This window comes from Lepisma saccharinum, chromosome 7 (assembly GCF_977018435.1).
Source record: "Lepisma saccharinum chromosome 7, izLepSacc3.1, whole genome shotgun sequence".
NCBI lineage: Eukaryota > Metazoa > Arthropoda > Insecta > Zygentoma > Lepismatidae > Lepisma > Lepisma saccharinum.
This window is the reverse complement of record NC_139235.1, coordinates 85,545,140-85,833,497: the sequence shown is the minus strand read 5'-3', so window position 1 is coordinate 85,833,497 and position 288,358 is coordinate 85,545,140. Positions and strand designations below refer to the sequence as shown.

The 288,358-nt window shown below is 37.2% G+C and overlaps 7 protein-coding genes and 1 non-coding gene across 15 annotated transcripts in view; 5 read left to right on the top strand and 3 right to left on the bottom strand.

Moving 5' to 3' along the window:
* Positions 1 to 4,173, top strand: part of LOC145990542 (uncharacterized) — a 147,038-nt gene extending 142,865 nt beyond the window's left edge. The window contains exons 21-22 of the mRNA XM_083126236.1: positions 244 to 335; positions 3,439 to 4,173. Of these exons, the coding sequence (XP_082982362.1) occupies positions 244 to 335; positions 3,439 to 3,575 (229 nt within the window). The 3' untranslated portion in view covers positions 3,576 to 4,173. The remainder of the gene's footprint in view (positions 1 to 243; positions 336 to 3,438) is intronic.
* A 27,915-nt stretch (positions 4,174 to 32,088) lies between these two features.
* Positions 32,089 to 41,447, top strand: LOC145990318 (pickpocket protein 28-like). Its single transcript, XM_083126007.1, has 5 exons — positions 32,089 to 32,148; positions 35,485 to 35,547; positions 37,054 to 37,243; positions 38,712 to 38,803; positions 41,048 to 41,447. The coding sequence occupies exons 1-5, from the start codon at positions 32,142 to 32,144 to the stop codon at positions 41,182 to 41,184; spliced, it is 489 nt and encodes a 162-aa protein (XP_082982133.1). The 5' UTR covers positions 32,089 to 32,141; the 3' UTR covers positions 41,185 to 41,447.
* Positions 41,448 to 59,891: 18,444 nt separating this feature from the next.
* LOC145990316 (uncharacterized) lies at positions 59,892 to 71,322 on the top strand. The gene is made up of 3 exons (XM_083126006.1): positions 59,892 to 60,032; positions 65,705 to 66,373; positions 69,908 to 71,322. The coding sequence occupies exons 2-3, from the start codon at positions 65,874 to 65,876 to the stop codon at positions 70,962 to 70,964; spliced, it is 1,557 nt and encodes a 518-aa protein (XP_082982132.1). The 5' UTR covers positions 59,892 to 60,032; positions 65,705 to 65,873; the 3' UTR covers positions 70,965 to 71,322.
* Positions 71,323 to 80,701: 9,379 nt separating this feature from the next.
* LOC145989990 (uncharacterized) lies at positions 80,702 to 97,524 on the top strand. 3 transcript variants are annotated; one of them, XM_083125558.1, is made up of 3 exons: positions 80,702 to 80,796; positions 89,134 to 89,847; positions 95,558 to 97,524. In XM_083125558.1, the coding sequence occupies exons 2-3, from the start codon at positions 89,408 to 89,410 to the stop codon at positions 96,417 to 96,419; spliced, it is 1,302 nt and encodes a 433-aa protein (XP_082981684.1). In that variant the 5' UTR covers positions 80,702 to 80,796; positions 89,134 to 89,407; the 3' UTR covers positions 96,420 to 97,524. The 3 variants fall into 3 exon arrangements, with proteins under 3 accessions (XP_082981684.1, XP_082981685.1, XP_082981687.1); XM_083125559.1 differs by lacking the exon at positions 80,702 to 80,796 and adding an exon at positions 82,995 to 83,235; XM_083125561.1 differs by lacking the exon at positions 80,702 to 80,796 and adding an exon at positions 85,028 to 85,051.
* A 7,750-nt stretch (positions 97,525 to 105,274) lies between these two features.
* Positions 105,275 to 145,008, bottom strand: LOC145989989 (uncharacterized). Its single transcript, XM_083125557.1, has 5 exons — positions 144,454 to 145,008; positions 138,592 to 139,193; positions 134,902 to 135,816; positions 110,882 to 111,760; positions 105,275 to 108,101 (listed from the first exon to the last, which is right to left on the bottom strand). The coding sequence occupies exons 2-5, from the start codon at positions 138,957 to 138,959 to the stop codon at positions 107,396 to 107,398; spliced, it is 2,868 nt and encodes a 955-aa protein (XP_082981683.1). The 5' UTR covers positions 138,960 to 139,193; positions 144,454 to 145,008; the 3' UTR covers positions 105,275 to 107,395.
* Positions 145,009 to 146,620: 1,612 nt separating this feature from the next.
* On the bottom strand, positions 146,621 to 220,868 carry LOC145989987 (uncharacterized). Of its 4 annotated transcripts, XR_014441908.1 has the most exons (14): positions 220,735 to 220,868; positions 209,928 to 210,828; positions 204,425 to 205,360; positions 197,480 to 198,406; positions 192,866 to 193,663; positions 187,235 to 188,167; positions 181,720 to 182,601; positions 176,467 to 177,381; positions 172,874 to 173,806; positions 171,675 to 172,433; positions 164,479 to 165,234; positions 160,671 to 160,825; positions 147,063 to 147,246; positions 146,621 to 146,734 (listed from the first exon to the last, which is right to left on the bottom strand). XR_014441908.1 is itself a non-coding variant. In XM_083125554.1 (12 exons), exons 2-12 carry the CDS (start codon positions 210,734 to 210,736, stop codon positions 159,685 to 159,687), a joined length of 9,789 nt encoding a protein of 3,262 aa, XP_082981680.1. In that variant the 5' UTR covers positions 210,737 to 210,828; positions 220,735 to 220,868; the 3' UTR covers positions 157,867 to 159,684. The 4 variants fall into 4 exon arrangements, 3 of the variants coding, with proteins under 3 accessions (XP_082981680.1, XP_082981681.1, XP_082981682.1); XM_083125554.1 differs by lacking the exons at positions 146,621 to 146,734; positions 147,063 to 147,246 and having other exon boundaries at positions 157,867 to 160,825; XM_083125555.1 differs by lacking the exons at positions 146,621 to 146,734; positions 147,063 to 147,246 and having other exon boundaries at positions 157,867 to 160,825; positions 197,480 to 198,403.
* Positions 181,035 to 181,105, top strand: TRNAS-GGA (transfer RNA serine (anticodon GGA)). The gene has a single exon. It is a non-coding gene; the product is annotated as a tRNA-Ser (tRNA).
* Positions 220,869 to 243,009: 22,141 nt separating the features above from the next.
* LOC145989986 (uncharacterized) lies at positions 243,010 to 285,505 on the bottom strand. Of its 3 annotated transcripts, none has more exons than XM_083125551.1 (7): positions 285,492 to 285,505; positions 278,829 to 278,985; positions 276,587 to 277,181; positions 271,900 to 272,835; positions 263,202 to 263,894; positions 250,441 to 251,001; positions 243,010 to 246,767 (listed from the first exon to the last, which is right to left on the bottom strand). In XM_083125551.1, exons 3-7 carry the CDS (start codon positions 276,946 to 276,948, stop codon positions 245,576 to 245,578), a joined length of 3,744 nt encoding a protein of 1,247 aa, XP_082981677.1. In that variant the 5' UTR covers positions 276,949 to 277,181; positions 278,829 to 278,985; positions 285,492 to 285,505; the 3' UTR covers positions 243,010 to 245,575. The 3 variants fall into 3 exon arrangements, with proteins under 3 accessions (XP_082981677.1, XP_082981678.1, XP_082981679.1); XM_083125552.1 differs by lacking the exon at positions 285,492 to 285,505 and adding an exon at positions 285,431 to 285,471; XM_083125553.1 differs by lacking the exons at positions 250,441 to 251,001; positions 285,492 to 285,505 and adding an exon at positions 285,431 to 285,471.
* Positions 285,506 to 288,358: the final 2,853 nt, after the last annotated feature.

The window sequence follows — 288,358 nt, the reverse complement described above, 5'->3', positions numbered from 1 at the left end:
CGAAACTGAAAAAAAGGGCCCTTTTCTTGTACTCACGACGTTAAAAAATATAAGACATACTCGGAATTTTTATTGGTTAGCATAGATTAATACAGAATTGAATAAGATAAATTTTGATGTTAATCATTTTTTTGTAGGTCTACTGGTTAATATTTAATTGGAGTCTAAACTCTAGTATCTTTAATATTTAATCCGATAGTAATAATTTGTTGATGAACTTGTTTGATTATTTTATCTTTGCAGTTGGTCAGTTTCATCTGTGTCGGTATTCTTCAAGGAGTTACAATTCATCCCAAAACATAGGAGTGAACTGTATGGTTGGACCGATTTCTTAGGTAACAGCAAATGTAATTTTTTTTTCAGAATAACGGGACAAATTTGAGTGTGTAGAAAATTATTTTATTTTTCGATACTAATGCTTAGATACCAGCAACGTTAGAAGACTTCTTCATACTCCAGAGTCATGATTGGCCTCCTTGTGGTAGTAACTTCCAACCGAGTTCCTGTAGTGTGCTAATCGTATGGGGGGACAGTATGCGGAAGTTCATTGTCTTGCAGAAACAGAACATCTTTGGTGATCGAACCTTGTACATAAAAATATTACAAGAATTACCAATTCATTATATTTATGCAAGTTAATTATAATGAGTGATGAAAATAGTAAGCACATATTTGGATGTTCATATTGCACCTTCATGCTCAGATTAGCTGCATTTATTTTCCGCCATATATAGCATGAAATAGAGAAAGAATGTAATAAAATTACCCCAAATTACATTTCACCTCATGCTACAATCACACAAGACCCAAGATTCATGCACCCCTAGTTATATATAAGAGCATTACATCATTATTAACTTCATCATTGTGTCTCCGCATGTGTGTATGTATGTATATAAACACACATACACACATTCATTTCACTCTAATCCGCTCACCACTGCACATTTCATTTCAAAACTCCCTTAGGCAGAATTTCAGATCGAACCCGAGCACTTGACTCGTCCCTTTTGTGAAGTTCACAAGGGGAATTTTTAAGTTTGTCTTTTTCGATCTTGAAACCTTTAGTCCTTTCTCATTACAACAACTACTTTCCATTCAGACAAGCAATGAGAAGCTGGCATGTTATAAAATCCAAAACAAACTGTCAAGTTTGACCTAGAGAACTGAAATGCATAGTTAGACGACATACTTTTGGCACGATAAGGACGATAATATGCACCTGGATTCTCGTACAGTTACCGTTAATTCAAGAGCAACTCATTTCCTTTACAGTGTCTTCATTTTAGATACAATACCATAAAAATATTTTATTTTCATTATATTCATGGATGCGAATTTTACTGCTTGTACCACCTCAAATAATTTGACAGACGCAAAACGATGTCGTTCAAATAATCTCGTTTTCGGTAGCTAAACGCAAATAGTGTGTTTTATCTGCATTATCTCTCCATCCAAAAGAATCAAAGCCACCTTCAAACTATTATACAGGGTGTTCCAAAATGAATATCGGGGTTTTAATTAAGTGTATATTATATTATTCACAATACAGAAATGAAACATACCTTAAAAGGAAGGGTAACTCAAACAGTTTTTTGTCACAAGTTACAAGTGTTCAATGTGGGATCTCCTTGTGACACGGCACACATCTAGTCTGTAGGCAATTTCTTCCCACACTGAAGCTAGCATATCTGGTGTAACAGACTCCACAGCTCCATCAATCCTGCGTCGCAATTCAAGGGAGGTTGACAGGTAGCGATGGCACGTATGCACTATCCTTTACATACCCTCACAAAAAGAAATCGCAGGGAGTGAGGTCGGGAGATCTTGGGGGCCATTGCGGAAGAGCCACGTCATCCTCACAATGACGACCGATCCATCGTTTGGGAAAAACAGCATTCAACCAATTCCGTACTTCACGATGAAAGTGAGGGGGCGCGCCGTCTTGTTGGCAGATGATGTTCCTTTTTTGCTCACGATCCAGTTGACGGTAGAACCATTGCTGGAGCATGTCCAAATAAGCAGTACCACTGATAGTGTTTCCACAAAGAAGAAAGGTCCATACACTTGTTCTTTGGATAGAGCACAAAATACATTCACTTTTGGCGAATCCCTCATGTGCTGCACTGTTTGGTGTGGATTTTCAGACCCCCAAATACGCACATTATGCGTATTCACTCGTCCAGTAAGATGGAATGAGGTTTCATCACTAAAGATCACACGTGTAAGAAAATCATCTTCCATGTCAAGCACATTTTCGCAGAAGTTGGCACGGGTCACATTATCTTCAGGCTTTAGGGCCTGTAACAGATGTAGACGGTATGGCCTCACGTGCAGTCTCTTTCGTAACACCCTCCGAATAGTCGTGGACGGCACTGACAGTTCTCGACTCGCCCGCCTTACAGATTTCCTGGGACTTCGACCGAAACTTGCTCTGACCTGTCCCACTTGCTCATCTGGTAGACGTGGTCTTCCGGAGCTCTTTCCTTTGCACAAGCATCCCGTATTCTTAAATCGGTTGTTATCCGATGGGGGATCACATCCATATTCCCGCCGAAAAGCACGTTGCACTCCAATTGCTGAGTTACACCTTGCAAATTCCACAGAAGGCTTTACGCTCAGGAGTCATCTCCATCTTTACTACCAGCGCCGTGCTGCGGCGGAGTTACGAAACATCACCTTCGAAGTAGAAACAAAAACTATTTGAGTCACCTTTCCTTTTAAGGTATGTTTCAGTTCTGTAATGTATAAGTAATAGAAGATACAATTCATTGAAACCCCGATATTCATTTTGGAACACCCTGTGGTGCCATTAATTGAATCACTTGATCGGTGCTCCTGGAATACTCTATAAGGAAGCAAAAACTGTTTAAAATGAGTGCGAAATGATGGAATGAAGCTCAGAATTTATCTATCTTGAAAATAGCCATAACGTTTGTAATAAATTCAAAATAATTTTTTGAATATTCCATGTTTGATTCGCAGTTATGCAAATTTTATTTTAAAAATTGAGAGCTGTGTGGCCTGTTATAAATTTGGAGGTTGAACATTGTACCCTTCAAACAAAATCATTACTGCGACAGTGTTGGGGATTAAGAAACCCTCATGTCATACATCTTCTGCTTGAGGCAAATAAAGTGGTAATTGTGTCGCTAGAAATATAGCATTATTCTCACAATGTTAATAATCATCAACATTTTTGAAGCGAACATTTGGTTCAATGTTCACACGACCGGATCAAGAAAGTGTGGGGCGTTACCCCCACACCCCCTATACGCCTTCATGGCGTGGTGCTATGCACAGGGGAACACTTTACTTTACTTTACATTTGGTTCAAGCTGATGCAAAAGTCGGGCTGAAGAAATTTCATTGTAGTTACTTCCAAACATTGTTGTGAATGTGCGCAATATGTATGTAATTTCTTGTCCCGTTTTTCAGCCAACTGTGGAGGTATTATGGGATTCTGCTTGGGATTCAGTGTCCTCAGCCTTATAGAGATCATCTACTTCCTTACGATACGTCTTGCATGCAAAATAGGTCTGAAATCATCATCCACAAAAATCCTTCCAACCTGAAGAGAAATGGAGGAACACACAACAGTTGAAGTACTTCAGGACATATCTATCCTCTTTTTAAAGTGTATATCAAGACAAACATTGCTGTGACATAAAGAATGTGCAGAAATTATTGGTTTTCCTATTTTGTTACACATCAACAGGAAATTACGAAAACGTTCGAGTGGACAAATCCATACTCAAGAGGGGGAGTTGTCAAAGACATGTGCGAAACCACGTTGTAGTTTTAAGATGAGTATTTAGCTTTATCTTCTGTGGTATTTGTTGTGAAATAAATAAATAATTATGTTACTTGGTAGAGACCTACGTGCTATCTATATACACCATGTTTCTCCTTTACACAATATTCCGAAACGAAATCCCACACAATGAATTGAATTAGTTGTGAAGATGTTCTCAGAGAGTAGTCAAGAGGCAATTGTGCAAACAATGATTTCTTGAATTGCTAAAAATAACATATATATCACAATACCTATTTGGAGCTAATGTTATAAACAACCTATCTGCAATACTTAGGACTTTATAAAGAACATAATTATATGGTAGCAACAACACACGTGAAGATAAAACAGAAGATTTTTTTTTTAAAAAATTAATACAGACATGATAAAATCTACAAAACGAATAATCAGAAGCATGTACTATTTGCTAATTCAAACTGTTTAATAAAAAATACATAAACAAAATAATGAATTTTCATGATTTTTTGAAAATATGCTCTTATCCTCAAAAACATTCATTTTTTCAGTATAGAAATCGCTTTAGGTAAAGAAGCACTATGTATTAAATCGGACGATATGGTACAATCAGACAGTATGGTATATTCTGGTCCTATCTTTCAGTGAGTGTTACATATTGGTAGTAACTAGGTCATATACTAATATATGCAATGAAAATAACCGTCACCAATGGTACCTTTTACAGCATCGATTGAATTTACATATTTCGGCAAATAATTTTATCTTTTTCATATCACGGTATTGGTTCGATTCATTTGGTTTGTTTGGCTTCTCCTGCTTTTGGCTAATCGCGAAGATGAGATGAGTTATGATATGATGTGATGAAACGAAGGGGCGCTCACAAAGAAGAACGATACCCAAGCCGGGACCCCTGGCGTCGTTGCACATCATGGAATTATTCTGTTTTAGATTAATGTTGAGGCATGTAGAGATTTCATTTAGTGTACTTCTTTAGTAGTAGAATCAGCCCGTTTCTGCGTCACCAAGTGAGCCACAGTGTTGCCAACCCACCCCAAGAAAATTTCACCATATGATATTTTACAGGCGAAGATAATTTATAAATAGGAGTTGGCAACACTGACTACTCGCTTCACAAACTTTTTTATTTTAATTTTGCCATATGATATTTCAGAGGCAAAGCTAACCTACAAATAGGAGTTGACAGCGATCTATGCTGTTATATTTTGTAGCCTTCTAAGATGATACGTATGCAGTAATAGTGGTGGTGGTGCAGTGTTAATGTCCCCCCTCCTCCTCCTCCTCCTCCTCCTCTGTCTTTTCTAGCATACTGATCTATTGCATGCTAACCAAACCTTAAGCAATATTGGGAGACAGACTCTTCTCTCTCTCTTGTAATGCCACGGACGGAAACATTCATACTTTTGTCCCCCACATGTATGTATGTATGAAATACGATTTGGGGAAGAGGGCCAAATTTTGAACTTACAGCCTAATTAATCTGCATGCATGCTTAATGTTTGACTTCTTTATTTCTAGTTCGACATGAGATACACACAATTTTCCTTTTTGAAGTACAGTTAATATTTCTGATTAATTTTACTGTCTAAAAGTGAGCAAATTCAAAGTGTGATCTTTCGTGAACTAAACTAACCTCACTCACCCACCCACATATAGCCTTACAGAGTAAAGCAGATGTGACTCAAAAGCAGAAAGTGGTGCATAGCTTTGATTGGTCGTGACAGGTCGATCTATCGTGAACTAAACTAACCTCACCCACTCATACATACACACTATGCCTTACAGAGTAAGGCTGCTATTTCATTTGTAAGAGATGACAGTTGCCAACACACAAGATCTATTGCAAACTAAATTAACCTACAACATAAGCCATGGACACACACACACCAAGCCTTCCAGATAGGGTATAAGCAACTCACCTCTTGCAATTGTTTTTATATTTTACGACGGGGAAAATTAACCTGCAGCTGGAAACACGGTTAAAGCTGCTTTCGACGAGCAGTGTTACCAAACTTACACTTTGCAAATATTTGTTTCTATAGGCTAAAGCTAATGCTCTACAGCTAGAAGCTTGAAACATATACACACAAAACACCCTAGCAGAGTATGCTAACGTACCTCATGTAAAAAATATTACCTAGTACAGGTTAAGCTGTGACATACAACTAACGATCGACACGACCACCTGACGAAAATAAGACACACAGACAGAGAGAGTGAGACAGCTTATACGCAGTTTTTCCTACACATGTACTGGGTATAAAAGGTAACTTGCAACAACTATTTCACTCACCTCCTATCAAAATCTCCTAACATATAATAAAATAACCACAGGTTTTTGATACTTGGTGTCAGAATATAGTGGTTTTAGACTGTAAATTCAGCCCGATTATTCTATTTGTGAAGAAAGAAAAATGATGATGCTTGCATTTGGAATATTTAATTCTTCTTTCTTGGCTTACGGTATTTTGCGTGCCCCAGTAACCTTGCAATCGATTCACGGAAGCTATGACGTGTATTTCCTGTTTCGCGAACATACGAGAACCTTTCACAACTGTTTTTAATGTTGCATCAGATAATATATTGCAAGAGCGAGTTGGTTGTGTATATAAATCTAGTCTTGGGAATGGACATGAATATAATGTCAAAATTATTGCATCACTTAAAACATTGATAAAAAGGATATTTATTGCACTGTGCTTTCTAGCAAAGGTATTATTGTTTGTAAATGTGGAATGCAAAAGCACAGTCCCCGGCCCCTCAGAGATTCGAATACTGTTAGGTTAAACAGCATAAAAATTTCATCACTGACAGCAGCATTGTCATATGGACAAAACAGATCTAGTAATGAGTTATAACCTGAGCTGTCTTGCAAATCTCTCGAGTTTGATATCTGGTGAAGGAATATGATGCCACTATAAACTGTACACAAAATATGCAGTCCCTGGCATGAGATGTACGAGGCTTATGAACTTCGACCTATACAGTTGTACAATGGATGTTCTTTTTAGTAAAGCATAGCGGTGTGTTTACGCTTATTTCAATATCAGCGAGCGTAATATGCAACATGCATGCAAAGAAGGGAGGGAGACCAAAATGGATAATTCTCATTTCGATTTCAATACTTATGCTAGTCACGATTCACCTGCTATGTAGAAGGACACTGGACGATGGCTAAAAGCGAGGAAAGGAGAGAAATGTTACCCTTTACTACTTTTTCCTGTGTGTGATGAAATTGTATCGTGATGTGAGGCTGAAAATAATTTCGAAAGCAGTCTCGAGCATCTTCGCGTTCAGCCAACAAGGGAAATAAAACATTACACATGGAGGACGCAACGGTATTGTCCATGGATGTTAAAATTTTTGGGTTTTTCTGAATAGACATGCATATCAGTTTTGCAGTCTCCAGATGGGACCGGAACTTTTGTTTTATTTGGACAAGGGGGTTCAGATCAATGCATGGACTAAAACTTTTGTCCACATCAAAATAAAAGAAAAAAAAATTTACTCCACTGCTCACTTGCATTGAAGTCGCCGTGTCTCATTGTATAGTCTTCCAATAGCACACCTCGCGGGGCGCACATTTCTATTTCTGCATGTATGCAAAATATAGTTAATCTCTGATGTGAAGCGAATGGAGAGTTTGTTTTTGCTGCTGTAATTAAATACTAAATCAAATCTTATTACATAACTTTGAATTATATTTGTTAATTCGATCTACTGTATATTATATCATTGCTATAGGTGGTCCATGTTATGTGCAGGTGAATTTCTTTTAAAAAATGTCTTGTTTCTCGAACCTGTGGTTTGTAGATTTGCTTTTGTTGGCAACAGAAACAGAAAATGGCACCATAATATTCTATACTGATATGGGTGTACTGTAATCATAACAATTTTCTAGTTAAAAGAAAAAAATCTATGTCGAGAAGCAATGTTGGGGGACTTGTCTGTGTTGGGTCTTATTAACAACTTCACAGCTGTACCTGCACAACTCATCGACTTCAAGGCAACAATGATAGGAAATGTGTGCATGGCTCCGAGAATACAATTTAAAATCACTAATGTGACATGAACCCCTTCAGCTGTGTGTATTTGAATATGCGAAAATTGACACTTTGAATAATCGAGGAGAACAATCACAAAAACAGCTTGCACCGGTATGGAGGGGAGTCACGTGTTCAAACTTCAGATATTTTTTTGTTAATCTGCAAATGCCCAGTGCGTACGGAGATCACTACGAAAATTGTAAAAATAGAAGATGCGAAGCTATTTTGGTTAATGCCAACAATGACGATGAATAATGGCTATTTTGATGAAATTGAGGAAGTGGGGCACTTAGAAAACACACGTCTGCTTCGAAGTGCGTTACACCAACAACTACAATTGTCCCCCACCACTATCCTGTTCTAGGTCGGATGACGTAGTGGTAACTTTGTTGCAATCCCACCCCCGATGGCGTAAGGACTTAAATGTTTCCATAACATGAAATATTGTTAATGGAAATGTGTCGTTTCTAATGTTCAATATAGAAATCATATAACAAGAAAAAGAAGAAAAGAAATGTTTCGGGCAGATACGGAGCCTCAACCCAAACACATATATGATCAGACAGAAAATCAACGATGCATTCATAATTTCAAATAGTGCAGTGAGAAACAACAAAGTAACTAACTCTCTAAGCTTCTTAAACCCGATGAGGACAAATACAAGCCCATCCTGACCTGAGAAAGATCTATATATCCACTATTTTTCAATCCTAACCGATTTTGCTTTTAGGTCCATTCAACCCCTCATGGTATACTGATTTTTTTTACGAGCTCCCACTGCCCTGATGGTGGAGGAAACGAATCTATTTATCCTTGCCAAGTTGGACATAAAAGAGCATGATGTGTGGGAGACTATAATTTATACATGTGGTTGCTTGGATGCTTACAGAGGATGACAAGATACCCAAGGATGCCATAGCTCGTGCGATTGAGGCATTTTCTTAAGCACATATTTTGATGAGTGTAAAGAATTAAGTAAGTCACAAGAGACTGAGGCATGGGTCGAATCTCTTGGTATAGGTTTGGATGCAGACAGGCACGAAGTTCTGTGTGTGTAGACACAATTGATAATGAGAAAATGCGCATGGTGGTTTGATTTACAGGTCCAATCCCGATTTGCCTTTTCGTGTATAAAGCGAACTTAAAGCTGCAATTTAATCAATCATTCTCTGGTAATTATATTCTTGTGTCAAGTACAACCCCCTCTAGAAACATTTAACATATATACTGCTTGTTAAATAACATTGTATTTCTGATTCTTTCATCCTCATAGTCATGACTGATCCAAGAGAAAAATATATTGTGCTGACATGGGAAACATGCAATAAAAATGCATGATCAATAGTCAAGGTCAAAAGCTAGCGGAAAGAATAAACAGTGAGAGTGATACACGCAAGCTTCCAGCCGTGTGATTTGCACAGAATTAGAAAGAAAATTTGATTGATCTTGCTCATGGATAGGATGAGAGATGGAAGGCTTCTGTTGCTAAACCTTCGGGTTTAAGAAGACAAGAGAATTAGTTGGTTAATACCGAGCTATTAGGAACGGGCATCCTTGAAACTTCATGCTGCAAGCCTTTCCCTCTACACATTTATTTCCGACACGATCCACGCTCTCGTTATGCTTTTTACAGATAACATCAAAAGCCGTGACATGCGATTTTCTGGCCCTTTCATTTACAACACAAACACTCATGTTTCTTTTTTACATCGTAATGATGAGGATACTCAGTACCATATAAGGTTTGGTGAGTCTCAGAGCTCCAGGAAAAATAAACTCCTGTAGGATTTTCCGTGTAGCAGTGAGACACGCTAGCACCGTATATTGAACTGCACATAATTTAGATTTTATTGAAAAGCAAGCAGAAGCCGTGTTGGGAGCAGTTTGAAGACTGGAACGGCTATGCCAGGACACTTATTATAATATAAACATTTCAGTATAATGTTTCGAGAATTGCTTTTCGATAATGTTTGGTACTTAATTTAATCAATTGTTAGACAAAACACAAAACTTTGAAATGAGAATTACGGCTCTTTGAAAATTTTTTAGGTACTTGAGAAACTATTGTAACACTCTTCGTAAAGCTGTATATACTATTTCCAACATTTCGTTCTTTTTGAGCCTGATATTGTGGTGAAATCTCTTTTCTGTTCTTTTTCATTGTTCCTACAATAGTTAGCCCAGTTTTTAACAGTACATCTACAAATTCCATGGAAGTGTACCAGTTATCAGTAGTTACATTTCTGTTGGTATCAAAATTAGGTTTACACAGTTTTACTACAGCCTGCCTATGTATAGAAATTTTTCTCGTTTTCACATAACTCTAGCCCATCTGTTCCTTTATCGCAATAGAGATAAGTATTGTAAATGTAATGTGTTCTCATTATTAGATCTAGTTATATTAGCACCAAGCGAATAGCAAGCTTGAGAATTGACATTAAATTCACTCAGAACTTGCAAAATTGCTTTCAGGGTTGACAAATCTCATACAACTCAGAAGTACTGCAAATCTATCTGATGACATGGGTACTCGAAATATGTCCTGTTCCGTCTGTAGCGAAAAGAGATCGAAAGTTTTTGTTGTTCTATTTAAAATTATATTGTAAATGAGGAGGCCAAGGAAGCTTTTCAGTTCTGTAAGGTTACAAGATTTGAGCACAACTCTATAAGAATTAACGTATTTCTTTCTCACATTTTGAAGGTTTTTTTTTGTTTGTCCATTTTAGCACGTTCTCCAGCATAGTGTCTGTGATAATGCAGTCCGATGCATCAACTGGATCTACTTTGTTTCTTCTTCGTAGTTCGGGATGAAACAAAAGAATTTTAATTTTATTATATTCCGGGACCCTGGTATGTTTCGTAGTCTCCACTGAAGATCTCTTGAATCTATTATTTACCATAAAAATATTTGTCACTTACGGTATTAGGTCTACTGTTTTGGTTGTCTTCATCGCTGTCAACTGATACATATGAATCGGTATCATGATTGCTTTGAATATATTCTTCGTCCTCAGAGTGGCAAATGTTTAACTCTATTAATAACATTAATTGTTGAATTTTATTTTAGGCTAGCGAGAACAACTGTTCTGCATATTCAACAAATTCATTTGATTAAAATGCAACAATATTTTACATTTCAACGTTTCTGTAGACGTTTAAACGTTTCAGAAAACCTTTTCTGGTTACGAAGATACGAGGAGAAGAGAGAGAGTGGTTGAATAATTTCGAGGAGAACATCTTAATAGGGGACAGTGTTTTTTTGTGTGTGTGTAACCACAATGTTATCGATGGGAACAAGGCAAGAACAACATTACCACTATGCTATCGGGGTGAAGAACATTTTCTCATTATCAATTGTGTCTACACACACAGAACTTCGTGCCTGTCTCCATCCATACCTATACCGAGAGATTCGACCCATGCCTCAGTCTCTTGTGACTTACTTAATTCTTTACACTCATCAAAATATGTGCTTAAGAAAATGCCTCAATCGCACGAGCTATGGCATCCTTGAGTATCTTGTCATCCTCTGTAAGCATCCAAGCAACCACATGTATAAATAAATTAGACTCCCACACATCATGCTCTTTTATGTCCAACTTGGCAAGAATAAATAAATTCGCTTCCTCTACCATCAGGAGAGATGGGCAGTGGGAGCTCGTAAAAAAGTTAATATACCATGAGGAGTTGAATGGAGCTAAAAGCAAAATCGGTTAGGATGGAAAAAGAGTGAATAGATCGATCTTTCTCAGATCAGGATGGGCTTATATTTGTCCGTATCGTGTTTAAGAAGCTTAGACAGTTAGTTACTTGGTTGTTTCTCACTGCACTATTTGAATTTTGAATAATCACATGTTAGTTATGAACGCATCGTTGATTTTCTGTCTGATCATATATGTGTTTGGGTTGAAGCTCCGTATCTGCCCGAAACATTTCTTTTCTTCTTTTTCTTGTCATCTGATTTATATTGAACATTAGAAACGACACATTTCCATTAACAGTATTTCATGTTATGCAAACATTTAAGTCTATATGCCATCGGGGGTGGGATTGCAACAACGTTACCACTACGTCATCCGACCTAGATCAGGATAGTGGTGGGGGACAATTGTAGTTGTTGGTGTAATGCACTTCGAAGCAGACGTGTGTTTTCTAAGTGCCCCACTTCCTCAATTTCATCAAAATAGCCATTATTCATCGTCATTGTTGGCATTAACCAAAATAGGTTCGCTTCTTCTATTTTTACAATTTTCGTAGTGATCTCCGTACGCACTGGGCATTTGCAGATTAACAAAAAAATATCTGAAGTTTGAACACGTGACCCCCCTCCATACCGGTGCAAGCTGTTTTTGTGATTGTTCTCCTCGATTATTCAAAGTGTCTAATTTTCGCATATTCAAATACACACAGCTGAAGGGGTTCATGTCACATTAGTGATTTTAAATTGTATTCTCGGAGCCATGCACACATTTCCTAACATTGTTGCCTTGTAGTCGATGAGTTGTGCAGGTACAGTGGGATCCATGAGTATTACCTTGCAAATTGTCCATCACCATGTTCGTGCACTTTATTTGACCCAATAAGAGCTTCAAGAATTAAAAGAAAACTCAAAATAAGCTGTTGACAACTTCTTCATCAGCATACATAAAAATCCATCGCTTAAAAACACATAGGATGTAAGAGAAATATTAATGAAAATAGTCATGGACAATTTGCACGGTAATACTCATGGATCCCACTGTACAGCTGTGAAGTTGTTAATAAGACCCAACACAGACAAGTCCCCCAAGATTGCTTTTCGACATAGATTTTTTTCTTTTAACTAGAAAATTGTTATGATTACAGTACACCCATATCAGTTTAGAATAACATGGTGCCATTTTCTGTTTCTGTTGCCAACAAAAGCAAATCTACAGACCACAGGTTCGAGAAACAAGACATTTTTTAAAAGAAATTCTCCTGCACATAACATGGACCACCTATAGCAATGACATAATATACAGTAGATCGAATTAACAAATATAATTCAAAGTTATGAAATAAGATTTGATTTAGTATTTAATCACAGCAGCAAGAACAGGGCCTCCCCGATGGCGCAGTGGTAGCGTCGTCGCCTTGTAATCAAGGGGTCCCGGGTTCGATACCCGGTGGAGGCACAAGTGGTTCGGATCCCACTTTAAACTGTAGGTCCAGTCCCGATTAGCCTTACTGTGCATAAAGTGGACTTAAAACAACATATCAATCAATCAATCAAAACAGCAGCAAGAACAAACTCTCCATTCGCTTCACATCAGAGATTAACTATATTTTGCATACATGCAGAAATAGAAATGTGAAATAGAATTCTTTCCATGCATGTTGCATATTACGCTCGCTGATATTGAAATAAGCGTAAACACACCGTTATGCTTTACTAAAAAGAACATCCATTGTACAACTGTATAGGTCGAGGTTCATAAGCCTCGTCCATCTCGTGCCAGGGACTGCATATTTTGTGTACAGTTTATAGTGGCATCTTATTCCTTCACCAGATATCAAACTGGAGAGACTTGCAAGACAGCTCAGGTTATAACTCATTACTATATCTGTTTTGTCCATATGACAATGCTTGCTGTCAGTGATGAAATTTTTATGCTGTTTAACCTAACAGTATTCGAATCTCTGAGGGGCCGGGGACTGAGCTTTTGCATTCCACATTTACAAACAATAATACCTTTGCTAGAAAGCACAGTGCAATAAATATCCTTTTTATCAATGTTTTAAGTGATGCAATAATTTTGACATTATATTCATGTCCATTCCCAAGACTAGATTTATATACACAACCAACTCGCTCTTGCAATATATTATCTGATGCAACATTAAAAACAGTTGTGAAAGGTTCTCGTATGTTCGCGAAACAGGAAATACACGTCATAGCTTCCGTGAATCGATTGCCAGGTTACTGGAGCACGCAAAATACCATAAGCCAAGAAAGAAGAATTAAATATTCCAAATGCAAGCATCATCATTTTTCTTTCTTCACAAATAGAATAATCGGGCTGAATTTACAGTCTAAAACCACTATGTTCTGGCACCAAGTATCAAAAACCTGTGGTTATTTTATTATATGTTAGGAGATTTTGATAGGAAGAATGGGGGGGAGCATTAACACTGCACCACCACCAAAATTGCCAGTCAGCGTAGTCATTTGTCACCAACTCTTCATCATCTTACTGCATGTGTATCATCTTAGAAGGCTACAAAATATTACAGCATAGATCGCTGTCAACTCCTATTTGTAGGTAGCTTCGCCTCTGAAATATCATATGGCATTTTTTTTAAAAAATCAAAAAGTTTGTAAAGCGACTAGTCAGTGTTGCCAACTCCTATTTGTAGATTAGCGTCGCCTGTAAAATTTCACATGGTGAAATTTTCTGGGGGTGGGTTGGCAACACTGTGGCTCACTTGGTGATGCAGAAACGGGCTGATTCTACTACTTTCTTTATTTACCCTAAGGTCGTGTTGGAACCAATTTCGGCAGAATATTTCCTCTGCCGTGTTCGACTGGCCACGTGGTGGTTGCATTCCATCAGGAAGAACTGCCAGTGTGCTTGTAGAATTGAAAGTGCAGAATGCATCGAACTGATCTACAAAATGAGACTACAGCTGGATTGAGCACACTTTTCCGGTTTTATCAGTGGTATCTGATAAGCCGTTGACAAGCTGTCACAGTACAGGATTTCGCACAAAAAAATTAGGGGATGTTGTCAGATGTAAAATGTTCTCAAGCCGTTCTCACTTCTGTTGTGTTTGTTTGTGTGTGTGTGGACTTACACGTGTTTTTGCTGGAAGGGTAGCATTAGATAAGCATAGAGGATGAACCTGATTGGTGGACCAGAATGTAATGGTCGGTGTATCTCCGTATTTATACCGAAGGTCACGAGCTTCGATTGACAGAAGTGTTTGTTGTGCAGTCATTACCCTAACTTAACCTAACCTAACCTAACTTTTGAGTTTGAGTAAATTGGTATGAAAATTGTATCTTGAAAACATAAATAGTGACTTACTGTATTATGTAAATTGGTATGAAAATTGTATCTTGACTTACTACATTTACTGGTCAAATTATATATTTTTTTATTTAATCCTTAAGAGATATACTATTTTATTTCTAATTTCTCTCTCTCTTCTTGTCCAAAGAAAAAAAACAATTTTGCGCACAGACTTTAAAGCTATCAAAGTGGCAACGTTCGATCAAAATCTGTGCGCAAAACAGGTCAGTGATATTTGTGCGCAATTCTGGATCTAAAGTGTGCGCAATTCGGTTGCGGCGCAAAATGTTCTCGTTGTACAGTAATACCTTTTATTGAAAATATTATTGGACAGGGTGAAAGGGTTGGGTTAAACGAGACTGTCCGAGAAGTCTTTGTATGAAAACAAAAATTAACTGTATCCGCTATATGCAACATAGACATGAAAAAATAGTACCAAAATGTTCGGAAACTATTCAAGTTTTTTTTTGTTTCAGATTTCTGTACCGTTGCAGTAGTGTAGCAGTGCCAGCCAGTGTCCAGCAAACCGGAAATGTACACAAATCAGAAAAAGGCTGAGTGTGTCCTGTGGTTTCACGAGAGCAGGTCACAAAAAACAGTGCAGAGACAGTTTCAAACATCGTGCGTATCTGGGGTAAAGAGCCCCCTCATGAGGTGAGGAAGTCGACCATGGGCAACCCGAAGGTGAACATTTGGTGCGCGCTGCTGCATGACAGAATAATCGAACCATTCTTTTTCTGTGAGGACACCGTAACATCTGGAGTGTATCTCGACATGTTGCAATTGTTTGCTGTTCCTCAATTGCTAGAATACCACCCAGATGTTATCTTTCAACAAGACGGTGCACCGCCACATTGGAGTCTGGAGGTTCGTTCCTACCTTGAACAGACATTTCCTGGAAAATGGATTGGTCGAGATGGACCGACGGCGTGGCCTGAACGATCTCCAGACATAACCCCTTTAGATTATTTCTATGGAGTTATGTGAAAGACAATGTCTACAGAACTCCTGCATCCGATCTTGCAACTCAGCAACAACGGATAACCCAAGTCATCACATCAATCCCTCCTTTGATGTTGGCTAATGCATGGCGAAAAGTTGATTTCGACTAGATGTACTCCGTGCTACCAAGGGTGCTCACGTGGAGATTTATTGATTTCTTTCCTATTGCCAATAAAACTTGAATAGTTTCCGAACATTTTGGTACCATTTTTTCATGTCTATGTTGCATATAGCGGATACAGTTAATTTTTGTTTTCATACAAAGACTTCTCGGACACCCGGTATAACAGTAGCTTTTATTTCCTTTCTGACTAATCGCGGCATTTGGATTAATTGCTGAATTAATGAAGGCATATATACTCAGGGTAAGCCACCAGAAAAGTTTATTCAAGAAAACTGTTCGACATGCTGAGAAAGTTTGTAGATGTTGCAGAGTGAAATCGCACCCAAAATAAAAATAAGATTTTTCATAATGATTACTTCTGTTAAACACACGAATTATAAAGTTTATCGCTTTCTATAGAAGTGGTATTTTTATTTCTTCAGTCTTCGTCTTGCCATGAGATTTATTCGCGTTCATGGAATCTTGCGTAACTTACAGGATACGTGTTGTGTCGGCAAACGCCGTGTTTTGCACTCTTGTGGCCGACTGGGTGGCATCGAATTTCGATCTCGCAAAAGATGTTCCCAGGTTCGAGTCCCGAAAAGGGCATGGGTGCTCTTTGCGAGCGTCCCTTCGTCAATTTAATCTAATCTTCCCATATTTCATCGTCTTGAATATACAAAAAGGGCAGGAAAGCGTCGTAAAATAACAAAACTACAAAATACGCACTTTCGCATTATTTCGTGACAAAAGGTGATAGGAAAATGAACCTCCCACCCTCTGAAATCACCTAAAATGAACATTACAGTGCGTAATTTCATAATTGCGTGTTTCAACCAAGAACGAAATATGACAACAAATATGTTCTCTAATCGAAATGATCGGACAGACGAAGAAGGTTTCTGTTGGCGTGACACGAGAAGAATTATTTACAAAAAAAAATCAACATATATGACATTAGCTTTCAGCCACACAAAGTACTTGCGTACCGATATAGAGATGTTATTATTATCCTACTCGAGGGTCATTAAGAAGATGCGTGTTACCGGTGTATTACACCCAAAGGGAGTAACAATTTACTATCCAAAATGTGGATTCGTATCTACAGCTCTTTTGTTATGGAATTGACTAAACTCGTATTGATTTTTATTTTCGGAAAATAGAGAGGTATGCATGCATGGATACATTTTAGTAATTTTATGTTATCAGAAGAACCAACATTATAACTCTAATTATATATTTTGTAGACAATGAGATTATCTGTACTAACACCAACACTAGTTAGGGTTTCAAGAATCAATTATTATGACATTGGTCACCCTAATTACAGATTCAAGCAGCTCTACTATTAGCTAAGCGTCTATTCGTGACTTTATTTCGGCATGAACATCGCAGTTTACCCCGCATGAAGTGAGGAGTGGGTGTAATTAAACTACTGTTTGCATCATTAGACTGATAATTATTTTACTTTATTTGTGTTTAAATATTATCACAAGAATTACTTCGATAGCCACCATCTTGAAGAAAATTCGAATGGGAATATGCTTGTTGCTGAGTTGAAGAGTGTACCATGAATTTCTCAACAATACTAGTGCAAAATTAGGTATTTTTTTAAAAATTAATGAAATCACGTAAATAGTAAGTATTTTCAGCTTTTTAATATATAGAGAAACTTGTAGAAATTGAACTGCTCATGACTCTCTCAACGAAGGTTGCGGTTAAAATTTTAGTCTGGTAAGAACGTTTCTTTGTGCCCTATCTGATTGGGTTTGTTTTATTTAGCTTTCTGCCACTTTTACCTAATTTGCGAAGATGAGGATGAGTGATGATATGATGAAATTAATGAATGACTCTCACAAAGCACGCCCATTCCCAGGCCGAGATTCGAACCCGGGATACCTGGTGTCGTAGCCCGCTGCACTAACCACTTCGCCACGAAGGCCGGCTTTGTACCCCATCTACTTCATCTAATCGTTATCCTTGTAGAAGTGATTAACATAATGAGGTAGGTAAGCGACATAAAGGAAGAAAAAATACAAGACGTAAGAATTCGACAATATTTATCCCTCTTGTATTTAAAAATAAGAGAAGTGAGACATATTACCTGTATAACGGGCTTGTAAAACCCGAAAGCTACTGTCTCATTTGGCCCTCAACAGCCCTTATTGTGAACCGTTTTCTTCATCCATATGTTCCCTATACATTCAATTGCTAAATGTTCATTAATGCCGCGCTGGACAATTGCCCGACGCCAGTGAACCAATTTTCGAAAGTTTCCCTTCTTTCGAAAAAAAACACTATGATATTCCGAATTCTGAAAAAAATTGCGTCAGCTTAGAATTCCTTTCAGACCCATTCACGTGATCCTTCTCAATGGTTTGGTTTCGCCTTTCTCTACTTTCGTGGCTAAGTATATAATCCTATTTTCCATCACAGATTTCTAGACAACAGCGAAAGCATGACACACGAAAATTCACGTGAATGCTCTATAACAGTGGTTCTCAAACTGTGGTACACGTACCCCTAGGGGTAGATGAACGACTAGAACGGGGTACGCGATAAGCTCGGAAGAGAATTGTTGAGAATTCCCACAAGACAAGATTTGACTTCAATGTTTCACACTTCACAGCTCAACAGGATAATAAGGTTGGTTTTGTGTTGATACACTTTTTTCATACTCGTTAGAAATCTATATATTAATGAAAATTGTTATTTTTCACAATTTAAGAGTTCTGGGGAAAAACCTGATAAGTCACATTTTCTTGTTTTGACAAGAGAACAGATTCAAATTTTCAAGACTCACTACTATTTCCCTGTGTACCATTTTTAAACTTTCACATTTCTCTGAGTTTCTCGTCTGTACAGTTACACGATACAAAACTACAGTTTTTTTCAATATACTATTCAATTTAAAATCCATATTAAATTCCAAATTTTGATTAAAGTAACTAATTTTATATTTATATATATCACATAAAAGGGACTTTGACAATTAGCATATTTATCAAATAAACAAAACTAGTTTTCGTAATTGGCCGAATGCGTGCGATTGCAAATGCCACGTATGCGTTTCAACACACGTGCATGTTCTTCATATTAATCCCCACGTGTTATATTTATGACACGAACAACTTACACGTGTTGATATTCAATTATGTACTCGAGAGATTTCGGTTTGATAGTATAGAGTGACTGACGTGCGATGGACCGTGCGTCACAAATAACTAATAATAGGAAAATGAGGCAAATGGTGTGATAAAATAAGGAAAAAGGTATTTGCTTCTTGAGTGAAAAGCCCGTTATGAAATAGTTGGTATCTCAAAGTTGTCTTTCAATCGTAAGTTCTTGATGAACGATGAAGACAACACGAACAATGGAAAAGAAAAGTCCTAGAGTTCATTGTTTGCACGGAGACTGCTCCTAACAAACTTCAAGAAACCCAGGGTTCTCGCCTCCAGATGTGGGAGTTTCAAGGGGAGGAAAAGCGGTGTTGCCATACGCCTGATTCTTTTCCAGTCGTAAACGACACCTCGCTCGTACAGTAGTTCATGGAGAGGAAGAGAATCGGAGACCGTTAGGCTTAGCCGCGCCTTCTCCTTGTGGAGCGTGCCTTTGTAACCTGCTTCGAAAACTTTTGATGTCAGGCATAAGTTTGGCAATACAGAATACTACAAGAATTTCCCTCGCCACGGCAACTGGACCAAGCCGATTGGATCAAGGGTTCATGAGACCCTCCCTAGAAAAGACAAGAACAGAATTTGAAGTTGGTTCTTTGGTCAATCGGGCTTAAGGTTGCCACATTGGCATCTATCTCATACTGTTGTTTGTGACAGAAGCGACTAAAGTAGGCGACTCTTCACAATTGGTAACTTCAGGGTCACGTGACAAAGTTGCCATGGCAATCAACTGTATCTCTCGTTACTCTGACGACGAAAGGTAAGGCTAGGACCTTAACTGTAGAGCGTGATCAATATTAAGGGTAGTTAGGGCTGAGCAGATGCCAATCAGAAAGGATAACGTTACTTGAAAATGGTAGTAATTAAAAGCTGTTCAAAATATTGTCCAATTATAAGCGTCAATTTAGCAGAGCTTTGCTTTAAAACATCCAATAATTACATCAGAGTATTAAAAAACCTGTGAAATACATTATTTCATGTATTCGGGCCTTGCAATAAACTTCCCCAAAGAATATCATGGAATCAATAATTGTTAGGTACAGGATTTAGATCTTGCACTTGTACACTTCGGAACAAAAGTCGATCGAAATTCAGACATAATGCAGTACAGAAAGTTAACTTTGTATTAGAATTAATGTCTCGATCCTTACAGGTCGACAACTCCAAACATGCCAAGAAATTACAAATTGCATATCGTGCGAGGATGAAAATTTTGAAATATATTTGTTCCGTTATTCCAAATTCCCTGAAGATGTCCACATATCATGTGGTTTCTTTGAGTTATTTTTCTGTGAATTTCAAGTTCTTATAGCTGCGCTTACAACGCCACTTAGTAATTAGGCTAATTAGGCTAGAGTACTTCGGAACTGCGTGAGGGATATATATTACATCCACCGCTCATGTGATAACACTTATCAATCGTAGTGCTAACTAGTACAATGTAGGTTGCAATTCCATCTTCCCATTTGGAGGGAATTACATGTCCTGCTTTAAACCCCGCTCTCTGGGGATTAAGAGTTCTAAGGATGCAATAGAACGTAGAAGGTCACAGACTAATGTTTTGACCTCGGTCAATACAAACGAATAAGGATGACGTAGGTTACTTTGCATTTTGGTAAACGGTACGTGGGTGTGCGCGTTCAACAATGAATATGTGATGGCCACCTACATACTTATATTGAAACATAATATCATTTCTAGATTAATTCAATACATTTTAACTGTAGATTAAAACCGAACGAAGACCTGTACTCCAAAGGATCCAGTCCGAGTCCAACCTTGATATGAATGCCTCAATCTTTTCAGTGTAACAATTTTACCATAACTTTACGGTGTCACCGTAAAATTAAGGTTTCTTCACCGTAAATATTAAATGAATTCAACTGTAATCTTACATAAAATTCACCGTTTCAGTAACAGTTCAACTACTGCAAGTGATTGTCATTTCATCGTAATTTTACATAACATTTCCTGCGATAGTTGCAGAATTTTTCATTTTGCATATATTCCCACTGTAAAAATATTATCAGTAACGTAAATTTAATCTAATCAACATTCAACTTCATCGCTACGATTACTTAAAAGGAGCAGAAAAGCGATGCTAATTTAGAGAAAGAAACATATGATTCTTAAAATTGTTTTAGCTATTTAATTGTACAAATCATTTTTTTAGAATATTAACTTGTGTTGCTTTGTGATACTAAATAATTGATCGGTAAATAAGTTATATAAAGAAAGTACCAAACCTAATTTAACCTAAAATAGTTGCTTGAACCATGTTTTGAAATATGAAATGGCACCAAAATTTCATCAGTAGGAAATATTTAATGGGGCTGGTAAGTCCACTAGTGCATTATTTGCTAGTTTAAGTAGGGGATGATAAATCCGTGCTGGTTTTGTCATTTGTAATTATTTAATTATTTTTAGAGGTCCATGTGAAAGTCTAGTAATTTTTACAATTGCAACTAATGTAATAAATAAATATACTACTGTTATAGTAGTTATTATTATAATGGATTCATTATATAACTTTATTCCTGGTAGGGGGGGTGTACTTCTTCAGGTTGTATAGGTATCTATATTATGTAGTGTTGAGGGGGTTAGTAATGGATCTATTATTATTAATATAAATAAACATAATAACATTAGGGTTACACCCAAAACGATTATTTTTTGTTCTTATTTTAAATATTTCATTTGGTGTAAGTTCATTGTCCATTTTTCTTTAATTTTCTCTCCTTTTTTTTCATACCAGGTGGTAGAATTTTAAAGCATAAACATGAACAAAAACATGCGTAAGATCAAGGAAGCCTGGAACATCCAGAAGATTGGACAACCGAATGAAAACGAGCGAATGGTGTACAATGAAGCCCGAAGGCTTAACAGGGAGGTGCAAATGCTAGAGGTAACAACCATATCTTGATATTTTTTACTAACTTAATGCAATGCTTACTCAAATGATTTCGTGAAGTGATATTAATATAATTTATTGATTAATATTGGCTGACGTACGTAAAACTTACTGAAACAGAACATTAAATTTTCCTTAGTTTGCCATTCCATCATTTCTTCAGTTTCTTACACCCCTTACTGGTAGCTATACTTCCTCAGCTCCCAGTTTTCGCTTCACATGCTTCTCAAGTAAGTTTTGCTATATATTGTTTTTCTTGACAAAACTTTTACACTGTTACCTGTCTCTGTAAACAATTTCGTATCGTTGCCAATTTTACTTGCTTAGCTGATATAAAAGTTAATTGAATCAACCCACAGTGGTAGCGTAAATGCCGTTAATTCTGATTCCATGTAATTGTTATCTCAAATTTTCATCCTGTACATAAGTGAAAAGTAGATATTCTCAACGAAACTTTATCGACCTTTTCTTAATTCTAAATCTGCAAGAGCGAAATATGTAGAAAATAACTTGAAATATTTCGAATATAAAATTACGCTTCTGGATTCAATGTACATTATATGCTGTTTTTAAGGTGAATATTACCAAATTACATAGTTGCCAAAAATGATACTGTACGGTATTTAATATTTGCTTCATTCTGTCTCAGTCAAAGTACAGGATGTACACGATGAACCTCCGGGGTTTCGACGCAATGTTAAAAATAATAAAATAAAATTACGACAATCCAGTCTTTTGTATTTGGTGCCATATACGCTCAAGTTTGTGTGTGTTTTGTTTTTAGTTCGCGCGCGTCATGCTCGGTGCCGTCGCTTTTGTGAAAATGGCGTCTTCTCAAGAGAAACATTGACAAACCCGCGGAAGTCAATCAGGCAAGCCACCACGTAGTCTGGGGGGTATGTTAAGGACGCAGTTTACTCAACTAAGGTGCCAAACGTGAATGCTCTGCGTGACCGAATTGTTGCTGCCATTAATACCATCCCTGACGACGTGCTGCAGTGCACGTGGCGCGTAGTGGAATACCGGCTGGACATTCTTCGTGTTACTAAAGGTGCTCACATAGAAGTGTGGTAATTTTTTGTAAGAAACTTTTTGAGTTGATCTTTGCAATAAAATTACCAAAAAATGTGCAGGTGTGTTCGTTTTAATTTCCCATTACTTAAAAATCCTGGAGGTTCATCGTTTACACCCTGTACTTCTGCCTTGGGTCTCCTATCTGAACTGCCATTACTAACCTCAGTTTAGGTGAAGGGGAGGCACTTCGGTTTTAGTGAACTTATCTGAATACGTAGGGGTTCATTATAAGAGGAGTTGACTATGTTATAACTTGTCTGAGTATAGAAATTGGGTATTCAACAAAAAAATTAAAAAATTAAATTTACTTCTCACATATTTTTAGTCAGCTTTGACGTACAATCCATACGAGTTTTCTCTGACTATGCCTCAATTGACTGCTAATGCAACGCAACCAGAAAGAAATAGGATGTTCCAAGGCATTGATAAGGAATGCATGAAGCGTCTTTATACGAATCCCGTTACCAAATACTTCAGGGAGTACTGTGAACATTCTACTCTTCATGGCCTCAGGTATCTTGGAGAGAAGAAAATGTCCATATTTGAAAGGTGAGTTCTGTATTTTAATTTCAACTACAGAGAAAGTAAACGACTATTTAAATTATTGTAATTAATGAAAATCGAATATATCGAAGCACTATTTTCTCTTTTCAAAATTATATTTTTGAAAACCATGTATCCAAGGTTACGGTATCTTCTTTTCCCTGGATATGTGAACCTTTTTTTTGTAATAAAAAGGGCATGCGGGAGAATTTTCGTTTCAGATTTTAAAAGTCCTCGTTCTGTACAAATCCTGTTAAAAATAAGCAGTCACAAAATTCTCGATAGATGATATTTTTTGTATTAAGTCCACTTCTTGCACAGATAGGCTAATAGGGTCTGTATCTATAGTTTAAAGTGGGACCCAAACCACTATGTGTCTCCACCGGGTATCGAACCCGGGACCCCTTGATTACAAGGCGACTCTCGCTTGAAGTTAGGCTACTTGGAGTGTGAATACGATAGTTCGTTATAAGCGATACTCAAACATTGTCAACCGAGCGATATCAAAAAAATATACTAACCATTTAGCATCATATCGGAATCGAGCTCCTATCCATTTGAACATGGAATTACGTAGCGTCCAATTATTGCAGCGTCCTTCGTTATAGTGATTTTATAATTACATAAGAAAACATAAATGCTGAAACGAAAATGTAAGTTTACAGATGAACTTACGCGTATAAAACAAGTACAGTTGTTTTCGAATATTTAAAAACAAATAAGATGTCCTCCCTTACACTTCACACAATATCGTAAACCTGGGTGTGTCCAATGTAGAGTGCGCGCCCATATTATACATGGGCGTCCGGAAGGGGGAGGGGCGTGCCCACCGCCCCCATGAAAAATGAAAGTCAACAAAAAATTATATATTTTGCACATACAATTTCATTTCAGCCACAATAATACGTGTTAATTATTGCACGAAGATGGTAAATTCAAATTTAAGCAATGTTTTTTGAGGGAACAACACTATTATTGTGGAGAATGTGCCTTGTTTACCCCCCTGTAAAAAAATACCTTCCTTGCCCCCTCCCTGGAAAAAATCCTGCGGACGTCCATGTACAGAGTGGTCACAAAGTGGGCTACGATGGTTATGATTGAATGCTTGATATGGACACATACCTGATAGTTTAAGAGTCCATAGCATCGGTATGTAGAGCGTCATTTTTCATAGCACAGCCGAATTCTGCTCCATGTTCTGGCAGATGTCTTGCGGAGACAATCATGGGTCAACTGCGTGAGGGTATCTTTCACAGCTGCCTGTAACTCTTGCGTTGTGCGATACCGGCTATTTCTGACTCTCCCGATCCAGGGAGAAAGGTAATGGCACACTTGTAACGCGAAGGGTGCCAGAACATGGTGCAGAATTCGGTTGAGCTACTTCCTTCACACACTATATTTTTTAAAAAAGTGACAGAAATATATCTAAGTAGTAGCCTATTGTTTATCCAGCTATTTCCATTGACTTCTACTGTGTTTGTATTACGTCTGTCTTTGTATAACGATTAAGGGATGAACCGGGCAAACACAACGATACACCCATGCCTTGACCAGGATTCGAAGCTTGGAGCTCTGGCATCGCAGCATTTGACGCTGTCCACCCCGCTACGGAGCGGCCTGTTGCTTAACTCTCCCATGTTGTATAGAACGTTAAATGCAAATGTACTGTCCAGAAGACAAGAATATGGTTCTTTTGACATGCGCGTTTCGATGTTCTGAGTAGGAGCTGTGGTTTTGAAGTTGGCAACTCTGAATGTAGTTGCTGAAAGACGAAGGTTTCCATCACAACCCTAGGTATGTACACAACAACAGAAAGTGCTCGGGATGAAGTTTCCATTATGCTTACATTTTGTAACCATTATGATCTATAAAATAAGTTGAATAATTGTCTGTGTAAGTCCAGGTATCAGGAATATGTGGTGGTTGCGCAACTTTGCAGGAGCAGCCGTTACTGCCACGTAATATGAAGGACATTTTCTGTGGTTTCCAAGAACTTATGTTTTAGGATTTAATACTCTCGCCAGTTTGAATACTCTCTCTTTCTCTGCGTGTACCTCTGTGTCTCTTTGCATTTCTGCCTCTTTTTCTCTGTCCTTCCTCTCTCTGTAACCAATCTTCTATCTTTTCCTTTGTGAAGTCAACATTTACTTTTCTTTGAAGACTCTGCTGGCTGTGTTTCCTTGGGATGTCGCTGGTGGCGTGCGTGTACCTCATCAGGAAAACCTGGATCAAATGGGAGAGGTCCCCTGTGCTCGTCACCTTCTCTGGGGACACGATATCCGTCTCAGATGTTCCCTTCCCAGCTGTCACCGTCTGCTCGGAACTAAAAGTGGACAACACCAAGTTCAATCTGACGGAAATGAGGCAACGCTACCTCAGAATGAGTCCAGAGGAGGTTCAGAATATAAGATCATCGTCGGAGTAAGTTGTGTATCTATGCCTTAAAACATTGATTTCAGTTTTTTTTGTGAATGTAATACTCTTGCACTGAGGAAGCCATTACGGAACGAAGACGTCTACAGATAGTAGGGAGATGAGAAATATCTCAATCTTGTCTCAAAATTTTAGACGAGACTGAGAATGCCATTGGAAAATCGAGGCGAGAACGAGAGTCTGCAAAATCGAGAAACTAGACCAGGAGTTTCGTCTCGTTGATATTTTAGTAAATTAGAATGTTACCTAATTGTGTAGTACGTATATATTACTTTACACGTTAACATTTACATCACGTCCCGAGAATTCGAGGTGGACTGAACCGAGACTACCTGGAATTGTAAAAAACTCGTACAGCACGGGAACTTAGGAAAAATAGGAAGAGGAGATAGAAAATATGTACAATGAAACTAGAGTTTGTGGAAAATTGGATAAAAGGTATTATTGTGAATAGTGCAGCGCCGGCTCTAAGGCTCTACCCTCAGAAAAAGAAAAAGCACTTGCTTTGCCAAAATATAGTTAAATTAATACATTTACGAACGAGGAGATTCGAATCTCGTAAGCGTTGCAGCTTACGGCCGCCTCAATTCCTTCACTGCATCCCCCAGATGTTCTCTCCCTTGCTCTGGGCCAGCATAGTCTGGCCTGTGCGCAGAGGCATGCGCGGAGGCATGAAAAAGTCTCCGCAGGAAACGAGCGAGGAGGTGGTAGCCCAGTGGTAGCCAGCCATAAGACAACCAGCCGTACCCCTTTTCGGCTGGCACGACGCGAGATCTTTCGCATTGTCTTGATATAGTTGCGAACTTCACAGAGAAGTGACTAATCCTGACCGATTTGTAATACTCGTTGGAGAAGTAATTCGCGAGAAAGATACTTTCCTGCATACTTGGCAAGAACGAACGTAATATCTTCCCCAAATGTATATAACCATTTAGATAGATGTGTCTAAAGAGCCATCCAGACTTTTTTGTTATCGATTTCTTCCTTAAGAAAAGATATATCCCTTGCTCTCATGCACACAGACTCTCACGTGTTGCAACTGACGTTGATAACATTGAAGACATTTTCTGTACAAAAGAATTGCCTAAATATCAAAGGGAATTCGCATCATCAGGGGATTTTTTACTTTAATATTTGTAAAAAATCCCACGGAAAATCTATCAGTATAAGAATTTCACTTGGAGATATAATTCAATTTCTTGCATTGAATTTTAAAAATTGTAGATCTACAGTTCATTTAGCAGATAATCATATTTCAGTTGTTAGTAACACCGATTGTTGATGTACCGTCTGTCGTGCTGGGGTTGCAAATTATAAACAAAGCAAGGCGAGAATACCGTAATCGACTCGGTGTCTTTAATTGTTCGGTGTTTTTCTTTTTAGTGAAGTGAAAGTGTCCGATGGTGTGTGAAAGGAAGGGTAGTTAGTAAAGATGAGTCAGATTAGAGCATTATTACATACACCGTTTCCCAAGGTACTATACGATATTAAATTAAAAGTTAAACAACTTTTCTGTCCCACGCCAGATTTAAACATCAATTCTATTTAAAAATATCAAAAAAATGGTAAAGATGACAGGCGTGGAAATTTTAATAGTCGCATTTATTTCCTGGAAACTCTGGCCGACCTCCTTACATCATGCTACGACGCCAGGGATCACGGGTTCGAATCCCGGCCTGGGCATCGGTGTTCTTTGCGAGTGTATTTCATTTCTATGACATATGCAAGCGAAAATTTTTCGACTTCTTGATCACGTTGGTACTACCCCATCATACTAGCTGCCAGCCGCCACTGGAATAGTGTACTTGTGTTCGTCAGTACATTAGTAACAGTGAGGTTAGGAAAAATTGTTAAACAATATTGAACTTCGTACTTTAAATAAATGGTCAAGTGTCTTCTGTTTCAAGATGTTGCATCGTTTCCAAGCACCAATGTCGCACCATCTTGAGAATAACATGTCGACAGGGTTTGCTTCTGGCTGATGTTCTATGTAACCTATTGCCACCTCCAACGCAACTCAGGCGATTCCGATAATTTATTTCTTAAAGTTAAAATGATATCACAGTTGAGGGTTACTTTAGATGGGGCATATCGCTAATAATACGCTCAGTAGCAGTAGCGCCAACTGCAAATAAATTTTTGGTGGAGAAGCAAGTTTGACATAACTAAAATTTCTTTCGTGTGTGGGGGAGAGGGCAGAAAGTGCATTGCCCCTTAAAGTGGGGGGCATATGTTCAACAGTAAATAAAATACTTTCTACTCCAACCATTCCAGGTTCAAGAAACTTTCCACCTTATCTTTGATCTGTGGTTCATACACAACCGACGGTGACGAGGAGATAGATGAACAAACCGTTCAATTCTTAGCCGAGGTAAATATTGTCCGAGTATTATTATTATTATTATTATTATTATTATTATTATTATTATTATTATTACTATTATTAAAGCTATACTGAGGATTACTTTAATATTCTCTTGTAACTTGGAACAAGCGACGGACTGGGACTTAAGTATCGTTCTGGACTTACAGTTTGTAATTAGGCTCGGGAGTTGATGAAAAATATTTTTCTTTCTGGGTCTTGAAGACAATGTTAAATCTGATAGTACTCCATTTCCCTCACTTCAATTAGAACCAAAATACGCATTGTTTTAATTTTGCATTTTTTTCTTCATTCTTCGACCTTTTTTTAGTTTTAGGTCATTTTCCTTTATTTTTGCAGTACGCACCTATGTACGTATTTAGGCAAATGGAAATAAAGACATTCTTACGCGTATTGAAGGGTGCAACTCGAAATTTTTATAAAATGAAATGTAAATTTACCTTCCTATTGCACAGCTTACAAATCTGTACTCTATAATTCTGTATTTTTCCATTTTCTGTAATTCTTTTTATGGTGTTCTCAGCTCTTATTAATAAACTATTATTATTATTACGAACAGATTGGAATTCCTTGCTACCAGCTTATGATATTATGCAAGTGGCAAGGCGATACTATCTGTGGAGAAGTTGTGTTTCCTATTTTAACAGAAGAAGGGATGTGCTGCACATTCAATATGGTTAGACCAAAAGACATGTTCACAAATACAACGTGAGTATTACCACTTTTTCACACATAAACATGATGTATTTATAATTATGATCCTAATATTATATTGTATTGTTGAAATTGAGGGATTTTATCCTTTAATCTCTCATCATTGATATCAAAGATGTTCCATGAAACAACAATAGGAAATTATTATAGCTTATACTATAATACTATACTTATATAAAATGTGCAAGATGGTCGATAGAGAAGGTAGATTTTTGCAATTGCTATAAATGCAAAATGTGACCGAATACTGTGCAAAGGTGTGTGCCAGACTCCGGTGAACACTCAGTATGTGAATGTGTTCAAGTGGCATTAAGTGCACGTATGTGACCTTGAATGGTGATATTTTAAATTATGTTCAAATGTCAGGCTGTAGAAGGGGTTTGAAATAATTTGTGTTGGACGTTTAATGAGTGTTCAAATGACAAAATAAAATGAGTTATTACCTTGAATTTACTGGTTTTCAAATGTATACAAATGTACTGATATACAAACTAGGAGGAGAGGCGTCCGGTCATCGGGAGATGCTGCTTGACAAAGCAAAATTTTAAAAATATTGCTTTTTAAATGTTTTAGAGAAGAGGTAAAAATCATAAGTCAGAATATTCCCATATTTGCGCGAAATTAGTCACGTGCCAGATACGCAAGAGATTCGCTAAGTTTAGCGCGTCGAAAGGAGAGTCTAGTCCTACCCTACCCACCCACCCCCTTCATGCCCAGCCGCCGCGCTACGTTTCCTGTTGACTGCAATGGTGTCAGGTGGTCCAGGTCATCGCAACAGGTCTACGAATCCAACGTCCTTCGACTGCTTTTCACCCGCTCTTGAACGTCTGTTCATATCTTTTTTTCAGCTCCCTTGTTTACAAACACGGCAAGGTCCCTGTGATGTCATCAAGATGAAATTTCTCAGAATGTCCAGCACTGCAAAGGTCTTGTTTCTTTAGAGAAAAACACATATTGAAGAGCACCGCAAAGCAACTTACACAGAATACATGAAAGTAATGGTGTATAAAAATATATAAGTAAGCAAAAGCATAAATTTCCCCACGGTTAGTGCTAGAAAGAACTGAAAAGAAAATCAGTTCTGGATGCATTGTATTTCCTTCATAGTATTTCTTTGTCTTGCTTTACAAAACACTAAGTACTTCCTGTTGTTTTGAGTTTGCTTTTCTTACAAATGAAAGATTGATCTAGATTTTTGTTCTCCAGGTGACAGACATACTTACTCAGACAGAACTTTCTTCCTAGCAGATTTTAGCTTCACACTAGGGATGGTCAAAACTATGAGGATTCCGGAAATTTTAAAAATCTCGATTCGCAAATTTTACTATCCGGATTTCGGAGAGAGCGGTTTAACAATTTTTCCACTTTTTCGGGTAGAATTTATTGTGTTCGGGACACTTGCACGGAGTGACAGTTGCACTGAGTGACACTTGCACGAATCCTGCCCGAGATCAATTATTCTTGGGTTGTTGACACTTGCAGGGAAAGTAAGACGGCGCGGAGGGGGATTTCTCTTAGCCCTCTCGATTCTCCCACGAGCTACCATGACTTTTTTCTTTGGAAATTTTGTTTGTTTTGAGAGACTTTTAGCCGACAAATGCGGTTTCCAGAATTGCAACTGGAAACTCTATAAAAGCCATCAGCTGACATGTTGATTCTCTACCATCCAATTCTCCATTCATAAACATTACTTCCATTGTAGAATGTAACAAAATGATGAGGACTAGCTTTCATAATGCCCCAAAATGCTAAATTTAGTTAAATTTTACTTATAAAATTATTTTTTTAATTTTATTTTATGAGGTGAAAATCTACCATTTGTAAAGATTGAGCATCTTCTAATAAGTTCAGTAATGATGTGATTGAGCCATATTTAGAAACAAAAATATCACCTCAAATGACCTGCATGAATGAAACAAGACCGTGCTGTAATGTAACCTAATATACATATTCCTGTTTTATCATGCAGGATTATTTACAACACAGACCTAGATGAGCAATGGAAAAGGGTGCAAAATTGGACACTGGAAGATGGTTATGCCAAAACACTATCATTCCGTGACAAATCACAAACGTATCCACATCGTAGTTTTGGATCAGGTCTTTTGAGTGGGTTAGGCCTTCTTATTGCAGACAACACGCAGATTATGGACACTACATGTAGTATGCCGGAAATGGGGTTCAAGGTAAGGAAAACTACATTAAAATATGTAACCGTAATTTTCGGCCATTTCCTTCATTTATTAATTATTTTGGGGGCTTGAGTTATGGGCGTCAGGAAAGGGGATTTCACATTCTACATTCGTTCACCTCTATATTTTCGTATTCAAATGAGATTCAATATTTAGTGGGAATATTTTTTGTTACATGGTTATTAGAACCAGTTGCAGTCCATGTATAAAACAACGATGTATAGCTGATGTACAGTATGTACAATCGCGTAACTGATAGTTAATGGTGACAAACCGAGAGTTGTTTTCCAACAAAATAACTGTAAACTCTGTTACTTTTAAAAATTAACTTCCAGACGCTTATTGTATGAATTAATAGAGGACGATAACACACAATACTCCTAGGTAATAACATACACAGGCCTTAGGAAAAAATTCACAGTTTCATGTTGTTGAAAAATGTATAAAATATTGAAAAAATGTTAAATTTTCAGATGCTCCTGCACAATCCGGCTGAATTTCCCAGCATGTCAGGGAAATTCTTAAAACTTCCCGAAAACAAGCAGATGGTTGTCGCTGTCAAACCTTCAGTGTTTACGACCATGGACAACCTCAGAGGTTACTCTCCTGAGAAGAGAGGCTGCTTCTTCCCAGAAGAAAAGAAGCTGCGGTACTTCAAGATCTACACGCAGGAAAACTGCGAATTCGAGTGCAAAGTTAATCTCACTCTGACATTCTGCGGTTGTGTGTCTTTCTACATGCCACGTAAGTATTTTACATTTGCCCCGTCATTAGTAAAATCCTTCAACTTAAACATTTACGTTGTAGTTATACGTAGCTGGTCACAGGCGTTGGTGCCAAAAGGCAAAGAGAATGCGGTCCAAAAATTACTATAGCTCTTTTCAGTTGTTACGGCGTGCGCTCTAGAAGCTGGCAGGGGAAGTGGAGAGCGGGGAAACGACCTATCCAGTGCAACGAGACAGGCCGGTTAGAGAGAGAGAGACTGCAGCGTTGCCAGAGTAGCGGGAAAGGCGAGTTGAAATCGAAAGAACCATACGTTCCATTGTTCGCGTATGGCCTGAGAATGCGTATTATCCCCATCTTGTGGTCATTAGAATACCGATAAGTGTATGATATCAAGTGTATACGTTGTAGGAATTCTTTCCAACTGTACCGAATGGTAGCTAGCATTGTCCATTACAATCACTGCGTCTTTGATATTCCTTTCGTCAAGCGTATCTAAAAAATGCAAAAACCACTGAAAAATAATTTACATTCCTGTAGAAAACCAGTGTGTCTGGAACCGACGTGACAAACAATAATGCGCCCACCTTTACCCACGGGCACTTTTAAACCCCCTGTACCCTCTTTATTTTGCCAGATTTTCGTTGGAGCGTAATTCTGATGTATGTACGTTTCATCTAAATGAAATACCTATAGGGCAAAGGTTCCTTATTTTTTAGGATATGCATTTTTCGCAAAAACGTTACTCTGGCTGTAACTATATCGACTCTCTCCATCAGAAATCGTCTACTGTCATTGCTCTTTTTGTACTTGAACCCCATATACTTCAGTATCCTCCACAACGACGAAACTCCCCACTGAAAGCTTATTTGTGTATGCAAATCAACGAAAACTTGTTCAGTGTTGGATATTCGATTGCCTTTCTGATACTGTTCCTTTTTATTCGTTTGCGAGGTGATTCAAGTTACGTTGAACCCGACGCCTCAAGACTGTCTTTGCCTTCCCTAACAATACGCTGCACAGTTCGCGTACTCACTCCACAAGTTTCCTGCCTTGGCTACAAACTACCTCTTTCCTGTTCGCCATCGTACGATACTTACTGCGTGAATAAGCACAAAGCTCCCTATGGAACAACGAGAGTACAAATAAACGTCACATCAGATGCCACATACACGTTTATCGAAGAAACAATGCAGTTAGGCAATACACGACGCGACAACAATTACTCCCACGTATGTTATTCCTACAATCCGCTCATAACAAACAGGAATCAACACTGGGGCAAAACACCATCAGCAACGCGGTGAATTGGCAACACAGCAACGTGCAGAACGAAGTTAGCGCTGCAGCTTCCTCCCGCAACTGCGTAACTCTCGGCTCCACCGCTAGGTGGTCTGTTCTCTGGTTGGTCAGCGGCATGTTCCCCGCTCCCCACTTCCCCTGCCAGCTTCTAGAGCGCACGACGTAAGAACTGAAAAGAGCTATAGTATATGCACACGATGTGGCAACGTTCACCGTGCAGTGTTGCCTATTCCACGCTCTCTAAAGCATAGACGAGCGAAGGCAAGGAAACAATCACTGGTTCACGGACACGCTATGGCAACGTTAAACATGCAATGTAGCCTATTCTAAGTGAAAGAGCGGAAGTTGATGAAATGTCATCTTTTTTCTGACATCTCGGACACGATGCCCATTAATTAAATATACACAATATTACACTTCGTCTAGAACCCAAAAAAGGTAATTTTAAAGTGCATTCTTTCCATTTGTTTTGCCAATTTTCAGCTTTTAGGTCATTTTCCCCGAATTTTCGGGATGTTTTCGACATTTTTTGCAATATTCAATGTTGTTTCGTCATATTTTGTCACTTCTTTCATTTTGGTAATATTCTTGAGTCTTTTCACCAAGGTGAACGTAGGTCCAAAAAATATCCCCACTTGTTTATTTCTTCATATATTTCAACTAAAATCTGTTTCATTGTCATAGGAACGCCAATATTATTTATTTTTAGAAACAAGTATCAATTAACTGGTGACTGTAGATAAGAATGCCTGTTATTGACATTCTTTCACACAGATATCGACGTGAATTGCATCATACATACACAATAATTGAATTGTATTTTATTATGTATATGTTTGATGGCAATGCTGTAGATGGTTGTACCTCTTTTTGTTTCTTCAAAACAATTTTATTTCAACACCCCAGAGTAATTTTCTTGCATGTGTACATGCATCTGGACAATACTGACTCGACCAATTAACGCATGAGTGGAAGCGAGGTCATGGAGGGGAAAATGCGGCTGCAGCTACCATCCGTTTGCATCAGCGTGCATTGCTTTGCTCTTCCCACTCGCTTTCTCCCCTTCACTACCACATCGTCTTGCTCCACGGATTCCCAAGACAAAGTATAGGTAGGTCTCTATAAGTAAATTTCAAAATTATTGGTTAAATTAGGTTAGTTTTCATTCTCATGTGCTTTCAATAAAACCTTTGGGTGGGGATATTTTTTTAGACCAAACTGTATCTCGCATTTTGCATTGCATTTTGTTTAATTTCCTTTTCATTTCAATTTTTAACGTGAAACTAACAAATTCAATGGTCACTTTTGCATTTTTTACATTTTTCCCCATTTTTAGGACATTCTATACGTCATATACCTATATATTTTTAGGTCATCAACTTCCGCTTCCTAGTGATAACTCTACCTCCAAAGGGAAAGCGAGCGAGGAACAAGAATTATTTGTTAATGCAAATGGTGTGGCAACTTCATCCATGCAGTGTTATCTATTTAACCCTCCCTCCATAGTAAACCTGGTCGCTTCCATTCCTGATCTTTCCAGCAAATACTGTTGCAATTTTTGCATCAAGTAAATTACAAAGGCAGATTGCAAAACAAGAATAGACATTGTCTTAAATCCTCCGAACATATCCAGTTGTGACCACACAAATGTGACAATACCTCATATTCAATCATACGCTTAATTTCGTGGCCTGTAATATAGTTTAGCATGTTCCAATACAACAAATCTTTGTGATCTGATGGTAAGTATTGTTTGCTTCTCTATCACTAACTCATTTTTAAGTACAAATAAAAAACAATAATTTTGTAACAACATTTCAGCTATACTTCACTCATCAGTTTGCATACTTACTTATTTGTAATTTAATTTAGAAATTAAAACTTAATAATTTAATTTAGTTGTAATACAAGTTATACAAGTTGATACACATATTTGTTATTTTTACACAGCATTTCTTATCGCTTCGGAAATCACATAAGTTTGTGCAACAGTGTACAGATATGTAATAATACGATTTTTCTTTGTATATAATAACTGCTGTGTCTTAACTCCAGGCGATGAAAACACGGTGTACTGTGGACCTGGACGACTGGAGTGTGTCCAAGGAATATCTGCAGGTATAGTGCTATATCTTTTTAAAGTAGGAGATGAAGTTTTCAGTGGCGTTCCCGTGAATTTCGTAGGGGTGAATTATGACTTCCTTTCCTCATAATTTTATATTTAAGACTATAATATTAGGTGCATTATAATTCGATAAAATGAATATTTGTTTATATGGTTATTATGGGATCAAACCTATGCATGAAACACACTATAGGAATTACATTTAAAGAGGGGACGAGAAGAAATTCTCCCTGCGTTAGCTAATTTTTGACACTTGGGGGGCGGGAAACTATGTACATAATGCAGTGATTCCCAAACTTTTTTCGTTTCACGGCGCCCGTAGTGTTTCAAGATTTTTCCGCAGTACCCAAGTCAGAATGTAGTCCTATTTAGCACTTGGAAGCTTCAATTTACTGAGGTTGGGTTGCTTGTCTTAAGTTAAAAAATAAGCACATGTTTCAAATTCAGAAACATTTTATGCGTAAAAAAAAGTACTAAAATAATATGTAGACTAAGAAGTAAGTGTCATTTCAGTGAAAATATTGGAACATTTCGCGCGGCTCGGACTTTGGGTACCACTTATATAAGGTATAAAATATTCCGATATTTCAAGAGCATTTCCTGGAATCCCCCCACCCCCAAAAGGGGTTTATCCAGAATATTCCATCTGGGCGGTGCAAGGTTAAATTTAGAGCCAAAAATGACCATAAATTTGGCATTTGTGAAACAATTTAGGGACGTGTTGGGAACATTTTGGCGGGGTATTTGGTGGCGTGTTGACAAATAACTGTCTCGCCAACTGATTTTTTTTCCAAACACCACATTGGCCATATTTTCCATATTAGTTTTCACAAACCATCTACAATATTTAGGCTTCCAATACACTTAACAAGTTGCTAAGATGGTTTTGTCATAAACAAAATTAATTGGTTCACTACTTTTGGGACATCCTGTACTTCTTCCAGTCTTAAAAGCGCCGTAACCGAATTGCTCACACTTTAGATCCAGGCTTGCGCACAAATCTCGCTGACCTGTTTTGCGCACAGATTTTGATCGAACGTTGCCACTTTGATAGCTTGAAAGTCTGTGCGCAAATCTGCTTTTTTCTTTAGAGAGAGAGAAATTAGAAATAAAATAGTAAATCGTACCCATTTCTCAAACTAAAAAGTTAGGTTAGGTTAGGTTAATGACTGCAAAAAACACGTGTAAGTCCACACACACATCACACAACAAACACAACAGAAGTGAGAACGGCTTGAGAACATTTTACGTCTTACAACATCGCCTCATTTTTTTGTGCGCAATCCTTACATTGTGACAGCTTGTCAACGGCTTATCAGATACCACTGATAAAACCGGACAAGTGTGCGCAATCCGGCTGTAGCCCTTAGAACGAAGTAACTGAGACTGAGTTACTTTTAATCAATGTAACAAGGTAGCTCAATAACTTTTGAAAAAGTAGCTTTCCAAACACTAATTATTCTTTTTTTAATTAATACTTTATTTTGTTAAATCTTCAGTGGCGCAGGTCAGAAGGTTATTTCAAAATACGGAGAAGGAATCAGAAATTTCAGAACAACAGAGAGAAATATTGGCGAAGATAAACAAATGCAGCGTCTGTCTCCCAGCATGCACCGAGATTCAATATGACGCCCAGACATCACACTCAGATTTCGACTTCACACCATTCTCTGAACTTGGAATAGAGAGGTACTAGTTGAATCTGTCACACGAACGGCGTTGCAGCCAGCAATTTGCCAACAGAAATATTAAATTCATGAGAAATTGTTTTTGGCCTCTAGAATATAGTAGAGACTCGTTTCATGAACAGATGGAAGAGTTTTCTGAACCACGAAACTTCCTGTTTGAGGAAAAACGTACAAGACAAAGCAACATGGCTGGTTGCTATGCTGTTTCTGAGGTATTTGTTTTCTGTTGCACACAGCGTTGTTCGTATGACCGTGGCCGATTAAATTGTTTCCACAGAAGAAACTCATATGTTTTTCAAGTGGCATAACTAGAAGTGGCACATGTCTGTAGATCGTCCTCTCTACATGCCGGACTTGTTACCTTGTGATGTCGTATTTTCGGTTCGCTCAAACAGTAGAAGGGTTTTAGATTTGCGTCCATGCGTTTGTGAGGAGTGGGTCGAATCGGAAAGTCAATTTGGTATAATTTTATGCAATGTTTGATTAATAGGCATTCGCCTAACAGAATAATCACAGTAAAGAATTCTTAGATAAAAAAAAAAACTTTAAAATGAAAGAACCAGTATAGATTTTTTTTTTTTACCACCACTTGATCAAAGAATGAACGGTTCCGTAGGTTTTCAAAAATCCAAATGAATTTGAATTTGAGAGGTTACAAAAGGTAATCTATATTATTAAATTTTCCCCCCTTATATATTAACTGGAACGAGGTGTGTAAAAGTTAATAAAATATAATACATATATATCTATTGCAGTATACTGATTCCATGAAATGTGAAAAATAAAGAAAAATCGTTGCTAGATAACCACTCATCTGGTGGATCTAGCGGAAAAGTCTACACACAGAGAAAATAATAATGATTATTATCATACGGTAATAAAATAATAACTTATTATAATGAATGTCGTTTCATTATGCATATTATTACTCTTCAATTTTATTTCAATTGCTTGACCCTCAACAAAAATCTCTTGTGACGCCCATATTTGCGTCGGGATGTTGACTTACAGAAGGAAACCGGACGAATTTAGAAAAAGCAGAGACCTTTGTGAACAGGTAATGAATCACCAGGGTCGTTAACCCCAGTGCTTGTGGTTACTTCATTTTAATAATAAAAGTAAGATTCTGACATGAATCGCATTCAATTGATTCGCCCTCGTACATAATATGAATTATATAATGCAGTAACGTCAGGAAAAATAAGTTGGGGCGGACGTAATTGGCGTGATATTTAGTTATTGTTATTATTATTGGGAGGGGTGGGTGAGCCCCTGCCATCAATGTAATTCACTTAGGCACATTTAAACTTTAGATCTGGCGATAACACAAAAAAACATTAATTATGTCACTGAATATTTTACTTTTTGTTATTAATTCAGGCAGATAATCTTCTTCATGATAATCTAGTTTAAAGTTAATTTTTTTTTCTAATTGATGAAATATGTATGTGTCAATTTTTGTTTTCCAGCTATTCAATTACAACCTTATCAGTATTCTTCAAAGATCTGCAATTCATCACTACACATAGGAGCGAGTTGTACGGCTGGACTGATTTCCTAGGTAAAATTTAAGATGGAAACACGCGTGTAGCAATAATACAAATGCATAGTGCATTCTCAGCTCTTGCCAAAAACTCTCATTCTACTCACACACACACACTTACGAGGTGGCCGCAGAAAAAGCTTCCTAATAGAATGATTTAACCCTTTAACTGCCACGTGTATCAAATTGGTACATAAGACGTCTCCTGTCGCAGGCTGTGTGTTGATACGAAACTTACAGCAGGTAGCATGTATAGTTCTATTGCACAGCTCCTTACAGCTGGCCCTTTGAAAACAAATGTGTGCATGAAACTACTTTGTTACTATAGGGTGTGTATAATTTTTATGCACACCACCTTATACCCTGTCCCAACTGTCTCTGGAGCAAATCCACGCATAGCGTCAGAGAAGGGGGGAAATCGAGTGGGCAGAGCGAAGCAGTACACTCTGCTGCTGAGGCCGATATTTGCAGTCGTTCCCCTCCCCCACCACGCAATTCTGTTTCCTCTCACGTGTTCATTGGTGGAGCCGTCTCACGTCGCTACTTGCGCAGAGACTTGTTTTCGTTCGCCTTCTCCAGAGATAACTGGAACATGGCATAGTGAAGAAACAATTTTAAAAAGGTGTATTACACAGACCAATGTACATAATAATTATACACACCATCAAAATAGTTCCGACCTCCCACAAGAAAATGAAAAAAAAAAAAAATCAGCCTGACAGTTAGTAAAGAACTCCTTCACTAGATACTTCTGTACTCTTGGCGCCTCTGCAAGAAATTCGCCACAGAGCAAAAGTTGCCATATTCTACCATACCCTCCTTAATATTTGCACGTAATAGTAACTCCCCGAAATAGTAGCAAAAATTACATTAAATTTGTCTCAAATGCGAGTCATCGACAAGAGTTCACTTGCACCTTGTTAAAAAAAAATTAAATACGCATTTGACATCCTTTACAGATCACCAAGGCGACGCATTATTTATTAACTGGTATTATTAAATCTCGTAATGCAGCAATTTCCTCTTTTTGGTTGTTTGATGCCAGTTTTCTTCGGCACTCGGGCGGACAGCTCTGCCCCCCCCCCACCCCCGCCATATAAGATACTCTTTTCAGCCATGGCTCATTAGCAGCACTTTGAAGTTACTTTACGTTTTCCGAGTGACGGTAATTGTATGATATGAAATGATTAAATGAAACTGTTACTCAGTTACGTCTTTCATGCAGCAATTAATGAAAGTAATAATTACTTTTACAGTTACTTTCTTGCGTGTTCAATAGAGATGAACAAAATCATGGCTTACTAACACATATAAATAAAATTAAATTTTCACATGTAACTTGTTACGGGAAAAGGTTTGGCGGTGATGTTTTCAGTTATAAGATTTTTGCTTTCAATTTTTTAACTCTACGATTTCATATTTAAACCCGTGAGTTTTATTACTGTAGATTTATTTATAAATGAATAAAAAGGGACTGTAAAATTATGCTAATATTTATTAATTAATAGTTTACCAAATGTTTTGTTTTAAATATCAACTCATTCAAATACTCTAATGAGGACTTCAGTTCCAAAAATGAAATTTTATTTTAATTCACTATAGTTCATAATGTAATAAATACAAGCCCCTAGGTTATACCTTCCATCCTTGAATTTTACTGTGTTTATATCAATTTCATATTTCATGTAAATTATAATGCATTATGTAAGTACGTCTGACATTTTATGTTACTCTTTCAATCATACTTTTATTATTATTTTAATGTTTTTGTTTTTAGTAACTATACTTTCTTTGTATACATTTCCAAAGTACTTTAGCGTTGACATACTTTATGTTTATCAGAAAACATGGAACACTATAATTGGGCATTGTTGTGTTCAAATAAAGAAATTATAAATAAACGGAAGTTAGTGTTGATTTTTCATGATCATCAGTTCTGCAAGTTATAAAGTAACTGTAAAAGCAAGTTATAATTCATTTTAAACTAACCCTAATTGTAATTTAATTACATTGCAACAAGAACAACTAAACCGAGTTACTCTCTCAGTAGAGTAACTTAGCAAAGGACATAAAAGTGTCCATCTGTGTAAAGTTAGTTACTTCTAGCGAATGTTTGAGATGTAATGAAATTCAGTCATATTGATATGCCGAAGTAAACTGCGTTGCAATTATAAGTGAAACTTCATTTCATTGATTTTTTAACAAGTCTTCAAATGTACAATTTACATAAATGCAATTTTATATCTGGTTCTTCTTTTTCAGCCAACTGTGGAGGCATTATGGGATTCTGCTTGGGATTTAGCGTTCTCAGCCTTATAGAGATCATCTACTTCCTTACAGTGCGACTAGCATTCAAGGTCTACCCAAAACTTAATTCCACAAAAGTTCTTCCAACCTGAACAATCAACACAGACTCGACATAGTTTAAAGTATATCATTAAATATCCCACATGTGTGTGTGTGTGTGTGCATGTTATGAAAAATCAAAAACTGAATTGTGAAGAATACTGGTTTATTGTTCGTATAATACATGTATTGTCAGTCGAAGTGAAAGGTGACACCACTAAGATTCAAATTGAACAAAATGTAGACGGAGAGACACTTGGGCTTTTTAACATTACTTTTAAAAAACTGTAATTGTATCATTGCTAAAGCCTGGATATTTATGTAGCCAAAATATGTAGAAAAATCATGAAGAAATATGTAAATCTTCATTCATCGTTTCCTTCATTCTGTATCTCAACTTCTGACTCTGGATCATTATCGTCAAAATCCGTATGGATTATTTACAAAATATAACAATAGTGAGGAACAAGTACACACGAAGATCTGATTTTTTCAATATGATTTTCATGACTTAAAACATGATTAAATGAAGTAAGGTGACAGACCTGACACAATCAAATGAAATTTACTGCCGAATTTTGGGATAAATCATGTTTTGAATGCTTGTCTCCCAAATGTATCGGAATTACTCAATAAAAGCCATAGAAAATGGCATGGACGTCCGGAAGGGGGAGCAAGACCTCTCCTGGAAAATGAGTTAACAAAAAGTATATTTCACACATGTTATTTCATTTCAGTCACATGTTAATTATTGCAAGGGCGTTGCAGGAACATGATAACTTAAAACTGAAGCAATGTTTCTTTGAGGAGACAATACTTATTATTGGGGAAAAGGTGCCTCGTTTTCACCCCCACCCCCCCCCCAATGGAAAAAATACCTTGCTTGCACCTCCCTTGAAAAAATCCTCCGGACGTCCATAGAAAATTGCGTGAATTACCACACTTTATGTTATAATATTTACTCTAAGCGGAAAATATGTAATATACCTCAAAACATATGTAACAATATTCATGTCTAACATTCCTCACATTCTACCTCTCCGATATTCGTCATTTTCACTTGGCCATATACCAAAGGGAATAATATATAATTTCATTTCATCTGGGCCCTGTCCATTATGGTAACAATAGAAACAATACTTACGATACGTTTATTAAAATCTTAAATGACTATTATGTTTAATAATGCAATTTTGTGTAACTCACATTTCCATGATATTCATTCTTCTCACGAAGATTTGGCATGCCAGTATAGTACAATTATCACTTTATCGTCATTTATACACTATTACTTCGAATCCATGACGCCATCGAATGAAAGGCGCACCTTAATCATTGCTTCAGTTTTTGAGAAAAAAATTGCTTTCAATCTAAGGCAAGATGCCGATACTTTACAACAATACCGTACTATTACATTTGCATTGTTACATTTACCGTTGACAATACTAACATTGCCATTAGCACTTACATTTACGATTTGAATAATAACAGCTCATTACACTAATACCGTGGTTATTTAGTGCGATGTTATGTTGCTTTCATTGAAGTCGGACTGAATTATTTAAATAAAATATTATAAGTATAAATTTATATTGGACATCTTAACAGTGACGATCAAACATGTATATCATGCCTGTAATGTTTATTATTAAAATAATAAACAAAAAACCTGCCTGCTGGAAAATTTCATTTTTTGACATTAGTGCTTTTTCCCCGAACACAGTAGGTTTATCGTACATATGAACCCGAACCCAAGACGCCATCGAATCCAAGGTGCGCCTAAATTTTCAACATTCAATCCCCCCCAAAAAAAGTGTGCCTTAGATTCGAAGAAAAACGGTAATTAATTTCTCATACTTAAACTTATTGATAGCAAGAAAATTAATCCTTATAAATATTATGTTATCAGAAAAGGACATATTCTGTGCCCCGTTGAAAACAATTGTAGAAACTGAGAAAGAAAATCCAATGGGGAAGATTCCCAGTTACCCCCGCTTTAGTGGTAGAGAAGAGAACAGTCAAATGCCTCAGTGTAGCATCTCAGTTATTGCGTTGTCGTTGTGCTTCGTGTAACAATGTCTGAAACTTGACTTCAAAACTGACTGAAGAAGGTAGAGAAAATGAAACCAGACAGAAAGAAACCGGCAAGTATTTCATGAAGAACCTAAATGATTCATTCACATCTATAGTTGATGTATGTGAACATTGTTGTGGCTCTAAGAGTTCTTACCTTTGTTAAAGAAATTATACATTAGAAAGAGAGTTGTAAAAGAGTTATTTAGATTTCTTTTAAGGTAGGCACATGACTCCTAATTCCCTAGAGTCTCTTGTTCAGTATATGAAAGATACATTCTCAATAGCGCCAAGCGTATTTTCCAAAGTTTTGTAAAGGTATAAGACTTCAATATGAAATTCCTTGACCGATTTCGTTCAAAAGCAATACCAGGTATCTATCAAACGTGCATCCCAACTTCCCACTATTAAAGTCTTCATAGCCATGCTCTAAATATATATAGTTCCATTACTTTATTTCAGTTTTGAATCAATGTCTAAACAGATTTGAAAACACCAGCAGAATTTGGAACTCACTTGCTACATAGAACTATTAAAATTATACATGCATATTTTCTAACTCAAGCTAGAAGAGGAGGGGGCAGGGGGCATGTGATGAGGTAAAGAGGACGCCGAACGAGCAAAGCAAGATTGCAAAGAGTAAACATCGTGGGATACTGTCGCTATGTTTAATTAATAATATGCATAATCAGTTTGCAAAAAATTGTTCTAAAATTGTTCTTGCTCGCTTCGCTCGCAGTGTGATCATTTATTGAAGAGTCATATTATGTCTGTTCTTATTACTACTACTTCAGACAGGGAAGCGCGCACGCACCCATGCATTGATATTTCATCGATGAAATGAACACCCCCCCCCACACACACACAAGGATGAACTCCGTGGGCCTCTCCACTGGCGCAGTGGTAGCGTCGTCGCCTTGTAATCAAGGGGTCCCGGGTTCGATACCCGGTGGAGAAACGTAGTGGTTCGGATCCCACTTTAAACTGTAGATCCAGTCCCGATTAGCCTTACAGTACATGAAGTGGATTTAAAACACCAACTCAATCAAGATGAACTCCGAGTTACACCCACGACGAGAACAATACAAATACAATTAAAAAATATTGCGCAAATGTTTCAAATTTCTTAAGAATTGCATGAAATGATTCCTGGTAATAATATGTTTAAATTTTGTGTTTTTCAATGTCATCTCTTGTGTTTTATCTAACGATTGATTAAATCAAGTACTGAACATGATGGGAAAGTAATATTCGAAACGTTAGACTGAAATGTTAATATCACAAAAATCTATTTTCCATCTTTTCCTGCATTTGACATATTTTTTTCTTCTGAAATGTTACGTGAAGGGAAAGGGGGGTAATCTCTGGAAACATCTATGAACAAATTGAATTAGGGTGAACATTTTAAAAACGGTCCAAAATATGCACTTAACATCCTCAAACTTACACCACCCCCAAAGGAAAAATCCTGGATAAGCCTCTGCTAACAAGCTAGAAAAAACAAAATATATGCCATATTAGCCCAAATGTAACTTACCGTAAAGAATACACTTTAATATCATTCGTCACACACCGAAAGGAAGCAAGGAAGAAATCATCCAACTCAAAACAGAGAAAATTTCCAGAAATGAAGGTAATCAAAAACTGAGTATCGGCGAATAAGACGCATTCTGTTTTTCAGGCTTATTTTAAAGGGAAAGAGTGCGTCTCATACGCAAATGATTATATATATATATATATATATATATATATATATATATATATATATATATATATATATGATATTTATGGTTGTTCTAAATGCAGTGATTTATCCATATGGGGGCCAGACTGCATCCCCCTCCTAGAGAATTACATTACAAAAAGAGAGAGAAAAAAGAAAAGATTTAGGCGCTTTATGTAATTAGACACTTTTTTTCAGGGCGAGAGAACAACAAATAACCGAGATATTTGATCCCGATGTTTGACCCACGTAAATAAAGAAATATATCTCGGACCAGTAGCGGCGATTAGGTAGGGCGAGGGGGGCAGTTTATGTTTTTCTTCCTTGTATTCAAGTGCAATCGCGCTTGCACAAAAAATGAGCAAATAACTGATTTGAAAGCGCGAGGCCTCTTCGCAAATTAGCCAAAAGTGACCCAAGAAGCGAAGTAAAATAAAGCAAAAACCAAGAACTGAAATATTCTCAAATATGCAATACTTTCTTTTTCCATCAGAATGAAAACTACGAATCTTTAAATAGGAACCTTTATTCTTTTTTCCAGTTTTCCTTTGTCTCCTCACTTCAAAATTTGTGGGATGTAAATATCACAAACCATTGTTTAAGAAGAAGATATCGAAGGACGCACATAATATGTTGGTGCTTGGTGGTGGTAATGGTTGTGGGAGGGCGTCGAATCACAATCCAGCTAGGGCGCCAAAATATCTAGCTACGGAGCTGATGATGACAGTGTTGTAGCCAGTATTATTAACTTTTTTAAAAGAGCGGGTATCTTCCACTGTCTGCGAGGAAGATTTTCTTAGGACTCTAAGGTAAAGGTTTAGATAAGTGGATTTTCCTCGTATACTTAGAAGGGTGTAAAATGGCCATACGTGCCGAAGCATCAACAAAATGTTGACACCAGGCGCGGTTGGCCCTATAGCGCACAGGAACAGTGAACCCCCAGTAATATACGATAATCACCTCGAGAATGAATAATAAACAATGTCTATACATTTTCAAATTATTTCGCTAATTTGTTTACACAATAAGTCATGTATTTGTGTCCGTGACACGGATAACTCTTTTGCTGAAAAGGAGAAACCGCGAGTTGGCTTCCCTGATACAGACCCTCAGTTGAACCCCCACAGGACACCTCGTGCCATTGTGAAAGCTTCGTGCGGGAGCAGAATCTTGAGGAGGGAATATGGCAAAATACATGGAATAGGATACTGCCGAACCTATGTCTCCAACCAACGGTCATGCGCAGTTCGTTCTCTCGCAGAAGCCGCGGGACAAGGCTTCCTCTCTTTGGCTCCTCCATTCTCGCTGCTTCCTCCCTTCCAGTGTTGCTCTGCGGGGTTCAAGTTTGAAGCGCACACATTACGTATTCAATCTTTTCTTGTATCATTTTTGCACCGAACTTCTCGGAATAAATGCAAGATTGTGGAAGAGATGGATGAGTAGAAACAAATAAAAGCTGGAATTAGATGCGATGAATTCAAATAAAAGAAATACATTACCAAAATAGCTCGTGCATGCATTCAGAGGTTTTTCCTTAAAGGTGGAAACACTTCGGGTTCGCGAAAGAGAGAGAATGGCGCGAAGACTTGACTCGCTGTCGCTCGGTGTCAATGTCTCAAGTTTGTTAGTTTTTGAAGTGCTTCGATCCTTGTTGGAAAGTATTAAATTATGCTGCGAGTGAAGCGAGGGATGGACTTTACCTACGTTTATTCATTTGATGCAGTGTAGGGGTTGCTGTACGCGCAGGTAAGAAATGACCGCTAGAAATGCACATAATTAACGTAAACAAACTTCCTTGTCCGCTGAAAGAAAGCGTGTGCTGGTCGACCAGCCCCAAATTTGAACAAAGATGTCGCGTATCAATGAAAGGGTCTAAGGTTCTATTTCTAGTATGCACATGCCATTAGTTGCCATTTCCCTTTAATACATGTACGGCCAGTTCTGATTGGTCGGCATGGACGTCTGGAAGAGGGAAAGGAGGCCGCCCCCCTGGAATTTGAATGTCAACCAAAAATTATATATTACACGCATATAATTCAATTTCAGTCACAGTAATTTATGGTAATTATTATAAAAGCGTTGCAGTAACTTCAGACTGAAGGAGTGTTTTTTCCCCCTCCAGGACAAAAAATATCTTCCTTGCCCCTACCTGAGGACGTCCATGGTTTTCCAACAAAAGCAACATTTTTCATAAAGGCACAATTTATTGTAGTTTCAGCACTAAATTTATTCGCACACCCCTTCTATGAAAACATTCTGGACAAATCTTTTAAGCCCTCCCCCCATCCCTTTGTTAGGCGAAGGAAGTCTATTTGCGGAAACTGAATATGTGTCACATGACTTCAGTGAACCCCCAGGTAAATAATGCACGGGTCGCGCCTGGTCGACACCTTCACTCATTCATTCATTCGAGAAAAAAAAACCTGAGGTGAATAAGAATATGTTATGAAAACAATATCCGTTGCTTTCTGTGGTGTTGCAATTCAATTGTAATACACTCTACAGTCTGTACGATATTCAGGAGATCAGATAGTTCCGTAATTTTATAAAGAGCACTAAATATTTCTAATAATCTTTGGTAAGTATGCTCATTCATTGCTCACTAGGGGTGTGCGGGACAGTTTTTTTGGTCGGGACGGGAAATTTTTTTAATCCCGACATTCGGGATGGGATCCTGAAACTCTAAAAATCTCGATTTCTACACTTCAATTGCAAATTAAGTGATTGTTTTTGCGTTTCTGGAATAAAAACAAACAATTTCCAGGGTAAACCTTCCGTATCCGGAAAACGGGTTTCTTAAAATTTACAGGAGAAATTACTTACCGAATGCAGTTTCTTTAGACTTGTGAAAGTTCGGGAAAGTGTTTTTTCTCATCGTTCATTGAATTTTACCGGTAAATCATGTATTTTTTCGCAGGCGCGGCTCGTGCATAATTTTCCAGGGTATTCACCAAAATTATGCAAAGTGGACTAATGTAAACCTTTTGTGACACTACACGCTTTGGTTTGTAGAGATAGTACTGGGAAAATTATCAAAATTTGGCGGGTAGATTACTCAAAGTTAATATGCTTTATGTTCAGATAACAGTGACAGCACCAAGGAGTGTGTGTGTGTAGGGGGCGATCATTTTAATTTAAGATTTTCGTATGGTATTGTATTTAGGGGTATCTCAGAATTCAGAAAATATTCTCGCCTCAATTTTGCCTCTTCCACTCTTGCCAACACTTTTCTGGTCCCACCACTGTCAAATAGACTATATTATTGGAACTGGATCCTGAACGTAAAGTTAGAAATACAAATCTCTGCCTGCTAAATGTATCAGTAATCGAACCGAAGACCCCTTTGATTACAAGATAATTCTTATATAAATATTCGAAAATATATCGCTAAATCAAAGCGATTCGATTCTATTCTATGCAATATATTAACTACTCACACAGCAGCAAGTACACTTCTCCCAATACACAATACACGTCACTCCACTCAACGTATCACCACGCCAAATATATTTCAATCACCAGCCACGCACTTCAAAACAAACTAACAAGTATGGAGACAATGACACGTAACAAGGTCAATCGCGCGAGTCCCCTTTTACACCCTCTCGTTCTAGAGTATAACTGATCGCACGAAACCCAAACAACTTTTTGGTCGTCTTCTGACGAAAAGTGCAAAATGCCTTCATTGTTAGGCAGTGGCGTGCCCAGGATTTTCGAAAGGGAGGGGTTATGTATACCTTTTCTTGGTAGTCAGCCCTCATTTTGTCATATTTTCTTACCTTTGACGTTATTTTTTTTAGGAATACTGGGCGAAAGGGGGGGTTATAACCCCCATCAACCCCCCCTTGGGCACGCCACTGTTGTTAGGTTAGGTTTGAATAAATAGTAAATACTATATTTTTGGTCAAGCACGGTAAAGCCCCGAAAATTGCAGTGTATATATTCTAAGACAACTAAACCTAAAAAGTCTAACATGTCAACGAAAGCATTTAGTCTGACCCTCGCGCTATTTTTGACTTTTCGGTTCCTTCCACCTGAAGTGTTTCCATCTTAAGAGTGGCCTGGAGGTTGGCATGAAAGTAGTTTCCTGGCCCGATGCGATACAGAGACACCTAGCGACATATCAGGGGACTAGGAATTATTTTCGGCTCTCCTAAACCAGAGGCCAGAGAACCTTCCTCCCTTTCACCACCCCCTCCTCTCCTCCGTGACTCCCGCGGTGAGGTTTCCAGGAAAAGGGCACCCACCTGTTTCCTTTCATTCTGGTTTCGGAGGCTAAAATTTCTCCACTGGCAAAGCAATTCGCATTTCACTGCTTGCTGGCTGACTCTTGCATGGAGCGAGACGAGTGGCAGGCTCCAGAGACAGAACCTTCATCGCTGAAGTTTTGATTGAATAAATTTGGTTGATTACAGTGGCTACTATAATTATGTTGAATTTTCTTGTTGAGGTTGAAATTATCAATTGAGAGTAAAGAAGGAGGTAGAGAATATCAGTTGAAGGGGGTGTTTTTTATACAAAATCGATATATAATAATAATAATAAGGCAAAAATTAGTAACAATTCTTATTTGAACTATTAACGTCCCTATAATAATTAGAGATGGGCAGGAGCGAAACTACCTGGAATTTAAAAAGAGGAAACGTGGACATGCGTAATAACATATGGAAAAACTGAAAAGGAGAAAGACGAACAAAAGAATGTAAAAAAATGTACAGTAGCAACAAAGATGTCAGGAAACAATAGTTTAATATTGAACTTACACTTTGATGAAGTAGTTTTCTTTGTTATGATCTGAATTAAGTCCCTTTGCACAGTTCTCATCGTTGGAGTTCACAGCAGCTTTAATCGGCCAAGGTTGATTGATTGTGTTTATTTTACTTCGCCTTTCTGCCACTCTTGGCTAATGATGATATGACGTAATCGATGAAGAGACGCTCACGAAGGACACGTATGCCCAGACCGGATTCGAACCCGGGACCACTGGCGTCGTAGCGAAATGAGAGAACCACTCCGCCACGGGGTCCGGCTAATCGGCCAAGGGTGAGGACAAACTCTCAGTGGTGACGTGAATCCCTTGTGGAAACATATGACCAGTTGCATTTAACAAGTTCCTGCATCACATTAGTTGCTCTCTCCTATTGTGATTTTTCCCAATGTTAATTGATTGCTTCCCAAGTTAAATTTCAGTCCAACTAATTATAGTATGATCAAGATCAGCACTATACGTGTTAAAAAATTCCCAGTGAATTGGTCAAAATAAAGTGACAGAATTTTGAGGAGATGCCAAGCCTCTGTGGACCCACACACGGCTACGCCAATATACGTAAGTAAACCCGTGATGCTACAGCCTCTGAGAGCCAGGGCCCACCTACCGACTGCCGGCCTCACTTCCAGTCCAACTAGTTACGTGCGGTCAGCAAGACGAACCCCTAATCTTTGTTGTAGGTTTCCGTGACTCCTTCATAGCTTCCCAATCTCCTCACGATGGTCGGTGGCCACCGGTCCCATACACAGGCCGAAATCTCAGGAGAAAAGTTGTTACTCTTCCCTCAGGACACTCGAACCTGCGCGCGTCCCGTAGACGGAGCTCAAAGCATGATGCATCGGACCATACAGTAACGATGCAGAACAGCAGGCCCGTAGCCAGAATTTTATTTCGGGGGGAAGGCTCATCCCTTATCAGCAGTTGCCATCTAAGGGAGAAAAAGTGGGGAATAGAACCCCTGAAGATGAATTTCTCAGCATATTACAAGTTATTGTAATCACCGCTATTCCCTATTTTATCCCTTATTCTGATTGGCATTTTAAGAATAGAATTCCCTTCAGAGCATCTCTAAGACATGGTCCTTTAAAAATCAGTTCTAGAGGAGAAACCTTGTCCAATTCACGTTTTCAACTTGTTTCCTTGTGTAGTTTTTAAAGAAGAGAAAAGTTATCACAATTGGTAATCTGGTGAACAAGATCGACGTCGAATACGTAATTGAAACCAAAATTTTAATGTACCTACCACGATGTTTTTACTGACTGAAAAGTTTTTGTTTCCTAATTTTGATTGAGCAGAGAGGGTTCTCTCACTCCACCAGCCGCCACCAACCCTATGCTAATCGTTTGAGTATCTTGAGTTTGAGTTTCTGTTACTTTATATACAGATAGACTAATCGGGACTGGATCTACATTTATGGTGGGGTTGAACAAACTATTGATTGATTTATTGATTTAGTTTATTTTACTTCGCGTTTTGTGGCTCTTAGCTAATTTGCGAAGATGGGGATGAGTGATGAAATGATGAAATTGATGAATGGACATTCACAAACAACCAAGCCCGACCGGGATTCGAACCCGGGACCCTTGGCGTCGCAGCGCGATGTGCTAACCACTCGGCCACAGGGTCGGGCTTGAACAAACTATTAGGCGTCCACCGGATACCAAACTCGGGACATTTTAAATTACAAGGGTCACCTTTACCATTATGCTATAGGGGATGCAAAATATATCTGAAACTAAGAAGTTCACACTGAAAGGGAAGAAGCCAGGAAATTCCCCCTCCCCTTTCCTAACCTGTAAATCTCTAATTTGATTCTCAGCGAAGCCAAGAATTTTATCCAATATTTTATATCACTTTTATTATTGTTAATGAAGAATTCGAAGTAATAATTTGTCTTTAAATCTCAAGTTAGCAAGTCAGCCAAAATTATATTTTTATACTAAATTTTACATTAATTGAAGATTTGCAAAGAAACAGTAAACCTTTTCGTTGGTTTGTTGATTTAGTGTTTTAAGTCCACTTTATGCACAGTAAGGCTAATCGGGACAGGACATACAGTTTAAAGTTGAATCCGAACCGGTATCGAACCCGGGACCCCTTGAATACAAGGCGACGACGCTACCACTGCGCCATCGGGGAGGCCAGTGTAAACCTTTTCGTGATCGTTCCACTCCAAAAACGGATGTTTCTGTAAGAGCCACATCAAGTTTATGCTTGGAAGTAGGTGATGTTCTATGACACACACACACATACACACACACATGTATATGTAAGCAACGACAATATTATTATAACTTGGAGAGGATGTGATTTGCGAGCGGAACAAGCATGGGAATTTAACGAAGTTTCCTTGCGAATCATCAATTATGTATGCATGTGTGTATATACATCTATTTCCTGACTACAGCGTTGACTCACAAAATAATACATATCAGGTAAAAACTGTCGAAATGTAAAAAGAGGAAGCGCTACTTCCCCACTCGCCGCCTTTTCTACATTTTATTCAAATCGGACGCGGTAGGCAGGCACGTTTCTAGTATATATTTCGGAGGGAGGTCCTCACCTAATGTCTGAAAATAATAATAATGTTAAGTTAAAATAAGTACGGTTACATTAAATTAATTAAAGTAGTATTAATTGACATATTCAAATTAATTAATATATTTTTATTATACTCGTATGAATAGGTAAAAAGGGGGTATAACGATAGTGATATAACATCATGTATTCATTATTTAGCTTACGTGTAGTTAAGGTCGGCCAAATTTGTAATAAAAATAAATAAAGGAACTGTCCTGGCAAGGAAATTAACCCTTAGTACGCCGCGCGGTCTGACGAAAGTAAGCCCAGTGTTGCCGAGGCTTTGAGCGCGAAATTTGAATTCGTATACATAATGGAGAAAGATCGTAATAACTATGGCACTATGGGACCAATCTACTTCGGATAACTTTTGTTTTGCAGGTAATACATCGGTGCATGCAACCATGTAAAATTTGGATGCCCCAACCGGGGGGGGTTACGGGTGGGAGCTGCATCCCCCGAATTTCAATGAAAAAAACATAAAAATGAGAAGTTTGCCCCCTCTTCTCCAACTACTTTGGGGAGAAAACCGGAACTTTTGCTTCTTTTTTTAAAGAATGGACCTTCCGCAACAGAATGAAACTTGATTCATGTTTGTGGGTGCAATACAATTTGAATAATAAGGCAAAACGTAAAACTGTTTTTTTCCTCAAAACAGCGAATTTGCATATTATTCATAAAATTGTTATAACTCTGACACTATGGGACTAATCTACTTCGGATAACTTTTGTTTTGCAGGTAGAACATCAGTGCATGTAACCAAGTAAAATTTGGATGCCCCAACCGCGGGGGGCTACGGGCGGGGTCTACATCCCCCGAATTTCAATAAAAAAAACATAAAAATGTGGAGTTTGCCCCCTCTTCTCCAGCTATTTTGGGAAGAAAACCGGAACTTTTGCTTTTTGTTCAAAGAATGGACCTTCCGCAACAGAATGAAACTTGATTCATGTTCGTGGGTGCAATACAATTTGAATAATAAGGCAAAACGTAAAACTCTAGCGAATTTTAGCCAATTTGCATATTATTCATAAAATTGTTATACAGGGTGAGTCAAAAGTCGCAATACACCTAAATAAAAGAAGCCACTGTGGGGATAGGTGTCGATGAGTGTTGGATATGCGTGTTGGGGGTGGGGGAAAACTTTATGATGAGGTTGATCTTGACGGCCGCCATCTTGGATTCAACTTCATTTTTTTAAATGGGAAGGGGGTCGTGTGATAAATAATTTTAGGCTAGAATTTTGTCAGGAATTAAATGGTGTTGTCCATTTTGACGTATCTTTATTCGTGTAGGAGTTACAAAGGTTTTCTCTTCGTTGCAGGTTGACAGGACAACATGAAACTAAGCGACGCTGAACGGGTTGAGATCATCTTAATATCAGGGGAAAGAAGTTCTCGCACCATTGCAGCCGATTTCAACGCTCGCCATCCAGACCGACATCCAATTTCCCACGCCACAGTTGCATCACTGCTGTCCCGGTTCACTGCCACAGGGAGTGTGAAAGATACGACACGGTCTGGGAGGCCACGTTCATCAACAGATGAGGCGACAACCATCGCCGTGTTAGGTAGCTTCGCCTCAGTCAAACAAGGAGTGTGCGTAGCATGTCTCATGTGACTGGTGTTGGCAGATGATCCATACGCCAGATCTTGAAGAGACATCATTTTCATCCATTCAAGCTGCAGTTATTACACCACCTTTCTGAAGACGATCCTGACCGCCGGCTTCAGTTTGCGGAATGGGCAACAGCACAGCTTGCAGATAACCCACAGTTCGCCCAGAATGTGCTCTTTACGGACGAAGCTAACTTTTACGTTAACGGGGAGTTTAACAAGCAGAACCTGCGTTATTGGTCAGACAGTAACCCACATTGGACTGATCCATCCAAGATGGTTGGACATACCAAAGTCATGGTGTGGTGCGGGATCTGGGGAACACGGGTCATTGGTCCTGTGTTCATCCACAACAATTTGAATGCCGACAGCTACAAAGAGATGTTGGAGGAGCTGGTGTTCCCATCCGTAGCGACGGAGGATGGTGACTTCCCCTTATGGTTTCAGCACGACGGGGCACCACCGTCTGCAGGTACGTGGATTACTCAACGAACAGTTTCCACAGCGCTGGATTGGCCGTCGAGGTCCACTGGAGTGGCCTGCAAGATCCCCCGATCTCACTCCCCTGGACTTTTACCTATGGGGCCACCTCAAAGCCATTGTGTATGCGGTCAAAATCAATGATCTTCGCCACCTGGAACAGCGGATCATTGATTCATGTGCGGCTATTACACCAGATGTGCTGTTACGTGTGCATACGGAGTGGCAGAAGAGAATGGAAATGACTGTCCAGCATGAAGGAGGCCACATCGAACACATCATGTAAAGTGTGCCACTTTTCAAAACTTGAAAAAAAGAAACCTTTGTAACTCCTACACGAATAAAGATACGTCAAAATGGACAACACCATTTAATTCCTGACAAAATTCTAGCCTAAAATTATGTGTCACACGACCCCTTCCCATTTAAAAAAATGAAGTTGAATCCAAGATGGCGGACTTCAAGATGGCGGCCGTCAAGATCAACCTCATCATAAAGTTTTCCCCCACCCCCAACACGCATATCCAACACTCACTGACACCTATCCCCACAGTGGCTTCTTTTATTTAGGTGTATTGCGACTTTGACCCACCCTGTATAACTGACACTGTGGGACCAATCTACTTCGGATAACTCTTGTTTTGCAGCTAGAACATCAGTGCATGCAACCAAGTAAAATTTGGATGCCCCAACCGTGGGGGGGGGGTTTACGGGCGGGGGCTGCATCCCCAGAATTTCAATGAAAAAATCATCTACTTTGGGGAGAAAACCCGAACTTTTGCTTTTTTTCGTTCGCACTTGCATCTTGTGTAGCTACTGTGAATCTATTTCTTCCCTGTTGATTCGGCTCTTTGTGGAAATATTTCCGGAAGGAAACGGAAATCGATGAGCTGTTATATGATACGAACTGTTTATGGTGAGGCCTTTCCTAACAGAGGAGGGAAGGGAGCCTTTGCAATCGTTTGTTTTGTCTCTACTTCTGGATAGACTCACGCTTCTGGCGCCTCTGGCTATCGTCAAGCTTCATTGCATTTCTAACATAGAGGCGACAGAAAGCTGACACCGCCAAACCTCATCCAATCCGCCTCTCTCCTTGCCCCCCCCCCACCACTACTTCAGCTGGACCACCAGGTCTAAACACAAAGAAGAATGTGTGCCTTATCAGTACTAAATCACGGCGTTGGAAGCTTGGAGGAAAACAGCATCGTAAATACCAAGCATTTATTGTGTCTGTCAACTGACGAGAGCCAACACGTGAGCCCCAGCCCAAACATGTGACATATTCCGAGAAAGGAGGGGGGTAGAGTTGGAATTTTCGTAAACACGATTGCAAAACATGTTCTCGAACGAACTGTCAGTGTTTCAACCTCAATATACAAATATAAGTGTGGAAAACCCTCGATAACTGTATCTAAAGCTGTTTGTAACATATGTGTTACAGCGGCTACAAGGGACATACTTTTTTTGTAACATATGTGTTACGGGGGCGGACTAAGGGCTAATGTGAAGTAGATAAAGATTTGAATATTTATTGAATATCAAAAAAAGGATGTTAGATTCAATTGACGAAAAGTAAAATTCCTGGAAATATTTTATGCATATTATTATACGTAGTAATAAATCTTCTTTGGTACTATCATTCAAAGTCGTATGATCCCAATATAATCCTTGCCTTGCCTTTCAAGAAGTTCCGCGGAAATAAGTAACCATCTATTAAATAAGTATATTTTCATTATTTAATTGTAGTTATTATATTATTTAGTTATTTTCATTATTTTGAACTTAATAAATCTTTCAAAATACGTCCTTGGCGGTAGGGTTTGATATAAAGTGTCGCTGATTCCAATTCACGGTAAATATGCTCTGCTTCTCTACACCTAAACATCCGACAAACGGATGGTCTTCCTGCTTTCTTGGTTTCTTGCCTGGGGAAGAGGCAATTCGCGATTAAAATTACCACCTGAGCGATAGTGTCGCTTCCAATATGGCCGCTCTAAGTAGGATAAATCTTTGTTTACATTCAGCAGCAGTACAAAATAGCAGCGTGTTGTCATGACTGGTATGGTAGAAAACGTTTAAATTACGCATTATTTTTAAATATTGCGAATGCGATGTGAATTCCAGGTACTCTAAAAAACGTGAAGCTGTACTGAGAACGAAATATTTAATTATGATAGGCAAAAGTAACACGGAAAATGCAGACGAAACCTATGTATACGCACGGGTTGTCCAAAGCAGTGCTGTATCATCTGCACGTCATGTTGTAACTGGGGTTCTCGGAAATTATTTGAAATAAAGGAATTGAAATTGACTTGTACTTGAAAAGCTGGGACAGGAGAAAATTGCGAACATATCGTTGCAGTTCTTTCTCGAAAGAGAAAGGCTGGTTTAATAATAATATTCACGATTTCATGACCAGGCTATACTCACTGAAAAAGGACATCGTACTGAATGAAACAGTAACATTAGCATGTCCACTTTTTTTCTGGTTATATTTGACATTAATTCATTCTCAAACTATTTCCATCTTCTCTCTTAATCGACTTGCATCTGTTCACAACTTCACACATACGTAATACCAGTAATACATGGACGCATTGGGTAAGACGCTTCATGATTTTTCGAAAAAAAAAGAAAAAAAGTTTATTTATAAAGTACAATTTAAAACTTTACTTTCATGGTAATATATATTTATGTCTCGAAAAATAAAGTAAGCAGACTCGTGCATTCTTCGTAATTTCCTTGCCGAATTACAGTGTTATATCCCCCATACCAATCTTCTGTCAATTACGTTTTCCCTGATTTATTAACAAATTTCATTTTGTTGATTCCACGGGGTGGAAACACATGGAAACTTTTAATTTGTTCTTACCCATAAAACGATTTAGAGCAAAAAAAAACCTGAACACTAGACCTTAGTCTCTCGCATATTCCCCATGCTTTAAACGACTTCAACACAACGTATCCTACTTAGAGTACTTCCTGAAAACCCCACCAGATGGCATATCGGTTAATTTTAATCGCGAATAATTCAAGCAGTGACAGCTAAGAGACCTTTGCCGACGAGGGGACGGAACCCAGCTGTGCAGAGGATTCAAACACCCGCGCGAACTAGCCCTCCCCGTCAGCCTGGGGCAATTTTGCAATAGAGGCATCTAGTGGCCAAGTGGCGAACCGCTTGTGATTTCAGAACATGCCGTATCTCTCGCCGTTGATAATATATGAGTTTTTTTAAACAATCATTTTTGGCTGTGCAAGTGTCTTTTGAAAGAAAAGCCCTTTCTAGATTGGTCATAAAAGAATTGAGCATTACATTAGTATGCATCATAGTGGCCATTTTCGTTTGTGCTACCCGCAAATCGCAAAACTATTCTGTGCTTATTTACGTATTTTCTTATGGGAAATTGAAAAAAAATGCAATTTGTTCACATTTATCAAATTGAAATTGCATAAATGTGTCATGTACTCAAAGTTTCATAAAGTAAGTTCACATCTACTTCGTATTTTCCGGCAAATTTTTGTTAAAACGTTATATTCACCAAAAAAAAAAAAAACATGTTAAATTTAAGCGCTTTTCACGGCGACCTCCTTCGCCAAACTCCACCGCCCTCTTAAAGAAGAAAACTCTGAATGTGTAGGCAAGTTGTTTTCTATCATATTTATCTTATTTCTCCCAACATCTTTACTTCTAGCTTTCGTTTGGGGTCACCTCTTCATTTATATTACACCCTCTTCATTAATCTAATAAGTCTTGTAAAATATAAATAATACAAAGAGAATGCCAAATGAATTCAAATTGAAACACACAGTGCAACACTGGAAGAGAGAAGAGCGTGGTTCACTCCAGCTCGCTGGTGATCTTACGAACTGCGCATGTCCGTTTTGACGAGGCTGCCTTCCTGGAGTATCCGACTGCATGTATTTTCGTCATATGGGCGCGTCGAGCTTCTGCTAGCCGTCCTATGCTTTTAGCATGGTAGGGTTGCCTTGCGGAGGTTCAGCGGAGACTTGCACGAAACGGAACTAGAGGGGAGCTGAGTGGCTCTGGCCCGCGGTTTTTCCTTCTCACTAAGAGAATTTGGCACTCTACGCTTATGAACATCTCAGTTATTGTTTATTTTGTATAGTACTGGGGGTTCACTGCATATTTGCGCTATACAGCCAACCGCGCCTGATTTTTCGATATAAATGTGTGACCGATGCACGAGAGCTGTTGCATCCATTTCCTTCCAGCCGGATGTTGCCTGTGTGTGATGACGTAATCCCGGTGAATCCCGGTCAGTGTTTCCAAACACGTGTTTTTGTAACTGAAGAAGGTACGTTTCCGCAGATGGTTTGTGGGGCTATGTGTCAATGGTTCGTAGGGCTATATGTCAATGGTTCGTGGGTCTATGTGTCAGTGGTTTGTGGTGTTATGCGAGAATGGTGTATGGGGCTACGCATTTTTTCTAAACTAATTGTTAACTATTCTAACCTAAACGTGACCCAACCTAACCGAACTTTACCGGAAATGGTGCGTGGGGCTATGAATGAATGGTTCGTGGGGCTATGCGTCAATGGTTTGTGGGGTTACGTAGGTATTTTTGTGAGGAGTAGGGTGGAAACACTGCATGCCGACTACGGTAGTGCAACTGACCGCCATTTAGCGTGTTACCGAAGGGAAAAAGAAACGAACAAAACTTACTTCATACGTCGAAAATATAGATTATTTCCGTGAAGAAAGCGAAATGCCACCTTCAGCAATGTTTCTCAATGCAGAATACGTAAGTAGGAATATGGAAAGTGACATAAATAGCGAGTTTCAGGCGTTTTTCGGATACAGGAAGTTTAAGAATTAAGAACTTTCTAAGGGCCCGTTCCGAAAGTTGCACGAGTTTCGTGAGGTTCATTATGCTGTCCACCCCCAAAAGTCGCATTCCGTGCGTCTCGTGAAAGAACGAAATTCACCAAACGCACGGACCAGGAAGCTGGTTTGTTCAGTGAGGAGTGAGAATCGTCTGCTGCTTGCAGTCATCGCGCGTGCACGATGACTTCAAACTGGACTAGTTCGGAAAATGTCTTATAATTGTAACAGAGAGCGGCGATATGAAGCAACATGCGCAATTGCGTGTGCCATAACTTTTCTTACAATGTGATTAAAATGAGTAATAGTGTTCACAGCAGAGTTTATTTCTGCCAGAAGGACATGCCTTCCGTCACGCCATGCGGAAAATTTGTATAAACAAAACGCTGTGCTTTCGTCTAGAGCGTCCCATAAGTCTGAAAAATAACTGGTTTCACCAGGATCACGAGGCCAGTTACTTTCGTTCGATTCGTTCGTTTCGTTAAGACTTTCGGAACGCACCCTAAAATGACCATTCGGTATTTCCCGACTGCTCGGGATCCCGAAAAGTAGGGAAGTCATTTCCCGAAGTCGGGAAGTCGCCTTAACAAGCCTATCGTTGCCATGGCAACATAAGGAAGTGACGACATAGCACTGACAGGTACTGGTGAAAACATCCGGTAGGTAGTCTCATCCGTGGTGTTGGCATTTGTTACTTTAATCAGTAGAAAATTGCAAACACGTAAATAATTGCGTGTAACTACTTTGAACGGTATTTAAAATTAATTTATAATACCAGAGTTTCGTCTAAAAAGAGAGAATCAAGGGAAACACGGAAAAGGTTAGTTAAAGCACAGATAAATTTATACATTTGAAGTGTTGTTAAAGTTTTCAGGTAATGTTTATGTAAACATTCACGGCATTTTTTTTTTCTAATTTTACGTAACTTACATGCCACTTTGACTAATTGCGATGTTGATTATGAACGCCGATTACATGAGATTGTAGACAAAGTCGGGTAAGAATTGACAATATAGAGAAAGTCTCCAATTTTGTTAATTTTTGGTATACTAACTAATTTTGGCCTCCTAATCACGAATCTGTTGTAAAAAACCAGGGGTGACGTCTGGAAATTCTACATTTTGATGAAACATTGTTCGTTAGCCCAAAAACCTTCCATGGGTAGCCCTACAAACCATTGACGTTAGCCCCAAAAACCGTCCACGGGTAGCCCCACGAACCATTCACACGAGGTTAGGTTAGGTTCCATTAGCACTCATTTCACCCTTAATTTCATCAAAAAAATAGGGTTTGTACTAGATTTGAACATCATAAATCATTTTCGGTAAGAATTTACAATATAGAGAAAGTCTCCAATTTCGTTATTTGTACATTTTGATGAAAAATTGTTCGTTAGTGCCAAAAACCATCCACAGGTAGCCCCACAAACCATTGACGTTAGCCCCACAAACCATTGACGTTAGCCCCAAAAACCATCCACGGGTAGTACCACAAACCATTGACGTTAGAACCAAAAACCATCCACGGGTAGCCCCACAAACCATTGACGTTAGCCCCAAAAACCATCCACGGGTAGCCCCACGAACCATTCACACGAGGTTAGGTTAGGCCTGTTAGGTTAGGTTCCATTAGCACTCATTTCACCCCTAAATTCATCGAAAAAATAGGGATCGTACTAGATTTGAACATTTTAAATCATTTTCTTGTAAAACAACGGCGTGGTTGGACACAATGACAGGAGATTACATTTTTGTTCGTAAAACTACGCATATACATCTATATATATATATAAAAAAATCAATCGGCTTTTTTTCAAATTTTCAGACGTGACCCCCGGTTTTTTTCAACAGATTCGTGATTAGGAGGTCAAAATTAGTAAGTATACCGAAAATTAACAAAATTGGAGACTTTCTCTATATTGTAAATTCGCTCCTCATTTTCTTGTAAAAACAACGGCATGGTTGGAAACAATGACAGGAGATTACATTTTCGTTCATAAAACTACGCATATATACCTATATATATAAAAAAATTCAATCGGCTTTTTTTAAAAATTTCCAGACGTGACCCCCGGTTTTTTACAACAGATTCGTGATTAGGAGGCCAAAATTAGTTAGTATACCTAAAATTAACAAAATTGGAGACTTTCTCTATATTGTCAATTCGCTCCCAAAGTCGCACTTGTTAAACAAACCCATGCTAGTACTCGAACCCAGAACCTTTTTTGGAATTATTTTGGCTTATATCGCCAGTAACATATTTGTTGCAGAGATGTTGGTCTCGTAGAATTTTGGAGTCGCTAGAGAAAATAATTGAAAAGAGACAGCTAAAGTGGTGGGGACATGTATTCAGAATGAATGAAGACAAAAAGGTAAAGCAAATTCTAGAAGTAAAGGTGCAAGGTAGGAGAGGTAAAGGAAGACCAAGGATAATGTTTGAAGACAGAATGGAAAAGATTGGAAGAGAAAGGAATAAGACAATAAATATGATGAAGAGAATGATGAGAAACAGACGGGAATGGAGGAGATGGATCGAGGCAACCAACCCTGCGCTATGATGGAAGAAAGGGACTAGAGGAAGAAGACAAAGACTAATTATCGTAGAATTTTGGAAATCATTGTCACACGAAATTTGAACCTTCCTTAAAGTAATGAGCACTGTTTGGACTCGGGGAAAAAAGTTATTTATGTTGAAAAAAGAAAGGTAAAAATGTACTATCCTTCGGACACCTCTATTTTTTTCGTTTCGTCAATATTTGACATTCGTACTTACGTATCTGCTTCGCGGAACATTCCTGAAGGTGTATCAACGTTGTTGATACTAACACTACACCAAATTTTAACTATGTTTCCTAACCTAACCACGCGCCAATGGTTCGTGGGGCTAGCGCCAATGGTTCGCAATTATTTCCAATTTCTACATCCTGATACTAGCACGACACCAAATTTTAACTGTTTCCTAACCTAACAGAGCTAACCTATCCATGCACCAATGGTTCGTGGGGCTAGCTATTCTCCGTCGGAAAATTAATTTTCAACGAACAACATGAATTTCAGCTATGAAACATTCCCACATCACACAAAACACCTTCCCGATGTTCGACAATGCTACAGGAACTTATTACGGTAAGTAGTTTCTTCTGTAAAAACAAATAAATGTGTCCGAAGGATAGTAAACAAGTACCAAAAGAAAACTTGAAAATTACCTTACGCACTTCTCATGGACAATATATTATCAGTCGACAAGCGACAGTAAATGTCGTAGAAGCATGGGTATGAATGTAGAAGTAAATCAGAACCTTAGTAGAATGCATTTAAGGACTTTATTTTAATGCTAAGGGGACCAAACCTAACCTGCCTAACCTAACCACGAAAGCATATATTGAACAAAACCTTAAGTATTCATTAAAACTCCGCAGTTAACGATGTCCATCGAAATTGAACCATGTAAAAATTGCATTCGTAGCATGATGAAATTGCAATAAAACAAAAGAAACTTGGGCCTCGGTACCTGTTTGATCTCGGGGAAAACACCTCTCACTCGTTTATTTAGTCCTTTTAAACATTTGTACTTACCTATTGTGCATTGCGAAACATTGTTTAAGGTGGGATTTTGCTTTTCTCGCTGAAATAATTTCAATTTTTCACATTACAAATATTTATTGTTCTTCCTTCTTTCGCTTCCGTAAGTCACAATATGGCGGGCACAGCTTGGCGCGTCATGGATCATCAGTGGGGTATGCAGTGTTTCCAACCTTCGTAACCGAAAAATACCTGAATAGCTCCACAAACCATTGATGGATAGCCCCATAAACCATTCACCGATAACCCCAAAAACCATTCATGGATAGCCCCATAAACCATTCACCGATAGCCCCAAAAACCATTCATGGATAGCCCCACGAACCATTTCTGGCAAGGTTTGGTTAGGCAAGCATAGTTAAAATTTTGTTCATAAAACAATGCTATACAGCTTTAAAAAAAATCACCTTCACTGCTTGCAAAACAACGGCGTGATTGGAAACACTGACAGGAGGTTACGTCATCAAACTTACGGAACATCCGGTCGACATAGAGGAAGAACTGCAATTGTGCATTGGAGATATATTTCTCTTCGAAAATACATGAATTCCCGTTCAAATAGATTCAACGATGAAAGAAAATACCTCCACGACCTTTGAAAATGCTACAGAAACTCATTTCCATAAGTAGTTTATTCTGTAAAATTGAAGAAATTCATTCTCCCGAGATCAAACAGTTACCGCTATTTCATCATGCTAAGAGTGCAATTTTAACATGGTTCGATTTTGAATTATTTTAACACATACTGCGGAGCTTTAGCGACATACTGTGGAGTTTTAGCGACATACTGCAGGGCTTTAGCGACATACTGTGGAGCTTTAGCGATTACTTAAGATTTTGATCAATATATGCTTTCTTAATTAGGTTAGGCAGGCCAGGTTTGGTTCTCTTAGCATGAAAATAAAGTCCCTAAATGTATTCTACTAAGGTTCGGATTTACTTCTACATTAATTTCCACTAGTCTACGATACTTACAGTCGCTTGTCAACAGAGTGCATGGGAAGTGCACATGCTTGTGTAAGGTATTTTTTAAGTTGTATTTTCCAACATAAATAACTTTTTTTTTCTTTCTTTGAAATTCAAACTGTGCATAGTACTTTAAGGAAGATTCAAATTGTATATGACAATGATTGTCACAATTCTACGATAATTAGTCTTCCTGCTAGGAGAATTTGAAAAAAATCTTAAAACAATCGGAACCGTTACCTTAATATGGAAAATTTCCCTTTTGCAGGAAACATTTTCAGTATCGACATTCACAGGAATGTAGGGCCAAAGTTCCGATTGTGTAATTCCATATTAACCATGACATGCAGGCACTTTTTACATGATTCGATTTCTATTTATGTGTTAACATAATCCTGGAGAAGGATTTTTCCCTTCCATAGCCTACAGCACAATGTGATTCTTTGTTTACGAGCAGCAAACTTGCTGTTATGTTGGATATAGGCTTGTGCTGCCATCTACTTTACACGTATGGGGTGTGTAGGAGTCTTACATCATGAGATGCTCTTATTGTTAGGTTAGGTGGGTCAAGTTTAGGGCATTAGCATTAATAAAACCTCCCTAAATGTTTTTGGGTTTAGGGCTCTAAGATTTAAAATGATGTCCCTTAATGTGTCCAACAACTGAAGACATGGCATCAGATCTCAAGCACAAAACCCAATTTGAGTCCCACATAGTAGTTTGAGCCTGCGATGACGATATACCAAGAATGACTGGGAAATGCAGATTCTCACGGAAGCTAATTTTCAAATCATAATTTCTCCAGTAAATAATACTTTGTGGAGATTTTAGCTATGCTAATTAGTTTCTCCAAGCTTCAGATCATGATCATTTCCAGTATTCTCAAACACTCTCTAATACTCTTACAAAACTTGTGAAAACCGTTGTACATTTGAAACTGTTACCGAATGAAATTATGAAGGAGTATATTGGTATTGCTATCATAGAATTGGCAAAACTGACATTGATACACACTTTAATTTGTTGTTTTAAGCTCACTTTATGCTCAGGAAGGCTAATCGGAACTGAACCTACAGTTTAAAGTGGGATCCGAACCACTGTGCCATGTACCTCCACCGGGTATCGAACCTGGGACCCCTTAATTACAAGGCAACAACGTTACCACTACACCATCAGGGAGGCCTTGATGAAGATGAAGGAAGAAACAAAATGAAGTGCGTGAATACTTCATTCCTTTTTTTTATAATGGATGTTACTGTCCTTAGGGTGGAATGGGGAAGATTTAGTAATATTGTTGCATGCATTTTCAGTATTTCTTGTAATTTATACACAACTGGGGCATTCCAGCATTTACGTGTGTAACATTTTACATGTAAAATGTAAGGTTCTGAACATTTATTTATGCTTTGCACTTCTACAGAGGATTGAACCTCCAATTACAGAAGGCGTACACTATGTTTAGTTAATACATGACATGAGATCAGGTTAAAATATTCCAAACTGATTTCATAGAATTACAGTGTACTTTGTGGTGCCTGCTAACAAATGAGAAAACTTGAGTATTATAACATAGCCTGAAGGCATGAAAAGCATTAACAACAATGTGTTGCATGTGTGATGCTTTAAAAATTTAACAAAGTTTGACTTCATTTGTCTGTGAAGCATATACACTACAGATGCTAGTAATTTTTGTTAGTGAATTATGCAAATTGTAAACATTCACAAGCATTTAAACTTTTATGCAATTAAGAAAAATAATAATTTTCAGATTGATTCATTTTTCTATTTACATGGAGTAGGACCACTTTTCATGGAATGCCCCAACTGAATTTGCTTGTTTTCATTCACACAACACAAGCTGATTTCAAAATTCCTATTTTATTTTCGATTAGTTATTTTCATGAGAAATCAATTTCTTAATTGTTATTATTGTTTGTAATTTCAGGAATCCCTGGATCACAGGATTTGAACATCCTGCAACAATTATATTCTTGGAATTTTATCATGAAACTGCAGTTTCTCATTCCATTAAAAATGCATAAATCTTCTATTCTAGAGAACTGCCACCAAAGGATAAATCTTTTAAGGGGGAATAAAAGCATAACAATTTGTGAATGAACAAGGTGACTGCTCACAAAGGTCACACATTGTTTCCTTGGCAACAGCACAAAAGCATTTCCAACATGCAGACGGAAGATAGAAGAATGAATCCATTTACTTATTTGCATAAGTATTCACGCAAAAATCGGTGTCGTTCAAAACTTAATATAAAAACTGAAATCTCAGTAGTGACCGACAGATCAGATTCTGATAGTTTTGACATTTACACAGAAAATGTGAAAGTGGGGCCTGATCAAGATGAGTTGCAATCCCTTGTTGATGCAGGAAATTGCTTCGTAGACGTGGGTGAAGAGTTATTGGATAATCAAGAAGAACTGAAGTGCAGTAGTGATTTATTGAGTTCAGGAATTTTAAGTACAAATTTTACAGACATCCAAACAATGTGTAATCTCCCAGAACCAGATGTATTTTTTGGTGTTATAAGCAGAGAATCCAGTGACTTTCCTAATTTCTTTGCAGAGATACATTTCAAATCTCCAGGATTGGTCTCGGAGTAAGTGAAAGTATTGAATTTTTCATTGTGTTTGTGGCATTAGAACTACAACTAAGTAATGGCACACATTGATCTTTAAAAAGAAATGTATCTCCGAAATACAATCTATTGATTGATTGATTCGGTGTTTTAAGTCCACTTTATGCACAGTAAGGCTAATCGGGACTGGACTTACAGTTTAAAGTGGGATCCGAACCATATGTGCGTCCACCAGGTATCGAACCTGGGACCCCTTGATTACAATCTGCTGAGGGGGAGAGTCAACACCACACAACACACACTATTGAGTCAGTGTTTTTTCTTTTTAATTTAATTTTTTTATATATATAATTTGAAATACACATGTTCAAAGTTAAACAGCTGGTTTTGTGCGTTCGTTTGGTATTTTAGTGTGATATGGATTTTTGTCCTCCACCCTGTTAAATTTTTGTGATAGTTACATATTTATGAAGACTGTGTGTAGCGTAAAAAAATTCCCACTCTGAGTTGGCTTTTCTGTGCCACAATCTGGCAATCAATCAGTCTTAAATATAACTTTGTGTTGATAGCAGTGCACAAATAATTTCTTGAAAACATTTAGTTGTGTAAACATGAATGTACATACAGCAGTAACTTATTCACAGTTTGTTCAAGAATTCCCTAACATCTCGAAGTATCATCCATGTTTATGTTGACAATTTTGTATTTTTGTTATTTGGCATCACATTTTTGTAACTTTTGGCTATTCACAACAAAAAGTTTGAGTGATTGAAAAGTGATATTGATGAACTGACAGTCACAAAGAATACTCGTGCCCAGGATGGAACTTGAACACAGAAACTTTGGTAGCGAGATTGAACGTTGATCACTTCACATGTTCAGCCACTGAGCCAGCACACTGGGCAGCAGAAAGTTTGATGGAAACATACAATAAATAAAATATCGAACATAACTTCGAGGTATTCTTCTGCTGGGTTTCAGCTCATCAAAAGCAATGATGCACCCAATGCTGCCAAGCCTGGCGATGCTGACTGCTGTCCTAATACACTTTCTGTCAGTTGGAGATCTTAAAAATATATTTTCTATCTCCATGTGTGTCAAGAAGATTGGGATGAACTAGTGGACAATTAGTGCCACACTCTTAAGCCAAAGCTAGATTTCTTGCAAACTGCTCGTTTGCAAATCTCCTCGTGTGACTTCACATTGGCCATAACTGTCTTATCCATTGTCATCTTCCTTATCCTCTTGATCATTCATTACATTCTAGATTTAACGTTGTTTTAACAGCATGCCATATTCTTGTTAGATATCCAGTCTCATATCTTCAGGCCAAATTTTATCTTCCCAGTCCCTATGATATTTAAGTTGGTAGACCATGCCATTTTTTTCCAGTTACTTTCTTTGCTACTTTTGGGTAATTGCAACAATGATGATTAGATGAAATTAACACAGACACAAATAACACCTAACCCCAGGCTAGGATGGAACTTGAGATCTAAAATTAACCACTTAACATGCTTGGTGATCAAGTCGGTATATTTTAATGTGTTGTATTGTGATGTTTTGTATCCCCTCTTTTAACCCTTATCTGGGCAAGCTATTTTTGTAACGTGTCCGGGCAAGCAGTGTCTATCGGACATTGCATTGTTTTAAAAGGATTTTGCTCTTCTAATGTGAGATTTTTATGTTTCATCGCTGTGGAAACAAGCAAGTAGCATGATATTTAACCTAATCATCATTGTTATGTCCATAATTCTTATATTTATCATCATCATCATCATTGTAATTGCATGTTGTTGTATTTTTTGCAGCATAGTATATGAAGTATGTTAGACCGGAAGGTAGTGTGAGGAAATAGTTTTATTTGCGCATATATTTTTCATTTTTTCTATTTTAGCATTAATAATATTTTTATGTGATGTCTTATTAAATACTTTATTTTTTACTAAACATTTGTTAATATATATTCAAGTAGACTTCTTTACATATCAATTGTACACTGTGTCCGACAGACACTGCTTGACCGTTTACATGAGTGAAATGGAAAATATTTTTTTACGCCTGACCTTCTTTATCAATCAAAGTAAAAAAATATCATTTTCGCAGGAAGTATTGTTTGGAGTATGTGACAAAAAATATAAGCAACAGTGTCTGATAGACACTGGTTACCCGGTTAAGGGTTAAATCCGATAAGATTTTAGATAAGTAGCCTTTTATGCAGGCATTTTTTGTGGCTGAGGGCATGGTTGCAAAAGTGGTAGCATTTTGAAAGTTCCTTTTACGCAGCAGCATTTGCCATTCATCCGGAAAGAATAATAGTGGTTACCCATACAGTGTAGTTGGTCGGCACTTGAGATGGCCAAATCTGGATTTTTTACTATCCGGAATCTCGGTAGTAAAACTACAGGATCCGTATTTCGGTTAAAATCTGGGTTTTTGAGGAATCCGGATTTCAAGTTAAGTCTCCTGAATCTGTTTGCAGCCAAGTCCATTTCCATACTGAGAAAGAATAGCTGTTAGGTAACTGAAAAGCAATGAGATTTAGTGTTGTGACATTGTGAAGCTACAGCTGTTTTTTTTGTTTCAGCCAAACATATGCACATTATTCGATGTTTTTTCAGATTTCTTGTCAGCCATAGCTGTTGCACTTGATTTGACAATTTTGTGCTCAATGCACACGCAACTTCTGACGCCAAAACAATACCATCACTTGCACCTGCTTCTTGCCCCACAGCTCAAACAATGAAATTGTATACAACACAAAGTGTCATATTTCCTTCTCCTTTCAAACAAACTGTTCCTGCTCTTACATGGACAAACATTCGATTACATGAGATGGTTACATTTTCTCTAAAATCCGGATTTCCAGATTTTCTCCGGAATCCGAATTCTTGATATTTTTGGCCATCCCTAGTTGGCACCAGTGATATCTGAATCAGTCAATTGCAAAAAACTCCACATTTTCATAAATGTACCCATTAGCCACCATGTACTTTGAAAATGTTTTGTAAATGGCATTTTATAAGGCAGAACTGAATTTTTTAACAAACTGTGGTAAGTAAAACACATGACAGTGCACAGAGTGATCTATTGATTTCCATTGTTTTACAAAATGATACACTTTTGCTGTCGACCACAGAAAATGCCTGCATCAAAGGGGTCTAAGGGACTAACTTCTCAAATAATGTGATGACTGCATAAAATCCAAAAGTTCTGATGCACCTAAAAGTCTTTGCATTCTATTCTAAGGCAGTTGCTTTAGCCTGTTGTCTAAAACTACATGGATTTTTTCTTTTGCAGCACGTTGGGTTTGATTTTTAATAATTAGATTTCTCTCATCTATGTAACTTAATGTTTGAACATGCCTAAAAGTTTTCAAATATGTAAGTAGAAGGTTTATCCAGAAATTTTCATGTGGCGTGTGTAAGCTCATATTTATGGGGATGTAGAAGTAAATTTAAAGCGAAAGTGACCATAAATTGGGAATTTGTGAAAAATATGGGGAGGAGGTATAGATAAATCATTCTGTTTAAGTAATTTTGTTTCAATTTTTAGTCTTTCAGAGAGCCCACTACAACATGCCTTAGAGAATCCAAAGATCAGCAGAGTGATCTATTCAAAGCATGCTGCAGATGAAAATACTAAGCAAGCTGACAGGACTCTTAAAGTCTCCTCCTTGACCTCACCATTTATTCTTACAACTGCTCCCAGTGGAGAACTTAAAGAAAATTCCAGACGTTTGAGGATCACAAAGCGAGGATTTCATGACCCTAATGCCAGTAGTCTTAAATTTGTTGTTCTTGTACGTAAAGCGAGCAACAAGCGTGTAAGAAAACCTCGTCGCCATTCAAAATGTGAGAGGAAGTTTTCGTCCAATGTTTTTCTCGATTCACACGCAAAAACACATTCGCCTATTAAACGTTTTGAATGCTCAATTTGCAAGGAGAAATTTCTTTTTGAAAGCGTTCTTAATAGACATTATAAAGTTCATTTTCAAAACAAAGTCTATTCGTGTAAATATTGTGATGAATCGTTTAATTTACAGAAAGATGCAATTCTCCATAGAAGAAGACACTTGTACACTACGACTTGCTTGTGTTCGGTGTGTGGAAAGCAGGTCAGCAAAGAATATTGGTGGAGACATCTAATGATTCACAGTGAGGAAAAACAGTATGGATGCAACATATGTGGGAAAAGATTTACTTTTAATAGTGGCTTAACTCGTCACCTTAAGGTTCATTCGGGAGAAAAGGAGTATATATGTTCCGTGTGTAATAGAGGTTGCAGTACTAAAAGCAGCCTTAAGGTTCACTTACTGACACACAGTAAGGAGAGGCGATATCAATGTTCTACATGCAAACGTAGATTTTTTGCAAGTTCTACTGTGTATGGGCACTCATTTCCATACAACGAGGAAAACCCATTCTCATGCGCACTTTGCAGGACCTCATACTGTTCAAAAGAAAACTTCGAAAGACACTGGATGAGGCACAATGATGGCAAAGTATTTGAATGTACATACTGCAATAGAACATTCGTTCAGAAATCACGTTTTGATAAGCACTTGAAAATACATACTAAGCAAGATTCGTTACCAGAACTGAAAACTTAGTTGCCAAAACTAGTGTACAACAAAAACTATTAGTCAACACATAAGTTTCTGTTCTTTTTGGAACACATACGAAAGGAAAATATACTTACAGGAATTTGTAACTTATCACACTTCAGTGTTTGAAGTTGTTGATATTGATTGGTGCTGTGAAGCCAGGAGTCATTGTTTGTGGCTGTCCTCTTGTACATTTCATGTTCTACAGTGTCTGGAGTTTCTCTCATCCAGATTTCCTGTAGTGAAGTGGATTTCTCGATCCTTACTGTCCTTTGTCAATGACCATAATCACGTGCATGGGACGTGCCTGGACATGTTCTCCTGTGTTCTCAAAAAATGTAGAAACTAATATTAAATAATAATATCCCTGTTTAAAAACAAAAAATAAGGAATTTCTTTGTATTTGGAATCCCTTCCCTCCTCTCTCTATCCCCCCCCCCCTCCAAATAAAACAATGCAGTGTCAGTAATCACACTTATTCCTTTTCCGAGCACAGCCTCAATTGCTTATGCAACCTTCTTCAGTTCTCAAGGCTTATTTGTTTATTTTCATTTATACATAACAAGGATATTGCAGTAGCAATGGAAACTGTGCCCACAATAAGAAGAAATGCAAACCGACTTTTGGATGAGCTCTGTGCAATTTATAAAGAGATAAAAATAATGGTTTAATAATGTCAAATAGTAATTATGAGCAGTGGCGAAGCATGGAGTTGCTAGCAGGGTAGACACAAAAGTGTGATAATATCCATTAGTTGCTTAAATCTGTAAAAAGAAAGGGAGGGGGCTATGTCATGGAAAGTGGTTCAATGTCTCTCCAGGCACTTCTTTACTTGCCAGTGGCATGACGTTTTCAAAAGTGTTGTTACCGGCCATCAGTACGATAATTATGTCTTAGACGTTCTCCTCCCATCCACCAGATGTCATCGATCTAGATTTTTGTTCATTTCGTTTTCTTTTTTTTTTTCTTGTTTGTATTTCTTCAACCCCTGATTTATGCACGCACCTCCAGAAAGAACTACCAATCATGAGACATCGCGAAAATCCAACGAATAGTGCTCGAGCCCTGTTGTCAATTCCTCATCACTTTTTTCTAAATGTCTTTATTTATTTTGCAATGAGCTGAAAATTGCTAGAACCCCCCCACAATTTTCCGGTCAGTATGACGTTTGTGCCGTGAGCACACAACAGAATTCCGCACTTTCAGCGACTGCCAGTTTGGTACGTTCTACTGTCGCCAACTTAGTGTTGTTTTTTTTAGCAAGACTTCCTCGCACCGAGGAAAACACCATTGTTACCTGTTGTCTAACTAAAGGAATGGTTGTAGTTAATTCCAGTCTTGACTTTCTAGATAAATGAATTTCTGACACCTGTATGTGCAAGTAAACATAATTTAAATTTTGGATATTCTCGTCTCATTTATTCTGATCTATGTTAATCGCAACGATGCAAATGTATGGAAAATGAATTAAAGAGGATCAGGAAACATTGACATGACCACAATTAGGTCACCTGGCTTCGTAACATGTTAGGATGACCACTACGGAGCTTTCAAGAACAGTGGTAAAGGTGACCTATCTCATTCAGTGTGAATACTTCGCATCCTATGTAGTTTGTTCTACCCACCTTTACGTGATAATAGAACATAGGATCCTTGTTTGGGACCCTTCTATGATGGCAACACAAAAGGTTACTATGTAACATATAGACAGGTTATAATAAACCAATCCCAATTTTTAGGAGCAATTTAGCTCTTTTCTGCCAATCCAAAGTGACAACACTGGCCTGTTCCACCAGACCTGAAACAGGCATGGGCCCCGCAATAACCCCATAACACACTTTGTCCTAAACCCCAAAAAAAAAGTATTCCCTTGCATTGTACTCTCATTGCTCACATATAACGTTTCAACAACTTTTAATTTTTTTAAAATTTTGCTGTCACTTGCCACTGCTACTTGCAAAGGAAAATAGAGTTGAAAACATTTTAGAAATTATTGTTATAAGAAGGAAACATGAAAGACCAAAAGTGTGTCCTACCTTACCGATGATTACATCTTCACTCAATTAAGAACTCAATTGTTCGTGTTGTTCTTGCATTTTAGTCCAGCACTTACTTGCATAAATCTGATCGCTGCACAGGACACGAATCACAAACAAAGCTCTACCATCATGAACCTTGCGCTCCGAGCCACACTCCCTTGTAGCGTCCTGAGCAGCAGGCAAGTTTTCACAGACAGGGAACAAACGAGGGAATCCCCGTTCACGATAAAAATAATATATTCTATTTCCAGTGAAAGTAAAACAACTTTGTAAATATAAGGCGTAACTAGCATTTTAATTTACATGATTTGGTATGAAGACTTACTTTACAAATATAAGTTCTTTAGACTTTCTGTTTATGCTACGGTGTTGGGTGAATCGACAAGACCATCAGCACTCTGACCAGAAAACGAAGTCAGAAGTACAGTACTCCGTAATTTTCAATTTCACTTAAACTTGTCGATGAAAGGAAGGAAAACCTAAGTTTCTACAAAATAAGGAGAATGTACAATGAAATAGAAATCTCTCTGCAAGAACACAGGCTAATGTTGATATAAAATGCCGGTACACAACAAATTTCCAACCCTGGCAGAAATGCAGTGTTGCTGATATTCTGTTCGTCCTAGTGGGTAACACCGCGAGGCCGGCCTCACGAGCACATTATAAGCATACGTACAGTACTCGTAAGATTAGGCTTCCCGCATGTACGACCATAAGACAGAATGTGAAGAGAAGAGGCCCCAGCAAATGTGCCTCACTCCATGGAAAGTTCGTATAGTGGACAAGGTTGGAATTTTTTTGTAATTATCATAAATGAAAATTCCAAACTTTTGCATTGCATTGCATTGCATATGTTTTGACGAAATAAGTAAATACACCTTTAAAAGAGTAATGGCGTGGGTAGGCCCGGCCTCCTGGCCTCACAGGATGCTTCGCCACTGATTATGGGTGTTTTTCATTGAGTAAGGTAAACAAAGACTTGTTTTTTCAAGCATACAGCACATTTTGTCAAATGTGCCAATTTTAATGTTACAAGAGGAAATTTTATTTTTTGCTCATCTCCCTTCTACCCATGTTTGGAGGTAATGATAGTATTTTGTTAAGTGTTTTTAGATTTCTTGAGAAGTAATGGCCTTTAATACTGTCTGTGAGGATATATTTTAGTGTGTTTGTTCTTTGCAGACCCCTTTACAGCTTTGCATTTTAATGCCACTCAAGGAACTTTTACACCCTTTTTTAAACTTGTAGACAAGGCTTGTAAGTAAGGGGTTCTATCTCAATGTGTTATGCAGTATGCAAAATAGCTTTAAGTGCTAACACATTCATAAATTTTAAATTGATCAACAAATGCGTTTCTTAATTGTGACTGGGTTTCATAAAATTAGGAACAGTTTTTACTTCGTCTGTATAAGGATAGAGTTAAAGGTATGAGAAATATATTCCCTGAACTGAGTCAAGTGAATACTGCAAGTTCTCATGTGAACCTATTCTTGTGTTTCATTTAAATAATATTCTTTGGTTAAAAGAACATGTCAAGAAAGATAGATAAAAAAGAACGTGATTGATTGAGCCTTCAGATCCAAAAGGCTCTAAAGTATCATGTCTTAAGACATGCATTTTGAGTATTTTACAATCTACTGTGTTCTTTTGAAACAAGGAACAAGTGTGCCTCATTTCAAAACTGTTATGCATGTACAAGATGGACAATTCATACAACAGTGCGAGATTCAAACAGTGGGTGGAACATGATGGATAATTTCTCTGATTCGTGTTCAAACACCACTGATGTGTTCTTCCATGTTTGCAGCTCCATCAATGCCAGGACCTGCCAAATTGTTCATATTCAGTCCGAAGCATACTCAAAAATTGTCTCTGTCATGGCCTCAGCAGTCATGTCCTCCCAATATGGTTAAATACTGAAACATTTATCTTTGGACACTTTTTTGACTGTTTTGGATAAATGGACTGAAGTAAGATGTGTTCTTCCTGCAGGTTTGGGTGCAGTCCTCTAGTACATTGTCACCTGCCTTCGCATGAAACACTAACAAATCCCTAAAAATTCCCATCCTTGTGACTTGGATCCTCAAGATTTAGTGGACCACTGTAATTGTCACCTCGAAGCAGCAGATTGTGTTGGCCACGGAACATTATTGTCTCAACAACCGGTGGGAATGCCTTCTCCAAAGCATCTTTCTATTATAAAAGGAGAACTTACTGTTCCAGTTTCTGCTGACTGCCCTTGCCAGATAGTTCAGCAGCACATACAACACAAAACTAACAATAAGCTCCATCAAATCTTGAATACGCAAGCAAGTTCTAACTCCTCAACCAGTTGACAAATAAATAATCACTCAAAATTTTGATTATCAGTTGATCTGTGCAGCTTATTTCTTTTCTAAATAGGTAGTGATTGCTGCTACAACTGTTTCAAGCATTGCAATTGGCTGGTAGATTTTTGGGGTAGTAAATAATCTGTGGTGGTTAGGTGGTTGTAACAGCAATACCGACCTTCTAAATAAACCTTGTTCTGCCATTTGGATATGTGGTACTGTTGAAATATTCACTTCAGAGACTCAATCTCTTTGGCTCGACCCAAACTAACACTGCTCTGAAACTCCAGGAATTCCACTGTTGTCAGTGTCTTCAGGTTTGGACTCGAACTGAAACTAGTACTAGACTTCGAAATCTGTTGGTGCAGACAGAAAGGTTTTAAACACAATTCTTAATATTCAGATTTTTAGTTTTTCAAAAAAACATTCTTATCAATTTTATGAAACAACTTTTTCTTAGTATTAGGTAGTCCTACAAATACAATAATGGTGTTGTTTTGAAGCTCTTTGCACCTGCTTTTAAAAATCTATTATCATTGTCAATTCACGTTGCAAAACCACATCAATATCAATGTGTTTATTCACCATTAATCATTACAATAATGCAACAGATATCATCAGTACAAATATAAAACATAATACAAGGATACCCTGCTGGAAATTTCTACTGTTTTCAGTAGACAGAATCTACTGTTATCAACTGAACTCTCTGTTTCTCTCGGAAATCTACTGAAACTCGATGGTTTCCTAAATACAAGTGAAATATTGTATACAGTGTATGTAATACAACTTGTTGGGTGTAAATTTAACTTTTCATTCCTCCTGATTTACAATTTGTTTTTATATCTATTTGAAAATCTAAACCTAACAGGTGTTTCAAAACCCCTACAGATCTACTGAAAACAGTACAGTAGAGAAACTAAAATAAAAGTGAACATAACTTATTCAGTATTATATGTAGTGCTTTTAGCTTAAAATGGTGGTTGTAAGTATTACAATTCATTCATATTATTAAGAATTTTTATTTATATCTGTTTGAAAATCTGAACACAGTCAATGTTTCAAAACGTCTATAGATCTAATGAAAACGGTAGACAAAATTTTCAGCAGGGATAGTAAAACATAATATACAAGAATAGCACAAACATTCATACAGTATGTAACATTGTTATTCGTACACACAGAATTTCCGAGGAAAAAATGTCATATCTACTAGTAAATATAATCATTTTCATATGTACCTGGAAATTAATGTTGATGAAGATTTCACCAACAAATGTCAATAAAAATGTATGTTCAAAGTGTATAAACAGAGATATAATTTGTGTGAAGAGAAAAACATGCTGTTTCATGCAACATTGTTATTCGTATAGGCAAGAGTTTCAATCTTCCTCGCATACAGCGCCACCGCTATTCGGGCAATTTCGTGCAGTTTGCACCTTCGTAACAAGTTTGAACATGCAGGCGCACTCCCTGTCAAGCGGAATGCTGGGGTAGGTATTGTTGTAGGCCTATCGTCTATCTATCAGCGTGTTCGGAATGGGCAAGGTGAAGGAACTTAGTTCCGATCTGAAGGATGTTATTATAAATTTGGCCCTTAAGAGGTTATTCTTTAAGAAAAATTGGACAAACAGTCAATAAATCACACTCCCCAGTTCAATACATAGTAAACAAATTTAGAGAGGAAGGTTCAACACAGAATGTGCCGAGAAAACCAAAAGAGAGAGTGTTGAATAAACGTGATGAACGCTTTATTTTAAAAAGAGTGCAACAAAACCCCCAATTAAGTGTTCCTCAGTTACGACCGTTAGTAGAAAATGTTGCTGCCAAGATAATGACCAATCAAACTGCCCGATGTGCCTTGTGGAAGCATGGATATCGTGGCAGAATACCACGAAAGCGGCTGTATGTAAATAAGGTGAATCACAGGAATAGATTTTCATTCGCGAAAAAGCACATCCACAAGGACCAGGAATTTTGTGATAGTGTCATATGGTCAGACGAGTCCAAGATTAATATATACGGGTCAGATGGGATAAATAGTGTCTGGAGAAAATCAAATAAAGACAATGATCACATTAACACAGTTCCAACAGTTAAACACGGTGGTGGGTCATTAATGATTTGGGGCTGTATGTCGTCCAAAGGTGTTGGTATCATCCAGTTTATTGATGCTATCATGGATGCATATGTCTATTTGGACATATTGAAGAACAAAAAATGAACATGCCACCTATTTACAGATTCCAACAAGACAATGACAGTAAGCATAAGGTGCGAGTTAACATGAATTGGCTAATGTGGAATGTGCCCAAACTACTACAAACACCAGCTCAAAGTCCAGACTTAAATCCCATTGAGCATTTATGGGAAATTTTGAAGAGGGGAGTCCATAAAGCAGGTGTCAAGTCCAGACAAGAGTTGAAAACTGTTGTGCAAGCTGAGTGGAATAAAATAAGCTCTGAAACATGTCATAAACTGGTTAATCCTATGAAGAACAGGTGTCAAGCAGTAATTAAAGCCGAAGAATATGCATCAAAGTATTAGAACTGTCAGTCAATTTGCTCTGAATATACTTTTTCTTTTATATTATTAAGTTTACGAATATAAAAGATGTACAAAAAATGGCATGTTTCTCTTTCAGTTTCATTTAATTTATTATTGTCATTGAGTTATTGAATTGTAGAGAAACAATTTCAAAAGAGTGTATTTCCTTTCAGATATTAAAACATTTTATTTAAAAATCCGCGTGTATGAATAAGAATGTTACATACTGTACATAAATACATGGAGAGGAGTACTAAGAGTTTTAGAAATTTAAATTTAAACCGATTTTATGTAGATTTTTATTTAACGGAGAAAATATGTTCATGGAACATGGCAACATGCAAGTGCAAGTCAGTGTGTGTGTGGTGTTGGAGAACTTGCTCCTCAAAGAACTGTTGCGCCACCACAGGGAATATACATGGTTGGCACAAAGTCGCTTTCCCCAATTAATGAAGAAATCTTGTTTTGGGAAAAGCAACTTTCTGCCCACCCTGTATATATTGTCATATTCTGAATACTGTGTTTCATGATGTGATAGAGATATGCACAGTTCTGTCTTTCTTTTACTTAACATACCTTGTAACTGCTCTTCTTTAGGCTAACTGCAAACATAGGTACAAATGCTGATTAGAATAAAATGATGTAACGCTCACAAAGAAAAGCCCTGTGTAGGACTGGGACTCGAACCCAAAACTTTCGGTGGCAAGATCGTGAGTCGATTGCTGAACGTGCTCGGTCACTAAGGTAACGCATAAAACACAAACCCACTTTCTTAATCTTCCTTAAAAACAATGTCTAATCGTCTTGCTGTGTCCTTTGTAACAATCCGAAATCCGCAAAATAAGGTGCGTTGCAAAATGATAAGAACGGTATGGAATTTGAACATATCGTGGGAACGAAAAGGAAACAGGAAACGAAAGTGATGCAAACTGACAGAGAGAGGAAAGCATGTTATGAGGAACGTGGTATTGTTCAGGGAGATGTGTATGTGTAACAGCAGGCAAGGTCGAAGTCAAAAGAGCGTTGCAAAATGATAAGAACGTAGTGCGGTTACCCCAGTAGATGTCGTTTCCAGTGGCTACAGAGGGCGCTGTTGCAGCTAGCGTGCAGATCGCGAGGTTGGATTGATTTGTTGTTTTAAGTCCACTTTATGCACAGTTAGGCTAATCGGGACTGGACCTACAGTTTAAAGTGGAATCCGAACCACTATGTGCCTCCACCGGGAATCGAACCCGGGCCCCCTTGATTACAAGGCGACGACGCTACCACTGCGCCATTGGGGAGGCCTTCAGATCACGAGGTATTCATGCCCTGTTGAGGAGTACGACAACATTGATGAAGGTGCAGAATGGGCCATCGAGCAAGATTGTCGGAACGTGGAAAGGAGGAGATATTGGCATATAAGGAAGAGGGATTGTCTTCGAATGAGATTGCACGCCGAATTTGTCGCAGCGCTTGTGTGGTGAACAACTTCCTAAAACTTGGAGACAGGTATGGAATGAAGAAAGCACTGGGAAGGCCGCCGAAATTGACGCCCTGACAGGAACGTGACGTCCTGAGGAAGCTGGCTGCTCGTGAATCATCCCTCGGACAGTTGGCTCGTGATCCTCATATTCATGTGCATCAATCAAAGCTATCACGGGCTGTGAAACACAGCAATCGTCTCCGATATCGCAAGGCCAAACGACAGCCACGACTCACAGCACAACACAAGGAGCGTCGCATGTCCTGGGCCAAGATGCACATGGCGTGGAAGGAGGAATGGCGGCGGGTAATTTTCAGTGATGAAAAGAAATTTAATTTGGATGGTCCCGATGGCTGGAGATACTATTGGCATGATCTCCGCAAAGAGGAAAAGATCTTCTCCAAGAGACAACAAGGAGGACAGTCTGTAATGGTGTGGGGTGGGTTTGGTTATCATGGGAAAACGAATCTCGCCTTTCCCACAGGCCGTATGAATGCGCTCGGATACCAAAACGTCCTAACGGACAATCTATTGCCATTTGACAATGGCATTGGTGGCGATCAGTGGCGTTTTCAGCAAGACAACGCCACTATACACACTGCTGAGTCCACTATCTTCTGGTTTCTGGACAGGAATGTGCACGTCATTGATTGGCCTGCGATTTTCCCTGACATTAACCCCATGGAAAACCTGTGGGGTCTTCTGTGCCGTTCAGTGTACACCAATGGAACCTAGTACAACAACGTTCATGACCTGAGGAATGCTATCGTTACTGCATGGGATGCCCTTGATGCTAATCTATTGAAAACGCTGGTGGACAGCATGTGTGATCGGGTCTTTAAAATGGTGTACTGCCATGGTTCGTGTATTGGCTATTACAGCAGGTTCTGGGATGCCGTTATCATCATTTTGCAACAGTAAACATGGTCACTTTTAAGGTTCGTTGCTTTGTACCTTCTCCTTGCCTGCACATGACTTCTGGTCAACACGTTTTCTCTTTCTGTACATTAGGTGAGCATTGTAATGTGCTGTGTGCCTGTACCTCTAACTTAGTAAACGTGTCACACTTACTTTTTGATTCGTTCTTATCATTTTGCAACGCACCTTAAGTACCCGTGCTGCAGGAAGAAGTTATGATGTGTAATTGCTCATTAACGTCATCTTGTTGTGGTAAATGGATATATTCGTCCGCGAGGGATTTCCTCGTTGTTGATGGGAGTCTTACTTTTAACACACGCTTTTGAGCTCTGCCTCGCCCTTCGATTGTGACGTCATAAAAACCTTCATGCTAACCTAATATGTGTGACCTATTTTTGCCCTATACGTCGGAAGACGAAGGGCGGGGCTTGTGTTGGATAAGGTGTGCGATCAGTTTGTCCGTTGCCAATGTGTTTACACACGGTCAGCTGGTTTACCTCCTTTTCGTAGAATCTACAAATTCAGAAAAGGAATGAAGGGTTAGTTAAGGTTTCAACGTAAAAGTTTAAACATTCACTCAGTTTATTATTTTACTTATCATCTGCCACTTTTGGCTAATCGGGATGTCGATTATTACCGAACGCTGATAGATGAGATTGGCGAAGATGCACAAATCCATAGATTTTTATTTTAGATCCATTTATTTTTGCTTATAATACGTTGGTCACGTTGTATTGTTAATACTTGAAATTATTTGGTTGGCGAAGTATTTAGGGTAACAGTTTCGTATGGGCACAACGTATTTCTTCATTTTTACAGAAGAAACTACTTGCGGAAATGAGTTTCTGTAGCATGTTGACAGTTCGTGGAGGTGTTGTTAACTGTCTGATATCGCCCGAACGAATTTCTTCAAATTTACAGGAGAAACTACTTACTGAAATCACTTTCTGTATCATTGTCGAGGTTCTTGAAGGTATTTTCTTTCGCGGAAACTAAAAACTTCACCATAGAATGCTGCAGAACAATAAATAATCAGTTTTTACGTAAGGAACTTGCATCTTCTGTAACATTAGGCCGTTGTTTCCATTATGTACGTGCAGATGATGCGAACGTCGAAAGTCACGCGGTCTCGGCAGTGTTTCCAAACGTGCCTTTTTTTTACGCGATTTTTTTAATTATGCTTACTTAACCTAACCTTGCCGGAAATGGTCCGTGGGACTATGGTGAGTGGTTTTTGGGGCTATCCGTCAATGGTTTTTGGGGCTATCCGTCAATGGTTTATGATGACATAATAAACACGAAAGTAGGTATTTTTCGGTTAAGAAGGTTGAAACACTGCATACCCACTCCAAATCGACAAAACACAAGCACGACTGCACGCCATATTGTCTGTTACCCAAGCATAACAAGGAAGACAAATAATGACTTGGAATATGAAAAGTTGACACTATTTTATGGAAAAAGGCATAACTTCACCTTAAAGAATCTTCCGCAATGCAGAATATGTAAGTATCAATGCTAAAATTAAGGAAATAAACGAGTGAGAGGTGTTAGGGCCTTATCAGACAAGTACTGAGGTGTTTTCTTTCGTCGTGGAATCTATGTGACAGGAATTCATGTGTTTTTCAAGAAAAATATGTCCCCGATGCACAATAGACGTTCCTTTTATTTGCTTCCTCTACGTGTACCGGATGTTGCATACGTTTGATGACGTAACTCCCTCTCAGTGTTTCCAACCATGCCATTGTTTTCTTTGTTTTGGAACAAGATTTTTAACTATGTTCACCTTAACTATGCTTGCCTAACCCAACCTAACCTAACCTTACCGGAAATGGATTTCGGGGCTATCCGTAAATGGTTTGTGGGGCTAGCCCCAAAAACGATTCACTGATAGCCCCACAAACCTTTTCCGGTAAGGTTGGGTTAGGTTAGGCAAGCATAGTTAAAATAAAAATAAAAAATCCGTGCATAGTGTACAATTTGCACATGTGACGAACACGAAAGTAGGTAATTTTCGGTGAAGAAGGTTGGAAACCCTGCATACCCACTGATGATGCACAACGTGACTCGAGTGGAGCCCGCTATATTGTGTGTTACACATGCGAAAAAAGGAAGAACAATAATTAGTGTTAATGTGAAAAATTGAAATTATTTTCGTGAAAAAAGCAAAATGCAACCTTGAAGAATCTTTCGCAATGCAGAATACGTAAGTCCGAATGTTAAAAATGCCGAAATAAATGGGTGAGAGGTGTTGTGCCCATACGAAACTGTTACCAAGCTTTGTTCACGGGTATTTCTTGGGTTCCGAAGGTTGAAACACTGCATAACGAATGAAAATTGACAAAACACAAGCACGACGCACAATTATGTAGGAAGGTGTAAGCGCCATATTGTGTCTCAGGCAAGTGAAAAAGACTACGAGAAAGAAGTACTCATAATGTGAAAAATTGCAATTACTTTGATGAAAAAAACGTAAATACACCTTAAGGAATGTTCCGCGAAGCAGGTCCGAAGAATAATAAATTTTTACCGAAATCCGTTTCCAGGATACAGAAAACTTACCTGAATTTCACACAAAACACCTTCCCGACGTTAGACAATACTACAGGAACTTATTATGGTAAGTTGTTTCTTCTGTAGAAATGAAGACATGTCCGCAGGATAGTGAACTAGTACCCGGATTTCTTCAAATTTAAAAGTTTGGGGCTCATTTGGGGGCAGGTGACTCAGGCCAATTTCTAACATGCCTTTAACAGGGAGTCCATAGAGAAAGCCGGGGAGCCGTAGCGAAGTGGAGGCAGGGCCACATTAGCAGTTGGGGGCGGTATGTCAATTCCCCCAGGGGCAGAGCCCGGAATCGGTGGGAAATTTGGACTCAAAAATTTCAAACGAAAATATTTTTTTAGTTTAAATTTCCCACCGATTCCGGGATGGATAACCCCAAAAACCATTCACGGAATGTTCCGCAAAGCAGATAGGTAAGTACAAATGTCAAAAATTGACGAAACTAAGACGTTATAGGTGTCCGAAGGATAGTAAACTGTTACCCACATGGATATTTTTTCAAATTCTCCTAGCAGGGAGACTAATTATCATAGAATTTTGGCACGAAATTTGAACCTTCCTTAACCCGTTTCTGCCTAAATTATTTTCTGAGTACTTGCATTCATATTTGATATACTTAGAACATAATTAAGTGTCTGGAATGATTTTATTTTTTAGTGTATAGTTTGTGAGAAAACGGATGTCGACATTTGTCAACAATGGTCACAAGTGACCCCAGTATAGATTCCCTATAGCATGTTGACAATGGGCATGAAAGGCATCATCGAAAATTAATAGAAAAACTACATATAGTGTTTTGTTATCTTGTATTTATTATCTAATGGCATAAATATAAACTGTTTTCTTACACTTGAACTCTACAGATACAAAATATCGTCCAATCCAACAAATAATAAGGATTTTCTAATAAGCATGTTCTCATAGAAATAATGAGAATATCTTAGTTCTTTCCCTCAAAATTGTTTTCTTTTTTTTTACCTTGTATGAAACGCCTCGCTGCAATTTACATGGCAGCCAACTTTACATATCTGACACTTCTTACGTGTAGCTTTTCCGCAGAACTCACACCTCACTTGCGTCACACATGTTTGAAGGTAGTGTCCGTGGCCAGAAAAATGTACTTCATCAGGTACCCGTTTGTCAACTTTCATGGTTGGCCTACCGGCTGCAGGACGCTACATAACTAAGTATGCCCTGACAACATATCTCGTGAATCCCAGCAAGTCCAGGTTTTCTGAAGACACTTTATAAGTTAAGCGATATAATTGCCATGCGTTATTCATTGTAACGTTAAGTATGTAGGCAATCATTGGCCAGTACCACTTCTTATTTCTGATATTAATCCGATACGATGCAATATTTTGGTCAAGTCGATCAACTCCCCCCATGAATGTATTGTACATGACAACACAAGCTGGTTGAGGGACAAACATATGCTTTTTGTGTGCACTTGACCTCCTTTTAAGTTTACAGATTGGGTCCGTACCACAAGCTGTAGAAATTACAGTTACGACACTGTTGTCATTGTACCGAACTAATGTAATACCACTTTTTTGATCTAACACTTGAGAGTGGCTGCCTCGAGGAAGCTTTTTAAATTGTTTTGGATCTGGTAGCGGTGCTTGTTCAACCCTGTTATTTCGTGTAGTTCCCGTTGCAAGATGTCCTTTTTCTTTCAGGTATTCTAGCAATCGAACAGAAGGAAAGAAATTGTAAAATGTAAGTATCAATGGTAGTTCCGATATAAGGTCCATAACCACTGATCCACCAACACCAAGTTCAAGGATCGTTTTCCCTGTTGAAGCACCCTGGTAAAGTTCTCCTTGAACGAGATAGCCACTTCTGGTAGCTATTGCCCACACTTTGTAACCGAATGGTATCGGCTTACCATGTATGTGCTGTTTAGCACCGTGACGCCCAAAATATGGAATCATGGATTCGTCTACGGAAAGGTATGCATCCCCAGGGAAGTAGTTAAGCGAGCGCTCATTTAACATACACCACACTGGTCTTATCTTGCTAAACCTGTCCCTTTCATCTATTTCAGAATTGTTGCAGAAGTGTAAATTTCTCAAAATTTCTTCAAACCAATTTCTGGATATAGCTTTTGACACCGCATCATGATGGACGTCTTCCGCTATGTCCCAGTACATTCTGGTTCAGGGAAGAACATTATAACCTGACAGGAAAAGGATGGCAAAGAACAGACGGAGTTCATCATTCGACAAAGTAAAAGACATGTTCCCATTTTCTTTAGCGTATTGTACTGTACAGTTAGCAACAAATTCTATAAAGTCATCGTCAAAAAACATCTGAAACAAATCTACAGGTGTGAAATCTCTGTCAAGAAATGGTGGCGTTGGAATTCCCTTTGGGATCTATCTGGAATATCACCTTTCTTCCAATTAGGCTTTTTTGCAGATAGTTTTGTTTTTTCTGTCTGAGACCCTCCCTGGAATGTCAAGTTTTCCAATTGGTCACTGTACATCTGGTTATGAATAGAGTCTTCATTGTCATTGATATTTGGTTCCTCTGCTGTATCAGCAACACTCGTGGAACATAAATTAGGATCTTCTGACTGGAAATCTAAATCACCTACCTCCTGATCCCAGTTCTCGACATCAGCAGTGCAACATTCCTTCTTCTGTTACTTTCGTAAACATGAGCTCTGCTGTAGCTCGAAGCTGATTGCCTGATAAGCTGTTCAGATCACCTGACGGGTGCTCTCCATCGCTGTCACCATCACTCACCGCTGCATTTTCTGGATGTTCCGTGTACACTTTAGCCGCCAAAATACCTTCAGTCTCCTCATGTTCTTCTAAAATGGAAGCTACCTCCTCCACCATCAAACTGAAACCAAAAGAAAAAAATGTTACAGCTTTATGAACAAAGAGTAGTCTATATCAGAGTGGCTGTTTTACACTTGTATGTAAGACTTGCTTCCTATTGTATATTATATTGGTTTCTTTCGCCAGTTCCCACGACCCTTCACCCTTAGGCAAGCACATAATTGCATATTTGCTATCAGAACAACTTTGTTATCAACTCGAGAAGTGAAAGTGTGAATGTCATGCACTCCGGAACAGCTACTCCCTTCCGTGACCATTGTCGACACAAAAAACTATGTCAAAATATTACCATGCCTTCAATGAATAACATGAAACTTGCTCAACATTAGTAAAACGACATGTTTTTAGAAGCTTATTATTGACTTACTAAGGAAAAGTAATTTAATAACAAACAGAAATGCACTTACTTGTTACAGAATGACATTGCACCTTCTGCAGGCCTGGAAAAGTCCATACACAATACACCCCACGAGACAGAAGGAGGGGAGTGGTTGGCGTCATCGTATGCAGTGATACCAACCAACACTACATAAAATGCTGTACCACTCACACCGATAATTATTTCTGTTTCAGAGCTGCCCGAATGTAACGTCGACAATGGGCAGAAACGGGTTAAAGTAATGAGCACTGTTGGATTTCGAAAAAGTTATTTATGTTGAAAAAAACAACTTAAAGGTTACCTTACACAAGCATGCTCGCTTCCCATAGACAATGCATTTTCCGTTGACAAGCGACTGTCATTAATGTAGAAGTATCTCAGAACCTTAGTAGAATGCATTTAGGGACTTTATTGTAATGCAAGAGAACCAAGCGTGGCCTGTTCAACCTAACTACAAAAGCATATATTGAACAAAATCTTGAGTAATTGCTAAAACTCCACAGTATGTGTTAACAGAAGTAAATCGAAATATGTTAAAATTGCATTCGTAGCATGATGAAATTGCAATAAAACAAATGGGAATTGGGCCGATATTTTATTCGTGGATTGGTTTTGTTACTGGTATCCGAAAGTTAGCTAATATGAAATTTTTGCTGATACCAAGGACTACTGACATAAAAATTACTGATACCGATATTCTACTGACGCAATATAAAATTGTAGGTGTTCTTTGAAGATATTGAATAGTGATTAAGTGATTGTAATGTGTTTTTCCTTTGAAAAACAAACGGCATATTTAAACATTTACTTTACAAAGCCATGACAAATTGTATGTTTTTAAGCAAGCAGATTTTTATTTTACAAAAGAAAGTTGTACGAATCATGATGGGGGCAAGATCGAAGGAACCATGTAGGAAGCTGTTCAAGCATCTAGGTGTTCTGCCACTCCCATGCTTGTACATTTTTCACCTGCTCCATTATGTAAAAGCAAATTTCTATGAATTGTGCCACCATGACATACACAATTATAACACAAGAAATAAAACTAACTTACTAATACCTGCACACAATATAGTTTTACATCAAAAAAGGGCCTAGGTACACAGAGACTCTCTTGTATAACAACCTTCCAAACCACATAAAAACAATCGAAACCTGCAAAGCTTTTAAGAGAGAACTATACACATATTTACTGGAACATTGCTTTTACTCAGCAGATGAATATCTAAGCATGCAACAATAAAATTTCATTTTTTATTCTTTTATCTTCTTTACTTTTTATATAGCTATATATATGGTAACAGTTCGTTATATCGGAGACACATTTCTTCATTTTTACAGAAGAAACTACTTACGGAAATGAGCTTATGTAGCATTTTGAAAGTTCATGGAGGTATTTTCTCACCGTAAAATGCTGCACAACAAGAAATAAGCACTTTTGATACAATAAACTTGCATTTTGTGCAAAGCGACAACATAATGCCGTTGTTTCCATTATGTACCTGCAGATGCCGCGAGCGTCGAAAGTCACGCAGTCTCGCCAGTGTTTCCAAACTTACTTTTTTTTTTATGAGAATTTTTTTTTAACTATACTTACATAACCCAACTCAACCTCAGCTTGCTGGAAATGGTCTGTGGGGCTATCGTGAATGGTTTTTGGGGCTATCCGTCAATGGTTTGTGGGGCTATCGTGAATGTTTTTTTGGGCTATCTGTGAATGGTTTGTGATGACATAATGAACACAAAAGTAGGTATTTTTCGGTTAAGAAGGTTGAAACACTGCGTACCCACTCCAAATCGACAAAACACAACCACGACGCGCAATGATCCACAGCTGTGCGTGCCATATTGTATGTTCTGCAACAGAAGAAAGGAACCAAGAAAATTACTCGTAATGTGAAAAATCAATGTTATTTTCAGGTAAAAAGCATAATGGCACCTTCAACTATGTTCCGCAATACACAATTCGTAAGTACGAACCATGAGAAACACAAAATATCCGATTGTAATGTGTCCGATATAACGAACTCTGTTTCCACGTTATTGCATAGCGGTAATTGACAAGCTTATTTTTCTAGACGTGACCGCCAATTTTTAACTGCAGATTCGTGATTACGAGGCCAAAATTAGTGAGTATGCCGAATTTTAAGTAATCTGAGATACTTCCGGTATTCTTAATATATACCTATTTTACTATATTTCATGTGTATATATATTGTATTTCATTGTACTATTATATTGAAATATCTATGATTGTGTAAATATAAATTGACATGTTCGATGTAAGTGCATGTAAATGCAAACAATGTGATTCATGGACGAAATAAATCAAGCAATCAATCAATTAAAAAAAAATAATAGCAAAATGAATGTCCAGATGCCTGGTGTGTGTGCAGCATAATAAATAAATGGGTCCAGTGCACATGCAGCTTCCATTAACTGCAGGAAGTTCTAAACCTGGCTTTCCTAACCTACAATTATACATAGGTTTAATAATACATATATGTGGTTAGGTTAGGAGGGCTTTTCAATTTCTTAGCATTTAGTTTTGGTGTGGTGAAAGTTAGATGTGCACTGCTTCAGACCCATAAATAAGTAAATAAACAAAATGGCAGAATATTGCACTAAATTACAGCCTATTTATAATTGACAGCCAATGTATATCACATACATATACAATGTCTTATTTACTGATTAAACTGTCCCATCAATAATAATAATAAAGATGATGAGGATTGTATGACTACGAGGGGGAAATGGAAGAGGCCATTGTAAAATAGATCATGCCCTCTGTAGCTTTATGTAACGATGAAGATGAAGGAACAAACAGTGAAGTGCCTGGATACTTCATTCTTACGTTTTGTTATTATAATGGGTGCAAATGTCCTTGGTGCACTGGGGAAGCACTAGAAACATTGTTGCCTGAATTTTTAATATTTTTATAATTTTCACAGCTTAATTTGCTTGCTCGTCGTCATTTACACAACACACATTCATTTCAAAATTCATATTTTATTTTTATTACTCATTTTTATGAAATAAGCATTTTCTTAATTGTAACTACGTATTTTGTGTAATTTCAGGAATCACTGGATCAGAGGATTTGAACATTCTGCAACAATTATGTACATGGAATTTTATCTTCAAAGCTGCATTTTATCAGTACTCCATTAAAAATTCATAAATCCCTTTCTGTAAACACAGAACTACAAACAAAGGATAAATCTTTTGAGTGTAACACGTAGCATTTTTATACTGAATGTGGAAAGGAAGCATTCAAAAGTGACTGCTCTCAAAGTATGTAAATTAAATTGTCACACATTGTTCCCTTGACAACATCATAGAAGTCCTTCCATCATGCAGGTGGAAGATAAGAGTATCAATGCATTTACTTATTTCAGTAATCATTCATGTAAAAATAAGTGTATTTTGAAACCCAATGAAAAGACTGAAGACTCAATAGTGGCCAATTGTAAATCAGATTCTGCTAAGTTTGAAATTTACACAGGAAACACGAAACTGGAGTCTGACCAAGATCCCTTGCAATCCGGTGGTGATGAAGGAAACTTTCTCAGGGAGGTGGGTGAAGAGTTGGATAATCAGGAAGAACTGAAGTTCTGTAGTGATCCATTGAGTTCTGGAACTTTAACTACAACTTTTGTTGGCAGCCAAACAATAGAAAATCTGGATCCAGATACGTTGTATGGTGTCATAAGCAACGAGTCCAGTGACTTTCCTGATTTCTTTGCATATATACGTTTCAAACCTCCAGGCTTGGTTGCTCATCCAGTTACAACGTAAGTAAAATTATTAACATATATTTCATTGTATTATTGCCATAGTGATGACATTAAAATTAATGGTACACATTGCTTTTAAAACAAACTATCTCAGAAACGTAATCCATTGAGAGCAGCGGCAGTGCCAAATTAATCATCCAGGGGTGCTGAGGGGGTGTGATGTTGGGTACGAATTTACAGTACCGTACCCCTCCCCGATTTTTTTAATATTTCGCATACTCCCTAATTGAGGCCTCCTAATCACGAATTTGAAGTTAAAATTTGGGGGTCACGTGTAGAAATTGCAAAATAAGTGAAATTGAGTGGTCTGCGATCGGAACAGATACCCTGGATTTCTCCACGAAAACAATAGTTATTGCAATATTTTACATTTTAGAATGAAATTTATATATTCCTGATATTACTACGACCCCAATTTTTAACTAAGCTATACTAAACTTACCTTACCGTGAATGGTTTGGGGCTATCCGTGAATGGTTTTATGACCCCAAATTTTAACGGTAACAGGTTTGTATATTGGAAATATTTCCTCATTTTTACAGAAAAACTACTTTCAAACCTCCAGGCTTGGTTGCTAACGTAAGTAAAATTATTAACATATATTTCATTGTATTATTGCCATAATGATGACATTAAAATTAATGGTACGCATTGCTTTTAAAACAAGCTATCTCAGAAACGTAATCCATTGAGACTAGCGGCAGTGCCAAATTAATCATCCAGAGGTGCTGAGGGGGTGTGATGTTGGGTACGAATTTACAATACCGTACCCCTCCCCGATTTTTTTAATATTTCGCATACTCCCTAATTGAGGCCTTGCAAAACTACTTACGGAAATGAGTTTGTCTAAGGTTTACAATGTTCGTCGAGGTATTTTCTTTCATCGTGGAATATATTTGACTGGGAAACCATGTATTTTTCAAGCGAAATATCTCACTGACGCACAATTGCCATTGTTTTCATTTGCCTCCTGTACCTAAACCGGATGCAGCGTACGTTTGATGACGTAACACCTTGTCAGTGTTTCCAACCCCCCTTTTTTTTCACTGTGTTTGCCTAACCAAACCTAACCTTATCGGAAATGGTTCGTGGGGCTATCCGTCAGCTACCATGCATAATGGTTTGTGGGGCTATCAGTCAGCTACTTGTGCATAATTTACAATTTCCACCGGTGATGTACATGATAGTAGGTATTTTTTGGTGAAGAAGGTTGGAAACACTGCATACCCACAACATGAGTCAAGATGTGGCCGCCATATTGTGTGTTACGGAAGCGAGGAAAGGAATCAAAGAAATCATTCTACTCTATGTGAAAAATTCTGTTTGTTTTCTTGTAAAAAGCATAATGGTACCTTGAACTATGTTCTGCAATACACAATTGGTAAGTACGAACCATGCGAAACACAAAATATCCGATTTTAATGTGTTTCCGATATACTAAACTGTTACCATTTTAACTATGTTTGCCTAACCTAACCTTACCGAGAATGGTTTGTGGGGCTATCCGTGAATAGTTTGTGGGACGATTGCGATCACGGACCGATAAAAAATGTTAGTTTTGTAGCACTTGAACGGCAAAATTTCCTCACTCAATTTAGCTTATTTTGCAATTTCTACACGTGACCCCCAAATTTTAACTTCAAATTCGTGATTAGTGAGTATGCAAAATATTTCAAAAAATCGGGGAGGGGTCCGGTATTGTAAATTCTTACCTGATGTTGAAATAAAGAAAAATGAAACATACATGCATGTTTTAACCACTAAATGAAATACTAATCACATTTTACTAGGCATCTATGATGATATGCCAATGAAAATTAAGAATACCAGCAACTTGTTCCATTTTCACTTGATTCTGTCAGAACGACATGTTTAGAAATTTGAAAGGAACAGCTTGTTCAAGGAAGGCCAATGACTAAAGATTTTTTTCCAGGGAGATGTAAGAACTGCAGGCTTATTTCAATACATAATATTCAGTGCTCAATGTGACGACATGACATAAGATTGTATGAGTTAATGTTTTTGTTTGAACCTAAGTTTTGAAAAAGGTGTGCAGTAGAAAATTATGAGGTGTGCAAGCACCCTTTCACACCCTCCTGGCACTGATTGAGAGTGATTAGTCAGTAACACATACACACACTATTGAGTCAGCAGACTTATTTCTTCTTTCTTTACAAGTCTTCAAAGTTAAACAGCTCAAAGAACTTCTAACTGGTTTTGTGCATTCTCTGGTATTTCAGGGTGGTGGTATGTCCTCTTCGCCCAGGAAAGATTTTTTAATAGTGTTTTTCCGTATGAAAGAAAATGTAATATTTGTAGACTGCATATGTGCATATAGCATAAAAATTTTCCCACTTCAGTTGGCTTATCCTGTGCCTCAAGGTATAGTAGCACCAAGCTTTCTGGAACCTCAGAAAGTATGTATACTACAAGCTTCACCGTAATCTAGCAACATTAACGCAATTCCCTCATGCCAGTTTCAAATGTGGTGGTGGATCTACATATCCAGACAGTCAGCCAGTCTGAAATATGTTTTTGTGTTCCATAGCAGCACACAAATAACTTGCAAGTAAAATACCACTACACATTCCTCACCATGATCTCTGTCATATAAATATTTACAAAATATTTTGTTTTATTGCATGAATGTGTACAACTTATTCACCGATGTCTTCAACAATATTGTAACATCCCATAATATTCTTCAACCCTCCTCCTTCAAAGTTTTGCACAAGTGTATTATTCATAATTAAGTTGGTGCTAAGTTATGAAGTACACTTCTCCAAAAGTTACCTGCCCACCCTGAAATATTTCATAGTCCAGAAATCCTTAATGTGGTAACATAGGTCTTGAGCACGAACAGATAGTATCCAATTTTATTGGAGGTTCCTTTACTAGACTAGAAACACCATGGTGAAAGATTTACATTCTTGCTTGTAACATGAAGTCAGAAAGTATATTCACCCAACATATTCATAGAGAACGAAACATAAACCCAACTTTGAGGAATAATGTTAGAGAATACTTGCTATTTGGCATGTTAAAATTGGAAGCAGAGAAACTGGTCACTGGTGCGAGGTTGGAAAACTGTACCTGGAGGAAACCACTGTCAAGTTTGAACACAAAGAGACATAATTACAAATAATTTAGGCAAAATATATTTAACAATACCTTGCAAAGTACTGTGCGATGAGCAAAAATTCATATTTCTCACAAATAGCAGTGAAAGTGTGAGCGTCACATAGGAAAGTGATATTTTTCGCAATCATCAATGCGTTTCAATTATTTTATGTAAAATGTAATAGGAACTTTCATCAAATTGGATCAAAAGTTTCTTTGTGGTTTTCACTGCATACCTAAAGTTGTCAAAATCCAATAGAAAGTCTTTGGTCCAACATGTAGTGTGATAACTAAGCTATGATTTATATGTTATCTGATTGCCTCCTACCATTAAAATTGCTTCATACACCTCCACCAAGAAATCTGCCACCAACACCCCAGTACGTAAAAAGATGGGAGAGCTTATATATCAGCCAGGAGTGTAACCACATCCCTTGGTCTGATAAAGGCCACCCAGTAATGTCCCCACATTCTCACCCCACAACTTCATCACTACCCTTTGCCTCCCCCCACATTACAACCCCTCTCAGTTTTCGACAAGCCTGGCAAAAAAAACAACATGTTTTACGTGTTACATATACATACACAAAGTTTGTACTTTGCCAGGCTACCACATAAGCAACACCATGATATGAGGGTTCAAAACAGTGCCTGCATATTTTCTGATATGTACTCCACTCAAGATTTGAACACTTGTGGTGATACTTCCAGAGAAAAAAATATTTTCTAATATTGTAAAAGTCATGCTTATTTTTAGCAGGCAATTTAAAATCCACCCCAAATATCATAAAATAATAATAACCCATGTAAGGACAGGGCCTACCTACCAACACCAGGCCTCGCTCCCATATGTCTCAGAAGAGGTGAACAATGATCCAACCAGTTACGGGGTGTTGTGTGGTCAGCACAACAAATTCCCAGTTGTTGTTGTAGGTTTCCATGACATGGTTGTGCTACTCGCTTATAGCTCCCCATGATGGTGGGTGGCCACCGATCCCATACACAGGCCGAAATCTCAGGAGAAAAGTTGGCCCCCCACTAGGAGACTGGAACCTGCACCAGTCCCATAGCCCAAGCCCAAAGCCTGACATTTTAGACCACAGCTACACACAAAACATCCAAATGGTTCTCAAAAGTAAATGCATTGGCTGAATCACAGTATACTGAGCCATTTCATGTGAAAGTGGAAAAACAAGCTTAATTTTATTTTTATTCAAAGTGTCACTTATTAGGTATGAAATTAAAGGGAAAACTCTCCAGAATTTGGAATTTTTAATTCAAACATTGGTTTCATGACTTTTAAATAACATTGTTTCAAACCTATTATTTTTTATAGCAGAAATTGAATTTCATGTGTGGTCTCTCCACTTAATTTAATTCCATTACCATAACAAAACTAAATTAATTCTAATTTCATTTTAATTTATTGTTTCTATATCTATACTATGAGGTATCACACTTCATTTCTGAAAAAAAATCTTAGCTTGAAGAATCTATTTATGATAATTTCAATAGCCTTTGCATCGTTCCATAATCCTGCAAAGTAAATAATGTGCATGGTGTCACACATGTCACAGACAAAAAAAAATATAAAAAAGTTTGTAGTAATATTTTTAGAAACCAAAAGCATCTAAATGTCGAGTAAAGTTTTTTTGTGAAAATAAAATAAAATTAAGAAATATTCTGAAATTAAATAACTTTCATCAAGGAAAATTAAATTACATGAATTGATAAAGTTACATGTTTGAAAGTGGTAACAAAAGCACAAAAAATACAGAAAATTCATGTGAAAAGCTATTATTTCGCATTTCGTAAACAAAATTCATTCCATGTCCAATATTTAGGCTTCGTTTCCATGAAAAGTTGAATCTCATTTTTAGCCATTGTTGTTGTTTCCATGAAGATGATTTGAAATAAACAATTACCTAATTTCAAACGCCCATATCTCCGTTGCTAATTGAGATAGAGAAATGAATTTACATGCAATGGATTCAGCTCGATATCTTCTATCGGATTTCGTAGAAAATTTCATTCCATGTCCAATATTTAGGCTTCGTTTCCATGGAAATATTTCTAACAATGGGAAGTTCAATCTCATTTTTAGGACTTATATTACTTCCGAAGTCTTAGAGATGCCCAAGCGCATCCAAATGGTTCTCAAAAGTAAAGGCAACATGACTCCGTATGCATTTTTTGCTGTATCTAATAGCTTAATAATAGCTTATCACATAAATTTTCTGTATTTTTTGTGCTTTTGTTATGAGGGCCGAAGTCATTTTGCGGCGGGTGTACATGTCACAGCCAGCATTAGCAACCTCGCTTACCAGTGTCACACTGTCCTTTAAGGGTTAAATGTGTAATTTTATTTCATTGTTATATATCTGCCTCAGAGTTATTAAATTTTATAAATAACTTTGTTTTATTTGTTACATGTTTGTACATACTTGCATAAAAGTTATTCAGTGTTTAAGCAGGGGTTTATCAGAATTTTCCATCTGGAGGAAATTGAAAATTTGTAAAAGTTGCATGGGTTTTGGGGTATGTAGATAAATCACTGCGTGGAAGTAATTTTGTTTTCAATGTTTAGTTTTTCAGAGAACGGAGGACAGCTACAACGGGCCTTAGGGAATCCGGAGATTACCAGAGCGATCTTATCAAAACTTAATGTAGATGAAAGTGATAAGCAAGTTGACATGACACTTAATGCCTCCTCCTTAACCTTAAAACCTGCTTCCAGTGGTTTACTTAAAGAAAATGCCAAGCAAGACTTTCACAACCTTACTGACAGTAGTCGTAAGTTTATTGTTCTTGTAACGAAGACAAGCAAGCAGTCTCAAAGAAAACATATGTGCAAAACAACTTTGTGTTCTGTGTGTGGAAAGCAGATCAGCAACGTATATTGGTCGCAACATGTGAAGGTTCACACTAGGAAAGAAAAACAGTATGAATGCCACATATGTGGAAAAAGATTTTACACCTATGACGTCCGCAAACGTCACATTAAGATACATTCGAGGAAGAAGGAATATATATGTTCTGTGTGTAATCTAGGATGCACTACTAAATATGGACTTAACTTACATTTACACACACACAGTAAGCAGTATACATGTCCTGTGTGTAATAACGGATGCAGTACTAAAAAATCCCTCAAGAAACATTTACTGTCTCATAATAAAGAGAGGGGATATCGATGTTCTACATGTAAAAGGTCATTTTCTTCATTGTTTGTTCTCAGATATCATTCAATTCGATACAAAGAGGAAAATCCCTTCTCATGCACGCTTTGCAGGACCTCGTACTGTTCAGAAGAGATACTTGAAAATCACTGGACATTGCACAATGATGGCAAATTATTTGTATGTGCACACTGCCATAGAACATTTCGTTACAAAACACATTTTAGGGAGCACATAGACATGCATCTTAAGCAGAGTTCATTGCCATAGCTAGTGTAAAACAAAAAACTACTAATCAACACTCAAGTTTGTTCCTTTTGTAACACACAAGAAAGGGAAATATGCTTACATGAATGTGAATTTATTACATGTGCACGTTGCATTGTTGCATGTGTGGAAAGGTGAAACATTTTGTTCAACATCACACTTCAGTGTTTGAAGTTGTTGATATTGATCGTAGTCATGGTTTTGGAATCCAGATGTTTTGTGGCTGTTCTCTTATACATTTCATGTTCTGCAGTGTCGGGAATTTCTCTCATCCAGATTACCTACAGTTATCAGGGTTGATGTTCACTCGTGATGGACTCCAAACCATGTAAGCATTAACCGGTATGCATATTTTGGTTATTTGGGAAGTACATACACCACAAGTTTTTGGATTTTTCTTAATTATCATTGGCTAAATATAAACTTGGGTAAAAAAAGACCCTGAGGGAGGGGGGGACATACACCATGTATGCTTTTAGAAGGAACATTGAGTTCAGCCAGTGCCATTGCCAAACTAACTGCTAGCGGAAGGAAAAGGCAAAGAATTTGCTGCATCCAGTATTCAACCTTTTTCATAGTGAATATTTCTCCACAGGATTATAATCACTGCAGCATATAAGAACTCAAACAGACTTAGATTCAAAATGTTCGAGAACGTCCAAGGCAATGAAGAGTCCTTGTGGATATTGAGATGAATTTAACACCCATTGTTTTCCTAAGGCACAACAAATCAGCTATGTCAAGAAAGTGGCATCGAAAAGCCCAGACTGATGGAAAATGAAAGGGCAATTGTCTGTGTTGAGATGTTTTGTTTCCCAGTGCTTCTTCAAGAAACTATTACTCCGGCTGTAGGTGGCAGAATTTTGGAATCAGGTTCAAAATGTCTTGCCCCATCTTATGATGAACCTTAAAGTGGCAGGTTTTATGAAAACTTCTTGTGTGTATTCATAAATTTTTGCTTTTCTTAAAAAGACATTGTAAACGCTGTTCAAATCATGATAATTGGTATTTTATAAAAAATATTAATAATTGTAATATATATTTGAAAATGTTTACTCATAATTATATTAAAATTAAAATACAGAATTATTATTATGTATGAAGGGAATATATGCTGACTTTGGAATGAAATTACAATCCTTTTTGTAATTATTTTACAATATTTGTAACAGTATTATCATTCTTGCTGACCTCCATGGCAAAGTGGTTAGTACATCATGCTGTAATGCCAGGAGTCGTGAGTTCAAGTCCTGGGCTTGGGTGTTTTTTGTGAGCGAGTTTATTCTTGGTGAAAATATATTACCGTTACCATGAAACCAACATGTATACTATATAGGATGAATTATGTTGCCATAAACAATGCTTTTCTATTGATTGATTGAGTTGGTGTTTTAAATCCACTTTGTGCACAGTAAGGATAATGAAGATCAGACCTACAGTTTAAAAGTGGGATCTGAAGCACTATGTGCCTCCACTGGGCATCAAACCCAGGACCACTTGATTACAAGGTGACGACACTACCACTGCACCATCAGGGAGACCCTGCTTTTCTTTATGCATAGTCACCGAGTTCTACATGGGACACAGAGATCTTGCTCAGGGGTTGCTGATGGAAGTATGGTGTATCAAAATATCTTTCAAATTCTACCCGCCTGTTACATATGGTTAGTTATGTTCCTAGCATAGTAAAAAAGGAGGAGGAACGGAACATCTTGTTATGACCAACCAGCCTAAAGGAGTTGCGCAATTTACCAAAACAAAAAGAGTGAAAAGTTGTGTAAATTGGGCAGTTCCTACTCATGGTAAGTGCTATATGGATTTCCATAGACCCTGAAAGAAATTATTTCTCTTGTAATTTCCGGTTACAAGCATAAAAAAAAACAGTTTTCTGTTGTGATGTTTCAGGAGAACATACTCCCTTCATCAGACGAAAAAAAAAAATCAAGTTATCCACTGGATCTTGTCATTGTTATATTGTAAGATGGTAACAACTGTGAACCAAGCAGTCTGTTTTTATTGTTATTTTGGATGATGATTTAAATTATAGATCCAAAATATCTTCAGTTAATTCAAAATCATAATCTGTGTAAAGCAGAGATTTTTGATGTCTTCAGTTACATTAAATTTTAAAGATGGAGTCATTCCATGCCAAATCAACACAGATATGTGCAATTTTCAACCTGACCATCTCCGATTTTCATGAAATTTGGGGAGTTTAAACTATGCATGGAACTTAGTAACTATGAAAATTTTTAGTCCCGTGCATCTTGTAATTGTTAAATTATTGAAGGTCAAAGTTAGCAGAAATTGCTCTTTTTGAGCCCGCTTAGCTGTACTAAATGTGCTGTAACTCCGCCCCTATTTTGCCTAGGAAGCTCAAATAAAGCTTATTGTACAGGGAATTGAATAAGCCTTCAAGTGATATATAACAAACCTACCTTGGATAAAAATATAATTTTGTCACGTGACCTTGAACTTTGACCTTGAATATCTCAAAACACGTCATTACCAAAAATCGTGAAAAAAAATATATTTGGTCCCTCATGCCATACTATAAAACATATAAAAAAATCATTCTGGGACTGCAATGGGATCAGAATATACAAAATAATATGTGTAACTATGTGACTGATAAAAGCCTCATTACATGAACTATGACGAGTCAAAAGTCCTTTAACACCCGCTACAAAATGTAAAGGAGTTATCCTGGTCCTGAAAAAAATAGGTTAGGCACAGGGAGATCCCTAACTGTGTGTGTCATGCGCAGGTCCGGCACATTGTTGACCGCCATATTGAATTCAACGCAAAAATTTCAAAGGAAAGGGTGTGAAGTGATATACAAATCAGGCTAGAACTTCACGAGAAATGAAACGGCGAAGCTTTTTCCAAAGTATCTTTAACCAATAAAACGTTATTACTGCATGCTTGTAACCATTTTCTCGTTTTCGAGGTGTTATAAACAAAGTATTAATAATGCTCCTAACGTGTTAGGAACTCGTCGAGACCAAGCTGACATCTTGGGAGAGAAAGAAGTATACGCACCATTGCATATGATTTTAATCAGCAACATTCACCAAATACTTGAATAGTGGAGAATATTGGGAAAAATATCTCAAGCAATTACGTGACACTTCCTTTGGAATGAAAAATTCTTCAGTGACAAGGCTAATTTTTAAGTTCACGGTAAAGTTAATAAAAATTATATGCAATACCCAGTGGTCAGAAGTAGCGAGCTACTTGTAGCGTCACTGCTGTAGCGAGCTACTTGTAGCGTCACTGCTGTAGCTAGCTACAAAAATTGTAGCGGTAGCTGTAGCGACGCTACATTTTGAAAATTGTAGTTGTAGCGGTAGCGAAGCTACAAAATTCCTGTAGTTGTAGCGAAAATTTCGCTACAGCTACATTTTTTCTTAGCATTTTGAGGTGAATTTTGAATGTGGCAACAGCGTCAGAAAAATTGACAGTAACCCTTAATTTTGCAGGAGGTTCATAAAGACAGTCTATTGCATGGAGATACAGATTATCTACATTGTAGATTATAGATATCTGCGTAATTTATTTAATTATTAACAATAAGTTGCTGACCAAGGCAGTTTATTAAGATAAAAACACTTAACATGTAACGTTTCAACCCTGTATCAGGGTCTTCCTCAGACGAAGAACTAAACTAAAATGATCTTCGTCTGAGGAAGACCCTGATACAGGGGTGAAACGTTACGTGTTAAGTGTTTTTATCTTAATAATCTGCCTTGGTCAGCAACTTATTGTTTTTAATATGGAAACAAGGCTTAATTATATTACAATTTAATTAGTATATGAATAATTCAGATATCCAGATAACTAACTGACATATATGATTATATTCCTGCTAACAGCTACGTTTTTTTAGGGAGAAACATGCCTCGTTTGCTGCACCACTGGAAAAAAATGCCTCGTTTGCGTCACCCTCGGAACAAATCCTGTGTATATTCATGGTGTAAGAGACACCAAAGTGTCATTAATTGCTGTGTAAGACACAACTTGCAGTGCAAAAACGAGCGATGGATTCTCCACTGCACTGACAAGGGAATAGTGCCAGCAATAAATCGCTCAGTACGTTAACAGCATTGATCATCCATCGTCAGTATATAGGATCTCACCAGCAAGAAATTATTGTTACATGAATGATAGAGTTTCTGGAATTACAGTTACATGAATGATAGAGTTTCTGGAATTACAATTATTTTCGCGATAGTATTTGTTCACAAATTTTAAAATTACAATACGTTTAGAGCACTCAGGTTTACACGACAGTTTCCTCAATAATTTTATCATATTGCAAAAATTATGTACGAGTTATTGACTTTCCTGCTGAAACGACAATTTTCTTTAGTTAATATACATAGTTTTCAAATTTATGTATTTCTCCTACTTTTGCATCACTTTTCTGTAACTTTTGCTAATCATAACATCAACATCATCCTTTGCCGTTTCCTGCCTCTGGCTGGGTCGGCATAGAAGTCAAGCCTCTCCATTTTTTCTTGGTCTTTCACAACTCCTCTCTTTCCACGGTGTTCCCATCTTGTCCTCTTCTCCTAACACTCTCCACTCTCTGCTCTTTCCACCGACATCTTGGTCTTTCCCTTGACCTTATTCCCACTCCTTGTCATTGTAAGCTCTTACTGGTAGTCTTTCTGCATCCGTCCTCTTCGTGTGTCCGAACCATCTCATCTGTGCCTGATCTATCCTGTCCTGAAACTTCACTACACCCACTGTCTGTCGGATCTCCTGATTTCTTATTCTATCCCTTCTAGTCTTCCTCAAAAGACTCCTTAAAAATTTCATCTCCACTGAATGCATCTTTTCTTTGTCTCTCTATGTCATTGTCCAAGTCTCTGCTTTGTACGTAATTATTATTCTCTTTCCTATAGTGCTTTCTGCCACTTTCGGCCAATTGTGAGAACGAGGAAGAATGATAAATGATGAACAGTGTGGGTAATGGAGGAGCAGGAGGATCTCATCCTCCCAACTTGGCGTTTTTCCTAGTTTTTGTTTTGAGTCCATTTTATGCATAGATAAGCTGATCGAGACTGGACCCTAACCACTATGTGCCTCCACTGGGTATCGAACCTGGGGCCCCTTTTGTAGTCAAAGGGCTCCAGGTACTTTTCATTCAAAATGCTGACTTCATATCAGTCTATAAAAAATGAAATATTTATTCTCAAGAAAAATATGTTGATGTGAACATAAATACGTAATCCTACAAAATTTTATTTGTGTATAGTTGTAATAATTAATTTGTGTAACACCCTAATCGCAATATTCACATATCAAATTTGAATTGATATGCCACTTGCATAGGTATGGTATTCTCAAAAACTATAGTAAAAATAAGTAACTGAAGTAACACTGCTATCAAAATTATCGAATGACTGGAATCATGATAACAAATAACAGAATTTATTTACCAGTAGTAGGGGATTTTTTAAATACCCATATGGTTGTTTTCATTTTTTTATGCAGAAGTAGCGCAAAAAGTAGCGAAGTAGCGAACAGGGGTAGCGTAGCAAGCTACTTTTTGGTAAATGTAGCTGTAGCTGTAGCGAAGCTACATTTTGGAAGAGTAGTTGTAGCTGTAGCGAAGCTACTTTTAAAATGTAGCGTTCTGATCACTGGCAATACCTGTGATTTGATATCCTACAGTAGACAGACCCCAGCCGAATGGTTGTTGCTGGTAAGCTAATGATGTGGTATAGTGTATGGAGAACGGGAATGGTTGGTCCATATTCAACAACGGAACCTTAAATGATGAGGACTTCTTGGATGTGTTAAGTGAACAGGTTTTTCACCCTTGCTTATGAGATATGGCACTTTTCCAGAGTTTTGAAACAGGACAGTGTGTGACCACACTATGTGAACATTTTGGCAATTTCTTCATGGTAAATTTCTAGGTAGATTGATGGGCAGACGGGGATCTATTAAAAGATCAGCACATTCCACAGATCTAACATCTTAGGAAGACTTTTACCTTCAGAAACATTTGAAGAAAATGGTGCATGCACTAAAAGCCCCTGATATTGACCACCTGAGAGAAGGCATAGTTGCTGCTTGCGATGATGTTGCACCTGCTACATTGCCAAATATTCTATGTGAGTGTGAGAGACGTCAACGAGTGTGTCCATAGGAATATTGACAGCACTATAATGTGCATATATCGTATGTGAAAGATATGTGTATAACGTCTTGCTGCCTAAAAAGAAGTTTGAAAAACCTTCGCTGCTTCATTTCTTGTGAAATTCTAGCCTGATTTAATATATCACATCACCCCCTTTCCTTTGAAATTTTTGCGTTGAATTCGATATGGCGGTCAAAAATATGCCGGACCTGCGCTTGACACACACAATCCCTGTGCCTAACCTATTTTTTCAGGACCAGGATAACTCCTTTACATTTTGTAGCGGGTGTTAAAGGACTTTTGACTCGTCATAGTTCATGTAATGAGGCTTTTATCAGTTACATAGTTACACATATTATTTTGTATATTCTGATCCCATTGCAGTCCCAGAATGATTTTTTGATATGTTTTATAGTATGGCATGAGGGACCAAATATATTTTTTTCACGACTTTTGGTGATGACATGTTTTGAGATATTCAAGGTCAAAGTCACGTGACAAAATTATATTTTTATCCAAAGGTAGGCTTGTTATATATCACTTGAAAGCTTATTCAATTCGCTGTACAATAAGCTTTATTTGAGCTTCCTAGGCGAAATAGGGGCGGAGTTACAGAACATTTAGTATAACTAAGCGGGCTCAAAAAGAGCAATTTCTGCTAACTTTGACCTTGAATAATTTAACAATTACAAGACAAACGAAACTAAAAATTTTCATAGTTACTAATTTCCTTGCATAGTTTAAACTCCCCAAATTTCATGAAAATCGGAGATGGTCAGGTTGGGGGCTGTGTTGATTTCGCATGGAATGACTCGATGGTGACTTACCCTGCTTGCAGAAAATGCTTTTTTTGTTTACAGTTATAAGTGCACAGCGTGTGGAAAATTTTTGGTTGCATTTAGGGATTGAATAGCAAATCCGCAAGTGAAAAATTTTGTAAGGTTTTTGAAGATATGTTTTTCATGAACTTTTTAGATTGTTATGGCGAAATAATGTACCTCTGTTACCTTAGCCTGAAGGCTAGATGCAAGATTAGAGCACCCAACACATTTCATGCAGATTGTAATTATGCATTATTTTTAGAATTTTCTCTTAACTGCACATTATGGATGGTGTATACCGTATTGGCCTGAATATAAACCACCCCTGCATATAAGCCACACCCTAAAATTTGAAGGAGCGAAACGAAAAAAAAAAGATGATACCCGAATATAAGCCGAGGGAAGGGAAGAAAATACCGGTAACCATGTACCGACAGATTAAGGGAAATATAATTAGATGCGTACATATTTTATTTTATCATAAATGCAGTACATACAAAGTACAGTATCATTATTGAAAAATTAGGTTACAATTGTGTGCTATACCTGCTTCAAAGCTTTCTGTTATCTACCGGCACAGTACTTATTAGGCAACAAAATTTGCCTATTCACCGCCATCACTATTGTCACTACCGACTCCACTTCCGGTACTCACTCCATCACTCTTGCTGCTTTCCTCCCACAATACGTCGGGATTTGAGGAAACGCCATAATTTTTTTTTTAATGTCGCGAATATAAGACTCATCCTAATTTTTCACAATTGAAATTTGGATAAAATGTGCAGCTTATATTCGGGTCAATATGGTATATATGCCATCCTCATTTAAGGGATTAAGATTCCTTGAAGAAAACTGTTAAGAGTGGATTGACTTGCTTAGGATAGGCACAAGTGAAAAACATACATTGCTGTAGCAATAAATCTTTGAACTTAAGATTATCAGAGAGCTAACGAGTGTGCCCAATGCTGGGTAAAAATGTCATGCTTAGTGCTGGTAATGTTTCACACACAATATACAGTATCAAATATAATTGTAAATCAACAAAGAAAATAATAAAAGTTTGACAATCTCGCATTGTATTGTACAATATAATTACATTTCAAGTCACTGGCATGTACAAGATAATTCTTAAGATATTCGTAGCACTTATAGCCTTCAAGTCCAGGAATGGCAACTTAGAATACTTATATATCTAATCTTATTCAGAATTTAATCTAAAGAACTTGTATCAGGAAAATGTAAAATCTGGATTTCAGTGCATGTAAACACTTTTTGACATTATCAAATAACATGTTACAAGCTTATTAATCAAATACTGCCATCAATAGCAACATATTCTACATACAACTATGAAATTTCATTTCTCATTATTGATGAAAAGGATCATCAAGAAGGTTGTTTGTGAATTTGAATGCGATTTAACAAATCCTTTTTGTTGCCACACCACAAAATGGGCACTTAAAACGGAGCCTTGTTAAGCCTTGTTTCCACATTAAAGTTGCTGACCCAGGCAGTTTATTAAAAATTAAAATCACTTTACACATGACGTTTCTACCCTTTCTCAGATGGAGAACTATGCTAAAACTTCATTTTTTTAAATTTATTTAATTTTTAACCTTATTTTAGTCAGGGACGTAGTTAGGTTATTCAGTTGTTGTTTTTTGGGCTATTACCAGAAACGAAAGCTTGCTTAAATATATGAATATATATACAGGGTGATTGGTAAATCGACCTATTCCTGGAAAGGGGTAATACTAGAGTACATTTGCAACAAATTTGACCCTATGCACCAGGGGTCGGAAATCAATGGGTTTCGAATTATTGCAGTTTGTAGATTTTCGTGACATATTCCGACTTGCAACCAAAAAACTACTACACCCTGGGCACTTAATCGACATGTTGCTAACAGCTGACGAATGAGTGAATACTGGGAAAAAAATTCATGCCCAAAATTCCCATACCCACAGAAAAAAACAGTCATTGGAGCACACGTCACGAAGAAATTTGGAAATTATCGTTTAAATCTAAGAGAATTACTCAAAAAAATGGTAACACACTTAGCGTAAAAATTACGGAAAAAACTTCCTCGTTTCATTAGCTCTCCAAAACGATACAAATGTTGTCAACTGGCACACGGGTTGGGGGAAAAATCTGAATAAAAAGCGGAGAAGGCACGATAATTTCCAAATTTCTTCATGACATGTCCTCCAATGACTGTCTTTTTTCTGTGGGTATGGGAATTTTGGGCATGAATTTTTTTCCCAGTAGTCACTCATTCGTCAGCTGTTAGCAACATGTCGATTAAGTGCCCAGGGTGTAGTAGTTTTTTTCACAATCAGTAGTTTTTTGGTCGCAAGTCGGAATATGTCACGATAATCTACAAACTGCAATAACTCGAAACCCATTGATTTCCGACCCCCGGTACATAGGGTCAAATTTGTTGCAAATGTGCTCTAGTATTACCCCTTTCCAGGAATAGGTCGAATTACCAATCACCCTGTATATATTTAATATTAATTTATTATCTAAAAATTATTTTAAAATTTTGGAATTTTGCCATTAAAAATGGAAACGTACTACAACAGTTTAGAGCTCTTCACACACATGAACAAATAAATTTTGACCGCAGCCACAGCATCTCGAGACGAGATTATATGATTTTGGTTACAAACCGGTAAGCAATGAAAGGGTGGAAAATTTGGTGTCCTACATTTGTTTCTCACGATTTTCTTCAGAACAGCAAGTTTGTTCTCCCTTGTGCAGTGTTTCAGCTTTGCTACAAATTTTTCAGAAAATTATATGGATATAGTCTTAATTTAGGATGATTTTTAATCAATCAAAGTTTTTGTTTGTGGGGCACAGTTGCAACTGGTAGGGTCAGGCCCCCCTCCCTGGTCTCCTCCCCTAACAATGTCCCTGATTTTAGTTTAGTTCATCTGAGAAAGAGCCTGATATAGGGTAGTAACGTAACATGTAAAGTGCTCAAAATTTTTAATAAATCCCCTTGGTCAACAACTGTAGTGTACAGAATTCCTTGTGCATTTCTTCGTGTTCATCTAATTCAACATTAGTGGAGAACATTTTATCACATTTCACACACTTTAAGAAACACTTCTTATGCACCTTAATGTGTTTCCTGAGGTAACCACTCGTACTCCTTGCAATTTTATGGACGCTCATCAGCTTGCACCCTGGTGTGATATTTAAGTTCACAGTTCTGAGTGAATTACTTGTTGCATTCTGTATATTCAAAATAGCTGCTGCTACCCTCCTGATTTTTCTTGTGTTGCAAGATGAATTTTTAAACTGTTCTAATGAAATTATTCCTCCACCCTCCTCGCACAAAGCCTTGAAATGTTGGATGAAGTTTCATATGTTGCACACATTTTCTTTTTATTACTTTCTGCGTTTCTTAGGTTCACATTTCCCAAGATACATTATTACATGCTGAACATGGAAATGGCCCAGTACTACCTTCCTGCTGGGGTGTAGGATTGCTTTTCATAAATATGAAAGTGGATTTCTCTGAGTGAATTTTGGCGTGCCTCTTAAATTGGGTTTTTGTAACGAATGTTTCTGCACAAATTTCACACATGAAAGGCCGTTCTCTGCTATGCAGCGTGAGATGTTTCATCAGGTTTCTATTTGTCTTAAATATCTTTCCACAGAAATGGCATTGAAATGATCGTGTTCCACCGTGTGACTTTTGATGCTTTCTAAGCAAACTTTTGCGAGAAAATGATTTCCGACATTCCTGGCACTCAAAGGCTTGACCTGCATGGCTGGGAAGGTGGTCTTTGAGGACAAATTTGGAATAGAATGTTTTCTCACACTAGATACCCTTGTACTGTTGACGTTCTACAGAGTGAATCTTCATATGGCAATTTAGTCTTTGTCCTGTTTAGAATGTTTTATCACAATAGTCGCATTGGAAACGACAATGACCAGTATGGTACTGCATGTCTATTATGGCATCATATCTTTCATTGAATGAAATATTACAGTTAAATGGGGGAAACTCCTGAATGCACCTGGAGATGATGTTGTAGGCTACGTTTGTGCCTATATTTCTTGCCACACTCATTGCACTCAAACCTTTCAACATTTTCATGAACTTTAATGTGCTTTCTGAACATGTATTTCTCCATACAAGTTACACCACAAACAGAGCAGATGTATTCAGAATTATCATTTTTGATTCCATCTACTTCACGTTCTAACTTGTGAGAGTTGTATTCACACTTATCCTCGTGTACTTTGCAATCGTTATCATCAGTAAAAGGTTTCCAACAATAGGTGCACATAGAAACGTACTGATCATTATGGATCTTAATGTGCTTGTATAAAGTTTTATGCAAAGTAAATGATTTTCTGCACAAATAACATTTAAAGTGTTTTGTTTTAGAATGTTGATGCCTGTGGGCTACAAACTGGGCTCTTTCCACAAAAGCCTTGTTACACTCCCAGCACTTGAATCGACACTCTTTACTGTGCATTTTTCTGGCATGGATTGTTCTGTTACGTGCTTCGCGAAATGCCTTATCACAATACTGGCATTTGAAAGGTCGTTCACCAGTATGAGTTCTCATGTGCCTGTTTAGGTCAGAATTATAGCGAAAACGTTTTTCACAATGCAAGCACTTTAATTGGCATTTTGTAGAAACATCTCCTGAATCCTTTAATTGGCTTCCATCTTCAGAGTTACCAATGCTGAAACAGAAAATATGGTCTTCAGATAACACATAAAACTGTAAATCCATTCTTGCTTTGATTCTCTTCATAAAATTAAATTTTATGCACAAACTTTTTATGCTTTCAATGTAGAATTACAAACTTTCCCAGAAAAGTTCCAGGATTGATTTTTTTTATTCTTTGTGATATTGAAACACAAGAAATGGATGTTATTCAGTCACCTGATGTGTGTTCTGAATAGCCTTGGAAGTGTTTCCATGGAAACTCACTAGGTGGCAGGGCTGTACTTAGCAACCCACTGTTCGGCTTGTTAGCACATTTAGTTGGAAGTTACACGAGTGACGTGGATTCTGAGCAGAGAGTTAACATTAAGGTCTGCGTTAAGCTAGGGAAAACCCCTAGTGAAACATGAAATACGATACAACAAGCATATGGTGACGAGGCATTATCGAGAAGCTGTGTCTTTGAATGACACAAAAGGTTTCAGGAGGGCAGAGATTCAGTGCAAGACGTTTCCAGAATGACAGACATTGTTGATCGCATTCTTTGATGCTAAAGGTTTGCTGCACCATGAATATCTGCCTGAAGGACAAACAATAAACTAAAACTATTATATTGACGTCCTAAAACGTTGACATCAAGCAATTCGGTGGCACCGTCCTGATTTGTGGGCATCTGGGCAGTGGTTCTTATTGCATGACAATGCAAGGCCCCCATACTGCTTTATCAGTCCAGGAATATTTGGCCAAGCATCGTATCCCTGCTCTACCACATTCCCCATCTTCACCCAACCTCTCACCGTGTGATTTTTTTTCCCATGTGAAAATGCCGCTAAAAGGGGAAGTATCATGGAGATATTGCAGCAATCCAACACAGCTGTGACAGATGTGTTGAGAAGCATCCCAGATGAAGCTTTCTCTGTTTGCTTCCATGACCTCCAGAAACAGTGGCAGCTGTGCATAGAGCCGAGGGGACTATTTTGACAAGATCTAGGATCATTAGTACTTAAGTTGAATAAATTCTCTTTTTTTTTACGAGCTCAGTCCTGGAACTTTTCTGACAAGGGTGTACATGTGTTTCTCAGTACTCATTAAATGATTCTCACATTCTTACCCATATCAATATCACATAACATGAAATAAAAAGAACTTACAGATATCCAGTTATATAACATACAGGACATGAAATAAAAATGACACTTTCTTGCAATTACTTTCATTATTTATGATTGCATAACACAGTTAAAATTCACTGTTGCTTAAACAAATCTGAATCAGTATTGTGAACTGTTCTATAGAGTATACAGCATGGTGTCCAAATATTTTTATTCAAGATTTTTGGCGATGACATGTTCTGAGATTTTCAAGGTCAAAGGTCATGTGACAATATTTTCTTTTTATCCAAAGGTAGGCATGTTCCATTTCCTGAACAATAAACTTTATTTTAGCTTCCTAGGCCAAATAGGAGCAGAGTTACAGCATACTTAGTATAGCTAAACAAGCTCAGAAAGGGCAATTTCTGCTAAATTTGACTTTGAATAATTTTTACAATTACAAGACAAACAAGACTCAACATTTTCAGTTACCCAGTTCAATGTACAGTTTCAACTCCCCAAATTTCATGAAAATCTGAGATGGTCAGGTTGAAAATTGCACATATCTGTGTTGATTCGGCATGGAATGATTCCTCTGCTAAAAGCCCTGTCTTTAAGAAGGGAAACAGTGTACAGTTTCCCTTCCTTCACTTACTTAGGTGTAAATGATCTAAACAACACATGACAACAGCTATTGTGGGTGTTGCAGGACACTGATGTGCAGGAATGAACTCAAGGTGAAAAAGGGCTCACATCTAGAGCATTTGCATGCATAGCTTTCTCTTCACCAGAATAGAAATAAATGATATTCTATACCTCACTTCTTTCTCATCATTGATTTCAATAGCATGTGCTCTGATTGGTCGACAGTCAGTCACGAGAGGCTTTAATTAGAATCACTTTTATTTGGAAATTCTTGAACGGTAACAACTAATGCAAAAGGAAACAATGACATGTGCTCTGACGTCACTTCCTTTAAACATGGCATTCAATGTGTTGTTCAAGTTTCACTTGATCATGTACGGATAGCTTTATGACTGAAGTGTTTGAGCCCACCAAATGTTTTTAAACATTGGCACCCGTGTACGAGTAATAATGTTATATGTTTACACCTAAAAACAACAATTAATCTTCAATAAGGAATTTTTTCACCTGTTCAAGCAAGTGGCTATGGCACCCACCCAGCATCGTATAAAGTGGTTACCTGGAGGAAACTGAGGGATAAAGGTGGCCAGGGGCATGGTGCCGATCACATCACACCCCCCCCCCCACATTCGGCCATGATCAAGAAAGTGTGGGGCCCTAAACCCACACCCCCTATACGCCTTCATGGCATTGTGCATAGCACAGGCGAGCACTTTATTATTATTTTTTTTTTACTTTTTTTATAATAAAGATAGCGGAAGACAGGTTTGGAAAGCTTTTCCCAATCTACACCCCATAAAATGTAGTTAATCTGCTACTATTAGATCGCCTGATATTTTAGCAGATCTGCTGGTTTTCCAAGGGACAATATGTTGATTTTTCAAATCTAACCTGGCAACACTGGTCCAAGCTGAACGGGTGGAGTGGAAGACGGAAAAAGGCTTCTGGCCCAAAGGTTCTTTTGCTTGTAGTTGGTACACACAGAAAAGAATTTTAAACTAACATGGAAGAAAGTTACAGTAAAATTCCTTAAAACAACAAATAGCAAAATGTATCATACCTTGCCTCACAATTATCTGGTGTTGTATGATCTTCAATTTCTGGTTTATCCTCTTCAATTTTCATATCTTTATAATGTGAAAGGTGAATATCATTATGGTGCCCTATTGAGCCTTGTTCTGAGATAAAACAATTTGTTTCTCCAAAAGGGTCACTGTTGTTATCCTCTAGAATGTTGCACATGTGATCATATCCATTTAATTCTGATTTGCGGTGATCACTCATGACATTCTCATCAATTAATAATTCACTTTCATTGTTCAGAGTTGTTTTCAACACTACATCACTATTACTAACACTGTGTCGTTCATAATCATGAACTTTTATGTGCCTTCTGTACATGCATTCCTCCGAATAAGTTTTATCACAAATAGAGCAGTGGTATTTGGAATTACCATTGTTGCTTCCACATTCTTTCCTATGTGCTTTGCAATCAGTATCATCTGTGAAAGGTTTCAGGCAGTAGGTGCAGATAGAGACAAAATCATCATTATGGATCTTAATGTGCTTGTATAAAGTATTAAGCAAACTAAATGATTGTTTGCACAAATAGCATTCAAAGCCTTTTTTCTTGTAATGTTTATAACTGTGGGCTACAAGTTGGGATCTTTCCACAAAAGTACTGTTGCACTTCCGGCACTTGAATCTACATTCTTTGCTGTGGATTCTTCTGACATGGATTGTTCGGTCATATGCTTGGCGGAATGCCTTATCACAATACTGACACTTGAAAGGGCGTTCACCAGTATGAATTCTCACATGTCTGTTTAGGTTACATTTGTAGCGAAAACGTTCTGAACAATGCATGCATGCAAACTGGCATAGTGGAGAAACATCTTCCGAATCCTGTAAATGGCTTACAGCTTCATATTTACCCATGCTGAAAAATAAAATATGGTTTTCAGATAACACACAAAACTGTACATTCATTCCTGCTTTGATTCTTTTCATTTTATGAACACACTATTTACAATGTAGCATTTATTTTATGGAATTATATATATATTCCTAAGTACTCCATAAATGATTTTCACAGAATTATGTTGCTAATATCTACATCAATATCACAGATCACCGTCGACCCCTGATCCAGAAGAAGATTTAGCTGATATAACATTCAGGACATGAAATAAAAATGACACCTTCCCTTCTTCATTATTTCTGTTCAACACATAACATGGTTAAAATCTACTCTTGCTTTCAAAAATTTTAATTGCTTATAAATTTTGTTGATGCTCTTTCATAACTGACTCTTTATTTAACTTAGTTGTTCAAAGTGCTCGGAAACTTCAACCTATCTCTTACCTGGCAAGAGCCTGAGAATGGAATAGTGAAGTGAATGACTTACGGTAGAGTACTGCAATGAGCGATTTTCGCTCAAGCGACAAATAATTTGCACAGGTAGCACTAGATGGCATACAGAATCGATAGATATTTGTAATTGCTTAGGAGGGTCTGTCAGCATGTGTATCCATCAGTCGGTCTGTATATATTGCATACTTTCATATGCGTTATATTTGGAGTCTTACATAATAAAAGTGGTCCTATGCAGTACTCTAACATTGCCGTTTAATGACACTTTCATTTTTGGTTCTAATCTAAAGCAGCATAATTTTTTCAACATGAGGAATGACTTAATCAATATAAGAATAACACTGCTTAAGAACTTCCTGAGCACAGACCACAATAGACTGGATGTATCTATTCTCGTAACTCCACCTCCTGCAAGATGCAATCTCCCCCATCCAGAAGAAGACTTTCCCTTGGAAGATGGAATTACCGATGGTGCAGTTCACAAATTTACAGCTGTCATTCACGCAACAGTGAAGAACTTTGTCCCAATTTGAAAAATTGCAACTCGTAGACTTCTGTGTTGGCATGACTTCAAAGTCAGCCATGTACTGGCTAACAAGATACAATCCTGGCAACTTTGAAAGGTCAGCACACATTTAACTCGATTGCTGCTGTATGATGGCCCTGAAAATATCTTCTTTGAAACCAGTACAAGGGATACATAACCAATATCACTGCAACAATACCAGAAAATCATAAAAAAACGTTTTTAATCTAATGAACTCATGAGAAACGATAGCAGATTTCCTGTTGAAATTACATATAATAGTGAAGTGTGACTCAAAGGCAGAACTCTTCAACACTTACTTCCGTGGTAACTTCTGTCTTTGCTGAAGATGTCTATTCTTTTATAGCAACTCTGTGTTTTCTCTATTAATTATTTCAATTCATCTTTTTGTTAATCTCTGTGAAGAAAAGTTTCTGTAGTGCATAAAACTTAATTTTCTTTGTATTTAGTAACTGAAACTTGAAATTCTATCTCCTATGTTTAGTGCAATGATGAAGGTAATTGATGAAAGAGCAAATAAAATAAAACAACCATGTCTAAATGAGGAATAACACATCATCTTAGGGCAATAAGATGGCATGAAAAATAAATGTGAGGCCGAGAAATCCTATTACTGTACATTTCAAGGACTAGAACCACCAAACTCAAGCTACATCCTGATGGTATGAGTCCTTAAAAACTCGTAATCATGCATGCATGCAATCAGAGATCCTGCTTGGCTGAGTGGTTAATGCTTCAACCTTTGGTGCGAGTGGTCCACAGTTCGATCCTGAGTGGGAGCTCAAAATATTCAGTGTTGACACAATACCAATAATTCCAATTTATGGTTCTCTCATTACTTGATCTCACATAATATTAATGATTATTTGTTGAAGTAGATAGCTTTGTCTTAAACTATTTTTTTTATCTCAAACACTGGTGAGAGAATCTCATAGTGTTCTTCTACACATTTCCTGAGTTCAGCCTAAGTCATATTTATGCACAGAAAGGCTAAGCATGGTTATACCTACAATCTGAAGTTGGATGAATGACTATATACACTAGAGTGCCGCATGGGATCACTTTCGCTGCCTCTTCCACGCTCGATCGTACCGCACTCGTAGTGGAATGATTGACAACGTCCTGTATTTCAGAGCCTACGAGGGTCACTATTTATATTTTGAGCCTTGGCAACACTGATTGAAGTTAGGCGCGATTTGACATTTGCACGGAATCGTCTGGCATTATTGACCATAACGTACTTCAAATGTTTTGTCAATAGCTTCATTTGTGTTGTTTATGTTGCCTTGGAGATTGCGCGACAACAATAAAATGGAATTAACTCGTGAACATTTTCGTGCGATGATTTTTTATGATTTTCGACGTGGATTATCAAGACAAGAGTGCATCGATCAACTTATTTCCACATTTGGCGATGAAGCCCCATCCTTTGCCACTGTGAAACGCTGGTATAACGAATTTAATCGTGGCCGCCATTCGCTCACCGACGAGATTCGCGAAGGTCGTCCAAAATCAGTTGTTGTTCAAGAAAACATTGATGCTGTGCAAAACCTAATACTGCAAGATCGTCATGTGACATCCTGTGAGATTGAGGCAACCATAGGCATTAGTTCCACCAGCATATATAAAATATTACATGATCATTTAGCTGTGAGAAAGGTATGTTCTCGTAGGATACCACACAATTTGACAAAAACTCAAAAAGACGCTCGTGTCAATTGGTGCAAACAAATGCTCAATAAATACAATCGTGGTGCTTCAAAAGACGTATATAAGATTGTAACAGGTGACGAATCATGGATATATGCATATGAGCCGGAACGTAAACAGCAGTCGACTGTATGGGTGTTTCAAGATGAACCCAATCCAACACAAAGTTTTTCGCGCTCGAAGCACATCGAAACAAATGGTCACCTGTTTTTTTCGGGAAAACTGGTCATGTGGCAACTGTGCCTTTAGAGGAACGTACAAAGGTCAACTCTGAATGGTACACAACAATTTGTTTCCCAGAGGTCTTCGGTCAAATACGGAAAACAAACAAATGCCGTCGGATCATTCTTCATGAAGACAATGCCAGCTGTCACACATCTTGTCTAACAACCGACTTTATGAACAGTCAAAAAATCGAATTGATGGGACATCCGCCGTACAGTCCTGATTTGGCACCCATCGACTTCTTCTTGTTCCCGAATGTCAAGAATAAATTGCGTGGACAACGATTTTCGTCGGCGGAAGACGCCATTGATGCGTTCAAAAACCATATTATGGAGGTGTCGAAAAAAAAACAGGCGACCATTTGTTTCGATGTGCTTCGAGCGCGAACAACTTTTGTTGGATTGGGTTCATCTTGAAACACCCATACAATCGACTGCTGTTTACGTTCCGGCTCATATGCATATATCCATGATTCGTCACCTGTTACAATCTTATATACGTCTTTTGAAGCACCACGATTGTATTTATTGAGCATGTTTGCACCAATTGATGCGAGCGTCTTTTTGAGTTTTTGTCAAATTGTGTGGGATCCAACGAGAACATACCTTTCTCACAGCTAAATGATCATGTAATATTTTATATATGCTGGTGGAACTAATGCCTATGGTTGCCTCAATCTCACAGGATGTCACATGACGATCTTGCAGTATTAGGTTTTGCACAGCATCAATGTTTTCTTGAACAACAACTGATTTTGGACGACCTTCGCGAATCTCGTCGGTGAGCGAATGGCGGCCACGATTAAATTCGTTATACCAGCGTTTCACAGTGGCAAAGGATGGGGCTTCATCGCCAAATGTGGAAATAAGTTGATCGATGCACTCTTGTCTTGATAATCCACGTCGAAAATCATAAAAAATCATCGCACGAAAATGTTCACGAGTTAATTCCATTTTATTCTAGTCGCGCAATCTCCAAGGCAACATAAACAACACAAATGAAGCTATTGACAAAACATTTGAAGTACGTTATGGTCAATAATGCCAGACGATTCCGTGCAAACGTCAAATCGCACCTAACTTCAATCAGTGTTGCCAAGGCTCAAAATATAAATAGTGCCCCTTGTATACAGATCGAAAAGTAAAATGAAACCCCTGGATACACATGCTGACAGACGGGCCTAACCAATTAAAAAATCGTAACACAGTGCAACAAGTACGTGTACATCATTGTTTACTTTTCGAAAAGGATAATCATATTCTGCAAAATAATAAAATGCAGTTACAACATTCAATTTAACATCATTTTAATATGACAATAATCGTAGAAACATAAATTGTCAGCCAAGGTAGTCTCAGCCCATAACCATCCATTTCAGTTTACACATCACTGTGTATTGTATGATACAAACCTGCATTTTAACATGGAGATGATGAGTATGTTCACTTAATTTTCCTATTCACTGCATCCTTTACTTCACGGTCCATATTTGAGGGCCCACTACCACAGAGAAGTGATGGAAATATGCATACTAATATGCTTTGAGCGTTTGAGTGTATTCCGCTCAAGCGGAAGACCATCTATTCAGTATGCCATCTAGCATTGGCCATGTGAACTATCGAGCAAAAAGCCCTCATTGCAGTACTCTAATATACACCCTCTAGGTATCGAACATGGACCCTTTTCATGACATAGTGATAATGCAATGTAATAAATGCATACTAATCTCTTTAGCTTCCTAGTAATATCCAATGTTTCTAATACAGTAGAACGTCGTTTATCCACACGTCAATTATCTGCACTCTCAAAAAAGCAATTTAGGCACGTACTGTACGTATGAGTGTTTTCTCATTTTCTCATGTCTTTTGTTTTCTTGTACTGTATACATATGTAGTACTGTGTACTGTATGTATAAAATAAACCTGTACTGTACGTGCTTTTCTTTGTTAAATAAACACATACATGATTGTCCGCAAAAATTGTTATCGTGAGTCACCAATCCAAGGTGAATTCTACTTCCCCTGAGGTTAGGAAAGTCACCGAGGTGGAAGTAGAATTCACCTTGGATTGGTGACTCACGAGCCCCAGTTGGGGAAAGGCCGGAGGGGAGTAGTTTTCCTTCTCCAAGCATGAGCTGACACCACCGTACATTCGCCTACCTCGAGCACCGATCGGCAGTTTGCCTTCAGCAACTTTGAACGTTCTTTTGTTTTAGTATGTACAGTAGTGGCTTTAATTCTGGACACTTTTGAGAATTACGATGAAAATCACATTCAAGTTTTGATTTTAATTTAAATTTACGTTTTTATTGAAGTCAAATTTTCAGGAGATAGACAAACATGTCTTTATGTTCAACGTTTCCAAAAGTGAGCACACTAAATTATAATTAATAGTAATAATAATAATTATACAGAAAATGTAACTAAGTGTTCTTAGCATAACAACACCTGTAAAATGTTCATTCAGTAAAAAGTAAATTTTGGCACACACTCATTATGGTTATTGTAACTGCGTAGTGTTAATATTTTGTGGGATATCCTTTCGATTTGACTGCCTTGATTCTTCGTGGCATCGAGTCCACCAAACACTTGAGATCTTCCGGTATTATCACTCTAAACAATGATTGGACGATGACCTCTAACAGCTCCCTCTTGTTGCTGGGATTCCGACGCGCCACCAAAACTTTCAGCCTTGACCACAAGTTCTCAATCGGGTTGAGGTCGGGACTGCCAAGGCAGAACAGTTATACCATACTACTATAGGGGGTACTTGAGGACACTTTTCAAAATATGTCTTATATAGGATAAAAATCACCAAAAATATAAAGAGAAATATGCAAAATCAGGGCAAAAAGTATTAAAAAAAACAATTTAAAAATTCTGCTATATTTTTGTCACTTTCTAGAGCAGGTGCCAATAAACGTAAGGTAAAAACCCAAAATCAGGGCAAAAAGTGTTAAAAAAAATAAGGTAAAAATTCTGCTATATTTTTGTTATTTTCTAGAGAATTTTTATTTTTGGAGGAAACCGAAATATAAATGGCGTTGTTTATTATTGTATATTATCTGATTCCGCTTTGATCTTATTATGAAACTTACACATACAGCTATTTGTTACACATATCCGATAAAAAGTAATTAATCATGGCTACACTTGCAACAAGAGCATTCTTGTCCATCATATTTTATATAGTGTTTCTCAATTTCTGAGACGGTGTCTGACGGAGTAATTACAATTGCACTCTCTACATGAATTACATTGTGTTCATCATATCCACCAGTAATCTTATAAGGGATACGATGCCGTTTTAAGATATTTTCTGTTAGTTCATGGTTTAACAAATTCAATGTCATGCTTTGTTTGCTTATCAAAGAGTTCTTTTTTACCTTTATATATAATTTTATATTTATCGTCAACAAGTTCTTGCATCAATTCATTAGTTAAGGTTTTGCTATATCGATCTGGTAAAAACAACTTCTTTTTGTTATCTAATGTAACGCGTGCTTTTAGGCCATGCATTGTATTTACAATTTCACCATTGGTGATTTCATACGGTTTACCTATTTCTAAATCTTGCATCTTGATATACTCGAGTGACGAATTTAACATTTCTTCTAATGATTTAGCGCCTAGGTATTTGTGTGATGACTGATTTATTTATAAGATAAAAAAATTATAAATAATAAATGTACAAGTTTATTCCATTATTGTTATTTTTAAATTTTGGGTTATGTGAACTTAATCAGACTTTATCAGCAATCACGTATCTGCATAATTATGGATATTTACCTAATACCATGAACGAACTCACGCAAATAGATTCGCTTACGTTTCAAAGTGCTTTAAGAATTTTTCAAGAATACTATCATTTAGAGTCAAATGGAATTTTGGATGCACCAACTTTAGAATTAATTAATCGTCCCAGGTGTGGGGTACAAGATGATGAAATGCAATTTAACATGCTAAGATATAAATGGAACAGCAAGACAATAAAATGGTATTATGCAATAATTAATCGTGAAATTCAAGGAATAGCCGAGGCTGCTTTTGAAACATGGAGTCAGCACACGGATTTAAATTTCGAAGTGGACTCACAAAATCCTGATATTATTATATCTAACAAGCGTGGGACTCCACACAAAAATCATAAAATAGGCGGACATTGCACCTCTGTATTAGATGGTAAAGGTGGTGTGTTAGGCCATGCAACTTACCCAAACAGTGCGAATTCACCTATTGAAATACATCTTGATCAAGACGAATCTTGGTATTTACAAGTAGACGATAATACACCTGGTGACCAAACAAATCTTTTCTCGGTTTTGATGCATGAAATTGGACACGCTCTTGGAATATCTCATAATAATCATCAAGATTCCCTCATGTTTGCTTTTAACACAAACAAAATAGAATTACATAATGATGACATTCTCGCCATACAAGCTTTATATGGGAAAAAGAAACAAACTATCGAAGACAAACATGTTGAAGAAGAAGAAGAAGAAGAAGAACAGGCAGCAGAGGAACAACCAAAATTATGTGAATTAACGAATATTAATCAGTTTGTAATTGTAACTGAATTCTTGTACGCGTTTTATGGCAAATAGGTTTGGGTTTTAGGTCTTGATAATTCTACAGTTGCAATTGGACCGCAAAGAATCACTGATTGGTTAACATTTTTACCATCTGATTTTGAAAGAGTTGTCGCAGTTTATCAAAGACCCTCAGGACAAATAGTATTAATAATTAAAAAACAGAAAACAAATATGATATACATGTTCGATTACCCCAGTTTAATTTTATTAGATGGTTATCCTAAATCTATAGGGGAATTTGGCATCAATTCAAGATCGAGAATTCATACTGTTTTAAACACTTATTCTGGTCGCACGTTTATATTTTATAACGACATATATTTTACAGAAATAGATGAATGCACTTTAAGACCCAAACAGCATGGTCTAATAACCAGAAATTTCCCCGGTTTACCACCAAACGTGGATTCTTCTTTCAGATACAATAACGGAATGTTGTATTTCTTTAAAGATAATGTATTTTATGAATTTAACGAATTCTCTAACCAACTAATAAGAGCAGGAAGAAATAATCTGCAATTATTTAATATCAATTGTCCCAAACATTCTCATTCGTTTCTAGAAATATTAAACAAGCTAAAATCGGCAATTAATGAACTGGAACTGAATTTCTTTTAAAAATTATTAGAATTCCACTCAAAAAGTGCAAAACATCCCCTCTTATTTGGCTTCAATCTCTCTCTATGTTATCCAGCAACCACCCTTTCACGGCAGCTTCTGATGTTTATAGTCAGGTGCCTATCGGGTGGTATACCAGCACGATCATTATGGGCCATACCCCAGATCTTTAATTCAGCTTTACTGGATGTCTGCTATAGAGAGAGAAGAGCGAAGAGATATTTTTGGAATAAAGACGTCGTCCGAACTGTTTTCATCGAGACCCGTTACTCATAGACTATGCGCACTCGTCTACAAGTCGACAATCTCTTTTACACACAGAGCGGCATTCCTAATTATATAATTTCAGACTGCCTATATATATACCTACAAAATCTCTACATCAAGCATACGTGAGAGATAAAAATAAAACATTAAATAATTCATTCCCGATAGATTAATTATTAAAAATATTATAGCAATTTAATGTATAAAAATCCACTAAAACCTTAAAGCAAAATTAATGTAAAATGGATACTCAAATAAAATTAACAGAACAAAATAATTATTGAAATAGAGGTTTTTTTCCAGAAGAGGGGAATTATTAAAAAAACACATGCTGCCATCCATCTATTGGCTGTTTGGATAACTATTTGCATTTGCTGTGTAGATGGTTACATAACTTTCAGGGGTAAAACCCACAAAAAGGTGCAGGTGTAGAATCAACATCAATTCAATCATTTGACACAAGGGATCTTGGTTCCTATTACATATTTTAACAATCTGACTTCAGATTTGGGTAGCCCACCCATGTATTGCGGGTTGCATAACTTACAGGGGCAAAAACTTATTTTTATTATTTTCTCGATTGCTAATTAAGATATTTGAAGAATTCAAAATCCTATTTTTAATAAAATTTTCCGTAGAATTTAATGGGAGTATCAGTTTTTAAAAATCTCAAATGTGTGACCCAATTTTAAACAATTTATCTTTAATTTTCTCAACAAGATTTTTAATATATTCGTCATTCATATCCCCATTAAGAGTTAATAGGATTTCTAACTCATTTTTAACATTTTTGATCAGCATAATTATATTTTTATAATCCGTTTTCTTTTTATTCAAATTAAATTTAGTGCTTAATCCGGTAATAACGGTTGGGACAACCATGCCAAAAGCAATTGCTGAAATAGTTGTAAAACTAGTACTGATAATTGTATATGTGGTTAGCGGTATTAAAACATTTACAAATCCTGTTGCAGCTGATAAAGCTATGGATAGAGTGATTAAACAATAATAGAAATATTTTAGAGCCTTATATCGTCTTTTTTTCTTATTTAACATCATCTCATATTGACTTATTAATGATTCTAATAATTGAATCAACTTTTCTCTGGGTATATTATCTGGTATTTCCATTTATCTATTTAATATTCCTCCCCATCAGAATATAAATAATTGTCTGATCTGGAATATTAGCACCGCCTAAACAATTTTCTCATCTAAATCTTTTCAGTGATTCGTTGATTTTTGATGTCATACGATAAAACGTTGTAGCTCAACATTATGATATAACACAGAGTTTTATCAGCCACATCCTCTTCGAAATCAAGAACGAGATGTAAACTGGTTTTTTGTTTATCTACAACTTTCATTCGTTTAGTCGAGTCTATAACATACATGGGTCTTTTTTCGATGAATTCTTCAAATGTGTAATATGAGTCATCATTTACACCATCAAGTCTTCTAATCTCTGTGTACGCATGATACATTTTTAAAAATTTTCCTTTTGAAATGTCTAAATTCTTTAGAGATGAAGAAAATATTTCGTCTCTTCCGTTTTCTAGGTAAGCAGATTTTAATTTACAGTGATCGAAATATGCTGAATAATTTTTCTGGTTAGTATTATTTCTATCTGTTTGAAATACGATTATAACCCACTCTGGCGTGTCAGATATACCAGCTGTAAAATAATTTGTTAAATCTATATCTGAAAACTTTCCACTTATAGACTTTCTAACCGTTTTACTTTTCATAAAGCTGATAGGAAAATCTTGCTTGATTAGATCATTCTTTAACTTTATATCAACTAATGGGTCATATTTTACTACAGGCATTCTGATAACCATACTTTGAATCACTATTTTTCCAGGTTTTCCATCTTCCCAGACATGGACAGCCATATCATCATTGTTATTTCTTTTAAACGTAATTTTCAACCCTCCTTTATATAATACATCCTGAAATCCACTAAAAAAACCACCAAGAAGCCTTAGTTTGAATAATACCTCTTTTGTTTTGTTTGCATTTTTAAGTTGCCCATCTGTTTCAAATCCACACATTTTATATGTTCTTGCTTCTGCTTGAGAAAGAAAGCATGTTCCTAAAGCTGTAGAAGTAATACCTGGATAATCAATTCTGTCAAGAAGATACTCACATTTTTCAATTAATATTTGAGACCAAAGATGACAGAAGAAATTGTCAACTATTCTCACCTTATCGTTATCACTGTATTCTGTGCCATCATCTCTAACAAATGATTTGTATTGCATGTATACATCAGCGTTCCAAGGATGTATAAACCCATCACCTGAGTCTATTTCATAAATAACATCTTTATTCGGTGAATTTAAGTCACCTTTAGTCTCTTGTGTTGGCGGATATTCTTGAAAACTATACTTGATGATATTATTTTCCATTTATAATAAATAAAATTTATAATTTTTCTAAAAATCTAATGCTATTCGCAAACTTTTAAAATTACAGTGACGAGACTATCTCCAAAATGAATTGCATCATCATTTTCATCTAAAATACACTTCTATATAATCAAATTCCATATGTTGAAGTGGAAAAATAGTGGATATGTTGGTTCGTAAATAATAGATTCTTTAAACTCTGCGTTAGTTTTAAATGATGCAATGATATCTGTATTTTTATGTCTATAAGCTCGCTTCTGCAAGTAATCATCATGTTTTATCATCATTCCCTTTGCTAAATTACAATGAATATTGATTGTATCGAATGGATGAAATTTTGGAATCTTACTTCCAATATAATCTTTATTAGGTTCCAGTTCTATATCGAATCCAAGTACTTCACCGATAGCATTGTTAAGATTCAATTTGAATGGTGATTTTATCTCAACTCGGTTAGTAACATCATTGTCTTTTATTGATATATTTTGTGAACTGAATGGCGATTGTGAGTTGATGTATTCTTCAAGTGCGGTTATACTATAATGACCAGGTGGAATAACCAATTCGTTTGTAACATTATTTTCTTCATAGAATAATGTATTATTGTGTTTTGTTATATTAGGAGTGAGATATGTAGTATAAAAACCAATCAGTGCTACTTTTAAATTGTCATTAGTGATAGAATGACTCAAGGTTTTTTGTAAGATGGAGTTTAGTTCAGACAATTTGAATACATAGGCCATTTAGTAAGATTATTTTTTTCTTAAATTTAAGGTTTGTAATAGTTTTTCCAAATATGTCTATCGGCATTTAATAATGATAAAATATTTTTAATCTTGTAACCTCCATCATACATTTTTAAAAATGTAACACACAAATGACCACACGTAACTTCATCAAAACCTTGTACTCTATCGTTATTATATTTAATATTGTTATTGTTATTGTTAAGCTGATCGCTTTGATTTTTGATCTTATTAAGATAGATTACTAATTTTTTAGGAGGAACGCCCCCAAATGAGTCAAATACAAAACTTTCATCACGAACTTTAATATAACATATCCAGTGAGTGCCTATATTTTTAGACACATCAAGATTAACTACACCACATTCATAATTGTTAGGTTTACTCGGTAATTCATCTATCATGTAAACGCCTCTGAAGCCTTTAATACCACTACACAATTTTATGATATCATAGTTACTTAGAGGCGTAATCCTATCAAGTTTTTTGTTATAGTTGTCTTACGTTTATATTTGCGCTTACGTACACCTGTACCCGATTTTGTTTCCATTGCTAAATTATGTTTTTTTGTTTCCTCTAACTCTGCATCATTTTTCTGTTTATTATGAACAGAATACAGAATAAAATAAAAGAAAATACAGAAATAAAATAAAAGATTTTATCAGAATGTAGAAAAATCAAAGATGATTTTATCAGAATGTAGAAAAATCGAAGATGTTTTTATCCCTTATATAAATGGGAGTTGATATTTATGGAAACACATCAAAGAATGTTGCTATCAATAGACTTAAGAAAGATTTTGACAGATTTAAGGATAAAATATTAAACGATCAGGTGTTGACTGATGTTGTGAATACAGTGGTAACTGATCTTGTGAATACAGTGGTAACCGATCTTGTGAATACAGTGGTAACTGATCTTGTAGATACAAAAATTACAAATGCAATTAATGAAATAATGAATTCAATTTATCGAAAAATTGATTATTCTGAGTTCATAAATTCAATTAATGAAACGAATACAAAAATTTCAAATGTAAATTTGAATAAATTCAAATATAATTGAATAATTTCAATACGCAATTTCTTTGCATAAATGAATAATTTCAATATGCAATTTCTTTGCGTAATAAATGAGCACATCATATTGCGTTAAATGCAAAGACAAAACTAACAGCATTAATTCTGTTACTAAAAAATCTAAAAATGGAAAGTCTTATACTCTATCAAAGTGTACTGTATGTGGATCTAAAAAATCTACTTTTAAAAAAACTTAAGTGAGAGGGAACACATCATTGATGAGAGGGAACACATCATTGATGAGAGGGAACACATCATTGATGAGCTACATAAGCCAGCTAGAAAAAATTACCCTACAAGAAAAGTTTTAACTTATGGAATAGATGATGTTTGGCAAGCTGATTTGGTTGAAATGGACTCTGGCAATCTTAAAGGAATTTCAAAAATCAACAAAGGGTGCAAGTACATGATAACCATTATAGACGTCTTTTCTAAATATGCTTGGGCTATTCCTTTAAAAAATAAAACTGGAAAGCACGTCACCGACGCGTTCGAACACATATTGAATGAGCGAAAACCAAATAATATTCAAACCGATAAAGGCAAAGAGTTCTACAACAAGAACTTTAAGGAGCTCATGAATAAATACAACATAAATCATTATTCTACTTATACAAACATCAAAGCATCCGTTGTTGAAAGATTCAATAGAACACTTAAAGAAAAAATGTGGAAACAGTTCTCCATACAAGGTAATTATAAATGGATAGACATATTACCAAAATTATTGCACAACTACAATCATACAGTACATAGCACTATCAAAATGAAACCTGTTGAGGTCAGCTTAAAAAACCAAGAGATGATCTACAACAGTGTGTATCGTAGTGAGGCCCTAACAAAGAGTCATCCAAAATTTAATGTTGGTAATCATGTACGTGTTAGTAAGATAAAAGGCATATTCGAGAAAGGATACACAGCCAACTGGTCTACTGAGATATTTACAATTGAAAAAGTATTTAAAAGCGATCCACCATATTATCATCTCAAGGACTCTAAGGGCGAACAAATCATCGGCACATTTTATGAACAAGAACTACAGAAAACAAAACACCCCGATGTATACTTGGTTGAGAAAGTATTACGTAAAAAAGGAGATATGGTCTATGTTAAATGGCTTGGTTTTGATAGTTCACACAACAGTTGGGTTCCTAAAAAATATGTTATTGTTTAATAAATGGAAATAAGGGGTAGAGTATTAGTATAAAAAATTTTACTATTAAATGGAGGTACCAAAAGATATTTCCAGAAAGTGTTCTTACTGTAAAACTGTTAAATCTATTAATGAGTTTGTCAAAAATAAGAAAATGAAATATGGTCATGGATATGCATGTTATGTCTGTCAAAAATTAGTTAATATGAAAAAGCTTGAAAAAGTATATTGTGAACCATGTAATAGATATATTACTAAAATGCATTTCAAAAATCACACTAAGACAAAAATACATGAATTATTAGTAAATAATAATTATATCAAATTTAATACATCTTGTGTAGTTACGGTATGTTAAAGTTTTTCATTGCTAAATTTTTTTAGTAATAAATGAGTACTGAAAATGATATAGTGCAACACAATACTTCTAATATAAATAATACAATGGATCTAGATAATGTAAGAACCAAGCGTGCTCTAATAAACATTGCTAAGCAGCATGGTATCAAAGGGTATAACAGATGCACAACAATAAACGGATTAAGAAAATACATAAGAAGACAACTAACACAAGAGGCTTCCACTCATGCTGTTGATAATATAAAAGGTAGACGTAATTTAGTTAAGTTTGCTAAGGAGCATAATATAACTGGATGCAACAAATATAAAACAATCGAGGAACTAAGGGATTATATAAAACATATGCTAAATTTACAACAATTTGCAAGACGTAATAATGAATTTCCACAACCAGTTGACTTGTTGGATATTACCAAGGGTATAAATAATTTAAAACAATTTGCTAGAGATAATGGAATTACTGGATATAGCAAATATAAAAAAGAAAGTGACCTTCGGTTCTACATAAGAACTCAACTAGAAAAATTGCCATTTACAGATATTGCCAACAGTGATGATCTATTTACACCAAGTTCTCAAACTGATAATAAGTATAACAACATATTTAACATATCACGTCCATTAGATGATACTTTGGCGGCAAACCAATCCACTGTTGATGTTGAGGATATATTTAATATCTCTCCAATTGATATTGATGCATCCAATGATAACTTTGTAGCTATTGAAGAATCTGTTAGACACCTTACAGTTTTTTCGGATGCTCGCTATAGAGTGGAATTTAGAGTTGACAACAATAATGTAGATTTCTTTGCATTACATGATATTATTAATCAAATTATTGAAAAAAGAAAACCAGCTGTTGGGTTTAGAGAAGGCGTAGATAGAATAAACTTTGTTATCGAAAATCCAAGGCTTCATAGTAAAGCTTTCTCTACAGGTTTTAGTACAACAATCAACCATGGTGCTCTGGTAAACCATTTTAACGAAATAATGGAACAATATGATGAGATTGCTTTAGAAGATACAAGATTCTATATTCAAATAGTTAAAATGCCAACTGGAGGAAGACTTAGAAAAATAATAAACTTAGCTGAAGATGTTAGAACAAAACAGAGCATACTGCAAATAAAAAATCCAAACGACAACCTGTGTGGACCGAGAGCTGTTATTGCAGCATTGACATACAAGACAAACATTATACTTGACAGAGAACTAAGTAATAATGATATCGCTTATATACGAAAGGGGCGAACTCTACAAAAGGATTTAGCAATAGAACTATGCAACAAAATTAGACACGATCCTGGTGCGCCGTTTGATCTAAGTTCTTTTAGAAAAGTTGAACACTTTCTTAAAAACGTGTGTATAAAAATTGTCTGTGCCGAAAACTTTAACACCATTATATACAAAGGAATAGGTGAACGAGATATAACTATATTCTTGTACAAAGTTGAAAATCACTTTCACGTGATTACTAAAATGAGTGCGTTTTTAGGACTGTCAAATTACTGTGATCGATGCGACACACCTTATAAACACAAAAATCATAAATGCAAAGCATTATGTGTAACATGTTGCGGTCCTACTCATCTTGGTAACAAATCTGCAAAGTATTGTGAAGATTGTAATAGATATTGCTACAATGTAGAATGTTTTGAACAACATAAAAAAGAAGTATGTGTAACTGTTTACAAATGTTTACAATGCAATAAAATATGTAAGAGAAACGAGGAGCATAAATATGGATACGAAATTTGTGTAAATTGTAGAAAAGAAGTTGAAACAAAAACTCATCTGTGTTACATGCAGTGGCAAAAAGGAAAAGGTGGAATCTGTGTAAGAAAATTAAATGATGACTGTTACGTAGAAGGATGTGAAAAATGCTCACCAAATAATGTACATATAGTAACTAAATATACCAAAAAAGAAATTAATGAACTTGGACGTGAATATATACAAGAAAACTATTATCCTGATTTTGATTACGATGAAGTAGTTGTGGATCGTTATGTTGAATCTTTAAAGAAAACTAAAGTAGATGGATATATGTACAAATGTAAAGAATGTAAAAACTACACAACCTTAAAGAATCCACTTTCAGTTTCAAAATTAAAAACATGTGATGTTTGTGAAGCGGATACATTACAAAAACCTACATGCACATTCACAAAAAAATATATAACAATTGATTTCGAGGCTAACCAAGAAACTGGAGAACACAAACCCAATTATGTGGTTGCTGAGTATGCTTTTGGAAATGAACAAAAGATTCATTTCAAAGATAGCGATGTATTTTGTAAGTGGTTAATATCTAAAGATCATCGTGGTTATACAGTTATAGCGCACAACGCTAGATCATATGATTGGTATTTTGTTATGAACTACTGTATGCGAAATGGATACAAACCGTTCACAATTTATAAAGGTTGCCAAATCATGTCCATAATTCTTAGTAATGCAAATATGCGATTCATAGATAGCTACAACTTTATCTCACAACCATTGAGTACATTCCCAGAAACATTTGAATTAGCCGAGTTAAAAAAAGGATACTTTCCTCACTTCTTCAACACAACAGAAAACCAGGCGTATGTGGGACCAATACCGAATATTGAATATTATGGAGAGAGCACTATGAAAAGATGTAGTAAATGCAAACCTGATGCGACTTGTAAACATTGGCATACAAGAAATCACTTTTTACAGTGACATGATGAACAAGCTGAAGAGAATTACATATTTGACTTTCAAAAAGAAATGAGTGAGTATTGTGAGTCAGATGTAGACATACTTACTCAAGCAGTTAGAAAACTTAGACAAACATTTCTAGATACATGTAACATCGATCCATTTCAATATATAACAATCTCAAGTGTGGCAATGGCTGAGTTTAGATACCATCATATAAAATCCGATACCATAGCTGTATTAAAAGATAGCAACCATGAAACGTATAGTAAAAAGTCTATATCATGGCTTAGAACATTTGGGGATAATATAAAACACGCTTTAAACGGTGGGGAAGAAACTATACTAGGACGGAAGGTTGATGGCCTTGATAAAACAACCAACATAGTTTATCAGTTTCATGGGTGCTTCTGGCATGGTTGTCCCAACTGTTACAAAGATGATATAATTAACAACAAGAAGCAAGAAAGCATGGGTGACCTTCATGAAAAAACAAAACGGTTTACTCAGCAATTAAAAAATAAAAGGTACAATGTTATAGAAATGTGGGAGTGTGTTTGGGAACCTACATACAAAAAACGTAAACATGAAATAAACGAAATAATAACACCACTATCCCCTAGGGATGCTTATTTCGGTGGACGAACAAATGCAAGTAAATTACACGTTCGTGGAAAAAAGTTAAAATATATAGATATTTGTAGTTTGTATCCAACAGTTATGTTCTATGACAAGTTTCCTGTTGGTCATCCAGTAAAAATATTACATCCTCAAAATTACAACCCGAATTGGTTTGGATTAATTAAATGCAAGGTACAACCACCAAGAAAGTTATATCATCCTGTACTACCTATTAAAGAAGAAAAACTGATATTTCCATTATGTGGTAAATGCGTTTATTCTAAAAGTCGTAAGTGTAATCACACAGACATTGAACATGGATTTACTGGTACATGGAGCACACCGGAAATTAATAAAGCACTTGAAATAGGATACAAGATAACAAAAATATATGAAGTTTGGCAGTTTGAAGAAACTAGCACCAACATGTTTAAAAGCTATATTTCTAAATTTTTAAAAATAAAATAAAAACAAGTGAATGGGAAAATGATTACAGCACTAAAAAATTGTATGTCGAAGATGTAAAAAATAGATTAGGTATCGAATTGGATATTAATAACATTAAACCGAATCCAGTTTTACGTGCAATGGCTAAACTACTTTTGAACGCATTCTACGGTAAGTTTGGTCAACGTAGAAAAATGGAAACAACAGATTATATCAACTCAGCAAAAGATCTGCATGATATATTATTGAATCCTTAACTGGAATGTATTAACCTTTCATTAATCAACGATGACATGATTGAGGTTAGGTATCAAACAAAAGATGAGTGGTTGGAAGATCCTACTAAAACAAACATATTGATTGCATTATTTACAACCTCATATTCTAGATTGAGATTATATGATATGCTTGACAAACTAGGTGACAAAGTAGTTTATTACGATACTGACTCTATTATATACATTGATGATGGTACAAACACTGTAAAAACAGGTTGCATGCTTGGAGAATGGACAGACGAATTAAGCGGTGATTACATAATAGAATTCATATCTACAGGACCAAAAAGCTATGCATATAAAACATCAAAAGGTAAAGTTGTGTGCAAAATTAAAGAATTCACATTAAACTACATAAACTCTCAGAAATTAAATATGGCTGAAATGATAAAGATTTTAAATAAAGAAATTGATAAAATTATTTTAGAATATAACCAAATTACAAAAAGCAGAAAAACCCATACTTTGGTTAACAAAACAATTCAGAAGAAATTTAAATTGGAATACGATAAACGGGTGATCTTACCGGAAAAAGATGGTGTTATTGACACGATTCCTTACGGATATTAAATAAAATAAACTTGTACATTTATTATTTATAATTTTTTTATCTTATAAATGAATCAGTCATCACACAAATACCTAGGCGCTAAATCATTAGAAAAAATATTAAATTCGTCGTTCGAGTATATCAAGATGCAAGATTTAGAAATAGGTAAACCGTATGAAATCACCAATGGTGAAATTGTAAATACAATGCATGGTCTAAAAGCACGCGTTACATTAGATAACAAAAACAAATTGTTTTTACCAGATCGATATGGCAAAACCTTAACTAATGAATTGATGCAAGAACTTGTTGACGATAAATTTAAAATTATATATAAAGGTAAAAAAGAACTCTTTGATAAGCAAACAAAGCATGACATTGAATTTGTTAAACCATGAACTAACAGAAAATATCTTAAAACGGCATCGTATCCCTTATAAGATTACTGGTGGATATGATGAACACAATGTAATTCACGTAGAGAGTGCAATTGTAATTACTCCGTCAGACACCGTCTCAGAAATTGAGAAACACTATATAAAATATGATGGACAAGAATGCTCTTGTTGCAAGTGTAGCCATGATTAATTACTTTTTATCGGATATGTGTAACAAATAGCTGTATGTGTAAGTTTCATAATAAGATCAAAGCGGAATCAGATAATATACAATAATAAACAACGCCATTTATATTTCGGTTTCCTCCAAAAATAAAAATTCTCTAGAAAATAACAAAAATATAGCAGAATTTTTACCTTATTTTTTTAACACTTTTTGCCCTGATTTTGGGTTTTTACCTTACGTTTATTGGCGCCTGCTCTAGAAAGTGACAAAAATATAGCAGAATTTTTAAATTGTTTTTTTAATACTTTTTGACCTGATTTTGCATATTTCTCTTTATATTTTTGGTGATTTTTATCCTATATAAGACATATTTTGAAAAGTGTCCTCAAGTACCCCCTATAGTAGTTACCATGGTCCCTGAACCATCGCTGATTGATTTCAGCGTTGTGACACCTCGCGCCATCCTGCTGAAAGATGCACCGCTGAACGTTACATCCAAACAAATCATCACGAATGGTGGGCAGCAATTTTACCTGTAAGACCTGTTCTTGGTATTTTTTGGCATTAATGTTGCCTTCTAACACTGCTAGGTGCCCGACACCATGCCTTGCCATGCTTCCCCACACCATGACACTGATAGGATGCTTCATAGTGGCGGTGGTGCACTCAGGTATCATGTCTTCACTTTTTTGGCGACGCACATACCTGGTACCATCATTTCCAAAGTGATCTTGCTTTCATCGCTCCAAATTACTTTACCCCAATCTTCTTGTGTCCACTCCCTGTGTGCTAACGCCCATTGCACTCGCTTTTTCCTCTACTTTTGGTTGAGATAAGGCTTCTTTCTTGCGACCCTCGCTACATTTTCACAAAGTTTTTGTCTGACTGTTCGGTCAGAAACTACTACTCCAGAAGTTCTCAAAATGGCATTAACATCTTTTGCCGTACGCCGGCGATCTTGTAGAGAAATGCGACAGATTCTCCGACAGTCTTAAGCAGTTAATTTTGGTTTCCTGCCACTTCTTGAAGCAGTTTTTGTGTTTCCAGTTGCTTCATACTGCTTGCAAACCTTTCTAACGCCTGACTTTGTAGCACCACCACCCAAACTTTTTGATATTTCTTCATAAGAATAACCTTCATTACGAAGTGTTACTGCCTTACTCCTTTTACTTGGTGACCAATCAGCTCGTTTTATTGTGTTAGAAGCCATTATTTGCAATTTCAGTATCACTTTTCAACTCGCTCCACTACATAGATACCTAACGATGTTCACTTCACAAAAGTCAGCTGCCAAGTGTTGTAAAGAATGAAAACAAAGAGTTCAGTTGGTTGAAAATACCAATAACAATACTAATGAATATACCAATAATCAAATAACAATGCTGCAGAAGGTGCGAGCGATTCTTGAGGTCAGCGAACTATGTACAACAATGATGCTCAAAGTTGATGTAATACACAAGAATTGCACACAAGCGTTCTGTTGGATGAAAATAACAATAACAATAATAATCAGGCTACAATAATGCACTCAGATGCATTATTGAAGTTACTGAATGATGTAATTTAAATTGTTTAATTTTTCTATACAGGATATAGTTTTGTATTCGAGTTATTCTAAAAAAAAATAACATTTTACAAAAAGTGTCCAGAATTAATGCCACTACTGTATATTTTACATCATCTTTTTAGTAAGTGTCTTTTCCTATACCTTTTGACCTAAATCCTCAACCAACACTTTCTCAACGAGGCACCATGTCAGGTGTCTGAAAACATCGCTTCAACCTGAAGAAGGAGGTAGTATAACCTTCGAAACGTAGTTCGACAAATCTCATGCTCACACACGTAAGTTACTGATTTTTAATCTTTTAACCTTTAGTTGATATTCGATTGTGAACAATTTGCACCTTATCAGTATATTTATTTCAGCGGCGTGCATTCAGGATACGCAAGGTACACACTGCGTACCCACAACACAGTAAGAAAAAATAAACATTTTTTCGTCTTCCCCGAACATGAAAATTCAACAATTATCGCTCCGAAAGCAGTTCCACTGCAAGAAATTCCGATTTCCACACGAACATGCTGCTGCCTTCCTGAAGGCAGTCCCGAATGATCCCGATTGTGACTTCGGCACCCACCCGATCCGCGTTCCTGACAATTTCCGCAGAAAGATGCTGTTTCTTCTGCTTGGTACCCTAGAAATTCGGAAGGTAACCCCACTGGCTCATATCAGCCCCGACCACGTGTTTGGGTCTGCCCGTGCCTACCCTCTCTCCCACTTCTTTCCCGGTTCTAAGCATCGAGGGTACCCAAGATTTTGACAGCATATGCAGTGTTGACAGTAGTCAACATACTTTTTTCTGGAATGCTTAGCTTACTAGCATTTAGCAGCCATGCGTAGATAGATCACTGTTGGGTTGCAATAAAAATACATTATAAAAAGTGATAGAGGAATCAGACAGGAGGGCAAGAATATGTAGTGGTGGAAGAACATATTTAATATACGCGTAAACCATCACATATAAAATATTTATGTGAGGTTAAAGTTACACTAGCAAGTTGTTTTTTTTTTCGTATAGGGAGGTGAGGACCAGAATGGACTGTCACTGTGTCGAGGGGAAAATATGTGAACAATTTGCAAGTTTCGCACAATTCACAGAGTATGAGAGTATCTGTTTATCTCCTTTTGGGATCAACATTTCCTTTGAGTTCCATAGCATGGGTGTTGATTGTTGACCCAACGATATGATTGAATGATAAAAGAAAACCATAATAAAACACAATGCTTACAATGGGATTAGAATGAGCCCCCCTCCCGCCAGACATTGCAAAGTGATGTACGGTAGTTTAGCTTTTGAAGTGTTCTGGGATGTATGCTGACGTATTTTCTACTTGTCCTTAATTATCTCCCTTCTACAAAATACTTTGTCGACTGGCAACTCCGATTCATTCGTCCACAAGAACGCGTGGTTTTCGGGCATAGCGGGACCGGACACAATGTACCGTGGGAGGTTGACTTTTGCTTTCTTCTGTCGTGTGAAATTTGCAGCGAGTGTTTCGTTCATATTATTTACATTACAGGATCTCTATTGTTTGTCGGTGCTGTGAAGTGATAAAATAGGGGGACCGGGAGTTATTGATGACATTCTGGAGAAGGGATTTTCGGCATTTACGAGAAAGTGTAAACAATCCGAAATGGAAGGTCTGTTCCTGAGTTGGAAGAATTGTTTCAAGCAGGAGTTGTGAAGGATGGTAAGCAGTATATTAGGCATTTTGAGAAAAAAATATCTCTACAGAGTGATTGAGTAGAAAAACAGTGAAACTTTATTGTTGGCCTTATTCGTTGGTTTCCTCTGCGAAAGGTGTTGTGAAATAGTAGAGGATATTGAGATTTATCAAATTTATTACATGAAATTTGAAAGGACGGAAAATGATTTCCATTTCCTTCCCGTTCAATGTTCATCGCACTGCATGAAGGAAATAATCAAAGTTGAATTGTTGGACTCTACGTAGCTACTATCAGAATATATTTGCGAATATAAAATATCATACATATATTTTACCTCGTTACATTTTGATATTGATACAAGGATAAAATTGTACAAAAAAGTTATTTTCTGAATAACATGATGGCCAGGGAGGGGGGGGGGGGTTCTGGCCCCCATAATTCATTTCGGTTGGCCCATGTTGCGTACCCTAGTTTAAATGTCACCGCACACCACTGATTTATTTCAATACTATGTATGAACTTTATGGTAGTAGCAGTACACATTCTGTAATCGTAAATGGCAATATTTCAGCCTTCTGAAATTTCATCAAACAACAAAAAGGAAAAACATATCATACCTTTCCTCACACTTGTCTGGTGCATCTTCAATTCCTGGTGTATCCTCTTGACTATCTATTTCAATTTTTAGGTCTTCATAATCTGAAAAGGAAATACCATCATGGTGCCCTACTGACATAAAATGTTTTGCCTCTTCCAAAGGGTCACAGCCATTATCCTCTGGAATGTTGCACATGTCATCATCTTCATTCAATGACGACTCATTATGTTCACTCATGTCATTCTCGTCAATAGTATACTTGTTGGGCTCACCATCAATTAACAATTCAGTATCACTGTCCAGAGTTCTATTTAAGAGTACATCATTATTACTAATACTCTCTCGTTTTTTTTCATGAACTTTTATGTGCCTTTCGTACACACATTTCTCCATAAAGGTTTTATCACAAATAGAGCAGTTGTATTCAGAACCATCTACTTTAAGTTTAGACTTCTGTGGTTTGAATTTACATTCTTTCTTGTGCGCTTTGCAATCATTATGATCAGTGAAAGGTTCCATGCAGTAGATGCACACAGAGACAAATTGATCATTATGGATCTTAATGTGATTGTGTAAAGCATTAACCCAATTATATGATTTCTCGCAAAAATAACATTTGTAGGGCTTCGTTTTAGAATGTTTAAAACTGTGTACTAGAAGACTGGATCTTTCTACAAAAGTTTTGTGACACTCCCCACACTTGAACTGACACTCTTTACTATGGACTCTTCTGGCATGGACTGTTCGTGTGTATGCTTGGCGGAATGCCATATCGCAATACTGACACTTAAAGGGGCGTTCTCCAGTATGAATTCTCATATGTCTCTTTAGGTTACATTTGTAGTGAAAACGTTGTGAACAATGTACACATGTGAATTTGGTAGAAACATGTTCCAAATCCTTTCCATGGATTCCATCTTCAGAGTTACCCATGCTGAAAAAGAAAGGTCTTCAATAAGAGACAAAACTGTAGGTTCATTACTGGTATTTCATAAAGTGTAAATTTCATTTTGTCGCATGTTTGCAATGTACAGGGTAATTCCAAATGAATAGTGCAACTTTACACAGTTCTTATGATGTTACTATTTATGATAGAAAATCAGACAAGGCAACAATACAAAGAAAAACTCTGGAAGTTGCATTCCCACTTAGTGTGCTTATCCTGCTTACTCGATGCTCCACCTGGATCGCTAGTGTCCCAAAATGGCTAATGACCAGAGGAAGGCGTATTGTGTGTTGGAGCTATCGAGAACTGATTCAATCACAATGGTGCAAAGACATTTCCACATGCTTTTCGGTAGTAATGCATATGCTTCACCCTTCCAAAAGATTTGCCAAAGTTACAACTGCAAATTGTTAGTGCCTTCCAAACCATTGACAACAACTTGCTGTCTCATGCATAGCAAGGACTTGATGACCATTTGGACCTTTTCCACGTTACACGTGGTCCCCATGTTGACTCTTTATAATACGAGTAAAACTTCCAGAGTTCTTCTTTATATTGATGCCTTGTCTCATTTTCTATCATAAATAGTAGCGTCATAATAACTGTGTAAAGTTGCACCATTTATTTTGAATTACCCTGTAAATATCATTCATTACGTATAATTATATCTGTTGCTAACTACTCATTAAATGATTCTCACAGAATTACATTCATATTATCCACATCCATACCACATATCATAAATTAAAAGTTTACAGATGAACAGTTAAATAACATGCGGGAAATGAAATAGAAATGATACATTACAGGAATGAATTTCATCATTGATGTTCATCAAATAACACAGTTAATAATCTCTGTTGCTTCCCAAAAATCTTAATTCCTTATCCATTTTGCTGAACTCGCTTTTCACTAAAAATTGACACTTTATTTAACTTTAGTTGCCGAAAGAAAATTATTCAAAGCTATTGTTTACATTCGGTTTATGCACAGACTTACACGTTACAAATTAATTTTTAAAGGATTGCATTCTAACCGTAATTAATGCATGTACAATTCAACTTGCCCAGTGTGCGCAGGTCATTTATGGTGAAATTCTAAGCTGTTTTTTTTCCTTCTATTGTGGTGTGCCAAGTGAAACAAAGGTTTCCACAAGTAATGTTGAAATTATTTTTTTTTCATTAGAGCAGATTAAGTTATGAAAAATGTTAGAATAGCTCCAAGCAAAAAAATCTTGACAGCAACATTTGCAGAAATCTTTATTTTACTTGGCACACCACAATAACATATAAAAGTAGCTTGGGATTTCACCATAAACAAACTGCACACACTTGGTAATAGCCACGAAAGATAGTAGTATACCAACCACCATACTCCAACCGCTTTCAAGGTACCCATTGATTTGAGGCTGGGTGAGCCCCAGAGCAGCTTTATGCAGAGACAAGGCTGGAAAAATTCCAACCATAAATCACCCCCCGAGAATTGAACCCGGGTCTCCTGCATGGTAGTCAGATGCCCTAACGACTAGACCACAAGCATTTGCCATTGAAACCCCTTTGCTTTATTACTCTCCTAGCCTGTATGTTTTCCTCCCATGATGTTGACACCAAAAGCCTGGAACTGATGTTTTAATTTGTCTTTCCTACCCACAATGAAAGAATGCCACAATTCTTGTGGCACATGGCATATAAAGTTTCTTAGAACATAGTAACGCAGTTGGATTTATTATACAATTTACTATAATCATTATAAGACATTTCCAATGTTATATAGATCCAAAACCAAGAATCATTTTTTTTCCAGACCACGTCATTAAGACAATTCACATACAGTGTGCTCCCTTTAAGTCAAGCTTGGATAATTCAAACAAAAGCACATTCCCCTAGCTAAACCAATGTTAAAAATGACTACTTAATTCGAATTTTGAAGGTTAAATTTCGATAATTCGAGGTCAGGTTTCCAATAAGTTAACACAAATCTTTCCAAGAAAGACCAATGTGGTTGCTACGTAAGGAATTCCAACAGATGACTCATCCCCCTTTTCTTCTTGAAAAGGTTGTTTTTATGGTTAACAGATGTACAAATAAGGGAGGGCAGCGGGAATCCCCAGAGCTTTTGTTTGTATGAATGTGACCTTCACCCTCTCAGAAACAAGTTGAGAGGGGAGCGGACAGCCGGACAGAAGGGGTCCTTTGTCTGTGTGTTTTAGTGGAGTCACATTGTTGAAACATGGTGCGTACAGTAGCTTAACATTAGATAAGAAAGTTGAAGTTCTTAGAGAGGTAGAAAGAGGAATGAAAAAGAAGAGCAAAACTGCCAAGAAATATGGGATATTGCCCAACACATTATTGGCGTACAGTGTAGTGTACTGTTCCTGGATGGAGATATGGATAAAACATAGAAGTTGTAAGGTAAGGTGTACGGTTTGCATATCAATGCAGTTTTATGTTTAATACAGTGCGCTATTTCATTGGTGTGGTTCTTTTAAAATTATATTCTGGTTAATTTGATTCTTTTTCGTAGCCCCTTGGGAGTTCGAATTAAAAATAGTCCACTGTATTTAAACATGTGTGCAAGATGGTCACTACATTTTAACTAAATATCACACTTAATCAAGTTTTTAGAATATTCACTTGACACATTAAAAGTAAAAACTTTAAAAACACTGATTAAATACTTACAGAGAAAAAAAATTAAACTAACATGGAAGAAAGTTACTGTAATATTTATAGCTTTTTAAACTAATAGCAAAATATATCATACCTTTCCTTACAGTTATCTGCTGTTGTATCATCTTCAATTTCTGCTATATCCTTTTGACTATCCACTTCAATTTTAACGTCCTCATAATCCGAAAGGGTAATATCATTGTGCCCGATTGAGCCATTTTCTGAAATAAAAGATTTTGTTTCTTCTACAGAGGCACTGTCATTATCCTCTGGCATGTAGCACATGTCAGCATTTTCATTTGATTCATAATGTTCACTCACAACGTTCTCGTCAATAGCATATTTGTTGCAACCATCAACAGTTATAAATTCACTTTTGATGGGCAGAATTGTATTCAAGACTACATCACTCTTACTACCACTCTCCTCCTCTTTGTAAATTATCTGATTATTTACCAACATGATTTCTTCAAATCAATCATCACTTCTTATGGAGCAATTTACTTTTTATGTAAATGAACTGTTGAATTGTTTGGATGGGGTACAATGGTAAAGAAGCCTTTCCCATCCTCACTCACATCTCTTGGATATGCCATATATTCAGCATGGGATTGTGATGCACTGCAAACTTGTGAAATCTGAATGAATTTGTTGTAAAATTTCACCGCCTTGTTTACTGCAAGGTGGGAGGAACACCTGAAATGCAAGAAAAAATAATGTAAAAAGCATAACTGTAAGCTTATGATCAAATATATTCTACAATTTGTTTATTTACTCTAACTAATCTAGTCTCAATTTTATCTGAAAAGGGCATGTCCTTCTTCATTGCACACAACGTTACTGAACCCAAGAGGATCGGTTCATCTTACCAACCAATACAGTTAGGAATCTAAATTTGGAAAATTTCTTTCAACATGTTAGTGCTGCTGAAGGCAAAATATGAATAAAAGTATGATATGTTGATGAGAACTTTCTTACTTTAAACCACTTGGCATGGAATGACACAAACATCTTCAGACAGAAATAGTAAAAAACTACCAAAAATTGCTCCCTCACCAATTTCACTCGAGACACAGGAAAACGAAGTCTGTTGCTATGATTTTATCCTTGCCATATGCTTCTGCCTCAGCACTACACATATATATCACTGGAGAATAGAGCTGGAAAATATTTTGGAACATCAAATAAAATACCTCATCCACCAACTCCAAGTGGAGCCTTTTCACAACAATCAGCAACAGTAGTGTGTCAAGTGATTGGCACGGTACATTAGTGAAATAATAAATACCTACAGAAAATATACAGCCATTCATCCAACTTTAAACTGTAGGTTTAGCAAGTATTTTTATTAGTAACATCTTGCTTATGAAACTTCATTTTGATGGTACCAATCCTTGAAAAATACAGTAATAATATTTACTCTTACAAATAACCCATGGTGCAAGAGTCCATAAGAGCCAAGGTCTACTGACCGACTGCTGGCCTCACTCCCACCTGCTAGGTGGAAGACCATCCGACCGATTATGGGGTGATGTGTAGTCAGCACCACAAACCCTTAGTTGTTGTAGGTTTTTATGACCGAGTTACGCCAGTCATTCGTAGCTCCTGAATTCGTGACTACCTGTCCTAAACACAGGCCGAAATCTCAAGAGAAAAGTTGTTTCACTTCCACCAGCAGCCTTCGCCACAGTTCCTGAATTGGCAAACCAGTGGCGCAGAACGTTTTTCATTTGAGGGGGTACAAAATTCATCCTCCCATATATGTGTGCGTGTCTGTGTGTGTGTGTACATATACACCACACACTACTTCACAGGTGCCGCCTATACCTAGGTATAATGTGAAGGCATGGTAAATATTTCACTTTCGAACAGCACACACGAATTTCCTGTTTTTTAAATGCAAAATTTGCATAAATAATTGCTATTTCTATGTGTCTTAGAATTTATGGTCATTTTAAAGAGAGATTTTAAGACCAAATAACAATTCCAAAACATATGAAGCTCTAAACCATATTCTGACCTCATTTTGAATTTAACGGAATGGAAAACCCAGCTTGTGTCCCAAAGCATGACACCTTAGACCGCATGGCCACGGTGAATCTTCACAATACTGTGAAAATAGCAACTGAGTGACTTTCTTTCTACCTCCACAAAATAATTATTAATTATCTATTAATGCATCCTGGACTGCAGGCTAGCGAGGCTCTGGCATCTGGACTCACAGCGAGTATGATCTTATGTGAGGCTCATGTTGTCCCTATAGATTTGTGATTGACCCTTCATCCATCTTATCTTACCACCAGTCATCCTCATCTTCATAATTCGCCAAAGGGGCAGAAAAGTGAAGTAAAAAAAGCTAAATCAATCAGTCATTGTGATAGCAAAAATTCTTAATCACAACTATAATTTCTTGACTTTTAATTGACCTCTTGACCTACTTATTGATTTATTTACTTCCTCTTGACTTTCATGACTGGTAGACACCCTGCTTATGAATTTCTTAGGAGGCATGGCATGTTTATCTGAAATTATGAAATTAATACAACTTCACTGCTGTACAGGTGAAGAAGACTTTGGTTACACATCATTTGGTAACAGTTCGTTATATCGGAGACACATTAAAATCTGATATTTTGTGTTTCGCATGGTTCGTACTTACCAATTGTGTGTTGCAGAACATAGTTCAAGGTGCCATTATTCTATTTACACAAAAACAAACATTTTTTTATGGTACACGACACGGTCCCAACACCTCTCACTCGTTCATTTCGTCACTTTTAGCATTCGTACTTACCTATTCTGCATTGCGGAAGATTCTTCAAGGTGGTATTTTGCTTTTTTCACTAAAATAATTTGAATTTTTCACATTACGAGTAATTATTATTCTTCCTTTTTTCGCTTCCACAATATGGCGAGACAGTTTATCTAGCGTGGTAGATCATCAGTGGCAGTTTTTTCAACCTTGTAGACCAAAAAATCCCCATGAACCATGCCCGGATAACCCCACAAACCATGCACAGCAAGGTTAGGTTCGGTTAGGTTAGGCAAACATAGTTACAATTGTCATCTTCTTGGAAAAAACGGCGTGGTTGGAAACACTGACAGGGAGTTATGTCATCAAACATTTGGTTCACGTAGTGCAAGCAAATGGAAGCAACAGCAATTGTGCGTCGGAGAGATATTTCTGTTGAAAAATACATGATTTCCCGGTGAATACATTCCACAATGAACGAAAATACCTCTACGAACTTCTAAATGCTACAGAAACTTATTTTGGTAAGTAGCTTCTTCTGTAAAAATGAAAGAAATCCATTGGGACTCTGTCGAAGTTTTATCTTTTTCACATAGAGAGTAATTTTTTTTATTCTTTTTCTTACTTCCTTAATACACAATATGGCGGGCAAAACTTGACTACTATAGTGGGTAAGCAGTGTTTCCAACCTTCTTCACCGAAAAATACCTCTTATCGTGTTCGTCACGTGTGCAAATTGTATATTATGCACAGGTAGCTGACGGATAGCCCCACAAACCATTCACGGATAGCACCACGAACCATTCTGATAAGGTTAGGTTAGGTTAGCCAGGCATAGTTAAAAAAAAGGGGGGTTGGAAACACTGACAGGGTGTTACCTCATGAAACGTATGCAACATCCAGTTCACGTAGGTAGGGAAAGCAATGGCAATTGTGCATCGGTGAGATATTTCTCTTGAAAAAATACATGATTTCCCGGTCAAATAGATTCCACGATGAAAGAAAATATCTCGACGAACATTGGAAACCTTAAAGAAACTCATTTCCGTCAGTAGTTTCGATAAATTTGTTATCTCCGGAAAACGGATTTCTTCAAATTTACAGAAATTACTTACCGAATGCAGATTCTTTATAGTTGTGGAAGTTCGGGTTAGTGTTTTCTCGCATCGTTCATTCAATTTTGCCGGTAAATCATCTATTTTTCGATATAAATATGTAACCGATGCACAAAAGCTGTTGCATCCATTTCCTTCCAGCCGGATGTTGACTGTGTGTGATGACGTAATCACGGTCAATGCCGGTCAGTGTTTCCAAACACGTGTTTTTGTAACTGAAGAGGGCTGCGTTTCCGCAAATGGTTTGTGGGGCTATGTGTGAATAGTTCGTGGAGCTATGTGTAAATGATTCGTGGGGCTATGCGAGAGTGGTGTGTGGGGCTATGCATTTTTTTCTCTACACCAATTTTTAACTACTGTAACCTAAACGTGACCCAACCTAACCTAACCTTACCGGAAATGGTTTGTGGCGCTATGTATGAATGGTTCGTGGGGCTATGCGTCAATGGTTTGTGGGGCTAGGGAGGTGCAAACACTGCATGCCGACTATGGTAGTGAAACTGTGGGTACTATTATCGTATGAGGGAAACACCTACGAATCATATATTTCGGACTTCTTTACATTGCTAACGTGTTATTTTCGAATGTGGAACATTTCCTAAAGTAAAATAATGCATATCAATGTATATTTATTAGATTTACGAGTACTTACTGTTACTTGTTGTTTCGAATCTGTAACACATTGTGGCCGTGATAGCGTACTGGTTTAGGGGGCGTTCTGAGAGTGTTTTGTCGATTTATGCAGTGTTGCAACCTTGTCCACTGGAAAATATCTACTTTCATGCCCAGATTTGAAATTATGCTAATACGTCGCAAACCATTGACGTTAGCCCCAAAAACCATTCACGTTAGCCTCAAAAACCATTCACGTTAGTACCAAAAACCATTTTCCGTAAGGTTAGGTTAGGTTAGGCTAGCATAGTTAAAAAAAAAATTAAAAATACTCGACACGTCATGTTCTAGTGAAAACACGGCGAGGCTGAAACACTGGCTATGGGGTTGCATCATCTTAACACACGGAACATTGCACTCTCGTGCAGAAAGCAAATGGCGGGAGCAGAAACAGTGTGTCGGACAAGAGATTTTCGCAGAAAACAACACGCATTCACATTAAAATGGATCAAATCTACATTCAGGAACTTCCATAACGCTAAAGAAAATTATTTCTGTAAGTACTTTCTCCTGTAAATTTGAAGGAATCTGTTTCCCCCATACGATAATGTTACCGAAACTCTGACCGCCAATTTGCATGTTATCGAAGGCAAAAAGAATCAAAGAAAACTTACTCCATAAGTCGCAAATAGAGCTTATTTCCGTGAAATAAGCGAAATGCCACCTTCAACCATGTTTCTCAATGCAGAATATGTAAGTACGAATATTGAAATTAAATGAACTAGCAAATTTCAGTCATTTTCCGGAGATAAATGTACCATAGTTTCTTCTTTAAAATGAAGAAATGTGTCTCCGATATATTAAACTGGGTACTACTTTACTATACCTGAGACACCTGGGAATCATTTCTTTCGCACTTTTTTACATTGCTAACGTAGGAAAGTAATGTATATTTCTTACATTTACGAGTACTTACTGTTCTTGTTTATTTCCACACACAACATGGCGATAGCTTACCGTTGATCGTTCCTTAAGCCAGAAAAACCATTGATGTTAGCCCAAAAATTCACGATAGCCCCACAAACCATCATGGGGACAAGGTATGCCTACTAGGTTAGGTTAGGCCTGTTAGGTTTGGTTCCATTAGCACTCCTTTCGTTCAATTTAGCATATACGGACAATACGAGAGCGTATTGTGCTCTCATGCAGGAAGCAAATGGCGGCAGCAGCAATAGCGCGTCGGAAATAGATTTTCGTACAAAACCACATGCATTCGCATTAAAATGAATCAAAATTACATTCCCGAACATCAACAACGCTACAGAAAATGATTTGCGTAAGTACTTTCTCCTGTAAATTTGAAGAAATCTGTCTCAGGTATAGTAAAGTGTTACCAAAATGGATTTGTACTTATAAATAAAAAACACAATGTCTTGACTAGTTCAAAAGAGAACGAAAAGTGTACAGAAATACTTACCTTTCCGGTCGTAACTTCAAATTATATGTAGAGTCAGATTATTCTTCTAACATATCCAGCAGACTACATAAGGTTAGCTAGCAAGTATGCCAATAGTGTATAGTATGAACAAGATGAAGACAAATGATATGGGCTGTCTTAAAGTTGCCTCAACACTGGGAGCACTTCTCCATCATCCAAAACATTATAATGAGTCAGGGGGTGTAGCAGAATCATTAGTAGAGCACACAACGAAACATATTAACAATAATTATATCAATTAATGATGTATGAGGAAATGAACCATTCTGTAATTCGTATTTTCTCCGTTATTATAAACACACTGTTACGGTATTGGCAAAAAAAAAAACGTTTGTATTGTATGTATGCAGTCAATTATTTACTGTTTATGCCAAACAATTATCTTCTCCTGAAAACATAATCTGTCAGCTCGTTAAATTTATTTAGTTTGAATATTGTCTTAAACACAACCTGCATATATTCATATAAATCCCCATTGTCTGCTTTACTTTCCGCTTATTTCCAAGAATCATTGCTATCAATCCAATAAATTTTACAAGCCAGTAAGATTATACATAAATATCTTTCACAGATTATCATGAATGTTTACTTCACGATCCTCGCACAGATTACTGCATTTTCGGAAAAATACAAGGTCTTCAATAATGAGAAATTCTACCTACTATGTTGGGTGGAAATGTTTTGCTCCGGACGGAAAAAAATTGCAGCGTGCCTAACCTATTCACGCATGGACGTTCGCAGGGTTTTTTCCAGGGAGGTGCAAGGAAAGTGTTGTTTTTTACAGGGGGGGAAACAAGGCACATTTTTCTAAAAAAATAGGGTTATTCCTGAGCATGGGCGTCCGGAAGGTGGGCAAGGGGGGCCACGCCCCCCCCCTGGAAAATGAATGTGTACCTAAAAATTATATATTTCACACATAGTTTCATTTCAATCACAGTAATTTATGTTAATTATTATAAATTCGTTGAAGAAACATGATAATTTCAGACTGAAATGGTGTTTTTTGAGAGGGCACCACTATTTTGGAGGAAAATGTGTGTTCTTTGCACCCCCCTGGAAAAAAAAATACCTTGCTTGCCCCTCCCTGGAAAAAATCCTGCGGACGTCCATGTTCCTGAGTAAACAAAAATTATCGATCTGGCAATTCTATAGATTGCGGGGAAAGAACTTCGGCAATTTTCCAATGTAAACAAGTGGAATACACATAGTCACCGAGCTTATTTTCTTATTAAAAATCGGATACAAAATGGATCACTTGAAATTTTTGAGTGATATAGAGGGGGGGGGGAAAGGTACCTAGAAAAGATTGGCAATTTCTCTGATCCATTGAATAAAGATTTATGGGAAAATAGTAGGGTAAATGTCTGTTATATCGGAGAGACATTTCTTCATTTTTACAGACGAATAGTAGTATTTTCCAAGACAACAGTTTCGTGTTCAGACTTCTGCAGGTTGAAATAAAGCTTACATAAATTATAAACATTGAAATACTTCAATTTTACAACAGTAAAGTGTATAGTTTTCTACATTGTGTAATGAAACACCGCCCCTTTAATTTTAGATTAATGTTATCATATGGCTTAGAGTGTCATCAGAAAAAGGCCAGTAATTAAAGTAAAATAGTAGAATTAATAATAATTACAACTGTTATAAATGTTATACAATAAATAATTACTAAAATGTTATTTGAAATTTATTATTTATTTATTAATGCTATTCAGGTGCATATGCAGCACAACAGTTACAATACTGAAATGTAGTTATTGTATTTCATTATTAACTTTTGCAAGTGTTGTTCAAGAAAAGACTTTATTTTACTAATTGATTACATTAAATTATAATTTTTGTAATTCTGGACAATTTTTAAATATAGTCAACACACGTGCGTTAGATGATTATGATTTTCGAAACACGTAAAACATTTTCATTTGAATTACTCCGGTGATGTAGTGTCGACTATAGAGCCTATTCTCTCTGGTTTGTGTCCAGTCTTGTCGCTTTACTGCCTGAATTCACTGATTTTTCTGTATCGGATCTGTCTGAAAACTATGTATAGATACCAGAGAAAAAATATTTGTTCCCAATCTTGTGTTGTAAGTAACCACAAGCCACACTATAATTGTCACCTTTTCTTAAGAGACTGCCTTTACACCTTTGAACTCCATGCTATTCTATTGAAAACCGGAAGTAAAGTTCCTGCCCGCGCCAAGGAAGCACAGAAATGTAAGCATCCGGTGAATAGCCCCCATAGGAGTGTTCCCTAAAAAAAAAAAATGCTTAAATTTTAATTTATCGTATTCATGCAATAAATAACACATATTATTGTGGCTAAAATGAAACTATATGTGTGAAATACATGATTTTTGGTCGACTTTCATTTGCAACAGGGGGCACGGCCTGTCCCCCATCCAGATGACCATGTATCTACATATTGAACACTTGTAATGTGTGTCATGCATGGGTGGTTATTCCATGGAATGAAGGGAATGAGTCATTCCCTTACTAAATAGAAGTATTAACTGTGTTTATGTCAATTTATTTTTACAGTTTCAGTCAAACTATTCTTATGTAGTCGTATATCTACTTACAAGAGATGTTGTAAAACAGCGAGACGTATGTCCTCGTCATGGTCCTAGGTAGCCATCAGTGTCAGTGTTGCTCACCCTCAGCAAAGAAAAAGGGAGCATTCGGCATTCTTCGTACATCTTTGGCATAGGGAACGCATGACCGATACTCATTCCTGCCTCACAGTTTCCTTCGAACTAAATCCACCTAAAAAAAATGTTTTTTTGCAATTTTTTTTATTCATTTACAGCGAATTTTGTGATGTCAGTTATCCTTTATCCCAGTAAATTTAATGTGTGTTATTTCTGGAATTTGTATGAAAAACATAGGTTTAAAAATCATACTTGACGGTTGACCAAATCAGTGCAGTTCAATTGACTCTGAGGGAATGAATCCACAGAACTCATTCCAGATTTTGTGGCAGCTAGCTAATGGTAAGGGGAGAGAATAGGTGCGTGCTGGAAATACTCTTCGTCCAGAGCTTGAGATGAAGTTTTGAAGAGAAGAGAGGGGTTATTTCTGGTATTAGATCAATGTCCGATTTAGACTCTACCGGGTGTAATAAAGAAAAAAAATGTGTTCGACATTATAATCCAGACAAATGTGGAATAATAGGTGGTTGCGGAGCGAGCATTAAAACTCTACTGTTTGCTTTGAGTCCTATTTTCCAATGAGTTCTGCTCCTAAGCCCACTTTATGCATAGACAGGCTAACCAGGGCGTTACCTACAGTTTATAGTGGGATCCGAACCTCTATGTTCCTGCACTGGGTATCGAACTCTGTATTCCTTCATTACAAGCAGTGGCGAAGCATCCTATGACGATGTTTAATAATAGAAAACTGAAATTCTAGGTCTTCCGATAATTACCGCAAGTTTGCAACCCTGCCTGGAACCGTATCTGCGCATTCAGCGAGGCCTGCCTGAGAGTGCCTCAGCTGGTCCCATAACAACCTATGTGATTCGTGCGGGGAAGCATAATTTCAGGGGCACGTTCGCCTGTAATGTAACCTGAGAGGCCAGCCTCTTTTCTCTCTCTCAAGCAGGCAGTGGACGTACAGAGCTTGTTGAGAAGCAACGTTTCCATGGAAGATTCAGAGCTGTGCCGGGAGCGGAGCACACCCAGCTGCTAACATGTAGCGAAAATGTGTTGCTAGCACCTCTAAGCCTGGCCTCCTAACCTATCAAAGTAGGCATTATTAGAATTATAACTGCAAATAATGCATGCAAGTTGGTTACCAGTGTTAAGTTTGGTGCTTTCAGCTCTTTTGAGGAACCGCTTTTCGCGAAGTGTTAGCTGCTGGATGTGCCCCACACCAATCTCAATTCAGAGAGGGAAAGTATTTTATTTCTTTGAGGAAAGGGATATTGAGGCAAAATTTCCTTTCATGATTAGTGACATAACTGAAAACACACTACTTTTAAAATGGGGCAAAGTACGTACAATGCAAACGTATAGAGAAAATCCATGTTACTGAAATTTTCTGGTCGGTGTGTTACACAGAAAGGTGTCCGTGTTCTCATTTAGCATTTCATCATTTTCTAAATCATATTATATATATATTTTTTTAAAAGTTGCATGTTGAAGAAGAATTATATGCATAAAAAGAGTTAAAAAGAAATAATTGATTGATAGATTTAGTTTATTTTACTTGGCTTTCTGCCATTTTTGGCTAATTGGGAAGATGAGAATGAGCAATAATATGATGACATTGACGAAGGGATACTCACAAAGAACACCTATGCCCAGGTGGGGATTCGAACCCGAGGCCCTTGTCGTAGCACGCTGTTATAACCAATCTGCCGCGGAGGTCAGCATTAAAAAGAAATAAACGCTAATTGACAATCAAGTGAACCAACCATTTCTGTAATGAGAGAAACATTTACAATACTGTTATTGAAGTAGCAAATAATTTTTATGAGCAGCTTTAATCTAACAAATGTAAGATGGCTAGGGCCTGACAGAACGGCTTTTTCATTGGGTGACGCGTGGTCAGAACATCGAGTCCCATTATCACTGTTTTCTGACCTTCGAGACAGAAGCGCCTTTATTCTCAGATATCTAATCGAGACTAGATTAAAGTAGAACCTGAACCAATGCCTCCAGGGAGAATCGAACCTTCTACTTCTTGATTATAAGGCGAGAGCGTTAATCACTACATTATCCTTTACAATCACTATCCTGACTTTTTTGAACAGTAGTAGACGAGATTCAGGCAATATGTTATCTTTTATTTTCTAGGGGCTATATTTTAACATACTACTGTTAAAAAAAATCACATCTTCCCCTCCCCCCAATCCCTGCTCCGTCCTGTGCCTACCCTTCCAGAGACAGTATGCTTCGCCACTGATTACAAGGCGGTAACATTACCACTCTACCATTCGGGAGGACCTATTTTCAAATGAAAAGAGTATGTGGAGCAGTTTAGGTTTTGATGACATGAACAATTTACTTAAACATCACAGCGTAATCAGCAAACTCAATTCCGTGCTGAAATTCTCCTGACAATATTTGCAACTATGAAAATATACTTGCAACAGTGCAAACTGGAGATAATGAATCAAAAATAGAGATTAAAGTTCTTACAATTAGTTGATAAAAATAACACAAAAAAAGTTTTCCTTGAAGACACTTTCTATTCTTTGAAATTGAGTTATGGTCAACATTTGACATGGCTCATCACAGAAGTGAAATAAGTGTCGCTTATTCCTCAGATTAACATATCTCGATGGGAGTACAAAAACCTTTGTTTTTCTTGAGAAGCTTTTTTGATTTGTTCAAGTTAAGTTCGTTTGTTTAAACAATTCCCGTGTCTAGAACTAGTGCTAGTGATGAACGATCTTTTTCATCATTTCACCGAATTCACAGTTAATGTAGAAATTCCAAAGGACAGTAATTGAGAAGCTGCTGCTAAAACTGAAGTGAAAATACAGATGAATTCTACAATCTAGTGATAGAAGAATTATAATAATAATAATGTTTTAAAATTTCTTACGACATGTGCTTCCCTTGCCCCTGGTGTCATGGAAACTCGTTGAGTTACTCTTCCATCTCAGGTTATGATTCCTTATTGTAATCAAGGCTGCCTGCAAGATTTTTTCTCAAGGAAAAGGGGCAGCAGTTCTTAAATTGGGAGAAAGGTGGGGTTATATTTTTCCCCGGTTGAGAGATTTCTCATAAAGCATCCCCAGCATGAGGATAACTTGCATAGGCACTTATCTGCTATCTATCATAGCACCCCTCGTTTATATTTTCAAAATGCAATTTCAAAATTTGAATAATGTGAAGTGTTTCAAGATATCTTAAGGTGGGGGTAAGTGCATCCCACCCTGACCTCCTTCTGCAGGCACTCTTGTTATTAGCATGTGTGAATCAATTTCAAAATTTCAATTATAACGGGTGATCAACTGAAACCCGTTCGTTCCATGTATTATTGGTATAGTGTGTAGGAGGATATTGTTTGTCCAATAGTGTGTAATGACTAATGTCCCTGTGTGTTGGGTGTAGGAATGTTGTTTATACGTGTTTCCGTTTTGCAGGTATAACGAGTGAAAGATGGTGTTCAACATCCCCAATCCGTCCAAACAGGACCAGCATGCTGTCATCCAGTTTCTGAGTGCCAAAGGTTGTCAACCAGCTGAAGTGTACCGGCGTATGAAAGACGTGTATGGTGATGCATGCGTGTCCAAAACAACAGTGGTGGACTGGGCAAGAATGGTTCGGAAGGGGCGTGAACAAACCACTGATTATCCCCGTCCTGGTCAAGCCCATGTTGTTGCCACAGAAGACATGTGTGAAAAGGTGAATGCGGCAATATCTGCAGATAGAAGCATGAGTATTCGATCCATAGCGAACGAGTTAAACATGGGTTATGGTACTGCTCACAAAATTGTGAAAGCTCTGGGTTATCATAAAGTGTGCACGCAGTGGATACCCAGGGTATTGACGGAGGACCAAAAGTTGGAGCGTCTGGGATGCTCCATTGAACATTTGTCACGTTACCATTTGGAAGGTAACGACTTCTTGCTGCGCATTGTTGCTGAGGATGAAACTTGGTGCCATCATTTTGAACCGAGTTCAAAGTCTTCCACTATGCAGTGGAAACACCCCTCATCTCCACGTCCCAAAAAGTTCAAGACGCAACCGTCTGCGGGGAAAGTTATGGCATCTGTGTTCTTTGATTGCCATGGACCATTATTGCTCAACTTCAAGGAACCAGGACAGTCCATCAACGCTGCACGCTACTGTGAGACCTTGACACAGTTACGGAGAGCCATCAAAAACAAAAGGCCTGGTTTATTGACCGCTGGAGTCATTGTGTTGCATGACAACGCGCGTCCACACGTTGCAAAACCAAGTGCAGGATTTGTTTCAACGATTCAAGTGGGAAATGTTGCGACACCCGCCCTACAGCCCTGACCTTTCACCTTGTGACTTTCACATCTTTGGGCCTCTAAAGAAGGCTTTGAAAGGTCAGATATTTCAGTCTGACGCTGTGCGTGATTGGTTTGAGATTCAGCCTTCGCAATTTTACATGGACGGCATTTGTAAGTTAGTGACACAGTGGGACAAGTGTCTCAACGCTTATGGTGACTTCTTCTGAACAATATTTTTACTGAGCGCTAACCATAGACGCCTCTAGACAGTGTACCAGTTTCAGCTCGAAATAAAATTTATTTCACGAATTATGACCACTGAACGGGTTTCAGTTGATCCCCCCTTGTATATGAAGTCTTTCCAAATATCTCAAGGAGTTAGACCCCTTTGCGAGTGCCCTTGATTATACCATGACGAAAATACACATGCTTAAAACTCAGATATTAATTTGTGTACACCCTGTATATTCTCATTGTAGTGGTTATGATGGTGTACTTCGTGGCTATTATCTGTAAAGTGCTATTTGCACATTTCTCAGTCACATCTTTGCCGCTCTGACATTGCAGTCACATTGCACAAATAGGCTAATTGGAACTGAATCTATAGTTTAAAGTTAAATCTGAACTACTGTTTGTGTCTCCACCAGCTATCGAACCTGGGAACCCTTAGATTACCATGTGACGATGACAGGCCTGTATAGAAGATCGTTGCTGTAAGCAGAGTGCATGATGTGAGACTTGTGTAGAACCTGAACACCCCAGATTGGGTTCGAGAAGATATGCAAGAAAACATACAAACCAACAACTTTCAAAACCAGTATACATACCTATCAGGTGGGGCAATTTTGCCCTCAAGTCAGTGTCTTTGGGAGCTGATGGCATTACGATTTTTGTTGCTGGATACTTTGAACATGCAATGAGATGCTCCTCAGCCTTCCTAGAGGCTGAGCTGCATGCCAGCTGGGACATCACCAGATTGCAGATAGGGAAGCAGCCACCAGATATGTTAACTATCTGGAAATAGCCATGGAGCCATAGCATAGATGTGAAATGGCAACTTCTTCTCAATATACACTGCAGTGCTCTGAAGAAAATGTTGATGTGCTGTGTTATAGCTGCCACTAAATAAGCTCAGCCTTTACTGCCTTGCAGGAAGAAGTGGGGTGTCCAAAGGACAAGGAGAGAAAAATCCTAACAGAAAGTCAAAGAGCAGGGGGAGCTCAAAAGATGTAGAGAAGCCAATATTCATTAGGAAAATCTCAAGATTCATGGATGCTGGAAAAAGCATGTGAAATAGGCTAAGAATACATTATATATAGGGACTTAGAACGTAAAAATGTTTCTGAAATCATGAAAGAATTGTCGAAGCAAATAATAAACAAAAAAGAACAAACTGAAATACTAGCATTTCAAGAAACAAGATATAGTGGAAATATGCAAGAGATAATCATGGGGTAACAGATTTGAGGCGCACGACACAGTGGTTCAGATTCACCTCAAACTGTTGGTCCCGTTGCCATCCAGATATGGAGTAGGATGTAGTGACACGGCACTTTGCATTGTCTTTTACCTTCAATTTTAGCCTTTTTAACACAACTTACCTTCCCATGTTTTAAACTTTGACAATAGTTGGCATAACTCCTGAAGAAACCACACACAATGTGAAAGCTAGAGTAAAACAATAAGTACATGGCAAAACTGAATTTTATTTAGTAATATATAGATTATGTTAATTTATGCAATTTATTAACAATATTTAGATACACGAGTATATAGCTGGGAAATGGAAGGGCATCTGGAGTAGGGGAACATATTGCTTTCCCACTGGAAAATGAATCCCGGCCTAATATTATACATTTCCCATGTATAATTTCATGTTAGTCACAGTAATTTGCAATAGTTATTATAACGGGCAAATAAGACTAGTACAGATTCTTTTCACTGGCGAAGCGTGACATCTTCACGTAGTCATTGCAAGATTTGCTAAACGTCAGGGTAGATCTTTTAATGGGAGTAGGGGGGGGATAATACTTATCTGTGATAAACGCCAAGGTCATTCCCAATTCAACGTAAAAGCCCATACTACAGATTTTACTACTACAAAATACATAATTCTATATGTGTGTTTCCTCTTAACAAGTGGAAATAGCAGACATTCGCAGTGGCATGCCCAGGATTTTTGGAAGGGGTTACGTGTACTTTTTTTATTGATCATTCATAATTTTGCCATCTTTTTCTACCTTTGACAGTCTTATTTTTATATTGAGCCTAAGCAGGGATTATGACCCTCACCAACACCTCCTAGAGTGGCTAGAGCATGCCACTGGGCACTCGGAAGAATTTTGACGACTTAAGAGAAACCTGGCATGTGGCTGTAAACGTGGGGATGGAGGCTGAAAAAAGATCTTCAAGAGTGGGGGGAAAGTAGAGGATGTTGGACCTTGTCATAGGGTCTGTCTGTCCGGAAGCGTTCACCTGTTCTCGGCACCGGCAGAGACCAGAGAGATTCGCACCATTCTGCGATGAGCTGAGCCATCCAATATCATTGCCTTCAATAAGAAACTTGGCGCGAAGGTTCGGTTGGGGGGACAGTACAGGGCCCTCGTTTCAATGCGCTAAACTTTACCCAATCTCTTGCGTATTTCGAGCTGTTACATGATGTTGCTTGGCTTATTTCACACAAATATGCAAATATCCTGACTTTTTTTTATTAGTTCTTCTCTAAAATATTTAAAATGTAATATTTTTAATATTTTGCTTGGTCATCGCCGCATCACCCGATGACCGGACGCCTCACCTCTGATTCTTTCAATATCCCAATATTGTCAAACAGAAGAAGCTGTTTTGGGGAGAAAAAAGCCTTGCACGTCCACACCCTTTTCCAAATGCCCATCCAAGGAGGTGACAATACAAATAAAATTGTTCCAGGTTAGAAATGTCTTTATGATTTGCTTTAGTTGATGCCTAAGAAATTAAATCACCATTGCAGAAGTGCAAATGACCATGGAAGTGCAGACATTGCTTCCATCACATCAGTATTTCATAACCCATCTGACAGAGGCAAATATCTCTAAGTCTCTTTTATGCCCACATAGGCAAGTGTGGCTGACCTACAGTTCAAAGTCTGAATCACTGTGTCACATGCCTCAACTGGGTATCGAACTTGGTACCCTCTGATTACAAGGTAACAAGGTTACCACTACATGATTACAAAACACAAAGAGGCATAAGCATTAGATATACATACTTATTCCTTTAAAAAAAAAAAAATAGTACTGTCTATTTCTTGGGTGGGTGCACTAGAGTGAAAATGTGACACTGAAAGTGTTTACATTTTCAAATACTATAACAGAAAAACAGCAATTAAAGACTGCATGTAGTTTGCTTCATCATAACTCATATTTTACAGATTGCAACAGATTTAACAAAAAATATGCAAAAAATTACTACATTATACATGTAAAAGACTGGTCAAAAATGTTATGGTCAGTATTGGCAATGATTCACATATTTCGTAGTATTAAATCAAGAAAAAATGAATAAAAGTCTAACACTTTCTCACTAGATACATATAATGGACATTTCCACTAAATTTTAGTGACAACAATTTTAAAAACTACACCATAGAAAAATAACCCCTGCAAGTTCTCGCGTTTCTCTGCGTTCAATTAAAGGCAAGAGTGAGACTTTCAAATCTGCAAGGCTAGAGTTGCTCTTGAAACACAATCCGCCATGTTGATACGTCATGTATGTGTTGCTGGTTTGTCGTCTGCTGTTTGAGCCACTTTGAGCATTCAGTTGTGTTCACTTTACGTGTTGCCTAATGAGAACCAACGTGAGTGGCAGTTTTGCGATCTGTACAGATTTAAATAGTGGAAAAGTGACAATAATGAAAGCAAAAGCTATGGTCATTCTATTAAATATCCCTGCTGCCCACATGCAAGATAAATAAAAGAGGATGGTGCCTGCGTATTCTCATCAAGTCATGCGAAAAATATTGCTTCTGAAATTGGTTATTGACCAAATTTTCAAAAATTAATTTTGAACTTATATTTATCGAAATTTAACCTGTAGTGCAAAATATGAGTGAGATAAAAGTATGGTATTCATCTTTTCATTTTCTATTTTACAATCATTTCTGTGTGTGCAGTCATTATATATTGTGATAAAATATTTTTCTGCAGATAAGAAAAAAATTAATCTAGAACATTACATGAGTTGTGTGTTATATTTTCAATTTTGTATTGTGAAATAGCTGCCTCACTTCATTAGCCGAGCTCGTTGGTTTAGGTCGGCTCACAACTTTACCAGTAGGGGTGGTATCGAGACATGTTAGTCTCGGTACGTTTCGAGTTGTTAACATGTCTGTAGCATGTTCATTTTTACATATCTCACTGACGGTCTCGTCTCGATTTCGAAGGGCAGTTCTCGTCTCAAATCTAAAAAAAAATAGGGCCACAATATAACCTTTCACAGTGCATAGAAGTTTTTAAGACAACTTTTCCTAATAACGTTTTTCATTTTATTTGACGTCTCGTTTCAACACTACCAGCCCTCAAATACAGGATATTATCCTGATTATATATGCAAATCAAACATTCGATTCAGAATTACAATGAATGAACTGGCATTATAGTAAATATTAATTATACACAAACTACATGATTTATCTGAGGAAGTCTCCTAGTAAAGTATAGGAAATTCGGTAAAAAAAAAAAAGTGCTCCCCTGTGCATAGCACCATGCCATGAAGGCGTATAGGGGGTGTCGGGATAACACCCCACACTTTCTTGATCCGGTCATGAGTGGGAGTGATGTGATCAGCATCACGCCCCTGACTGCCTTTACCCCCCAAGGTTTCCCCCAGGTACCCATGTTATTCGACGCTGGGTGGGCGCCGGGGCTGCTTCCAACGTTAGAAAAGTTCCCGGATTTGAACCGGCCGGGGATCGAACCCAGGACCTTTAGCATGGTAGTCAGACGCGTTACCGATTGAGCCACCGTGGCATATTTGCACGTTTTTTTTTTCCAATATCGTAACAAAGTCTCGAACGAGATCAAGAATTCTCAGGCAAAGTATCAGTCTTTCCTCTATTTTTCAGAGGTCTCTCTCATAGGGTCTGTTCTCGTTCTCGTCTCGATTATTACAAATCCATCTCAGGCTCTTGTCAATTTTCACAAGCCCATATTGGGTTCTTCTCGGCACCAACCATATTAACAAACAAATGTTCCAGGTTTGGCACTCGACTTGGTCAGATTATTCCTCTTTGTCTCGACTTGTCTCGTGGGCAACACTAGTTAACTTGGTGGAAACGAGATAGTTTGGGTAACACCAATGAGAATATTATACTCTCTGCTCTGGTGATACACAAATTAAATGACGCAGGTTGTCATTGGTGGTGGTAGCAATGGGGGTAGTGCCCTCCTGCACCCTGATTTCGAACATTGCTCATCATCATTCATCTTCATTGTCCCGATTATCCAAAAGTGACACAACAGAAGAGAATACTAAGTTAACCATGTGTTCTCATAGTTAAGATTACAGAAAAGCTATGTAAAAGTAGGATAAATACATATTTTTGTTATATACATATTTGAAATGGTGAAAACTGTCATTTACTGCAGGAAATTTAGAAATCTGCATATATATTTTTCTTTTATTGAAGAAAATGACATGTAAACCCGTATTGTGATGAAAATAATTATAATTCCAGAAAGGCATTCTTGTAGCAATAATTTCCTGGCAGTCAGAACTAAATGTATTGGCAATGAACAAGACTGTTCAAGTGTTCAGTTATTGACTATTGGCGGCAGTATTGCTTTGTCATTTTAATGGAAAAACCCTCCATTGAGGGGCTGAATTATAATAAATGCTGCCACTGTTAGTACATAATGAATCTGCAAAAAATGGAGCACTCGTTTTTGTACTGATATGTGGGTTAAGTCAAAAGTCATGTCAACTATTTTTTTTTCTCGTGAACAGGGGACAATACGAAAAATGAAAGATATACGTTTGAAAGTGTATGGAATGTACTTTTGAAAAAAGCCACCAGATGGTGTATGTGAACTGGGTGGGGTAGTGAGCACGCACCCAAGTTCAGTAAGTGAGTGACAGCCTTTGAAAATGGAGGTCATGAAGCAGTAGCAACGTTTGTACGTTAAAATAGCAGTTCTTCGTGGCAGGAATGCATGGGAATGCCATACAGAGCTACGGGAAGCTCTGGGTGTGCATGCCATGCCCTATCGAAAAGTGGTGAAGTGGGTGGAGACCTTCAAATGGGGCAGTGTCAACTGCCGATCTGCCTCATAATAAAACACTGTTGTCCAATATCCTGTGTTCGGCCTCTTCCCTACGACAGTCTCCTGCATCCAGACTTCATCTGGTGGCTTCATTCGAAGGTACATTCCATACACTTTCAAACGTACATCTTAGATTTTTCGTGTTGTCCCCTGTTTGCGAGAAAAAAAAAATAGTTGCCATGACTTATGACTTAACCCTCATATTTTAAGATACTTGTGTTTTTACAGTAACTATTGTTGTCACTTTCACGGTCCACACTAAGTTTACGTGGCTAGCAGAAAGCCCTGCCTGCACGCCACGCTGATAGATGACGTCAGAGGCCATTTTCACTTCCGTGAGTAGGAGGTGAATTTCAGCAATGTTTGAAGGCGTATTTCTCAAAAACCAAAACAAATATATCCGAGATATGTTGCATACCTCATTTTTGTGTTATAATAAATAAAATTAATGGATTTAAAACGTTTTTTATGTCATAGTGGAAAGGTCCATTGCACTTCAAGTCACTGGCGTGTACAAAATAATTCATAAGATATTCATAGAACTTATCATCAATAAAATAGATAAGTTATGTGACAAAAAGTCCAGAAATGGGAATTTACAATAATCATTTAACACATCCACAAATGAGAATTTAGACCAATAACACATCCAATCAACATATTCAGAAATTGATCTAAAGAACTTGTAAAGCAGGATGATGCATAACTGGAAAAAATTTACAACACACTGCCTTACTGGAACCAGAATGGGTGAAAGTGTAATGCAGGAAAATGTAATATCTGGATTTCACTGTATTAAAACACTTTTGTCATTATCAAATACTATGTTACAAAAGTATTAATCAAATATTGGCACATGTTCAATACATTACTCAAATTTATTTTATCTTTATTTGAAGAAAAGGATCATGAAGAAGGTTGTTTGTGAATTGAATGTGACTTACCAAATGCTCTTTATCAGAGAATGCCACATCACAAAATGGGCACTTAAAAAAACAATTCCTTGTGCATTTCTTCAATTTCATCTAGTTCAACTTTAGTACAGAACATTTTATCACATTTGCGACACTTTAAGGGACACTCCATTTGCATCTTCATGTGTTTGCTGAGATCCCACTCCAATGAAAAGCTTGGCCACACACCTTGCATTTACATGGACACTTATCACTGGTGTGTTTCTTAAGAACATAATTTCGAGTGAATAACTTGTTGCATTTTGTACACTTGAAAACCCGTTGACATTTTACTTTTCTTTGCATGTTCCAAGATAAATTTTTAGCTCTTCCTCTGATGAAATTCTTCTCCACACTCCTCACATGAATATCTGGATATGTTGGTATGAAAGTAGGAATTGTACCTTTCCTGGTGATGTGATTCGAACAAGTGTTCTCGAGTTACCTGTTAGCAGCAGCGCAGACTTGTCAAAATTATTGGTGAAGGGGGCTCTGATCACTGAAATAAATGAATGAATGACTCACTCCCCCCCTTTTTTTAAAAAATAAAAATTACATCTTCGTATGTAAGATGAAAAACGTTTAGGTTTCAAAGTCTCTCTATGTTTTTTTGTGTCTGCACATTTATTTTTTAGATAACAATTAACATTTTTATTGAAAAGTATGTATTTACATTAAGAGGCCAACCTAAGAGTTGTATGCCTCGGTAGCCAAGCATGTTGGGTGGTCAACTCAACTCGCTTTGATCCGGAGGTCTTGGGTTCGAGTCCCGGCGAGGGCATGGGTGGGTTTTAATGATAAATTGTTTATGTTTTTAATAAAAAAGAATTTTAATTTTATAAAAAACGTAAGTTTCGTAGCACGTAGATCTAAAGAATTAACTTCCGTGCTATTTGCAAACACTGTTTGTTATGAGGAACTAAATATTTTCACGAAAATATTTGAAATGTGCCTGAAATCGAGGGCGTAGAAAGGGGTACCGGAGCCTAGTTTTGCTTTTCATAAATCTGGAAGCAGATTACTTGGAGTGAATTTTGGCATGCCCTTTCAATTGGGATGGTGTAATGAACGTTTCTGCACAAATTTCGCACATGAAGGGCCGATCACCACTATGCAGCATGAGGTGACCCATCAGGTTTCTATTTGTCTTAAATACCTTTCCACAGAAGTGACATTGGAATGATTGCGTTGCATCGTGTGACTTTAGATGCTCTCTAAGAGAACTTGGGCGAGAAAATGATTTCCGACATTCCTGGCATTCAAAAACTTGACCAGTATGGCTGGGAAGGTGGTCTTTGAGGCCAAATTTGGAATAGAATATTTTCCCACACTCTATGCACTTGTACTGAGGACGTTCTTTGGAGTGAAGCTTCACATGGCAATTTAGTCCATGTTCTGTATAGAATCTTTTATCACAATAGTCACATTTGAAAAGACGATGACCAGTATGGGACTGCATGTGTTCTATAAGATGCCGTTTTCTAAAGAATGAGCGACCACAGATACACTCAAATGGATAAACTCCTGAATGCACCTTCATATGTTGTTGCAGGGAAGGTTTATGGCGATATTCCTTGCCGCATTCACTGCACTCAAACCTCTCAACATTTTCACCAACTTTAATACCACATGCAGAATTATAATTGTTGATGCGATCTACAAGTTCAGACTCTTTTGGTTTATATTCACACTCACTCTTGTGAATTTTGCAATCAATATAATCAGTGAAAGGTTTCCAGCAGTATGTGCACATAGAAATGAATTGATCATTATGGATCTTAATGTGATTGTATAAATTAGTAACCCAATTAAAAGATTTTTTGCACAAATAACATTTAAAGCGTTCTGATTTAGAATGATTATAACTGTGGGCTAGAAAATTGGATCTTTCCACAAAAGCTAAGTCACACTCATTACACTTGAAACGACACTCTTTCCTGTGGATTTTACTGACATGGATTGTTCTCGCATGTGCCTGGCGGAATGCCTTATCACAATACTCACACTTGAAAGGGCGTTCACCAGTATGAATTCTCACATGTCTCTTTAGGTCACAATTAGAGAAAAAACGTTTTGGACAATGCTCACATTCCCATTTGTGTGTTGTAGAAACAACTTCCAAATCCTCTAATTGGCTCCTATCTTCAGGACTACCCATGCTGAAACAGAAAATATTGTCTTCAGATAACTGCAAAAACATTCTTTCTTTGATTCTCTTCATAAAATGAAATGTTATGCACAAAATTCTTGCATTTTGTTGCATGCTTGCAATGCAGAATTATTTATGTTCCCAAGTACTCACTAAATTATTCTCACAGAATCACATTCTTACTACCTATTTCAATATCACAGATCATGAATAAAGAGCTTACATCAAATAAGAATGAAGTTTCCTGGAATCACTTTCATTATTTATGTTCACTGCATAACACAGTTAAAATTCACTGCTGGTTTCAAAATATCTCAATTGCTTGTCAATTTTGGTAATGCTCAGTTATCAGCTAAATTGATAAAACATTAAAATGCTCACCAAGGCAAACTCTTATAGTATAAAAATATACATAAAAGCGTAAAGTTTCCACCCTCTAACAGGATCTTCTTGAGACAAAAAAAGTGTACCTTGGTCAGCATTTTAAAGTTTTATTAACATGGAAACAAGGCTTAACAGCTTTACCATTGGACATTTTCCGAAGCTAAATTGACTGTTTACTTTAGTTACTCACAGAAATATGTTGATTGATTTACTTTATTTTACTTCGCTTTTTGTGCCACTTATGGCTAATTTGCGATGGGGATGAGGGATGATATGATGAAATTGATGAATGGACACTCATTAACATCCATGCCCAGGCTGGGATTTGAACCTGGGACCCCTGGCTAACCACTTTGCCCTGGGGGCCAACTTACAGAAATAAGTATTACATTCATTTCAGACTTACATGTTAGAAATTCATTTTTAAGGATTGATTATAACCACAGTATTGCATGGTAAGAACCAACTTAACCAAAGTACGCAGGTCATTTATGGTGAAATTCCAAGCTACTTTATGCTTTTATTGTCATGTGAATGCAAAATGATAATTTTTTAACCAGTAAAATAAGATATAAGAATAGCTCCAAGGGAAAAATTATCTAAACACCAACATTTACACAAACCTTTATTTTATTTAGGTTGAAATTTCTCCATAAACGACCTGACACGCTGAGTAATAGCCAGCACACCAAGCATTTAAAACAAATCAAACATCAAGCAGATGTCAATGAACTTCCAGTGCTTCCTTCCTCTCCCAACCTGGTTTATGTCTCTTTCTTTCATTTGATTTTCTCGTTACTTGATCTAATATAATCATAATGATTGTTCTATTTTTTTTTTATCTCAAACTCTTCTTGTAGAGTCTTGAAGTCTTTTCTTCTTATGGCGTTCTACAGGGACTGGTAGAAAAAGCTGACGGTTTTGAAATGTGTTTATATAGAAAACAATTAATGTAATGCAAGGTAGCATTCCGAATGAAATACTCGTGAGGGTGACATGAAACTTAAACGCAAGGCTACAGGATTGTGTAAGGAATGAGGTCATCATTTATCGGACACAATTTTCAAAACAAAGAAAAATTAATGTAAGTACTGAAAATGGCAATTATTTTTGTAGCAATTTTGATTATTAAACCTTGCATTACATTAATTAATTAATAAATCCTATTTATAAACACATTTCAAAACAGTCAGATTTTTCTGCTGGTCCATGTACTACACATTTGTTGAATTGTCAAGCCCAAGTAAAATGTATGCACTTAAAGGCTAACTGGGACTAAAATTATATTTTAAAGTGGGGTCTGAATAACAATGTAACTCCACTGGGTGTTGAACATGGGGGCCCTTGAGTACATGGCGACAATACAATCGGGGAAGCCGTCTACTATGTATTTACTTCATTTCTTTACCTCTTTTATTAATCTCTTCTTTGTTATATTAAATGTTTCGGAAGAACTTGAGATACACAATAGTTTAAAACAAGGCTGTCTATGTTTACCTTTACATTGATCAAGTAGTTAGAAAAACAAATGAAGGAGAAAAAGAGGCTTTAAGTTTGATTTAACACAGCGACTAGAAGGTGCAGATTTTGCTCACATACAGATTTACAGAAAAAAGTACAAGAGTTAGACAAAGAAACATGAAAGGTAATGATGAGAAGATATGGAAAACAGCATGCAAAGTATGCAAAATAAATAAAATGTTGCTAACTAGGATCAATATTAACTAAAGAAAGAGGGAACAGCAGAAGAATACAATCTGGAAATTCAAAGAACTGACAAAGGGAATGAAATTAAGGATATTCAAAACAAATGCGAAATTAGATTTGCTTTGATAGTGAAAAATTTAACAAGGAGATTGATAGGACATGCTCAGAGACAAAAGACAGTTTCCCAAGAGAAGTATTAGAATTAAATCTAACGGGAAAACCTACAGTAGAATTATGACTGGAGATGGTGCAGTGGTAGAAAAGGAGCGAACATAAGTGAATGTGCTAGTCCAAAACTAACTCCAATGGAGGAGTTTCTGTAGGTCATGTCTTCCATCTGGGAGTAAAATGAAATAAGTAGTCAAAACATAGCATCAAGGATTGGGGTGTTACTTGAAAGCATTAGTAGTGGGCTTGGTCTTGAAAGCCAGTAAGCAGCAGTGGTAGGAGTTGATGTATGGTCCATAAGTCACCCTACGAAAAGTCAAGTTAATCTGAATATCTGACTATTATCTATGACATAGGTTGTAGTTGTATTCTTTCTACAAATCAAAAATGGCCACATTTCATTTTAAAATTTCACGAATCGCATTTTTGAACCCTAGAACACTACCGTACGTAAAAGTTACATATGCTTTGTGCTCAAATCTCTCCCCTACCTCCCATCTTGCACCCACTCACCCCTCTGCCTAGCAGTGCCTCGGGCATTGTCAGACTCAAGGCAGCACTGTGATAAGGAGGGTGCAAGCAAGCATTGAACGTCTTTAGTTTGCTCATTATGTTGGACTCTGCACGTCAATTATACAAAGTTCTAGTAAAACGAGAAAAATCTTTCACGTAATTTTGACATTCGTAAATTCGATTTTGAAAAACAAAAGTTTGGAAGCATGCACTATTTCTTGTAAGACTTTAAAATTACATTCATTCCGTATTTACAGTATTATAAATATTATTATTGTTTGTTTTTCATTGTTTGAACTTTTCGCCTTTATTCTTAATGTACATACAGGCTTGTCAATCAAGACATTCCCTTAAAATATTCTATGTTTAATAAAACCATGTTTACACATTTTTAAATGAAGAATAAAACCCCAATATAAGGAAAATATACAAAATATTGTTAAAAAAGAATAGTCATTTTGCTTTCATGATGTAGAGGTTCTGTTCAAAATCAATTTCATCATGTACATAAAATTTATGTAGCGCGAGTTACAATGTAATATGGGGACACGGTAGTATCCTAGGGTTAAAAAATGACAAAATTTTTTTAAACTATGGTCAGGATAAGACCTGCCTTCCAGTGTGAATTCTTCTGGAAAAACCTTGCAGTGTATTTTTTAAATTAAACTAATGACATACCATAGACATACACATTTGCATGCTCATAAATTCATTATTTCATACATGCCAAATTGACCACATCCTAATTGCATTTTGGCTGACATGAGACTGTTTGTACAGTCACGGACATTGCCAGGTTGTAATGAATACATTGACTTTCAGAAATTTAACCTAGGATGGAAGAAAATTACTGTAAAGTAAATTAAAAAAGAAAAAGAAAATGTATCATACCTTTCCATGCTGTTCTCCGCAGACTCGTGATGTTCACTCACAACATTCTCATCAATACATTTGTTTGGCTCACCATCAGTTATAAATTCACTTTCACTGCTCAGGGTTGTATTCAAGACTAAATCACTATTACTAGAAATTTCTCGTTTATTTTCATGAACTTCTATGTGTCTTCTGTACATGTATTTCTCCATATAAATTTTACCACAAACAGCACATTTGTACACGGAATTATCACTGTTGCTGCCATCTTCTTTATGTTCAGACTCTTGTGGTTTTGATACACACTTATCCATGTGTGCTTTGCAGTCAGTGTCATGAGTGAAAGGTTTCCAGCAGTAGGTGCACATAGAAATGTATTGATCATTATGGATCTTAATGTGCCTCTTTAAAGATTGAACCAAACTAAATGATTTTTCACACAAATAACATTTAAAGTGTTTTGTCTTGGAATGTTTCAAACTGTGGGCTAGAAAAGTGGATCTTTCCACAAAAGCTAAGTCACACCCATTACACTTGAAATGGCACTCTTTCCTGTGGATTTTACTGACATGGTTTGTTCGCAGATATGCCTCTCCGAATGCCTTATCACAATACTGACATTTGAAAGGGCGTTCACCAGTATGAATTCTCATGTGTCTCTTTTGGTCAGAATTAGAGAGAAAACGTTTTGGACAATGCACACATTTCCATTTGTGTGTTGTAGAAACAACTTCTGAATCCTCTAATTGGCTCCTATCTTCAGGGTTATCCATGCTGAAACAGAAAATATGGTCTTCAGATAACACACAAAACTGTGAACACATTATTTTCATAGAATGAAATTTTATGCACAAATTTTTTATGTTTTGTTGTATGCTTTAAATACAGAATTATAAATGTTCCCAAGTACTCATTAAATGATTCTCACAGAATTACATTCGTATTGCCCATTTCAATATCACAGACCATGAATAAAAAGCTTACATGAAAGAGAAACAACACTTTCCTGGAATTACCTTCATCACTTATGTTCAATGCGTAACACATTTAAAATAAACTGTTGCTTTAAAAAAAAAATATCAACTGCTCATCAATTTTGGCAATGTTTGGTTATGAACTGAAATTGACTGTTTATTTAACTTTAGTTGCTTACAGAAATATGTATTAAAGCCATTGTTTACATTCAGTTTATGTACAGGTTTACATGTTAGAAATTCCTTTTTAAGGATTGATCATAACCTCAATATTGCATGGTAACATACCAACTTAACCAAAGTGGCAGGTCATTTATGGTGAAATTCCAAGCTACCTTATGTATTTATGTTATGGGAACGAGAGATGCGGTAATAGATAAATCAAGCACTCATGTTTTGCACGAAGCTGTTTGAAGTTACTGCAATTGCAAAAACTTACATTCCAACTCTATGCTATTATGCATATTGTGTGTCAGTTTGTACAATTCTGATTCTATATAGCATTGAAAATTCTACAAAGAGATATAAAAGGTGAAATGCCTTACATCTACAAAAGATACGACATTTCTATGAACCATGTAAGACATTTTCAATGTTACATAGGGGCAAACCTGTTTAAACAGACACACAGTATGCTTAGTAGCATAGAGTTGTAATGAAAATTTTTACAACTGCAGTTATCTGTGACATAAGCACCCATTGCATCATCAAAGTGAAGCGTCCACTCTGGGAAAGAAGGATTTCCGTATGTTAGAATTAGTAATAACAAACTCGGTTACTGTTGTAGACCTTCGTGATTCTTACTTGTGGCATTACGTAAAACAAATTACTTTTCGAACAAGTGTTCTCGGGATAACAGCCAGGTTAATTCAGTGTTAGCTTCCAAAGATATTGCTTGAAACTTTGGAAGCTAATGCCAATTTAACCTGGCTGGTAACCCAAGAACAGCTATTCAAATCACGTCGCCAGGACATAGGCATATGTTGGGCGACAAAGGACTCACACATAAAAGATAAGTATGTTAGTTTTCAAACTCAGACATATGATACAAACACCATGAAAGTTATTTTAACTATTTCAATAACACCTTAATTTATATAACATGCTGGAGATGTTAATTTCTTAATAGTATCTGTATTTGCTATAATAATATTTCCAATCCAACTTTTCATTCTTATTATTAAAAGGAAAAACCTAAATTACATTAAGTTTCAATTTCATTACTGAATGTTGAAATTCTTTCTGTAGGTTTAGTGTAATGATGAAGATGTAACAAAAGTGTCCTGGTCAGGACTTGAATAGGAATAAATGGAAGTGAAAACATGAGTTCAACAGATAATAATTGATCAATCAGATGGCATGAACAGTAAATGTGACACAGAGTAAATACTATCACTATGATTTTTGCTGCTACAAGTCTTTGAAAATCAAGAATTGCTATTCTGTTTTAATGCAACCACAAATCCTGCTTAGCCAAATGATTAGTACTCTAGCTTTTCGTGTGACTTTGGGAATTATTTTTTCTTTCTTCCTGAAAAAGACTACAATGTCTGCTTTAACCTTTTCAGTCCCAAGCATCTCGATCGAGATACCCAAAAGTAAGCCTCACGGTGTCAAGGTCGTAGTTTTTACGTTATAACTTTTCCAATTTTGGCTAGCATTTCGATTTTTTTTTTTTATATTGTTCCTAACACATGTATTTAACAGAAATGTTTCTTTCATCTTTTTTTTTCTTCATGAAAATGGAGGTGAAAAGGCGGGAAAAGGGACTTCTCTTTTGCGTCTCTTTTCAAGGTCAAATTTTTGCCGACAAAGGAAGACGAGCTTTGTTGTTCTAAAGCAATGAACTGCATTCGAAGGAAGCTTGTTTATCAGTATCCGATGTCAAAATGAAAGTTTTCCGTGAGGGCGCAAGCAAGGGGTGGGTGAGGGGGAAGACTGGTTGTTGAATCTGTGTTGTGAGAATGGAATTTCGAAGTGTGCTGAAGGAAACCTTTGTTTTTTTAGCACAAGTGTCCACAAGTTGCGACAGGGGTTACCCTGCATTGTCTAAAAATAGAATTTCAAGCAGCTGCAAGAATCGGCGCTCATTTTTCACTGCGTTCTAGCTTTTCGTCCATGAATGTTGTGCGTAGGTGTCGTTTGTGCTCAAGTGCGAGGACATTTTTTGGGTGAAGTGACAATTGTTTAAAATAATTTTTGGGGGTTTTCTCCCTTCCCCCTCCATACCTACACCAAATTTGCATAAATTTTGCATTTTGTGCATTTTGACTTTTTTCGGGGGGCGGGGCGAAACCCCATTTCTTTAAAAAAAAAAGTATTTTCAGGGGATTTCCCCCTTTTCCCCCTCCATATATACGCCAAATGTGCATAAATTATATATCGTCTGAATCTGTAATTCATTCTGCGTACAATGGTATATCGTTCATATCTCCAGAGCAAATAGTCTCTGAGCTAAAGTCATTTCAAGGTACCGCTGCATTTTGAAGCTTGAATCATTGGCGTGCCGACCATTCCTTTTGGGAGTACAACTCAAGTTACATTGGTCATATGATAATAATGCAAATATTTTTGTGTTCCTTACATGTCAGCAATTATTTCCATGTGCATGTCGACACTGTCATACCAAATTTTTTTTCCCGAAATTTTGGAATTTTGAGAGTTAGCCCCTCCCCCTGCCACATATATGCCGAATTTGCATAAATTGCATATAGTCTGAATCTCTGGTTCATTCCGCGTTCAACGGTATATCACTCATCTCTCTAGGGCAATTAGTCTCCGATCTACACTCATTTAATTGAACCTCTGCATTTTGCTCAAAATAGGCTCAGGACAGAGAGGCTTACTTGTGAAAATGGCCTTGGGACTGAAAAGGTTAATGAAATGCATGATGTACAATAGATATACCTTCTGTCAAATAAATACCAGGAATTGTTAATTTAAAAAAGCCTGTGTAAAAGCCTATGAAAACAATTCTTTTTGCTGTACGTTGGTACCAATGTACTTAATTGTCACGTAGAGTTTTGGCACGATCTGTCCACCAGTTTGTTTACAACTGTTGCTTAAGTTAGTCGACCTCAGGTGTGGTCTGCGATTTGTAATATGGATAAGAATTTCGAACAAAGAGTTTGCATCAAACTTTGTGTTGCCAATGACATTTCTTGAGAAGACCTGCGATGAGTCAACTTTATCAAAAACACGAGCATACGAGGGTCACTATTTATATTTTGAGCCTTGGCAACATTGATTGAAGTTAGGCGCGATTTGACGTTTGCACGGAATCGTCTGGCATTATTGACCATAACGTACTTCAAATGTTTTGTCAATAGCTTCATTAGTGTTGTTTATGTTGCCTTGGAGATTGCGCGACAACAATAAAATGGAATTAACTCGTGAACATTTTCGTGCGACGATTTTTTACGATTTTCGACGTGCATTATCAAGACAAGAGTGCATCAATCAACTTACTTCCTTTGCCACTGTGAAACGCTGGTATAACGAATTTAATCGTGGCCGCCATTCGCTCACCGACGAGATTCGCGAAGGTCGTCCAAATCAGTTGTTGTTCAAGAAAACATTGATGCTGTGCAAAACCTATTACTGCAAGATCGTCATGTGACATACTGTGAGATTGAGGCAACCATAGGCATTAGTTCCACCAGCATATATAAAATATTACATGATCATTTAGCTGTGAGAAAGGTATGTTCTCGTTGGATCCCACACAATTTGACAAAAACTCAAAAAGACGCTCACGTCAATTGGTGCAAACAAATGCTCAATAAATACAATCGTGGTGCTTCAAAAGACGTATATAAGTTTGGAACAGGTGACGAATCATGGATATATGCATATGAGCCGGAACGTAAACAGCAGTCGACTGTATGGGTGTTTCAAGATGAACCCAATCCAACAAAAGTTGTTCGCGCTCGAAGCACATCGAAACAAATGGTCGCCTGTTTTTTCGGGAAAACTGGTCATGTGGCAACTGTGCCTTTAGAGGAACGTAGAACGGTCAACTCTGAATGGTACACAACAATTTGTTTGCCAGAGGTCTTCGGTCAAATACGGAAAACAAACAAATGCCGTCGGATCATTCTTCATCAAGACAATGCCAGCTGTCACACATCTCGTCTAACAAACCGACTTTATGAACAGTCAAAAAATCGAATTGATGGGTCATCCGCCGTACAGTCCTGATTTGGCACCCAACGACTTCTTCTTGTTCCCGAATGTCAAGAATAAATTGCATGGACAACAATTTTCGTCGGCGGAAAACGCCGTTGATGCGTTCAAAAACCATATTATGGAGGTGTCTCAAGAAGATTGGAAAACCTGCTTTGACAAATGGTTCGAACGAATGCAAAAGTGTATTGACCATAAAGGAGAATACTTCGAAAAACAATAAAGCAGTTTTCAATGCCAAATTCCGGTTTTTTCATTGTTAGGCTCAAAATATAAATAGTGACCCTCGAACGAGTGGTACAAGGCATTCAAAGAAGGACGAAAATTGGTTCAAGACTTGCCTCGTTCCGGTCGACCTTCAACCAAACTAAGTGAAGGAAATGGTGATGGAAAATCGTCATTCCAGTTTAAGGGAGATAGCTCAGGATCTGGACATGTTTCACGAATCCATTCGCACCATTTTAGTTGATGGTTTGAGCATGAGATGCATTGCAGCACAGCTTGTTCTGAAAGAGCTCATTCTCTTAAAAAAGAGCACCGCAAACAGGTTTGCTAAGACATGCTTGAATCAACCAATTCGGACCCTAGATTCATGAAACACATCATAACAGGTGACGAGACGTGCAAACCAGCCAACAAGCTTCGGAATGGCACTTCGATAACGAGCCGAAACCGAAAAAGACACTTCAAAGTCGCTCGAAAATCAAAGTCATGTTGGCTGTTTTCTTTGATTACCATAGCGTTATCCACTCGGAATTCCTTCTGGAGGGGCAAAGTCGATAAACAATATTATCTACGCCTTAGGAGGCGTTTGAGAGAGAATGTTCACCGGAAAAGACCAGATTTGTCGAAGAACAATTCTTGGATTTTGCACCACAATAACACACCGTCCCACACATCAATCCTTGTACGCAAATTTTTAATCAAAAACTCAACGAATGTCATCGATCAAGCATCGTATTCATGCAACTTCTTTTTGTTCCCCAAACTCAAATTACCACTTCGTGGAATACATTTTGAGTGCACTGAAACAATAAAACAAAATTCACAGAAGGAGCTGAAGGCCATACCGGAAAGTGCCTATAAGAAATGTTTCGAGAACTGGATTATTCGTTGGCATATGTGTGGGACCTATTTTGAAGGCGACAAAATAAATTTGAATGATTAAACCAATATTTTGAGTTTCATTGAACAATTCCCAGTATTTATTTGACAGGTCAGTATACATACTGGTATCTGTGGTCATAAATTCATTCACTGACCATATGCAAACTGTATTTTGGCTACCACAAGACTGTGCAAGATGCCATCACTTTATTATTCTATCAAGCCTCATACTTAATAAATACAGATTAACCCTTAAATGCTGGCTTGTGACATATTGTCACAAGGAGCTTTTTATCGTAGTATGTGACTTTTTGGACATACTGTGTCTCGGATAATGTTCGGATATACATGTTTTGAGTTCTGCACAAGTCTTGAGGTAATTAGCAATTAGTAAGGTTTAATTTATTTTAATAATTATTCTTTTGGTAGGTTCGATATATTCTTCCTTTACATTTGAAAATATTTTTTTCTTTGAAATTATCTCCAATATGTGCACAATCTTTTCCACGATAATGAAAAACATATCAGACAATACGTAGGTACCATTCTGTACCTCTTTGTCCTGGCGTTGCTAGCGTGGGGGTTCGACGAATTTCAAATTTCGTAAAACAAACAAGTTTTTTTTCTTCTTCTTCTTATACCTGATAAAGGAAAATTTTGTTTTTATAGCACAGCCTTATAATCCCATGTGTACTGAACAAAACGAGGTATAATTTGTAACTCTAGCATTCTTAGTTCCAGAGATATAAAATTTTATTTAAAAAAAAAAGGAAGTTTTAAATTCATGCTGAAAAAGCCTCCATCATTGGCGAGTTAGCTGGCAAAACACGCTCCGTCGTCTAGGGGTTAAATAATCACATAGACAAATTTTTAAACTAGCATGGAAGAAAATTACTGTAAAGTTCATGAAAACAACAACAAAAACAGAAAGAAAAAAATGTATCGTACCTTTCCACGCAGTTCCTTGCAGACTCATGATGTTCACTCACAACATTCTCACCAAAACCATATTTGTTTGGCTCAACATTAATTAAAATTTCACTTTCACTTTTCAGAATTGTATTCAAGGCTACATCACTATTATTAACACTACCTCGTTCAGTTTCATGAACTTTTATGTGCCTTTTGTAATTCCATTTCTTTTTAAAACTTTTACCACAAACAACACATTTGTATTCGGAATTATCACTGTTGCCTCCATCTAGTTCACGTTTAGACTTTTGTGGTTTGGATTCACATTCCATTTTGTGTGCTTTGCAATCATCATCATCAGTGAAAGGTTTCAGGCAGTATGGGCACATAGAAATGTATTGATCATTATGGATCTTAATGTGAGTCTTTAAATCATATACCCAACAAAACGTTTTTTCGCACAAACAACATTTAAAGCGGTTTCTTTTAGAATGTTTACGACTGTGAGCTACAAATTTGGATCTCTCCACAAAAGCTTTGCCGCACTCCTGGCACTTGAATCTACACTCTTTACTGTGCATTTTACTGATATGAATTTGTCGCACATGTGCATGGCGGAATGACATATCACAATATTGACAGTTGAAAGGTCGTTCGCCAGTATGAATTCTAGTGTGTCTCTTTAGTTCAGAATTGGAGCGGAAACATTTTGAACAATACCTACATGCTGGCTTGCATGTTGTGAATACATTTTCCGAATCTTCTAAATGGATTTCTTCTTCAGAGTTGCACATGCTGAAAAGAAAAAAAGAAAGTTTTTAGATAACATCCACAACTGTGTCTTCATTTGTTCTTCGATTCACTTCATAGAAGGAAATTTTAGGAACATTGGTTTACATTTTCTTGGATGTTTCAAATGTATATACTTATCATTGTGTAGAATTATGTACGAGGCGGATTCCAAAAGAAATTTTAGGTTATTTATAAAAAGGGACTGCCAACAGTGATCATATCATGGCTGTGCAATAACATCAACTGGTCTATTGGTGATCTAACAATCATATTATTGTCAGTCAGCTGATGGTTATCATGTTAGTTAGAGGATGTTAAAATATCTGCACAAATATACTTATAGCAAACACATTACATAATAACACTGAAAAAAAATTTACACTAGTATGGAAGAAATTTAGTGTCATGTTCATTAAAAGAGCAAAAAGAAAAATGTATCATACCTATCCTCACAGTTATCTGGTGTTGTATGATGTTGGACATCTCTTGTATCCTGTTCATTATCCAATTCAATTTTCAAGTCTTCATATTCTGAAAGGGAAATATCATCATTGTGTCCTATTGAGCCATGATCTGAGATAAAAGATTCTGTGTCTTCCAAATGTGCACTGCCATTATCCTCTGAAATGTTGCACATGCTATCATCTTCATTTAATGCTGACTCATTATGTTCACTTATGACATTCTCGTCAATAGCATATTTGGTTGACTCGCCATCAGTTAAAAATTCACTTTCACTGTTCATAGTTGTATTCAAGACCATGTCACTATTATTAACACTACCTCCTTCAAAATGGACATTGACGTAATTTTTGTACGTGCATTTCTCCGTAAAAGTTATCCCACAAACAGAGCGGATGAATTCGGAATAAACTACATCTGGGTCAGACTGTGGTTTTGATTCACACTTATTCCTGTGTTCCTTGCAATCAGTAACATCAGTGAAAGGTTTCCAGCAATAGGTACACATAGAAATGTATTGTTCATTATGGATCTTAATGTGCTTGCATAAAGATTTAATCAAACTAAATGATTTTTCGCACACATAACATTTAAGGTGTTTTGCTTTAGAAGGTTTACAATTGTGGTCTAAAAGGCTGGATCTCTCCGCGAAAGCTCTATCACACAACCGGCACTTCAAGCGACACTCTTTACTGTGGATTTTATAGACATGGATTTCTAGTGCACGTGCATTGAAGAATGTCTTACCACAATACTCACACTTGAAAAGAAATTCACTACTGTGGATTCTAATGTGGCTGCTTAGGGAAGATGTGTAGCGAAAACGTTTTGAACAATATACACATGCATGTTGGCGTATTATAGAAACATTTTCCGAATTCTTTGAATGGCTTCCTTCTTCAGAGTTACCAATGCTGGAAAAGAAAAAAAAATGCTCTTCAGATAACACAAAAGTGTACGTGCATTCCTGCTGTCGTTTTCTACAAATTTTTACATTTTTTTTTTTTTTGCATACTTTGCATCTCAATAGAACTATGAAGGAATTTCACAAGTTATTATAGACTATTTTTTAACTTATGTTGCTCAAAGAAATTTGAAACAAATCTGATGTTTAGATTTATTTTGCTTAGAGCAGATTAAGATAAGGAAGAAGTAAGATTAGCTCCAAGCAAAAAAATAAAAATATAAACGGTAGTATTTGAAGAATCTTTCAATGTACTCAGCGGACCACAAAATAACAGCAAAAAGTTACTTGAGATTCCACCATAAAAAATATGTGCACACACTAGGTATTAGCCAGGACATCTAGCAGTAAAATCAGTGAAGCATCAAGTAGATGTCGTTGAACTTCCATTCCTTCCTTTCTCTCCCAACCTGCATGACTTCCTTACCTATGGCCACTCATAGAGGGACTCCAAAGGGAAATTGAGTTTTTAATTTGTTTCGTGCTACGAAGTAATATTGCGATTATTCTGGCACATGGCACAAAATATTGTTTAAAAGACAATAATATGCAGTTTTGTATATTACACAGTGTTCCTGTAAAAGATATAAGGCATTTCCAATATTAGATAGATGCAAAATATCTTAGCAGCATAGAGACGAACATAGTATATTTGTCTTTTTAGATAAGATTTAGCAAATTTTATTTCTTTTCTCCTTAACCAGTGATCAGATCTCTCTGAACTCTTACACAAAGCTCAACGAAATGATGAGGATTTCAGAAAAAAAAATACATCAGCACTCAAAAGATTTTACTAAAGCCTCAAAAATGATTAATGATCTACTTGTAGACTAATTTTTTTGGTGGAAAACTAGGTTACAAAAAAAAAGAATTTTCAGCATGTGAGCATGATGGAACCAAAAGTTTTCAATGTTGAAAATTATTGCAAAGAAATGGTCCTTCTCTACAAAGAATGATATTTATAGTTTATTACTCCTTGAAAGAAAATTGTAAGTTTTATGGACATTGTAGAAAAAATTGTTGCTGGGTACCCATTTTGTACAATATTTCTGCAGAAAATATAACTGGGTCATTCCACGTCATTTCAACAAGGTCACGTCACTCAGTTTTTCACATCTGACCTGGCAACACTGTTCTAAGCTGAATGGATGGAGGGGAAGATGTACAAAATATTTTGGTCGAAGGTTCTTTTGCTTGTGGCCACTCTATGTTTGTAAACACAGCTTAAATAATCACACAGAAAAGAATTTTAAACTAACATGGAAGAAAGTTACAGTAAAATTTCTGAAAACAAGAAATAGCACAATGTACGAGGGGCGATCAGGTTGCTCCGACCCTAACATAGAAGGAATGACGTCACGATTGATTTTTTATTTTGTTATTGTTTAGTGATCCTTTATATGCTTTCAATCTGAATTGCAAGTCTAAGTAACGTACAGTTTTCTTTTTACAGGGGTTTAACTGAGTGAAGTTGTGTCAATGTGCCAGAATGGAGAAAACTGAGGTGAGAGCTGTGATTAAATATTTTGTGAAGAAGAAGTGGACGGTATCCAAAATTCATGAGGACTTGGTGGATACGTTAGGGGACAGTGCTCCTTCATACAATATGGTGAAGAGATGGTGTCGTGAGTTTAATTGTGAGAGAGAGTCGTGTGAGGATGAACATGCAGGTGGAGCACCAAAAACTGTCATGACGACCGAAAACATTAACAAAGTCCACATATCGTGCTGAAGGATCGTCGAGTCACTATCCGTCACGTTGCTGATATGTGTGGCCTGTCATATGGCACTGTGCAAAACATAATTACCCAGGAATTGCAAATGAAAAAAATTGCTGCCAGATGGGTCCCTCGAAACCTCACCCCAGATCAGAAGCGCACCCGAGTGCTCATCAGTCAAGAACTTCTTGACAAGTTTCGTGCTGATATAGACGATTTTCTTGCCCGATTTGTAACTATGGATGAAACATGGGTCCATCACTTCGACCCAGAAACAAAATCACAAAGCATGGAGTGGAAACACCCACATTCTCCACCAACGAAGAAGTTCAAGTACAAACGTCAGCCAAGAAGGTGATGGCCTCAATTTTCTAGGACTGCAAGGGTGTCCTTCTTTTGGACTATCTACAAAGAGGCCAAACCATCACTGGCACATACTACAGTGACCTAATCAAGAAATTACGTGATTCCATCAAGAAAAAGAGGCGTGGGATGTTGACCCGTGGTGTGCTCCTTCACCAGGCCATGCACCTGTCCACACGTCACGCATTGAGAGGGCCGCTATCGCAGATGCATCGTTCGAATTGCTGCCCCAACCAGCCTATTCCCCAGATTTGGCCCCCAGTGATTTCAATTTGTTCAAACATTTGAAGAATGACGTTCGTGGGCAAGAATGTTCTGATGATTCTGAGGTGATAAGGGCTGTGGACTCATGGTTGGAGGACCAGTCGGAAGATTTTTTTTTGCAAGGTATCCAGGCGTTGGAGCACCGATGGGAGAAGTGCATTGGAGTTGCAGGGGAGTATGTTGAAAAATAAAAATAAAATTGAAACCCTATTGCCGCTCTTTCTATGTTAGGGTCAGAGCAACCTGATCGCCCCTCGTATCATACCTTGTCTCACAAGTATCTGGTGTTCTGTGATCTTCAATTTCTGGTATATCCTCTTCAATTTTCATATCTTCATAATGTGAAAGGTGAACATCATTATGGTGGCCTATTGAAGCTTGTTCTGAGATAAAACAATTTGTTTCTCCCAAATGGTCACTGCCATTATCCTCTAAAATGTTGTGCATGTCATCATATCCATTTAATGCTGATTCATGATGATCACTCATAACATTCTCATCATTTAATAATTCATTTTCACTCTTCAAAGTTGTATTAAAGAGTACATCACTATTACTAACACTCCCTTGTTCATTTTCATGAACTTTTATGTGACTTTCATACATGCATTCCTCTGTAAAAGTTTTACCACACATGCTGCAGTTGTATTTGGAATTATCATGATTGCTTCCATCTACTACAGGTTCAGAATTTCGTGGTTTGGATTCACATTCTTTCTTGTGTACCTTGCATTCAGTATCATCTGTGAAAGCTTTCAGGCAGTAGGTGCACATGAAAATGTATTGATCATTATGGAGCTTAATGTGCTTGTACAAATTTTTAATGAAAATGAATGATTTTTCGCACAAATTACATTTGAAGGGTTTTCTTTTAGAATGTTTATAACTGTGGGCTAGAAGTTGGGATCTTTCCACAAAAGTACTGTCGCACTCCTGGCACTTGAATCGACACTCCTTGCTGTGGATTCTTCTGGCATGGATTGTTCGGTCATACGCTTGACTGAATGCCTTATCACAATATTGACATTTGAAAGGGCGTTCACCAGTATGAGTTCTCATATGTCTCTTCAGGTTACGTTTATAGTGAAAGCGTTCTGAACAATGCGCACATGCAAACTGCCGTAGTGGAGAAGCATCTTCCAAATTCTTTAAATGGCTTACATCTTCATAATTACCAATGCTGAAAAAGAAAATATGGTTTTCAGATAACACACAAAACTCTATGTTCCTTCCTGCTTTGATTCTTTTCATATTATGAACACACTTACTACATTATTTGGATGCTTTTAAGATAAATAGAATTAATTTTATGGAATGATCGTGACTTTCACTGTTGAATTTTCCATGAAGCAGCAGCTAACATGCCAGGCAGTGGGAGTGCGTCTGCTGGCATTTTGACCCACAGCTGTATGCTGACCTTGGCACTGGATGCATCAGTGCTTCAGTATACAGTGTCCAATTTGCACGTGTTTGTGAAGTGTTAAGGTGCCAACAAGTGTTTTAGATTGTTTTGTTTTATTTTACGTATTACTGGTGCTTTTCTGCAGTCTAATAATGCCACACTATGGGTGCAATTTAAAACATGAAATTTTTAAGTACGACTCTTAGGTCATTACGACTCTTCCATCATTACGAATTCTTGTAGGGAAGTCAGAAGACCTTTGGCAGCAGGATTCCCACATGTTCCTGTTCCTCACAGACAATGTTTGAGAACTTAGGAGCAAATTTAGGGAAATAGGGTCTGTTCTTGATAAGAAGCGAAGGGTAAAATGACATGTGCTTACTGGGGAGAAACTAGATGACGTCGGAGCACGATTGGTACATACATTTCAAAAATCCTTCCGGTGCCTTGCACAAGAAACAGACATTTGCATGAAGTTTGCATGGGAGCTACCAAACTTTTAGACCTGAAGCCATACATTAGGAGAATTGAAAGAATACATCAGGAGGGAGAATTTAAAGTATTTTCAAAAAAATATGCCGTAAATGTGCAGATGCAGGAGGACATCATTTCCAACACTTGTTGTAACAAGATACATGCTCAATTTAATTCCAACTGTCAATGTAATTGTATGAGCTTCTTTCAATACATAGCTAGCGGTTCTATTTCCATGAATGTTGCATCCAGTTTTCCTGCAGACGCGCTTTCGCTGTAATAGCTGCAACTCTGCGGAAGACTCAACCGTGAAAGGCACTGTATATATTCCTTAGTACTCCATAAATAATTCTCTCAGAATTACATTACTAATACATAGGCCTTGCCGATGGTGTAGTGGTAACGTCATTGCCTTGTAATCAAGGGGTCCCAGGTTTGATACCTTGTGGATGCACATAGTGGTTCAGATGCCACTTTAAACTGTAGTCCCAATTAACCTTACTGTGCATAAAGTGGACTTAAAACACCAACACAATCAATCAAAAACATTACTAATATTTACATCAATATCACAGATCACCATCGACCCCTGAACCAGAGCAGGTTACATAACATAAGGGCATGAAATAAAAATTACAGCTTCTTTATTACATGTATTTATGTTCTACACATAACATTAAAATCAACTCCTGCTTTCAAAAAATCTTAATTGCCTATTAATTTTCTTGATTTTCTTTTATAATTTAAAATTGACTCTATAACTAACTGCTCGGCAATTTCAATGTATCTACTGCCTGGCAAAATCCTGGGAATGGAATATTCAATTTTTTCATTTTTGGTTTAAACCTAAATCAGCTTAATTTTTTTCAACACAAGGAATAACAATAACTTAGATTGAATGTGTCTTGTCAACTTTAAACATTATAAGTATCAGAGGCATCTCCTGAATGCATGCTGTGCATGCGTCAATTGTGGGAAAAAGAACAGCTTGCTCTGCGAACGACATTAATGAGCATTTCTACATTCTAATTTCTTCATATAGGAGAAGTATTTATTTTACACGAGAGCGCTGAACTAAGCTTATATTACATTTCTTGGATCTGAAGTGAAAGAAAGTAATAATTCTTTTCCCACAATTGACGCACGTGTCACTTCAGATTCAATAAATGTAATATAATCTTAGTTGAGCACTCTCGTGTAAAATAAATGCTTCTCCTATATGAAGAAAGTAGAATGTAGAAATGCTCATCAATGTCGTCGCAGAGCAAGCTGTTCTTTTTCCCACAATTGACGCATGCGCAGCATGCGTTCAGGAGACACCTCTGATAAGTATCATACCTCCAAAGAATCTCTTGAGCTCCAACCACAATAGTGTGGATGTGTTTATTCTCGCCTCTTTGCTAAAGGTTAAATACCTTAACCCACTGTACTTTTTATAGGTGGTTTGTGGTGAACCAATGTAGAGGGCGATAGGTCACAAATTTGCTCTCCTAGTAATGAGAGTTTAAATGTCGAATTTCGAATAACAGCCAAAATGATATATTTGTGTGTACCGAATATCATGTTTTACACGTTTGCACCTATCATAATAAATTTAATAATTCACTTAACCTGGCTCGTAACCCAAGAACACTTGTTCGAATCTCGTCACAACGAAAGCTACAATTCCAAATTTAATAATTATTTAACATTAATACGAAGATCACGAAAGATGGGAGAAGAAATATAATTCTACCAGATTTAGTTGTAGCATTCTTAACTTAACACAGGAACTGGAAGAAGTAGATTATGAACATAAGTAAAGAATTACAGGAAAAAAGGCAGAAACATTAGAGATAGAAGCAGGAAAAGTAAAAATGAGAATAGAGTAACTAAAGAAGGAAAATTATGCTGACTAGGATCAATAATAACTCAAGAAGGAGCAGCAGAAGAGGATAATCTGGAAATTCAAAAAAACTGAAAAGATAATGAAATTAAGGATATTCAAAAGAAATGGAAAATCAGGATTTCTACTGGATAGTTTTAGACAGAATAACAAGAAGGGGGGGGGGGGAATGCAAAACTCTATAAACAAATGCTTGGGAATTGTATAATTAGATGGATGGAATTAGAAAATAACAGAACTTTATGGAATGTTACAACACAGAAATCAAGATCAGAAAATGGAGATTGATAGGACATACTCTTGAGACAAAAGAGACATGGGCCAAACATGGCTGATGACTGTTTCGTAGGTTTGATATGAATCTTGCCTTCATCTGAATATAATGAACATTGTAGTGGTACTCTTTCTATACTCAAAAATGGCCATATTTCATTTTGAAATTCAAAGAATCCTAACAGGTTCTCTCACACATTTAATTAATGACAAAACCTTTGGTAGACTACAATCAAACATTGCAAACAATCAGAGCAAGGGAACCTCTATGTGCCTTCCAGTGTGAATTCCTCTGGAAAGAATTTACAACATATTTTCTTAATGTAATGAATGACAAACAATAGATACAAACACTTGTATTGTCATAAATTCAATATTTGGTACATGCCAAATTGACAACATTGTAATCACATTTTGGTTGGATTGATTGAGTTGGTGTTTTAAGCCCACTTTATGCAGAAAGGCTAATCAGGACTGGACCTACAGTTTAAAGTGGGATCTGAACCTCTATGTGCCTCCACTGGGTATCGAACACGGGACCCCTTGATTATGTAATCACATTTTGGTTTGATACTTATTAAATTAGGCACACGCAGGAGATGTACTATGTAGATTTTCAGTGAAAAATGCAGGCCGGACCAGAACTCGAACCCGGGTCTCTGGCATTCCGTGCCAGCAGAGAGGAACCAGACAACGTCGACGTCTATAGTGTTTCAAAGGCAATCCATTGCGGTAGCACTGGCAGAGATGATTCCATCAGGTAAAACAGCACCAGCGAAAAATCAGGTGAAGCCAGACCGGCTCGGTAGCTCAGTGGTAGAGCAATGGCATGGATTGCCAGAGACCCAGGTTCAAGTCCTGGTCAAGCCTGCTTCTTCGCTGACAATCTACGTGGTTTGATATTGTTTGTGCTGGATACCATCACTTTATTATGCTATCATGTCTTGTAGTGAACACAGATTACACAATCACAAACACAAGGAATCAAAACTAGCATGGAAGAAAATTACTGTAAAGTAAATGAAAAAAAGAAAAAAGAAAATGTACCATACTTTTCAATGCAGTTTCCCGCAGACTATTGATGTTCACTCACAACATTCTCAACAATACCATATTTGTTTGGCTTACCATCAGTTAGAAACTCACTTTCACTGTCCAGAGTTGTATTCAAGACCCACATCACTATTACTAACACTTTCACCTCCAGTTACATTAACTTTTATGTGCCTCTCATACTTGCATTTATGTGTAAAGGTTTTACCACAAACAGCACATTTGCATTCGGAACTATCATTCTTTCTGTTACCTACCTGAGTTATAGACAATTGTGGTTTGGATTCACATTATTTTTTGTGGCCAAAGATTCTTTTGCTTGTAGTTGATAAACACAGATTAAATAATCACACAGAAAATAATTTCTAACTAATATGGAAGAAAGTTACAGTAAAATTCATTAAAACAACAAATAGCAAATTGTATCATACCTTGCCTCACAAGTATCTGTTGTTGTATGATCTTGAATTTCCACTTTATCCTCTTGACTATCCAATATCATGTTTGCGCCTTCGTGATCTGAAAGGGGAATATCATCTCCCAAAGGGTCACTGTCCCTATCCTCTAAAATGTTGCATGTGTCATCATATCCATTTAATGCTGATTTGTGGTGATCACTCATGACATTCACATCAATTAATATTTCACTTTCATTGTTCAGAGTTGAATTCAACACTACATCACTATTACCATCACACTGTCGTTCATCTTCATGAACTTTTATGTGTCTTCTGTACATGCATTCCTCCGTAAAAATTTTATCACAAACTGAGCAGTTGTATTCGGAGTTTGTATTGTTGCCTCCATCTTGGTCACGTTTAGACTTTTGTGGTTTGGATTCACATTCCATTTTGTGTGCTTTGCAATCATCATCATCAGTGAAAGGTTTCAGGCAGTATGGGCACATAGAAATGTATTGATCATTATGGGTCTTAATGTGAGTCTTTAAATTATATACCCAACAAAATGTTTTTTCGCACAAACAACATTTAAAGCGGTTTCTTTTAGAATGTTTACGACTGTGGGCTACAAATTTGGATCTTTCCACAAAAGCTTTGCCGCACTCCTGGCACTTGAATCTACACTCTTTACTGTGCATTTTACTGATATGAATTTGTCGCACATGTGCATGGCGGAATGACATATCACAATATTGACAGTTGAAAGGTCGTTCGCCAGTATGAATTCTTATGTGTCTCTTTAGTTCAGAATTGGAGCGAAAACATTTTGAACAATACCTACATGCTGGTTTGCATGTTGTGAAAACATTTTCTGAATCTTTTAAATGGATTCCATCTTCCGAGTTAAACATGCTGAAAAAAAAAAACGTTCTTGGGATAAGATACAAAACTGTAGGTTCATTTCTGCTTTCATTATTTTCATAAAAGGAAATTTTATGATCATTATTTTACATTTTGTTGGATGTTTCAAATGTACTCATTAAGTGATTCTCACAAAATTACATTCTTAATATCCACATCAATATCACAGATCATATAAAAAAACCTTACAGATGTCCAGTTATATCATGTACTCTTTCTATGTTCATTCCATAGTTAAAATTAATCCTTGCTTTAAAGAAATTTAAATGCTTATCAACTTTGATGACCCTTGGATATCACTTTAAAATAAATGTTTATTTAATTATAGTTGATATAAAAAAATGAATAAAAGACATTATTTGCATTCAGTTTGTGTACAGACTAACAAGTTAACAATTCAGAAACTAGCAAATTAAAAATTCAGTGTTTAAGGATTGCATTCTAACCAAAATAATGCATGGTTAAATCCAACTTAGTGTGGAGTTGGTTCATGATAATATCCCAAGCTATTTTTTCATTTCATAACTCCCAGTATTCAAGGAATTCCCGATGAGTAGCAATCTTGGTTTATTATAAATACGAGGTTTATTAGGGGCTGTTTAGCGCTCACGTTGGCAATACTGCATGCTTGGCGTTTTGAGCATGTGCGTTAGTTACCGACATGCCTTGCACGTAAACAGATACCATTTAAACGTGAAATGCTTGGTGAGGTTGTGGTGGACAATGGAAGTGGTGCAAGTGATTGAAAATACCGCCGAGTGTGAGATACGATCTGTGATCAAGTTTTTGATCGCAAAAAAATGTGGAAGTGGCAGAAATTTATCGCCAGTTACGTGAGGTGTGTGGTGAGAATGTTATTGTTGAAGGCAAGGTGCGTAAGTGGGTACGTCTGTTTAAGGCCGGTCGCACGAATGTGCATGACAAAACACGATCAGGATGCTCCTCCACCGAGAAACTCATGCTCACCATCTTCTGGGACAGGTTCGGGGTGCTTCTGATTGAGTTTCTGTTGAATGGACAAACACATAATGCAGCCATGTATTGCAACACTCTCAAGAAACTTCACTGAGCAATACAGAATAAACGACGAGGAATGCTGTCTTCCGGTATCCTGTTGCTGCAAAACAACACACGGCCACACAGTCGCTCATTGACTCATTTGGCTGGGAGCGGATGGACCACCCTCTTTACAGACCCGATCTTGCCCCTACGGATTATAACCTTTTCCTCTACGTGAAGACTTTCCTCACTAATAAGTGATTCAACAGCGCCGATGAAGCCAAACAGATCGTGACGGATTGGCTGTGTAGCCTGGCGGCAGATTTCTTTGATGAGGGTCTACAAAAGCTCATCTACTGCTATGACAAGTGTCTCAACAACTATGGGAACGACGTTGAGAAGTAGCTGAATGTACATATGAACAGCCACAGAGGTAATTAAATTTCTTCCTTTGCATGTTTTAGTTTTATTTCAAAACGGCCCCTACTTAACAAATAAACCTCGTACTTACTATAAAAGATATAAAACATGTTCAATGTTATATGGAACCAAAACTGGTTAAGCAGACATACACACAATATGCACAGTACATGTTTATAACATAAACACCCATTGCACCATCCAAACAAAAGGGCTGCTCTGGGAGAGAAGGCATTTTGTAATACAGAATTAATGAAAACAAACTGTGTGATTGTGGTACAGAATTTTGTCGGATTATATCGAACATAGTTTTTGCTCCTCCTTTTCCATAGGTGTCAACAAACTAAACAACACAACAACAACAGTTGTTTCTAGTGTTCCCATGGACCTGTTCTGGTGTTTTTTGGAATGAAATGCACTAACATATTGATATCTGTCGAGGGAGAAAGGACTCATATAGAACATTTATAAGTTAGTTACACAAACTTAGCATCTTGGATGAACTATTTTCCGAATAGGAGTAAAATAAGTAAGTTGAGATCTAGCACCGTGACAATTCGTGTGTGATCTGAAAGCAACATTAGTGGGCTTCACAATAACCAGCAGTGGTAGGATTTGATGCATCAATCACAAGTCACCACATGGAAAGTCACTTGGCAGGTCCTACAGTTCAGTTTTTCCTCCTTGCTTCCCAGCGCAATGGCTGTGTTATGGTCTTAACACAATGCACACAGTCAGTAGGGCCTTTAGTGTTTGTGGAGATGAGAGCATGGCTGATGACTACTCATGGGGTTGACATGATGTAGCCTTAATTGAAATATTATGTATAATGTTGGTGGTAGTAGGAGTTCTGCAATCAAAAATGGCCATATTTCATTCTTCTGATATTTCGCAGTGCCTATAGCAGGTTGTCAATGCCATTTATTAATGAATAAACCTACTGAAAATTATGGCTAGACTGTGCAAACATTCCTAGCACAAGCTGTAGGAATTTTCTGGAACAATTTTACAATATCTGCTTTAAAATACAGGGTGAGTAAAAAGTCCCTGACCATCCCTTATAAAATGAAAGGGAGTGTAGATTGCAGCAATTGGTCATGGATGTAATATGTTAGGCCTAGGGGGAAACTTTTTGGTGAATTTCATGACAACGTAAGCCATTTGGATCCAACTTCATTTCTTAAATGGGAAGGGGGTCATGTGCGGTATGGTTTTGGGCTAGAATTTCATCAGGAATTCAGTGGTGAAGAGTGATTTATGAATACTTTAAGGATAAGGAAGTTATGGGCACATGAAAGTGATAATTATGTATCATTTGTAGGTGCTGAACCATGACACTGACCAAGGCTGATCAAATCAAGATCATCAAGCTGTGGGGAGGGCAGAGGAGAGCGGCACAGTCCAGGACAGGCCACGATCTGGTAGGACCAGAACTGCCACTGATGGAGAAACAGCTACGGCAGTGCTAGCATAGTTTGCTAAGTCTCCGCAGAACAGCACACGTTGAATATCTGTGCACTGCAATTTCACAGTGCCTAGCAGGTTTTCAATGACATTAATGTAAAAACCTATTGAAAATTATGGCTACACTGTGCAAACAATCCTAGCATTAGCTGTAGGAACTCCATTGGAACAATTTTACAATGTCTGCTTTAAAACACATCACATACAGTGCGTTCAATTTAAAAGCGGTACGTAAGGTATATTTGAGTCTTGTTTTTGTTGTTGCCGTCCGTTATGCCCATTGTTACAGGAAAAGTTTATTGTAGAGGGAGAGAGGGAAGGGAAGGGAAGGGGAGGTGACGAGGAGGGAGGGAGGGGACGGACGCATTGTCAGTTGCAGGTGTTCCGCCGTACTGCTGGGTTGTGTTAGTTCTTCGTTGAGTTGAGCAAGTGAGAAATTGCCCTCTACGATGCCATTTAGTGTTCAGGAATGTGCCTTTATTGTTGAACAATATTTCAGAACAAATTCATTCAAAGAAAGCTGCAGTAAATTCACGGAATGTTCGGTAAGAGTGCTCCGACTGTAAGTAATTCAGAAAATGGTCAATAAATTTCGTGAGACAGGGTCTGTATGTAACGTAAAACATCGACGTACGAGGACTGTACTAACACAAGAGGCAGTGACTAATGTTAATGAAATAATGGCAAGATCTCCCCACAAACCTTTACGACGCCTAAGCCAGGAGACGCATACATACGTAGGATCAGCCCATACAGCAGTGAGGAAAATGTTGAAATTATATCCATATCGAATTCAAGTTTTTCAAGGATTAAAACAAATTGACTACCCTAATTGTGTCCACTACTGTCAATGGTTGAAGGACTTTATTGGGAATGACATCACTGTGTTGGACTACGTGTTCTTTTCCGATGAAGCAAGGTTTCACCTGAACGCTTACGTGTCTTCGCAAAATTATCGAACATGGAGCTCTGAAAATCCCCATATTTTCGTGGAGTCCCCCTCCACCCTCAGAAAGTTGGTGTCTGGTGTGCCATGTCCAGGTGGCGAGTGGTAGGGCCCATTTTTTTTGAAAACACAATAGATAGTGAAACTTACCAAAACATTATAATGTAGTTTGTTGCAATGTTGGAACCAGAGGAACGTCGGTGCTGGTTTCAGCAGGACGGCGCAACTCCGCATACTTTTCCAATGAGACTATGGCTATGTTAAGAGATTTCTTTGGACACAGGATTATTTCAAAGGGACTGTGGCCCGCCAGATCCCCAGATCTTTCAAGTCTGGGCTACTTCTTGTGGGGGGTTTTGAAGCAAAAAGTATACAGGCAGAATCCACGCACCTTAGAAGAGCTGAGGCACCACATCACCGAGGAAATTAGGAGTATAACTGTAGATGTCCTCCATAATGTTGCAAGAAATATGTATTCAAGAACAAGGTAATCATTTTCAACATTTTCTTTAAGAATCTTACTTTGTATATTGTATATTTGTGCTCCATACCGCTTTTAAATTGAACGCACTGTACAATAAAGATATAGACCTGTGTGGTCATAAATTCATTATTTGGCATACTCCAATTAACAAAAACCTAACAGCATTTTGGCTCGGACAGGTTTCCCCAGAATACCATTGGTATCTAGCTTTTTGGAAACACGTTAAATAATCACACTGAAGAATTTTACACTAGCATGGAAGAAATTAGTGTCATGTTCATTAAAAGAGCAAAAAGAAAAATGCATCATACCTATTCTCACAGTTATCTGGTGTTGTATGATGTTGGACTTCTCTTGTATCCTGTTCATTATCCAATTCAATTTTCAAGTCTTCATATTCTGAAAGGGAAATATCATCATAGTGTCCAATTGAGCCATGATCTGAGATAAAAGATTCTGTGTCTTCCAAATGTGCACTGCCATTATCCTCTGAAATGTTGCACATGCTATCATCTTCATTTAATGCTGATTCATTATGTTCACTTATGACATTCTCGTCAATAGCATATTTGGTTGACTCGCCATCAGTTAAAAATTCACTTTCACTGTTCATAGTTGTATTCAAGACCATGTCACTATTATTAACACTACCTCCTTCCAAATGAACTTCGATGTCATTTTTGAACGTGCATTTCTCCGTAAAAGTTATCCCACAAACAGAGCGGATGTATTCAGAATAAACTACATCTGGGTCAGACTGTGGTTTTGATTCACACTCATTCCTGTGTGCTTTGCAATCAGTAACATCAGTGAAAGGTTTCCAGCAATAGGTACACATAGAAATGTATTGTTCATTATGGATCTTAATGTGCTTGCATAAAGATTTAATCAAACTAAATGATTTTTCGCACACATAACATTTAAGGTGTTTTGCTTTAGAAGGTTTACAATTGTGGTCTAAAAGGCTGGATCTCTCCGCAAAAGCTCTATCACACAACCGGCACTTCAAGTGACACTCTCTACTGTGGATTATATAGACATGGCTTCTTAGTGCACGTGCATTGTGGAATGTCTTATCACAATACTCACACTTGAAAAGAAATTCACTACTATGGATTCTAATGTGTTTGCTTAGGGAAGATGTGTAGCGAAAACGTTTTGAACAATACACACACGCATATTTGTGTATTACAGAAATATTTTCCAAATCTTTTGAGTGGCTTCCATCTTCAGTGTCAGCAATGCTGGAAAAGAAAAAAAATGCTCTTCAGATACTACAAAAGTGTACATGTATTCCTGCTGTCATTTTCTACAAATGTTTACATTTTGATAATTACGTAGCATTACACAGAGTTACTGTAAAAGATAAAGGGGACCAAAACTGTTTAAACAGATAGATGCAAAATATCTTAGTTGCATAGAGACATAACGAATTTTTTTGAAATTGCAGTTGTTTGTGACATAAGAACCTATTGCATTATCCAAGCGAAAATGGCTACTCTTGAAAAGAAGACATTTTGTAAATTAGAATACATGAAATAATCTCTGTTAGTGTTGCAGAGACTTGTGGCTATTCCTTGTGGTTATATCTAACGTACAGTTTTCCTTCCCCCACTTACTTAGGTGTAAATGATCTAAACAACACAGGACAACAGCTATTGCGAGAGTCGGCATGGACATGCACCGATATGTATGGAATGAACTGAAGGTGAAACAGGGCACACACATAGAACACCTGGCACCTGTATACATAGCCTTCTCTTCACCAGAATGGAAATAAATAGCATTCTGCACCTCGCTGCTTTTCAAGAATCGATTTCAATTGCATGTGCTCTGATTGGTCGACAGTCTGTAATGAGAGGCTTTAATTAGATCAGCTCTTATTTAGTAATTCTCATACTGTAACAAGTGCGAGAAGAAACATATCATGGGCTTTGACGAGACTTCCTTTAAACATTGCATTCAATGTCCTTTCTTTTTTATCATGTACGGATAGTTTTATGACTGAAGTGTTTCAGCCCACCAAAAGTTTTTTCTTTGAAATGTTGGCACTCCTGTACAAGTAATAATGTTTTCTTTTGCATCAATGAATAACAATTAATCAGTGGCGGCGTGGGTTCCAAAACTGGGGGGCGAGGTGCCAAAACTGGGGGAGGGGGCAAACATAATATATTTGCCTTTGTAGATAAGATTTAGCAAAGTGCAGAGGCAAAAATGACGAAAAGTGGGGGCAACTGCCCCTCTAACCGCCGCCACTGCAATTAATTAATTTTCAATGAAGATAGTGAAAGACAGGTTTGGAAAGCTTTTCCCAATCTATCCCCTCCCCCCCCCCACCCTGGGAAATATCATTAATCTGCTTCTATTAGTGGCCGCGGTGGCTCAGTCGGTAACGCGTCTGACTACCATGCTCAAGGTCCCGGGTTCGATCCCCGGCCGGTTCAAATCCGGGAACTTTTCTAACGGTGGAAGCGGCCCCGGCGCCCACCCAGCGTCGAATAACATGGGTACCTGGGGGAAACCCTGGGGGGTAAAGGCGGTCAGGGGCGTGATGCTGATCACATCATCCCCACTCACGACCGGATCAAGAAAGTGTGGGGCGTTACCCCCACACCCCCTATACGCCTTCATGGCGTGGTGCTATGCACAGGGGAGCACTTTACCTTTTTTTTTTTACCTTTTTTGCTTCTATTAGATCTTCTGATTATTTAGAACTTTGATCATTCGGCATCAAATCAAAGCAAAAAAAAAAAAATATTGTCACTAACCATCTCAGATTTTGCTCAAACTTTGTGTACACCCTTCCCTTATGGTTGAAAGAAACCCCTATGATTATATTTTCACTCTATCTCAAATGGTATTAATCTTACAGCACTTTGAAATGGCATTAAATCTGTGTTGTCTGTCACTGTTAAGACCCCTGGCATAAGATATTGTTTACATTTTATTTCTTTCCTCCTTAACCAACTGAACTCTTACACAAAGCTCAACGAAATAATGATTTCAGAAAAAAATAATTCATCAGCACTCAAAAGATTTTACAAAAGCCTCAAAAATGATTAATAATGTACTTGTAGACAATTTGTTTGGTGGAAAACTAGGTTACGAACACCAGAATTTTCAGCATGTGGTCATGATGGAACCAAAAGTTTTCGATGTTGAAAATTATTGCAAAGACGTGCTCTTTCTCTACAAACAATGATATTTATAGTTTATTACTTCTTCAAAGAAAATTGTAAGTTTTATGGACATTGTAGAAAGAATGGATGCAGGGTACCGATTTTGTACAAATTTCTGCAGAAAATATTCCACGTCATTTCAACAAGGTCATGTTACCCAACTTTTCACATCTGACCTGGCAACACTGTTCTAAGCTGAATGGATGGAGGGGAAGGTGTACATTTCTTTTTGGTCGAAGGTTCTTTTGCTTGTGGTCACTTTATAGTTGGTAAACACGGCTTAAATAACACTGGTCTACATATGAAAAAAAGATTTCTGCTGACTTAGATATTTTAACTGATTCTATATAATTTGAGGTCGCTGATTCCAAATATGTAGTCAGAAAATGTGTATCACGTCACAATTTTTCACAAATCACATTTGAAAATTTTCACAATATTATAATACTGGGCTAAACTCCAACAATTTTTCATATAGATATCTGCACATAATGAAATTTCTCTTTCTGTTGACTTAGATATTTTAACTGATTCTATATAATTTGATGTCGCTGATTCCAAATATGTAGTCAGAAAATGTGTATCACGTCACAATTTTTCACAAATCACATTTGAAAATTTTCACAATATTATAATACTGGGCTAAACTCCAACAATTTTCCATATAGATATCTGCACATAATGAAATTTCTTTTTCTGCTGACTTACATATTATAACTGATTCTATATAATTTGAGGTCGCTGATTCCAAATATGTAGTCAGAAAAAGTGTATCACGTCACAATTTTTCACAAATCACATTTGAAAATTTTCACAATATTATAATACTGGGCTAAACTCCAACAATTTTCCATATAGATATCTGCACATAATGAAATTATAGGACTATACATAAGGTGGCGGAGCTGATAACAGGTATTAAGTTGCATTGTTTGACAAGTCACATTTCAAAATTTTCAGAAAATTATATCCGGCTACATTCCAACAGCACTTGCAAAGAGAATGCGACGTAGTCAGATGTTCAATCAGAGTATCACGTCACGTTGTTTAACAAACATACGTTTCTATTTTCTCAATAGGGAGTTCTTAATGAACAAAAAGTTTAGGTAATTCCGGCAAATTGATCAATTTGTTTCACGAGCACATACAGTCAGCACCTGATGCCTGTACTTATGCTAAACTTAACATACACCACAGAATAGCACAACATGCATACCTACTTAGGCAAAATTATTCGTTTCTTTGATTTTCTGGAGTACGTGGCCTCAGGAACGTCACGCTGCAAGCACCAGCAATAGTCGGCCATCATGTTTTCATTCCATCTCCTCTGATATCGGTGCTCCGTGGCTTTTATGTCTTGGTGGAAGCGTTCGCCCTGTTCTTCACTTACGGCACCAAGATTGGACGGAAATACATCTAAGCGGCTGTGCAGGAAGTGAAGCCTGACACTCATATTTACTCCTAACTTTTGAAACGTCACCAACAAATTTTCAACTAGAACCTCGTAGTTGTGCGCCCTGAAGTTTCCAAGAAAGTTTGTATTGACATCAGAAAATGCACAGCATACATCTTTCTTTGTGTGGTTAATTGTTTGTAAGAATTCTTCATCTTTCATTAGCATCCTTATCTGAGGACCATCAAAATACCTGCTTTTACTTTCTCATGCGTCAATGCAGGACATTTTGAGCAAATGTATTTAAAGCAAGCCCCATTCTTATCCAGAGCTTTTACATACTGCTTCATTAATTCCAACTTATTGTGCAGTGGAGCAAGTAACACTTCCTTAGGATCAACAAGCGGCTTGTTCTGGATGTTTTTCGCCCCGACTTCAAAGCTTTTCCTGGCAGGCCACAGTCTTCGTACCCGATGTTCGTTCCTTGCTCGACTGTCCCATAAATACAAAAAGCATGGATATTTCGTGAAACCTGCTTGTTGACCAAGTAACATTGAAATGACCTTGAGATCTTCACACACAAGCCAACTGTCATTTGCATACTTTTTTTCTTTCGAAGCAGTTCTTTCATTGTTTCTTAGCTTTCCTTCAAATGTACGGAGTGGCCAACAGGAATGGATGCTAACTTATTGCCATTATGTATCAACACACACTTCAAACTCCTCTTGCTATCAATAAAAAGCCTCCATTCTTCTGCATTATACGTACATCCCATAGCTTCAATTAGTCCCTTCACATCTGTACAATACACATATTCTTCGTCCCTTTGAAAATATCTTAATACATGCCTATCTCTGTCCAGATACATGAAGGTTGTTCCAGACGCTAACATATTTCTTTCCTTCTTTTCTACACAGGTCCTGCATACTTTATGAGGTGCCCAGGATTTATCTTGGTCACCCAATTTAATCCCGAAATATGCACTATACGCTTTCCTTACTAAGTTAGTAATATTTGTCCTTTGTTTTGAGGTTAACAATGTTCGAATAACTGATTTAAATAATAATCACTATAATGTTCCATGTGCTGCCATCTTGTGACCTCTTTACGGACTACGTTGTTTCATTGCTCTAAATATACATCCCTAATATTAGATAATTTTCTATTTTCCTCCGAAACCTGACGTGATAGAAAAAAACGGATTTCGGTTTTGGATTTACCACCCTCGAATTACTAAAGAACAACTATCAGACTCCAGTCAGCTAAATGGACGTAGACCAGTGTAATCACACAGAAAATAATTTTAAGCTAGCAGGAGAAAGTTACAGTAATGATAATTAAATCAACAAAGAGAAAAAACACACTCATACCTTGCCTCACAATTATGTGATGTTGTATGATCTTGAATTTCTGGTTTATCCTCTTGACTATCCAATATAATTTTTACACCTTCATGATCTGAAAGGGGAATATTATTTTGGTGCCCTATTGAGGCTTGTTCTGAGGTAAAAACATTTGTTTCTCCCAAAGGGTCACTATCATTATCCTCTAAAATGTTGTGCACGTCATCATATCCATTTAATGCTGATTTGTGATGATCACTCATGACATTCACAACAATTAATAATTTACTTTCATTGTTCAGAGTTGTGTTCAACATTACATCACTATTATCATCACGCTGCCGTTCATATTCATGAACTTTTATGTGCCTTCTGTACACGAATTCATCTGTAAAAGGTTTCAGGCAGTAGGTGCACACAGAAATGTATTGATCATTATGGCGCTTAGTGTGCTTGTACAAAGTTTTAAGGAAAATAAATGATTTTTTGCACAAATTACATTTGAAGGGTTTTCGTTTAGAATGTTTATAACTGTGATCTACAAGCTGCGATCTTTCCACAAAAGTACTGTTGCACTCCTGGCACTTGAATCGACACTCATTGCTGTGAATTCTTCTGACATGCATTGTTCGGTCATACGCTTGGCGGAATGCCTTATCACAATACTGACATTTGAAAGGGCGTTCACCAGTATGAGTTCTCATATGTCTCTTCAGGTTACGTTTATAGTGAAAGCGTTCTGAACAATGCACACATGCAAACTGCTGTAGTGGAGTAGCATCTTCCGAGTCCTTTAACTGGCTTACATTTTCACAGTTACCAATGCTGAAAAAGAAAAATCTGAATTTCAGATAACACACAAAACTTCCTGCTTTGATTCTTTTCATATTATGAACACACTTTCTACATTATTTGGATGCTTTTAAGATAAATAGAATTAATTTTATGGAATGATAGTGACTTTCACTGTTGAGCTTTCCATGAAGCGGCAGCTAACATGCCGGGCAGTGGGAGTGCTTCTGCTGGCATTTTGACCCACAGCTGTATGCTGACCTTGGCACTGGATGCATCAGTGCTTCACTATCCAGATAGCTGGTGTCCAGTTTGCACATGTTTGCGAAGTATTAAGATGTTAAGAAGTGTTTTAGATTTTTTGTTTTATTTTACGTATTACGGTGCCACACTATTTTATGTACGACTCATACGTCATTACGAATTCTTGTAGGGAAGTCGGAAGATGTTTGGCAGCAGGATTCCCACATGTTCCACACAGAGATAATGTTCGAGAACTTGAGCAAATTTAGGGAAACAGGGTCTGTTCTTGATAACAAGCGAAGGGTGAAATGACGTGTGCTTACTGGGGAGAAACTAGACGACGTTGGGGCACGAATGGTACACACTTTTCACAAATCCCTATGGTGCCTTGCACAAGAAACAGACATTTGCATGAAGTCTGCATGGCGAACTACCAAACTTTTAAACCTCAAGCCATACATTAGAAGAATTGGAAGAAAACATCAGGAGGGAGAATTTGAAGTAATTTTGGAAGAGGACCTGCATGTGTTAATGAAAATTTCCTAAAAATATGTCATGAATGTGCGGATGCAGGAGGACATCATTTCCAACACTTCTTGTAACAAGCTACATGCTCAATTTAATTGCAACTGTCACTGTAATTGTACAAGCTTCTTTCATTACATAGCTAGTGTTCTATTTACGTGGAAGTTGAATCCAGTTTCCGGCAGACGTGCTTTCGCTGCCCGGTGTAATAGCAGCCGCTCTGCGGAAGACTCAACCGTGAAAGGCACTATATATATTCCTTAGTACTCCATAAATAATTCTCTCAGAATTACATTACTAATACATAGGCCTTGCCGATAGCATAGTGGTAGTGTCGTTGCCTTGTAATCAAGGGGTCCCAGGTTTGATACCTGGTGGATGCACATAGTGGTTCAGATCCCACTTTAAACTGTAGTCCCAATTAACCTTACTGTGCATAAAGTGGACTTAAAAACCAACACAATCAATCAAAAACATTACTAATATTTACATCAATATCACAGATCACTATCGACCCCTGATCCAGAAGCAGCTTTAGCTGTATGTTACATAACATACATGGCATGAAATAAAAATTACACCTTCATTATTACCGGTATTTATGTTCTACACATAACATAGTTAAAATCTACTCTTGCTTTCAAAAAATCTTGTGTGTGCCTAGTTTAATGAAATGACATCTCTACGCTGGGAGGAACCAGGCAACATCGATGTCTATAGTGTTTCAAAGGCAACATATCCCGTTGCAGCAGCTCTTGCAGAGACAATTTCACACCGGTAAAACAGCGCCAGCGAAAAATCAGGTGAAGCCAGGCTGGCTTGGTAGCTCAGTGGTAGAGCAATGGCACAGATTGTCAGAGACCCAAGTTCGAGTCCTGGTCGAGCCTGTATTTTTAGCTGAAAATATACGTGGTTTCATACTGTTTGTACAGGATGCCATCACTTTATTATGCTATCAAGTCTTGTAGTAAACATAGATTACATAATCACAAAGACAAAATGCAAATCTAGCATGGAAGAAAAAAAAATGTATCATACTTTTCAATACAGTTTTCCGCAGACTCTTGATGTTGACTCACAAGATTCTCATCAAAACCATATTTGTTTGGCTCACCATCAGTTAAAAAACTCACTTTCACTATCCAGAGTTGTACTCAAGACCACATCACTCATTACTAGGGAATGGAAAGTTAGATAAATAAATGTTTTTTCTGCGACAAGATAGAGACCCTAATTTTTGCCAAAATTCTGATCATAGTCTTATATGTCAACACAGCAAATTTTATTTTACATAAAAACACATTTTCTAGTTTTCCGTATGTAAATACATATTTTGCGAATTTTCATTTTAAATACATAAAATCGCTCATTGACTTCAGCTACCTCGAAATCCTTGAAGGAAAAATGTTTATTCTCTGCACCTCTTTCATATAGTTGAACACAGTTGGCAGACTTCTGGCACCTCGCCTACTATCCTATTGGGGGAAAAATATTACCCAGATGAGGCAAGCATACAACATAATGCAGAGCTTTGAGAGTGTTTCTGCTTTTGTCATGTTCTGATTCGGTGCTTGTGCAGCAGTGTGTGTTTTCTCGTGCGATATGCCAAAAGTTAAGGCAAGTGTGTAATCTAGTTTGCAACAGTTCTGTAAAGAATATAAGGATGTGTTTTTAACTGATGGCAAAGTGTTATTTTGCCAACCGTGTGGTAAATCTATCGCAGCTGACCAACGTTCGCAAATTACGCAGCATTTAGGTAGCAACAAGCATATTGTTGCGTCTTCACGTTTGAGCAGCAGACAGGCACTTATTGGAAAAAATATCCATCTACTTCTGGGGAACCGTCAAAATTGTCCGCTATATCAATGGACTTGTGCACAGCTTTTATGTCTGCAGATATTCCACTGTTCAAATTAAAGAACCCTGATTTACGAAACTTTCTCGCGAAATATACGAAATTCGAGCCGACTGACAAATCAACGTTGCGAAAAATGTATCTGCACAGGTGTTACAAGCAAACCCTACAACATATTCGCTCACAATGTGCGCATCTAAATATTTGGGTATGTATTGACAAAACTACAGACTCCACCGGTAGAAAAGTGGAAAATGTGATTGTGGGAGTGCTAAATAATGACAAAACTGTCTGAACAAAAAATATTTGCTAGTGTGTCGAGAGCTAGCTGGGGCTACACATCTAAAGATAGAAAGGCCTTCTAACACAGCAATGCAGCTATTGTGGCCGGAAGGCATAAAATTTGACAATATTCTTCTCCTTGTGACAGATGCTGCAGCTTACATGAAAAAGCTGCAGTAGGCCTTGCCGTTAGCTACCCCAAAATGGTGCACATTACATGTGTGGCTCATGCATTGCATAGAATATGTGAAATGATAAAAAGCTCTTTATCCCAATGTCGATAACCTGGTTTCAAATGGGAAGAAAGTTTTTAACAAGTCGCCTAGAAGAACAGACATTTTTAAACAAAAAATGTCCTGAGGTTCCCCTTCCCTCTACACCTGTAGTTACGTGATGGGGCACTTGGTTGGATGCAGCTGTATATTATGCCCAGAACTTTGAAAAATTTGCATCTGTTGTAAATAATCTCGACTAGAACAGTTGAAGGATCCCTCTTTAAAAAGTCGAATTGGCATACATCTCAACCAACCTGTCCTTTCTCTCTAATTCCATATGAAAGCTTGAATCGTCCACAAACACTTTGGCAGCTTCCGTGGGTGAAGTCCGTATAGTAGAAACGAAACTGAAAGAACTCAGTGGATCTAATGCACAAGTGCTAATGTCTAAATATACAGAATGCACGTGTTTTGGAAGGTGAAGTAGACGAAGGGGAAGCTTTGGAAAACTTCAGCGTTAGTGACATTTCGTGCATTCGGAACTATCATTCTTTCTGCCACATACCTGAGTTTCAGACATTTGTGGTTTGGATTCACATTATTTTTTGTGGCAGAACATTCTTTTGCTTGTAGATGATAAACACAGATTAAATAATCACACAGAAAAGAATTTCTAACTAATATGGAAGAAAGTTACAGTAAAATTCATTAAAACAACAAATAGCATACCTTGCCTCACAATTATCTGTTGTTGTATGATCTTCAATTTCCGGTTTATCCTCTTGATTATCCAATATTCTGTTTGCAGCTTCGTGATCTGAAAGGGGAATATCATTATGGTGCACTATCGAGGCTTGTTCTGAGATAAAACAATTTGTTTCTCCCAAAGGGTCACTCTCGTTATCCTCTAAAATGTTGCATCTGTCATCATATCCATTTAATGCTGATTTGTGGTGATCACTCACGACATTCACATCAATTAATAATTCACTTTCATTGTTCAGAGATGAATTCAACACTACATCACCATTACTATCACACTGTCGTTCATCTTCATGAATCTTTATGTGTCTTCTGTACATGCATTCCTCCGTAAAAGTTTTATCACAAACTGAGCAGTTGTATTCGGAGTTTGTATTGTTGCCTCCATCTTGGTCACGTTTAGACTTTTGTGGTTTGGATTCACATTCCATTTTGTGTGCTTTGCAATCATTATCATCAGTGAAAGGTTTCAGGCAGTATGGGCACATAGAAATGTATTGATCATTATGGATCTTAATGTGAGTCTTTAAATTATATACCCAACAAAATGTTTTTTCGCACAAACAACATTTAAAGCGGTTTCTTTTAGAATGTTTACGACTATGGGCTACAAATTTGGATCTTTCCACAAAAGCTTTGCCGCACTCCTGGCACTTGAACTTACACTCTTTACTGTGCATTTTACTGATATGGAGTGTTCGCACATGTGCCTCTCGGAATGTCTTATCACAATATTGACAGTTGAAAGGTCGTTCGCCAGTATGAATTCTTATGTGTCTCTTTAGTTCAGAATTGGAGCGGAAACATTTTGAACAATACCTACATGCTGGTTTGTATGTTGTGAAAACATTTTCCGAATCTTTTAAATGGATTCCATCTTCAGAGTTACACCTGCTGAAAAGGAAAAAAAAGTTGTTGGGATAAGATACAAAACTGTAGGTTCATTTCTGCTTTCATCATTTTCATAAAAGGAAATTTTATGAACATTATTTTACATTTTGTTGGATGTTTCAAATGTACATATCATATAAGTGTACTGTACATATTTAGTGATTCTCACAAAGTTATATTCTTATTATCCACATCAATATCACAGATCATAAAAAAAAAGCTTACAGATGTCCAGTTATATCACATACACTTTCTTGAGATTAATTTCATTATTTATGTTCATTCCATAGTTAAAAATAATCCTTGCTTTTAAGAAATTTAAATGATCATCAATTCTGATGACGCATGGTTGTCACTTAAAAATAAATGCTTATTTAACTATAGTTGATAAAAAACTGAATAAAAGACATTGTTTGCATTCAGTTTGTGTATGGACTAACAAGTTAACAATTCAGAAGCTAACAAATTAAAAATTCAGTGTTTAAGGATTGCATTCTAACCAAAATAATGCATGGTTAAATCCAACTTAGTGTGTGGAGTTGGTTCATGATAATATCCCAAGCTATTTTCTCATTTCATTGTGGTGCGTCAAGTAAAATGAAATTCACACATAATTCCCAGAATTCAAGGAATTCCTGGTAAGTAGCAATCCTGGTTTATTATAAATACTACCTATAAAAGATATAAAACATGTTTATGTTATATGGAACCAAAACTGGTTAAGCAGACATACACACAATATGCACAGTACATGTTTATAACATAAACACCCATTGCACCATCCAAACAAAAGGGCTGCTCTGGGAGAGAAGGTATTTTGTAATACAGAATTAGTGAAATCAAATTCTGTGATTTGTCTTACAGAATTTTGAATTTACATTGTGGGTTTATATCGAACATAGTTTTTGCTCCTCCTTTTCCATAGGAGTCAACAATCTAAACAACACAACAACAACAGTTGTTTCTAGTGTTCCCACGGACCTGTTCTGGTGTTCTTTGGAATGAAATGCACTAACATATTGATATCTGTCGAGGGAGAAAGGACTCATATAGAACATTTATAAGTTAGTTACACAAACTTAGCATCTTGGATGAACCATTTTCCGATTAGGAGTAAAATAAGTAAGTTGAGATCTAGCACCATGACAATTGGTGTGTGATCTGAAAGCAACATTAGTGGGCTTTACAGTAACCAGTAGTGGTACGATTTGATGCATCAATCACAAGTCACCACATGGAAAGTCACTTGGCAGGTCCTACAGTTCAGTTTTTCCTCCTTGCTTCCCAGCGCAATGGCTGTGTTATGGTCTTAACACAATGCACACAGTCAGTAGGGCCTTTAGTGTTTGTGGAGATGAGAGCATGGCTGATGACTACTCATGGGGTTGACATGATGTAGCCTTAATTGAAATATTATGTATAATGTTGGTGGTAGTAGGAGTTCTGCAATCAAAAATGGCCATATTTCATTCTTCTGATATTTCGCAGTGCCTATAGCAGGTTGTCAATGCCATTTATTAATGAATAAACCTACTGAAAATTATGGCTAGACTGTGCAAACATTCCTAGCACAAGCTGTAGGAATTTTCTGGAACAATTTTACAATATCTGCTTTAAAATACAGGGTGAGTAAAAAGTCCCTGACCATCCCTTATAAAATGAAAGGGAGTGTAGATTGCAACAATTGGTCATGGTAGTAATATGTTAGGCCTAGGGGGAAACTTTTTGGTGAATTTCATGACAACGTAAGCCATTTGGATCCAACTTCATTTCTTAAATGGGAAGGGGGTCATGTGCGGTATGGTTTTGGGCTAGAATTTCATCAGGAATTCAGTGGTGAAGACTGATTTATGAAAACTTTAATGATAAGGAAGTTATGGGCATATGAAAGTGTTAATTACGTATCATTTGTAGGTGCTGAACCATGCCAATGACCAAGGCCGAACAAACCAGATCATCAAGCTGTGGGGAGGGCAGAAGTGCTTGTGCTGTAGCTCATGATTCAACGAACGGAACCCTCAACGGAACCCAGTGTTGCACATTACAGTGTCCCAAATGCTGACCAGGTTCGAAGAGAGCGGTACAGTCCAGGACAGGCCACGATCTGGTAGGCCCAGAACTGCCACAGACGAAGAAACAGCTACGGCAGTGTAAGCATAGTTTGCCAAGTCTCCGCAGAACAGCACACATTGAATGTCTGTGCAATGCAGTGTCAGCCAGAGTTCCATTTGCAGGGTGTTAAAGATGGTTTAGTGGCACCCGTACAAGCTGCAGCTGCAGCACCATCTCTCTGAGGACTACCCGGATAGGAGAATGCAGGTTTGTGAATGGGCTCTGGAGCAAATTCACCAGGACCAACACTTTGCACTGCATATTCTGTATTCTGATGAAGCACATTTTTATGTGAATGTAGAAGTGAATAAACAGAACATGCAGTATTGGTCCTACGAGAAGCAGTTGTGGAGAGATCCAAGCAATATGGTTGGTGCTGGGAAGGTTATGGCGTGGGCCGGGATCTGGGGGACATATATCATTGACCCATTCTTCATTTATGACAATTTAAATGCAGAGGGCTTCTTGCAGTTGTTACAAGAACACAAAGTTCCATCAGTTTTGATGGAGGATGGCAGCTTCCCCTCATATTTTCAGCAGGATGGGGCACTACCTCATTATGGGCGACAGGTTCGTCACTATCTGAAGCTCAAGTTCCCTGGTCGATGGATTGGTCGACGTTGACCAGTGGAATGGCTTAACCGATCACCAGATTTGACCCCACTCCATTTTTACCTGTGGGGTCAGTTAAAGTCAATTGTGTATACCGAAAAGATTCGGTTTGTGGGTCACTTGGAGCAATGGATACTGGATGCCTGTGCACAAATCACACCTGAGATATTGCTCCGTGCCCACATAGCATGGGAGAACCATCTCAACATGTGCATAGAACAAGAAGGACAGCATATTGAACAGTTTTTGTGCAACTTTCATTGTGTAACCTTCATATGCCCATAACTTCCATATCATTAAAGGGTCATTCCATGCCAAATCAACAAAGTCCACAACCCGACCATCTCGGATTTTTCTGAAACTCTACTATTTGGTAGTCTTCATGAAGATATGAAATCCTGAGAAGTTGTAGCTTCCTGTGTGGTGTAGTTATGGAGTTTTGGGGGATTGAAAATACAAAAAATTGTCGATTTTTAGTCTGTGTCCGAGACTTTCATGGATAATTGCTCTTACCCTAATTGACGTAGAGAGCTGGTTGTAATCTTGTTTGAAAGGACATGAAATAAGCTTTCCAATGGTGTATCACATCACTATATTTAGAATAAAATCTTTTCAAGATCATCCACTTTGACCTTTGGACCTTGAACTTTTGAAGATGCATATCTGGGATTTCCTTGGAATCGAAATATATTGTTAACACAAGGTTACACTATAAAATAACCGAATTTGAAGTTGGGACGATTATGGGATAATTAAAGAAAAACAATTTAATTAGTAAGTGTATTTTTTCAGCTGGTCATTTCTAGTGGTAGTTTGCAACGCTGTTGTTATTTACCTTTAAGAATAATATGATTATCTACAGTAGTGAAAAATGGACAAGAATGTTTGTTTCCTGAGAAATAACTTACATGCACCATAGTTCACAGGTTGTTCTTCAGTATTCATTCACTCAGTCCTTGCATGGCAAGCTGGCTTTCATCCGTTGTTAAAGTGTACGTCCTTCTTGTAGCAGTGGAAGGGTCCACTTTTGTTAGAACATTGCATGTTGGGACCCAACAAATGTCCTGTTGGACCAAATGGGGACATAAAAATAATCCTGATTGTCCATGAGGTTGAAGAAAGTGAATTTGTAAATCACCGGTGTCTTCAGATACTTTCTGAACACACACTAGCCACCAGTTGTTATTATATACACAAGTAAAATATCCAGTAATATCTGTAAATATATAAAAAATAAAAAAAAAGTTAAAAAACTTACGTGAGTGAGTAAATTTTTTTAACTTTTTTTTTATTTTTTATATATTTTAGTGAGTAAACGCACAGTTTTCCATAATGGTTTATCTGTAAATTCTAAGGCATTTTGACATATAATGAAATTATGTTCTATAAATTCATCACATGCAGAATAATGTTTCATTGTATGGCATCTTTTGTAAAAGGCAGTACTGCATGAACCTTTTGGATTCCTGGAATGGAAATCGGTCACACAACATAGAAAAGTCATCCTCATGGTAGGCAACATTGATTAAATTTTTGCGATTTTTGTAGTGGTTGTCAGAACCAAATTTATCCTTCAAAAATGTAATAAGTACTTTCTGGAGTAAGTGAACTAATGCTATATCATGCTATCTGATATGGCAACCAAATTTTCAGTTATGACTGTCAAAGTATTGGGATTTCCATAATAATAATAAAAATAATAAATAGTGAACGGATGTATTGTTGTTGCTTGACTATTATTCCAGTGAACACCTTGTGAGGCATCTTGCAACACACAGGAATAATTTTCTACAGAATCACAAAGTACAATGTAGTGCCTATCAAGAACTGTTTCTTTTAAATGCTTGAGAAATTAAACTTGTTGGCATGAAACAATTTCCGATCAGGTGCGCATTTTTCCGACTAGAATTTCTATGAATTCTGCAGGCTTCATTGATGTTTCAGGTGTTGATCTGTCTGTGGATATTCACTGTTTGTTCCTGCTTTGGTGTTAATTTCCAGGTGATACTTATTAACTTTAAAATATGGACTGTCAAGGTTTCCGCGGATCTCAAAATCTTCAAGGCTTTCTAATGTAGATGATGCCATGATGCTGGTGACCAAGGTATCTTATTTAAAAAAAGTCAGCTCAAATTAAAACTGTCACACTAAACACACTATCTATTCAACATTCTACAACACTTCTTTCAAACAAGACTCCTGCACACATTCTTCACTTTCTAGTTGCAGAAGCATTGCACATTAGAAAGTCTGCAATGCAATAGTGCAGTGTTGCAAACTCCCACTAGAAATGAATGGCTGAAAAAATTCACTGATACTAATTAAATTGTTTTTCTTTAATTATCCCATAATCGTCCCAACTTCAAATTCGATTATTTTATAGTGTAACCTTGTGTTAACAATTATATTTCAGTTCCAAGGAAATCACACATATACTTTTTCAAAAGTTCAAGGTTCAAAGATCAAAGTGGATGACCTTCAAAAGATTTTATTCTAAATATAGTGATGTGATACACCACTGGAAAGCTTATTTCATGTCCTTTCAAACAAGACTACAACCAGCTGTCTACGTCAATTAGGGTAAGAGCAATTATCCATGAAAGTCTCGGGTGCAGACTAAAAATCGACAATTTTTTGTATTTTCAAGCCCCCAAAATTCCATAACTACACCACACAGGAAGCTCCAATTTCATAGGATTTCATATCTCCATGAAGACTACCAAATAGTAAGAGTTTAAGAAAAATCCGAAATGGTCAGATCAGAAATGACATTTTTTTTGTTGATTTGGCGTGGAATGACCCTAAAGTTTTCATAAATCTGACTTCACCACTGAATTCCTGGTGAAATTATAGCCCAAAACAATATCCTACATGCCCCCTTTCCTATTTTAAGAAATGAAGTTGGATCCAAGATGGCGGTTACCAACATGGTGGACGTTCTCATGACATGCACCAAAAAGTTTTGCCCTAGGCCTAACATATTACTACCATGACCAATTGTTGCAATCTACACTCCCTTTCATTTTATAAAGGGTGGTCAGGGACTCTTGACCCACCCTGTACATCACATACAATAGAGATATACACCTGTGTGGTCATAAATTCATTATTTTGCATATCCCAACTGACAACAACCTAACAGCATTTTGGCTGGCATGAAACTGTTTTCCCAGAATACCATTGGTTTCTAGCCTTATAGCAAACAAGTTAAATAATCACACTGAAGAATTTTACACTAGTATGGAAGAAAATTAGTGTCATGTTCATTAAAAGAGCAAAAAGAAAAACGTATCATACCTATCCTCACAGTTATTTGGTGTTGTATGACCTTGGACTTCTCTTGTATCCTGTTCCTTATCCAATTCAATCTTTATGTCTTCATAATCTGAAAGTGAAATATCATCATTGTGTCCTATTGAGCCATGATCTGAGATACACAATTTTCTCTCTTCCAAAGGGTCACTCCCATAATCCTCTGGGATGTTGCACATGCTATCATCTTCATTTAATGCTGATTCATTATGTTCACTTATGACATTCTCGTCAACAGCATATTTGGTTGACTCGCCATCAGCTAAAAATTCACTTTCACTGTTCATAGTTGTATTGAAGACCATGTCACTATTATTAACACTACCTAATTCAAAATGAACTTTGATGTCATTTTTGAACGTGCATTTCTCCGTAAAAGTTATCCCACAAACAGAGCGGATGTATTCAGAATAAACTATATCTTGGTCAGACTGTGGTTTTGATTCACACTCATTCCTGTGTTCCTTGCAATCAGTAACATCAGTGAAAGGTTTCCAGCAATAGGTACACATAGAAATGTATTGTTCATTATGGATCTTAATGTGCTTGCATAAAGATTTAATCAAACTAAATGATTTTTCGCACACATAACATTTAAGGTGTTTTGCTTTAGAAGGTTTACAATTGTGGTCTAAAAGGCTGGATCTCTCCGCGAAAGCTCTATCACACAACCGGCACTTCAAGCGACACTCTTTACTGTGGATTTTATAGACATGGATTTCTAGTGCACGTGCATTGTGGAATGCCTTATCACAATACTCACACTTGAAAGGAAGCTCACTACTATGTTCTCTCATGTGGTGGTAGCGTCGGGAAGATGTGAAGCTAAAACTTTTTGAACAATACCCACATGCATATCTGCGTATTATAGAAACATTTTCCGAATCGTTTGAATGGCTTCCATGTTCCCAGTTACCAATGCTGGAAAAGAAAGAAAATGATCTTCAGATAACACAAAAGTGTAGGTTCATTCCTGCTGTGGTTCTATACAAATTTTTACATTTTGTTGCATGCTTTCTATGTAAATAGCATTAAATATGAAGAAATACACATGTTCCTAAGTACTCATTAAATGATCCTCACAGAACTGTTTTAGTATTTTGCTTACCTTTAGTTATCATAGACTATTTGTTAACTTCAGTTGGTCAAAGAAATATGAATAAAATCTGATGTTTACATTGCTTTGGTGAGAGCAGATTAAGAGGTAAGATTAGCTTGAAAGAAAAAAAATCAAAACAGCATGATTTGAAGAAACCTTTATTGTACTTGGCATACCACAAAAAAATAGCAAAAAGTCACTTGAGATTTCACCATTAAAAAACCTGCACACACTGGGTAAAACCCAGGGCACCTATACGCAGTACCAGCTAACTGTAGATCAGGCGAACTAGAACAAGTCTCTGCGCAGTAGTGATGTGAGACTGCTCCACCAATGAACAGTGAGAGAAACGGAATTGTGTAATGAACGACTGGAGTTACCCGATTTCCCTGTTTCGCTCTGAAAGCGTTGCAAACTATTGAAAGCGACAATACTGTATGAACATGGTAAACAGACCCTATTTTTGTCTCCAGGTCCGTACGCTTGGTTTAAGAAAGTCTTAAGGAAATATTAGGGATAAAAAGCAAGTGCAAATTTTGATAAGCCATACATTTAGTGTACGAACTTAGGTCTGGACTATATGTCCGTACATGCCACGAAATTTCCGTATATGTACAGTCAGGACCGTACAGTTGGCAATGCTGTGCTTTCACCGCTCGATTTCCCTCTTCTTCCTCTGCAGCTATGCGCAGCCCTGCTCCACAGTTAGCTGGGACAGGTTATAGCAGTAAAATCAGTCAAGCATCAAGGAGATGCCATATTGAACTTCCATTGCTTCCTCCCTCATTTTTTCTCCCCAATAGAAGGGGTCCAGCCGGCCCCTGTGGCAGAGTGGTTAGAACATCGCGCTATGATGACAGGGGTCCCGGGTCCAAATCTTGGCCTGGGCATGGATGTTTGTGAGTGTCCATTCATCAATTTCATCATATCATCACTCATCTTTGCAAATTAGACAAAAGTAGAACAAGAAGCGAAGTAAAATAAAACAATTCAATCAATCAATCTAACATCATCACCTTGCAATCAAGGGGTCCCACGTTCGATACCCAGTGGAGGCACATAGTACTTCGGATTCCACTTTAAACTGTAGGCCCAGTCTTGATTAGCCTTACTGTGGACAAAGTGGACTTAAAACAACAACTCAATCAATCAATCAATCATTAGAAGGGGTCCAAAGTTTGGATTGATTGATTGATTGATTTGGTGTTTTAAGTCCACTTTATGCACAGTAAGGCTAATCGGGACTGGACCTACAGTTTGAAGTGGGATCCAAACCACTTGTACCTCCACCGAGTATCGAACCCGGGACCCCTTGATTACAAGGTGACGACGCGACCACTGCGCCATCGGGAAGGCCCCCAAAGCTTGGAATTGAGTTTTCAATTTGTTTCATGCTACAAAGTAATTTTTGTGATTGTACTGTTACATGGTATAAAATGTTTTTTTTTAAAACACAATACTGTACATATATGTTTATTTTACGGAGTTACTATGAAAGATATAATAGTGCTGTCAAAGTAGGAAAAATAAAGGAACCGATACATAACAAACTGAAATTTGGTATATAATTTCTTTAGCATTAATAACAACATATCAAAAGTCCCTGGCGATCATCCGTATGCTAAGTCCGCCATATTGAAAAATGGCGGGCAAATTTAAGTTTCCACGAAATAAAGGAACTAATTGGTATTAGCTTGGTGTTTGATATATCTTTCACTAGTAACATTAATTACAACATATTAAGGACATGCGGAGCAGTCTCCACCAAGCTCTTCCCCATGGCAATGTTGCCAACTTAGCTCTCTTGGGAGCCAGATCTGGCTCTTTTGTGCACTCGTTTGGCTGTGAACTGGGGCGACTGTCCTCGTGCGCCACTATCGTGCCATCACTGATTCCGGCCCACATAGACCAACTTTTGCCATGATTATACATTTTGCACATGACGTGATATTGTTATATTGGCTGCATCAAATTTCAAACAAGAAAGATGTAATATTATATCCAATTCATCCACCTATACTATATTTAAAAAATAACACTTTAAATAAAAGATATTTCATTAAGGACAAAAATGATAAAGCAGTATCTGATCTAAGTTTATGCCTTTCATCGGATAAAAAAGCACCACCCCCTCTTATATCCTCAGCTACTTTTTTATAGCACCGTGTTGACGTGAAATTGGTATAATCTTGTTATCAGGGAATCCTTTATTTTCGATTCCATACAACCATGAGATGGGCGATGCCGCCGGATCTACAGGGTCCTCCGTTCAGCCTTGGGTGCCTTGACGGTGGCACGCTTAACGGCCGGCCGGACACCTACTCCTGTCAAATCCCGCTATGAAAGCCTCTAGCTTCAAAATGATTTCAAGTTCTCAGAATTATAGTTACAATTACATTCGAAATAAGCACGTTAATTGTCACGGGGGATGTTGAAAATGTTGTCCTCGTGCATCCACTCGTTTTTGGCATGTTTTTAGGAAATTTCGCGTAGCTTTGGTAACAAGACACGCTAAAGGGATACTTAAGTTTCCTAACACCTCGTGATGCCAGAGTGCCAACTGAAACACATGGCTTTGAGCATAACTTGTGGATCTCTTTCTTTACCAAATTCTGTTTCAGTAACTTCGTGATCTCAGTTCAGTCGTATTTTTAAAGTGGTTACATGTTACAAGTGTTCTTGCGATCTTCTGTTGTTTTGTAAAGTGTTTGTTAAGTGTTATTTGCATTTTGCTAGAGTTTTAATAATGGCACGTACGTACACATTACAACAAAATGTTTTTATGTACGATTCGTATGTGATTACAAATTCTTGTGAGGACGTTCGTAGACGATTTTCAACAGAATTCCCACGTGTGCCTGCCTCACACACAGAAATATCATGCGAAACCTTGTGAACAAATACACATGTTTACACTTCAAGCGTCGCTTTCTCTTCACTAGAATACAAATTAATACATTCAGTACCTCACTTTTTCGATAATTGATTTCATAAGCATGTGCTCCGATTGGTCAACAGTCAGTTATGGGAGACTTTAGAGTCGCTCTTATTCAGAAATTCTTCTGTGGTAACAATATATGCAAGAAGAAACATGATATGTAGTCTAACGTCATTTCCTTTAAACATGGCACTCAATGTGTTGTTCAAGTTTCACTTGATCATGTATGTATAGCTTTATGACTGAAGTGTTGCTCACAAAATGTTTTTACACGTTGGCACCCCTGTACAAGTAATAATGTTATTTCTTGATATTTTAACACCTAAAAATAATAATTAATCTTCAATAAAGAAAGTAGAAGGCAGGTTTGCAAAGTTTTTACCAACCTACAACACCCCTCCCTCAGGAAAATTTAGTTAATCTGCTACTATTTGATCCTCTGATCTTTTAGCCGATTTCCAGGTTTTCCAAGGGACAAAAATCTCATTTTTTTCAAATCTAACCTGGCACCACTTGTCCAAGCTCAATGGATGGAAGAGAAGATGCACAATATCTTTTGGCAAAAGTTTATTTTGCTTGTGGTCACTTTACAGGTGGTAAGGATAGCTTAAATAGTCAGACAAAAAAAAAAAAATGGAGCGAATTTACAATACTGGACCCCTCCCCAATTTTTGTAATATTTCGCATACTTACTAATTGAGGCCTCCTAATCATGAATTTGAAGTTGGGGTCACGTGTAGAAATTGCAAAATAAGCTAAATTTAGTGGTCCGTGATCGGAACAGAAACCCTGGATTTCTCCACGAAAACAATGGTTATTTCAATACTTTACGTTTTAGAACGAAATTTTAACTACGTCTGCCTAAGCTAACCTAGCCTTACCGTGAATGGTTTGTGGGGTTCTGCGTGAATGGTTTTGGGGTTAGGCGTGAATGGCTTGTGGGGCACCGTAGAGAAATGTCAGTTTCGTAGCACTTGAGCGACAAATTTTAACTACACAATCGTGATCAAGTGTCCTAAATTATTAACTATGTGAAATATGAACAATGCCCTGTATTATTAATATGTACCCAACTAAAAGTTACTAAAAAAACTTACGAAAGAAAGAACTTTATTTCCTACCTTCAAAGTCGCCTCACACCATGCAGATTACTGAACAAGTGAATGCTACATTGAACAAACATGGTTTCCATGCTTGTATATGGAGAACGATCACGGTAATTGAAAAGCTCATTTTATAACTTCTACACGTCAATTAATAATTTCAACACGTCACCCTCACATGTTAACCTCAGATACTTCATTGGGACTACGTATTTCGTGAGTATAAGAAGTAGGATAGAAATTACGGATGGGTCCGGTATTGTAAAATCTTACCAAAAAAATTAAACTAAAGTGGAAGAAAGTTACAGTAACGTTCATTAAAATAACAAATAGCCAAATATATCATACCTTCCCTCACAATTATCTGGAGTTGTATTATCTTGAATTTCTGATTTATCCTCTTGACTATCCAATATCATGTTTGCGCCTGCATAATCTGAAAAGGGAATATCATGGTGTTCTGAGATAAAAAAATTTGTTTCTCCCAAAGGGTCACTGTCGTTATCCTCTAAAATGTTGCACGTGTCATCATATCCATTTAATGCTGATTTGTGATGACCACTCAGGACATTCACATCAATAAATAATTCATTTTCACGGTTCATTGTATTTGAGAGTACATCACTATTACTAACACTCTCTCGTTCATTTTCATGAACTTTTATGTGCCTTTCGTACATGCATTCCTCTGTAAAAATTTGACTGCACAAAGTGCAGTTGTATTTGGAATTATCATTGCTGGTTCCATTTACTCCAGGTTCAGACTTTCGTCGTTTGTATGCACATTTCACAAAAGATTTTGTTTCTTCATTATCCTCTGGGATGTGGCACATGTCGGCATTTCCATTTGTTTCTGATTCATAATGTTCACTTACAACGTTTTTGTCAATAGCATATTTGTTGGAACCACCATCAGTTATAAATTCACTTTTGATGGGCAGAGTTGTATTGAAGACTACATAACTCTTACTACCTCTCTCCTCCCCTTTGCACATTACCTGATTATTTACCAACATCATTTCTTCAAATGAATCATCACTTCTAACTGAATGATTCTGTTTTTCATGTAAGTCAACTGTTGAATCGCTTGGGTGGGTAACGATGGTAATGAAATCATTCTCATCCTCACTCACATATCTTGGAGTGGAATATATCATGTGGGACTGTCTTGCACTTCAAGCATGGGAAACAGCCTTCCTTTCTGCAATATGTTGTTGTAAAATTTCACTCCATGAGATGGGAGGAACACCTGCAATGCAAGAAAAATTATGTACATCACAAAATTAGGTAAAAAGCATAATTATTAGGGCTCAAAGGTTGATGAAAAATTATATTCTTTTCTCAACCTTGAAAGCAATGCTGCACCTGATATTAGTGTTTCCATGGGCATCCGAAGGGGGAAAAATCAACCAAAAATTATGTCGACAATTGGTAAGGAACAAACTCATATTGACCCATATATTTTTCATACACAATTCCGTGTCAGTCTGTTGCCAGAAAGAGACCAGTACAGGGCAGCAAGGAATCATCGTGCCCATTCAGAAAGGAACATGTGCGCTTGGAGCATCGTTATCAGGAAAAGACTGCAGTGCTGTGGCAGGAGGTGGTACCCACGGGAGACAGTCAAACACGGTAGAGGCCGTTGGCAGTGCAATACTGGTGTGCAACAGAAGAAGCGTGTAGGAAGATGGCGAGAAGAGTACATTTAAGTGATTACGAACGGGGCAGAGTGGTTGGTCAGCTGGAGTCAAGTGTGACTGAAGTGGCACGTGTTATGGAGGTATCAAAAAGTGTCATTTCCCAACTTCAGAAAGCTACTCGTACTAGAGGAACAGCTTTGCGTATGCATGGTGGAGGTCGTGGACGGTGTACAACTGCTCGCCAGGATCGGTACATTGTCCAGGTGGCAAAAAGGAATCAATCTGCCACTCCAGCCCAAATTGCTCAAGACCTTGTCAGTGCTTCAGGTGTCCGTGTGTCCCCAAAATCCATTACACGACAACTGAATAGTGGTGGGTTGTATGCCCGGAAGCCAGTAAAGTGTGTGCCATTAAAACCAGCTCACCGTCGTGCCAGATTACACTAGTGTGTGCAACATCGTAACTGGGACCAAGACAGATGGGCAAATGTGATGTTCTCTGATGAATCACAGTACTGTGTGACAAGTGATTTTGGACATCAAATGGTGTGGAGAGAACGTGGAACATGATACCACTGCACATCCTTGCCGCAGGGTCCGTTACTGGATCACGGTATTCTACCGAGATCCTGGAAGGTAATGTTCATTTTTTCGGGGTGCAGTGGGGCCTGACTTTCTTTACATGAATGATAATGCACGTCCACACACAACTGTCCAAGTGACAGAGACACTGGAAAGAGAAAACATCACCCGCATGGACTGGCCTGCATATTCACCGGATCTCAATCCCATCGAACATGCGTGGGATGCTCTCGGAAGGTGGGTTGCACAAAGGAATCCCCCACCCCGGACCATCCAGGAGCTGAAAACTGCACTTCAGGAAGAATGGGACAATATACACCTCGCGCTCACGAACACTCTCATCGACAGCGTGCCAAACAGGTGTGCAGCTTGCTGTGCAGTCTGTGGTGGCCACACGCCATACTGATTTCCTCTGGACTCACTCTACACATGCCAAATTGTGATTCATGTGCTTTCCTCACTTTGTTTTGCTTATGCTGGTTTTGCTTTATGACGTCCTGTTTCTTTGGTTGATGGGGAATCTCCATCATCTTTTCTCAATAAACCTTAACTGATATCTGTAATTATATATTGTTCACTTGTTGCACCCTGATCACGTAGTCAAAAGTTATTGGTCAAAACGTGTGTGTTCCTTAGCAATTGTCGACCAGTGTATATATTTCACACATATAATTTCATTTCAGCCACAATAATGTGTGTTAATTATTGCATTAAAATGAAAAATTCAAATTTAAGCAATGTTTTATAAGGGAACAACACTATTATTGGGGGAAATGTGCCTTGTTTGTCCCCCTGAAACAAATACCTTCCTTGCCCCTCGCTGGAAAAAATCCTGTGGACGTCCATGTCTGTTACCCTTCGGTTAATATCAGAAAACCTTGTTTTTATTTTTGCATTTGACCTTTTTTTTTTCTTTTAGGTCATTCTTCAGTAATGTTTGCAGTCTTTTCTACTTCTTTTCTTCTCCTCTGTTGATTCATAAATTTTAAATGCATTTGTTAGCATAACTTATATGCTGACCGACTACTGTATCGCGCAAGGTCTACTCTGAAAAGAGGTGCATGATTTATACAGAAAAACCTTGGAAATCTGTTCACTATGTGTGAGGGTAAGCATAGGCATAACCTAGTGAGGACAGAGGGTAGCAAAATGTGAAATGATCAGTCAGCTAAAACAAAAGTTTCAAGAAGATAATCTGCAAGTGAAAAATTGCAAATTTTAACAGTACTACCTAAAAGCTGGTCATGCAATAAAATACAAAGAGAATTTCAGGTTAGCAACAGAATGGCAAGAAAAGGGTATTTTGGCAACACCTAATCCTAAACCTGGAAAGGTTTTAAATGAAGCTCTCATTGAAAAGGCAATCAGTTTCTACAACAGTGATGCTGTCAGCCATCTTATGCCTGGAAAAAAAAAAATTGTTTCAATAAAAACAGGTAACTAGAATTCATGTTCAAAAGAGGGTAGTGTTGGGCAACTTGAAGGAACTGTATGAGCTGTTCAAAAACGAAAATCCTACTGATAACACTTGGTTTACAAAATTCGCTGATTTAAGACCTAAACATTGTGTCTTGGCAGGTGGAAGTGGTACCCACACAGTCTGTATTTGCACAACACATCAAAATATAAAACTAATGATACAAGTGCTAAAATTCAAGAAAATTACACTGAATGTTGGCACAGCCGTAAGTGACTATAAATTGTGTTTTGTGCAGATAATGTGTATAGCACCAGGTACAGCATGCCACCTTAATGAATGTCCTTCGTGTCCAGGTGTAGATAATTTTAAACATGAGTTACAGTTGCAGCTAGATAATGAACTGGAAGACTACATTAGATACAAGCAATGGGTATCTGTTGACAGATGTAATTTAGTAATGTTCACTAAAACTGCAGATGACTTTGTAGAATCTCTTATGTGAAAAGTTGTTAGTTTTGAAGAGACATTCTTTTATTGCAAGGGAACACATAGATTTAAGAAAATGAGGCTGTGGTATGTATGAACTTTGCGAAAAATTATTCGTTTGTAGTACAAGATGAGGTCCAGTCTTTTCATTGGAACAAGGAGCAAGCAACTATTTTTCCAATAGCAGTTTACTACAAGGATCACAATGATCTAAAATTCAAAAGTATTGTATGTATCTCTGAATGTCTGCAGCATGATACTGTTGCCGTTCATTTATTTAAAAAAGAAAGCTTATCTCTCCTTTGATTGGTACTGATTACCAGTGGCGTAGCGTTATAGTACGCCCGGCGTTCCCAGATTTAAAATTTCAAAAATGCTTAAATGCTGTGATTATAAAGTAAAACGTGACTAATTTCATATATGTTTGACCTTCATGGCATTATAATAGCTATTTTTCGCGATCCGCTTGCAATGCTCCACTCTCAACACTCGTTCTAGCATCTCTTTTCAATGCCTTTCCAGGCCGGACGCCGAGCAGGTTCGGCGTACAGGACTCTATATTCCTTGCTGCCTTTCTGGAGGGAAAGCTTCGATTTCTACAGCAAGCGCGTAAATGCTCTCTCTTACGCCAGCGTACGGAGGAGAAGAGAGGTCTACCGTGATTGGTTCATGTGAGCCTTCCTGCCTTCTGAAGCAGACGACAGCGGTAGAATTCCTACCCGGTTCTTCGCTCTTCGCGCTCCAGCAACTCGTGCTATGTGATGCTACAATACGCAATATTGACTGACGTAACTTTACCAATCTCAAATATACTGCTTCTTAATGGCCACTGCATTGTATGATTTATCGCACGAACAGCGATGTGCATTAGAAACTAAAAGATCAACACAGTTTTTGTCAAGTAAGTTGGTGAAGTCCTCGTGGTAGAAATTCAGCCTGTGGCTGCTCTACCACTTAACCCGTAAAACTGTTAATTTTTTTATTGTATTTTTTTTCGTTATTATCTAACTACTTAATATAGTGTCAATGGAAATGTTTAGCATTCATTTGTAATCTCTTAACATCGAATGGTCTCTGGACAAAATTATTTTAAAATGTTTATCAGCATTCTCAAGATGTAATAAACACTGGTCTGAATTACTAATCGGCACTGTTATGCCAGTAGAGTGTACGATATTTGGATCATCCACTCTGTTTTGCACAGTGTGCAAGACGACAGAGGTCCCAGGTTCGAATCCCGGCGTGAACACGGGTGTTCTTTGTCAGTGTCCCTTCATCAATATCATCACTCATATTCATATTCGCAATTAACCAAAAGTGGTAGAAAAGCGAAATAAAATAAACCAAATCAGTCAGTAGTTGGATCATCCACAACAATGACATCTACTGTTGTGCAGAGGCGCTTATGATTCAGGTAGTTCTTTAATGACTTGCGTCATGCAGAAAGATATAAAAAAAGGTTAAAAACACCAGAGTTCAAAACATTTGTTGCATAGTGAGGGATCTAATTTTCTAGCTAAAACATGCATGGATGATGTTTTATTGAAAACCCAGCTGACTTCAGGCAAATAAACAATACCTGTGGCGACTAATACCATAAGTAAATTATTAAGCAAGCAAGGGCCGACTCTTCCTTCGGACTTGGCGTTCCCACCCGAAATGTCCATGCTACGCCACTGCTGATTACAGATTTGAAACAAATTTACTACTTCTCAGATGGTTCAGCTGTGCAGTTCAAAAACAGGAAAAACTTCTCAAACATTTGCCATGATGTGAATGATTTTGGAGTAGCAGCGGAGTGGCATTTTTATGCTAGCTACAGCTCATGGGAAAGGAGTGTGTGATGGTCTGGGTGGTACTGTGAAAAGACTTTCAGGAAGGCCAAGCCTGCGGCAGCCCTATGATAATCAAATAATTACACCACCACAGCTGTTTACATGGTGTGAGGAAAATATTGACTCCATACAGTTCTTCTTCAATGAAAAACTACACAATGAAGAACAACCAATACTTGCAGATAGATTTCTGTCTGCAAAACCGATACCAGGTACACATAAATTTCACAGTTTCATCCCGGTGTCTAATACAGTGTTGGTGACAAAGGTATTTTCAACAAGTGAACAGTCATGCACTTTTACTATGTTAGGAGCAGGCGTGAAACAGAGGCTGCAACTGGCAGAAGTGAAAGGATATGTAAACTGTGAGAACAACAATCATTCGTGGCTTGCTGTAGTCTTGGACAAGAATAAGGCTGCAAATATGGTGGAAGTTGATCCTTCTCAATCATTTAATTTCAAAAGCGACTATGCATATAAACTACAAGTGCCTGTCTCTCAGATTCTCAGCCTTGTGGAACCCAGATGTCCCACTGGCCGTAGTTACTACCTTTCAAAGGAAGAAATGGATGCAGCAACCATGGCTCTTGAAAATTACCGTACAGTACATGAAAGTTGTTTCCATGAAAGAAGGGAAGGTATGATAATTATGATTTCCTTGTAGAGTGTAATGAACTTTTAAATTTAACTGTAATATTCCCGTGTCATATGGTCTTACCTAGTGTGTATTTGTTTATTTATGTCAAAAACTATGATCATATTGTGATCCCATAACAAAACTTCTAAGACTTGATGTTGAAATATGGATGTTTCTATGTACCTTTTTTAAAAATTTGGTACTAATTTACTATTCATCGGACAGATTTCTTCATTTTTACACAAGAAACTACTTATGGTAATAACTTCCTGTAGCATTGTCTAACATCTGAAAGGTGTTTTGTGTGATGTGGGAATGTTTCATAGCGGAAATTCATGTTCTTTATGGAAAATTAATTCTCCGACGGACAATAGCCTTTGGCGCGTACACCTTTGTACATCATCACTCGTCGTGATTGTGTTTTGTTCATGTTCATTTGGTATCCAGTATTTCGAACTGTCTGTGTTTGCAACGAAAGTTAGAAACATGACGTCTCGTGGATGCGTGGTGAAATTCGTACTGGGTGTGGACGATCCAGTGGATTTTTTAAATTAATTGTACACGGGATTGTGAAGAAAGGAAAGGAATGTTGAAAATGTGGCAGTGAATGTAAGCTACTCGTTAGAATGAATGGGCTGTGGGTATATGCCTAATATGACCTGTCGTAGATGTGTGGTGAAATTCACGTAAGTTTTCCGTATCCTGGAAACGTATTTCTTCTAATTTAGAAGTTTGGGGCTCATTTGGGGGCAGGTGACTACGCCAATTTCTAACATGCCTTTGACAGGGACTCTATAGAGAAAGCCGGAGCGGAGCGGAGGCGGGGCCGCGGTAGGTCAATTACCCCAGGGGCGGAGCCTGGAATCAGTGGGAAATTTGGACTAAAAAATTTCAAACCAAAATAATTTTTTTGTTTAAATTTCACACCGATTCCGGGACGGATAGCCCCAAAAACCATTCACGGATAGCACCACGAAACATTACAATTTTCTTCGTAAAACAATGCAAAAAAGTTTTAAAAAAAAATAGATCAGATGAGCTGTGTTCAAGGGTATTTCTTGGGTTCCAAAGGTTGAAACACTGCATAACGAGTGAAAATCAACAAAACACAAGCACAACGCGCGATTATGTACGAAGGTGTACGCGCCATATTGTGTCTCAGGCAAGTGAAAAGACTACGAGAAAGAAGTACTCGTAATGTGAAAAATTGCAATTACTTTGATCAAAAAAAACGTCACCTTACACCTTAAGGAATGTTCCACGAAGCAGATAGGTAAGTACGAATGTCAAAAATTGACGAAATGAAGAAGTTATAGGTGTCCGACGGATAGTAAAAAATTTCAAAAATAGTTTGAATGACCTTGAAATGGAAAAAATGAATAGTAGTCATGTGTGCAGCTCATAGCAAAAGCAACAATTTGGTTCTTATCCCAACCTTCTACGTCAATTCTAGCTTGATTTATGACTTATTTTGTGATTGCATATGTGCGGCAAATTGTGCTATTTTTCATACTTTAGAGGGCTCTAACTAGAAAAGCACAACAGATAAAAATCTGAAATTTTGCAGTTTTTCCTACCTTAGAGTAGTACTTCATGATAATTAAGTATGAATAAAATTAGAGATGGTCAGGTGTTTTTCATTGGTTCACTTGATATGGAATGACCGTGACTGTGAATTGGCTAAACTCATGCTCCTTCTAAAAGCGGACACACCATAGTGAACAGTTCTGTGATTTACACACACAAGGTCATCAATAATGATGAATAACTCAATCGGCAGCAGTTTGAAAACCAATCACACACTAAACTTAACAGTTGGGCTGAAAAGTTCGTAGGCTGACTCATAGATGGCGTTACTAGAATTAAATCCATGTGATTTTTACTTAGTACTAACCTTCAAAAGATACGTGTATAAATTTCACAGCTGCCGGATAATTAGTTCGTGAGATATAGCATTGTGGGTGAAGCAGCTTTTGTTATTGTGAAAAAATGGATAAAAAAAGAATTTCGTGTGTTAATAAAGCATTGCTTTTTGGCGAAAAAAAATACTGTTGAAGCCAAGGCTTGGCTTGATAAACATTATTCGGACTCTGCACCAGGAAAATCAACCGTTGAGAAGTGGTTTGCTAAATTTAAACGAGGCGAAATGAGCATCGAAGGCGATGCACGCAGTGGACGCCCCAAAGAGGCTGTTACCGACGAAAACATCAAAAAAGTCCACAAAATAATTTTAAATGATCGTAAAGTGAAGTTGATCGAGATAGCTGAGACTTTAAAAATATCAAAGGAACGTGTTGGACATATTGTGCATGAATATTTGAACATGCGAAAGCTGTGTGCAAAATGGGTGCCACGCGTGCTCACAATCGATCAAAAGCAACAACGTTTTGATGATTCGGAGCAATGTTTAGCGATATTCAACCGTAATAAAATTGCTTCCCCATCCACCATATTCTCCAGATCTGGCCCCCAGTGACTTTTTCCTGTTTGCAGACCTTAAAAGAATGCTCGCTGGAAAGAAATTTAGCACTGATGAAGAGGTAATCGCCGAAACTGAGGACTATTTTGAGGCTAAAGAGAAATCGTACTATAAAAATGGCATCGAAAAATTGTATGACCGCTATAATCGTTGTATTGCCCTCGAAGGCAACTATATTGAATAATAAAATCGAATTTTGTCAAAAAAATATTTTTTACTATGTTAGCCTACGAACTTTTCAGCCCAACTGTTAAGAAGCCATGAATGACAAGCCACTGTGCCTACTACAATTGTCTACAGTGGAAATATTATATATGTGAATATGCTTATAGATGAAACAGAGGCTGAAGAAACAAGGAAACACAAAATCTGCACCTTCTGTTCAAGCAAATAGAGGAGGATGACAAAAGTGCTTTGCAGGCATTGTTCCAAACAATATATTGAGAATACCAAACAAATTACTGTTTTGAATGTAACTATGGACATTAAATCATGTCATATCTTTTTCGTTTGTTACAAACATACTATAAAAAGCAAATTTATATTCTTAGCAATTTTCAATTGCCAATAAAATAAAACTCTTCCCATAAAACAAAAAAGTGAGATCATCAAAAATGACTGCACCTTAGCTTCAACGTTCCTGATTTTCCAAGTTAGGTCTCTAGGGTTAAAAAACACTTACTGAAGGATTCAAAACACTACAATGAAACCCTATTAACAAGGAGGGCAAAACAATTAGGAATTCAGAAAAGAAATTGTTTGCCTTGTCAAAAACTACAATCGACAAATACCTTTCATCAGTATTTATTATTCTCATCATGAGTAAAGCTCAAAACGTGACAGATTAATGGTAATTCGAAATAATGGTAATTATGCGATATAGCCCGAACAACTCTGACTCGTTTATTTCGTTCATTTTAGCATTGATACTTACCTACTCTGCACTGCGGAAGAATCTTTCAGGTGAAGTTATGCCTTTTTTTAAAAAAAATAGTGTCAACTTTTCATATTACGAGTCATTATTTGTCTTCCTTGTTCCGCTTGGGTAACAGACAATATGGCGTGCACTCGTCATGGATCATTGCACGTCGTGCTTGTGTTTTGTCGATTTGGAGTGGGTATGCGGTGTTTCAACCTTCTTAACCGAAAAATACCTACTTTCGTATTCATTATGTCATCACAAACGATTGATGGATAGTCCCACAAACCATTGACAGATAGCCCCAAAAACCATTCACGATAGCCACAAAAACCATTCACGATAGCTACAAAAACTATTCACGATAGCCCCAAAAACCATTCACGATAGACCCAAAAACCATTTCCTGAAAAGTTAGGTTAGGTTGGGTTAGGTTAGGTGAGCATAGTTAAGAAAAAAAATTCTCGTAAAAAAAAGGCATGTTTGGAAACACTGGCTAGACCGTGTGACTTTCGGCGCTCGCGCCATCTGCACATACATAATGGAAACAACGGCAAAATGTTGTCGCTTTACAAAAAATGCAAGTTCTTACATAAAAAGTGATTATTTCTTGTTCTGCAGCATTCTATGGTGAAGTTTTCAGTTTCCCCGAAAGAATATACCTCGAAGAACTTGGACAATGCTACAGAAACTGATTTCAGTAAGTAGTTTCTCCTGTAAATTTGAAGAAATCTGTTCGGGCTATATCGCATATTTGCCGAAATAATTTTATTAATTAGTAATACACAAGAAAAATGAAGAATTCTGTAATTCATAATTTGCTGCTTGTATGTTACTTTGGTAAGATTTTACAATACCGGACACAGCTGTAATTCCATCCTACTTCTTATACTCACAAAACATGTAGTCCCGATGAAGTATCTAAGGTTAACGTGTGGGAGTGACGTGTTGATATTCTTATTTGACGTGCAGATGTAGTATGGTCCGGTATTGTAAAATTGCTCCGTTACTTTTAACTGGAGCAACACATGGTTATAGTACGAATCTAAAAGAAACGTTCGTATAAGATTTACACAGTCCCGACAATTTTCTTGAATACGTAATCGGACAGCTTTCTCGATAAATATAGTTTGAATGTAGTCTCACAACACATCTTACATGTATTCATGTAATTTCCAATTGTCTGCTTCGCTTTCCGAATATTTCCCAGAATCATTGTGATATATGTCATTGTTAAACCAAATAAATTAATAAAAACTGTAGGGTTATTTGTAAACATATATACTTCACAGATTAGTACGAATGTTGACAACACACGATTCTTGCACAGATTACTGCACAATCAGAAAAATACACTGTCTGCAATAATGAGCAATTCTATCTGCTATGCGGTGACGAGATCGTGAACAACAAAAAAATGTGTACACTACTCACTCTGCCGGTTTGTTTCTTTATACAGCATATTTGCAGAATATACAATTCAATCTAAAAGTGTATATATATATACGGGTATAGCGTCAAATCATCGCCGACAAAACATCCACAGCACAAAACATCGACGGCAAAAAAATCGACGGCAAAAACATCGACGGTAAAAACATAGGCGCCAAAAACATCGACAGTACAAAACATCGACGGTAAAAACATCGACAGTACAAAATATCGACGCCAAAAACATCGACGGTAAAACATCGACAGTACAAAACATCGACGGTAAAAACATCGACAGCACAAAACATCGACGCCAAAAACATCGACGCCAAAAACATCGACGGGAAAATCATTTTTTGACAAAGTTTTCCACACTAAGGAATTCATATCTAATCCCGAATATTTTGAGATGGCTACCCTAAATTATAAAGTGTTTCAGTGAAACGAATAATGAGCGAACTCAAGTTGTACAATGGTCATTGTCGTAAGAACGGCCCGCGAGGTCGAAACACGCCCTCTCAATAAAGACTTTATTATTATTATTATTGATAAAATTACAAACAATGAGATTGGGCAGTGAACGTGATTGATTAGTTTCTGGTAACCATTTATCACTTCTCGCCGGCAGCGTTTGTGGTCGGGCGAAACGGAAGTTTAAAGTAGGATCTGAACCACCATGTGCTTTCACTGGGTATCGAACCCCGGACCCATTGATTACAGGATAACACTGCGTTTATTGCAGAGACAATTGGTAAAATTAGTTTCTTTTGCAAATAAAGTAACTGGTGATTGAAAGTATTTTTAAATTTTTCACACCACTCTTACAAATGTTACAGTGATGGGTATCAATGACCATCTGAATCAAACTGTTCATCTAGTAAGTCACTTTCCCTCAGAATATTTGCTCTTATTCCCTTATGTTCACCTTATCAGGGACGGCGTTCCAGGCGGGCTAGGGGACTGAAGCCCCACAAAACAGCTCTGGCTCCCTTCTCCCCAAGATTATTATAGTAGGTTAGACGCATTTCGACCAAAAATTGGAAAAACTAGGAGTTTTCTCACTCAATATTTTCTATTATAAAACTTCCATTTCGCCAATCATAATTCACCAAACTTGCTACAAAAGTTGAATCACTATTTTTAGGAATAGGTCTAAAAGGTGCGAAAATATTTTTTTTTTATAAGTATAGGACGTTCAACACCTAACGAACCTTTAAGCTTCATTTTCATAGACGTGCGCACAGGCAGGCAAGGGTGGCCGACTGTCCCCCCTAATCCTTTACTTAGAAATGCAATATAATCTTATTGCAGTTATAATATTATACTCTAAGAATGTTACCTATTTTTAAGCCGATACATGTCCAAGCAACTACGGGAGATGGGGTTGCTTGTATTACTTTGTATATAATTGAACTATTCCACTCCTTTTTGTAGGAAATTTCTTGTTATTAACACTCACTCATACATTATTCGTTAGCTGTGAGTTGTGAGCTGTGTTGCTTAATGTGGCTGGCGAATAAATGGCTCATACTTGGAAATTAATAAATTATGTGTAGTTGTTTTGAATCTGAACCTGAGAGATTAATTTAAAGTCACATATAATTTAAACAGTGTGATCTTTTTTTTTAATAATGCAATGCATATATAGCTTAATTGCAAATAGTCCAACAAGGCATGATATCTCCGAAAGCATCTTAAGAGATGCAGGATAGAAACTTATTCCTTTAAAGATCCTATTTGTAACAAGATGGGCTTGCTGTGCGAATGCTATGACAGTCATAAATTCTTTCTGTAAATATTTGACATAGGAGATAGTCTCAAATACAAAAGTAACTGAAGTGAAGGCAATAGAAGAGGCTTTCGCAAATGAGAATGGCGGAAGCAAGGGTAGCATTGACCGTCTAAAATTTTCAGGTTTATTAAAATTTACAAGTCAATGGTACTTTTATTGACCTCTTCGGGCCAGAGGAGCAATTTTTATGATTTCACAAATGTGACAGTTGTTTCACAAAATAAAAATAATCTTGGACGCTATTTTTATGGCCTAGAAAACTTTTGAATCCTCCCCAAAAAAGTTAAGCGGCAAGTTTGATTGTGACCATCTAAAGTTAGATTCCAAGTTACGCCCATGAACTTGGATAGATAAATTCCTCGTCAAACAAAAAAATAGATAATACGTGGCAAAATGATGTCTAAAAGTGGCGGCGATTGGTTTCCAGAACTGGGGAGGGGGGACAAGGACAGTTTACTTTCCCTTGGTACATAAGGTTTAGCATAGTGCGAGAGAAAATGTGGCAAAATGTATGGGGGTCCAACTGCCCCCTCCCACGCCCCCATAATCTCCGTCACTAGCTAAATGTGAAAGAACATTTTTCTACTATGCAGCAAATCATGGGTTACCTTCATAATGGGATTGGTAACTAGAGGTTGAGTGCTGTATTTATTCCCTCAAATGTAACAGTTATTTAACAAAATAGTCCTGGATAATATTTTTATGGGATGGAAAAACTTTTTGATTCTCGATTAGTGCAGTGGCGGCGATTAGGTTGGCATGGGGGAGCAGTTGCCCCCCACACTTTTTGCCGATTTTGCCCCCGCATTATGCTAAACCGTATGTACGAAGAGAAAGTAAATTGTTCTTGCCCCCCCCCCCCCCCAAGTTTTGGAACCCAATCGCCTCCACTGCATTTAACTGTTGATGGATAACACAAAGCTTATAAAGTTCGTTAAAGGCAATTTTGAACATTTCAACCATTGCAGGCAGTTGCTGGAGGGTTATTATTTCTAATTCCCTTCCATATCACAACAGCAGTGAGCGGCGGAAGATTGTAGCTTTCCGTAGTTCATAAATTCGGAACTTTCTGAATTGAAACCGCCAAATCCAATTAACACATCACTTACTGTCCATAGTAAAGCTTTCCTTTAATTTAGAAATTAATAAATCATAATCTTAATATTCTCTTCACATGTAACTCTTCTGCTTTCACATGCTGGAATCGAAATGGGCTACTATGACATTGCACAAATTATTTTCTAACCTCAGAAATGAGGGTAATATACATCCAACCAACTAAATACTGCAATACGGTGCAAAAATCAGCACGCTTGGGGAATGTAGGCATACTCCTAAGACTCCGAAGAGCATTAAATTGCCCAAGTGTGCTGACTTTGCACAAATTGCAGTATTTTATAGTGGAATTCGAGCCACTTAATGAAATGTACCCCCACCAGGGATCGAACACGGGAACACTTGGTTACAAGGCAGCAGTCTTATTGCCAGACTACCTGGGTCTGGAACTCAATTTTAATATTTCTAATTCATAGTTTGTTAATTCCTTGATTTCATAACGTCGTATTTCTCTCTCTCGGAATTTTTAGCGAAAAGAATAGCTATATGTAAGTAGTGTAATTGGATCGGTTCAAAGTCATACTTGATACGAGGCCTATTATTTTTATTAATTTAAGCACAATGGAAAACCTATTTTGATGATGTTTTTGTCGATTTTAAACTATTGCAAATCTGTGATTTTTACCTCATACTTGGTACGAGGCCTATTGTTTTTATTAATTTAACCACAACGGTAAACCTATTTTGACGATGTTTTTGTCGATTTTATACTATTGCAAATCTGTGATTTTTCATCTCATATTTGGTACGAGTGTCATAATTTCTTACGAGTTAAAGTACGTAACACCTACACCCACGCTCACCCACACAAATTTACTTCTGGTCTACTTCCGGTCTACTTCTATTGCAACCTGTTGCGCAACAAGTTATTACGCTACATTGCGATGGCTTGTAAGGGTAAACTATTGCATCATGTTGCGCAACAAGTTATTACGCAATATTATGATGACCCTGTATCTGACGTGTTGTTTTCTGATTGGTTGGATTATGACGTAATGGGTGTTTTCTGATTGGCTCACTGTCTCTGATGTTTTCAACGCGGTCCGCGCTTAGGTTATTTAAATGCGAAAGCATTACAGGTCAGTCAGTATCGTGAGAGTGTTTGAAGAGTGTGAACGTGTTGTTGCAGTGCTGCTCATAATTTATTTTTTTTGTTAAAAGTTAAGTATTCAATTTATTTTAAAAGCTACATAGCTCATAGTAATTTCGATCAGCTTGAGTTTTGATGTGATCGGACGTTACTTGTTGTCTCTGGAAATTCTGTATAAATAACATAGCTGAAAATTTTATCGTAATAGCTACAATTATTTTATTTTGAAAGTGGTTCAAGTTGTTTTTCACACAGATTGAATTTGTATGAATATGTATTTGTATTGAATTTTGTATTTTTTTCCGAGAAAATGTATATATAAATACCAGAGCTGAGAAAAATTATTATAATTATAACTATTGTTTTTTTAAGTTACATTCTATCAATTATCGTAAGTTTAAAAGAATCTTATTGAATTTTGAGTTGATTGTGAGTCTTATTGTTATTTACTTAAAGCATATTAAAAAATGTCATCTACCAAGTTCATCTAATGTGCTATTTGTGGGAAATTAATCTCCAAAAGTAATATTAGCAAGCATAGGGTAAGATGTTGCGAAACAGGTTCAAAAATAAATCGTTCGTTACCTACTAGGCCTTGTACTCAATGCGAAAAAATAATTACCATTGCTAATTTAAGTAAACACATGAAAATTTGCAAAGCATCAACCGGACATGGAACATTGAAAAGAAAAATTGATCATCCTGAAACTGAAGCTTCTACTTCTAAACAAATTAAGATGTCTAATGACCAAAAGCCGATTAGATCTGCATTCAACAACTAACTCCAGGATTTCTGTTTTACTTCGAACCCACGCTGTGATATTTCTAGTTTCTTGAGTGAATTTAAAACATCTATCATAAATATTCTGAAAAATAAACTGGAAAACAACTGCATAAAAGTATATGTTGATCTAATTTGTGAATATGAGAAACCCAATGGTACAAGAAATATTTTCTTTCACAAAACGAGAAACCAAGTTTCTTATTTGGCAGACATTGATAATTTGAACGTTTTTTATTCTAATCTTACTAGTGAATTGATTAGGAAACACGATGAATTCGAGGCTAAGGGATCAGGTTGGTCTCTATGTGGAAGTCCTCACAGGTTAATCGCTTATGTAAACAAATTTACACCTTTTTCTGCTTCGAGCTATGTTCCACTTCCGGTAGAAATTCAGCATAAAAAAGCTGTGCTGAACATTTATAACACCGACAATAAGTGTTTTATGTGGTGCATTTTAGCAGCGTTTCACCCGGTTTATTGTTCAAATAATCCATGTCGGGTTAGTCATTACACACAATATATCGATGAGATTGAATATGCTATAACAGGCATCGAATACCCTGTTGCCATTTCCGACATAACAAAGTTTGAAAACAGGGCACGAAATAGAGAAGGAAAACGATTAGCTATAAATGTATATTCGTATACTTCAGTTAAGAATTTTGTGCATCCTGTTAGGATAACTAATATTGTTGATGACGAAGCCATGGAAATCAATCTGCTTCTCATTGCTGACGATAATGTTCATCTTACACGCTAATTCGTTCACTCTCCCGCTTAGTCAGAAGCCAAACAACCAAGCATGATGCACACATTGAAGTTTGTCCAAGGTGTTTAACCGTATTCGACGATCGTAACCAACGTAATTACGAACATTTCAAAAATCAAGAAATTGCCAAACAAAAACTTGCTGAACATAAAATCTACTGTGGAGTCAACATGCGATTCTTGTAGTGGACGACATATCTCTCTTTTCTCTCTAGAGTTAACATCAGCTTGCTTTGATTAGAATCAGGTGGACATTTAATTTCGGGAGCCGGAGGTAAATCGGAAAAAGTAGCATGCAAAGTATTTGGAAATTCAATGTCTACCTCAATGAACAGACCAAATTCACGATCGTCGAAATGATTAATATCAATTGAAATAGGATCCAGTCACTCGAATCTTCGTATGGAAGTTTTTGTATCATTGCGAAACCGTAGAGATTGTTTACGTCAGCGTAAAATATGTAATTCGATGGTCGCATGTTAATGCCCAAAGAAAATGAATTCGAAGAATTTAAAATGCACAAGGTTTTTGTTGGAACATCCGGCCATTATCATTGCGGACTTTGAGGCTTTTCTCAAACCATTGTCTTATTGCGATCCGGATTCCGAATTTTCTTCCACAACACCGTACCAGCTTCATGATCCAAATAGTTTTGGATATGTTGTTGTTTGGCAAGATAGGATAGATAAACCATATATATATCGCGGATCGAATGTTATTGAACTCTTTTTCAAAAAGATGGTGGAGGAGGTTGAGAACATTGGCAGCTTCTTATGTCAATCGAAATCAATGCTTCCACTATCAAGCGATGAACTTCAATCTTACAATAACATTGAAACGTGTCCGGTGTGTGATCAACATTTCACGGATGAGAATCGGAAAGTATTTCACCACAATCACTTCACCGGAAACTACATTAGTGGAATCTGTAACACCTGCAACCTCTAGATCCAGAAGCCTAAATTCGTACCAATATTTTTTCACAATGGATCTAATTACGACTTCCATTTCTTAATTAGAAATCTTGGATACGATGCGCAAAAAATAGATATTCTTGCTCAAAACGAAGAGCGTTATATTTCTATAAGTAAAAAAGTTAAAATTCCAGCAACGAATGAAATCATAGAGATGAGGATTCTAGATTCTTTTAGATTCCTAACGGCAAGTCTCGATGCTTTAGCGAGTAAACTTACTGACGAACAATTTAAAATTACAAAAGCTTGTTTTCCCAACATACACCTAGAACTGATTAAACGTAAAGGCATTTATCCTTACGAACATGTAACCGATGAATCTAAATTTGACGATGACACTCTCCCACTTCAAAAAGAATTCTTCAGTCAACTGAAAAAAACCGGAATCACAGACGAAGAATACGAACATGCGAAATTAATATGGAAATAATTGAGATGCAATACTCTCGGCGATTATCACGATGCGCATCTCAAATTAGACGTAACAATACTTGCTGATGTTTTCCAAGTATTCAGAAAAACAGCAATAAATATTTATAAATTAGATCCAGCATACTTCTACAGTCTTCCTGGTTTGGCGTGGTCTGCTATGTTGCTCCAGACCAGGATCAAGTTGGAATTGATATCGGACGTTGACATGTTACTTTTTATAGAAAGAGGGATACGTGGGGGATGGATCAATGCTCGCAGAGGTATGCAAAGGCAAACAATATTCACATGTCTGAGAATCAATACAATGTAAATCGACCATCGAATTACATATTTTACGCTGACGTAAACAATCTCTACGGTTTCGCAATGATACAAAAACTTCCATACGAAGATTCGAGTGACTGGATCCTATTTCAATTGATATTAATCATTTCGACGATCGTGAATTTGGTCTGTTCATTGAGGTAGACATTGAATTTCCAAATACTTTGCATGCTACTTTTTCCGATTTACCTCCGGCTCCCGAAATTAAATGTCCACCTGATTCTAATCAAAGCAAGCTGATGTTAACTCTAGAGAGAAAAGAGAGATATGTCGTCCACTACAAGAATCTCCAGTTTTTGATTGGGAAGGGTGTTCAGGTAGTAAATGTGAGAAGAATTCTCAAGTTCAAACACTCTCCATGGTTAAAATCTTATATTGAGACCAACACGACACACAGAACAGCTGCCATTTCAGAATTAGATAAAGATTTTTATAAACTAATGAATAATGCCATTATGGAAAAACGATGGAGAACGTCAGAAAGCATGTAGACATAAAATTGGTTTCAGATAACAATAAATGTAGAAAATTAGTATCTGATCCTAGATTCAAATCGCGAAAAATTTACAACGAGAATTTAACACTTTTTAATCTAAATATAAAATTGATAAAATTCAGAAAACCTATTAACGTTGGTGCAACAGTTCTCGACTTGTCAAAACTGTACATGTTCGAATTTCACTATAATATTATGAAAACTTTCTATAATGATAAGCTGTCAATTTTGTACATGGACACCGATAGTTTTATTTATAACATACAAACACCTAGCCTCTACGAAGATCTTAAACATCCTTCCATGCTTGGGTATTTCGACACTTCTTCCTATCCTCAACCCAACAGATTTGGAATTCTGGATCCACATGACGACAAAAGGTGTATTCTCAAGTGTGGAATCCATACTTTGCCTTGGGGGCACTTTAGTTTAGAAGTTAATAATAATTGCAGTCAACACATGTGAAAAAAAATCATACTAAAATGTTGAAAATAACAAAAAAAAATCCTGCACGTAGTTTAATTTTTTATATATTATTCTTTTCTATTAAAATTTTTCTATCACTCTTTCATTTTTTACATCATAAATATATGATTTCTCCACAATTAAAATTGCACTGCATGTAGTATTTTCAGGTAGAGTTTCATGAAATTCACATACTAATTTAATATTAGTTCGATCATTTATAACTACCAATTTTCTTTTTGACGCATTGATTAAAAACATTGGTCTGTGAATTATGAACTCATCTGGATTATAATACATGTCTATGCTACCTTCAGTTACTCGTATGCACTATAAGCTTCATATAATTTTACATAATCTTGTTCTGCAATGTTTAAATTGTAATTTTCACGAGGAAATGCTTCATTTCTGCCATTCTTCAGATACACATTTTTAACTTTACAATTGTCAAACTGGCTGCTATCTTTTTCCTGATTGTCATCTCTCCCTGTTTGAAACAGCACAGCTACAAACTCTGGCATGTCATATTGCAAAGATTGGAAGTGATTAGTAAGATCAAATTCAAACAATTTACCCTCCACTGACCTCTGAATGCATTGATAAGTATAAAATTGAATCGGAATTTGAGGATTTTTCAAAATGTTGGTTTTGTATTTGAGAGCAAAATTCGATTCATATTCAACTATAGGCATTCGTAACTCCATAGACTGGATCACACATTTCGCAGCTTCGGGTAAACTAGCCTCATTAGCTGTTCCATCTGCATTCAAAGTTTTGTATCTCATGATAGCATTATGATCATTGGTTGCTCTGTGAAATATGACACTCAAACCACCTTTCCACATAATTTCTTTATAATCAGAGAAAAATCCAAATAGCAATCTCATGGGGAACAGTACTGTGTGACTTTTTGCTTGAATTTTTGTTCCAGCTTCGAACCCACCAACTTTATAATATGCACTCTCTGATTTGGACAGTTTCAATGTCCCTACTGTAGTGGATGTAATTCCAGGGCAATCAATCCTGTCAATCACTGTACCATGCTTTCTGACTTCAATTTGAGAAAATAAGAATGGAACAAAATTATCTATAAGTTTTACATTAGCCCCGGGTGGGGGATATTCTTCACCATTACTTTGTTTTACAATATCAAATTTTATATACAGATCAGATCTATGTGGATGAATGAACCCGTCCCCCACCGTGATGTCATACTGTATCTCTTTATTGGGCTGATTCAAATTTGCAAATGTCCTCCTGTTTGGAGGGAAGGACTGTAATTCATAACTCTCGATATTTTCCATCTTGGTATTTATTTATATATTTTAAATATTATTTTTTTTATTATCGCAGTGCTATTAGCACCGGCAAAATCGATGATCTCATTTTTCTCATTCGTAATTGTTATCTCTATGTAATTAACTTTATCAATAGAAACAGGGAAATAGACTGGTGGGATTGGGGAATAGAAGATAGGTTCCATAAATTCCGAATTCGGTTTAAATGTAGCAATGATACCTGTCTCCTTGTGACTGACAATCGAATTTTCTTCTGCTTTAATAATCATACCTTTGGCAATGTTACAGTGAATATTCAATGTCTCAATAGCTAAGAATTTTGGTATAAATTTACCTACAGGTCTAACACCTGGTTCTAATTTGCTATTGTTTTCAAATCCTAAAAGTTCCCCGATGGTAGATAAGTCCACTGTTTCATTGGTAGTTACAATCTCTACTCTGTGTGTTACAGAATTTTGAGAAAGCAAGACAGTGGTTGGAAGTTCAAATTGTAAAGTAGATAATTTATACTGTCCAGGAGGAATAATTATTTTTTTATTACCTACTAATATAGTATTGTTGTAGGTAGTTACATTCGGAATCAGATACATACTGTAGAATGCTCTCAGAGCTATGGATTTTGGATAGATAATATCATTGTGAAGATGTAGTTTCAAAACCGAAGTCTCGCTGGAGAGATGGAAAATTCCCATATTTAATATATAATACAGCTTTTTGAAAATCTTTTAATTTGATGTTTGGTATTGTATTTAAAATTCTGAGCATCGTAATGCAAACATGGCCACATATAATTTGATCGAAATCTTGAATACGATCGTTGTTGTAATAAATTTTAACATGTTTCAAGTAACGATTTAATTCTGTAGGGGGTACCCCTCCGAAAGAAACGAAAATAAAAGCATTGTCATTTTGTTTATAATATCATATCCAGTGAGTACCAACGTTTTCGGACTTGTCCAAATTCACCACGCCACATTCTCGAGAGTGAGGACTACCTTTAGGGAGAGAATCAGACATGAAAACCCCCCTGAAGTGTTTAATTTTAAATATTTTAATTAAAGATTCAATGTCTTGGTTGGTAAGAGCTTCTTCTTTTTTTTAATTTTCTAAGAGCTCTAGACTTCACACCTTTGCCTATTTTTTCTCCATGGCAAAATTATGACGCTTTTGATCTTCTAGTTCTGCCTTATTTTTTTTCGAATCAATTAGTTTTGACAATAGCAGCACTACCCCCAGCCCAGCTCCCAACTGCCCCCAATGCAGCCAGGATAGCTGGAATGCTGAATATGAATCCACCACTGTGTGTTTTCTTTCTTGCATTTTGCAATCTTTTTAATTGTGGCGTACTGAGTAATAATTTCATTCCGTTCCCTTTGGCTATACATTGCCTCTTCTTTTCTTGTTGTTTTTTAGTTAAAATCGAATTATGTTTTAAATTTTTAAGATCATGATACGGTATTTGGTACACAACTCCTTTTGGTTTCATGTTGTTGTTGTTATTATTATTACATTACAGGGTATTTATATTACAAACCCCACCCTAATCTTTGCTTTGTATTCATAGCAATAGTTGTACCCAATGCTGTTATTTTTTCACCCAATGATGCATCTCTGCTTGTTAATCTTCCAAAAGCTGCCTTTTCAAGTTTTTGATCAGCCACATGACGATCATTCAGATCTTTGTGTGTGTTGTATGCAATATCATGTTCTTTGCAAGCTGCATCCGGAGGATTAATACCCCTGTCCCCTCTTTCTGTTTCTCAAGTTTTGTACCAGGACCACAATATTAGTAACCGGGTACGTGTAACTCGAACGGAAGTTTATTAATAATATCATTCACTAAACCTCGACCCTCTGATATATTCCAGAATTTAGGAGGTAAAGTATTGATAATTTTAATTAAGTATCCTATACCTTTAGGATCGTTTACAATAAAATTAGCTAATTTGTCACTAATCATGTTTACAATACCCATTTTCTCATTATGGAAATTATTGTTCCCAGCATTTTCCTCCCCTGCTATAACCAGCAACCTATCTATAAGTTTTCTTACATCGTTTACCCACACAAATTCCTTAGGTAGAGTATTGTATTGTTTTATACCACTACCGGTTTTGAGTTGATTCCAGATAGGTTTAATCAGATTTTTGTATTTATCCCCGCTGCTCGATTTTACACGTTTTTGACTGGCATCGTTATTTTGGTACAAAGCATCAGAGTGTGTCAAAATTTCAGAGTAACTTTGAAACTTCTGTAAAATTTTTTGGTAATAAGCTCCCATAGCCCTACGGTACCAGGATATCTGGACCAGCTGTTTCTCCCACCCAAATTATTTTTTATGTTATCCCCTTCAAATGTTACTTTAGACTTGCCAATTTTCCATACTATGCCTTCATTACCCTCCATAGTTGGATACAATCCAAACACCTCATCTTTTTCGAATTTTCCTGTACTTAAATAATCCCTTGCTAGTGGACCCAACTCGATTTTCTCTGATTCTTCTCTAGCTGCTTTAGCAGGTGGTTCCTTGAGTACCAGAGGTGTGTGGATACTAGATAATGGCGTAGGAGGGAAATCTGCATAATTTTTAGCAGTAAGAGGTACCAATTCATTGATGAGGTTTTTATTTTGTTCTTTCACACTCTTAATCTCTTTACCGAGACCACTGATTGCATCGATAATAGGTTGGTCTTGACGCTTGTGTTGTTCGTAAAAACCTCGATTCTCTAATTTCCAACCTTTGAAACGTTTGGACAAGTACTCTCGTAATTTCGAATTATCTTCTATTTCATGTTTTGTCATATTTTTGTTTTTTGATTAATGGTTATTTTATATCGTTTCAACATTTAAAAAGTCGTTGATTTTATTTCTAAATTTACCATTGTTAGGTTTACGAGTCATGTCGATAGTGAGAAATCCAAAATCGTCGCTGTTCCAACAAGATGAACAAAATTTTGAAAATTGGTTGTAATTTAAGTCTCCTCCCACATAATCATCGTATACATGTTTCAAATTAGTATGATCTTGACGAAACAAACAGATTAAGTTTGTATTATCTCGTAGTAACTGTTTGGGAATTTTGGAATAAGATTGAGCTAAATAAAAGCAGTCTATTTCTTTGTGACGACCCTGTGTAAAAAAATTTCTAATTTCATTCTGATTTTCCAGAATAACATCATCGAACACCACAACAGAATTTTTCAAACATTGGTCGAGAGGTTTTATTGTTGATGCAAATGTAGCTATGCCCAGTTCCTTGTACAGCTTCACGAGTTGTTGGTATTTTGGTTGTTCTAAACTCTTTGAGAATACATACAAGTGTCTATTTTTCCAATCTAGCCAATTGGGGGCAAGCAAGAAATTATCAACCAGCAAAGTGGTTTTTCCACAACCTGATGGGCCTGCAATGAGACATATTATGTTATAACGTAACAACTCTCCATTTTTTTATTAGTTTCCACTAGATCTGGTAAACGCTGTACCACATTCCATGTTGGTGTCAAAGAATCACCTGGTTTGCTTCTATCAAACTTTTGTCTGGCAGACCTAACCATTTCACATACAATTTATTATTTTTCTTCTTCAATATTTTCTCGATTAGATATGTATCTCGATATTTTGTTTTACTAAGTTCCTCGAGGAACTCTTCATAGAATCTCCCTTTCAATATTTTGTTATGATTATCTTTTATGATATATGTATTTCTATTCCCTGGTAAAACTTGAACCACTGAGAATAACTCCGTACTCCAATTTTTAGTAAATCCCTTCTCGAATAACTGTTTATATTTACTAACCCTTACCTGATCCCCTATTTTAAACTTTGGCTTCTTAGTAGTGTATTTATATTTTTTACAATAAACGGTAGAAATCAATCGTTGCTCATCAGATTTGGTTACCTCAGCAGGTTTCATGTGAATAGTACTGTGTACTGTATTGTTGTAATCATGAACTAGCTTGGGTAAAATTTGCACCCACTTATAATTGCCCTGTAGAGTAAATTGTCTCCACGTGCGATTTTTTAATGTTCTGTTGAATCGTTGCACTATACTAGCTTTCAGATCACTGTATGTAGAATAATGTTTAATATTATGTTGTTGCATTAACTTAGCAAATGTAGAATTGTAAAATTCTTTCCCTCTATCTGTCTGTAAATATTTTGGTATCCTTCCCTCACTAAATATCAACTTAAAAGCCTTGGTAGCACAAGTACCAGTCTTGGATTTTAGGGGAACAGCCCATGCATATTTGCTAAAGGTATCAATAACTGTAAGCATATATTTGTAACCATAATTTATCTTATCCAAATTTTTTAAAGTCCCCCTTGGAGGGGCCATCTCAATCAGATCAGCCTGGAAGAATTCATTTATACCTTTTGTTACTACACTTAATCGCTTGTAATTGCGACGGGCTGGTTTGTGTAATTCATGAACTATATCTTGTCTTGACATCGAGTTCGAAGTGAGAATATCGCATAAAATGGATTGTCCTCAGGGTATAACCGCTTTATGTCAAATACTAGCTTGTCACCAATTTCAATATCAAAAACTGATAATTGTTCGTCGTCATGTACTTTATATTTATTGGTAGACTCATCCCAGTATGCAATAGGTATTTGAACTGCCTTGTGTATACCATCTTGGCGTACGTCCAGTGCCCTCGAGCATTTGGAACACTTTGTAACCTAACAATTTCCATAGAATAAAATTGACGAGTATCTACGTCATCTAGTCTGCTTAATACCGGTTCCAAGTGTTAGTTAATAGTACGAACCAACTCATCGTAGCTAGGTTTAATTTTTACATCAACATACAGTTGTTTATATTCCTCTTTGAGATCGTGAAGTTGAGTAGCAAAACCTGATAAAGCAGATTCTTGACTTGCTTCAAGAGTAGTAATTTGTAACGTAATATTAGAAATAATCTCCTGTAAATTTTCCACAAGTTTCAATTTAGAACTCTGGGTAGCAAGATCGTGTACTTGACTTCTGATTTCTGTAAATAATGCATGTAGTTCGTTATTATTTGATTGTTTGGGAGACTAGCAACAGTTTCTCTGATTTGCGCAATTTCTGCTTGAATGATTTTGATATCCTCAGATTTTAAAATTCGATGTACTGCTCTCCTCATAGCTCTGATTTCCTGAGAAGTTGGCAAAGCAGCTACAGTATTCTGAAGTGTGGTAAGAGTTAATTTTATAGCATCGAGTTCTGTTGCATCAGCTTCATTTTTCAAAATTTCTTGCAGTTGCGTTATGTCATCCTGCGTAGGTGTAGAGTGTTGCAGTGTCTCTAATTTACTCTGAATGTCGTCAATAAGATGATGGAAATGCGATAATTCTGATTCAGTATTCAAGCTTTCAAGCTTAGTAACTTGCTGTTGAACTATAGCTAGAATATTAGTAATGCCAGGCAGTTTCGATTCCAGAGTTTCCTGTACACTTATTAGCTCATTTCTCATAGTTGTCATAGTATCTTCTATGTGAGCTATGGTACCTTGTATCTTCCCAAAATCTTCATAAGTCTCCAACTGTAATTTGATGCTGGCAACGCTCCAAGCAATAGCATTTAATTCAGAAGATGAAGGTAAATTATTGATAAAATCTTCCAATGTATGTAGTTTCGATTGAACTTCTGTTATAGCTGTATGCAGTTCATCTGTCTGTAATTCAGATTTGATACTTTGCAATGTAGGAACTTCGAAAGATTGAAACTGTTCTTGCAATTTAGCAATACTAGCATTTACCTGCTCATATTCTTCTTGAGTTTTGATATTCTGGATGATGGTTTGCAGTTCGGTATGAATACTATTTGCCTGGTCATTTAATTGCTGTTTCAACTGTTCTGTATTCGTTCTCTGGATTTGTCTAAATTTATCAAGTTCTTTTTTCAAGTTGGCAATATTCTCTAAGTTCTGAAGATTATCTATTGAAGCTAAATTAGTATATTTCTCAAGCAAAGATTTAAGTTCTCCATCAATTTTTACTATAGGATCAATCAGTTGAGTTTGAAGATTTGTAATCTCTGCTTGAATATTTAGATTTAGCGAATTCTGTAATATGAGTAAATCTGATTTCAGTTTCTTTAGACGTACATCTAAACTAGCAATCTCGCTGGAATTATCTGGAATCTCCTGTCGCCTTCTATTACCAAATATATCCATGTTTTTTTTGTTTTTAGGTATTTTATATATTAATAAGAGGATAGATTATTCTTATTTCGATAAACAGAGGAATCAATTTATCATACTCTCCAATTATCTCAGCATACAAAAATTCACCAGCTTCCACATCATAAGACGTATCAGGAAGTAATGTACTATGTTTAATTCTATACAAATTTCGACCTATGTGCAAAACTGCCGGATTGGGTGGTGAAACGTTTATTTGAATTTTCCCACTAACAGGTAACTTATATGATGATAAGTTATTATTAAATACAAATAAGTGTTTTCCAGTATCCTCGTCAACATGAGACCAAATACTATTCAAGTGAACAAGAAGTAACCCTTTCAATTGATGATAAATTTCTCTAAATACATCCATGTTCACTGGAATTCTCTCTACAGGCTGATTATGTTGTTGCTTTTTAAACCCAAAAATATTCATGACGTTTTATTTTATATTAGCTATTTTTTTATTATATATAAAATATATATTTGTACTAAATATAAAAAATTAATAAGCACATATAGTAAAAAAAATATCACCCTGTGCATAGCACATGAAAAAATTATGAGCAGCACTGCAACAACACGTCCGCACTCTTCAAACACTCTCACGATACTGACTGACCTGTAATGCTTTCACATTTAAATAACCTAAGCGCGGACCGCGTTGAAAACATCAGAGACAGTGAGCCAATCAGAAAACACCCATTACGTCATAATCCAACCAATCAGAAAACAACACGTCAGATACAGGGTCATCATAATATTGCGTAATAACTTGTTGCGCAACATGATGCAATAGTTTACCCTTACGAGCCATCGCAATGTAGCGTAATAACTTGTTGCGCAACAGGTTGCAATAGAAGTAGACCGGAAATAGACCAGAAGTAAATTTGTGTGGGTGAGCGTGGGTGTAGGTGTTACGTACTTTAACTCGTAAGAAATTATGACACTCGTACCAAATATGAGATGAAAAATCACAGATTTGCAATAGTATAAAATCGACAAAAACATCGTCAAAATAGGTTACCAGTTGTGGTTAAATTAATAAAAACAATAGGCCTCGTACCAAGTATGAGGTAAAAATCACAGATTTGCAATAGTTTAAAATCGACAAAAACATCATCAAAATAGGTTTTCCATTGTGCTTAAATTAATAAAAATAATAGGCCTCGTACCAAGTATGACTTTGAACCGATCCAATTACACTACTTATGTATACGGTGTCTTTCACGGCCGAGGTGGCCGTTGGACGGCAGCTATCGCGTCGGAAAGTAAGAGCACATCTACCGGCATTTAAACCCACAACTGTACGCTGACCTTGGCATTAGACACGTCAGTGCTTCAGTATCCAGACAACTGTTGTCCAGTTTGCACGTGTTTGTGAAGTGTTAAATTGTTAACAAGTGTTTTAGATTGTTTTGTTTTAGTTTACGTATTGCCAGTTTTTTCCTGCAGTCTAATAATACCACGCTATCCGTAAAATTTTAAACAACGAATTTTTATATACGACTCTTACGTCATTACGAATTCTTGTAGGGAAGTTAGAATGCATTTCGGAGCAGAATTCCCAGATGTTCCTGTTTCACACAGACACACTGTTCTGTAACTTGGGATCAAATTTTGGAAAATAGGGTCTGCTCTTGTTAAGGTAAAACGGCATGTGCTTACTGAGGATAAACTAGACGACGTTGGAACACGATTGAAACATACTCCTCGGAAATCTCTCCGGCGCCTTGCACAAGTAACAGACATATTTCTAACGTCATCGTGGCGAGCTACCAAGCTTTTATACCGGAAGCCATACATCAGTAGAATTGAAAGAAAATATGAAGAAATAAATTGAAGCAATTTCGAAAGAGAAACTGATACGTGTTAGTGAAAATTTCCTATAAATATGTGGATGCAGGAGGACATCATTTCAAACACCTTTTGTAACACGGTATGTGTTCATTTTAATTGCAACTGTCAATGCAATTGTACGAGCATAAATTTAATTACATAGATAGCGGTTCCAGTTACGCGGATGTTGCACCCAGTTTGCCGGAAGACGCATTCCTACTTCCCGGCGCGCTTTCCGTCGCTCCACGGCCACCTCGGCCGTGAAAGGCACTGTATAATTATGACACGAATGAGAGAACATTGCTAACACTAATATTGTCGGTACTAAGGAGGAACTAACAAACAGAAATGAAGCTTAAAGGTTCTTTAGATGTTGAACGTCCTCCTGCTTATAAAAAAATATTTTCTCACCTGTTAGACCTATTCTAAAAATAGCGATTCGATTTATAGGGGAATTATACACACTTAGCTGTATGCACATATTCTTCTTCACCGTTTGAACCTTCAACAAAAGAACAACCCCACAACCACCAAATACATCCATTAAAAAATAGTACCAGTATATAAATATATGTGTTAAGGAATCACAAAATATAGTTTTTTCACTCAATATTGGCACAGAATCAATGGAAACTTAAATTTTTCTGAACACCCAAGAAACTTAGACTCTGTGAAATTGTCGCGCGGTATTTTTATGGACATGCCAACTCTCAAAACGCAGGAAAAGTATCGGCCAGTATCTGAAAGTAAAATCCAGCCAGTGGCGGCAATTAGGGGGGAGGGCAAGGGGGCAGTTGCCAACCCATTTTCGCCACTTTTGCTCCCGCACTATGCTGAACCTTATCTACAAAGGGAAACATACTGTCTTTGCCCCCCCCCACCAGTTTTGGCACCTTGCCCCACGGTTTTGGAACCCAATCGCCGCCACTGAATCCAGAAGATACTTTCCGATGTCGATACTATTGTTATCAGCCAATACTGATACAACGACATCGGTATAGTCTCAGCCCTAATAGGAATATATATTATTTTTGTTAATTAGTTTCACTTTTCTGCCACATTTGGCTAATCGTGACGATGAGGATGAGACATATAATATATTCCGTGCCATTCCCAGAAACAAGTTCTAGATCCGCCTATGTGTATGGCGACAACCTGTGTATTTGTGTCTAACAAAAACTAGTAGCAAAAAATTACAGCTAAATAAATTCCAATGGACGAAATTCCTTAAATTATTCTCCTTATTTTCTTAAGTTCATATAAGGCTGTGTATTTTAAAAAATAAAACACGTTGTTTGTTAAAAACACTTCATGCACAATCTATACTTGTGACAAAAATTCTAGCAACCCTTCTGGTGTGACTGGCAGAATTGATATCAGTTGCGGATAAACCCTGATGTTTGGGAGAGACGATGTTTTGAAGGCTTCTGTCCAGTGGCTGTCACAAGGGGTCTGCAGATACCGCTGCGTGAAGTTGGGCCGGGGAGGTCAAGCAAAGGGGCCGTCAGTCGGTTTCGTACCATAGTCATCAAGGAACATTTCTTCCACGTCCACAATATAATGAGGATACAACTATCCCGTCTATGAACTTAAAAGCAGCTTTCTAGAAAGCAGAAGGAAACATGACACTTCTCATTGTTTACGATTCCATTATTTGATCTTTGGGGCAAGAATCAAGTGCTAATAATGATATTGTTTTGATGTCAGAAGGTGCGCGTGCAGCGTGAAATTATCGAATCAATGAAAATACCGCTCTTGCCCAACAACCATGGCTGATAAGAAATCTAAAAACAAGATCAACTAATGTAGGCATGTTTGGTCGAAAGAAAGAAGAGCTGTAGCTTCATGATGCTATTATCACAACACTAAATCCAATTCATGGAACGAATAAAGACATAATTTCACCTGGGCGAGTTGGAGTTTTAGCGCCCCTCTGCTTTCCACCCTATTACTCACCCCCGTCTTTCTACTCTGCTCCTCCTACTTTCTGCCTTCCTTCAATAATAATAAAACATGACTGCATTATAAATTAACGGTTTTAATGACAAAAAATAGCGATGTTTTTGCGTCGATGTTTTGACGTATAACCCAATATACGCCGTACAAAACAAAACGTATTACTAACTTCGTTGACTGTACACAGTGGCACTGCCACACGAAGAGGAGGGGGCCTGATGGGGCTACAATTTCTTAGAAATTTCGAGAAAATCATTTTTTTTTTTCAAATAACAGCAGTGAGAAACTCGATACTCACTTGATATTGAAAATTCTCCCCCAAAATATTACTAAATACATGTACTTGTGGAAGGAAATGTCAAAACTTTTGCTCTTATTCAGTTTCTTGAGTGTATGTATGAATTTATTTGTGTACGCACACCCGCAATTGGAAGTGGAAATTGATAGCTCGAGGGATGTTCGACCGAGACTTGGGGCTTGCTGGGGAGGGGGGGGGGAGGTGTTTAATATGTTTAATATGGTGTCATCTTGGAGAAAAGTTGTTTTCTGAAAACTTTGCTAACATGAGGATTTTTCCCCCACTTTGAGCCTCACACACACATCTGGAAAGATTTTATTTCTGCAACTTTTGCCTAATCGCGACATGACGACGATAGGATAAAATTGATGAAAAAAAGAAGTCATGCCAGACGAGATTCGAAGCCAGCGCCCCTGGTGTCAAAGCATGTTGTGCTATAATCTCTCCGCCACAGAGGTTGATGTACAGTACCTCTGGAGATCTATGTAGAATTATTGTATTATGTTTCTCATACATAAGTTCTGCAAATCATGCACAGATGAAACTTTTGAGATCTGTTTAGAGAGACAATTCAACCGGGAATAATGGACCAATATGAATTTCATATTATTTCTGTAAGTGCTCTGCTCTTGCTTATCAGTTTGTCATGCCTTGGATTGGGTATGCAGTGGTGGTTAAGTAAGAACATCAGATCAAAAATATGTGAAGCTCTACACCTCCACCTCACCCCATATATGCCTTAATGACGTGTGCACACACGCAGGGGAAACCTTTACATTAGACAACTTAAAATAAACGAATCCTTTCACCTTTCAGTATACAGCAGCGGTGGTGTCCGAGATGGGGGGGGGGGCTGGCACACCCCTAACTTTCTTCCCCCCCCCTTCAGCACCCTTCTTCAAAACATATATTCAACTTAAACCACTAACTCTTACAGTGTCATATCATGCTGTCACATTAAGCACCGATTTTACTAAAACTAATAAAGTGTAAGCCCGGCTTACATGGACACTCCGCACCTGCATATTCTGTTGTGGGAATCAAAATAACAGAGAGTGGAATTTTAGTGGCTATTATTATTTGCATATGAACAACCTTTTTATGAGTAGTGTTAATACTGAATGAAGTTATGCATCTGCAGTGACAAATGCAAAACTGTGTCTCAAGAACACTTCTGAATGTTACGTCAGTAACCATGGGGCCAAACGTAACTATATCCTGGATGGGGAATGATCACATTACTTTATTTAATATTTTTACAAAACTTCACACATACAAGAGTGCAATTCTTAAGAAACAAAGTGAAAAAATCTTAACCATAATTCAATACAATTTTTGATTTCCAAATATTCAATTTTATCAAATCCCAGTACAGAAATATAACAATGCAAATTCATTGTACTGTAAAATATATCAAAAATTCTTGACCACAAGCATAATTTCTTGACTTTTTCTTGACCTACCTGTTGATTTCTTGACTTTCTTGACGGGTAGACACCCTGTGATACATTATCAGTTGCATGGGTTAACTCCATTTACACTTGCCGATCTCGGTAAAGTTGACCACCTCTTACTCCAAGCTTACCTGACATTTCTGTTGGTGTAACAAATAGTCAGCTGATTCATGGGTTAACCATGAATTTGCTCTTACTTGCGCGTAAATCAGCGCTGGTGCAAACGGGCATCACAGCTTTCGAGGAGCCTGGTGAAAGAACACAAGTTTCTCTGTACCTCTACATCTTCGATCATGACCTGGAAATGCTGTATGTCTCTAACTTCCATGAGGATACAACTCACGGCCATGAAAATTTGAATTTGTCTAGTGTTTGGTGAGTGTATCCTATTTCCTTTGACTTTGACTTGTTAGCCCTTGTTGGCCATCCTTCCTTTCATATACTTACATTTTATGCACACACACACACACTCAAAAAGACTGGTCAAAACTGTTATGGTCAGTATTGGTAAGGATTCACATATATTGTAGTGTTATATCAAATATATTTTTTTAAAAAACAGACAACTTGGAAATAAAGTTTGACATACTCTTACATTGCATTACATAATATAACTGCATTTCAAGTTACTGGCACGTACATGTGACATGTATATCACTTACTTATTATCAATAAAATCCAATCAAGTTATTCAGAAAGTTAATCTAAAGAATGTAAAAGCTTGAAAAATGTTACAATATACTGCCTTACTGGAACCAAGAAGTCTGAATGCATGATGCAATAAAATATAAAATCTAGATTCCACTGTATGAAAATACTTTTTGCCATTTGTCATTCCATGTCAAGTCACCTAAATTAAGATATGGTCCCTGCTCGACCCTCTTCATTTTGATGAAACATCTGCAGGTTTTGCACACATATCCCACATGGAGGCCTGCAAAGTTTCAGATTTTGGGGGGAAGGTGTTAGGGATTCATAACTCAAAATTTTTTTGAGCAGACAGGACACCATATAAGCCATCTTGTGATGGGAGATTCCAGACTCTCAAAGCAATGTATTCAGTAGTTACAGGTTGCTAAAGTTTGGGGCGAATTCATCTCAACATTTGTATTTGCCATGGCATTGGAAAAGTAACATTCACAGAAGCAGCCCTGGTGCCTTAACCAAAGTAATTATGAATCTGAAAGCAGTGAGAAACTCAATACTCACTTGATATTGAAAATTCTCCCGCAAATATTACTAAATACATGTACTTGTGGAAGGAAATGTCAAAACTTTTGCTCTCATTCAGTTTCTTGAGTGTATGTATGAATGTGTTTGAACTCATCTTCAGAAGACTATATCTCAAAACTGACAATTATAATTTGAAGAAAGTCTTGAAGCTTTCCTGGTGACGAATGATGAAAAGATTCTCTCGGGCTATCGACCAGGTGAGTTGTGGAAAAGATTCCAAGCTTTCCAGAGCTAATGTCACTTTCATCATCATAGTAAAAGTGCAGTCCTGGCCATCAACCGGGTATATATACATTCATGGGGGGGTTTGCCGGTAAAGATGGTAGACCAATCAGGTGCTTTTATTTGAAAATAATGAAATTTTCTTGAATACGTAATTGGCCAGCTTCCTCGATAAATATATTTAGTTTGAATGTATTCTCAAACACAACTTACATGTATTCATGTAATTCCCAATTGTTTGCTATGCTTTCCAAATATTTCCCAGAATCATTGTGATATATGTCATTGTTAAATGAAATAAATTTAAAAAAAGGGTAGGGTTATTTATAAACATATATACTTCACAGATTAGTACAAATGTTTACACGACACGATTCTTGCAGAGATTACTACACAATCAGAAAAATACACTGTCTGCAATAATGAGCAATCCTATCTGCTATGCTGGGTGGCGAGATCGTGAAAAAAATAAAATGTGCACACTCCTCACTCCGGCAGTTTGTTTCTTTATACAGCATATTTGCAGAATATACAATTCAATCTACAAGTGTATCAATATACGTCCAATTCAATCTACAAGTGTATCAATATACGTCGTATAAAACACAACGTATTACTAACTTCGTTGATTGTACACAGTGGCACTGGCGTACGAAGAGGAGGGGACTGATGGGGCTAGTGTGTTTGTATACGCACATCTGCACTTTAAGTGGAAATTGCTAGCTCAGGGGATGTTCGGCTGAGACTTGGGGCTAGCTGGGGAGGGGGGATCCTATTGTTTAATATGGTATCATCTGGGAGGGGAGTTCGTTTCTGAAAATTTTGCTAACAGGAGGATTTTCCCCCACTTTGAGCCCTACACACACATCTGGAAACATTTTCTGTTATTAAGCGTTGTCTTCTGCCACTTTTGCCTAATCGCGATATGACGATGATAGGATGAAATTCTGTCTTTTTAAGTGTCCATTTTGTGATGTGGCATGCTCTTAAGAAAGGGGATTTGGTAAGTCACATTTCCGTTCAGAAAAGTGAGGACTAGCAGAACATTCAATCAATGAAGGCCATAGGCCAGATTTCAGCAACACAGAAATTATAGCCAAATCTTCAAACTACTGGGACCACATTATCAAAGAAACAATAGCCATTCATGGGGGGGGGGGGAGAACCTTCATCGTGGCACGGGCTTGAACTGGACCTAGCTTGGCTAGCGATAGTCGACCACCACCACAGACGTAGCAGGCACATTTCACATACAACTTTATTGATAATCCTTGACAATAGAACAGCACTGCAAAGAACACCAAGTTACATCAAGAATTTCTTATGTATTTCTTTGTGATCATCTAGTTCAATATTAGTAGAGAACATTTTATCACATTTCAGACACTTCAAGGAACACTCCTTATGCATCTTAATAAGTTTGGTGAGATCACCGCTCCAACAGAGGGCACTGCCAAGGTCCTTGCATTTATACGGACACTTCTCAGTGTGAACTTTGGTGTGCTTTAAGTTCATAATTTTGAGTGAATGATTTGTGGCATTCTGTATACTTCCCTCCTTCCTTTCCTCGGGTGTTGCAAGATGAGTTGTTAAACTATTCCTCTGATGAAATTCTTCTTCACACTTCTTGCATAACGTATCTGAATACATTGGTTTTTCCCAAGGGTAATTTGAGTGAATACTTTAGAACATAGCTGCTTCACCTGTGAGTATTTAGAGTGTTGTTTCATGTCATGTCATCCAAGCTCTTCAGATCACCTTTCTTGGGAAATACATTATCATAGGCTAAACACTGGAATAACACAGTACAACCTTTCCTCTGGGGTGAAGTATTGGTTTTAGCAACTCTGTAAGTAGATTACTTGGAGTGAATTTTCGCATGGTCTTTCAAAGTGGATTGCGTAATGAATGTTTTTGCACAAATTTCGCACATGAAGGGTCGATCTCCACTATGCAGCCTGAGGTGCTCCATCAGGGTTCTATTTGTCCTCAAAACCTTCCCACAGAAGTGGCATTGGAATGATCTCATTGCATAGTGTGACTTTTGATGCTTTCTAAGCAGAATTGTGCTAGAAAATGATTTCTGACATTCTTGGCAGACAAAGGCTTGGCCAGCATGGCCAGCAAGGTGGCTTCTGAGGCTAACTTTGGAATAGAATGTTTTGTCACACTCGATGCACTTGTACTGACGACGTTCTATGGAGTGGATCTTCATGTGGCAACTTAGTGCACGTTCTGTACAGAATGATTTATCACAATAGTTACATTTAAAAGGACGATGATCAGTATGTGACCGCATATGTACCATGAGATTATACCTTTTAAAGAATGAACGATTACAGATACATTTAAATTGATGAACACCTGAATGCACCTTCTGATGTCGAATTAGGGCAAATTTATGGCGATATACCTCGCCACATTCATTGCATTCAAAGCTTTCAACATATTCATGAACTTTTATGTGCCTCTTGTACAAATATTTCTTGGTAAATGTTGTACCACAAACAAAGCAGCTGTATTTAGAATTATTGCTTTTACTTCCATCTACTTCACATTCAGACTCTAGTGGTTTGGATTCACACTGATTCGTGCGTGCTTTGCAGTCCATAGAATCAGTGAAAGGTTTCCAGCAGTAGGTGCATATAAGAACATACTGATTATAGATCTTAATGTGCTTGTATAAATTACTAACCAAATTAAATGATTTCTCACACAAATAACACTTAAAGCATTTTGTTTTAGAATGTTTATAACTGTGGGCTACAACCTCAAATCTTTCCATAAAAGTTTCGTCACACTGCTCACACTTAAATGGAAATTCCTTAGTGTGAATTTTACTCACATGGATTGTTCGCACATATGCCTCTCGGAATGCCATATCACAAAACTGACACTTGAAAGGGCGTTCATCAGTATGAGTTCTCATATGTCTCTGTAGCCTGCATTTAAACTTAAAACGTTTTGAACAATGCACACATTCAAACTGGCGTACTCTATGAACATCTTCCGAATCCTTTAATTGGCTTCCATCTTTAGAGATATCCATGCTGAAAAAGAAAAAAATTGTCTTCAGATAACACACAACTGTACATCTATTTCTACTTGGATTCTCTTCATAAAATTAAATTGTATCCACAAACTTCTTACATGTTCTTGGATGCATTCAATATAGAATTATACACATGGCTCAGATTTTGAAGACGTAAAACTATCTGAGATGTGATCCAAAAATTTTGTCTTTATTTCACGGTATGACAGTATGGCACAGTTCTTACTTCTGAAAGGTTAGAACTGAAATTGTGAATTTTAGGTATAAAAATCTTATCTTATTGAGAGTAATTCCAGTAGGTAATGTCGAGCAGCATGTTGCTTTGTTCCTACAATCGCATGGCGATAGAATTCCTGTTTTCATTGTTACCGACATCATGCCAATGTCACTTTCTGTCTAAAAAATGAGTAAGTGAAACGTAATGCAATTACATTACTATTTTCTTTTTGTAATTATACAAAAAAAAAACACACAGGAAAATGTAAAACATGAACATTGGTCAAAAATGTACTGAAAACTTGAAAAAAAATGACCTAAACGTAAAAAATAGAAAATATGATGAAAAAATAAACAATAAAATTCACATTTTAATAACCATGGATATGAGAAGTCAGTAGTAATACCGCTGGCATATAATCTTCTAATAATCATGTATTAATTGAAAATCGTGCCAACATAGGACTTGCAACTTATTTCTTCATTCAGCTAACATGAAAATTGTTCAGAGTAGATGGGTTGCCATTCCAAAAATAGGTAATCAAAATACTCGATACATTCAAGTATTTGGATAAAATTTAACATATCCGAGACATAAAAGTAATAAGAGGAGCAGAACTTGGAACCGACCACAGGCTGCTGGTAGCAGAAACACGGTTTTACACAGGGATGACGAAGGAAAAAAAAAGATCTATTACAAAATAAAAACAGAAGAGTTGAAGAAAAAAGAGAAAAAACAAGAATATCAGAATAAAGTAGGAGAACGACTAAACAAAGAATCATTTGAAGATGAGATATAGAGGAAATGTGGAAAAAAAATCAAAGATATAATACTCAAGTCAGCGGAAGAGGTATGTGGGAAGAAAAGAGCGAATACAGGAAGGAAAAGAACCAGATGGTGGAATGAAGAGGTGAAAAAGGCAATACAGGAGAAGAAAAAAGCATGGAAAAAATATATCAATACAAGAAGAGATGAAGACCAATTACATTATTTAGAAAAAAGAAACACAGCTTAAAGAATAGTGAGATAAGCAAAGAGGAAAACATTGGAGAATTTGGAGAAGTGGAATCACAATACAAAAAGAATAAGAAAGGATTTTGGTGCATAATAAAAGGAATAAGAGGAAAAGATGGAAGAAGAGTACGAAGTGTAAGAAACAAAGCCAATATTCTAGAAATGCGAACTGAAAATGTGTTGAAAACATGGAAAGAATACTTTGAAAGTAAATTTGAAAAGGAAGGCATAGGAACAGCAGACGGGAGGATTGGAAAACATAATAGACAAAAACAGGAAGGAGTAGAAGAAGAATACAAGAGCAGGATAAAGAAGAAAATGAGATAGGAGAGCTAGTAAAGGAAATTGAAATGGGAGAAGTATATGAAGCAGTGAAAAGAGTAAGAAATGGAAAGGCAGCAAGAATAGATGAAATAGCTCCAGAATATATCAATATGGAGGAAACATGCTCTTGGAGGCAATGACTAAACTGTATCAGAAGATCTGGAGAGATGAGAAATTACCAGTAGAATGGGAAAAGAACATTATTATACCACTGTATAAGAAAGGAGACACAATCAACTGTGAGAACTATCGTGCAATATGTCTATCCACCGTGGCACTTAAGATGTACTCAAGTATATTGGAAGTAAGGCTAAGATACAAGATAGAAAAGGATATGGAAGAAGAACAGGCTGCTTTTCGTTCTGGGAGACAAACACAAGATCACGTATATTCCATCCGAAGAATATGTGATAAATACTTAGAAAAAGGAAAAAAGATGAACGTAGCATTTTTAGATCTAAAGGCTGCTTTTGACTCTGTACACAGAGAAGAAATATGGGCAATATTAGAGAAAATAAAAATTCCAGGAAAACTCATTCGAGTAATAAAATCAACATATAAAGGAGTAGAAGGAATAGTAAGATTGGATGGAAAGATGTCAGACACATTTAAGTTGGAGAAAGGAGTGAAACAGGGAGACAGCTTGAGTCCGCTACTCTTTATAGTATTTATGGATGAAGCTCTAAAGATATGCAAAAGAAGAACAGCAAGAACAAAAGTGGGTAATTGGAATATGAGACCGATACATTGCCAAGCATTACTATATGCAAATGACATAATATTAATAGCAGATACACAGAACAAGCTACAGGAGGTGGTTACAGAATGAGCAGAAGTGCTACGGGCTAAAAGAATGTCTGTAAACACAAATAAGAGCAAAGTGATGCAAATAGGAAGAATGGAAGAAGTAATAGAACGAATACTGCGATGGAATAGAACTGGAGCAGAGAGAAAGATACGAGTACCTGGGAACAATCATAAACCAGACAGGAAGATTGGTTGATTTGGTGTTTTAAGAACACTATGCACAGTAAGGCTGATCAGGACTGGACCTACAGTTTAAAGCGGGATCCGAATCACTATGTTCTTCCATCAGGTATCGAACCCACGACCTCTTGATTACAAGGCGATGCCAGACAGGAAGAATAGAAGAGACAGTGATTAATAGAGTAAGGGAATCTAACAATGCATACTACCAACTAAGCCAGACAATTTTTGGTAAAAGGGAAATAAACAACAAAACTAAACTACAAGTGTATAAGTCAGTAGTGGAACCAATTCTACTATATGGAAGTGAAAGCTGGCCAGTAAGAGGAAAAGAAATAAGACAAATAACGAAAGTTGAGATGAAATGTTTCCGTAGAATAGTTGGTAAAACAAGAAGAGATAGAGTATGTAATGAAAGAATCAGAAGCCAATAGAAGAAAAACTGATACAAAGACAATTAAAATGGTTCGGATATGTGGTAAGAATGTACAAAGATAGAAAAGCAAATCAATTTATGGAAGCTAGAACAGAGGGATGGAGAACAAGAGGTAGATCCCGGAAGACATTCGAAAAAGGAATAGAAGAAATAGGACGAAAGAAAGGAAAAGGAATAAGGGAATTGAAGAGGATGGAAAAGGAACGGGAGAGATGGAAGGAGTGGATAGAGGCAACCCCGATGCTATGAGGCAAAATGGAAAAGAGGAAGAAGAAGGATAAAATTTATGTAAATATTTTTATTAAATTTCAATCATTTGTACTTTCTTTTTACAAAGTTTACACTTCTGAAAACATTTAAAATAAAACAGAGCAAGTAGAATCATTTTGTGACTCACCGTTATCACCCAAATGCAAGTTTTCAAAATTTTCGAAATTGTGGACATTTTTCAAAATTTCTGTATGTTCCCCACCTCCAATTTTTGGTGATTTTTCTCTGGAGGTACAGGGGAGTCATAAAGAATGTAATAAAATAAAAATTAGTTTCCAAATTTTTTTTCCCTCTCCGGCCCTAATTTGCCTATACTACTGGCATCAGACTCTTATAGTTAGTAAACACATATTAAATAATCACACAGACAAGAATTTTAAAATAGAGTTAGTGTAAAGTTCATGAAAAAAAAATGAATCATACCTTTCCTTGAGGTTTGTCTCTGATTCATGATGATCGCTGTTATTGATGCTTCTATCTACTTCAAGTTCAGACTCTTGTGGTTTGGATTCACACTTATTCTCATGTGCATTGCAATCAGTATCATCAGAAAAAGGTTTCCAGCAATACGTGCACATAGAAATGTATTGATCATTATGGATCTTAATGTGCTTGTGCAAATTCTTAACCAAACGAAATGATTTCTCACACCAATAACATTTAAAGCATTTTGTTTTAGAATATCGACAAATGTGAGTTAGAAGATTGGATTTGTCCACAAAAGCTTGGTCACACTGTGGGCACCTGACTTGACACTTTTCACTGTGGACTTTCCTTATATGGTTTGTTAGGCCGTGTCTCATGCCGAATGCCATATAACAAAACTGACACTTGAAAGGGCGTTCACCGGTATGAGTTCTCATATGTCTCTCTAGCCTACATTTAAAGCTATAACGTTTTGGACAATGCACACATGCAAACTGGCGTATTGTACAAATATCTTTTGAATCCTTTAAATGGCTTCCATCTTCAGAGTTACACATGCTGAAAAAGAAAACTGCCTTCAGATAACACACACAAATATGTAGGTTCATTTTTAATTTGATTCTCTTCATACAATGAAATTTTATGAACATTTTTTTTACATTTTTGATTCTTTCAATATGCAATAAATAGCATTAATTATGCATAATTATATATGTTCCCAAGTACTCATTAAATGATTCTTGAAGAATTACATTCATATTATCCACATCCACAAAAGTTCAGTTATATTAACATTCAGAAGAAGAAAAAATTACACTTTCACTATTTAAGTTCATGGTACAACACAGTTAAAAATTCACTGTTGTTTCAAACGATTTAAAATGCTTATCAATTCTGGTGACACTTGGTTATCACTAGAGCCCGGATTTGTATGTAATTACTAGATCTTGGATTTTTCGGTTGTAAAAAATGTGCTTTTAGTTCCTAAAATAGGCTCTAAAAATCCTAAAATAGGTTCTAAAAATCCTAAAATAGGTTTTAAAAAACCTAAAATAGGTTCCAAAAATCCTAAAATAGGTTCAAAAAATCCTAAATTAGGTTCAAAAATCCTAAAATAGGTTCGAAAAAATTTAAATTGGTACAAAATTCCTGAAAAATACTGATTCGATACAATAATAAAAAACAAAATTTCACAAGAACCGTAAGAAATTTTAATAGGTATATGTAACAATCAAATATTAACTTTCTAACCAAATTTTCATTTCTTTACATCATTTTGAAATTATCCCAAAATTATTGTAATACTATGCTTGTGCTGTTAGCAAAGAACTTGTTGATATGAAAAATGAATCACTTAGGTGATTACTTGGAATACTTTGAATTCTGGGAATTATACGTCAATTATTGGCTCTGCGAATTATGTGTAAATTTTGGTAAAACATGAAAAAAAGAAGAAGTTGTTTTCTCTATTCCATTTTTTTTCTCCGCAGATGTGAAAAATTGCAACTTTTATTAATTCAAAAACCATTAAATTTATGCATATTTTTAAATGCCCTGATGCAAGTTTCTCTCAATTTAGCTTGTATTTTTATCAAAAATGAAAAAGAAAGTTGCATGGGAAATAAAAGAGAATGTTCTCAATCCGTTCACTTTCTTAGTGTATTTTGCAGAACAATCTATCTGACAGATGGAACATTATTGCAAAATAAGATATCTTGAAGTTGATTAAGTAATTTTTTTGATACATTGGAATCACACAGACCCTTTATATTGTTAATACATTTGTGTGTATTACAAAACTGCACCATCGGGGAGGCCCTTTCAATCCCTTAATGTTGACACACTACTTTGCAGTACGAAAAACAAAAGTTAAACAATGGCCACATGTCATCAGGCTGTACATACTACAAGAGAGCTCTCCAAAAGAAAGTGAGTAATCCTCGAAGGAATGAAGACAGAGAATGGCGAGAAAACGCACACAATGGCATGTAACATTTCCAGGCACAGCACATCTTGAAGGGATTCCACTGAGAAGCGCACAACCTCCGCACATGCAGATCGATGGTATGAAGTACACCGATCTCCAGCATCTTCACTCGCACCTTTCACTAAAGGACACTATGCGGTGCTGATAGGGGCTCACAAACACCGGTATACTCAGAGACTTTGTTAAAAATGTCCACCATTGACTTTAAGACAAAGATGGCATCGGCGAAGCACTGATTGTCTGGTACGCGCAAATACCTCTGGCATGTCAACAATTGTCCCAGCAGCAGCACTAACACGAGCAACGAGATCCTCAGCACTTTCCACAGGGGTTTCATACACGAGCTTTTCATTTCTCCCCACACAAAGAAATCCAGTGGTGTGAAGTCGGTGGAATGAGGTAGCCACGGTAAAGGTCCACCCCTGCCAATCCAACGATCGCCAAAAATATCGTTGAGTAAGGCCGTCGTGTTGAAACCAGATACGATGTCTACTTGCCAGTGGCATGTTTTCCAAAAGTTCAGGTAATACGTCATGTAGAAACACCCGATAATTCCCACCACACAAAGTAGAGGGCAAAATGTACGGGCCTATCAAGTGGTCACCTACTACGCCACACCACACATTTACTGCGAACCTATGTTGATGATGGCGCACAATGATTGCATGCGGATTGTACATATCCCAGATGTGGCTGTTGTGGCTATTGAACATGCCGTCCCTGGTGAACATTGCGTCATCGGTCCACAAAACTCTTGTTGGGAAATCTGGAATGACAAGAGTTTGTTGCACGCAGTGGCGTACGCAAGGGGGGGGTTACCGGGTTTAAACCCCCCCCTTGAGCTTTTGAAATATTATGGAAAATGCTGTAGAAAAAAAATAAAAATTGCTAATTTATCACAGTCAAAGATCTGCAACAGTAATAAAAATAAAAATAGTAATAATAATAATAATAATATTAACAATACTAATAATAATAATTTGAATTATTATTCCCATGCAGCATGGAGAAAAGCACATTTCAAACACACGCATCTTTAATAGTGAATGCCTTGAAAATAAACACAAATTCTTGAAAATTAAATATGAGGGCAACTATGATTTAAAAGAAAAAAGTTGTTTTGTACATCAGCTGCAACAATGTTCATAGAACATGCATTTTTTTTTTTCTGTGAACAATGAGCCTTAACTAAATAAAGTTCTTGGTTCGTTGTAAGCTGCTAATGTAGACAAATGCTAGGCCTACAAGAACACACGATCACCAGTCCACCTTTCCATTGTTTGCGCGGTAAATTTGAATTTCTGAAATCGAACTACAATAAGCTTAACTATTGTGAAATGTTTTGTTGGCAAGAACAACGAGACAACCAGGTGTGAATTATAGTGCCCGTGCATAGTAGATTTTGAGAGCGGCATTGGCGTGTTTCTCATAAATCTTTACAGTGTAGTTTGGGATCCGTCGATATGTCTAAACAATTTAAGCCGCCGCAAAGTTCAATAATGTTGAAGAAGTGCTTTGTGAATCACGTAGAAGTGATAAATGTGTTGGAATGTCTATAAACTTACTTTTGAACAAAAACATACACTCAGTGGAGTGGAATTTAGCAACATGTATTCTCCTGCCTCATCATCATCCTGGGTGAGTTCCCATAGGTAAAGGTAATGTGAGTTCCCATAGGTAAAGATAATGTAAATTCCCCCATGCATATAGCACCGTGTCATGAAAGCACGTTTAGTGGTGTGGTGGGGCTCCACACATTCTCAATCTCGGCCATTTTGGGAGTGATGTGATCAGCACCATGCTCCGGCAGCATTTATCCCCCAGGGTTGCTCTCAGGTACCCATTGATATGATGCTGGGTGCGGGGACAAGGCTGGATAAATTCCAACCAATTCCGGGGATCTCCCGCGAGGTTGTCAGACTAGACTAGTGCGGCTCCATGCTGCGGCTCCTTGGCTGAGTTTCATATTTTGATTATTTCATTAATTTAATATATTTGATTGTTTTTATGGACTATCATAAATAAATAACCATTGACTACACAATTATTTCGTAACAAAGAAACCAAAAAAACTCCCAAGAATTTGTTAACAATCGAATGACTAGAAAATAATTGTGTCCTATTGCTTTCATAAATATATTTATGTAGATCTCTACTACTTAATAATAGTAGTGATATTAGTAGTAACAGCAGCTGCATTAGTAGTATTACTAGTAGTAATTAAACTAATTAATTAATTATCAGTATTATTAATTAATTAAAGTATAATAAAACAATGGTAATGTGAATTTGGAAAAAGTTTTAGATATAACCCCCCCCCTTGATGAAATCCTGCGTACGCTACTGGTTGCACGTACCATTGGCAGAAATTCATGCGTAGGGGAAAGTCCGTGGGCAGTATGTGGTGCACCTTACGCAATTGGTATGGGTGCAATCCCTCCTCCTGAATAATGTGGAACACATTGCTATGGTGGATTTGTTGTGTACAAGCAATGACACGTGTGCTGGTGTCAGGACGGTCTCGTATCACGTCCAACACGTCCTCTTCAAATTGCACAGTGCTGGGTCTTCCACAATCCCACCTATGGGGTAGTAGAGATCCAGTTTCACACAGTCGAGCATCAAGTCTTTGAAAGAGTGCATGTGCTGGTAACCGCCTATTGGGAAAACGTTCGTGATATGAACGCCATGCTTCACGGCTGTTTCGGTTTGCCTCTCCATAAACGAGATGCATATCAGCAAGCTCGTGGGTAGAGTACTCCACCATTGTCCTGTTCGAGAACTGCCCAGTGACGGATCACAACTACTGTGATTAGCACCCACGTAATGTCACACAGGTGTCCACGCAGTTGTTACAAACCGAGAAAGAACACGGGAATACGTACTCTATGTACAATATTCCTTGGTGCAATTCAACCACACACACACACGCCAGACTAAACTCCACGCTGCGACATGCAGAACAGACAGGAAGAACAACGGTCGACTACACTCTCTACGTAGTATCCACCAACACTAATACGTAACAGGTGACCTACACTCCCAGCACCTCTAGTGGGGCTTTCTGTATCAATTAGCTGAAATCAATCTCAGCGTAATCTGACAGCATAGCGTCATTTTCGGGTGAATTTCCTATTTCCCGAGTGTGGGCCGGTGTCCCAGCAATAGTGGGACATGTGGACATACGTCGTCCTATTTTACTGCCTACATTCTGATCTCAACATTATGTAGAAAATACAGAGTGTCCGAAAAGTCACGCAACTCGGTGTTTACGACCGTATAACGGAATAGCGAAACGGAATGAGAAGAAACTCTTTCTGCCAAGAGAATGCCCTGTATATTAGGAAAATTTAGAGAGACAAACATATGTAAGAACATGCATGTTTTAATAACAAATAAGCAAAGTGTTGCCAAAGGCGGAAAAAAAATATTTGCAAATCGTGTGTATTGATGCACAGAACTCATTGAGGTAAATTATTGCAACATTTCACAATACCAACGAACAATTTGGATGGCCATCTATTGAATTTGACAGAAAAAGAACTTTGACGAAGTTTCAAAAACATTGCAGAAGGGAATAAATGGGCTGTTCCAAAAATCGATGTTTTCACAATATTACGAGGGACACTGGCAACACTGTTGGTGTCACGTGTCACTAACAGACGTGTTTCACCTCAGGCTATCACACTAAGGCACTTTTAACGACAAAGAAGAAAGTTGGTTATTCTCGAACATATGCAATAAATTACATACACCTTGCAACCCTGAAATGTGGGTACAGAAGAACGTGCATCAATTGTTGTTTTCTGTGCCTTAGGTGGTTGCTGTTTGCCGCGAACTGTCCCACATTTCAGGGTTGCAAGGTGTATGTAATTTATTGCATATGTTCGAGAATAACCAACTTTCTTCTTTGTCGTTAAAAGTGCCTTAGTGTGATAGCCTGAGGTGAAACACGTCTGTTAGTGACACGTGACACCAACAGTGTTGCCAGTGTCCCTCGTAATATTGTGAAAACATCGATTTTTGGAACAGCCCATTTATTCCCTTCTGCAATGTTTTTGAAACTTCGTCAAAGTTCTTTTTCTGTCAAATTCAATAGATGGCCATCCAAATTGTTCGTTGGTATTGTGAAATGTTGCAATAATTTACCTCAATGAGTTCTGTGCATCAATACACACGATTTGCAAATATTTTTTTTCCGCCTTTGGCAACACTTTGCTTATTTGTTATTAAAACATGCATGTTCTTACATATGTTTGTCTCTCTAAATTTTCCCAATATACAGGGCATTCTCTTGGCAGAAAGAGTTTCTTCTCATTCCGTTTCGCTATTCCGTTATACGGTCGAAAACACCGGGTTGCGTGACTTTTCGGACACTCTGTAGTAGTAAATTTCCTATATTTTCCATCAGGGGATTCCCCACTTTCTTTGAGAGTCCCCTTGCGCAATTTACACTGGGTCAATTGCTGCACCATTGTATTCATCAGGCACAACTTTCTTTGTATTCTTTTAATCCGACATTGATATCTTTCTTCCTTCTTGAGTTATTGTGCTTTACACATGGTGTGAGGCAATTTTAGCATGTCAGTCACTCTCAAACGGTGCCGATTTCGATATTTTTTACTTGTTTTTACTTGGCGATTCACCTCCTCCGCATTGTAAACGGAATTTTGCACCACCCTGTATATGTATGTGTGTATGTATGTGTGTGTATATGTATGTGTGTGTGTATATGCATGCGTGTGTGCATGCTTGCATATATACAGGGTGTCATTTTAATGGCACCCACGGACCACAGATTCGTATAGATGACATCAAAACAAACAACTTTTCTCAGTAACATTTTTCTCGTTGGTGCTTCGATTCGACGCTACAGCCGTTCAAAAAAGACCATTTTGCCGCCTGGATGCTGGCAACCCAACACAACATTTGATCGTATCTGTGACGTCATTTCCTGCGGCGAAACAGCACACGGTAGGATTGCAAGTAACACGCAAATTTTGTGAAAAATGACAAACTACCAACCACATTATTAGCTGTAAAACGAATCGAGAAACGCATCCAGAAGACCGAACATCATAGCCTAACAGCCAGAAGATCAGCAGTCACCTTCGGGGAAGGGGGAAGTGAACCAACGATAAGAGAATGGTAAAAAAAAAGTATTCAAAATGAAGTGTCCATATCGGATTTTGTCTCAGCCTTTGTGTCAAATATCAACAACAATAAATTTTATTGGACTTACAGCTTACATGTGGCTGTTTACGCCCAGCTATATGTCAAATATTTTCAAATCTCGTTGCAAGGATGATATCTACAGGTTTGTGTCCAGATGTCATGTTGTACTCTTGTGCTGGTAAGGGAAGTATCCGAGGTTCACGTTGCTACATTATGGCTAAAACAAGTACAATCACAGTAACAATCTACTGATGAATCAGTAGCGAATATACCGTCCTGTTCACATTTGCAAACTATTACATGTGTCCGGTGCATAGATAAACACAGTCATCAGAGAGCTTGTATTACTATTACTTATATCCCTGTATTTTCAACCATTTTTGCCACTTGCCTCATAATGCCCTGAATATACATTATATTAACCTATGTGTTGCTTACCTTTGGAATTTTGAGCTGTTCAGTGTGTCACAGTCAACTAGTATCAGAAGGACGAAGTGGATAAGACTAAATTGTAGATGCCAACTTGGTAACTACATTTGCAAATATTCGACATATAAGCTGAAACAAAATTCGATATGACCACTTTTACTTGAATTCGATTTTCTTTCTACCAATTTTCGTATCCTTTGTTTACTTACTGTTAGGTTACAGAACGTGTTTTCTCGTTTTGTTTTACGGTACATAATGTGGCTGATTGTAGCTATGTCATTTTTCACAGAATATGTGTGTTCCTGGCAACCCTAGAACACATCGCTTCACGACGGGATATGACGTCACAAATGCAATCAAATGTTGTGTGTGGTTGCCAGCATTCAGGTGGCAAAACAGGCTTTCTTGAATGACTGTAGCGCCGAAACGACGCACCAACGAGAAAAATGTTACTGAGAAAAGCTGTTTGTTTTGATATCCTCTACACGTTTCCGTGGTCCGTGGGTGCCATTAAAATGACACCCTATCCAAAAAGACCAAAAGGACTAAGTAATAAGCAAAGAATTTTCACAGACACAAGCTGCATCATCAGTTGAAGAAGAAAAGACGGAACCGGAAGTTAGAGACCTGCAGAGTTGCCAGGTCTTGATCAAAGAAGTAGAAGTATGGGGGGGGGGACCTGTTCTGTCACCAGGCTCATCGAAAACTGTGTGTGGTGGAATGAGGTGGGGGTAGGGTGTAGATTGGGTTAGGGTGGGGGTTGTGATGTGGTGAGGAAGTTAATGGGTGGCCTTGTTCATGGCTGATATGCAACCACGCAACCACACCGCCTTGCCTGAACAAGGCCACCCAGTAATTTCCCCATGTGGCACTTCACACAATGTATTATTTAATGTAGTCCATCAAACAGAATAGAAATATACATAAGTATGTGTGGTCATAAATTCATTGTTTGGTACATGTCAATTGACTACATGATAGCAGCATTTTGTTTGGCACAAGACTGTTTTCACACCATGTTATTAATATACTACAGGGTGGCTCAAAAAGTCACTTAACACCCTCGGTACAAGGCCACTGCAGCGTGCAACATGGAAATGGTGATGACCAATCGTTATCAGGCCAAGGGGGAACCACATTGACGCCACCCGCGTGGTCGGCGGCAATCTTTATGTCCGCCATCTTGAATTCAACTTCAGAATTTTAAATGGGAAGGGGGTGATATATCAAATCAGGCTAGAATTTTATGAGAAATGCAATGGTGAAGGGTTTTTTTTGACATATCTTTAACCAGTAACAAGTTATGACAGAATTCTTGTACCAATTTGCTCCTTTTCGAGGTGTTAGAAAAATGCCTTAAAATTTGTTTAGCACATCGGTAATGCATCGAGATCAAAGTGATGTCTTGGGAGAGAAGTTCGCATGCCATTGCACACGATTTTAATCAGATACATCCACGAAGAGCTGCGCATTATGACTGGTTGTCGCAAACAATTTACAGTGTGACGCTTCCATTGAATTATAAGTCCTTCACAGTGACAAGGCTAAGGACGTTCAAAAACAGAATATGCAACCCTTGTCATCTGATAACTAACTTTGGACAGAAACTGCTTCACAACGTTCCCATAGTGTTCTGGTGTTCCTCCCTACTGAAAAAACTCTGTAAAAAGTACCTTCTTCCATAAGCAAGGATGAAAAAACCTGTTTATTTAACAAATCAAAGTAGCCCTAAGCATTTAAGGTTCCATTGATGGAAAATTGACTAACCAATCGTGTTCCACACAGCACACCACACCATTAACTTACCAGCACAGTCAGCTTTGATCTGTCAAAAATGGGTTATCAGATAAAAAGCATCGAATATCCTGTTTATGAACTTCCGTATGAACATAAACATTAGCCTTGTCACTGTGAGGGACTTTTCATTTAATGGAAGCATCACACTGGTAATTGTTCGTGACAACCATTCATAATGCACAGCTCTTCATGGATGTATCCAATTAAAATCTTGTGCAATGGCATGCGAACTTCTCTCCCTAGACGTCACTTTGATCTCTATGTCTTACGAGGGTCACTATTTATATTTTGAGCCTTGGCAACACTGATTGAAGTTAGGCGCGATTTGACGTTTGCACGGAATCGTCTGGCATTATTGACCATAACGCACTTCAAATGTTTTGTCAATAGCTTCATTTGTGTTGTTTATGTTGCCTTGGAGATTGCGCGACAACAATAAAATGGAATTAACTCGTGAACATTTTCGTGCGATGATTTTTTACGATTTTCGACGTGGATTATCAAGACAAGAGTGCATCGATCAACTTACTTCCACATTTGGCGATGAAGCCCCATCCTTTGCCACTGTGAAACGCTGGTATAACGAATTTAATCGTGGCCACCATTCGCTCACCGACGAGATTCGCGAAGGTCGTCCAAAATCAGTTGTTGTTCAAGAAAACATTGATGCTGTGCAAAACCTAATACTGCAAGATCGTCATGTGACATACTGTGAGATTGAGGCAACCATAGGCATTAGTTCCACCAGCATATATAAAATATTACATGATCATTTAGCTGTGAGAAAGGTATGTTCTCTTTGGATCCCACACAATTTGACAAAAACTCAAAAAGACGCTCGCATCAATTGGTGCAAACAAATGCTCAATAAATACAATCGTGGTGCTTCAAAAGACGTATATAAGATTGTAACAGGTGACGAATCATGGATATATGCATATGAGCCGGAACGTAAACAGCAGTCGACTGTATGGGTGTTTCAAGATGAACCCAATCCAACAAAAGTTGTTTGCGCTCGAAGCACATCGAAACAAATGGTCGCCTGTTTTTTCGGGAAAACTGGTCATGTGGCAACTGTGCCTTTAGAGGAACGTAGAACGGTCAACTCTGAATGGTACACAACAATTTGTTTGCCAGAGGTCTTCGGTCAAATACGGAAAACAAACAAACGCCATCGGATCATTCTTCATCAAGACAATGCCTGCTGTCACACATCTCGTCTAACAACCGACTTTATGAACAGTCAAAAAATCGAATTGATGGATCATCCGCCCTGCAGTCCTGATTTGGCACCCAATGACTTCTTCTTGTTCCCGAATGTCAAGAATAAATTGCGTGGACAACGATTTTCGTTGGCGGAAGATGCCGTTGATGCGTTCAAAAACCATATTATGGAGGTGTCTCAAGAAGATTGGAAAAACTGCTTTGACAAATGGTTCGAACGAATGCAAAAGTGTATTGACCATAATGGAGAATACTTCGAAAAACAATAAAGCAGTTTTCAATGCCAAATTCCTGTTTTTTCATTGTTAGGCTCAAAATATAAATAGTGACCCTCGTACCGATGCGTTAACCTTTTGAGTCCCAAGGCCATTTTCACAAGTAAGCCTCTCGGTCCCGAGCCGATTTTGAGCAAAATGCAGAGTTTCAATTAAATGAGTGTAGATCGGAGACTAATTGCCCTACAGAGATGAGTGATATATCGTTGTACGCGGAATGAACCAGAGATTCAGACTATATGAAATTTATTCAAATTCGGCGTATATATGAAGGGGGAAAGGGGGAAATCCCCTGAAAATCCTTTTTTTTTTAAAAAAAGGGGGTTGGTTTCCCCCACCCCCGCCCCCTGAAAAAAAGCATTTGAAAAGTTCAAAATGCACATAGAAATTATTGCTGGCATGTAAGGAACACAAAAATATTTGCATTATTATCATATGACCAATGTAACTTGAGTTGTACATCCCAAAAAGGAATGGTCGGCACGCCACTGATTCAAGCTTCAAAATGCAGCGGTACCTTGAAATGACTTTAGCTCAGAGACAATTTGCCCTGGAGATATGAACTATATACCGTTGTACGCAGAATGAATCACAGATTCAGACGATATATAATTTATGCATCTTCGGTGTACATATGGAGGGGGAAATGGGGGAAATCCCCTGAAAATACTTTTTTTAAAAAAAATGGGGTTTCGCCTCCCCTGCCCCCCCGAAAAAAAGGATATGAAAAGTTCAAAATGCACATAGAAATTATCGCTGGCATGTAAGGAACACAAAAATATTTGCATCATTGTCGTATGACCAATGTAACTTGAGTTGTACTCCCAAAAGGAATGGTGGGCACGCCACTGATTCAAGCTTCAAAATGCAGCAGTACCTTGAAATGACTATAGCTCAAAAACTAAATGCCCTAGAGATATGAAAGATATACCATTGTACGCAGAATGAATCACAGATTCAGACGATATATAATATATGCACATTCGGCGTACATATGGAGGGGGAAAGGGGGGAAATCCCCTCAAAAATACTTTTCTTAAAAAATGGCGTTTCCCCACGCCCCCCCAAAAAAATTCAAAATGCACAAAATGCAAAATTTATGCAAATTTGGCGTATATATGGAGGGGGAAGGGAGAAAACCCCCTAAAATTCTTTTTAAAAATTGTTGAAATGTTTGAAATTTATATTTTCCCTTGAAAAGAGAAGTCCCTTTTCCCGCCTTTTCACCTCCATTTTCATGAAGAAAAAAAAAAAGGTGCAAGAAATATTTCTGTTAAATACATGTGTTAGGAACAATATAAAAGAAAAAAATCGAAATTCTAGCCAAAAATAGAAAAGTTATAACGTAAAAACTACGACCTTGACACAGCGTCTCGATCGAGACGCTTGGGACCATGAGAGTTACAGTTGGGTATCTCGTTCGAGACGCTTGGGATCCAAAAGGTTAAACAAATTTTAAGTCATCTTTCTAACACCTCGAAAAGAAGCAAATTGGTACAAGGATTCAGTCATAACTTTTTACTGGTTAAAGATACATCAAAAAAACCTTCACCATTGCATTTCTCGTGAAATTCTAGCCTGATTTGATATGTCATATCACCCCCTTCACATTTAAAATTCTGAAGTTGAATTCAAGATGGCCGCCGACCACGCAGGTGGCGTCAATGTGGTTCTCCCTTGGCCTGGCAACGATTGGTCATCACCATTTCCACATTGCATGCTTCAGTGGCCTTGTACCGAGGGTGTTAAGTGACTTTTTGAGCCACCCCGTATAGCATCTACCCTCACAGTAAACACAGAAAATAATTTAAACCTATCATGGAAGAAAGCTACTGTAATATTTGTGAAGACAACAAGAAAAAATAACATACCTCTCCTCACAGGTATCTGGTGTTGTACAATTTTGGGCTTCTATTGTATCCTTTGGAATGTTGTGCATACCTCCGCTCTCTCGTTCACTTCTATGAACTTTTATGTGCAGTTTATACATGCATTCCTCTGTAAATGTTTTACCACAAACGGAGCAATTGTATTCAGAATTATCATTGTTGCTTCCATCAACTTCAGATTCAAACTTTTGTGGGTTGGATTTACACTTTTTCTTGTGTATTATGCAATCAACATTATCAGTGAACGGTTTCCGGCAATATGCGCACATATAAATATATTTATCATTGTGGATTTTAATGTGTTCATATAAAGTAGTAATCCAGTTAAATGATTTTTTGCATAAATAACATTTAAAGCGTCTTGTTTTTAAATGTTTACGACCATGGGCTAGAAATCTGGGCTTGTCAACAAAAGCTAAGTAACACACTGCACACTGGAATCGACATTCTTTCCTGTGGATTTTACTGACATGGATTGTTCGTGAATGTCTCTTGCGGAATGCCTTATCACAAAACCGACACTTAAAAGGACATTCACCAGTATGAACTCTCATGTGTGCTTTTAAGTTGCAATTCACACGAAACTGTTTTGAACAATGCACACATGTGAATGGGCGTGTTATAGAAACATCTTCTGAATCCTTTAAATATCTTCCATCTTCATTGTTACACATGCTGAAATAGGAAATATGGTCTTCAGATAACATACAAAAAATATAGTTTGTTCCTGCTTTGATTCACAACATAAAACAAAATTTTATAAACAAACATGTTTGTATTTTGTTTGATGCTTTTAATGTAAATGGCATTAATTGTATAGAATTACATGTTCCTAAGTACTCATTAAATATTTTCATAGAATTACATTGATATATTACTACAACAGATCACGAATAAAATGCTTACAGCTATAAAGTTATTAACATTCAGGACATGAAAAAAAGTGACAGTTTCCTGCAATTACTTTCATTATTTATGATCATGAAATAAAACAGTTAAAATTCACTTTGCATAAAAATCTACATTGCTATGAAATTTTGTTATGCTCCGTTATCAATTAAAATTGACTCTTTATTTGACATTAGTTGCTCAAAGAAACACTTTCCACAATCACTTCTTGAACAGACTAACAAGATAAAAATTATTCTTCTAAGGATTTCATTCTATGCATGATAATGCATGGTAAAATCCAACTTACCCAGAGTGTGCAGGGTGTTTATGGCGAAATCCCAAGCAAAAAAAAAACTGATTATTTTTGTTAAAATCAACACAAAACATACAAACAGCACGATAAAAAAACACTTTAAAAGATTTTCCAAGCTATTGATTCCATTTCGAAGTCATCATCGGGGCTGGTCGATTCGTCAAAGTGCTTTTTATCGTGTTGTTTGTGTCTTGTGTTGATATTAACATGCCAGCACGTGGCGTGAGAAGTTTATTACTGTCTAATCATTTTTGCTTAGATGAGATTAAGTTAAGGTAAAAAAAGGTAAAGGTAAAGTGTTCCCCTGTGCATAGCACCACGCCATGAAGGCGTATAGGGGGTGTGGGGGTAACGCCCCACACTTTCTTGATCCGGTCGTGAGTGGGGGTGATGTGATCAGCATCACGCCCCTGACCGCCTTTACCCCCCAAGGGTTTCCCCCAGGTACCCATGTTATTCGACGCTGGGTAGGCGCCGGGACCGCTTCCACCGTTAGAAAAGTTCCCGGATTTGAACCGGCCGGGGATCGAACCCGGGACCTTGAGCATGGTAGTTAGACGCGTTACCGACTGAGCCACCGCGGCCACTTTAAGTTAAGTTAAGTTAAGGACGGGGGTTAAAAAAAAGAGCAATATGTAATTGCGGAAAACCGTTATTTTAGTTGGAACACCACAATAAAAGCAAAGAGTGGCTTAAGCAACCTGCCCACACTGGTTAATAGGCATGACAACTACTGCTATAATTACTCAAATATGTAGCAAATGCCTTTGAACTTCTATTTCGTCCTTCCTCTCCAAATCTGCATATTTTGTTCCCTAGTGTTCACCCAGAGTAAGGGTCAAAAGTTTGGAACTAAGTTTCCGATTTGTTTCCTCGTGGGCCATGTCAAATCAACCAATTTTCTGGACCTTGACATCTCAGAAATTGATAATTTTTGGTACAGTGGTAGTACCAGTAAAGTTGCCAAAAACTGACCAATTTCAAAACTGCAAAATTTGGTGACATTTTGAAATCTTTAAACAGCTGTAGATCAAAAACTACATCACTTACAGAGCTCAAATTTGCATCATTCTCTTCAGCTTTTAATGAACTCTAAACTGAAATGCAACATGACTGTGCTATTTGAATTTTGTAATTTTTCAAAAATTTAAAAAAGCATTTTCTTGAAAATTTCAAAAATATCTGTTGAATCTCAGTGCAGAAGTTTTAGAAGTTGTTTTTTAATGAGTAACAACAAGTGCTAACTATTTTATTACCATCCCAACGCGAACTAGCGCAACACGATGTACACGACAATAACAAGACTCTTCTTGAGAGCATTCCATGCAGGCTATTTGCTACACATAAAGTACAAATTGATATGTCAATTTGACCATGTTCAGGAAAGTGTGTTTTTGTACAACACCCCCCCCCTTAAATTTTTTAAAAAAATATATATGTTTTAAAGACATCAATTGACTATTTGTGTGCAAAATTTCATAATGGGAAGACAATGGGTTCCCATGGGTTTTCTTTCTTTTTGTGTTGTAATGTGTGTATAATTCCTTAAGAGTCATTCCATGTGAAATCACCTAATTTTAAATCAATTGGTTGCTTGACCATTTTGTTATTTTTTTATATTTTCACCATAGGTGGTCTTGCTAGTGACCTGCTCAAAAAGATTTTTTTTAAAAAAAAAATCTTCCGCCATCTTGGATTTCTGCTCATTTTTCATCACTGCGGGAAGCAAAAATGAGCGTTTACAAGGGTTTTGAAAAAAGGTTGCTGTGTGATTTCTATTACAGATGGAATGTTCTAGTTTTCACTGCCTGAAAGTAGAGATTCTGGCCTTTCAGAAAATGTATATATATGTAAGGTAAGAATTAAGTAACTGGGACTTTAATGGGTTTCAATATAACTATCGTAAGGGGAAATTTTGCCAATTTTAAAGGTCTGTAAAATCAAAAGGGCTTGAAACCACAGGATGGAATTATTTTTGCAAGAACTATGAGTGGAAGGCTTTTCAGCCATGGTGAAAGAAATCCGGGGTTGTAAGCCCTTCTGTCCGATTTTTAGTTCCGAAATCCGAAAATTTCCAAAATTTTTGAATTTCAAGGTCAAATATCTCTAAAGGGGGACCTGCCAAAAATTAGAAATTTTGGCCATGGATACTCCTACCAGTACTTAGTAAAACCTGTGAATTTCATTTTGGGGTTCACACCGATGTTCATGTTACAGGCTGCCAAATATCTCTAAAAATGACATCATGAAAACATAATAATAAATAGGCTTAAAGTGACCTGATTTCCATTATTTTATAATCTAGTTATTTTATAAGGGTAAACAGAAATTAAAATAGATAAACTAGTTAGTTACTAGTTGATATATTTCAATATATACTTAGTATGCTTTTGTTAATAAAAATCAAATCAAATCAAAATCACTTTTTGGATTGAGAAGACAAATGTTAGTAAACAAACAAGAGTACTATTATGTCAGTAAGTATATACAAGTTGCATGCACATGTTTCTTAAAGGTTTATGAATATCCAATACTATCAAACCTTACTCAATACATCCACTCTGGTACATAACAATTGTATGTGAAATATAACATAATATATGCAACAATTGTCTGCGAAATATAACATAAGCTACCTGTAAAATATGACAAGTATTTAAACGCTTGAGAATATACGTATTCAAGTTCTTCCTCTATTTTTTGTATCCTAGTTACATATACCACTGTGATATACACAGTTTACAATTCAATATATTACATCACAATGACATTTACAATTCCATATATCACTACACATAATACAACATTACATCAATATATATATACACTATCTACACATGGACATCAAAGTTACAGGGGATCTTGCCTGTCTCTCAATCCATGGAGCCATGAAAAAAAGATAAAAAATATCTGACTGGTGCGTGGCCCCGAAAACACTGATTGGCACGGAAATGATTGATCAACGGACTATTTCTTCTTATGTGCTTGTAACTTTAATTACAGTTCTGTGTTTTTCTGTTGAGTAATGATGTATGTTCTCCCAGTAACAGTGGTGAAGTCACATGGTGTCAGAACATCAATTATATTGTTCAACTTCACCCAAGCAACATCATTTCTTTGTAAAGCTCGTTGATGGTCCACCAGGATTGAAGAACATCACTTTAACATCATTGTTTTCTTTTGACATTTCAATTACTTTACCTACATACCACCTGTTATTGTAAATGCAAATGACATTGTCATTTTCAATTATTTCATTAAAATGAAATATTCGTGGTGAGTCATCAATTCTGAACTCTACATGATTCATTTGAAATGATGCAGATATTCTACTGATGAGAAGAGTTGAAGAGTCCTTGGGTATGTAGCAGTGGTGATCTCTTGTTCCTTCAAATCTATGAGCTTCATTGAAGCGGTCATTGAGAAACCCTTGCTCATTTTTTGTCACTTTCAGTCACCATAATGAAGTTTATCCTTTAATATTTTCCACACAAAACTCATGCATGTCCTTTGGTGTAAGAATATGGCCCTCAGTTGGTTGCTGCAGACTTGCCTTTGCCACAAGTCTTTTTACCGTCCCACCAATCCCATCACAAGGACCCTTGCCATGGCTTGTGGCAAAAAAATGCCACTCAGCAGCCACACCGAAGTCCTGTTTATGCTTACATAAGTTAGAAAAATTCTTTCTGTCCTAATATTGGGCTCCTGAGCCATCTGAGAAATAATAAATTTTCTTTAGATTTGGTATGAACGTTTGAACAAATGGAATCAGCTGCTTTTGGAAAGCGTAAGCAGCAGTTGTGTTGTGTACAATGCAGTCACTTATAATACAAAGACTTTTGATGCATAGATCATCTGAAGAATTAGTCTTAAAGTAGACACAAAAGGGGTGGACAGTAGCTTGAGCGTTAATCCAGTGGTAACTCTGGATTTCATCTTGTACAACAAATGTGAAGTTTTCAGAGAAATCACCAATCACTACACATTCATCCAGAGAAAGACTTTCTTTCGTTCTTTTGCAAGATTCTGATTGACACTGAGCAATAAAGTGGTGACTTTTTAATTGCAGTAACTTCAAAGCTAAATTTTCTTTAAACTCTGAAATTGTTTCTACAACAGTGATCAAATTGCAACGATCTGTTGTTATCCATTGTTTGTAAGTAATTTTTTTCTCGTCGTCATCATCAGAATTGTCCAAATCAGGATTCAGTTCATGTAATTTTAAGTCTTGTGTAATTGTAATTGTAAACTGTGTATATCACAGTGTATATGTGACTGGGATACAAAAAATAGAGGAAGAACTTGAATACGTATATTCTCATGCGTTTAAATGCTTGTCATATTTTACAGATAGCTTATGTTATATTTCACAGACAATTGTTGTATATATTATGTTATGTTTCACATACAATTGTTATGTACCGGAGTGGATGTATTGAGTAAGGTTTGATAGTATTGGATATTCATAAACCTTTAAGAAACATGTGCATGCAACTTTTATATACTTACTGACATAATAGTACTCTTGTTTGTTTACTAACATTTGTCTTCTCAATCCAAAAAGTGATTTTGATTTGATTTGATTTTTATTAACAAAAGCATACTAAGTATATATTGAAATATATCAACTAGTAACTAACTAGTTTATCTATTTTAATTTCTGTTTACCCTTATAAAATAACTAGATTATAAAATAATGGAAATCAGGTCACTTTAAGCCTATTTATTATTATGTTTTCATAATGTCATTTTTAGAGATATTTGGCAGCCTGTAACATGAACATCGGTGTGAACCCCAAAATGAAATTCACAGGTTTTACTAAGTACTGGTAGGAGTATCCATGGCCAAAATTTCTAATTTTTGGCAGGTCCCCCTTTAGAGATATTTGACTTTGAAATTCAAAAATTTTGGAAATTTTCGGATTTCGGAACTAAAAATCGGACAGAGGGGCTTACAACCCCGGATTTCTTTCTCCATGGCTGAAAAGCCTTCCACTCATAGTTCTTGCAAAAATAATTCCATCCTGTGGTTTCAAGCCCTTTTGATTTTACAGACCTTTAAAATTGGCAAAATTTCCCCTTACGATGGTTATATTGAAACCCATTAAAGTCCCAGTTACTTAATTCTTACCTTACATATATATACATTTTCTGAAAGGCCAGAATCTCTACTTTCAGGCAGTGAAAACTAGAACATTCCATCTGTAATAGAAATCACACAGCAACCTTTTTCAAAACCCTTGTAAACGCTCATTTTTGCTTCCCGCAGTGATGAAAAATGAGCAGAAATCCAAGATGGCGGAAGATTTTTTTTTTAAAAAATCTTTTTGAGCAGGTCACTAGCAAGACCACCTATGGTGAAAATATAAAAAATTAACAAAATGGTCAAGCAACCACCTCTGGGTGATTTGACATGGAACGACTCTTAAATTTGTTGACTTCCATGATAAAACCATAAGTTGTTGAGTAGTTGATGTTGACATCTTTATAATATTACAGTAGCATGCAAATTAATCCGAAGAAGATACACATGTTGTCGTTTAATGCAATTGCTGCAATATACATAACTATACATGTATTTAGAAATAGCCTTAGTACTTTACGTGACTTTGTTTGTATTCACATCTTTTACACATTTAGGCATGGATGACACTAAATTTGCACAAATGTTTTTAATTCCTTCATCATGGTACCACACGTTAACAAGGGCACAAAGCATTTTCTCCTTGGTTGAACAATCCACTTTTGACATCCTTCTTTTGCAGATAGACCATAAATTTTCATTTGGATTTACGTCAGGTGAGTTTCCTGGCCAGGAGAGTACCTGTACATTGTTATTATCAAAGAACTCATTGACCTTTCGAGATGTATGACATTTTGCTAGGCCCTGTTGGAAAACACCATCAGGAAAAGATTTCTTGAGATAAGGTATGACATTTTGTTGCAGTATGTCAATATATTTATCACCGTTCACCACCCCCTTAACAGGAACTATTGGTCAAGGCCCGTCAGATGTGAAACAATCCCAGAACATTATTTTCAGGGGTGTTTTGGAGTTTGTTGCATGTGTTCTGGTGAAAGTTTTTCACATTTTCCTTTACGAACTAAAGAAACCTTGTGACCATGCACTTCAAAATGGCATTCGTCCGAAAAAAGCACTTTCTTCCAGTCACTCACGGTCTAGTTCCGATGACATTTTGCCCACGTTACATGCTTTTTACACATTTTTTTTGTAAGCAACTGTTTTTTCAATGGCCTACAAGCTTTTCGTCCAGATGCAAGCAGTCTGCGATGAACTGTTGTAACGTGGATGTCCGCTCCACTTGGCAATAAATCACGTGTTAAATCAACAGCAGTCAGTCTGGGGTTATGTCTGCTTTTCCTAATAAGAATTCGGTCATCCTGCAACGAAGTCTTCCATTGGCGACCACATTTTTCCTTTCTTTGAGGCTTGATGGATCCAGTCTCCCGGTATTGTTTCAAAATTGAATTAACCGTACCCAGTCCGACACCACATTCTGTAGCAATTTGTCTCTGTGTCATTGAAGTATGCTGTGATAACGTAACAATTTTCGACCGTTTGCATGGCATTGTATCCATTTGGGTAGCAGCCGAAATAAGAACCATTCACACAAAAAAACCTACCTTCCGCTTGGTACATAACTTGCAACACAACTGACTGTTTGTCTGTCGACGAAAACAAAATACCTCAACAATAGACTCCACTTCGGGTCTTCAACAATGAACTATTGAGTAAAAGTGGATCGCACAGGGCGTTATCGAGAGAGAATGTGCAGTTATTTTTTAAAAAAAGTGAAACTAAAGCTTAAAACTGCAACGTATTTGAACATTATTGTATAGCTGGAAAAGTATGCATCTTGTTCGGATTAATTTGCACGCTACTGTAACATATTTTATATTTTTTGGACTACAAATAATATGAAAGTACCCAAAAAATTATCACTTTTAATATCAAGTAAGCAAATTGAAAAGTGCTTATTTGTGTTTACATTTTAGAATAGGATACAAATATTAAATATTGTTAACTAGGATCGATAGTGGAAGCAGTAGAAGATAGTATAACAGACAGAATAAAAAATGCAAAAGAAGCCTTTGCCCAATCTGGAAATCGAAAGAGAAGAAAAATAAGAATATTCCAAACAATGCAAAATCAGGTGTGCTGAAACATGGAGAATAACAAACCTTTGCAAACAATTGCCTGAGAAAAATTTGCTCAAATTATGTTGCTTTAATAGAAAACAAAAGAGAAATTGGAGAAGGAAGGAACAGATTCCCAAGAGAAGCATAAGAATGCAATCTCAAAAGTAAAGAAAAAGAAAAAGAGGATGCAAGCATACTATGACTACCTCACGGTTAACACAGACTAAATAATAAAGCAGAAAATTATTATAAACCAGCATGGAAGAAAGATAACATAATGTCGATAGAAAAGCAAAAAAACATTATGTACCATACCTTTCTTCACAGTTATCTGGTGTTATATGATCTTGGAGTTCTGTTGCATTCTCTTCACAATCAAATTCAATTTTTACATCTTGATAATCTGCATCGGGAATAGCATCATTGTGCTCCATTGAGCCATGATCTGGGATAAACAAAGGGTCACTGGTATTATCCTCTGGAATATTGCACATGTCGTTATCTATATTTAATGCTGCTTCATGATGTTCACTCAAGACGTTCTCGTCAATATCATATTTGTTTGGCTCACCATAAGTTAAAAATTCACTTTCGTTCTTCAGAGTTGTACTTAAAACTACATGACTATTATTATGTCTGTCTTCATTTTCATGAACTCTTGTGTGACTTCTGTACATGCATTTCTCCGCAAAACTTTTATCACAGACAGTGCATTTGTATTCAGAATTATCACTGTTGCTGCCATCTACTTTAGGTCCGGACTTTTGTGGTTTGCATTCGCATTCCTTCATGTGTGATTTGCAATCATTATCATCAGTGAAAGGTTTCCGGCAGTATGTGCACATAGAAATGTATTTATCATTATGGATCTTAATGTGCTTCTTTAAAGTTTTAACCAAACTAAATGATTCTTTGCACAAATAACATTTAAAGAATTTTGTTGCAGAATGTTTATAACTGTGGGCTACAAGCTGGGATCTTTCCACAAAAGCCATGTCACACTCCTGACACTTGAAACGACACTCTTTTCTGTGGAATTTACTGACATGATTTGTTCGTAGATATGGCTTGCAGAATACTTTAGTACAATACTGACACTTGAAAGGACGTTCAATATTATGCATCCTCATATGTGAGCTTAGGCCAAATGTATGTTGAAAACTTTTCGAACAATGCACACATGTGAATGGATGTGTTACAGAAACATCTTCCGAATTGTTTAATTGGCTTCCATCCTCACAGTTATTCATGCTGAAAAAGAAAAAAAAAATAATGTGTTTGAGATAAAAGACAAAACTGTAGGTTAATTCCTGCTTTGTTTCATATAAAATAAAATTATATATGAACAAGCACTTTACATTTAGATGTATTCTTTTAAAGTATCATTAATTATTCCTCACTATGTGATTAACACAGAATTACATAACCATTATCAAATTTGGAGAGAAATGTATGGTGGGACTAGCAAGTATTTGGCAATCACAAGCTCACATAAGGTAATACAGTGTGTAAACATGTATGGATGATTTGAGAGAAAGTCATAAAAAAAAAACAATTTCAACGAATGATGTTCTATTTATAGCATGGAAGTTAAATAGACCTGAAGATTGATATCTATACAAATTAATGATGGGTTGATATGAAATTTTGGTTGATACCAACATAGTATCGATATAAAATTTACCAATACCAGTAACCGATATTCTACCGATCCAATATAAAATTCAAAGAGACATGGTGCATGCACAGTAGTAAGCAGTAATGTATAATCGCACTCCACGCACAACCGCAGTCCATTTGCTTGAACAATGCGCAAGTAAGAACTGACGAAAAGGAACGCTCATGTAACTGTGCTCCTGCCAGTTGCGAGGTGCGTGGCGTGGTTCAATATTTTCAAGCAGAAGGAGCCAACGCAGTTGAAATTCATCGTCAATTGTGTCCTGGAAACTTGAGGAAATTCCTCGGAGAGATGTTAAATTGCGAAAAGGTGTTTTGATTGCAAAATTTGTTGGAAGAGTTCATCACTCATAATTGAAGGTCTTCCTTGACCTTCCTCGTTATGCACATCTGTATGCCCAGTCTAAAATTTTCTGCACCAGTCTCTCAGAGCATTATCACTAGGGCTCGGAAGTTGAACACCTATAAATTGCCAAAAAAAGACCAATAAAAAGACCTAAAAATATCAAAAAAAGGACCTAAAAACGGAAAAAGGACGTATAAATGTGATCCAAATTAATTAATACCTTCAGTTTTAATTAAAGGCCTGCACAAGACCTGGAGCAGACCCGTTCGCGAGACATCGCTCCTGAAATGCCATGCAACCTGCGCAACACCCTCGCTTGAGCAGCTTGTATGCCCACCTGCACAGATCGTTCCTGGCAGGCATTGTAGACCCGCCGGGTACCCGCAGTCTTACGATACCTAGTAGGTCTCAGTTCGTTCTTTCCATCAACTGCAGACCCCTCCCTCTGCATGACGTAGTTGCTTCGAGTAGAAACTGCACCGGGCCCACACCGTTCTGCGGTGTTGCCAACTGCAATAGATTTTCACTACTTAAAAAAGGGAACTCGAAGCTTCGTAAGCCACATCACCAATGAAATGAGATTTACGAATGTTCCTACCCCCCCCCCCCCACACACACACATTGAAATAGGTTTTCCGTGGCACAGGATCCATAAGTATATGTCGTAAACAACCAATATACGTATATATAGTGATATAGGACAGGACTGAAACATGTCACGTTCGACGCTGAGGTCGCGAGTCGAACAACACACTGTTCTACTGCGAACACCAGGGCCGTAGCCAGCCAGGGCCATTGCCGTTACCCTCGTTTGGGGGGTAGGGCCAAGTACTTGGATAAACGTGCCAACAAGAACAATCACAATAATAGTAATAAAGTAGCATGAAAGGCATTATTATCCTCATAAATCACGCAAAAAGGGGGTAGAAGTCGGTTCTCACGCGCATTTGTGTTGAAACAGAGGATTAGAAATATTTTTTTTCAACACGTCAATTTCACATTAGCTAATAACGGAAAACAAGCACACAAACTGTTTTTGAAAGAAAGAAAGTGCATGATAAATGCATTCCGAATGTACATACATATAGCATGTAAAATTTCCATCTACAATATTTTCTTTTCACATGGAGCGACGTATTACATAATCAATTAATCCAACTCGTAACAAACCAACATTAATAGCAAATAATATCACGGGCCGCCATAGCATTCTCTGTTTTAAAACTTTTCTCACTTAGATCGTTCGGCGCTCAGGGCCGACTCCCGCTACCCCTTTGCTACGGCATTGAACTTGATGAGACTGGATAATATTTTATAATATATTTCTACTTTCATAAAATTTGAAATCAAGGGGTTGCAATTACCCCTCCATTCCCCCTCTGCAGGTGCCCTTGGCCGTCTGGAAGGAAAATGCAAGAAAAATATGAAAATTAATTCCATCTTGAGTACCCTTTAGCCCTACTACTCTTAAATTCTGCTAGTCTGTTTTTTCTTGTACTTTAATGTTTGACCCCCACCCTGACCCTTCCGCTAGACTTAATTTCCGTCCAAGCTTGTGAGCAATGCACCCTACCCCCTCTCGTTGCGCCACTGCGTGCCTGGTTAAGGCACCATGCAATGAAAAGCAATTAGTTTTCAGTGAGGAGATTTTTGTTTGCTCAATCATTCATTTAAATAAATGAAGCTGTAATACTGCGTGCATTTCCTGGCAATAAGATAAAAACTGCTTACGCTGAACTGAAATCGCTAAGTATATAAATTCTCCTTGGAGGAGAGAGCTCCTCCTAGGACCTCGTAGGATTTACGAGCTACGTAAGTAGGCAACGCTGGCTGAAGCTGTCCACGTGGTGATGAAACACCTGGAGCGACACGCTGCCGGAGGGCTGTTTCCTTCCAGCAGGTTTTGCAGGCGCGCGGGTCTTGTTGAATGCCCAGTTACCTTGTAAGCGCAGAGCGCCTGGAAGACGAAGAACCCGGGTAAAGACGCAAGTCGACTCGTTGCCGTGGGCAGGCTAGCAGGTATACCTGTCCTCACGGGCAAGCGGGCAGTGGGTAGGTAAAATGCAGACTATGCTGGCCTCTAGTTTTAATTACATAATTAATGAATAAAAAAATACAAAATTCTGGTGGTATGGAACACACACTGTGAAAAAACTGAAAGCTTCAAAACAAGAGAAAGTTGCCACTTACATCGCGACCTTCCAGACAAGTTACGGTTAAAGGAAGGACCTTGTACCGTACCTGCTTCAGTTGTCCAAAAATGTTTTTCTCTCATTTCAGGGATGGTTCAAATATATTTCTGTATTTCTTTACTACAGAAAGGATGTTTAAGAGGTGGTGAACTGATGATGATTCGAATTGAGAATGGGCAGTAAAAACGTAGTCGAATTAAGGTGAAGTTGCAAAAAAAAGTCGTTAAGACCTTTTACAAAGCCAAAAAACGTCGAAAAAGGCAAAAAAGGACAAATAAAACCCACCTCTTTCTGGCCTACAATGACCCAAAATGAACATATATTATGTTGGGCCTTGTCTTCGGACACTAGGAAAAAAAAGGATTTTTTCTCAACTTCCGAGCCCTAGTTATCACTCATAACACCATTACCATAAACACGACACAATCGACGATGAATTTCGGCTGCTTGACTCCTGCTTCAAGGAATCGAATCAAACAACACACCTCACAACTGGCGGGAGCAGTAATAATAGGAGCATCCATGTTCGTTAGTTCCTACTCTCGCAGCGTTTCAGCAAATGGACTGTGGTTGAGTGTGGAGTGCGATTACACATTACTGCTGGCTACAGTGCATACACCATGTCGCTATGGTTTTGTATTGCTCCTTATGAGCCAATCGGAAGTTGATTTCTGAATAGCCCTCGTAGTAAACACAGATTAAATAACACAGAAAGTAATTTTAAGCTAGCATGGAAGAAAGTCACAGTAATGTTCATTGAAACAACAAATAAAAAAATGTATCATACCTTTCCTCACAGTTATCTGGTGTTCTACGATCTTGGAGTTCTGTTGTATTCTCTTCACTATCAAATTCAGTTTTTACGTGTTGGTAATCTGAAAGGGAAATGGCATTGTTGTGCCCCATTGAGCCATGATCCGGGATAAACAAAGGGTCAGTGGCATTATCCTCTAGAATATTGCACATGTCGTCATCTATATTTAATGCTGGTTCATGATGTTCACTCACAAAGTTGTCGCCAATGTCATATTTGTTTGGGTCATCACGACTTAGAAATTCACTTTCGCTCTTGAGACTTGTATTCAAGTCTGAATCCCTATTACTACTACTCTCCTCTTCCTTAGGCATTACTGAATTATTTACTAACATAATTGCTTCAAATCAATGATCAGTTCTTACTGAACGATTTTGCTTTTCATTTAAGTCAACCGTTGAATCATTTAGGTGAGGTTCATTGGTAGTGAAGTCATTCTCATCCTCACTCACATCTACATATATTTCTTGGTATCGTTTTGCACTGCAAACTTGGGAAATAGCCTTCTTTTCTGCAAAATTAGTAGTAAAATTTCACTGCCTCGTTTACTGGGAGGTGGAAGGAACACCTGAAATGCAAGAAAAAATTATGTAAATCACAAAATTAGGTAAAAGAAGTAACTACAATTTAAAACTTATGATCAAATATATTCTAATTTACTCTAAGGTACTGTCCACATGAAAAATATTGAGCTCTTGGTTTAAATGCTTATAAAATTGTACTCCATGGTAGGGAAAAAGTCAAATAAACGTCAATGGAAAGCTTCAAGTATTTCTTTTTCAATAAGCTTAATCTGAAAATTATTCTTCATTCCATCTTGAAATTACAACAAAAAAATCAATAGTGTAGTTTTCTTCCATTTTGTAAAAATGGAGAACTTAAAACTGAACAGTTCATAACCAACTGTAGATATAATATTTAAATTTTGTGTACAGTGAGTGGGATTATTTTTGCACCTCTGTGGAAAAAACAAACGAAAATCTTTACTAGACACTTCAAAAATGCAAATTTTAGGGAAAAGGGTAAAGTTGATGTTCATACTTGCAAATTCAATGAAATTTAAAAATTCTGTTGACATGATACATTTGAAGAAGGCGGACAAATCATGTGGCGTGTCTGCCGCATGCGCGCTTCTGGTTAACTATCACTAACCTAGCTGGGTCCAGTTCGAGCCCCGTGTCGCGATTAAGATTATCTTTTCCTTCATGAATGGCTATTTCTTCCTTGATGATGCAGTCCCAGTAGTTTGAAGTTTTGGCTTTGATTTCTGTGTTGCTGAAATCTGGTCTATGTCCCTCGTTGATTGAATGTTCTACAAGTCCAGACTTTTCAGGGTGGAAGTACTTGATGGAGCTTTGGTGTTCTTTACAGTGCTGTTCAATTGACCTACCTGTCTGCCCAATGTATGCCTTCCCGCATTTGCAGATAATACGGTAGACATCCGATGTTTTCAGTCCTAACTCGTCCTTGGGGTTGTATAGTAGGCTCCTGATCTTCGGGAGATCTTAATCACGACACGAGGCTCGAACTGGACCCAGCTTGGTTAGCTATAGTTAACCAGAAGCGTGCATGCAGCAGATACGCCACCCAATTGGTCTGCCGTCTTCACCGGGATCCCCCTCCACGAACATACATACACCGGGTTGACGCTCAGAACTGCACTTCTACCCTGAAGATGAGAGTGGCATTAGCTCTCAAAAGCTTGAAAACTTTTCCACAACTCACCTGGTCGATAGCCCGAGAGAATCTTTTCACCAGTGTCTATAATTTTTAATCTGATAGTAGACATGCGATTGGATTAAAATATTTCATAGAATTATGAACCACTTTGTAGTGTCTGATAACATGAAAAAAAAAACTGAGTATGATAACATAGTCTAAATGCATGAAATTCATTAATGAAAATGTGTCACTGTGAGACACTAAAACTATAGCAAATTTTGGCTTCATTTGTCTGCAAAGCACATAGGCTCAGATGCAAATAATTTGTGTTGTTAAAATATGCAAATTATATGCATTCACAAACATTTAAACCATAAACAATTTCCATCTTAATTAATTTTGTTATTTACATTGAGGACCAATTCTTGTGAACTTCTAATGCAACAGGCAATGTAGTCAAAATATAAATATATCAAACAATGATATATTAGTGAAAGTAAATATTGTGTGTTCATGTATATGTATAAAATTAGTATTAAAAAAATATACCTACCCCGGAACAATCATCAAATGCTTTTTCCTCAACCAATGAATCAGCCTTAAGAATTTTTTCCACGGCATAGCATTTTTTATCTCAAATTATGAAATTCAACCAACTTCACTCTACAGGTCGAATACACAGACTTTGGTTATGCAATATTTTCCATTACCTGAAAGGAAATTAACAAAACATCACACATGCAATGTAGTGAAAACAAAGGATTTGTACAGATTCAATGCAACATCCTGACTAGTTCCAAAGAGAGAAAAGAAAGACGCAGAAATAGAAAAGTATCTTTCTTTACCTGAATCTATTTATCTTTCTTGTCCTAACTTCAAATTACAGCAAGTAGAGTCAGATTAATCTCGTAACATCTCCAGCTCAGGTTCATCGTGAAATCCTCCACCCTCGATATTGCTAGGGATTTTTTTTTTAGGAAGATTGTGTGGCAAATTGTGAAAAACAAAATTCTGGAGCACGGAAACAAATATTTACGAGTGTACATCCATTTAAAGTTGCGATGTGGAAGTCTACTTGCAGCCAGTCAGTTTCGTAGCACCTGTACCAATGGATAGGGTAGGTCAGGGTAATTTCAGGCAGTGGGATAATATGGGGCATTTTTAGAAAAGTTTGAATTATTCAAAACCTACTTTGTAGAATGTAATGAAATTTTTACAGTTTGTTGGTTCTAATATTTTGAAGACCCTCACTTGTAAACTATTTTCTAGGCTAACCCATCGAACCTAAACAAAAATGTTCTTCAGGTAAAACTGGACAGTGCAGTTTTGAGGGTCAGTGTTTAACTGCGCTCACAACCATACAGACAACACCCAGAATAGTTTAGCTTACACACTTTTTACATTTGAGGGTTAACCTTCAAGATAGTGTTTGTTTCCCTGTGCTAAGTTTGTGCAGTGAAGAAAAATTAAAAACTGGGTTAATTTGGGGCAGTGTCATCATGCCATGAACGTATGTGAAAAAAAAGTGAATAAAACATATGATGAGACCTCTATTGAAGCAGCAAAGAATGCTGTTACAAATGATGTTAAAAGTCTGAAATTATTATTTCATAGGTAAGGTTATTAGACACTTCTCAATAATTTCCTTTCTTTGTCACCAAAAACTCATGGAAGAAAATCCTTGTTACATAAATATTTTTTATTGTCTCACTGTAAGCAAATAAATGACATTAAATAATATGAATTGATGTCTTTTACTGTATTTTTGCCCACAATACTCTTGTGGTACAATTTTGTGCAGGGACTGAACTACAGAGGTGAAAAGTACAAAAAATTAGAAGTGACTCAAATTCCCCCGACCCTGGGGTAATTTGGGGCTGGGTATAAAACAGTGTACAGAACAATTACTATGAGGTGCTTAGAAAAAAAAACCTCTCTGACATTCCAATGTATTTTACTTAGTGTGTATGTATTTTTGTCTTTATTTTTTATGTTTTTTGCGCCTTTCTCTTTTATTTTTTCTTCCGTTTTTCTTTTTTTTTTTTTGGTATCTCAATGTTCTTAGTTTTTTATATATTTATCATACAGTTAGCTATAAAAATCAATTTATAAAATGTAATGTAGAGATGGTTAAGTGGAAGAAAAGGCTTGTGCCTTAACTTCGCCATCCAAAACAAGGAATAAATAAATAAATAAATAAATAAATAAATAAATAAATAAATAGAACTGAGAAATGTTACTATTAGCTATCGGTCTCAAAGGTATTTCAGTTTTTTTTTAAAAGAAGTGGTGAAAATTACCCCAAATTACCCCGATCCACCCTATATAACAGTCGCTTTTTCAGGGCTACACAAAATATTTCATAAAAATTCCACCCGATTCCAGGCTCCGCCCCTGGAGTAATTGACCTACCACTACCCTGCCTTTTTCTATAGAGTCCCTTTAAAGGCATGTTAGAACCTGCCCAACACTATTTTTCCACAATTCACTCAAACATTAGGAAGACAAAAAAGTTTCGTAGCAAGTAGATCTCTAAAAATTTCCTTCCGTGCTAGTTAAAAACACCCTTTCTTAGAAGAAACTTCATTTTCGCCAAAAAGATTTGAAATGTGGTAAAAACCGAGGGTGGAGGATTTCACGATGCAGCCTCCACCTCCAACAAGTTTAGCTAGTAAGCCTGTCAGCAATGTAGGGTATAAACAAGATGAAGACAACTGACATGTGTTGGGTCTCAGGCTTGCTTCTACATTGTGAGCAATTTTCATTTGGAAAATGTTGTGTGAAAATACTAAGACAAACTGAAAAATCTGGAGCAAGGGAACGAAAACAAGTAGCTGTGCAAGTAGTGACATGAGATGGCAGTAATTGTTCAGATTGTTTTTTGATTTTTTTCAAATTATCCTACCAGGAAGACTAATAATCATAGAATTTTGACAATCATTGTTACACAAAATTTGAACCTTCCTTAAATTAATGAGCACTGTTTGGATTTCGAAACAAAGTTATTTATGTTGAAAAACAGAACTTAAAAATTACCTTACACAAGCATGTACGCTTCCCAAGGATAATGTATTTTCCCGTTGACAAGTGACTGTAAGTATCGTAGACTTGTGAGAATTAATGTAGAAGTACATGGAAATCTTAGTAGAATGCATTTAGGGACTTTATTTTAATGCTAAGATAACCAAACCTGGCCTGCCATATTACAAAGGACAAAATAAATAACAATCTAAAGAAATTGCTCACTTCATCCTACACTCGAAAAATATATTTCAATGGTATTTTATTTTGGTATAAATTTACAATACTGGGAGTATCACCGATTGCTTTCAAATTCTGCATACTCACTAATTTTAACCTTGTGATCATGAATTTGCAGTTAAAAATTGGAAGTCACATCTAGAAATTGCAAAATTATGTGCAGATATTACCGCTATGATTGTCGATACACTAATATGGTAGCCATGTTTGATGATGTGAACAAGTGAAGTTTGCTATTCGTTATGCTGTCTGAGAAAATGGCGTCTTGCATACGGTGGAAAAAAATGTTTGCCCCACAAACCATTCACGGTAAGGTTAGGTTAGGTTAGGCAAGCATAGTTAAAATTCTGGGTTATCATAAACATAGTTTTGAAACTCTAATCATTGCAAAAAATAGTTGTTTTCTTCATAAATCAAGGGTGTTTACTCTATTCACGGACCCATTTATTTCGCCTTATTTTGCAATTTCTAGACGTGACCGCCAAATTTGAAAGCAATTGAAGATACTTCCGGTACTGTAAATTTGCTCCTTTATTTTTTAATATCCTGATTATATACGAAAAAATGAAGCATTCTGTAATTCATATTTTGTCTGCTTAACTCGTGCAATACATGGTAATGGCATTGGAATATAATAAACGTTTGTATTCCATTTATGCAGTATTGTGCACAGTTAAATTGATGTTAATTTCAAATAAGTAATTATAGTCTGTTGAATACGTAATCAGCCAGCATCCTGCTTAAATATGTTTAGTTTGAATAACACCATTAAGCCTTGTTTCCATGATAACCAAAAATCCAATATGCTGACCAAGGCAGAATTTATTTTATTTTAAAACAAACTAAATGTTACGTTTCAACCTTCTAGCAAGGCCTTCTTCAGACTCTGTACCAAATGTTGGTAAAACTATCAAAGCCGGGAATCCTCTGTAACTCATTAATTCTGTAACTGTTTACATTCGTACTTACTTATTCTGCATTGGGAAATACTGTTTAACAAGGGATGGTAACATTTAAGTATCCCCGAAATGCATTTCTTCAAATTTACAGGAGAAATTACTTACCGAATGCAGTTTCTTTAGAATTGTGGAAGTTCGGGGAAGTGTTTTCTCGCAACGTTCATTCAATTTTGCCGGTAAATCATCTATTTTTCGATATAAATGTGTGACCGATGCACGAAAGCTCTTGCATCCATATACTTCCAGGTGGATGTAGCCTGTGTGTGATGACATAATCCCAGTCAATCCCGATCAGTGTTTCCAAACACATGTTTTTGTAACTGAAGAAGGTATGTTTCCACAAATGGTTTGTGGGGCTGTGTCAATGATTCGTGGGGCTATGCGAGAATGGTGTGTGGGGCTACGCATATTTTTTTCGAAACCAATTTTTAACTATTGTAACCTATACATGACCCTACCTAACCTAACCTTACCGGAAATGGTTCGTGGGGCTATGCGTCAATGGTTTGTGGGGCTACGTAGGTACTTTTTGGTGGAGTGGGGTGGAAACACTGCATTCCGACTACGGTAGTGAAACTGTGACCGCCATTTAGCGTGTTACTGAAGGGAAAAAGAAACGAACAAAACTTACTTCATACGTCAAAAATATAGATTTTTTCCGTGAAAAAAACAAAATGGCACCTTCAAGAATCCTTAGGAATGCAGAATACGTAAGTAACAATGTGAAAAAGAAGAAAATAAAGGAATTTCAGGCGTTTTGGGGATATTTAACATTTAATCAAGGGATTTCGCTTTTTTTTTTTAACGAAATTAGTATCTATTGTTGACATATCGAGTAATTATTGCTCGTTCTTTTCTCGCTTTCTGAACACGCAAAATGGCGGGCAAATCTTGACTAGCGTTGTGTTTTAAACGGCAAAGCAGTGTTTCAACCTTCTGAACAGAAAAATTCCCACATAGTCCCAAAAACCATTCACGCATACCCCCAAAAACCATTCGGGATAGTATGACCATCCACGAATAACCCCAAAAACCATTCTGGATTGTATAACCATCCACGAATTGCCCCACGTACCATCACGGCAAGGTTATGTTAGGTTGGGCAATATAGTGTAAAAACTGTGTGTTTGGAAACACTTACCGGGGATTACATCATCAGATGCTCGCAACATCCGGTTCAAGTACATGGACGGAAATGCAAGCAACAGCTTTGGTGCATCGGACGGACATTATTATAGAAAAAAACATGAAATAGCGGCCAAATACATTGAGAAATGCGAGAAAACACTTCTACGAACTTTCGAAATTACACACAAACTCAATTCATTAAGTACTTTCTCCTGCAAATTTGAAGAAATCGGATTCCCGGCTTTGATAGTTTTATCCAAATATTATATTAAATATCTGCATACAGAGTTCGAAGAAGGCGAAGAAGACCTTGCTAGAATGTTGAAACGTAACGTCTAGTTTATGTTTTAACCCTAGAACACTACCGTACGTAAAATTTACGTATGCTTCGCGCTCAATTCCCTCCCCTACCTCCCACATCGCACCTACCTACCCCTCCACCTATGGTATTCCTCGGGCATTCTGTCAGGTGCATGGCAGCACTGTGGTAAGGAGGGCGGAAGCAGTGAACGTCTTTAGTTTGTGCGTTATGTGGGACTCTGTACGTCAATAATACGTAGCGATAGTAACAGAAGAAAAATCTTGCACGTAATTTTGACGTGCATGTAGTAATAACGCCATTTGTATTTACATAAGATTTGCGTGAATTTTTCTATAATATCTCATTTTTCTATAATATGATCAACATCGCAGCAATCAATGGATACATTATTCACACTCACAACTTCTACAACAATCAGGGCAACTCAGAAAAGAGACCATTCTCACGAATTCAGTTCATGCTTCACCTCCATGAGAACTTGACCAAGATCTGGCAGGAGCAAAGGCTAATAAATCCGGGACTGTCACAGGAGTTAAGAAAGTTAGTTTTGAAGGTACTGGGAAGGAAGAGACAAGTACAGTAGCAGCCACGTCACAAGGGAACCGAAAGTATTGCAGTTTCTGCAACTACAAGAAAAGGAGGATGACAACTACGTAGGCTACTGCTCCTGTGGAAAGCCAATTTGTGGAGCACTACCGTACGTAAAATTTACGTAGGCTTTGCGCTCAAATCCCTCCCATACCTCCCACCCACTCACCCCTCTGCCTAGCAGTGCCTCAAGTTGTCTGTCAGACATAAGGCAGCACTGTGGTAAGGAGGGTGCAAGCGCTGATCGTCTTGATTTCGCTTGTTATGTTGTACACTGTACGTCAATTTTACGTAGCTGTGTAAAACGAGAATATCTTCAACGTAATTTTGACATTTGTAAATTCGATTTGGATACTTAGATTTTGAAAACCAAAGTTTAGAAGCATGCACAATTTTCTTGTAAGACTTTAAAATTACATTTGTTCCTTATTTACAGCGTTATGAATATTATTATTGTTTGCTTTTCATTGTTCGAACTTTTCGCCTTCATTCTTAATGTACGAACGGGCTTGTCAAGCAAGATCTTCTCTTAAAATATTCTATGTTTAATAAAACCATGCTTATACATTTTAAAATGAAGAATAAAATTAAAATATAAGGACAAATAAACAAAATAATGTTCACAATGAATAGAAATTTGTTTTCATGATGTAGAGGTTGTTTTAAAAATAGATTTCATCATGTACGTAAAATTTATGTAGCGGTAGTTATGCTGTAATATTGGAACACGGTAGTGTTCTAGGGTTAAAAAATAAAATAAATTCTGCCTTGGTCAGCATATTGGATTTTTAGTTTGAATGCATACATTCATGTAATCCCCAATCGTTTCGTTTGTTTTCAGCTTATTTCCAAGAATAATTCTTAAATGTAATTGAAGCAATTGTTAATTTAAATAACCTGTTAAAAACTGTAATATTTTACATAAATAAATGTTCCACAGATTAGTAAGAATGTTTACCTACAACGTGAATGTTGCACAGATTAATGCATACCGTCTTCTTCTTCTTTGTGTGACACACATCGCCCATAAGCGATTTCCTGCCAGAGGTCCTACAAAAAAGATTCGGGATTTGAAGTGCTGCTATTGTGCAACTTTAATTTCATCTTATCTCGAAAATTGTGTGAACAAAATAGATGAATAATCAATGCTGCAAAACTAGGATTTAAAATAAAAAAAATTGTCAATAACAGAAATTATGTCGGAACTCGGCGGGTGGAACCTTAACAGCAATTATTTACGTCGCTTGCAATTTTCACAATTTAAATGCTTTATTATTGTGGCCATTCGTGACTCGTATCTTTATTTGTATGCTTGCTTTTAATAACAGTGTATAGTTTACACGATATCGGTGTGTACGAATCCCGAAATGTTGGTACCGTGATGAGGAAAAAGTATATGATTAACTGAATTTTCCGAATCCTTAACAGTTGGGAAATTCCAAATGATCAGGTTTTAGTGGTAAATTTTCGATGTTTTCTACATTGCATCTGAAACATCTCTGAAATTATTAGCTTCTATTCCAGAAATAAAAAAAAAAACTTCAGGTGGAGATGGCCCTGAAATGAAATTCCATTTCCATCGACTTCTATTGTTTATTTTACATCCATTTTCTACTTCGTGGTCTAATCGCGGCGATGACAATGAGCGGGTGAATCTTGTTCCGAATCCTGAACAGTTGGGAAATTCCAAATGATCAGTTTTTAGTGGTAAATTTTCGATGTTTTCTACATTGTGTCTGAAACATCTCGGAAATTATTAGCTTCTATTCCAGAAATGAAAAAAAAAATCACTTCAGGTGAAAATGGCCCTGAAATGAAATTCCATTTCCATCCACTTCTCGTTTATTTTACGTCCATTTTCTACCTCGTGGTCTAATCCGACAATGACATTGAGCTGGAAAAAGGCAATGATACTTCCATGTCTTGACTAGGGTTTGAAGTTTGGACCTCTGGCATTGCAGTCTTTGACGTTGCCACTCCATGGAGTTACTTAAAGTGTCGCCAGGAACCCACACAGAGACCGCCTTTATGGCAGTAACCTATCTTGCCGCGATTATATGTGAAGGAACTTGCGGTCAAACAGCCAATTAGGCCCACTGCTTTGCAAGAGCTGACAACGTTCAAATTCCTTCTCCCCAAAGCAGCCAGTAGGGAAACAAGAATTTTGTCAAAATAACCATTCTGTGCTGTGATTGCACACCGGTTAGTACGGTGGCTCCACTATACTGTAGCAATATCATGTTGTATAAAATGTTAAATATAAATATTTTGTCCAGAAGACAATAATATGGTCCCTTGACATGCATGTTTAAACATATGAGTGGGCACTGTAGTTCTGATCATAGCAACTCTCGACCAGGCCCGTAGCCAGGCAGGGAGGCTAAGCCCCGCACCCAGGAACTGCCATCAGCTCTCCTTTACATTAGGTAAACTATTTTGCATAATTTGTTTGCAGTGAAGAGTGAAAATGTAGACAACTCACAACTTTAAAGATAAATCCACAGAATATGAACAGTATCTATTACATTCACTCATTTTGCTTATGAGCAGAAGTAGCTGCAAGTATTTAGAATATTCTCTAGACTTCAGAAAGTTCATTCATAGGAGAGCTTCTTTATCTGTACCTTCACTGACCCTGTTGCAACTGAAATCTGCGACTTTGATGTCATCGCGCAAGTTCCCTCCGCATCTGTGTCAAAGGTCAACAACAGCTCCCAAGTTTTGGGAAGGAAGGAGAGTTTAATTGCTTCAGCCGGGGGTGGAATATACTGTAGGCACTGTGATTAAAGATTGTGCGTTTTTTGTGTGGGATATACATATCTGTATCATCTAAAATAGTATTGGGTGTGTAGGGGATCATTTCAGTATCAGTCAATTAACACTTCAAGAGATGTTTTAAAGGATGTAGAAAAATGTAGTATTTGTGTAGTATATGATATTTATAAATGAATGAGCGCCCCCCTCTCTCACACACACACAATTTACTTTCATTTAATATTTTTTTTTAAAAAATGGACTTTGTTTACAAAGCCCCCTGATAACCCAAGAGTCCCAACCAGGGAATGGGTGCTCTTTGTGAGTGTTCCTTCATCAATTTCACCACATCATTACTCATCCTTATCATCACCATTAGGCCAGCCGCACACCGGATCTGACACAACGTGACGCAATGCAACACAATGGGACACAAAGCAACACGGCACGACGAGTCACTTTGATTCCGACAAAACGAAAGAAATGAAAGTGAGCTTTCTCTTGTTTTCAGTCAACATGGCGACTGATGAAGAGGCAATTGCAGTATGTGCATATTATTTGATGTGTTTTGATAACGAAAGAACCTTTCGTAGTTGCTGGACACATCCGATAAATGAGGAACGTGATGTGCGTGGCTTTGTAGTTGAACTACGTGAAGATGAGGACAAGTTCTTTAATTTCACGAGATTAAGCACAAATAGCTTCGATTATTTACTTGGATTAATAAAAGAGAAGATAAGCAAGCAAAATACAAACTACAGGCAGAGTCTGTCTCCAGCAGAAAGGCTATTAATTACTCTCAGGTAAGTTCACTGTTTTTTTTTTATTTTCTTTTAATTGCAATACAATTAACGAGAGCCACTCCAAAACGGACCCCCGTGCATCTCTGCATGAAGGTTGTGGTACGAAGGTGCAGAATGTCCGACCGTTTCAGTGGTGGTAGGTATACTCTGATGAAGGGGAATACATCATTGAACTGTAGGTAGATGAGGGCCTAGAAGCACTTTCACACAGTTCTTGTTTTTCCTCGTCCACCAATCTGTGCACAAAATTTATCAGTTCATCTTTGAA

Bases quoted from the DNA above. Each gene is read 5' to 3' on its own strand.
- LOC145990318 (XM_083126007.1), top strand. The intron at 35,548-37,053 runs GTATAGTGCTAT...TTAAATCTTCAG, and splicing joins TGTCCAAGGAATATCTGCAG to TGGCGCAGGTCAGAAGGTTA. The intron at 38,804-41,047 runs GTAAAATTTAAG...CTTCTTTTTCAG, and splicing joins CGGCTGGACTGATTTCCTAG to CCAACTGTGGAGGCATTATG.
- LOC145990316 (XM_083126006.1), top strand. From the start codon at position 65,874: ATGAACAAGGTGACTGCTCACAAAGGTCACACATTGTTTCCTTGGCAA. The intron at 66,374-69,907 runs GTAAGTGAAAGT...TTCAATTTTTAG, and splicing joins TCTCCAGGATTGGTCTCGGA to TCTTTCAGAGAGCCCACTAC.
- LOC145989990 (XM_083125558.1), top strand. From the start codon at position 89,408: ATGCAGGTGGAAGATAAGAGTATCAATGCATTTACTTATTTCAGTAAT. The intron at 89,848-95,557 runs GTAAGTAAAATT...TTCAATGTTTAG, and splicing joins GTTGCTCATCCAGTTACAAC to TTTTTCAGAGAACGGAGGAC.
- LOC145989989 (XM_083125557.1), bottom strand. From the start codon at position 138,959: ATGTTGGTAAATAATCAGATAATTTACAAAGAGGAGGAGAGTGGTAGT. The intron at 135,817-138,591 runs GTATGATATATT...TTTCTTTTTCAG, and splicing joins GCAGATAACTGTAAGGAAAG to CATGGGTAACTCTGAAGATG. The intron at 111,761-134,901 runs GTATGATATGTT...TTTATTTTTCAG, and splicing joins CCAGACAAGTGTGAGGAAAG to CATGGGTAAATATGAAGCTG.
- LOC145989987 (XM_083125554.1), bottom strand. From the start codon at position 210,736: ATGATATATTCCACTCCAAGATATGTGAGTGAGGATGAGAATGATTTC. The intron at 188,168-192,865 runs GTATGAGTGTGT...TTTCTTTTCCAG, and splicing joins TCACATAATTGTGAGGCAAG to CATTGCTGACACTGAAGATG. The intron at 177,382-181,719 runs GTATGATACAAT...TTTCTTTTTCAG, and splicing joins ACAGATACTTGTGAGGCAAG to CATTGGTAATTATGAAGATG.
- LOC145989986 (XM_083125551.1), bottom strand. From the start codon at position 276,948: ATGTTAGTAAATAATTCAGTAATGCCTAAGGAAGAGGAGAGTAGTAGT. The intron at 263,895-271,899 runs GTATGGTACATA...TTCCTATTTCAG, and splicing joins CCAGATAACTGTGAAGAAAG to CATGTGTAACAATGAAGATG. The intron at 251,002-263,201 runs GTATGTTATTTT...TTTCTTTTTCAG, and splicing joins CCAGATACCTGTGAGGAGAG to CATGTGTAACTCTGAAGATG.